General features: G+C 35.1%; 3 protein-coding genes and 1 pseudogene across 6 annotated transcripts; 3 read left to right on the top strand and 1 right to left on the bottom strand.

Moving 5' to 3' along the window:
* Positions 1-11,177: 11,177 nt before the first annotated feature.
* On the top strand, positions 11,178-62,068 carry MTIF2 (mitochondrial translational initiation factor 2). Of its 4 annotated transcripts, none has more exons than XM_051975299.1 (14): positions 11,178-11,511; positions 14,182-14,413; positions 15,002-15,122; positions 23,249-23,420; positions 24,247-24,407; positions 25,287-25,463; positions 29,151-29,290; positions 32,374-32,498; positions 36,139-36,343; positions 37,200-37,452; positions 37,838-37,978; positions 39,523-39,687; positions 59,811-59,951; positions 61,211-62,068. In XM_051975299.1, the coding sequence occupies exons 2-14, from the start codon at positions 14,189-14,191 to the stop codon at positions 61,381-61,383; spliced, it is 2,199 nt and encodes a 732-aa protein (XP_051831259.1). In that variant the 5' UTR covers positions 11,178-11,511; positions 14,182-14,188; the 3' UTR covers positions 61,384-62,068. The 4 variants fall into 4 exon arrangements, with proteins under 4 accessions (XP_051831259.1, XP_051831260.1, XP_051831263.1 ...); XM_051975300.1 differs by having other exon boundaries at positions 11,183-11,511; positions 14,182-14,320; XM_051975303.1 differs by lacking the exons at positions 11,178-11,511; positions 14,182-14,413; positions 15,002-15,122 and adding an exon at positions 16,784-17,863.
* A 667-nt stretch (positions 62,069-62,735) lies between these two features.
* On the bottom strand, positions 62,736-65,012 carry RPS27A (ribosomal protein S27a). The gene is made up of 6 exons (XM_051975306.1): positions 64,960-65,012; positions 64,801-64,865; positions 64,237-64,291; positions 63,544-63,629; positions 63,242-63,373; positions 62,736-62,919 (listed from the first exon to the last, which is right to left on the bottom strand). Exons 2-6 carry the CDS (start codon positions 64,846-64,848, stop codon positions 62,770-62,772), a joined length of 471 nt encoding a protein of 156 aa, XP_051831266.1. The 5' UTR covers positions 64,849-64,865; positions 64,960-65,012; the 3' UTR covers positions 62,736-62,769.
* Positions 65,013-65,099: 87 nt separating this feature from the next.
* Positions 65,100-130,006, top strand: CLHC1 (clathrin heavy chain linker domain containing 1). The gene is made up of 12 exons (XM_051975304.1): positions 65,100-65,651; positions 76,865-77,133; positions 80,980-81,167; positions 83,424-83,557; positions 89,972-90,173; positions 90,273-90,388; positions 90,800-90,884; positions 102,979-103,085; positions 104,610-104,784; positions 120,033-120,235; positions 125,370-125,549; positions 129,713-130,006. The coding sequence occupies exons 2-12, from the start codon at positions 76,951-76,953 to the stop codon at positions 129,901-129,903; spliced, it is 1,764 nt and encodes a 587-aa protein (XP_051831264.1). The 5' UTR covers positions 65,100-65,651; positions 76,865-76,950; the 3' UTR covers positions 129,904-130,006.
* An 84,178-nt stretch (positions 130,007-214,184) lies between these two features.
* On the top strand, positions 214,185-216,362 carry LOC127546465 (glyceraldehyde-3-phosphate dehydrogenase-like; annotated as a pseudogene).
* The last annotated feature ends 36,464 nt before the right edge of the window (positions 216,363-252,826 follow it).

Below are 252,826 nucleotides of genomic sequence, written 5' to 3'. Positions count from 1 at the left end.
TATTTTCTCTGAATATCATGACTCTCAAACCTTTCCAAAACAGATAAAGTAACTCCAAGATAAAGTAATTTCAGCCATCTTCATAGTTTTGGATAGTGGTGTCAAAAACAAATAGAAAGGGATTCTTGCAGATTGCAGATCTACTTAAAAAAAAACAAAACAACCAATGAACATTATCTATGCTGTTGCATTTTTATTTATTTTGTTAAATGTTATGGGCCAGAACTCTGAATTTGAAACAAAGGATTCTTACAAGGTACTAAGTCAGTAGAATTGAAAGAGACAATAGTTATCTAATTTGGCATGGTTCAATATGATTGATTTAATCCTACAAGTAGATGTTATGGGCCAGAACTTCAAACAAGGTACTAAGTGGAATTCAGGAGACAATGGTTAAATCTAATTTGTAATGGGCTGAGGCTTGAGTTGATGCACTGAGGTCCCAAGCACGTGAAGCTAAATAGTAATTGGACCATACTCTATTAATAAATATGCTTGGAGAAAGAATGGCCCCGCCCACTCTTTGTGCAAGTCCTGATGTGTTGTATAGGAAATGATGTTTTTGGTGGGTGGAGGCAGGGGAGTGGAAAGGGAAGCGGAAAGAGAGACTGCTGGCTGACGTCTTGACACAGCTGCACGCATAGCTATCGCGACTGCCCTTCACCTCCAATCCCCCTCTGCTAGCTGGCTTCCTGTCTGGCTTCCTGTCACAGCTGCCCATATTGCTATCGCAATCCTTATTCACTTCTACTGAGAATGAAGATTGCAGATTTTCCCTTTAACCTGAATTTCTGACTCCTGCTGATTTTAAATACGCAGTCATCACATTACTTTACTATTGATTTAATGCTACAACAAATAATAGTTTCCTAGTGATATAATGATTAGTTTGTACTCAGTGTACAGCATATAAGCAAGAAACTCCCAGGGCCAGAAAGGACAAGTGCACTAGAAGCTCTTGGAGGCTGAGACAGATTCATTCCATCTTTCACCTTTGTGGTGGCTGGAGGCTGAAACACAAACCTTTGGATTCAGAGACATTCAGGGAGATTCAGAAGCCAGAGAAGGCAGCCAGAAGCTTAAGCTCTCAGAATCAAGGGGAAAAATTCAATTAGATTTTCAATCTTCCTGGTGGCTGGCCTGGATTCCTGCACTTCCCCCATTAAGACCAGGGCCAGACTGAAAGGCTTTCCAGAAAGCTGCCCAGCCCCAGGAAGAAGAAAATAAAGGATCTGCACTATAAGAAAGTTAACCAGGCCCCAGGAAAGGAGACAAGACTTGGAAAGAGACAATAAAGGATTTGGACTTTAACACCTGGTGGCACTTGTGGTGATTACTGAACTGAAACGAAAGCTGCTCCCAGAGACCCCAAGAAAATCTCAACAGAGAACATTACATTTTAGAGAGACTATTACAGTTAAACACTTTCCAATTACTTTTAAATCTATTTTTTGTTTCTAGATACTTGGACCCAATTTGATACATATGATCTAAGGCACCAGCAACCAAAAAAAGTAAAAATTCTATGAATTAATATTCAGCACCACTAGCTCACTCAGCACTCCCTCCCAGCACCCACCATTCTCTATACTAGTTACTGGACCCATGGACCTGCAAAAAGAACATAATGTCATAAACTGCACTGCAACCCCTTTCTCCTTTCAGTGCTATGGAGATACAAGCTCCAAAGTGCAGAAATTTGCTGAAGCCTTGAAAGCCAACATCTTGACATCACTCTGTGTTGCAAAAGATTTTCATAGAAGAATGGAGGAACAGAGGGAAATGCTCAGGCTTGAAACAGATCTCAGCCCTACTCCCAGACCTACCCACTCCCTTTCTCTCCTAGTCTCAGGTATCTAAACTCCAAATAACAAAAGTCTGCCCAAGTTGCAATAACAACCAGCTTTGTACTTTCTGATCAGAAGCTGAAAAAAGAGGAAATGGGACAAGACACCTATATGTGTGTCAGTAGGGAAGAGTTGCTTGTGGGGAAGAGCCAAGCAAAGTCATAAGAAAATATAGATCCTTTTCTCACCTTAGGCTTGAGATCTGGAAGGATAATAAGCCCAACCTACCTCAGCTGATGCTGAGCTTGAAACAGAAGTAGTGAAGACGATAACTGCCATAGAAGCCCAGCTGAGCAGAGGACTAGTCCCACAGTTAAGCAGCCCATCAGAGAGAGTCCTGTGACTCTCCATCCACCCAGCTGAGATATCTGACCTAGGGGATCTAGCTCAGGTGGCTCAGTCCAGCAGTTGAATAATCATCATCATGATTCTGATCGCTGTGTTCCTCCTTCTTTTTTACCTTATCTCCTGATAAGGAGATTTCCCTGATTTCCTATTTCCTCTTTTTCTTCTTTTCCTCCTCATATTAGCATTTCTATAGCTCTTTAAGGTTTGCAAAATGCTTTAAAAATATCTCATTTTATTCTCACTATCAACCTAGAAACAGGCAATATTATTTCCCATTTTATAGATAATGAAACAGAAAAAACAAAGGTTAAGTGATTTGAGCAGGTTCACACAGAAGTACACCAGAAACAAGGATTGGAATCAGGTCTTATGGCTTCTATTCCAGCTCTCTACCCAATATACTACTCTATTTCTCTCCAAAAAACCAAGCTGAGAAAGCCTAGTTAAAAGACATTACCAAATTAGTTAACTCTAAGACAGTATCTGCTTGAATAGCAGCATTCACAACACAGGTGCTACATATATGTAAACATATATAGATATATAACATTGTGATGTAAAAGATCTTTAAAACTGATTGTTCCATTATATTACTGAATACATCCATTTAGTTTGTAGTCTTCTAACAGATATAGTTTGTTTCAAATGGTGAATTTAAGCCTTTTTTCTGATTGCCTTTATCCCCCTCATCCTTTAAGCCAACAAATCATTCTTATTCAGATGTACAATTTAAATTGTAAATTTACATTTACATTTTAAATAATTCATATGGTTCACAGATCAACATTTTTTGTTGAGCTCAGCAGAATGATAATTTGTAACAAAATCTCTTGCTGTTTCCAGCTGAATCCACCATGTGGAATCCTAAGGAAGAAGGTCTACATTGTATTCAGAGAATTATCTCTAAATTACATTAATGAAAAGATGAAGGATTTCTCAGCTGGTGTTAAGGCAACAGTTTCCAATTTGGTATAAGCAGTATTATCATACAGTATTTATTTCATGTCTGTCAGAACAGACCTCTGCTGTGGACAATCTAATAAGGATGTAATTGGAAAAGACTCATTTCATAAAGCTAAGGATTAAAATTGGAAGGAAAAAAGTCTCATAGCAGGAAATAATGTTGGTTGTTTGTACCAAGGAGAGTCATGTAATTGCTTATCCATTGAAAACTACTAATAAAATCATAAACCAAAAATGGTTTTCTCTGTGCCCATTTCACTCAGAGAAAACTTAATGTAATCTTGTTTGGAAAAACTGCAAGTAATACATAATTTTATGAGATTCATGAGGAATCTTAAAAGGCCCATTGTAATTTCCAGGTGGTTAAGAGACAAAATTACCTAATTGTTGATGAAAATCCAACACATATCTTTAATGAGGATCAGTATATTTCTTATTAGTAGGTCAATGGTGACTAATCTCATGTTTTACACCTGGAATTTAGCATACAGATTTTTTTTTAAATAATGAGAATTATTATTGAGTTCTAACAGCAGCTGCAACTGTAAATAATTGGTCTCTAATCTCACACAAAGATTTGCAGTATATAATGGGGTATAGGTTGACCCAAATTTTCAAACTAAACATTTTATTGTGTTGATGTAGTTTGTGATGTGAGGTTCAGCACCAAATGATGTGTTTAAGGGCCAAAATGATATAAGTATTGTAGACACCAGATGGTGGTAGGCACTAAAAGTTGGGGTTCAGTCATGTGAAGAATTCACAATGGCCATTCTCTTTGGAAAAAGACAGATTTATTTAGAGGAATATGTTACAGACAAATTGAAGGGATACAATAGACACCAGAAATGAGCATGTGAAAGACAAGTTCCTCAGTGGAACTCACAATTATACAGTAGAAAGGGACTGCATGAGGTTGGAGCATGCTTTTAAGTTGGTAGGCTAAATGCAGAAAGGGATTTAGCACTCTAAAAAAGTTAGTTAGCCACAGGAAAGAGAAGTGGGATTGGGAAGCATAGTGGAATTAGGAGGTTGTTAGTTGTTAGTTGCCATGGTGGGTGGGAGATTAAGGAGAAAGACACCATGAGGGAAGAGTGCCAGTGGTGGACTGACTAAAGGAAGGCAACAGCCATGGGATGTTCCCTAAGTGTAATGTTCTGGTTAACTTTCTGGAGGTCTTGGACCAGCCTTCATTTCAACAGAGTAATTACACGAGAATAGCCAGAGATAAAGTCATTATTGTCTTCTTCACAGTCTGTCTCCTTGCCTGGGGCTTGGCTAGCTTTCTGGAGGCCCTTCAGATGGGGGCTTTGGTCTCAGTGGGAGAAGCAGGAGGACAGGCCAGCCACCACGAGGCTGATGAAGATGGAATGTCTCTCTGAATCTGAGAACTTGAGCTCCAACCTCTACTCCTCTGTCTTCTTTGAGTCTGTCTCTGAGTCTGTCTCTAGGTCTGATTCTGACCTCTTAAATACTCTATTACAATTAAATGCATTCATCATACTGAGTATAAGCCCATCATTATATCACTAGGGAACCATTATTTGATGGAAGATTAATTCAATCATACTGAACTAGAGAACTATTAATCACCATGCTAAACTAGATAACCATTGCCTTATCAATTCCACTGAGTTAACACGTTGTTATAAGAATCCTTGTTTCAAGTACACTTCTCCAGAGTTCTGGCCCATTACACATAAGTAGATTTTATAGGGAAAATTTAAGCTCAGGAACATGACTGGGATTTCTAATAGGGCATGGGAAGGTCAGACACTGTAGACCTTTACAGAGAGGGTGGGTCTCAGGGGTTTTAGATTTAAGAGCACCTCCTAAGAGGTTGGGATCAGGAACTAACCCGATCTCTATCAGTGCCTTCTCCCTTGAGATCAATTATTTGGTTTCTCTGTGCCCAATATACCATTCAGGATCTCATCACTATCAATATTTATTATGTAGGAAAAAATATGAGAGACCTTCAATTAATTTAGCTCAATCCTGTTAAATTAAAAGAAAAACCCCTGAAATCCTGAAATATTAAGTAACTTGCTGAATTTCACACAGCTAGTTAGATATAGTATTAAAAGCCATGTATCCATCACTGAGGTGAGAAATTGTGTTCCTTTTAATCTGTAAAATTAACACTCTAAAATTGTGTACCCTTTGATCTGTAAAGAAGGGAGATTTGAATTTCAGGCCCTCTTGGGAAGTATATCTTCCTAGACTCCGGAGAATCTATGTGAGAGAGAGAGAGAGAGAGAAACACAGAGAGAGTGCATATCTTCCTGGCTGGCCTTTTCTAAGGCAAATCATCCCAATGATACATATTTTAGGAAATTCCAAATTCCAAAAGCCTTCAAAAGTGATTTTCCATTCAGTTGGAGAACTAGGCCTGGAGACTTTGGCTTTCTTTTCAACATGAAACTAGAGCCTCAAGATTCCCTATTAAGGGGCATTTTAAACTCACTTCTTTGCAGAATGTCCAAAGCAGGACTATATCTTGTCCCTTGATATAGCTGCCTTTCAGGACTCTGCCTGAGGGGGTGATATTCGCTTCTCAGTGCCAGCCTCCATTTCCCTAATAGGACTTTGCCACTATGAAGTCAGCCTGTTAGCAAAGCTGACTTCTTATCCAACAATAAATTTCCATTTTTGCCACCTAAACTCTTCGGGTTTGTGAATTCTTTCATGGAGAACCTATGCCTCTGACCAAAAAGGAATTTCCACAACTCTGTCTGTCACTAGAATCCCATCATCTTAATTGTTTTTTGAAAAAAAAATTATTTATATAAATCATTGTGGGGACTGATATGCTCCCAAAATCAGTAGAGTACAGAATTTTCTTTAAATTTATATGAAAAGAAAGAATATAAGATATGATCATGAAAAACATGCCAAGAGAAATGAGCCTAACTTGCCCAGGAGGAGTCAGGCTTTTGCCCTTACCACCCAATCCATTTGGACCCTAGGAGTTTTGCGCGTACTTCTTTCCTGATCATGATTACTTCTTTCTGCATTTCCAGGTTCTCAATTTTTCTCTCTATCTTCATATTCTTTCTTTCTCATGCCATAGTAATAGTCCCATTTCATATATGTTCTAGTTTACTTAGCCATTTTCCAATTACTGGGTTGATTTTAACTCTTTGGTCCTATAAAACAAAACAAACCAAAACCAAAAACCAAAAACATTCTGATATATGTGAGGGTTATTTCTAAGTCTTTGACTTTTTTGGGATATAGTCCCAAGTAGTCTACTCTGTAGTCCCAGAGTGGCAAATTTTATTGGCCATAGCTCTAAATTTTACACACAGGTCTCCGTTAAAGATAACCAGACTATTACATAATTGGTAATGGATTCTTGAAGAAAAGGTTTCTAAAGTTCCTCTTAAAGGACCAACTATCTTTATAGATGCATCCAAACATAACATTTGTGCTGTATACTCTAGTGACTTAACTATAAAGAGAGTAGTCAGAACTCCTTTTCAGTCCACTCAGCAGAATGAATTGTATACAATCATTCTAGCTCTTACTTATTATCCAGGAGATCTAAATATAATATCTGATTCTGCCTATTCAGTAGGTGTGATACAAAGAATTGCCACAGCCCAAATAAAATTTGTAGCTTCCAATATATATTAGCTCTTTAAGGAACTTCAAGAGCAAGTGAGAAAGCATCCAAGTAAGAGGTATAGTTTGCATGTTCACTCTCATAGTGGACTTCCAGGTCCTATTTTTGATGGTAATTCAAAGGCAGTAGCCTTCTAACTATGTTGGCCAATACTCATTTATTTCAGGAAGCCCAAGGATCTCATTCTAAGTATCATCAGGCTGCTCAAGCTTTACTTTTGCATTTTGGAATAACAAAAGAGGAAGCTAGGAGCATAGTAAAAGCCTATATAGCTTGCTTTCCTTTCCCGCTCCTAAACTCTCTCCAAGGAAGAACCCTGGTGGTTTGAGACCCAATGAAATTTAGCAAATAGATGTGACTTATTATAAATCTTTTGGTCCTCTGTCTTTTATCCATGCTATAGTAGACACCTTTTCAGGATTCACTTTTGCAATACCAGCAGCAAAAGAGACAATCCGAGAGTCACTGAATTCCTTATCCAAGCATTTGCAATTATGGGTGTGCCACAAGCAATAAAAACACATAATGGACCTGCATATACTTCTAAACATTTTGCACACTTTTGTGCACAGTATAAAATTTTACACACCACTGGCATACCTTTTAATTCTCAAGGATAGGCAATAGTAGAGAGGAGAAACAGACACATTAAGGCCCTCCTCCAAAAACAAAGGAAAGTGGGGAGCCAAAACCCTAGAGAACTTCTAAATTTAACTCTTTATACTATTAACTTTTTGATTTTTTGACAAAGCTGCACTGGCTCTAGCAGACAGCTTTTATAACCCACTGGAAGGGCAGTGTCCACTATCTTGATTGAGTCAGAGCATGGAATTTCAGTCTTTTTTTTTTTTTTTCTTCAGTTTTGTTACTTCCATGTTAAATTTAATGTAGTCATGAAAGTGGGCATCATCCAGAAAGAATTTACAGACTTAAGCTTTCTGAGTCAAGGGCAAAAAGTTTTATTATGACACCAAAAGATGGACTAAGTTCCTTAGCAAGTTCACAAGGGGAAAGACAGGACCTTTTATAGGAAAGGACTTTTAAAAAAGTATGCTAACTATACTAATTGCTTGCCTCAGAAAGTTAACTGGTGATTAAGGAATGTTTATACAAAATAACTGCTGTGGTTAGCACTGATAGCTTGGCCTCCTAATTATACAAAGTAAATTAGTCAATTTAGCTCTATTCTACAAAATAATCCTGTCAATATTTCTCCCTGGATCCCACCTAGACACTGGATTGCTACCTTATATGGCCTTTTGCTGGGGTCTATTTCCCCCATCAATACCAAAGACTCATTTCTTTCCTAAAACTGTAATCCTATGACTATCATTCAGCTTGTGCTTCACTGGCAAAGAAAACTACCAGACAAAATTTTAGTTTTCCAACTAAATTGGTTAATGTTTATCAGTGATTTACTTTGGGATACAAATTTGGGATTTGGGATACAAATCACTAGCAGTTGTTCATCAGTTTGGGGAAATACATATATTATTAGTACTCATTTGTCAAATTTTGGGGTTATACATCATTAATAGCTTATCAAATTGGGAGAAAAATACATACATACAAGTCATTATGAAACCATACAATTAAAGTTCTTACATAACTCACATAACAATCATGTTAGTGTTCAGCCATATCCAACTCTTCATAATTCTGTGAATCATACTATCCAAAAAGTTTCCTTGGTAAAGATACTTGAGTAGTTTGCCATTTCCTTCTTTAGTGGATTAAGACAAACAGAGATAAAATGACTTGCCCACACAGTAAATGCCTGGGGTAAGATTTGAATTTAGCTCATCCTAACTCCAGGCTCAGTGCTCTATTTACTGAGCCCATCTAACTGCCCTTGTACAACTACTCAGTCATAAAAAGGAGGCATAAAACAAAATGAAGATGCTTAACCTAAATTAAAATACTTATTCCCACTACATCTTTATAATATGGGAAGCATATTTGAAATGTATTTTTTTAGTTTTAAAAAACCTTACCCAGACTTCCTTTTTGAAGGCAGATTTGCTTGAGAACATAATTTCTTAGGGAAATGGATTATACAAATGGATTAAAATTTAGAATAAAGAATAATTCTGGTATTTTGAGATCACTGCCACCTTCACTCACCTGAGATGATAGCTACTAACCTGTCTGAAGACAGTCTTCTCTGTGTATTCTCAACAGGAATGACAAAAAATTAAAATCACTGGAAAAAGATCCTTTTATTTGCTCTGGGATAATTTTAGAGGGCTGTGGTCAGTGGGAGAACTGAATAGTTTGTTTTGGAAGTTAACTACAAACTGCATTTTAACATATCATTGTGTGGGCCATTTAACATATCAGATCCCAAATAAAACAAAGGTATTTCAAAATAGAAAAGTGTTTTATATTTGGCAAGTCTGGAGAGAGTTAAGAATCTCATCATCATCAGGATGGTCTGGCAATGAAGAGAGGTGGGCTACAGAAAGCAAGTAGGAGATTATATACAAGTCTTGGTTGACAATTCCTCACCCCCTCGCTGGACCTTTACTCTGATTGGTTTCACAGTCTGAATTATGAATGGGGAAGTATGTTTAACCAATTATTTCTTTTTTTTTTTTAATAGCTTTTTATATACAAAACATATGCATGGGTAATTTTTCAACACTGACCCTTGCAAAAACTTCTGTTTCAATTTTTCCCCTCCTTCCCTCCACCCCCCTTCCCTAGATGGTAGGTAGTCCCACACATGTTAAATATGTTAAAGTATATGTTAAATACAATATATGTATCCATATTTATACAGTTATCTTGTTGCACAAGAAAGATCGGATTTAGAAAGAAGGTGGACTACAATATAGCATTTGCACTCTTTCTGTTGTTCTTTGCTTGCATTTTTGTTTTTTCTTCTCAGGTTATTTTTACCTTCTTTCATGTTCTTTTTCTGGGTGTAGCTGATTCTATTCCTTACAGATCAATTGGAACTGATTTGGTTCATCTCATTGTTGAAGAGAGCCATGTCCATCAGAACAGATCCTCATACAGTATTGTTGTTGAAGTGGACAATGATCTCCTGGTTCTGCTCATTTCATTTAGCATCAGTTCATATATGCCTCTTCAAGCCTCTCTGTATTCATCCTGCTAGACAATTATTTCTAAAAGTAGCAAGTTACCTTATTTGGTTCTAGAGCTGATTTGTATTTTCCTTCAACATTAGCAATAATAAAATGTTAGAGTATCTGGGCATTAACGTATCCAAATACACAATAATCCTCTACAAAGGCAACATTCAGATGATTCTGATAGAGCTCAAGGAAGAATTGAACAAATAGAGAAATATCCCTGCTCAATATTGGATTGGGCAACTATAGCAAAAATGTCAACAATTTCAAACTTACAGATTTGTTATAATATGAATTAAAATGTTATTTATTGATGTATATAAAGTTGCAATAAGATTCACATAGAAAAACAATAGAATCTAAAATATTAGTGTCAATTAAAATATACATTAAAGATGATGAGAAATTTAATCACTTTTTAATAAAAACTACCAGAAAACTGGTAAGTTGTGTGGCAAAAAAATAAGTTTGGATCTATACTTCACAACAGTATGCCATAATAAATTTTAACTAGATTGATGATAGAAAAAAAATTACAAGAACATTTTTAGTAAACAAACAAGATGCGTGGAATACAAAATCAACACAAGCATTTTTTGAGAAGTGGTGTCAAACTCACGGTTTTGCAAAATTACAATCTCTTGGTATTCTGATCCACTTTTGGAGCACTGAGTTCAATTCTGGTTGCCATATTTCAGGAAAAGCATTGAAAACCTGGTCAAATCACTTAAAATGAGGGGATCTCTGAGATTACCTCCTGCTCATTCATGAATGGAATCGAGGAAAGTACACAGAATAAAGCAACTGGAGATCCTACATTATAATTGGTTCCAGGAACGGGGTATATTTAACTTGTAGAGCAGAAGCAATATTTCTTTTCTTTTCTTTTCTTTTTTTTTTTTTAAAGTCACTTAAGAGTTGGAAGTTCTATTCGGCCCCAGGAACAGAATCAGGAGGAAATTGCAAGTCAATAAATAAAGATTTATTCGATGTTTACTACTAGTCTTGGGAGATACCAAAAAAGGCAAAGGCCAGGTGAGAACGGTGGCGAAGGAGAGGGATGGAGGGATTCTCAGAGAGGGGAGAGTTGTTAACAGAGAGGGGAAGGGTTACTAAGACCAGAAAAGCACACTAGCACGCGCGCGCTCTCCTGCTCTAGAATCCTGCAGCGGCTTCCTGAGCGGCCCGCCGCTGGGTGGCGCCCATTCCGTGTGGCCCACGGAGGAAGCCCATCTGGCTTTGAGGCGGTGGAACTTCCGCCGGAAACCGGAAGAGACCTGGGGGTCCCAATAAAGGACGGACTGATATCCTGTTCGGGCGCCGGAAGAGGTTCTTGGGGTTTCTTCTCCCGGTTGTGAAACTTCCCTGTTCACCTCTGTCTGAATAGAGGGTCAGCTTAGCCGCCGCTTCCCTGGCTGGAACACCATGCTTATTTCCTGAGATCAAGAGACATCGATCTGCCTCTCGTGTGTGTTCGCGTCTCCGTGAACTTGATCTCACGGTCACTGTCACCTTGCATCATGGACTCTGATCCCTGTGGGGGCCTCTGATCCAACTTGGACGTCCATGCAGGTTAACACGCCTCCACACACGTCCCAAACTGCACGAGCTTCCCATTGACTTTAAGGTCAGACGAAAATGCTTCGCTCGGACTGATCCCTGTTTTCATGAATAACAACGATAATGAGAATAGCATTTATATTGCACCTTAAGATTTTTAAAAAGCTTTACCTACCTATGTTATCTCGTATTTGGGCCTTAAAACAAATTTGGGAAATAGATTCTATTATTGTTCATATTTTACAGATTGGGAAACGGGCTGAGAGAGAAGTTATGACTTGTACAGGCAAGATTTGAACTTAGTTCTCCCTGACTTCCAAGACCAACACTAACCACATGTTTTGCTGCTCCTGTTTTTACAACCAAATTGCCCTTAAAATGTGTTTTAAGTGAATACAATTGTGTGTAAAAAGCCATGGATTGGTAGTGGTTTTATTCTGTGTAGTCACTAGCATAGTAACCATGTAGGACCTGGATTTTCCATCTGCAAAGTGAAGCAGTTGGACTAAACTAATTAGCTTCTTAATTTCTTTTTCTGTCATGAGGACACTCCTTGGCTACATTCTGGTGAAGGCTACAGACACCTCAGGGTAACTTAAAAAAAACGAACGAACGAACAAAGCACACAGGATTACAGTGGGAAACGGTTATGTTGAAATACAGTTATCCAAATAATAAAACCAAAAACCTCTTAACAGCCACCAATTTTGAAGATTCCCCAGGTTAAGAAACCCCTGGATTATGCAAAAATTCCAAAGGGCTTATGATGAAAAATGCTGTCTACCTCGAAAAAGACTGATGAAGTCTGAGGGCAGATTGAAGCAGTTTTTTTTAAAAATTATTTTTCATGCATTTGTTTCTTCAGTTTCATAATGGTTTTCATATTTCTTGCCTTCTTAATTGATGGGGGAGAAAGTGAAAGGAGGAGAAGCATTTGGAACTAAAAATAACAAAACAAAAATTCCTGACTTAGTTGATTTTTCAAGTGCCTTCCTAACAATAGATTTGTGGTGACAGCCATGTTATAATGCTTATTGAGCTTTGCACCTGAAATCCAAAAGACCTAAATTAAAATCCAACCTTAGACACTTAGTAGTCCAAGGCAAAACCTTGGACAAAACATTTATCTTTGCCTCAAATTTGGTTATTTGTAAACTGAAACTAATAATACTTAACTTTCCAAAGTCTTTGAAAGCAAAATGAGATATTTGAAAAGCACTGGGGCAGCTAAGTAGCACAGTGGATAGAGCACCAGCCCTAAAGTTAGGAGGACCTAAATTTTTTTTTTAATATTTTATTTTATTTTATTTACTAATAACTTTATATTGACAGAATCCATGCCAGGGTAATTTTTTTTTTACAACATTATCCCTTGCACTCGTCCCTGTTCCGATTTTTCTCCTCCTTCCCTCCACCCCCTCCCCTGGATGGCAAGCAGTCCTATATATGTTAGATATGTTGCAGTATATCCTAGATACAATATATGTTTCCAGAACTGAACAGTTCTCTTGTACAGGGAGAATTGGATTCAGAAGGTAAAAATAACCCGGGAAGAAAAACAAAAATGCAGATAGTTCACATTCGTTTCCCAGTGTTCTTTCTTTGGGTGTTGCTTCTGTCCATCATTTATCAATTGAAACTCAGTTAGGTCTCTTTGTCAAAGAAATCCACTTCCATCAGAATACATCCTCATACAATATCGTTGTCGAAGTGTATAATGATCTCCTGGTTCTGCTCATTTCACTTAGCATCAGTTCATGTAAGTCTCGCCAAGCCTCTCTATTCATCCTGCTGGTCATTTCTTACAGAACAATAATATTCTATAACATTCATATACCGCAATTTACCTAGCCATTCTCCAATTGATGGGCATCCATTCAATTTCCAGTTTCTAGCCACTACAAAGAGGCTGCCACAAACATTTTGGCACATACAGGAGGTGGACCTGAATTCAAATCTGGTCTCAGACATAACACTTTCTAGCTGTGTGACACTGGGCAAGTCACTTACCCCAATTGCCTCAGCCAAAAAGAAAAAGAAAAAGAAAAGAGCCTATGTAAATGTTAGCTATTATTCTAGAACATGTTTTCTAGTTTCTACCTGCATTTTTTAATTAATTTTTTTTCTTGACTAAAATGTCTTCCTTCTCTGCTAATCTGTGACAGTTTCTTCTCTCAAGAATTGCCTCACAATGTTTCATTTAAAAGGAAAGCTTCTTCAGCTATCTCTGTCCTATTCTGATAACTCAGAAATATGCCCACAGTTCTTTGGCTCTTCCATTTGCTATTCTTACCTAGTTATTTTTCTTGTAATTAATTTTTTGTTCTTTTGTTTTGTGTTCTCATGTACTTAATGAATCTAAATTTATTTCTTAGGTTTTAAGGAATGTAGTTCTTGCTAGTTTCCTGGGTTGGGGACAGTGTAGGAGATTTTTGAGAACCTAGTTTTTTTTCTGTTAAAACAAATAAACAAAAAAATAAATGGGGTGGTGAGTTCTGATTATTTTAGAATGGGCCTAGAAAGAGATGAATTAGCAAAATGAATTTGTTTAGTGTGAAGAGCCATGAGATTAAAAGATACTTGTTAGAAATATATTTTCAAAATGATTCTGCATAAATATCTACTGTAGTTAATGTGACAAATGTTTTTTTGTTTATAAGATATTTCAGATTTGACTTGACTATCTTTTTAAGTTGAAGTTTTCAGTATTAAAATATTTTGATTTTTTTTTTAATAGGAAAAAAATGAACATAGGAATAATACTGAAGTTGGAAAGTCTGATGCTGTTTCCCAGTGCTTATAGACAGCTGCATACTCTGTGTCGAAGAAGAGCTTGTTTGTTACAATGGAAGCTTATGCCCTCCTTTACTTATCCTGTGTGTACTACTCTGTGTATACCACCATCCTGGCAAACAGACACATTCATCAGTGTTGCTTTATCACAGTATAGGCTTTTAAGTGTTAAGAAGGTACTCAGTGTCTTTTTAGTAGTCATTTTATTATAATGTTAAGATGAAAGTACCAGTGCCATTCTTAAAAATTAATTTTGAATATTTTGTTAAAGACTCCTTATTTTTAAATGCTGGATGCTAGGTAATCTTTTTTTTGGTTGGGGTGGGGAGAAAAGAGAAATTTCAGTTGGCCAGAAATATTGATAATAATTGGATAGTGTTTTAAAGTTTATGAAGTATTACAAAATAGTACATTATTTCATTTGATTCTCTTAATAACTTCTTATTATCAGTGTCATTATTCTCATTTTGCAGATGAGAATAATAGGCCTCAAAAAGTTAACTTTCCTGTGGTCATGCTTTCCATAGAGTCACGTGGCTCTATGTTTCCAGGATGCCATTTTATTACATTAAAAACAGTGCATATTGTCCTAAATTAATAATGTCACATGTCACTTCCTGACATGTGCCTGAAAGATGAAATTATTTGTGAGAATGTATGTTTGAAAAGAATTTAGTAGCTACTGTATGAAAAAAGATTACCCACAAATAATGTAATTGTGCCACTTGGATTTCTTTCTTTCTATATACATTTTTTTTAAATAGAGAGAAAGACCACAGAAATCTAAATTACCTTGGAAGAACTCTAAAAAGGAACAGCAGGAGGTAGAGGTGTGGAATGGAATGACTGTTGAAGACCTTGCCAGATCTATGAATAAAGATATAGGTAAGCCAGTTGTTTTTATAGGAAAAGAAGCCTAAGAATACTGAAGACTTAGTGTTTCACTTATCATTAGATTGAGGCACTCAAGGATGAAAAATGGAGTATCATTTAAAGAATAATATGTTTATGTTTTTCAGACTTTACAGGTTATGGGTCATAATCCTGGGACAGATTGCCACATATAATTTTCTATCTTTAGCAAAATCAAAACAAATATTTTTACTCATTTAACCTTTCTCAGAAATTGCTGTAGAGTATTGGAATGAGGCAAAGCCTGTCTTTGATATTCCCATATGATTTTTTTAATCCATTTTTTTTCCTTCATTGACTTAACATTCCATAAACATTTATTAAACTTGTACTATGTGCAATAAACTGTGTTACATTCTGGGGATAAAAATTTAAAAGATAAAATAACCTTTTCCCCCAAGTTGTTAATGCTGTAGGGATAAGAGGTATGCACAAATAATTGTGTAATATAGTTAAGGATATGGTAAGTACATAAGAGAACTTCATTGATCACAGCAATGAGAGATTGAGGACAGTGGGGTAGCTGTTTACTGAGAGTGATGGAGGATCAAAAAGGGCTTCATAGAGGAGGTGGGACCTGAAGGAAAAATATGTCAATATATGGAGATAATATAGGGGAAATCTGTTTCAGATATAGGTAGAAAGATTACCTTTACAAATATATATGGAGATGAAAAAGGGCAGGATGGGAATGGCAGTTCTTTATAGAATGTATGAAATAAGACTTGAGTGGTTGACGATCTTGACTAACTGGACAGGGAACTAATTTGAACAATTAAGGTAGTCAGACCAGCATATTTATTTTTATTCATTCATTCATTCATTCATTCATTCATTCATTTATTTATTTGTTTGTTTGTTTTTTAATTGTAATAACTTTATTGACAGAACCCATGCCAGGGTAATTTTTTACAACATTATCCCTTGCACTCACTTCTGTTCCGACTTTTCTCCTCCCTTCCTCCACCCCCTCCCCCAGATGGCAAGCAGTCCTATACATGTTAAATAGGTTACAATATATCCTAGATACAATATATGTATGCAGAACCGAACAGTTCTCTTGTTGCACAGGGAGAATTGGATTCAGAAGGTAAAAATAACCTGGGAAGAAAAACAAAAATGCAAACAGTTCACACTCATTTCCCAGTGTTCTTTCTTTGTGTGTAGCTGCTTCTGTCCCTCCTTGATCAGTTGAAACTGAGTTAGATTTTCTCTTTGTCGAAGAAATCCACTTCCCTCAGAATACATCCTCATACAACCTCATTGTTGAGGTATATAATGATCTCCTGGTTCTGCTCATTTCACTTAGCATCAGTTCATGTAAGTCTCTCCAAGCCTCTCTGTATTCATCTTGCTGGTCATTTCTTACAGAACAATAATATTCCATAACATTCATATACCACAATTTACTCAACCATTCTCCAGTTGATGGGTATCTATTCATTTTCCAGCTTCTAGCCACTACAAATAGGGTTGCCACAAACATTTTGGCATATACAAGTCCCTTTCTCTTCTTTAGTATCTTTTTGGGGTATAAGCCCAGTAGAAACACTGCTGGATTAAAGGGTGTGCACAGTTTGATAACTTTTTGAGCATAATTCCAAATTGCTCTCCAGAATGGCTGGATGTGTTCACAATTCCACCAACAATGTATCAGTCAGACCTGCATATTTGGACGATGACTTAGTCAACTGCATATAGGATAAATTGGAAAGAGATTAAAAGTCAGGATCAGTTTAGTCCAGGTTACAGGAAATGACAACTTCTCCTATTGTGGTAGCATTGTGAGTATAAAAGGGGGAGATGAATGAAGGAATATTTCAGAGGTAGAATTAATAGGATTTGTCAACTGACTTAGGAATGGACCATGAGGGAAAGGAAAGACTCAAGATGACTGTAATTTTAAGCCTAGATGTCTAGGAATATGGTGATATCCACAATAAAAAGTTTTTTTTTTTAAGCTTTAAATCTAAGATTCTAAGTGGAGGAGTTAAGAGAAAGGGCTAGTTTGTGGAATAAAATAAAAAGTTTAGTTATGAAAATAGTGAATGGTGGCAGGACAATCCAGTTGGAGATGTTGAGGTTAGCTTGATGCTTATGAAGTAAGAGGTGAAGTTATATATTTGGAAGTCAATTGAAAGAAAATTTTGAAGTCATTCATGGAAGTAGAGGAGATCAGTAAAGGAAAAAATAAGAGGGCTGTGGAGAGACTTGTATAATATTCATGTTTAAGGAGTTAATGATGAAGAGATGGGAAAGAAAAAGAAGTTAGAAAGAGAACTAGAATAGCATAATATAATGGAAACCAAATGAGAAAAGAGTTAAACTGTATCATATCTTTGTGAGAGAAGGGTCTAAGAAGATCTGAAAAAAAGGCTATTGTCTTTGACAATTAGGAGTTGATAGACCTTTAAGAAATCTATTTCAATGGAGGATCTGGGACTGTAGCCAGTTTGCAAGGATGAGGAATATGCATGTAGGAACTGGGTGTTTGGACTCCAGGTTTATTGACTCCCATTGTATTGAGACATTTGTTGGTGGAGAAAAGGGAAAAAGATGGTGGTTAGAAAGGGTAGTAGAGTTTAAGGAGGATTCATCTTTTTTTTTTTTTTTTTTAAATAAAAAGGATACTGGACAATATTTTTAGACAGTGATTAAAGAAGAATGAGACAGCAGGTAATTGCTGGATCAAGACCTTTGAGAATCAGAAAGAGGTGAGACCAAGAGCATAAGAGAAAAGTGACAGGAAATTACAACTTCTCCTATTGTGGTAGCATTGTGAGTATAATCCAAGTGTGAATCCAAAAAGTGAAAGAATATTTCTTTAAGACAGTAAAAGATTTGTTTTTGGAAATAACCTGAAAAAATTTAAAATAAAATTTCACCTATAACATAATTTTGTAATTTTTGCTTGGTAAGGACAGCATTTGAGCCAGATTCCTTGTTAGAAATGTTGCATTGCAATTTTTTCCTCTTCTGTCATGTACATTAACATATTTTAGTCATCCAGTTGAAATGATAAAATAAGTTAGGAAATGAAATTATACACTGTTTCAGTGTTATGTTTCTGACTTAAATTCTTTATAGAAAAAACAATAACTCATAATGCAGATTATTCAAACAGGAAGAAATAAAACCTAAACCTTAAAACAACAGATTTTTAATAAAAATAATTTAATATGAGTCAATATTTTGTTTAACAGTGAAATTGGTAGAGTTGAAATAATAAAAAAATGGAGTTGTATGTTTCCATCTCAGTGTGTATGGTTTAAAAAAAAAAAAAAAGCTCTTTTATTTATTAATTCAGGGTTTTTTTTTGGTTTTTCTTTTTCCGATTTATTAATCTTTGATTTCTAGAATTTCTATTTTGGTGTGAATTAGGGTTTTAGGATTTATTGATTTTTTTTTTTCCTGTCTCTTGTTGACCAAAAAAAAATTTTCCACTAATGACTGCCTTCGATACATTCTGAAAATTCTGGTATATTGTCCCATTGTATTCATAATATTTAGTGAAATTATCTCTTATTTTTATGGTTTATTTTTTGACCCACAATTTTTTAGGCTTGTTAGTCTCAAATTAATATTTAACCCTTTCCTTAATAGCTAATTTTTTTTAGTTAGCTTTTTTTTTGGTTAGATTTGTCTGAGTCTGAAAGAACTACAGTGGGGTGTCCTGCAATTATGATTTTACTTTTTATTTTCCCCTATAACTCATTTAGAATTTACTTTTAGTTAAATATTTGTTGATTTTTAAGTATTTAAGTGCTATGCTATTTCGAACATTCATTTTAAGTATTGATATTAATTCATTGTCTCTGTTAACTTTCAGTAAAATGTAATTTTACTGTTTATCTATGACAGTTAGATGGTATGGTGGATAGAATGTCAGACATGGAGTCAGAAAGACTCATCTTTTTGAGTTCAAATCCAGCCTCAAATACTTATTAGTATCTGTGTCACGGGGCTGTGTGACTTTGGGCAAGTCTCTTAGTCTTTGTTTACCTTAATTAACTTACACCTACATCTCAAAGTTTTTGTAAGAATCAAATAAGATGCTTGTAAAGGGCTTAGCATGGTGCCTTGATAAATAGGCTGTTGTGTCCTGCTTTCTAGAGCCCCCAAGTTGGGGTGACAAAATGTACCATGCTTTCAAGATCCCCCAAGTTGGGGTGATTAAGCTATACTGTCTTAGTGGAGAGGTGATGAAATGGGACTCCTGAGGATGGTGGAAATATGGAATCCATTTATTCCAAGGGCTTTCCCCCTTTTATACTCTTATGTAACAAAAACAATACTGGGCATGCGCTAAGTATATACTGTGCAAGTGGGACCACAAACAACTTACTATTGTATGTAGTTTGCCACCTGGTATCACTCTTGCACCTGGTCTCACTCTGCTTAACTCGCAACACAGATTGTCACTGCCCCCTGACTTCTCAGGAAAGTTGAGAGCCTTTAGGGGAGATGGGGAGCCTAACCAGACATTGTTAGCAGGTTCCCTCTGGGCTGAAGGATCTTATACCTCACCCAGAGTTCCTCCCCTGTCTGTGACCTTCTGCAATAGGTAAAATATATATATATATATATATATATATACACACACACACACACACACACACACACACATACATATATATTATATATAATACACATTTTATTTTATATATATATTCTTATTTAAGGAATATAGTTATATATTGTAATGATGATGTATTATATGAACATATACTATATATGTAGATATTATATAAAAATGGTACTACTACTACTACTACTACTTCCTTTAAAATCTTACTAAATATTTCTTTCTTTTCTCCAAAGTTAGTTTATTAAATTTAGGACTAACCCTTTCCTCAGTCTACATTCTTATGCCCCTTTCTTGTTTCCTCCTATTTCTCTGTTAAATAAAATGTTATTTTGTGCCCCTTTCTGTGTGTGTGTGTGTGTGTGTGTGTGTGTGTGTGTGTGTTCACTACTTTTTTGATCAATTTGGATAAAAGTGAGATCCAAGTGTCACCTGCCTCCCTCAGTCCTAGTTGCTTGTTTGTGTGGTCTTCTGTAGTTTACTCCAATTATATGGGATAAATTCTCCCACCCTTCATTCCCATTTTATCTCTATTGTATTCTTTCTCCTTCCTTTCCTTTCTTCAAGAGCAACAATACATAACAAAACATTCCAAGGCATTCTGTCTTAATTTAATGACATTAGAATTCTGGGAGGATAGTTGCATCTTGTTTCCTCTTAGAATGTAAGCACTTCATCCTTGTTTAATTCCTTCCAGTTGCTCACTTGTGTTTATCTTTTGTTATTTCTCTTGACTTATTTTTATGTCAAAATTTCTGCTTTGCTTTTATCTTTTCATTCAGAATGCTTGGAAGTTTTCTATTTCCTTGAAGATCCTGCAGGATTATACTTAATTTTGTTAGGTAGTTTATTCTCATAAACTTATAACATGCTTCCTGTAATATCATATTCCAGATACTCCACTCTTTTATCATATAACTGCTAAATTCTGTGTAAGCCTACCTGTGTTTCTTGCACTTGTTCTTTTTGTTACTTGTAGTATATTTTTTTATTTGAAAGCTCTGGATTTTGGGCTGTGGCATTTTTATGAATGTTTATTTTGGAATTTCTGTCAAGAGGTGATTAATGAATTCTTTCTATTTTAATTTTGTCCTCTTGATCAATTATGTTCTGTTCAAGTTTCATTTGTGATTCCTTGAAATTTTATATCTAAGATCTTTTTATGATTATTGTTTTCAGGTAACCCAGTGATTCTTAAATTATTTCTCCTTTATCTGTTTACCAGGTCATTAGTTTTTGACATGAGATTTTTTTTCCTTTTTTGGTGTTTTGACTTTGCTTTAATATTTCTTGTCTTATGGAGTCATTAATTTCTATTTTATCTATTTTAATTTTCAAAAAAGTCTACTGCACAGATAAATTGCCTCTATCATTAAGCTACTAATTTTCAGAATTTTTCCTTGAAAGCTCTAATTTTTTCCAATTCTTTTCTAAAACTCTTATATAATTTATAAGATCATTAAAAAAAAAAATCTTTTCTTTTAGCAATTCTAACTGAACTTGTGTCCAAGCTGTGTTTTACCTTGAAGTTTTATTTGTAAATGTTTTTGAATTATTCTCTTCAAGTTTTGAGTCTTGAGATTTGCTGTCATAACATTTTAGGGTGAGATTCTTTTTTTGCTTGTTTATTCATTTTTTCGCCCTTGCTCCTGAAATTGGGGCTTTAGTTAGCACCAGGCTCTTTAAAATTCTGGGCGAATGTGTGATCTTTGTTTTTTCCCTGATTTGTATTCTCAGAGATTTTGCTTTTCTTTTTGGGTAGTGAGTACTATTTTTTTAAAGGATCTTTGGAATAACTTAGTCTGGTGATTTGCAAGCTTTCAGTGTGCTTAAAGTGGTCGCATCTAATGTGAAGACTTATTGTTGTACTCCTAGTCTCTGCTTTGCAAGCTTCTTACTCATTTGGCTTGTTGAAGCTTCTGTCAGCTGTTCCCGGCCCCAACCCCTTCAGCTAATTGGAAGGTTTTGCATATTCAGATAGCCAGATTTGTTTGCTCTTAGTTGGTCTAAGCTCCTTGTTCTTGTTAGATGCAAGATTCAGGCCAAGCTTTGTTATGGATTTAATACTCTATTCCAGGCCCGTGCCTAACACACAGTTTGCAACTATTCTCTGAAATATTGTGGCTACAGGTCCTCTTAGAAATCCTGCAGGATTTTTTATGCACTTCTAGGGTATTTAGAACAAGCTTTCCAGTTGCTTCCCTTCTTGTTTGCTAACAGTATCCATTGTGCAAAGAACATGGTATCAGAACTACTTCTTTATCCTTGTAGAAAGCTGCAGGTCCTACTTACATTTTTTCATTTCACTGAAGGCGCTGCTAGTAGCTTCCTTGTTAGACTGAGGACCTTTATCTGTTTCATGTTGCCTGGGAAAATTATGACTATGATGCTTCTTTTGGTTTCCTGGCCACTGCTTGGTCTGATTTCATTTTATAGTTTTTTGTTGGAGTACTTCTGGGAGTAGAGCTGGACTGTACTACTTTCTTCTCCAGCATATTTACTGTTCTCTCATCTTAGAACCCTTGTACCCATAGTATCATGTTAGTGATTAGAAAATCAGCACTCTTAAATGTGGTTTATAAATGTTCAGTTTAGAGTGTTTTTTAAATTAATTTTTACATGCAAATCTTAGGTTAGTAGAGAAAACATTTTATTGATTTTGTACTCAATAAACGAAAATTATGCAGACTGTTTTTTAAATAAAGCTCTATATGTAGTAGACCTATAATTAGTTTTGGTAGATCAGGTCTGAAAAGTTCTCTAAGTCCAGTGGAACACTATCATCTCATACTTGGCTTATATTATTTTATTTTTCCAGGTTTAAAAAAAAAATTATTTAAAGTTTTGAGTTCCAAATTTTATCCTTTTCTCCCTCCATCTTCCTGTTCCCTGAGATGGTAAAGCAATCTAATATAGATTTTGTATGTGCAATTGTGTAGAACATTTGCATAATAGTAATTTTGTTCAAAAAGATTAGAATAAAAGGAAAAAAATGAAAGAAAATAAAAAACAATATTCTTTAGTCTGTATTCAGATAACTTCAGTTTTTTTTTTTTTTTCAGCCAAATCAAAATACTAACTCTTGAATGTACTCCAAAGTTTTTCTCTATATTTTTTGGCTCAGATTTCCTGGGCTTGGAATTTTCCTCTTTTCCTTTTTTGACTGTTGAATTCCTCTGTCCATCCCTTAAGGCTCATCTCAAGTGCCATCTCATCCTTAAAGTTTTCCCTTATATTTTTATTAGTGATGACATGACACTTTTTTGGTCTATTTCTAATGCACTTAATAAATAGCTCTGTGTATTATAGTAGTCTTTTTTCATGTCTTATCCCCCATTTGAACCTTAAGCTTCTTATGAGTAGGGACTTGGTCTTGTTTAAACTTTTCCTCCTCTCCAATGCCTGCCTAGCCCAGTGCTATTGTGTCTGTAGATTTTTAAAATAAATATTGCTGAAATTGAACGTAGCAGTAATCGATTCTTCTTTAAAAAATTCTTATCATCTCTTTCCCTAGATCATGTGTATGAGGCCCTATTGAACACTGCTCTTGACATTGACTTACTTGAGCCTGAGTCTCCCTTAGATTGTATTTGGATTAAGGAAGTTTTAAAAAAATCTGGAATGAAGTGCAAAAGACCCCAGCTAAAACCAGAAGTAGTCAGAGAAAACAGAGATGCTGTGAGAAGGTAAAACTCAAGTTTAGTATTTTTCTATAATGGAAATACCATTCAATCATCAAGGATTTATTGAGTATTTACTATATCAGTTTTCTGTGCTGTATGTTGGGGAAATAGGATAAGTTTCTTGTCTTAAAGAATTTACATGTTCCAAGAGGACACATCATGTACATAGAAAAATATACAATGCTAATACAGGTAATTCTGGTGGGAATTGTTAGCTAGTTGAGAGAGGATCAAGAAAAATCCATAGCCTTTGAGCTGACTTTGGAAGAAGACTAGATATTCTAAAAATTGGAGCTGATAGTGCATTCTAGGTTTGCGTATTTAAAATATGCTTTTGGAATTGCTTTATATCTTGGAAATGTGAATATGCTGAGGTAAATTTTTGCTTTTTTAAAGTATCCAAAGTATTTTAAAATAATATTGTTACTTTGGAGATGTGTTTGACTGTTAAAAATGAATGAGGGGGAAAAAAGGAAAAAAATGAATGAGGATTATGTTTCTCAGCTTTTCATGTATGACTAATAATTCTTAAATTAAAAATTTGTTTCAACAAATATATATTGAATATCTATTTGCCACTGTGTTAGAAATTGTAAGGATGTTAACTATAAGTGAATAAATTAAATAATAAAACTTTCATATGTATTCATATGGATAATGAATAATTTAATATTTAGAAGGAAGTATAATATTTATATGAGTGATGATTATGCTGGAATTCATTGTTAACTTAAAAAGAGCAGATTGAGAATCAGTCTATAGGATATAACCAAGGCTATATAATGTTTGTAACATTTTTGGAATGAAAATTCTTTCCTATTAATTGTAGACCTGAGGCAGATCCAGCTTTTTTAATCCCAAGGTTCCCAGTTGTTACCATCATGGGTCATGTTGATCATGGTAAAACAACATTACTTGACAAACTGCGAAAAACTCAAGTAGCAGCAATGGAAGCTGGAGGCATAACTCAGCATATTGGTGCCTTTCTAGGTATGAATATAAATTATTTTTAATGTGCTCAGGAGTGCTATATGTAACTTTCATATATCAATAATGTGAAATGCAGTGTTTCTATCTAAAAGTATCAAGAGGAAAAACTGAAACACAAACCTACCACTGATTTGGATGAAATATACTTAGATACTTTGATAAATACATGATTCCTTTAGTATGGGAACCGCCCCCTTCATCTGTGCAGAACACTACAACTTCAATACCTTGTCATTGGTGACTTTTAAATTCTTTATGATTTAAATATTGCAATAATTATAACAACAGTTGTTATCCTCAATACTATTTCCGTAGCAGTATAGTATTTGGACTGTTCAGCTGATATCCTTTTTTCTAGCTACTCATGAAATGGGTACATTTAACATTCAAATCCTCTTTCTACTCTAGGTAAATGTATAATAAACTTTGAATTTAAAATCATTCCATAATTCTAGTTGGATCATGTATTTGTAATCTTCTTTCCTAGATGTTATAGTAAATTGATGTAGACTCTTTTCCCCCTCCCCCTAAAATGGAGAGGCATATATACATAAAACATAGGTTCTTCCTATTATTGATTATTCAGATTTTTTTCACTTCAAATATATAAAGGAATGTTTTTGAATTTTGTTGTGAGCTTGAAATTTAAAGAATGCTCTATGAAGGAAGATACTTCATGTACAGTTTAAAGATGATATTGATGTTACATAATTTTAAAAATATGAATTTATCATTTAAACTCTGAATTTTAGTTGTTTGCTAAAACAAAAGTATTACTTATTTTAGAGTAGAATACATTCAGTAATGGTACTTATGTTTGTTTAAATTAAAGATGATACATTTTAAATTTCTTGTGTCTTTGGAATTCTGTTTTTATAGTTTCTTTACCAACTGGAGAAAAGATAACTTTTCTTGATACTCCTGGACATGCTGCCTTTTCAGCAATGAGGTCTAGGGGTGCTCATCTCACTGATATTATCATATTAGTTGTAGCAGCAGAAGATGGAGTAATGAAACAAACTGTGGAATCTATCCAACATGCCCAAAATGCTCAAGGTACTTATATGACTAACCATTTTTCCTTTAATATCTGATTAATTGTAGTAGTGTTCATGGACCTAGCACAATGTAATAAAACTGTTCTAGTCACAAATATTTTCTTCTAAATTCTAAAAAGGAATTTTCCTACCACAACAGAGAGACTGCTTACTACTAAATATGTTAAATTTCAAAAATAACTTGACCTTATTCTTCCTTGATAAAATTGGAATAGTACTTGCATCTCCCTTTTGAGAGTTAGTTTTGGGAAAATATTGTATACTCTTTTCAGGGGAAAGTGCTTGAGCAATATTGATTCATATTGCTTTATTGTCCCTAGAGGGATTTATTCCCCCATGTAGTCACAAATCTTGTTTTCAAATTTAGAAGCAATTCTTTCCCTAGTATTTATGGATTTACTTTGTTGACATCGCAGGCACATAATGCTCCTTGCATTAATTTTATTTTATTTTTTCCTATTAAACACTTTTTTTTCCCCTTTTAAATATATTTCCATATATTGACATGTTATACAAGAAAAATCAAATCAGAAGGGGGGGAGGGGGAAACTTGAGGAAGAAAAGAACAAACAAGCAGAAAGGTGAAAATACTGTGCTTTGATCCACATTTGATCTCTCTGGATAGGAGTGGCATTTTCAATCTCAAGTCTATTGAAATTGCTTTGAATCACTATATTGTTGAGAAGAGCCAAGTCCATCACAGTTGATCATCACATGATCTTGTTGCTACTGTGTACAATGTTCTCCTGGTTCTGTCCACTTCACTTACCTGCTTTTACTTTATATGAAAAAAATATTTCCCAGATAATCAGATCTAGGTTCTTTTAAATCAGACCTTTATAGTAGGACATAATTTTCTTCTGACACAGATGTATTAAAATGTAAGGTGCCAGATATATTTCAATGCCAGATGTTTGGATTATTCAGTTTTGTATTTTAAAAATTTGCTTCCCTTCATTATTGTAATTGAGAATTCATTGTTCCACATAAATGAGAATGAGTGTTAGTATTATTGATGATAATAAATGGACGTATTAAACCAGTGGCCAAACTAAACAGGTCCTTTGTCCTAAAGTGGCCCTTTGGTTTACTAATCTGAAATTTACATTTTTAAAATTCTTAAGAGCATTTACAATGTATTTTAAGTCCATATTTTCAGTAGGAATAATAAGTTTGACCATAGATCCATGAAAACTTTTTAAAGATTTCAGATTATGGTTGCCTAAAACATTTGAAGATCTTCATATTCTCGGTCTAAATGAACTTAATTATGTGTATATATATATTTGCATTTATGTGAAGATATACATACACACATGTTATGTATATATTTTTGTTTACACATACACACACATATGTTTATATGTTTATATGTGTTTTTTACTTAGGTGGCTCTCAGGTAATGATAAATTATACATTATATGTGAATAGATCTTTAAATTTCACAACATTTTTTCCAAGATGATGACAGATATTGGAGGGGATGTGGGAAAACTAGAATATTAATACATTGTTGGTGGAATTATGAACGCATCCAGCCATTCTGGAAAGCAATTTGGAACTATGCCCAAAGGGCTATCATACTATACTATAGTATATAGTATACTATAGTATACTCTCTCTATATATGTAGAGTATACTATAGTATACTATATTCTTTGATGCAGCAGTGTTTCTACTGGGCTTAAGAGATCTGGGCAGAGATCTTAAAAGAGGGAAAGGGACCCACATGTGCAAAAATGTTTGTGGCAACTCTTTTTGTAGTGGTAAGGAACTGGAAAACTGAATGGATGCTCATCAGTTGGGAAATGGCTGAATAAGTTATGGTATGTGAATGCTATGGAATATTATTATTCTTTAAGAAATGACCAACAGGATAATTTCAGAGAGGCCTGGAGAGACTTACATGAACTGATGGTGAGTGAAGTGAATAGAACCAGATGAACATTGTACATGGCAACAGCAAGATTATATAATGATCAATTCTGATGGATGTGGTTCTCTTCAACAATGAGATGATTCAGGTCACTTCTAATGTTCATGTGATGATGAAAGCCATCTACACCCAGAGAGAGTTTGTGGAGACTAAGGGTAGATCACAACATAGTATTTTTACTCTTTTTGTTGTGATTTGCTTGAATTTTATTTTCTTCTTCTTTTTTACTTTTTGATCTGATTTTTCTTGTGCAGCAAGATAATTGTATAAATATGTATGCCTGTATTGGATTTAACATTTTTTATCATGTTTAACATATATTGGATTACATGTCATGTAGGGGAGGAGAAGAAGGAAGGGGGAGAAAAATTGGAATGTAAGTTTTTTCAAGGGTCAGTATTGAAAAATTATCCTTGCATATGTTTTTTTTTTTTTTTTGCTCATTTGAAAGGTTCAAGGCTGCTTCTTTTTTTTTTTTAAATTTTATTTTATTTAATAATAACTTTGTATTGACAGAATCCATGCAAGGGTAATTTTTTACAACATTATCCCTTGCACTCGCTTATGTTTCGATTTTTTTCCCCTCCCTCCCTCCACCTTCCCCCCCCCCCCAAGATGGCAAGCAGTCCTATAAATGTTAAATATGTCTTGCATATGTTTTAAAAATAAAAAAAAAAAAAACTTCTATAAAAACAAATTTAAAAATATTTTTTCCACATGGCTTATTTCATTTGATCTTTTATTGGGTCTTAGTAGTAAGTAAGATAGTCGGGAAGATAAGAAGAATGAAATAATTTTTAAAGACGTATAAGGAAATACCTAGTGATTAGATTATACTTAAATGTGTTGCCAAAAATTGTTTCTGTTTTAGACCTATAAGTATTATTTATATTCTCCCATTATGAAGTTGCATTATTTAGTAAAAAATACACAGGACCAGGAAATGTGCCACCTAGCTTTTGACCTGACTCTGCCTATTAGGAGCTCAAGGACCTTGATCAAGCTAGGTGGTAATGGTGATACAGGACCCTAATATCTGCTACTAGGGGAGGCTGAGTGAGATTTGAGGATTTCGGTTCTGAATTGCAGGAGACCATTAGGTGTTTATACTAAGTTTTTCATTAACGTGGTGAGTCCCTGGGGGTGAAAGGCTGACAATCCATCTATAGAAGAAGAAAAAGTTATTGAAGAACACATCAAAAATTATATAACTCAACACTGGAACCCACCTATGAGTATATTAAGTTTGTCTGAGAGAGGGAGAGACCCAGTCTCCCCCAAAAAAAGACCTTGGTCAAATTGCTTTATCTTACTGACTCTCAGTTTATTTATCTGTAAAATTTGAGGGATCCCCAAAATTTAATGATTCTCTATTTCTAATTAGAGCATTTGCATGATTTATCATTTTATGAAATCTCAAGAACTCTAGCAAGTTTTCAGTGAAGTAATTAGAGACTAAATTAAATTAGTGACCTGCAGATGATATAGTTCATATTTTCACTGTTTCCTACTGAAAACCTAGCCCTAGTTTACATCTTTGTATAATATAATAGAAACAATAACTGAAGTCAGTAAAGAATTTCTTGCTTTTATACTCATCACTATTAGACCCCATTGTGAATGATGTAAGGCCGCTGAGTAAAAGAAAATTAGTATGAGGAAGTATTATCATTGTAAGTGAGAGAGGAGAAAGTTGTACTGTAAACTCACTTATCATTTCATCTTTTTTGAAACTTTTTTTTTTTTAAGTTCCAATTATTCTTGCTATAAACAAGTGTGATAAACCAGAGGCTGATCCTGAAAGAGTGAAGAAAGAGTTGTTAACTTATGATGTAGTTTGTGAAGAGTATGGGGGTGATGTTCAGGCAATACATATCTCTGCACTTAAGGTAAGTTGTCAGTAACTCAGAGATAATAATATTCAGGTGATGAGGATACTACACTAAATTTATATATTTCATTTTTTATATTTAAATTTCATTAAATATATTTAAATATTTAAATTTCAAGATTGTCAAGCCCTACCCCTTGGAATCTTTTCCAATGCTAAATCTAGAATCTTAAGATCTTATTTTCCCCATTTTGCAGATGAGGAGCTTCAGACACATTAAATGACAATACCTGAAGGCATACTGCTTAGTTCTGGAACTAAGATTAAAGTTCAGTTATTGTAATCGTTTAATGAAGAGTATTTGAAATTGGAAATATGCTAAATAAAATTTTATGAAATTCTAGGAAGATTGAAACAAATCAGTGAAAATACTGGGCTTTGCTTCATGAATTATTGATAGGTAGCACAGTGAACCATATCTTGGGCTTGGACTCAGGAAGACTGAGTTCAAATCCAATCTTAGATACTTAGTAGCCATGTGACCCTGGGCAAGCTACTTGATCTTGTGCTTTAGTTTCCTCATCTGCTAAATAAACTGGAATATCTTTACCAAGAAAACTCTAAATGGGGTCACAGAGAGTCAGACTAAAGCAACTGAATGACAAAGTTTGCCCACAGTTTGGGGTGGTGACACTCAGATCTAAAGGGACTGATAATTCTGGTTATAAAAAATAACTGGGCAAAATTATGGGTAAATGAAAAGTAGAAAGATCAAAGTATTCAGAGTCAAAAAACCTGTGAGCACATCCTCGCTTTACACTTACTAGCTATGTTTTGATGTTCAAGTTGCTTTTTTTGTCATCTGGGCCCCATTTTCTTTATATGTAAAATAAAGAGACTGAGTTAGATAACTTCAAAGTCCCCTTCCCCCCAACCACTCTGATTCTTATGATTTGATTCTCATTCAATACAGACAGTAAAGGAACTACTTCTGTTATACTTCTCTAATCAGGGAACTGTAATGTTCTCTTTTTCTGTTCGGCCCCACATTGGGCGCCAAAATGTAATGTTTTCTCTAAAATGGAATGTTCTCTGATTCAGTTTCCTTGGAGGTCTCTGGGAGCAGGCTTCTTTTCAGTTCAGTAATCACCACATGAGTAGCCAGGGATTAAAGTCCAAATCCTTTATTATCTCTTTCAAAGTCTTGTCTCCTTCACTTGGGGCTCGGCTAGTTTTCTTAGAGGCCTGTCTCTTTCCTTGGTTGCAAGAGTTTGAGCTCCTGCCGCCAGTCCTTTGTGTTCTCTGCCTCTGCCAGCTTCTTGAGGTCTTCCTGAATGTGTCTTGGTTTCTGTGGGGGAGGCAGGAGAGCTACTACCACGGTCTCTGTCTTCTAGTTCTGATTCTGGCTGAGTTTGTCCAAGCTTATATGCTCTCTTATCATATGTGTGAATCTTGTGGAATTATATTAAGAACTAAGTACATGTACTAAACTAAAGAACTGTTAAGCACCATGCTAAACAATCATTGTCTCTGTCAATTCCACTGACTTAGCACCTTGTAAGAATCCTTTGTTTCAAGTTCAGAGTTCTGACCCATAACAAGGAACTGTTACTTTTCTTCTATAAATGAGGGGTCTCTACTGCTACTTATTATGGAAAAACCAAATCTTGGTGCTAATCTTCATTGAAAACTATCTTTGCCATTTCCTGAGCAGATTCATACTTCTGCTGTACTTACCTAATGTTATCACAAAAAAGAAGTCTCATATTTGTAGCTATCCAAGGCTTAAAAGCCTCTTCACCTCATTATCATAAGCATAAATGTTGTACTTCATGAAGATCTGAAATGTAAATCAAGAAATGAAATAGGAAAATTAAAAATGCATTTTAGATATGAACGCTTCTGGAACTGAGAGACAGTTTTAAATATTAAAATAAGAAACTTTCTAAATACTTGAGATCACAACAAATGAAAGGCAAGTAAAGACAGAATGATAATTTAACTGTAGAAATATAACTATGTATGTGTAAGTATGTTTAGTGTTAGCTCATGATTTTGAAAAAGGAAGGTCTTAAATATTAATTAAAAAAAAGCTTAATGTTACTTAGAAGTAGTATCTGATGGGTGGAAGAGCTATCTTTCACTCTGTTTAAGTGGCAGGAAAAGGCTAGTTAATTAGATGAAAGGAAAACCATGGCATGCTACAGACCTAACAACAGCTATAGCTACTGAAAGTAATAGGGGCAGGTACTGCATGTAGTGAGCATCAGATTAGGATTTGTGAAATTTATTATAGTTCTACACTAATTGGTGACTTTTGGTAAGCCAGTCAATCTCTCTGAACCTGTTTCCACATATATTAAATGAATAAAATAATGAAATTCTCAAGAGAGGTATGTGAAAAGTTTGACAACTTTGAAAGACTTAACTTTAATCAACACAATGACCAAATAGAATCCAGAAGACCCATGATGGAACATGCATCCTGTGTCCTGATAGAAAAATGATGGTCTTAAAGCAGATAAAGACATTTTGGGAATGGCCAGTGCCTCGATTTGCTTTGCTTGATTATACATATTTCTTACAAGCATTTTTTTTTTCTTTCTTATTCAAGGGGCTGGGGCAGGGAGAAGAGATAGACTTTTCTTGACTTAAAAATTATTATAAAAAATACTTTGAAATGCATAAAATTCCATACAGATATAAAGTAACATTGTTAGGAGAATGATGAGGGAAAAAAATTCCACAATTCAATATACATTGATTATTAAATATCTACTTAATGTTAGGCATTGGGAATATAAAAATAAAAATAAGATTATTAAATACAAGTTTTGGAGAATAAAAACTAAAAAAGATAAGAAGATTAAAAAATAGAGAAAAATAAAAGGTGGAATATATGGTGGTAACTGATAGAGTTCTATTTAATAGTGACTAACTTTGGCATAGATTACTTGCTTCCTTTTGGAACTTTTAATCTTGGGCTAACTTATTTTTCTAAAAATGTTCTTTCTAATTGGTTCTTATAATTAATACTTTAAGAGGAAAAATATAATGTATATTAAAGATTAGCATACAGAGTAATTACATCACAGATACTTTTCTGTAATACTTTTTTTTTTTTTTTTTTTGCTTTTTAAGGGTGACAATCTGATGGCTTTGGCAGAGGCAACAGTTGCTCTTGCAGAGATATTGGAGCTGAAAGGAGATCCCACTGGTCTTGTGGAAGCAATAGTGGTAGAATCTCGAACTGATAAAGGAAAAGGGTAGGATTGCCAAATGTATATGTATATATACATATACACACGTACACAAATACATACAAATATATAGTTATTTATTGGTTATACTTTCTAATTAAGGCAATACTTGGTAGTAATTGTATTGTGCAGCTCTGTTTTTATATTCTATATTTCCTGTTACTGTGTTTAGTTAGGGTACTATTTTTTTTTTATGGACTAAAAAATTTATTTGTATCTTTGTTTTTTATGTCCTCTCAATTTTTTATTTATCCCTGTCTTACCAACAAGTTATCCTTTGTAACAAAAAATAAAAAGGAGGGGGAAAAAAGCAATTCCTTAAACTTAAAAATCAGTTTTAATATTATATGCAGTGTGCACTTCTGTGATCCCCCATTTGTACAAAAGAGGGAGGCAGGTATATTTTCTTAGCTCTTTACTTGGGGTCAAGTTTAGTCATTGCTATTACTCAGTTTTCAAGTGGTTTTCTTTTTTTTTTTTTTTTAATTGTTATTATTTTTGGTGGTAGTAGTCTTTTCATTTAGACAGGCCTGCCTATCACAGCTGGTTTTATTTACTTCATTTTTCTTGATTCATAAATCTTTCCATGCTTTTATTGAATTCTTTGTAGTCATCATTTTTTATGTTGTAATAATAGTGCATTACATTTATTTATACATTTTGAGTAAACATTCCCCAGTCAATAAACATCTTCTTTTTTTTCCTGTTCATTCTTACCACACATAATGCTTCTATGAACATTTTGGTGTATAAATGTTATTGACCTTCCCTTCTTCCCTCTTTTTCTTCCTCTTCTCCCTTTTTCCCTTCCATCTTCCTTCCTTTCTTCTCTTCCCCTTTTTTGCAAATCATTCTCTGTATTAGAGTTGAGTTTGTCTTCCCAAGGATGAATTCCTCCATTTCTCTTTTCCCCTTTCCTTCTTGCTTCCCAGTTGAATGAAATGCATTCATGTACCCAGTTGTGTGTCCCTCTTTTAATCAGTTCAGGTGAAAGTGAGGTTCAAGTATTCCCAAACCCTTTTTTCTTATTTGTATGGACTTCTGCCTGGTGCCCTGTATCATAATGTAAATCTTTTATCCTTATTTAGTCTCTTATGATTTCTTGCTCATATTTGTCTTTTTATTTTATTTGACCCCTGTGTTTGTATTTCAGACTTTGTACTCAACTCTGGGCTTTTTCACCAAGAGTGTTGGGAAAGTTTTCTGTTTCATTAAAGATACATTTTTTCCCCCTATAAGAATATACTTAGTTTTTCTGGGCAAATTATTCTTGATTATAAGCCTATGTCCTTTGCCTCCTAGAATATTATATTTTGTATTAAATAATTTTTTATTGATGTTTTCTATTTTTTACATCATTGTAATATCCCATGTATCCTTTCCTCTTTCTCACCTTGAAACCAATCTGATATCACACATAGTTTTTGTTTTTGAGAAAAGAAAAAAAATCAATATAATCGATCAATAGTGGAATATTATATTTTAAGCTCTCATCTTTTTTTATTATGGTAGCTGCCAAATCTCATGTGTATTCTTCAGTACTTGAATTCTTTCTTTTTGGCTGCTTGCAATATTTTTTCTTTGACCTGAAAACTTAGGAGTTGTCTATAATGTTCCTGGGAGTTTTCATTTCATTTCTTTAGTTCTTAGAGATCTAAGCAGGTTTTTTTTAATGTTGTCTTGAAATAAGATGTTGAGGCTCATTTATTTTGGTTATATCTTTCAGGTAGTCCAGTGATATGTTAGCCAGACCAGAACCAACCTCTTACCTGTGGGTTGGCTAGAACCAAAACAAAGCAGGTCAGAGACAGAAGAGTCAGGACACAAACAGAAGTTTAATTTCAGAGTAAGGAAAGTGATGTTTGCAAAAAAGAACCCTCACCCAAGAAGGAGGCCTTAACATTGCTAAGGCTGGAATCAGGAAGGTCTGAATTCAAATGCATTCTTGACTTTTAGCTGTGTAACTGGACAAGTCACTTAATCTTGGTCTATTGTGGTTTCCTCATTTTCAGAAATGAGGAGAGTAACAGCACCTATCTTTCAAGTTTGTTGAAATGAAATAATTGTAAAGCCCTTTGCACAGTGCCTGGCACATGGCAGATACTCTATAAGGCTTATTCTCTTCTATATAAATGCTTGTTCCCTTTGTTTCTCTTTCCCTTCCTTTGATTTTGACAACAGCCTTGGGAGATAGGTATTGTTACTCTCCTCATCTTTACATATGAGGAAACAAGCCTACAATGGTTCTGTCTTACCCAGGGTCACACAGCTAGTAAGTATCTTGGGCTAGATTTGAACTTAGATCTTCCTGACTGCAGGCCCAGCTCTCTGGGCCACAGTACACAATATGGGGCCAATAACTGCTTCCTGCCAACCAGGCCTCATTAAGTTCAGGTTTCCTTCTCTTCCCCCATGGACCTATGACCCCAATTGGTAGTCAGTGACGGAGCTGAAAATTGGCATCTGTTTCTGTTTCCTGCATAAAGTTAAATTTCTTTGTGCTAGATATGAGATTTTTTTCTGGCTCTAATACAGCCCCAGGAATGCCCTTGTTCAGTTTAGTCCTGGTACTAGAAGATCCTGCAGTGCTGCTCCTAGCCAGACTCCATCCTCAGTGTCTGCAAGTAGAGGCTTGGAAAGTCCCAAACATTCAGAATTGCCAGTATTCTTAAAAGTCATGAGTAACCTTTCTATTCCTCTGTTCCCAGCTGTCGGTGAAATCCCAGGACTGACTCCCTATGAGTCTAAAAAATACAATTTGAAAAATGACTCACTATGATTTTTTCTTGGATTTCTTTATCAGGACTTGGATGTTTTCCAAATTTTTTGGGGGAGTAGTTGTTGAGGACAAGTTGGATGTATTATTTCTTTCTATTTGCCATCTTGGCTGATCTTTGTTCAAACCAGTTTTCTGATGCTGCTGCCTAAAGATGAAGATTTTCGTTCTATATCCAATTCTCTTCCTATTTCCAACCTTTTTAGTCCTTTCATCCAAACTCTTTGACGTCAAGATATTTGCATTCATTGCCTTTTTCCAGAACAGTGGAAGAGAAGGGGCCTAATGTTTGTGGTCATGTCACTGGAAGAATTCAGGAATGGAGGATTGGAATGTCCTGAACATTTCAGGATTATCATTGATTATCTCAAAAGCTGTAACAATTAAATTTCTATTTCCCTGTTCTGACCTGTATAAAATCCACAGCAGTAGTAAGAGAAAATGATTCAAACTTAAATGATTTCCAGAAATATCATATCTGAGGTTAGCAAGGAAGTCTATGATAGTCACTTCTTATGCTGTATATTTTGGTTTTGTGCTGAGTAAAACTGGAACATTAGATTATTTGGCAGGCACTCCTTTTTTTAAAAAAAATTATTGTTGTTGACATTTTAAAAGCAGTTTTATTTATTATTCTGATGTGGTTCCTTATTATAAATAGTTTTGAAATAGAGAAAAATAGTTGTGTAATCCTAACCTTATTTAAAAATGCCTCAATGGCAATTGAACATCTTGAAATTTAGGTTTTGAAATCATGGAAACATAAATGTGTACAAACATAGTGGCATCATCCTAGGGTACAATAAAAAGTCTTGACTATATATGGATTCTGACAGCAGTTTTCCTTACAAAATACTTTTTTCTCTTTAGTCCAGTAACTACAGCTATAATTAAAAGAGGAACTTTGAGAAAAGGTGCAATACTAGTTGCTGGGAAGAGTTGGGCAAAAGTCCGTTTGCTCTTGGACGAAAATGGAAAAACCATCAGTGATGCTTGTCCTAGTATGCCAGTGGAAATTATAGGTTGGAAGGACCTTCCTTCTGCAGGAGATGAAGTTCTTGAAGTAGAATCTGAGGTATATTAAATTTGATACCTAAATATGTTGCAAATTTATAAAATGCTTTAAATTTTAATTTCTTTGCTTTCTTCCCAGTAATACTGTTAAATATATATGTATATATATGTGCATATATATATATAATATGTACATATATGTGTTTTTTTATTCCCATCAGTATTAGAAAGTGAGAGGAATGAAGGATAATAGGTGGACAGGCTGAATCCTATACTTCTGACTGGCTAATGGTAGGAAATTGAAAGAAAAGAAAGCTATCCAGACTTGAATAGAGCTTCTTTTCAAGGATTTATGGAAAAACATACAAGAATTTCACAGAATGAGAAGGACGGGCTAGATTGGTGACTGTAGCAATTAATGGAGTGTCCTCATTGATAATACAGCATAAGAAATCTTATCCCTTTTTTAGATTTATGGAAGATTTATAAAGGAATTTTATAAATTGTTTAAGGAAGTAACCTTTACATGGTTTCACAATCAGAAGAGTTTACTAACAGCATATATGATTTCACAATATGCAAAGTGCTTTCCTCATAACAACCTTGTGAATTCTGAATTTTATTTAAAAAAACCTAGCTTCAAATATTTGTTCTTTTTACTGCCATGATTTTGGCCAAGTCACTTAACTTTTCTAGGCCTTTGTTTTCTAAGCTATAAAATGTGAGGAGGAAGGCACACTATATGATCTGTAAATTTACTACCAGGTCTGAATCTGTGCTTCTAGGACATTTAAGTACAGGTCTTCTGACAAGGTGTTCTTTTTTAGGACACTGGTCTAATTTTCATTGAAACTTTTCCATATAGCAGCCACCAACTTCTACCTCAGTAAATAACACCACCATCTTTTTTTGCAAAGCAAAGAGCACGTGAAGTTGTTGATTGGAGGAAGTATGTGGAAGAACAAGAGAAAATGAAAGAGGATTTTAAAGCAATTGAAACAAAACGAAAGGAACACCAAGATTCACATCGGAGAGCACGTGAGAAATTAGGATCTCTGAATTGGAAAGAAAGAGGATATATCAAGTATCAAGAAATTAAAAAACTACAAAACATAAAACCTAAAGAGAAAACAGAAGAAGATTTGAACACTCTTCCTATAATTATTAAAGGTGCTAGTTTGTTAATGTGTTTTGCTTTTGAACTCACTTTTCAGTCAATCAACAAACATTCATTAAGTACTTACTCTGTGCCAGGCACAGTGAAAAACTGTGCTTTTTTATAATTTGTTATGACATTTAATTCTCATGAAGATTTTCCTAGTACAAATATTTGTGTTTATAGTTGTGGTGTAAAATAAACTTAGTGACTTACTTAAACTCTTAATCAGATATTTGTTCTGTTTTTACAGTTGAATGAGTGTTATGTATATAGTCAAAATAAAGAAGAATGAATATACTTATAATTGGCACTCAGCAGATTTTTTGAATTAGATTATTCTAACTTAAATATTTTTGAGTTTCAGCCTTTTAAGATTAATAAACTTTTTTTTTTTAGGTGATGTAGATGGTTCAGTTGAGGCTATTTTGAACATTATCGAAACCTATGATGCTACAGATGACTGTAAACTGGAATTAGTACATTTTGGTGTAGGTGATATTAATGAAAATGACATTAACCTTGCTGAAACATTTAATGGTAAAGTTTCCATCTTTTAATTCACTTTTTTTATTTTGCTAAATAAATTGTTTAGCTATATGGTTGATATATAAGCTTTTGTCAACTTTTGTTGTTAACTGTAGGCTTTCTGTTGCCATTTAAGACCTTACCTGCTAGAGAATAAGGGAGCCTCAGGTATCTATGAAGTAGAATCATTTCTCTATTTCTGTTTTTCTTGCTGTCCTCCCTGGAGAGTTCTTCCCAGAACTCACAGATGTCTAGTAATTTTTTTTTTTTTTGGGGGGGGATGTTGGAGGAAGAAGAAGGGAGAGAATAATTTCCTCTACCATAGTAGCCCATTTAAGACCTTAGGTTAACAGTTGCCTACTGTGCTTTTTGAATTGATTTGTAAAAGCTTTCCTTTTATCTTAAGATCTACCCTGGTATTTTCCCATCTTTTAGTCCTGAGAACCACTTTGGTGTGAATAGTTTTTAATCTCAAGAAGACAAGGGCCATTATATTATTATCATTTTTTTCTGGTTATACATGCACATTAAAAAAAAAAAAAACCACTCCCTTTTGAATCATGTTAGAAGAGAAAAATCAGAACAAAAAGGAAAAACAATGAAAAAAATGAAAAGAAAAGTGAACATACTATGTGTTGATTTATATTCAGTCTCCAGCTATATGTCCTTTTAAGTTAACTATACTATGTAGGACAAATTTAATTTGAGATTGCCTTGCCCACTTTACATAGTACTAACATTTCATCCCTATACACGAACAAGTGTTTTGGGTAACATTTTCCTCCCTCCAAATAAGGGGTATGTAGAACATGGAAAAATTATTTTCAATAGTGCTGTCTGATCACTAGGCAAGGATAATTATGGCAAGCCTACTGTGTGCCACCATTATGTTGGATAATGTAGATAATTTATGTTTGTGATCTGTGTACATATTGATGAACAGCCTTTCTGAGAAAACTTTCTAAATGCTGGAGGTATTATTAAAAGAAAGAGCATTTTGTTTAATGATACTTATACATACTTAGATCATGTGGTCTCTGGAAAAAAGTAGGGAGGAAATATTTAATTTCAAGAAACTTTTGAACTCCTTAGAAAACTCCTGGATTAATAAGCCATTTCATCTTTGAGCATTTTATGGCAGATTTATATTCAATAGCTTAATAAAGGGATGGCCAAACAGATTTTAATTTATTAATAAGTTACTGTTTCTAAAATCACACCAGTAACATTTGTGCTTAATTTCTTCCCTTAAGATTCTATAATTTTTCTACCATCAAATGCAAAATTTTGCCTACAATCTACATTGTTAAGTTTTATGAAGAATTCTTCATCAGGGTATCCAGGGAATAAAATTTCTGTCAATTTCTCCAATCACTTGAGAACCTAATAATTATTGTAAAAAGAGTTACAGAATTTCTTACCTCTTCACATCATCTTTTTGCTCACATATGAAGTCAATAATGTGATTAGGAGCTTATTTTCCATGTGATAGGCAAACAAATATTCCAGTATTTGTGTTAACTAATCCTTGTATTTTTCTAATTTCTTCCTGTTAGGTGTTGTATATGGCTTCAGTGTGAATGCAAGCAAAGTTATCCAACAGTTAGCTGTGAAAAAAGGAGTCAGAATTAAACTCCATAATATTATCTACCGACTTGTTGAAGACTTGCAGGAAGAATTGAGCAGCAAACTCCCTCCTTCTCTAGAAGAAAATGTAATAGGCAAGTATTTATAATAGCCTTAAAGTTTGCAAAATGCTTTATAAATATTATCTTATTATCCTGGGAGGTAGATACTGCTATTAACTTCATTTTGAAGGTAAAGGAACTGAGGCAGAAGAAAGCTAAGTGACTTGCCTGAGATCACATAGCTAGTTCCTGAGGCTAAATTTGAACTCGGGTCTTCCTGACATCAGGTCTAGTGTTCCATCTACTGTGTCATCCAACTATAATCACTTGCTGTTTCCAAAATTTTAAATATAAGGTCTTTATAAAATCTTTGGGCATTTAAAAATGTTCACAACTTTGAATTATCTGTGAATAGTACATTTGTAAACATTTGGGTCAACTGTATTACATTATAGGCTATAAGATATTCCCAATTTTTTATCTGATCAATGAAAAATGGCCACCCTGGCATTTATTATTTGATTTTAAATGATATTTACAATTGTTTCCCTCATTGTACACATCACTTAAATTGTTTAAAAGCTGTACAGAAACTTTATGAAAATCCTAGGATCCTAGAACTTGAGACTCAAAAGGGACCATAGTAACTTTCTAATTGAACCCATACCCTAAAAGAATTTCCAGGATAGCATAAGTTGTCTAAACTCTGCTCAAAGACCTACAGTAGGGAGGGTAAAAATACTAGAAATAGAACAGAATCTGTACACACTGTTCATTGATTTCACCAAGGCCTTTGATACTGTCAGTTGTGAGGACTTATGGAAAATTATTATAAAATTTGGTTGCCTGGAGTTCATCAGTTTTGTACATCAGTTTCATGATATCATCTCATGTCCAGATAATGGACAATGCTCTTGTACTTTCTCAGTCTGGAGTAAAGAAAGGTTGTATGTTTGCATCCATGCTTTTTAGTGTGATGTTTTCAGTAATATTGTCAGATGCCTTCGACAAGGACAAAAAACAGCATCAAAGTCAGTTATTTCATTGATGATAAATTAATTAACTCAAAAAAGCTATAGGCCAAGAAAGTGAGGGGAAAGTTTGTGTGTAATTTTTTGTTTGCAGATACACACTCAGTACAGCCTCTGAGTTGAAATGCAACAAAGTATGGATTGAGCTCTGCTGTTTATGCTAATTTTGGCCTAACACAAAAAACCCACAGCTTCTTTACCAGCCAACACCACACCATTCACATATGGAACCACCGGTTATAGCAAATGTAGACATTTTGAATGAAAGTGATAATTTCACTTAATTTCCTTAATACATTCCTGGAATGCGCAAATAGGTTATAGGTTGCTAGACCTAGCTTGGTGTTTGGAAGACTTCAAAGGAAAGTGTAGTAGAGAAGAGGTAACAGACTGCCTCACAAACTGAAGGTCTGTAAGAGCCATTGTGCTTACCTCATTGTTCTATGGCAGTGAAACTTGAATTGCATATCAGTGACATGCCAGGAAACGGAATTATTTCCATTTGAATTATCTTAGGAAAATTCTGAAAATCACTTGGCAATTCAAGATGCCAGGCACTGAGATCTTCTCTTGAGCTAAACTGCCAAGTATTCAAACACTGCTGCAGAGAATACAACTGCAATAGGCAGGTTATATTGTTCAAATACCAAACACATGTTTGCCTAAAAGACTATTTTACAAAGAATCCAACAAAACAGGTGCTCACATGAAGAGCAGAAAAAGTAATAAAAGGATACTCTAAAGGTCTCTCTGAAGAACTTTGGAGTTTATTTTCATGACATTGGCAAAGAACTGCCCAGTATGGCATACCTACCTCAAAGAAGGTATTGTGCTTTATGAGTGAAGCAGAATTGCAGTAGCTCAAAAGAAATGTAAGATATGCACATTTAGAGATATCTCCACTCCAGATGTTCATGTGGACTATTTGTGCCATGCCCATGATAGTTTTCAAAGCTGTATTGATCTGTTGAGCCACAGTCACACACGCTGTACCTTGACTCCAACATAGTGATATCATTTTGAATCTTCTTCAAAAATGAAGAACAACAATTTAGACAAAATGGAGGATAAACCTGCCACTTCTCTAGCCTAATTCATTTTTCAATAGTTAATTTAAAAAAATTTTTTGCTATTATAGCTTTTTATTTACAAAACATATGCATGGGTAATTTTTCAACATTGATCCTTGCAAAACCTTCTGTTCCAACTTTTCCCCTCTTTTTCCCTCCTCCCCTCCCCAGATGGCAGGTAGTCCAATACATGTTAAATATGTTAAAGTATATGTTAAATCCAAAATATATTTATACAGTTATCTTGCTGCACAAGAAAAATCAGATCTAGAAAGAAAGAAAAAAAACCTGAGAAGGAAAACAAAAATGTAAGCAAACAATAACAGAGTGGAAATGCTATTCAGCAGTTAACTTTTAAGAAGTCTTTCTTGACATCAAGTCTAAGCTGTTCTCATGGCAACTTTCATCTGCTGCCTCTGCTTCTAGACCTTCAGATATTTGATTATAGCTATCATGATTTTCCTGAGTCTTCTCCAGTACTAAACATTTCCACTTCCTTTAAACAAGCTTCATATTACCTGAATTCAAGACCTTTATTATCTCTGGTTGCCTTCTGAGACAGCTAGCTTATCAATATACTTTTTAAACTGTGGCATCTAAACCTGAACACAATATTCCAAATGAAGTTAGACAGGACAGAGAATGTATGGCTGTCATCTCTCTATTCTTAGGAGGGACACTTAGTCTTTTCATTTTGGTATTCTTTGCAGATTTGATTTATATCTTTATTTATATAGGGATGAGGATAGGGATTTTATTTGTGTAGGTAAATCTTGGGGGAGAGATCTTTCAGTATAGCTTGTCACCTCTGAAATGTTAAAACTTTAAGAGAGTTTCCTAGAACACAGAGAGGTTAGGTGACTTGCCTAGAGTCAGACAACTTAATATGTGTCAAGGGAAGGACTTGAACTCAGATTATCTTAGTTTTCAATTCAGCACTTTATTAACTCTTTGTCCTACGTGGACAAGAAGAGCTTATCTCTCAGTAGAGACTTTTTGCCATGTGATTTTTGAACTATTAATTACTTTTTGAACTTGGCCATCCCACAGTTCTGAACCTATAGAAATTGTATTTTTGTCTAATCCATCCTTTTCCATATTCTTTACAAGAATAATATAAGATATCTTGTTGCAAATTTGCCAGAATGTAGCTAAACTATGTTTAGTGATCACATCAGAAACAACAATAACAAAAGAAATAGTTGGCATGTCCTGTTCTTAAGGAAGCCAGGTTAGCTTTTTCTAATCACCTATTCCCTTTCTAAAGGTTCTTGAAATATCTCTTTCATGACCTAGAATTACCTCTAAGTCAAAGTCAAACTCACTGATCTATAGTTTTGGATAGAATTAGGATATTTATTTGCCTTTCCCTATCTTGTGGCAACTCTCCTATTTTTCTTTATGTTTAAAAGATCATTGAATCTAGTTTAGCAATCTAGTTCTTTCAGTCTGCTAATTCTTTCAATACTAGAGGATTATCTTTATCTTTTCAAGGTAACTTGCATTCATCAAGGGAAATTCAGATACTCTCTTAACTTTTTCCTGACTTAGCTTGTATATCCATTCTCTATCAGTCATTTTTATTCTGTTACCTCCAATATGAGGGTCATTTTCTTTGGCAAACAAAAGAAAAGAAATAAGAATTTATTTCTGACTAATGTCTCCTCTAATCTACTCTCTCTTTTATTCTTTTCCTTCTCTGCCCTTCCCTTAACCCTTTTCCTTCCTATTTTCTTGTTGGGTAAGATGTATTTACATATACAGTTGTTTGTGAACTACTTCAGATGTGAGATTCTCAAATATTGCCTTTTCCTCTTCAATGCTTTCTCCTTCCTTGCTGTATAAACTCTGCATATTCCATTTTTGTGAGATAGTTTTTTCTATTCTCCCTCTCCCTTTCTTTCTCTTCTCTACCTATTTGAAATTATCAGAGTTTATCAGAATTACTTGCAAAACCCTATATCTAATCATATTATCTTTATGTTATCTGGCAGTGATAAATTTCTGAAGATTTAAATGTATTATCTTTCCATATATGTAAATAGATTAATCTTATATAGTTCCTTATGATTTCTTAGTCATATTTACCTTTTTATGATTGTCTTGACTCCTGTGTTTGTATGTTAATTTTTCTATTCAGCCTTATTCTTTTCATCAGGAATATTTGGAAGCCTTCTATTCTATTAAAGACACATTTCCCCCCTTGTAAGATTGTATTCAATTTTTGTTTAGGTATTCTTAGTTGTAAGCCTGGATTCTTTGCTTTCAGAATACCATATTCCAAGTTCTCTGCTCCTTTATGATGATGGCTATTAAATCTTGTTTGATCCTGATTGTGACTCTTTGGTACTCAGATTCTTTCTGACTTCTTTTAATATTTTTTTCCTTAACTTGGGAACTCTGGATTTTGGCTGTAATATTGCAAAGAATTTTCATTCTGGGGTTTCTTTTAGGAGGTGATTGATAGATTCTTTGTTTTTCTACTTTGTCCTCTGATTCCAAGCTTTCTGGTTATTTTTTAAAAATCATTTCTTGAAATAAGATGTCTAGGCTATTTGTTGTTATTGTTGTGTTTCTGGCTTTCAGGTAGTCCCGTGATTTTTAAATGATCTGTCCATAATCTGATTTCCAGGTCAGTTGTTAATCCTATGAGGTACTTCATGTTTTCCTTCTTTCAGTTTTCTGACTTTGTATTATTTCTTGATGTTTAATGGAGTTATTAGCTTCCATTTAGCCAGTTTTAACTTTGAAGGGAGTTATTTTATCAAGGTAAGATTTGCTTCTTTTTCCAAGCTATTAATTTTCTTACCATCTTTTTCTTCCCTGTCTCATGCCTCTTTCCCCATTCTTTTCCTGCTGCTTTTACTTGGTTTTTAAATATTTTTAACTCTTTTCACTCTTCAAGAAACCCTTTTTTTTAAACTTGATGATGTTATTTTTTTCCAGATAGATGTAAAGATAATTTTTAACATTTATAAAATTTTGAGCTCCAAATTTTTCTTCCTCAAATCTATTCCCTTCTCCTTCCCCTAGACATTAAGCAATCTAATACAGGTTATACATGTACAATCATGTTAAACATAATTCCACATTAGTTAATGTTGTGAAAGAAGACTCAGAACAAATATGTATCCATCTGACTCTAGAGAATTTTTCTTAGGAATTCATTGATGGCTTGTTCAATTTCTTTTTCTAAAACAGGCTAAGTATTTTATTTCCTCTTCTGTTAATCTGGGCAATTTATATTTTGTAAATATCCATTTCATTTAGATTGTCAGATTTATTTGTCACATAGTTGGGTAAAATAGCTCCTAATTATTGTTTAGATTTTCTCTTCATTGGTAGTGACATTACCCTTTTCATTTTCAAAACTAGTAATTTGGCTTTCTTCTTTTTTTAAAAATTAAATTAATCAAAGGTTTATTTTATTTTATTATTTTTTCCCCATAAAGTCAGCTCTTAATTTTATTGATTAGTTCAATAGTTTTCTTACTTTCAATTTTACCGCTCTCTTCTCTGATTTCCAGAATTTCTAATTCTGGTGCTCAATTAGGAATTTTCAGAATTTCTAATTCTGGTGCTCAGCTTCTTTTTTTTAGCTTTTTTAGTTGCATGCCCAATTTATTGATCTCCTCTTTCTCTATTTTATTCATTGAAGCATTTAAAGATATGAAATTTACCCTAAGAAATGCATCCCGTAAGTTTTAGTATGTTCTCTCATTGTCATTGTCTTTGATGAAATTAGTGATTATTTCTGTTTTGTTGTTTATTTCACTCATTCTTTAGGATTAGATTACTTAGTTTCCAGTTAGTTTTTAATCTATCTTTCCATGGCCATTTATTACATATAATCTTTATTGTATCATGATCTGAAAAGGATGCATTTAATATTTCTGCCTTTCTACATTTGATTGTGAGGTTTTTGATGCCTTACTATGTGGTAAATTTTTTTGTGGGTTTCTATCCCTGTTCAGTTTTCTCAGGTGGCTAGCTGGCATAATAGATAGAGTGTGGCCCTGGAGTCAGGGGGACCTGAGTTCAAATCCAGCCTCTGACACTTAATAATTACTAGCTGTATGACCCTGGGCAAGTCACTTAATTCCAATAAAACTGAAAAAACAACAACAATGTTTTCAGACCAGCTGCATATAACACACTAATAAATCATCAGTATCAAACCATCAAAGACAACAACATGCCAACCACAAGCAAACATCACGTCAAAGCTAGTGCATGCTAATTACACACCAAGTTTTTTGTCAGAAAGCAAAAAACATGCCAGATTTGTGCCAATTGCATTCTGACATTGTAATATCAAAGCCAGCCACATGCCATCACTTCACTATTAAAGCCAACAACACGTCTGTTATACACCAACAGTTTCTAGTCAAAGCCTGTACACACCAACATTTTGCCATCAGAGGAAACAACATGCCAACTACATACCAACACTTTACCATCAAAGCTAATCACACTCCAGCTCACCATTTCCGTGCCAACATGCTAATTACACTCCACCAGTTTTCTGTTGAAGCTAACATCATGCCAATTACATGCCAACATTTTGCCATTAAAGCCAACAGCGCACCAAGTAAATGACATTTACACCTCAATACTTTATTGTCAAGGCTGATTATATAGCAACAATGTGCTAATTACAGGCCACCAAATTATAAGCCACAAGGTTATTGTTGAAGTCAGCAACAAAGTAATTACATGCCCTTTATACACAGCATGTTACCATCAAAGCTTCAACATGTCAACTACATAGGTCAACAAAACTATTACATGCTAATAGCATGCCAATCACATGTCAACATATCAAATTATCCACCAACACTTTACCTTAAAAATCAACAACCAGTGTCCATCTTTTCCTCTGAAGCATTGTTCTTAGTTATGCTAGATAGTTGAGTCTTGGTTATAATGCAAGCACCTTTGCCTTCCAGAGACATCATATTCCAAGTTCTCTGATCCCTTAATGTAGCTGAAGTTACATGCCAACAACATGACAATCACACACCAACACCTGTGAACATCTATGAAATACCCAATGACATACCAACTACATGTCAGTTACATGCCAACACTTTCCTGGCAAAGCCAATACCAGCCTAAGATCCCTCTTTTAATTAGAGCTATTTTTGCTATTATCCAAGATCAGGTTTGCTACTTGTTTTGTTTTTTTTTTTAACTTAAGCTGAAGCATATGTCCTGCTTCAGCCTTTTACCTTTATTCTGTGTGTCTTTTATGTTTCAAATGTTTCTTTTCTTTTCTTTTTTTTTTCTCTGAGGCAGTTGGGGTTAAGTGACTTGTCCAGGTCACATAGCCAGGGAATGCTAAGTGTCTTGAGTCTAGATTTGAACTCAGGTCCTCCTGACTTCAGGGCTGGTGTTCTATCCACTGCACCATCTAGCTGCCCCCAAATGTGTTTCTTGTGAACAAGATATTATAGGGTTCTAGCTTTTAATCCACTCTGCTATCTGCTTTTATGAGAGAATTCGTCCTGTTCACATTCACAGTTATTATTACTATGTATTTCCCTCCATCCTGTTTTGCTCTCATTTATACTATTCTCTCTCCTTTCACTCTATCACTTTTCATTAGGTTTTGCTTCTGAACATCCCCTCTCTCAGTCTGCCTTCCCTTTTATTAGCATTCCCTATTTTTCAGGTTGGTTATTTTTCCAAGGAAGTATTTTATGTTTTCTTCTATCTTTTCATTTTTTTGATTTTGTTTGACTGTTTTTTGGTATCTCATAGAGTCATGAGCTTCCACCAGCTCACTTCTAATTTTTAAGGTATGATTTTCTTCAGTGAGCTTTTGTATCTTTGTGGTCAATTCTGCTTTTAATGAAATTTTTACTTTAGTGTTTTTTTTTTCTTTCTATTTAACCAATTCTATTTTTTAAAAAAAGTGAGTTATTTTCCTTCAATGAAATTTTGTGCTTCCTTTTCTAAACTGTTGATCGTTTTTTCATCATTTTCCTGCATAATTCTTTTTTCTTAATTTTTCTTCTATCTCTCTTATTTGATTTTTAAAAAACTTTTGGAGCTTTTCTAAGAGGACTTTTTGTATTTGATCATGATCCATAATCTAGTTATGATTTTTATCCCCTTAAGTCTCACTGATTTTGGTTAGACCAAATTTGTATCCTTGCATTAAATCTTCTAGTTCCTCTAGTTTAGGACTTAATACATTTTTTCCACTCATGATTCCTTTTCACCTGAGAAATTTTTATGCAACTGTAGATATGTAGGTAAATAAAATCAAATATTTGCTGATAATAAATCATAATTTCACAAGAATTACATTTAATTAATGACCCTACGTGGGTTATGGCCCACAATTTAAGAAGCTTTGCTCTGGTTTGTTGCTTAAACTTTGGGCATTTGTTTATAGACAATTGAGACCTTTTCCCTGAGTGTTTTAGCTGTTGTTCTCTGTGGTATTTTACTTGGGGGATATATATAGGTAACCTCCCTCCCCCATCTTTCTTAGTTTAAAGCCCTTTTGATTAGATTTTTGATACTTGTCAAACATATTTGACAAGCCTTTGGTTTATTTCATCTCTGGCCAGGAATATGTAATTTTTAATTTAAAGCTGTAGTACTGAAAGCCAAATTCTATTTTCAGACACTATCTTAACCAGCTGTTCACTTCCCATTTTCATTTTCTCATCTGCATTTCTTGCCTTTAGTGAGCAACAATAAGGAAAACAAGCTTGAATCTCTTTTGAACTTTAGTTTCTTTACTGATACTTCAATTAGCAATACTATTTAGGTTTCTTTTGGCAGCATGTCCATATAAATTACCAGAAATGGTGAGTTGCCATTCATTTTTACCAAGGCTTAGGAGGGTTCTGTATTAGGTCTTGAATAAATGTCCAAGGAAGATGTTTCATTTGTGTTGTTGTTATTAAGTTGTAAATAGTGATCTCAGTACACTTGAGCAGGGAATTATTCTCTTTTTCCTGAAGTCTTTGCTGAATGATAGCTTTAATAGCTTTCTATTATGTCACTTTTTTGGAGGATAAGCAACATCTTCAGCTTCCTTTTTCCAGAAGTCTTCATTTCTTTCAAAATGTAATTGTACAAGTGCCTGTTTCATTCTTTTTCTTTCTCTGTCACTCTTTTGACTTCTGAACAAAAGTCAAGTGCCCTTTTATCGTTCATATCTCATTTTTTTTTCTCCCATTAAAGCCTTAAATTCTGTTTTCTTGGAATGTGTAGAGTTTTCATTTTTCATCACCTTCTTCAAGCCTGCATTTGGAATAAAGATAACAGTCACTGGCAAGAGATATTGCACACTCAGTCCACATCACTGCAATTTCCCCTAATCTTCATAGCTTAATAATGATAATAACATCTAAAAAATTTAGCCTTAAAAAAATCTACTTGTAGGTATTTATATCTTAACCTTAAAAACCTAATTAAACTTTTTATAAGTTATAATTTTTAATTAACTTTTGCCTTTTAATTATATGACATTTCTACTCAGCTTTCTTCCCTAGTCTCATAACCACCCCCCATCTATCCTTCAGCTTAAGACAACCCTATCTGTTAAAATAAATAGGAGATGATTTCTGATTATATTTCTAAAATAAATAGGGTGGTCGAGTAAGGTAGGAACTCCCTGAAGTCCTCCCATATCATTCTCTCCAAATAACTTCAAAATCACCTCAGAACATATTTAGGAGTGGGAAGCAGCTTACCCACTCATCAGGAAAAATCTGTCTCATTGGGATGGGAGGACAACATAGCAACTTGCCTCATAGCAGGAAGCCTGCAGCAAAGCTCCATGCCCTGGGACAATCTACCAGAGGGGCCCTACTCCCCAGTAAACCTGCAAAGGCCCTGAAGGCAATTTAGCAGTCTGCCCTTTACTGCAAGATCTTATTCTAGTGACTTCATTCACAGTTCAGACTATCAGCAGGGGCTTGGTCCTATTACTAACAAGTTGTGAGATCCTGCCTTTGGGTTAGCCAGCCGTGATATTTCAAGTAGGGAGGCCAACAGAAAGGCTTTATCTTTCAATGTAAGCTAGCAGCAAGGCTCTGAGCCCCAGCACAAGAAACTTGGGACAGTGCAAGAGCAAAGTCAAACTCTCACTTAAAAGTATCAAATTACAATATAAGAAGAAAATATATAAGAATGAAAAAAAATGAAAAGGAGAAAAAAATGAAAACAGAAAACCAAAAAAAAAAATTGACTATATGTAGTCTACATTTTATACATATTGTTAACATGTATATATAATCAATATGTACTCTGTCTCTGTGTGTGTTACTATGGTGACAAGGAAGACCAAGGCACAAATTTAGAGCAGTGGACAGCAGTGTCAAAATGGCTACACATAAAGCCTCTGTAATTTGGTTTTAGGCCCAAAAAGAACTCTTGGCAGAGCTTTAAAGAGCATTTAAATTGATAGAAGTGGAAGAAAAATTGGGAAAAGAAAAAGAATAATGCAAGAGAATAATGAAAAAAAAAGAATCACTAGCTTAGTAAAATAAATACCAAAAAAATGGTAGAAAATATACAAAAATTCACTAAAGAAAATAATTCCTTAAAAAATAGAATTGGCTAAATGAAAAAAAGAAGTACAAAAGTACACTGAAGAGAAAATAATTACTTAAGAACTAGACCTGGGCAAGTAGAAGCTAGTGACTCTGTGAAACATCAAGATACAATAAAACAAAGTCAAAAGAATAAAAAAAATTTAAAAATATGAAATTTCTTACTAGAAAAACTGACTTGAAAAATAGATCCACGAGGGATAATTTTAATTACAGGACCATCTGAAAGCTATGGTTTTTTTTTTTTTTTTTTTTTTTTTTTTTTTTAAAGAGTATGCTTTAATCTATATTTGGACACAATTAGTTCTTTCTCTAGGTATGGATAGCATTTTTCATCCACAGCCCTTCAAAGTAGTTGTGATTGTTGTATTGCTGAAAATAGCCATTCATAGTTGAACATTCCACAACATTGCTATTATTTTGCATACAATACCTTTCACTTTGCTTGAGTTCATAGAACTTTCTGGGTGTTTCTGAGAGCTTCCTGCTCAGTATTTCCCAAAGAACAATACTGTTTCATCTTAATCATATATTACAGTTTATTTAGCCATTTCATAGTTAACAGGCATCTCCTCATTTTCCAATTCTTTGCCCTGAGAAAAGGGTTGTTATAAATATTTTTGAACATATAAGGCCTTTATCTTTTTAAAATTTCTTTTGTGATTCATGCCTAGTAGTGAATAGTTAGATTAAAGGATATGCATGATTTTATAGTCCTTTGGGCATCTTTTGATTAAAAAAAATTTATTATTTAGGGAATGGAAAGCCATGATTTAAAAAAAAAAGGCATGAACAATATCTTGTAAGAAATTAGTAAGGAAAACTGCCCTGATCTTCTAGAACTAGAGGGCAAAAGATAAATGGAAAGAATCCAGTGATCACCTCCTCAAAGAGATATCAAAATGAAAACTCCCAGGAACATTATAGTCAAATTCCAAAGCTCCCAGGTCAAGAAGTACTGTAAGCAGCCAAAAAAGAAACAATTCAAATATCTTGGTGCTACAGTCAGAATTACACAAAATTTGGCAGCTTTCACATTAAAGAACTGGAGGACTTGGAATATTTTATTTCATAAAGCCAAGGAGTTAGAATTACAACCCAAACTACTTAGTCAGCTAAACTGAATATAATCTTTCAAGGGATAAAAATGTAAAAATATTTTTTAAAAAAGTATAAAAATTGTTTAACAAGATGTAGAACTTTCAAGCATTCCTAATGAAAAGATCAGCGCTGAATAAAAAAAAAAAATTGATCTTCAAATACAAGACTCAAGGGAAACAAAAAGGTAAAAAAGAAACAAGGAAAACAGAAAATATTCAGTAAGATTAAACTATATTTTTATGTGGCAAAATAATATTTGTATCTCTTAAGAACTTTATTACCATAAGGATCACTAAAAGGAATATACACAGAGGTTGTGTATATAAGGTGCCTTTCTTTGATGGGATCACTTCAACAAATAAATAAAATAAAGGGTGTGAAAGAAGATTGAAAAGAATGAGGGGAGAGATAGAATGGGTAAATTATCTCACATAAAAGAGCTAAAGGGGACGATGGGGTGATGACAGCTTAATCATTAAAATTGACTCAAAGAGGAAATAACATATACACTCAGATACAGAAATCTAGTTTATCCTATAAAGAAGTTTAAAAGTAATAGGGATAAAAGGAGGAGGATGGGGACTGAAAGGAAGATGGATTAGGGGAGGCAGAGTGATTAGAAGTAAAACTCATCTGAACAGGGACAGTGTGAAGGTAAAAGAGAGAGAGGGATAAAAAATTTAAAAGTAGGATAGAGGGAAATACACAGTTATCATAAATGTGAAAGGGATGAACTTACATATAAAACAGAAGCGGGTATCAAAATGAATTAAAAACCAGAATCCTACAGTAAGTTGTTTGCAAGAAATAAATTTGAAGTACAGAGACATGCAGAGAGTAAAAGTTAAGGGGTTGGGAATCTATTGTGCTTCAGCTGAAACAAGAAATCCCACTAGGGATAGCAATTCTGATTTCAGAGAAAGCAAAAGCAAAAATATAGTTAAAGAAAGAGACAAGGAAGGAAACTATCTGAAAGGTACCATAGACAATGAAGTCAACAATATTAAACATATGCACCAAATGATAGCATCTAAATTTTTGAAGAAGTTGAATGAATTTCAAGAGGAAATAGACAATAAAACCATACTAGTGAAGCCCCTCAGATTTCCCCTTTCAGAAATAGGTAAATCTAACCAAAAAAATAAAGAAGTTAAGAAGGAGGTGAGTATAATTCTGGAAAAGTTAAATATGATAGCTCTTTGGAGAAAACTGAATGGGAATAGAAAGGAATGTATCTTTTTTCAGGCTTTATGATGCTTACACAAAAATTGCCTATGTATTATGGCATAAAATCCTTACTACCAAAAGCAGAAATTAAGTGCATTCTTTTGAATTTATAATGCAATAAAAATTATATTTGGTAGTAGGCAGTAGAGAGATTAAAAATTAATGGGAAACTAATCATCTAAAAATGAATGGTTCAAAGAATAAGTAATAGAAACATCAGTAATTTCATTAAAGAGAATGACAACAATGAGACAGCATACAAAAATTTATGGGATAGCCAAAGTGTACTTAGAGGAAAATTTGTCTTTATTTGCTTACATCAATAAAATGGAGAAAAAACAGATCCATGAATTAGGAATGAAACATAAGAAAAAACAGAAATAATTTTAAAATCCTGAATTAAACACCAGATTGGAAATATGGAAAATCAGAGGAGAGATTAAAAAAAAATTTAAAGTAAGAAAACCAATAAACTAATAAAATTAGAAGCAAGTTTTATGAAAAAAATGAAAACCTAATAAACCATTAGTCAATTTGAAAAAAATGAAAGGGGTGAATTTGCTATCAGTGAAGAGGAAATTAAAACAATTATTAGGAGCTGTTTTGCCCAATTATATGTTAATAAATTTGACAATCTAAATTAAATGAAAACCTACAAAAACAGCCCAGATTGGGAAAAAATAGAATACTTAATCCAGTTTTTGAAAAAAATTGAACAAGCCATCCGTGAAACTTCTAAGAAAAAATCCCTGAGGCCAGATGGATTCACAAGTGAATTTTACCAAGCATTTGCTTTTTTTTTTTTTAAATCAATTTTTTTTATGTGAAACATTTCCATATTAAATCATTTAATCCAAGAAGACTCAAATAGAAGAAAGAAAAACAAAGTGTGGAAAAATAGCATGCTTTAGTCTGTATTTAGTCAAGCAGTTATTTCTTTGAAGGCAGAGAGTATTTTTTGCCGTGAGATTTTGAAATGGCCTTGAATTATTGCATTGCTGATAATAGTTAAGTCATTCACAGTTTTTCAAATAATATTGTTATTGTATACAGTATTCTCCTGGTTCTGTTCATTTTACTGTGCATAAGTTCAGTTTTTTCTTAAATCATCCTGCTTGTCATTTCTTACAGCACAATAATATTTCCATCACAATCATATAACACAGCTTGTTTAGCTATTTCTCAACTGATGATCATCCTTTCAATTTTCAATTCTTAGTCACCACAGAAAAGATCTAGTAAATATATTTATGCAAATAGATCCATTTCTTTTTTTTTTTTTTTTTTTTTTTTTTTTTTTTTTTTTTTGATGTCTTTGGATATAGATGAGGGAGTAGTATCTCTGGGTAAAAGTATTTTTTAGCTCCTGGGGCATACTTCCAAATTGTGTTCCAGAATGGTTGGATCAGTTCACAACTTTACCAACAGTACATTAGTGTTCCAGTTTTCCTGCATTCCCTGTATCATTTTCCTTTTTCATTCTGATGAGAACATGTGAGGTTATATGTCAGAATGTTTTAATTTGCACTTCTCTAATCAATAGTGATTTAAAGCATTTTTCACATGACAACAGCCAGCTTTGATTTCTTCATCTGACTTAAATTTTGTACATTTGACTCAGTTGAGAAATGAGACCTGTATCAGTTATTTGCTGCAAAATTTTTTCCCTCAGTTTTCTGCTTGTCTTTTAATCTTGGATACATCTTTGATCCTAAATTCTTTCCTTGTTCATAAATCTGACAAGCTCCCTTAATTTGCTTATAGTATCAACTATTTTGACTGTTTCTTAGTATGCAGTATGCTATGTTGGCCTATACTGAGTTTCTTCCATATAGTTTCCCAGTTTTCTTAGCAGTAGTCAAATGAATATTTGTTCCAAATGCTTAGATTTTTGGCTTTATCATATACTAAATTACTATGGTTATTTAGTGTGTAATTTTAATCTATTCCACTGATTCACCATTCATTTCTTAGCCAGTACCAGATTGTGTTCATAATTAGCATTTTATATCCAGTTTGATGACCATTTATTAGGGAACAAAAAGCTCAAAGCAAAAGCACCTTCCTCCATGACTTTTTTTTTTTCAATTTATTTCTTGAATATTCTTGACCTTTTCTTCTTCCAGATGAATTTTATTTTTTGTAGTTTTAAATTTTTTTTGATAATTTGATTGGCATGGCACTGAGTAAACAGATTAATTTAGGTAGAATTGTCATTTTTATTATATTGGCTCAGCCTGCCTGTGAGCAATGAATATTTTTCCAGTTATTTAGCTCTGATTTTATTTGTATGAAGTATTTTATAGTTGTGCTCATATAATTCCTGGGTTTGTTTTGGTAGGTAGACTCTCAAGTATTTTATATTGTCCATAGTCATTTCAAATTGAATTTCTCTATCTCTTTGTTGGAAATAGAAATGCTGATGATTTATATAGGTTTATTTTGTATCCCTCAACTTTGCTAAAGTTGTTAATTTCAAATAGTTTTTTAGTTAAATCTCTAGGATTTTCTAAATATAACATCATAATATCTGCAAAGAGTGATGATCTTGTTTCCTCATTGTTCTAATTCCTTAAACTTATTTTTCTCTTCTATTTTTATAGCTAACATTTCTAATATAATCTTATATAATAGAGGTGATAATGGGCATCCTTGCTTCATCCTGACTATTGGGAAGGCTTCCCCATTACAGCTAATGCTACAGAAAGATACTATCATTTTAAGGTCAGCTCCATTTATTCCTATGCTTTCTAATGTTTTTAATAAAAATGGATATTGTATTTTGTCAAAGACTTTTTCTGCATCTATTGAGATAATCATGATTTCTGTTGATTTGATTATTAATATGGCCAACTATGCTAATAGTTTTTCTAATATTGAACTAGTCCTGCATTCCTGGTATGAATCCCATTTGGTCATAGTGTATGATCCTTGTGATATATACTGTAATCTCTTTGCTAATACTTTATTTAGAATTTTTGTATCAATATTCATTAGGGAATTGATCTCTAATTTTCTTTCTCTGTTTTGGCTTTTTCTGGTTTGGATATCAGCATCATATTTGAGTCATAAAATGCATTTGATAGAATTCTTCCTTTACCTATTTCTCCAAATAGTTTGTATAATATTGTGATTGTTCTTTAAATGTTTGGTAGAATTTGGTTGTGAATTTATTTGTTCTTACAGTTTTTCTTAGGAAATTCACTGATGGATTTTTTTCAGTTTCTTTTTCAAAGATTGGTTTATTTAAATATTTTATTTTCTTTTTTCTCCTAATCTATGTAATTTGTTTTTGTAACTATTCTCCCTTTTATTTAATTGTCTATTTTATTGGCATATAATTGGGCAAAAGTATCTCCTTTATTGGTTGGAATTCACCATTTTCATTTTTAATAGTAATTTGGTTTTCTTTTCTTTTTTCAATCATATGAATATATTTCTTTTTCCTTTCATAAAACCAGCTTCTAATTTAATTTTTTAGCTTTTTTTTTTAAATAATGTCTTCGATTTTCAGGATTTCCAATTTAATATTAATTGGGGTATTTGTTCATTTTCTAGTTTGTTTTTTTTTTTTTTTTAGTTGAATGTCACACTCATTAATCTGTTCTTTATTTTATTATTGCAAGCAATTGGAGATAGAAATGTTCATCTAAGTACTGCTTTGTGTTACATAAATTATGGCATGTTTTCTCATTGTTGCCATTTTAATGAAATTATCAGTTGTTTCTCTGATTTGTTCTGTGACCCATTTAGGTCAAAAGATTATATTAATTGGCAATTAATTTTAATGTCTCTCCATTGTTTATTATTGAAGGTAATTTTTATTGTATTATGATCTGAAAATGATACATTTATTATTTTTGCTTTCACGTTTTGGATCCTTAATAGTTTTTTTGTGTGTGTGGGGGTGCTGAGAAAAAAAAAAAAAAAAAGATACATTCCTTTCTATTCCCATCTGATTTTCTTTAGACACCTAGCATATCTAACTTTTCCCTGAGTTTTATTCAGCTCTTCAACTTCTTGTTTATTTTTGTGGTTAGATTTATCTAATTCTGAGAGGGAGAGTTTGAGGCACATTCCTCCCCATCCCGATCCCCAGTATAGTTTTGCTGTATTATTTATTTCTGTAATTCACTTACGTTCTCTAAAAATTTGGATGCTTTACCATTTGGTGCATGTATATTTAGTATTGATATTGCTCCATTGTCTATGGTATTTTTAGCAAGATAGGGTGTCCTTTATCTTTTAGATCTTTTTTTGCTTTTGCTTTATCTGAGATCATGTTTACTTTTTTTTGTTTTTTGCTTCATTTGAAGCATAGTAGATTCTGTTCTAGCCCCTTACCTTTACCTTATATGTATGGCTTTGCTTCACATGTGTTTTTTGTAAAGAACATATTGTAGGATTCTGCTTTTTAACCTATTCTGCTGTCTGCTTCTGTCTTATGGGTGAATTCATCTCATTCACATTTATAGGCATGATTAAGTGTCTATTTCCTTCCATGCTGTTTTCACTTGTTTATTCTCCTCTCTTCCCCCCATCCTTTCCCTCTTCACAAGTGTTTTACTTCTGATCGTTGCCTTCCCCAATATGCCCTTCCTTTTGTCCACTTCTGTTTTTCCTTATCTTATCCTTGTCTCTTTTTTCCTTCTTTATAGCATAAAATAGATTTTTATATCTAATTGAGTATGTATCTTATTCCCTTCTTTGAGCCAGTTTTGATGAGAATAGAGTTTAAGCTTTGGCCACCATTCCCCACTCCTCATCTTCCTCCCTATTATAAGAGCTTTTTTCATGCCTCTTAACATGGGATAATTTATCCCATTCAGTATCCCCTTTCCTTTTTCCAGTGCAGTTGTCTTTCTCAGCCTTTTATTTATTTTTTGCAGATAACATTTCATCAGTCATCTTATATCCACAGCCTCTATATACATCTTCCAATTGCTTATAATAAGTTACAAATATTATCTTGCCATATAGAAATATAGTTTAACCCTATTGAATCTCTTGTTTTCTTGTTTCTTGTTTTTATGTTTCCCTTGAGTCCTGTATTTGAAGTCCTGTATTGTCAAATATTTTTATTTAGCTCTAATCTTTTCATTAGGAATGCTTAAAAGTCCTCTTTTTTGTTAAATGTCAATTATTTTCTCTGAAAGATTATATTCCATTGTGATAGGTGTGTGATTCTTGGTAGTAATCTTAACTCCTTTGCTTTCTGTTATATCACATTACAAGTTTTCAGCTTCTTTTTCTTCTTCATCTTTATTTTTTATTTTGGCTTTAGCATTTGGGTTTAAGTGACTTACCCAGAGTCAGTTAGGAAGTGTTTGTCTGAGGCCACATTTGAACTCAGGTCCTCCTGACTTCAGGGCTGATACTTTATCCACTGTACCACCTAGCTGCCCTTTTCAGTTTCTTTAATATAGAAGCTGCCAAGTCTTGCGTAGTACTAGTGTTATCTTATGCTATTGCCTTTTTTTCCCACTATGATTCTTTTCTATTAATCATTTCTTTTTCCTAATTTTTCTTTTTAATGGCTTTTAAAAATCCTTTTTAAGCTCTTCCAGGAATTCTTTTTGGGTCTAAGAACAAATTACATTTTTCTTTGAGGCTTCACATGTACTATTTGACCAAAACAGAGAGGGAAAATTACAGACCAGTTTTCCTAGTGAATGTTGATGTAAAAAAATTAAAAAAAAATACTATCAAGGATATTACATCAATATATAACAGTAATGATGACCAAATGTGATTTTTATCTGGAATGTAGAATACGTTCGTTATTAGGAAAATTAGCACAATTGACCACATCCACAACAAAACCAATGGAAATTATGATTTTCGCAATAGATGCAGAAAAAGTCTTTGACAAAGTAGTACACCCATTCCAATTAAAAAGATTAGAGTATATGGATACAAGGAGCTTACCTTAAAAATGATTAGTGTTTATCTAATACCATCAGCAAGCATAATCTGTAATGGGGATAAGTTTAGAAACCTTCCAAATAAATTGAGGTGAAGCAAGCATGCCTATTATCATTACTATTATTCAATGTGGTACTAGAAATGTTAGCTTTAGAACTAAAAGAAATGGAAGGAATTAAGACAGGCAGTGAAGAAACAAAACTGTCACTCTTTGCAGACAATATTATATGTAGAGAATCCCAGAGAATATATTTAAAAAGTAGCATAAATAAAACTTTTTATTAAACCCACAGAAATCATTATGTCTCTGTTACCAACAAAATTCAGTAGAAAAAAGATAGTCTATTTAAAGTAACTCTAAGTAATATAAAATTCTTGGGAATCTGCTTGCCAAGACAAACTCAGGCACTATTTGAACATAATCACAAAATATTCTTTATAAAAATAAAGTCAGATCTAAACAATTGAAAAAATATTAATTTCTCATGGACAGATTGAGCCAATATAAAAATAATACTCTACCTAAACTAACATGTTTATTTAATGCCATGCCAAACTACCACAAAATTATTTTATACAGCTAGAAAATATATTAACAGAATCCATCTGGAAGAACAAAAGGTCAAGGATATCCAAGGAATAGATGAGGAATTTAGAGAAGCATGGAAAGATTTGTATGAACTGATGCAAAGTGAAGTAAATAGTATACATAAGAATAATAAAAACAAACAAAAAACATTAAAATTGAACATTGTGTGGTCATAATGACCAATCTTAATTCTGGAGAAGACATGAGAAACTTTGTTATTTTATTGCTTGGAGAGGTGCAGAACTATATATAAAATCAGTTTCAATTGGTTTTGCTTGGTTTTTGTTGAAAAGGAAAGCTAATTGTTGGAAGGGAACACTGAAGAAGGCAGGTAGATGATCTTAAATGAAGAGAAAGTCATGAAACTTAGATATTAATTGAGATTATAATATCTGAAATTGCTGTAATGGTACTATTGTTTCAAAAAGATAATTCACTTTTTAGAACTATATTTGTAATCTAAATATGATTCTTTTTTCTTCCAAGAGCATCAGAAGAATCCTTTGGTATTATTTAATCCTCGCATTACTCAATTATAAAAATCAGTGAAGCCTAAGAACTTAAGATTTATTCTTTGTACTAGTTAATATTCTTTATATGACTTATTAGGAAATAAAGCAGAATAACAATGCAAGAATCCCAGTATATCAGCCCTTTTAGATTTTGGCACAGTAAACTCTTTTTTTTCCCCCCTAAGGTGAAGCATCTGTATTGGCTACCTTCTCTGTGACAGTGGGAAAAAAACAAATTCCAGTAGCAGGCTGTAGAGTCCAAAAGGGACAATTAGAAAAAAAAATGAAATTTAAATTAATTCGTAATGGATGTGTTATTTGGAAAGGTAAGTAAAACATTGAGTTTCCTTTTCATTATGCAAGATTTTCCTTTTGACTGCAATATTTAGCAAAAGTGGCAATAGAACCAAATGTTAATTGAACAGAGTTCTTTTATGACCCATATTATTCTATCTTCTAATTGTTCAAGCAATTGACTTCTTTTTTCAGTTGTAATAAAATCTTGGATTTAACAGTCTCTTCTCCTGGGACTTGGAAATCTTGTTATAAATTTCTTATGATAGTTATTTTCTTTGTAATTTCTGTTTCCAGTATGAAATGCCCAGTACTAAGCTGCTTTTTACTAACCATCAAAAATATTTTTTATTGTAATCATTATAAGACTAGTATTAGTCTTCTAGATTCTTCTAGATAAGTCTAATAGATTAGAAGTGTTTCTATTATGTCTACTGTTTAACAACATAAATATGTTCTTCAGAATGTTTAAAAAAAAATCAGATCTAAAGGGTAACATTTAAATGATGTAATCAGTTGATGCAAGTTGAATAAAAGCACGTTTATTCAGTGTGCAGGGAACAAAGCAAGGAAAAGAGTAATAGATTGTATGATAAAATTGGGATTCCTCCAAAATCTCCAATTGGAACAAATTGAGGAATTTTATGAAGTTTAATAGTGATGAAATCTTAACAAAACTAGAAAGATCTGGGAATTATATGGCCAGGAAATTGTGAGAATAAAGTGCACAGAATGATGGAAGTTACATTTCTGGCATCCCATGCATATTGTTTTCAGTCATGGATATTGCATGAAAGAGTTGACTAGAGCTGGTATAGGGCCAGGATCATCAAAGAAACTGTTAGCAACTAATGTGTAGTCTATGGTAATAGACTAGGGAGAGAAGATAAATCAAAACTGATTTGTTTCCAAGTATTTCCCAAACTTGCCTTCCCTCTAATTTTGCTTATCCCTTTTATCATCTGCATGTTTTCCCCATTAGACTGTGACTTGCATTGTAGAAACTGTGTTCAGCAGTATCTAGCACATGGTATCTGTATTTGCTGTTTGCTGGAAGTAGGATTAGACTTGCTCTACTTAGCCTTTGAAGCCCTGGGCAAAGCAGCAAATTTAAGTTTAATGTAAGCAAAAATTTGCTATTAGAGCTAGCCCTGAGTGAGATAGATGGGCTGTCTTTGGAAGTAGCAATTTCTTTTTCACAGAAAGTAGAACTGAGTTGGAGGTAAGTCAAACCATCCATACTGTTTTAAATCAATTCTAATGGCTAGCATGTTTTGTTTTGTTTTTTTAGGATTGTTAACTTCACTGAAACATCACAAAGATGATGTTTCAGTCGTAAAAACTGGAATGGATTGTGGTCTAAGTTTGGATGAAGCAAAAATCGAGTTTATGACTGGAGATGAAATTATTTGCTTTGAAGAGAAAGAAGTTTTACATAAGATTTCTTGGGATCCAGGATTTTGAATTGTTACATTAAAAATGTAACTGAACCTAATATTTTGCTTTATTTATTAGAGCATCTTTATGTATACATCTTTAATGCTTTTGGGGGAAAAAGTGCTGGAAATTACTAAGTAGTTTGTACCTATATTTGCCATTTTATAGTCATTTTAACATTTATTGGATACTTTTTCAAAACACCCCTTCTGTTGTCCCAAAATTATAGGCACTAAAGGGCACTGTGGAAATCCTTTAGTGTATAAGTTAAATGTCTTTTTTTCCTATTATTTGTGTTCTTTTGGATGCACTTTCTCTGCAGGCCAGGACCACATAACTGGGTTTCTTTTTGAGATCTTTAACTTTTTTTTAATGGAAGGGAAAAAAGACAAGGTTATCCTAATTTTAAGATGGGATAGCCTTAGGACATTAAAAAGTCTGTGGTGCAGTGGCCTCCAGTCAGGAAGACTCATCTAAGTTCGTCTAGATAAAACTGAGTTTTGTTACAGATAGTCCCAGAGTAGTTAACTCTGGGGCAAATCAATCGACAATGAAGGTAAAATAAAAATCACATCTTTTGATTTATTTCAATTGCCTCTCCACTATTGTGACTGTACTTTTCAGATACTTCAAATGATAGCCAAGTATAATTAATGTGTTAATTGTTCATTCTTTGAAGGGTATACTTAGAAAATAAAAAAATTCTTTTTAACACTGACCCAGAGACTTTCCTAAACTATGAAATCTGAAGCATGCCCTTATATATAGCAGAAATTAAGCTACTAAACTGACTTAGGAAAAAAAAAAGTAATTGCAACACTATAAATAAGTATATCATCGAATCCTGAAAAATCCCTTACTAATCTTATACACCAAAGTATATTGGCATACCTCCAGGCTTGTTGCAGTTTAACAAATTTATATTCCTTTCCTCCTCTTTGAAAAACAAAACCTTTTAAAGAAATCTATGGTCAAGCAAAACAAGATTGGGTACATGCAGAAATATCCAAGTCTACCTGTTAGGACATAGGTAGCATGTCTATCATGGCCTCTTTAGAACTGATTACCCAGTTTTAAAGGCTAAGTTACATTAACAGGGTATCCTTATATCTAAATATTTTCATATGGTATTAACATAAAGACAGTGATAAATCTATAGAAGCAACTGTCCTTTGATTAAAGTCTCTTCAAATAAGAATGAGCCAACCTCTCAATGTTATCACTCACAGCATGTTTGCCAGATTCATTACAGGACTATTATCTCTCTTAAAGACACATAAAAGTAGTAAAGAAATCTTAAGCACAATGCTTAGGAGGATTTAAATGAACAGGAATCTATTTAACATGCAAATATGGAATAAACTTAAGGACTCCAAAAAAATAGTTGACTTTTTTAATTAACACATATACAATTTACTTGTCTTCTGGTTTGTTGAAGCAGTAGGTTAGGCAGCACTTCCCACAATAATGTCTGTCAAAATGGCTAGCCATAAAGACTCCAGCACCACATTCATCAGAAGGGCACTCTCGTCGAAGACGGCTAATTTTGCCATTCTCATCAACCTATAAGTCAGAAAAATATTTTAAGTTATCTTTTAAAAAAGCACACTTTATAGAACAGTTCGACCAACCTACAAAACATTTTTAAGAGCCTGTGCTCAATTTTCTCATACTTGAATTCTCCAAATGCCACCCCAAAGTTCAGAAATTCCATGCTATTATAAAGCCTGTTTTTATGGCCTTCATCTCAGAAACCCAGTTTGCAAATTATGGCTAAATGGAGCTGAAATAAATGGCCAAGAACAGCAGTACTTCTTAAAAGTTTTTAAATAAATGCTAACACTACTCATTTGGCCAAAAGCACCATTTGTAAATGCTTATTTACCTTATAGTATTTGAGAACAGCAAGCTTAACCTTCTTTCTCTTATGCTTGTTCTTTTTGGGAGTGGTGTAAGACTTCTTCTTTCTCTTCTTGGCACCACCCCGAAGCCTCAGAACAAGATGAAGAGTGGACTCCTAAACAAACAAAATAAACACACTTTTAAGTGCCTTCACTAGAAATCATTTATTCCTACATTTTATAAACCCCAAAACAGTATAAATATGGATACAATTATATGTTGACAAAGCTGAGTTGCTCATGGATGAGAAAACACTTAGAATTGAATGTATTTGCTATTTTTTACCTTCTGAATGTTGTAGTCAGACAAAGTTCGTCCATCTTCCAGTTGTTTGCCAGCAAAAATCAATCTTTGTTGATCAGGGGGAATACCTAATAAAAGACAACCCCAGAAATTTTTAGAAAGGCATCTTAAAATTTTTTTCAACAGCCTTTAACAACCACTTTAACCCCCCCCAAACTTCCAGATGTCTTCCTTTATCACTCCCAGATTTGACCATTTACACATGCTTCTTTTATCACCCCCAAGATCAGACAATTGAGCTTTAACCCTTTCCACTTAGCCCCTTTCTAATTTTCCTCCCCTCCTTTGAGCCAAGACCCCTTTGCTATTCCTGAAATAAACCTTTTGGAATTGTCCCTACTGGTTTCCATTATATCCCCGATAAAACCCTAACTAATACCTTTCTTAACACACCCTTCACGCCACTACATTCTTCTGGGATCGTTTCTAATTCATCTCATCTTTGCTTTGTTTACATATAATAGTTTACTGGTCTCTCCTAACTTAGAATGGAAAGGTCCTTTTTAAAGCAGGCCCGTCCCCTCCCATCTTTTAATATTCTTAATGTTTTAAACAGTAGTTGGTGCATACTAGAAGCTCAAAAAAAAATGCTTGCTGGCTTGCATTCGATTCTCAGATACAATTTGTCTCTAAGGCAACATCAGTGGATAGATGCAGAGTATAAAGACAACTTGCCTTCCTTATCTTGTATCTTGGCCTTGACATTTTCGATCGTATCGGACGGTTCGACCTAAGAACAGAACGATTTCTCGGTTTACAATCACTTCCCCTAGGAAATGGGCATCCCTTTCAAAGTTGCGGGTCTTTAGTTAAGCAACCCCCCACCACGAGTAGAAAGCTTAACAGCGTGAACCACGTCTGCAGGTTTCGCCGCTTATCAAGAGGCCTGAGCAGGAAAAACGCCTGTCCTCAGTCCCGCTCCGGCCAGAGCTCCCAACCGGCCAATCCCACGTGCTCCGAGTCTCGGGATCCCTAATATTTCCGTCCCCGCGCCAGCCCCAGGGAGCCAAGATCCGGCGAGTGAGGTCGGAGTCTCAGACCCGGGGCTTCCCATTTCAGTCCTGGAGAAAAAACCTGGCGCCCAGAATTAACCGCACTCCTCGGCTTCGAGAAAGGGCCTCAAAATACCCCGGATTCAAGAACAAGGTTCAGAACCCGGACCCAGGCCGGAAAACGCGGCACCAGGTCCTCACCTTCTCTCCGCCCCTCCCCGCACGCTCAGGCCAAGGAGGTCCGTACCTCAAGGGTGATGGTCTTCCCCGTCAAAGTCTTCACGAAAATCTGCATTGTGGTAATGGGTCCACCTGAGGAGAAAAGAAAGGTAAGAGGAAGGGTCCAAGGAAACGGATGGGAAGAAGGTCGGCTCCGCAGCAGAGAGCAAAGCGTGGACACACTCACCCGCTGATGGCGGATCCGAAAGAGAGACCGCCCCGCCAACTCACGGGGTTTCCTACAGCCCCGGCCAAGGACCCTCAGGCGTAGGTGGCGATACTAAATGCCTAACTAAAATGCCAGCTCGTGTTTTACCTCCCTTCTCCCTTTACTACCCCTCTAGAAATACTTTTGCTGACCTATACCTTCTAAAATTTCTTGACTTAGTAGTTTTAAAAAATATTTCTATAAGAAAACATCTCCAAAAGCTATGATCATAATTAAAGACCCATAGGTTGAGATGGAGCCGGCAGAAGAAAAAGGCCTTTGACAGGTCCCGAGAGAGGTGCATTCTGGGCATTGTAGTTTTTCCTACTCTTCCCACGACGCAGTTCAAGCAAGTCGGGATTCTAGGTTATCAACTCCTTCCGCTTGCAGTTTACTGGCTATCAGTGTGGGGAGCCTTAGTTCTAAGGTCAGGAAAAGCCGGAAGGGGAAGAATAGAAGGCAGGAAGAGGAAAAGCAAAGTAGATAGGAGAGAGAAGAACAGGATTTGGGGAAGGGAATCGAGAGGAAAAAAGAAGGAAGGGCTAGCGCTGTTCCTGATGGGACCCCGTCAGGAGAAGGGCCCCAGGATCCCGAGAATACCGAGGGAGCGGGGCCGGAATAGACAAAAAAGATCCGTGGTTGGAAAGATTTCTCCTGTGTCCAGATTCTAGGTAACACTATGAAAATATCTGAAAATTCAGTCATCTGGACTCTTCCCATTTTATGACTTTTTCAGGCCAGCAGCTCCATGCATTACACCCCTAAATTTCCAAACCCCCTCTCCCGTCAAAAAAAAAAAAAGTGTGACAAAGGAATAAAACCTTAAAGTGAATTATTTCTGGTAACATACTAGCTCCAAGTTTGGGGCTTCCCAAAGTAACACGGAATAGTGGGTGAGGTAAAATTAGAGCCTTCTTGTAAAATTGGAGAAAATTCAGTTTTGTTCAGTCTTCATTTGACAGTGTTATTTATTTATCGATGGCCGCCAGCATTTACATAGCATTACTCTATTTGTGTGTTTTTAAAAATTTGATCTTCACCACAACTCTGCAAGGTGGGAGCAAGATGAGGAAATTGAGACAGAGAGTGTTTTAAGTGACTTGCCTAGGGTCTGGAAAATGACTTCAGGCCTTAGAGGCAGGGTTGGAACTTAGCATTTTCTCATTCCTGAGTCCAGCATTGTGTGCTATGGACCATTTAGTTGCCTGTCTCTTTTATATGTGATTTGAAGGCAAATTTGAAAAGGAAATTGAAGCAAGGATTTCATAGAATTTGGATGTCACAGTTACATCTGTCAAAGACCTTCGTTTAAAAAGACCAAGGTCTCCTATTTCATCCAAGTTCAACTCCAGTCATCCTGATCTATATCTGGCCAATGGACATAGAAGGCGTCAGAGGAGAAAGTGAGGCAGCCTTCCCTCACTGAAATCCAATTCACTTGCAAGTCATGGCATCACCTCCCTGATATCATGTCTCTCTTGGGGTCAAACAAGGACAAACAAGAAGAGTTGAAAGAGACCCCAGTGGCCATCTACTCTTACTCAGAAGTGGTCATCTAGCCCTACCTTGAAGTTCTCTGGTTAAAGAACGCCATAGTTTTAATTATTAAGTAATTATTAAAATGCTTTTCCTAACATCGACCAAATCAGCTTTTTTTTTTTTTTTTTAAACACAGAATATATCAAATCTATCTTAAATCTTTTCCTTTCTCATTCTTTCCATCTTCTGGTCTCATTAAGTCTTGAAAGTGCTAGCCCTAGAGTCAGGATGGCCTGAGTTCAAATTTGGTCTCAGACATTCAGTAGTTGTGTGGTTCTGGGCAAATTTAATTTAGCCTCTTTTTGCCTTAGTTTCCTCAACGGTATTAAATGGGGATAATTGCACCAAACTTATAGGGTTGTTGTGAGGATCAAATGACATAATATTTGTATAAAATACTTGGCATTTTCTACCATGTAATAAGTACTCTATTAATACCAATTTCCCTTGCCCTACCCAGTCAAAATTGTGGTAACTGCTATATAGTGACCTCCAGGATACACTCCTTAAATGAGTCCATTACTTGGCTCATAATATTTTTCTCCTGTACACCTGTTGCCTTCATACTAAGGGAATTCAAAAATATATATCAATCCTCTCTCAAATACCTTAACCTCCCGATTCTTCAACTTATTATTTTACATAGCTTATTCCACTGGACCATAGCTACAATACAAAACATGGTTATATTCTTGGTCTTGCCATTACCCACAAGTGTTCCAGTTTCTGTGTTCATGAACTCTACCCTTGTCACCTCAAGCCTGGACTATTGCAAAGCATGTGATATGTTTATATGGCTCAAGTTTCTTCTCACTCCAGTCTATCCTCCATTCAATCACCAATATTCTTAAAGCACACTTTTATGTCACTATTCTAATTCACTAAACTCCAACGCCTCCCTTTCTCCAACAAAATCAAATGTAAAATCCTTTATTTGGTATTTAAAGTACTTCGTAATGTGGTCCTTCTCTACCTTTTTACCATATATCCTCAAAGATTTTTCAAAGAAATTGACCTTGTTTCATGAAAAAAAAAATTCTTGTCTTTCTACTCAGCATTTTCATAGTTCTTTCCCCTTTTTTGGAACGACCTTATCATTGCCTTCTAGCTTCTCTTCCAAGTCTCAGCTAAAATCCTACCTTCTATGGGAAGCCTTTTCACATATTAATTCTTTTGCCTCTTGTCTGCTAATTATTTCCAGTTTATTTTATTTGTCACTTGTTTGTACATAGTTATTTGCATATTGTCTCCCCCATTAGATTGTGAGCTTCTTAGGAGTAGAGACTATTGTTCACTTTTCTTTGTATCCTCAGTGCTTAGCACAGTTCCTGGCACATTGTAGCCCACTTAGCAAAAGTTTATTCGTTGATTTATCAAATGATCTTTCAGTCTTTCACAGATAAAACTTTCAAATATACTGAGTCTCCTCAGTCAGTAAGCATTTATTAAAGTTGTAAACATATCACTTTCTTCAGCTGTACTTCTTACATCTTGGATTAGAAACTATTCTCTTGGTGGTTCTCTTGTGGTTGATTTCTTTCTCAATGTTCTTTCTTAAATGTGATGTTCAAAACTGAATAGCTTTTGTCTAACTAGAGCAGAGTACAAAGGAACTGTTGTCTCCCTATTCCTGGAAGCTTTGCTTCTTAAAGCAGTCCAAGATTGAATTAGCTTTTTCAGTTGTCATATCATGTTATGATTTCAATCCAGTAAAACTTATGTTTTCAGATGAATTGCTATCTGGCCATACTTCCTTCATCTTCTATTTAATAAAGTCAGTTTTTTAAACTGAAGTGTAAGATTTTATATCAATATTCATTAAATTTTATCTTAACTCATTCCGTCAAAATCTTTTTGGATCTTGACTCTATCATCCAAAGTGTTACCTATCCTTGGCTTTGTGTCATCTATAAATTTGGTAAGAATGTCACTTGTACCTTTAAGTCATTGATGAAAGTATTAAATAGCATCAACTCAAGCACAAATCCCTTTCCAAGTTGACATCAAACTATATTTCAGTCTGGCCATTCAACCAATAATGAATCTATCCAGTTATATTATTATTTAGCTTACATCTCTCCATTTTTTAAAACAAATTGCTTTTCTAGGAATATTTTTTTTAAAAGAGAAAAATAAATTTGTTTAAAGTTTTATTCAAAGCATAATGCTGTAGTTCTGGTCTTTAAGTTATATGTAGAGATGGAAAAAATGATAGCTGGGATTTTTACTCCTTTTTATATTACAAATAATTAATTTGTTTTTTTTTTTACTCCTATTTGGTAAGAACTGGTTTAAACCATGTTATTTAGGCACAATCCCATGTTGATGCTGAAGAACTCACTGGGATTATTTACAAAATTAAATAAGAGATTTCTGGATATTATAATCCATTATACTATTAAAACACAATAGATTTGAACTTGATAATGGGTCATGTGAAAATTTCTTGGACGAAAAGTGGTTGTAAATGGAAAAATATTTAAGAAGCCTTGGTGTAGACAATATACACTAAAACCTGTTATGGGCCAGAACTTTGAACTTGAAACAAAGTATTTTTATAAGGTACTAAGAATTGATAGAGACAATAGTTATCTAATTTAGCATGGTTCAGTATGATTGATTTAATCCTACAAGGAGATGTTATGGGCCAGAACTAGAAATAAAGTACTAAGTGAAATTGAGGAGACAATAGTTAAAGCTAGTTTAGCATTGATTTAATCCTACAACAAATACAACAAATTTCCTAGTGATATAATGATTGGTTTATACTCAGTGTGGGACATATAAACTAGGAGCCTCGGCCAGGATTTTGTCGGGGAGATTCAGAAGCCAGAGAAGGCAGGCAAGATCTCAAGCTCTCGGAACCAAGGCCAGACTGAAAGGTTCTCCAGAAAGCTGCCCAGCCCCAGGAAGAAGATAATAGAGAATCAGTACTATAAGAAAGTTAACTGGGCCCCAGGAAAGGAGACAAGACTTGGAAAGATAAAAGGATTTGGACCTTAATCCCTAGCTGCACTTGTGGTGATTACCGAACTGAAAGGAAGGCTGCCTCCAGGGACCCAAGAAAACCTCAACAGAGAATATTACATTTTAGAGAGAATATTACAAAAACCATTCAGGAAGAGGAGAGCTTTATGTTGCCTGCAGTTATGGAGGAAATAGATTTATGATGCATCTTTGAAAAACAAGATGGGATTTTAATAAGTAGGAGGGAAAGAGGAAAGATATTCCAGGAAGGGAAACAGTATTTTGTTTAAATCCCAACAAACTTTTAAAAAATTAAGTACTTTATTTTGTGAACATTGTACTAAGTTTTGGGCGCTATATGAAATTTGGGTAAGATAGTCTCTATACGCATAGAATATGTAATGTAGGCGAATATGATGCTTATACTTCAACAGAACTATAAATGATCTCATCGATGTGGGTCCTTCTACAATTGTGAGCATTACAATCCAACACTGCTTTCTTATTCAAGTTTCTTAGAATCCTAGATTGAGATGGAGATGGAGTTCATCTAATGCAATACCTCTTAAAAAAAAAAAAAACCCTAAAATGAAGAAACTGAGATGCAGAATGTTCAAGTCATATATATGCAGAAAATTAAAGGTCATACTAGGTAATAAGTGGGAGAGCTGGGATTTGGACCTATTTTATTCTGACATCAAATCCAATGTGCCTTTTTTTGTACTGCAGTGAATTCCTGTCTGTCTCTTTTTGTAAATCCTTCATGGGGAGTTCCCTTAATTCTCAGACCTTCCTCTAGATCTCTTGACATTATGGATTTATTAGTAGAGTACATAAAAACTGTTCATTGGCCTATTTCTTCTCTATTTGTACCTAGTACACCTTGTCATGTAATCCATCTTTTGTGATGATATATAACTAATTTTTTTTCAAATTGTAATATTCCATGACTTGCAGCCATCCAATATCACCAGAAGGATATGAATGTTTAAAAGATAAGCCTTGGTTTCAGGAAGGAACTTGAAGCCATTTAAAGTACTGTAAAGTGCAGTATTGTTTGGGTCTTCTCCCTACATGGCATTTTCTATCCCAACTCTATTAGAATTTCCTTGAATCACTGCATTATTGAGAGCAGCCAAGTCCTTCACAGTTAGTCACACAATTTTCTTATTACTGTGTACAATGTTCTCTTGGTTCTGCTCACTTCACTCAGCATCAGTTCATATAAATCTTTACAGGGTATTCTGAAATCAACTTGCTGATTATTATAGAACAATAATATTCCATAATATTTGTATACCATACCTTATTCATCCATTCCCCAATTGATGGACATCCACTCAGTTTCTAGTTCCTTGCCAACAAAAAGAGCTGCTTCAAATATTTTTGCATAGGTGGGCCCTTTACCCTCTTTTATGATCTTTATATACATACAGATCTAGTAGTGAGATTGCTGGATCAAAGAGTATGTGCGGGGGCAGCTAGGTGGCACAGCCGTGAAGTCAGGAAGACCTGACAAAACTAGCCTCAGACATTTAATATTTCCTAGCTGTGTGACCTTGGGCAAGTCACTTAACCCCAATTGCCTCAGCAAAAAAAAAAAAAAAAAAAAAAAGTTTGATAGCCTGGTGTAATGTCTGGCCTAGCTCTCTGGAGGATCTTAGGATCCTTGGTTTTAGTGGAGGAGTGATGGAGGCAGGAGACTCACGAGGATGTATGGTCAAAGATGAAGTCCCGAGTCTTTGTGTCTTGTCTATGGCTGAGAGCCTTGTTCCCAGTCTTCCCAACCCTTAAATACTTCAGTATGATTACATCACTACAGCAACTGAGCATGTACAACCTTTTCATCACCATATCACATTAAGTATATGTTTAGAGAACATTATCTCACACTGAATAGGTGCTTAACTATAAGCACCTTGCTGTCCTTGATTCAAGTATATCTTTTCAGAGTTCTGGTCCTCTAAAGACTGGTGGGCATAATTTCAAATTGCTCTCCAGAATGATTGGGTCACAGCTCCACCAGCAATGCATTCATGTCTTTTCCCATATCTCCTCCAACATTTATCATTATTTTTTCTTGTCATCTTAGTCAATCTAAGAATTTTCTCAATTTGTTTTTCTCTAATCAATAATAATTTAGAATTTTTTTCCCATATGACTAGAAATGGCTTTAATTTCTTCATCTGAAAATTATCTGTTCCTATCCTTTGACCATTTATCAATTGGGGAATAACTTGTATTCTTATAAATTTTAGTCAGTTCTCTATATATTTTAGAAATGAAGCCTTTATCAGAAATACTGCTAAAAATGTTTCCCAGCTTTCTGCTTCCTGTCTAATCTTGGCTGCATTAGTTTGTTTGTGCAAAAGCTTTTAAATTTAATCAAAATAATCCACATAATATTCTCTAAATTCTTCTTTGGCCATAAATTCCTCCCTTCTTCACAAGTCTGACAGGTAAACTATCCCTTGTTGTATTAATTTGCTTATAGTATCACTCTTTATATCTAAATCATGAACCCATTTCAATCTTATCTTGTTATAGGGTGTTAGGTGTTGGTTAGTACCTAGTTTCTGCCATACTATTTTCCAATTTTCCCAGCAATTTTTTTCAAATAGTAAGTTCTTATCCCAGAAGCTACAGTCTTGGGTTTATCAATACTATATTACCATGTTATTGACTAGAAATTTGTCTTTTAAAAGAAAAAAAATAAGGATATTTCCATGTACATAGCAAAACATAAGAAAAGATTGTTATAAAACAATAAATTTCCATTTCAAGAAAAATTATCTAATAAACACTATACATCGTTTCCAAAGATAACCAACTTTTCTTTGCTCCTTCTAGGTTTCCTTTTGTTCTCTGTTGTACACTTTTTACTGTATTTTTTCTCCTCTTCTCCCTCCCCTAGCCTAAAGAAAGCTATGTTAAACTCATAAAAATATAGATTTACATACATATACATATACTATAAACATATACATGCATACATATATGCATATATGCTATCCATAATTACACCTATCATTGCTTTCTCTGGAGATGGATAACATCTTAATCTCTAGTAGTAATACTAGATACTATTACGTTTTCCCAGTCACCAGTGGAAGGCTGTGTGCTAAATCCAATGCATTTTAGCATGATATTTCCAGCAATTTTGTCAGATGCTGTCAGCAGGGATGAAAATGACACCAAGATTACTACTGCAGTGATGGTAAGTCATTTAATTTAAAAAGTCTACAAGTCAAGAGTGAAGTGGTGAGAGAGTTGGTGCATGATGAGTGTGCACTCGTAGAGCCTCTGAGGCTGAAATGCAACACAGTATTTTCTGCTAATTTTTCATATTTTCATACTAACTTTGGTCTGTCAATTAACACTAAGAAAACGAAGGTTCTCCACCAGTCAGCAACATACCATCCACATAAGGGACTGTTAGTTACAGCAAATGGAGACATTTTGAATGCTGTGGAGTATGCTTTGCATCCAGGGATGTCCACATAGCTGATGAGGTTGATTCTGCATTGCTAGAGCTAGTTCAGTGTTTGAGAGGCTCTGAAGTTTGAGATTGCCTCCAGACTGAAGGCTTGCATTGTACTGATGTCATCAGATGCTTCTGAAACTGGACTGTGTACTGCTGTCAAGCCAGGAGACTGAACTGCCTCCATTGGAATTGGCTTATAGAAATTCTGAAGATCACTGGACAAGATAAGGAGCCAGACCCTGAGGTCTGGTCTTCGGCTAAACTGCTGGCCAGGTTGTTCAGATGTTTGTCCAAAAGACTCTTTTTAAGAGAACTCACACAAAGCAAGCATTCATGTGAATGTCAGAAGAAAGGATACAAGGACACTTTCAAGGTCTCTGGAGCACTGGGGACCTGGAAGACTCTGACACAGGACCACCCTGCGTGGCATGCCTTTATCAAAGGAGGTGCTGTGCTCTGTGATCCAAGTAGAAGAGCAATAGCTTAGAAGAAACATGAGATGTGCAATTTTAGAGACCTCTCCACTCCAAATGTTCATGAGAATTATTCATGTCTTACCTGAACTTGTATTGGTCTGATCAGCTACAGTTGGATACACTATGGTTTGACCCCAGTATAGCTGATGTCATTATGGTCCTCTTCAAGAACTAAGGGCAACAACTAATTTTATATACCCGTGTTTCCTCGATAATAAGACCTATCCCGAAAATAAGCCCTCTCTTACTGTGTAAGATTCCTCTAAAGCCCTCCCCCGAAAATAAGCCCTATTGAGATTGCTACTGTAGTGAAGGTGATCCCCTATGCTACACCCTACATTACGGTACCCTCTGTATGTACCGTCCCCTCCCCCCCTTCCCCGGGTGAAACGCCTGCCGTGCTCCGAGCTGCATCCAATCAGAGCTGCAGCAGTGAGCGCGTCATCCTGTTCTTCCCCAGTGATTTGCTTGCTGGCGCCATTGAGAGCAGTGCCGCGAAGGAGAGCTGAGGCAGGACAACATAAAAACCCGGTATGTAAGCGGGAGTGAGGGGGCATGATAGAGGATAAAAAAAGAACTCAGGGGGCATGATGGAGGATAAAAGAAGAACTCAGGGGGCATCATGGAGGATAGAAGGAGCACTCAGGGAGCATGATGGAGGATAAAAGAAGAACTCAGCCAGCACTCACTGCGCTAAAGAAAGGAAGAACTTCCTTGCAGAGAGAAGAATAGATCAAGTAATGATTCCTGCAGGAATGACTGCCTATCTCCAGATCCTTGATATTGCAATAAACAAGGTCCATTCAAGGACCATTTGCACATGGAAGTCAATGACTACATTGAAAATAGAATGGAAAGAAATCAGCGTGGAAACTTTGTGAAGCCCTGTCTGCAAGAAGTTGTGACTTGGGTGAAGAAGTCATGGGATAAAATTACTGACAGCTGTGTCGCCAAGGCACTACGAGCAGGTTACCTGGACAAGACATGTTCATTTAAAGAGAGCCATATTGTTGGACATGACAGATTGGTCCACTTCTTCTGAAGGAAATAGAGGCGCAAGACATCCAGGACGGAATTCAGGGTATGGACACTTATGACGATGTTGTTGAAGAAGATGACATGATCATTATTGAATAAAGGTACTTTTTTTGGTTCACATTTACCTGTTTATTAAAATTGCTGTCAATGTTCATTAAAATAAGCCCTCCCCTGAAAATAAGCCCTCTGGGGTTTTTCTGTCCAAAAAAATAATAAGACAGTGTCTTATTATTGGGGAAACACGGTATATGTTGATATATGTGTATTTATATGCGTGTGTGTGTGTATATGTGTATATATATACACATATACACACACACACATACATACACAAATGTATGTATGTATACACATATAGATGCAACTTTTCTGTCTTGTACTTGCCAATTTAAGGTCCTTTTGATTATATGTTCAAGTTACTGGGAAACTATATTTTCTATCATGAGACATTTCCTGTTAAGAAATCTCAGCTCCAAATTACCTTTCTATATATTTTATATTTGCTTGAATGTGTACATATTAGGTTCTCCTATTCATAAGCTCCTTGAGAAACTTTTGCCCCACTCTTCTGATTGGTGAGTATTTCTCCTGGCTTACAATTTAGCTCCATAGTTTTACCATTCGACTTGTCTTTGTTCCTGTTTGATTGTTTACCTTAGTCACCTTGTCACCCTCCTATGCCCTGTGTTTTCCCTTCCCATCTTCTTTCCTACACTCCAACTTGAACTACTGTTGGAATCCAGCTCCTGTAGTGAGATGAAGAGTGTGATAATCAGGGGGCCAGGTGAAAGAACTCAGTTAGAACTCTTCAATTTTTATTGATTAGGACCACGAATATACATACCTTAAATGCTTATAGGTTTGATACAAAGTACATTCTATTAAAATTCTTATAGTCTAGTGAAATCTACTATGATATAAATGATTAAACTCCTTAAGTCCCTAATCTTGGTAACTTAGAGATGTAAATAGTTGAGATACACATCAGTGTAAAATTTAATATATATAATAAATTATTATAATATACATATATATATATATATATATATATAATATATATATATATATATATATATATATATATAAATATATATAATAAATTTTATTATGCCATTATCTCAGGTATCCTTCTCCCAAATGCTTTTAGTCTCCTTGTGAACATTCTTCCCTGTCCGAAGTTCAAAGGTTTATTTTTAGTCTGTTGAGTAGTGTTTGCATTTTGTTTCACTTACTAGAATCACAATTTATAGTATTACCAAGCATGTCTCTACTATTAAAAAAGAAAAGAGATATTGGTGAGCCAAATTATGATAAGATTTAAGACCTGGAATGGATTCTTATCTCTTGGCCCTCTACAAACTACCTACTTTTTGCCTTTTGCTCTGGGAACAATAACCAAATTTCTGCTATCATTGCTTTTGCAAAGAGTATGTCATTGTATTCCTTTTGGTTCCACACATCTTTCCTATGATTTCATAAACCAAAGAACTACTTTCTTATATACTGTCTGCTCCCCCCCCCCCCAATGTAAATTCCTTTAGGGCAGGGACTGTCTTCCTTTTGTTTTTGTATCCCCAACACTATATTTAGAAAGTACTTACTAAATATTTTTCATTTATTCATTATTCAAGAGTTGATATTGCTCCAAATTCACCATTCTGCAAATAAACTGGTAATAAGTCTCTCTCAACTTTGTTAGATTGGTCCTCAGATGGCAGATGCGTAGTTCATCATTGGGCCCATACTTCAGGTTTTCCTAGCTTGGTAGGGCCCTCTAAGTATGTTTCTTTGACATAGCCTTTAAGAAATCACAATCACTTCTGTTCCACAATGTAATACTTTGTTGTATAGTGTAAGTTGTTAAGATCAAATGAGATAACAAAGTATGTCCTTTTTTTTTTTTAAACACTGTATAAATTATATATAGGACAGGCATTAGAAGGACTTAGTAGGAAATAGTCAATGAAAATTTTTGAGCAAAGGTGTTTACACTGATTCCAAAGAAATAAAAACCAGCAGAGGTGTGGGGGAAGTGAAAAGAAGAATTAACAAGATGTTCTAGGAGGCATTGCAGCAGTACCAGATCCCTCATCATTGAGGGCCTCTTCTGGAATAGTGACAATGGGAATAAAGAAGATGGAACAAATTTGGAAAGATTTTGGAGGTAGACTGTTCCCAAAAAGAATATATTAGACCATATGTAAAAGTACAATAATCATAGATTTTTGTGACACAGAGACTTCCATATAAAATCTTTTATTTCACAAATGGATATTTTAAACTTTTTGATATGAACTGAAAAAGATTAGAAAATTGGCATTAATTTGTTTATGTTCCTGCTTATTCAGCTTTATTCTGATGGCATTTTTTTTTCTTTCAGGCTTTGATCAAAGTGTTGGTTTTATTGCAAAAACAAGATCAAAATTAAACTTTTATTTGGGGAACAAGTACACAGAGTGTGAAGGAATGTCTGTTCAAGATTCTGCAATAAGTAAACATTTAATTCTCCCTCCTATCATTAGTAATTATGACAAGGAATTTTTGGAAAGAATGCAAAGATATATAATTATAGAAACTGAAAAAGTGGGCTGTACTGATGAAGGACCAGCTGATGAATATTTCATCATATACCGAAATGTATTTGACAAGGTAATATAGTGCTTTAAGAATTTAAAAAATGTATTTATGAATTACAGTTTAAGACTTTCCTCTTACTTTCCAAATTTTATGCCTCTCTCTAATGAAACAGATTCTATTTCAACCAAAGGAAAGAGTATAGTGTTTTCTAGAAGTGATAGATATGGAGTACAATACAAATAGATTATAAATGTTACTACAGTCTTAATCTACTTCTTAATTCAATCTAAGCCTAATAATTTTTTCTTTAAATAAGTCAATTTTGATTCTTAGACCAGAACTTGGTTATATATGCCAGCTATATTCTTATTTTATTTTTACTCTAAAATACCAGTTATGGAATTTTTAGATTATCAATCTCTATCGCCTATCAGAAACAACCTTGAAAACAGGAACCTGTTGTAATTTTGTTACTGACATTTTAGCCTAAATTTAATCCAGGAATTTAAGATTGTAGTATTTAATTGAGACAGGACTATTCCAAATCTCTTTGGTTTGGTTCCAAACCTCTGTCTTGTTTGGTGTATAAGTATAGAATTGGTGAACAAGACATTAGATCACAGTTGCCCGTTGGACAGATTTGACATTGTTCTGTAGTTCTTGAGCCCAATTAACTTCAGTGCTAGTTATGTGCCATTGCTTAGGCCATCTACCTGTCTGAAATGTTCTTCTTTATCTTCACATCTGGAAACCACTTCAAGGCTTCAAATGCCAGCTCCTACAACAGATTTTATTGATCTTCCCTACCTCCCTCTGTAAAGGTTTCCAGGAGACTGCTTGGTATCTACTTATCTGTGGATAAGATGCTTCACCCTAGTAGATAGGGGTCCTTGAAGATAGGGGTCTACCTCATTTTGTTTTTTATCTCTAGCATCCAGTATGATTCTAGTAGGAGAAAGGTACAAGGACCTGTGAGCTCATTAGCTTAGGGAACTCCCAGATAAAAGAATTTCCCTTTGCCTAACCCAATGCTGGTCCACACTTTGTCTGACACTTGATAGTGCTAATTAGAGGGTAGTTTTGGGAACTGAGAAGTTAGGTGACTTTTTCAGGGTCACATAGCCAATGTGTATCATTAGCAAGACTTGAACCCAGATCATCTTGGTGGCAAGGCCAGCTTTCTGTCCACTATATCAGGATACCTCTCAAATCACATGAGAATTAAAAGATTTAATTAACTAAATAATTATTTTGTGTTGATAATGGATAGATCAAGAACAGGGAATGATTGTTGTTTGTTTTTCATTCATTTCAGTCATGTTTAACTCTCAGTGACCCCATTTGGGGTTCTCTTGGCAGAGATACTGGAGTAGTTTGCCATTCCTTCTCCAGCTCATTTTGCAGATGAGGAATTTGAGGCAAACAGAGTTAAGTGGCTTGCCCAGGGTCACATAGCTAGTAAGTGTTAAGTGTTTGAGGCCATATTTGAACATAGATCTTCCTGAATTCAGGGCTGGTGCTCTGTCCACTGTACCATCTAGCTGCCCCCTACTCAGTTTTTTAAAGAGAATTTTGTGAATTTGTAAAAGTAATTTTTACCTGCCTTCCCTACACCATTTTTACAGACTTATAAGATAACCAGTGTGTGGGATATAGAAGACCTTTACCCAAAATGACTACTCAGAGATCACTCAAAGTAGAAAGCAGAAGGGTTGTTTATTAATACTCATGAGGATGAGCAGTTCTGCCACGAGATAAGGGAAAGCGAAAGCTCATGGTAGGAAGGCTAAAGAAGTAGTAAAGATACACAGCTTTTATAGAAGAGATTACATTACAAGTAAGAGAGCATTGAGAAGGAGAGGGGGAGGCATCTAATTGGTTGTTGCTATCTGGAGAGGCTAGAATGGAAGGTTTCTGTTTCCCCCAGATCACCTGATTTCTAGGAAACAGAAAATCAGGCCTTCAGGCTTTAGATAATCAAGCAGACATGGTCAAGCTAATAAGACTAAATAGCGATAAATGTCAAATATTGATAAATGTCATCAGCCCAGGTTAAGTAAATATGTTTATATCTGGCCCAGGCTCAAATAAATACGGGCCTGCACATATTATATTTATGCAGGTCATAGGAGAAACACAGGAATAATGAAAATAAAATACAGAAAAAGAATTCCCACATACCTGTGGTGATCTTGTTCTCAAAACGCAGCCAGGTGATAAAAGTTCAGATCTTTTATTGTCTCTAATATAGCCAGGTTAGTTGAGAGGCCTATCTCTCTGCTTGGTTCCAAGAGCTCCCTCCAAATGTCTCCAAATCCAAAGGTTTTGTCCTTCAGCCTCTGCCTCTGCTTTCTTCAGCCTCCAACCAGCACAAAGATGGAATGAATCTCTTGTCTCCTTCACTTGGGGCTCGGCTAGCTTTCTGGAGAGTCTCTCAGACCAGCTTGGTCTCAGTGGGGGAAGTGCAGGAGCCCAGCCACCTACCACAGTGGTGTGAGATGAAGATTGTCCGCCCTTCAATCCAGCTCCACTCTTCATATAACTCTGCTGAAATCTTGACTCGTAGCTTCTTCCTCTGAAAACTCTTCTTCTGCCACCAGCCAGCCAAGTGGAAAATATTCTCGAATAGATCTCTCATCACTGGCCTTATATCTGACTCTTCTGAGAGAATGGGGTTATGGGTTTTCTCCCATAGTGCTCTCTGGCCCTAAGAGCTTTAAGGGAGGTGTGAATTCACCAAGTTTCAAAGTTTACTTTGTGAATCTGGCATACTTGTGAACTCTGATGAGTAAAGGTATAAACACAAGCATTGTACTAATTAGTTCTACTTAGTACCTTGTTTCAGGCTCTGGCCCAAAACATCTTCTTGTAAGATCAGATCAACTCTAATTAGTTAGCAGTTTGTAAAGATTCCAACACATACCTGTAAGTTCTTCACCTTATCTCTCTATTTCATACAACTAGGCTTAAAACCTGGTACTTTTTTGCCTTTTAAGCAAGATTCACAAATACAGTTTTTATTTATTCATTCAGTAATCATACCCTTCTTCAAAAGAAGACAACTTCTTCTGAACTTACAGATTAAAAATATCATAAAACAATTTCATTTGAAGATAATATTACTTAAAGGTAAAAATAACAAAATCTATCTGAAAGATAAAACAGTGCTTTCAGAGATGCTAGGTGAACAGATTTCAACACTTAGGCAACAATTTGTTTTTGTTTTTGTTTTTTTTTTTTTGGCTAAGGCTGAAAAGAAAACACTTTATTCACCTAACCCTAATTTAGTTCACCTAACTGAAAACACAACATTGAAAGTTTTCTTAAATTTTTTTGTTGCTGTTGTTAAAAACTCCAAATAGTCAATGAGCTTTTACTTTTAGCTCTTATGCAGCAATTCAAAATATTTTAAATAACTTTTAAATAAAATTTAAATGACGTTGCTTATAACAGCTTCAGAAAAGAAAACCCCTACCTGAGTTTTGTTTTATCTCTTTATATTTTTATTTTTAAAAATGCCATTCTGTGGGGAAAGAAAAACCAGTATGTTTTATAACTGAGGCTTCAGGTCAAGAATTCAGAAAATAGACTTAGCTTTAGCTGGCTATAATGAGATTGTATATTTAATTTTCCCCACCATATTGTAGGTCTTTAAAAGTAAGGACTATTTTAATCTGTCTTTTGCACTTATCATCCCTCCTTCAACAGTACTTAGTCAAATGGTCTTCTATCAGCTGCTGAACAAATGATAATGATAAATTTAAAAATCCAGTAGTAGTTTAAATTTGCAAATGTCTATCTGTAAGAGTCTAATTATGGTTTCATATTATTTCAAAGTGATTTATGATGCTGTTTGCAAGGCTTTTGTTTTATGTTCTCTTAGAATGTGTACCATAGTCAGGAAAATAATGTTTTCAGATAATAGAGCATGTCACCGCATATAAAACCATTCTTACTTCAATCAAACAAGAATATGATTCATTCATTGAAACAATAAAGAAGGGCCAAAGAAATGCATTTTATCTCCATGGAAAGCTGAAAGTTTTGGCAGCAGAACCTACAACACTGGTATATCATAGGAAAAGAGTAGCTCAACTTGAAGCAAAGTAAGTACGCTAATTTATAATTTAGATTAAAGAATTATATGAATTAATGATTACATGATAATTATGCAGCACAACTCCAGTAATTTTCTATCTTTTTGTTGTTGTTATTATTAAACATTTCAGTTCTCAGGAGTTCTTATCTATCTCATGAAAGTAATATATTCTGTGTGTGTATATTTAAAATTAATTTTATTTTAATTTTGAGAATTTTATAATACCCTTTAAAATAAAGTAAGTATTCTGAGATGTTATTAAAATCAGTTTGGGAAATCATTGCTTTCTGTAGGTTAATTTTTCACATGCTTGATTTAGTTATAATTTTGAACCTGGCTGTTCTATTTCTATGAAAAGGTTTTAATCCTGAAGTGTTCACAGATTAATAACATATAGTCAAGATGGTTCATTCTTGTGAAATTTTTTCAAATAAGTTTTTTTGAGGTGGTCTGGAAAATTGACCAAAAATCGACTTTGTAAGAAGTTTTAAATCAGCATTGAAAACCTTAAACCAGTTTGTAAAATTTCCATTGTCCTTTTCCATACTTAGCATTGTCATATTGGAAAGTTGCATTTGATGGAGAAGCACCTGAAGGAACTCATTCTTACCATCATACTTAATTTTTTATTAACTTTATTTTAACAAAGGAAAAATTTTAAATGAATCTGTCTTATGAAACCTGACTTCTGCTTCCATATTAATAGTAGGATAATGGAAAATAAGTTTGAAAATGCTAAGAATTAAGTGCTTTTAATTGTATGCACTATAAGTATATACTATATACATTATAAAATATATGTATTATAAACATAAGTGTAAGTATTATAAATATGAAGTCTTTATCCAGTGACAAACCATTGCAAAAACTGAACCACTTCATTATGGATGATCTCACAATGAATGAAACCAGAAGACAAATGGTAGGCAGCTAAATAGTGCCACAGTGGTGCCACAGGGCCTGAATCAAGAAGTCTAAATTCAAATTCAGCCTCAAACACTTAATAGTTATGTGACTCTAAGCAAGTAACTTAACTGCTTTCAGAAGCCTTAGGAGCTTCATTTATAAAATGAGAATAACACCTCCCAGGGTTGTTTTGAGGAGCAAATGAGATAAAATATATCAAATGTTTTGAAAATCTTGAAGCATGGTGATAGTTATTCTTATTAAGTTACAGCTACATGGAACACTGAATCCTTGAAGAGGAAAGAGAAGATTTGGTCAAATTGGTTTTATTGTGTAACCAAAGGAGTAAGAAATCTCCGTTCTTGAGATGCTTGGTTGCATTGTCTTACAATATTCATGAAAAGAATAAACAAAAGACTTAACGTGAAGATAATTGTAGCTTATGTGCTATCTGCTGAAGGAGATAAAGAGTAACAGTATTTCTGTGAAGAGCTTGATAATATCTCCCAAACCAGGGTAATATATATACTATGATATTCAGTGATTTCACTGTAAATATTTATAAAGAGAAAGATAGCAAAAGATATGTCAAAAATTATGGATTAGATTTAATAAAAGGAAATTAAATCTTGCTGATTCCTCTGACAAAAGGCTATCTTTTCACATCATAATGCTTCTGGTGATGCTAGATGGCTCTAAATCAATCATTAAGGCATCAAAACATGACTCATCCAAAGGGGAGTAGAGAGAGAGGCATACAATGGGCATGTTTAGGCATAGTTTGTTAATGTATAATAGAAAGGGTTTTACTTATTGAAAAGTTGATTACATAATCTTATAAAACAAAAAGTTTTGTTAAAGTTTTGACTATTTAGAACTTTGGGGCTAGATTATTACATAATCTATGCTTCAATTCATGCTTTCTATTGAAAACATGCCCAGTGTGAAATTTTATTAACAATTATAATGAGAAAAAAATGAAGTTCACTTTTTCAGGACATTATTTTATTTTTCTTTTTTGCTGAGGTAATTGGATTTAAGTGACTTGACCAAGGTCACAAAGCTAGGCAGTGTTAAGTGTCTGAGATCAGATTTGAACTCAGGTCCTCCTGACTTCAGGGCTGGTGCTCTGTGCCACCTAACTGCCCCAGGACATCATTTAGTGAATACTCTGCTACTAAACTATCTGAAACCGATAACCAAAACTCAAGATAACTCTGAATAAGATAAAAATTCAAAATAAAAGTCATTATTTAGTCAATTTTTTGTTTAGCTAATTCTGGTGATCTAAAGAGTTGAATCACTTGAAGGAAATGAAAAAAATCCTTTCTTTTTTTTTTTTTTTTTTTTTCTTCAGGATAAGAGCTATTGAAGCTAATTCCTCAAAGATTCAAATGCAGTTAAAGAAATTAAGACAAATTAGGGGAAAGGACATTGTAAATGAAACTGAACAACTCACAACTATCCCAAATCCTTCAAGACGTATTCCAGGTAGAGTATTTACTTAATATTTTAAGAGAGTGGAAGACATTTGAACTGTTACCCTTTGTAATGTGCTAAATTCACATCTATTTAGATGAAATTCTGTACGACTTAGGTTTAATCTGGGTGAATATAGATTTGCCTTTAAAAAAAAGTGTACATTTATTTAACAAGCATCAGTGTTCATTTTATGTAATGGGTTCTAGGAGGAAACAAAAAATATTAGAAAACATGCAAAACCCTTGAAGACTATATATAGTCTGGTTAGCAGAGATACAACAGAGACCTATAAAAATAGAATAACACTGAATATATTGTAGGAGAAATATCCTTGATTTTGAAAATATGTTGTACTTAGTCCCTTTCTTCAGTGTTATATTAAGTTCAAGATATCACATTTAAAAACTTGAAAACTCTGCCCTCTTGCCCAACCATGAGAGGGGAACAGTAGTGTAGCAGGGAACAGCACAGGGGGCATCTTCTCTCCCACAGGTCAGTTAGTGGCTTGATAATGTAGTGAGTTTTGCTTTTCATTCAAGGCCCTCCAAGCCACTTTGGGCTAACAGAGCTGATAAAAACCTCAAAGAGTTTACAGTCTATCTGGGAAAGTAACATCTACACATAGAAGTAAATAAAACATATACAGAATGAATATAAAATAACTTCTGTGAAATTTAGATTATTGATAGGACAATTAAAGGTTAACATTAACATTGGAATCAGTATTTATGGGTTAGATTTAGACTTAATAGGCTTTAGTTGGTAGAACCTGTAAGAGGTTATTCTTCACTCTCTTGGGCTCAGTGTCTTGGAAGAGAGGAGGAAATAAAAAAGATGCGACATTGGTAATAAGATGTTTTTCTCATGCTGGGTCTCTCTGGTATTGGACAATGGTTAACACAGGAATTTCCAAATAACATTGACTAACTTTGTTTTCCCTGTTGTCATAGATTTTGGAGACCCTCCCTTGTGTAGTCAGCATGATTAGCAAAATATATGCCAATCCTCCTTAACCTTCCCCTATGCTATAGATTGATGACAGTAGTTGTAATGTTCTAGTTAAGCTTTCTGGAGGTCTTGGGACCAGCCTTGGTTTCAGCAGAATAATCACCACGGGAACAGTCAAGGATAAAGTCCAAAGTCTTTATTATCTCCTTCACAATCTGTCTCCTTCACCTGGGGCTCAGCTAGCTTTCTGGAGGCCCTCTGGAATGGGTCTTGGTTTCAGTGGAGGAAATGAAGGAGAGCCACCACAAGGCTGATGAAGATGGAATGTCTCTCTCCCAATCCTTGTTGGCTCTTATATGTTCTATTATAAGTACATCATCATAGGTGTCAATCTTGTAGAATAGGTGTCAATCTTGTAAAACTATATTAAGTACTAAGTACATGTAAACTAGAGAATCATTATCTTAATTCCACTGAGTTAACATCTTGTTTCTCCAGAGTTCTGCCCTTTACAAGTAGTAATTTAGTTTGTATCACTTAGCTTTATGTAATTGACATAAAAAAAAGCTGCTCTGTCAGATGAGTCTTTAGCTACTGAGGAGCCGTTGACTTTATTATTAGTAGTTGCTAATCTTGTTAATAAATGGATCATGTTTGGAACTTTGTGCTTCAGTTTCTCTTTATGGCAGATTTTTATTGAGACACTTTGTGGCACATCATGAGTGGGAGTCTGAGTGGAGATTGGGAAAGGCCTTGTGTGGGAGGTAGCATTTGAGCCAAGGTTAGAAAAAAGTCAAGGTTTTTAAAAGACGGAGTTGAGGAGGGCATGCTTTTGGGGCATAGAGACCAGTGTGTGGAGAGGCACAGAAATGAGACGCAGCTCTGCATGTCTGCAACAGAAAGGAGCTCAGTTTGGTTTGAATGTCATGAAGCAGGCCAATGTCCGATTGCCCTGGAAAGTGAGATTGGAGCCAGATTTTAAAAGACTTTAAGTGCCATAGAGAAGAGTTTAACCATAGAGAAAATGAAGAACCCTTGGAACTTCATGAATAGAATAGTGTTGTAGTCAGGACTACTGCTTTAAGAACATCAGTTTGGCAGATGTGCAGAAGAGGAGTCAGAGAGGGGCAGGCAGGGAGGGAGGGAGGTAGCAAGACCGATTAGGAACATATTACAGAGCCCCAAGTGAAAGGCGATAAAAACTGGGAGAGAAGGGGTCATGTGGGAGTTGTGTGGAGCTAGAATTAAGAAAGGAGAGTGGGAGTAATATATGTCTTCAAAGTTGTTTACCTCTGGATGACTGGAAGGATGGTGTTACTTTAGGTTATCCATTCTTTGCTCTTAGAAAGAGGAGGGAGTAGCAGGACAGAACTATTTCTTTTTGACCCCTTAAATATTATAAACTTCCTATTAATAGTTAATAGTTAAAAGGGGGACCCCAAGCTTTATATTCAAGCCTTGATGAGGTCTAGATTTGGGGTACCTAAATGAAATTAGAGTTTAGTTGAGGTCTAGTGGTAGGTTTGGAGTACAGGGAGTCAAATGGAGCTCCCCTGCAGCCCCATTGGATTTGGTGCAAGGAAATGGTGGTAAATGAGGTCTAGTAGTGGCTCGAGTCCCTAATAAAAAGCATTTATCAGCCCGAAAAGCTAGATTGATAAAAGAGATTTATTATGGGGTTTGGAAGTAAGGAAATAGGTGAAGTTAGAGATACAGAGGGTCCTGACGTGGCTAGCATGTTTGGGACCTCTGCAAAGAGGGGATCCTAGTGTGGCCCTTTTATAATGGGAGATATAGCTAGAGGGGCCTTTGGGTATAGCCCAAAGTTGGCTCAGATCCGGATGGGGAGTGGGACAGGCCCAATCTTCTATTGGAATTCAAAGGGACCAGGATTTGTAAATCAAAAGGTAAGTCCATTAACTAGGAGGGGCTGGGAATCAGTAAGGAATCTTAAAGGGACCACATCCATATCAGATTCACTTCGCACCAAGTATAGTTCCACAATGAACACATTATAGCAAAAAGCAAAGAGAATAAATATATTCAAATTGATAGCAAAACAGACACCAGAGAAAGTATACATAGGAGAATACATATCAGACAAAACAAATTAATTCTCCCATTGGGAAAAAAATAGTTTACCTCAGGAGTCCTGGATCTCATACATAAGGAAATTCCCTAAAGGCTCCGATATAGCAAGCTAAGTATAGGGACATGATAGAGGCTGTGGATTTCTTTCCAGAGTCTTCTTTCTCTTCAGTGACCTGAAGAAAAATTGGCATCTTAAATCTTCTCTAACAATCTGGAAGCTAAAAGAATCTAAAGAAACTAACAACACTCTTCTCTCCCACTTGCAACAATTCTACCTGCTTTTCACACTGGGTGGAACCTTGAGTAATCAATTCCCATCAATGAAAGAATCCCTACAATTGGTTCTTTGAACCAGGGTTACACTAATACAAAACAAGAGGAAAGAATAAAAATGAAAAAAACAAAGATGTGGCATGCAATTGGAATAGCTAGAGCCTTAGTCAGGCAGTAAATATTTATTAAGCACATACAATATGCTCTTGAGACTGTATTAAGTGCTTGGAATACAAGGAAAGTTAAAGATAGCCTCTAATCTCAAGGAACTCATAGTTTTAAAAGAAGAGATATATAATTATGTACAAAGAAGTTGTTATATAGGATAAGTTGGAAATAATCAAGGAAGGCACTAGATTTAAGAGAAATTAGAAAAGACTTCTTGTAAAAATTGATATTTTAGCTAGGACTTGAAGGAAACTACACAGGCTAGGAGTCAAAGATGATGAAGGGAGGACATTTCAGGAATGGAGGAATAACCAGTGAAAATGTTCTGTCAGGAGATGGAGTATCTTGTTTGAGGAACAATAAGGAGATAAGCATTATTAGATCATAGAGTACATGGCAAAGTGTAAAGTGTAAGGTCTTTTATGTTGAAAAATGGGAAATAGATGGAAGAAATGACTGTCCCAGATTAAAACTATTTCTTAAGAAGTTTAAATAATATGTTTTAATGAGGAAACAAAGGAGCCTAGAAACCATCTCAGTTAGTAGATACTTGATTACTTTGCCATATCTCTTACTGCTCTTGCCTTATTCTCCCTCTCTTCCCCATCTTCTGACACGTTTATCTCTTCATTCCCCCACCCCAGCTCTTTTCACTCTCAGAGCACTAACTGGGAGGCTGCTTCCCTTCCACTCTCTCCCAGAGTTTGCTGCTATTTGTTACATGCCTGTTAGAATCCTAGTGTTAACTCAATGGAATTGATACAATGCTTACTGGTTCACACATTAGAGCAAATCCTTACAAAATGTTAAGTCACTAATATTGATAGAAACATTGCTTAAGTTAACACCTTTGAGAATTCACATATTAGCTCACACATTAGTTACAAAGGTGATAACTCAATAGAATTGATAGAAACAATGTTTATGTTAACACCTTTGAGAGTTCACACATTGGCTCACACATTGGAGTTCACAAGTACCAGAAATTCACAAAGTTAAGTTTGTAACTTTGTGAATTCACGTCTCCCACAATCCTGCTCTCTCAGAGGAGGAGTCATCCTTTGGGTTCACACCTTTAAGAGATCATATATAAGAAGCTGACAAAGGCTCAGTTAGAAGTTCAGTTGAAAAGATCAGTTGGAGATTGAGAAGCCATGAGTTGGAGTTGAGCTAGAGGCAGAAGCTGGAAGAACTCTTGGAACCAAGCAGAGAGATAAGCCTCTAAGAAAGCTAACCGGGCTCAAGGAAAGAGATAAGACTAGGAAGGAGAAAATAAAACATTTGGATTTTATCAGTTGGCTGCATTTGAAGTGATTATTACTTGAAATTGAAACTAAGGCTGCCTCCAGGAAACCTCCCCAAGAAACCTGCTCCCAGAGAAAACCATCATATAATATAAAAAAGAAGAGAATACCACACATGCCCTCAACCTTCTGCTTTATTTATAAAAGTTTTTAGGGTTTTTTTTTTTTTTGATGACAATATATTAGCATACCATAACTGAAAGTTGTAGAATTTTCCATTTATACTCAGTAAACTCCCTGAGTCACATTTTTATTTATAAGTTTTTAAATTATAAGCTTCACTGTCAACAAAATTTAACATTTGAAAGAAATACAAAAGCAATAAAAAGTACATGAAAATGTAAACGTATAATTTGTAGTTTATTTAAAACATTTGCAAATAATATTTATACATTAATGAAATAATAACAGTTGTCCCATTTGTTTCTATTTCTACCCACCCTTTCAATATTTTTTACCTTTCTGGATTTTTATCAGAATTATTTATATAATCACAGTCAGGGAGGTAGTATAATGTAATTGAAAGGAAAGAGATTGCAAACACTGAATTTCATTTTTTGACAAGTCACTATCTTTTTTGAGCATTAGTTTCCTTATATAAAATATGATTAATAATGCCTGGAGTACCTACCTCAATGGGTGGTTGGGAGAATCAAATAATGTTCACAGTTTTTTTTTTTTTTTTGATTTAAAACTGAATACAAAATAAGAAAAAACTAAATTAAAAAAGAAAGGAAAGGAAAATATAAAAAAAACCAAACAAAACATTGTCATGTGCTCAGCAAAACATCAAGAAAGATTTAAAATATATAACAATAAATTTCCATTTCAAGAAAGCATATCTAATAATAGAAAAGATTATATATTCATGAATATACAAAATATGTTTACCATCTTTTCTTTGCTTCCTCATAGGTTACCCTTCTATTCTTTGCTGTTCATTCAACTGTTGTTATTGTTTTTTTCCTTTATTCCTTTTTTTCTTTCTTTTTGGGGGGTAGGCAATTGAGGTTAAGTGACTTGCCCAGGGTCACACAGCTAGGAAGTGTTAAGTGTCTGAGATCAGATTTGAACTCAGGTCCTCATGACTTCAGGGCTGTTGCTTTATCCACTGCCAAATAGCTGCCCCCTATTCTGATATTTCATTATGTGGCTTATATTTGTCATTTCTTATAGTGTAATACTTACAGTGTAATTCCAATGCATTCTTGTTACAATTTGTTGAATTATTCCCCAGTTGTGAGGTTTATTTTAAAATTAGATTATTTAATTATTATTTATTATTATATGCTATTATTACATTATATACTATATAGCATATAGTATATTATTATATACTTTTATTAGATTATTTTAAAAACTTTTTTTCATAAACTTTAATCACTCCTTGATTTCTGACATGATCATAATGGATTGTTTTTTCCAGATGTATTTCTGGTTTTGATTTGTTCACATAACAACCTTTATTAGTGATACTGCCCTATGGTATTTTTTCTCTACCTTATTGCTGTTGAGGTTATGTTATCTTTTCCATATTTTAAAAAAATAAACAGTTTGATTAATATCTCTTTAAACTTAATGTTCGACATAATAGAAATTTCATAAATAGCTTCTATAATCTTATTTGCCTTTTCAATAGGCATGACACTAGCAGAATCTGTCAATCTAGATTGTCTTAATGAATATCTTACTCGTCTTGAAGAAAAATATGAAGATATTAGACAGCAATCAATGGTAAAATATATCCCACAAACGAAAAGGACTGACTTAGATGAAGAAAAGATCCAGGCATTACAGAAGCGAGATATAGCTGAAGCACTAAACAATAAATTACGATTTCGGTATGAATTTATTCTTTAAAAAGTTTAAAATATGAATTTTGTTACATTTAATATCATATGGTTTGACACCTATTACATTGATCATTTTTATCTTTATAGTCATAGAAAAACAGAAATGGTTTTAAGTGCATTTTCTACCTGGATGAAATCTGACATGAGCATTTCATTTCAAGACTATGTAATTCAGATGAATAAAACTCAAAGCCTTTTGCAAGGTAACTAATATTTTTTTTAAAAAAGAACATAAATCATGGAAGACCTAATTCTAAGGCAAGGACTTGGTCATTTATAATTGTAGAAAATTCAGGGATAAGCTCAAAATATGTCTGCAAACTGCAGAATTGAATTTAGCTTTCCTAACATTGTCTGTCTTCAATGAGCCTATTGCTTTAACAGCCTTCAAGAAATAAATAAATAATAGTTATGGATTATGTGACCTGAAGAGACTTTATTAGATCAATAAAGAGGCAGTTGCCAGATAATCCATGGGGCCAGCGATAATTGTATGCCACAATTATATGAAATTCTTAAGTTAAATATATACTTATTGGGCTATATTTAGGAGAGAACAGGTTTCCAAAGTTAAATGCATTCTTAAATATCTGTACATGTTTGCAACATTTCAGATGATCAATCACTTGCTGAGGAGTTACTTGAAGAAGACCCGAGCAAGGCTAAGGAAGCTGAAGTGTTACTTGACTACATTGAAAGGCAAATAGAAACAGTTCACATGCATCCAATTAATGAGCTATTGTTCAATTTTGAAATTTTAATTTTTTTTTCTAGCTGGCAAATTAAAGTTTTGTAAAATATTTATATTTTAAAAGTAAATCAATGCAAAGAAATTGCCAGACTGAGAACTTAGATTTTTCAAGGATTGACATGATGGTAGTACAATGTTGTGTCGTGCTTTCTAGAGCCTCCAAGTTGGGGTGACAAAACATATTGTTGCTTTCTAGAGCCCCCACACTGGGGTGGTTAAAATATACTATCTTAGTGGAGGAGTGATGATGAGGTGGGACTCTTGAGGATGATGGAAATATGGAGTCCGTTTATTCCAAGAACTTTCCGCTTTTTATATCCTCATACCCTTATGTAACAAAACACTAGGCATGTGCCCATGTAATGACCGCGTATTTAAAATCAGCCAGAGTCAGGAATTCAGGTTAAGGGAAAAATCCTAAATCTTTATTCAAGTAAAGAGGTGAAAAAAGATTGCGATAGCAATATGGGCAAGAAGGATTGCGATAGCAATATGGGCAGCTACGACAGGAAGCCAGCTAGCAGAGAGAGACCTGAGCTGAAAGGCTGTCGCAATGGCAATGCAAGCAGTCTCTCCTTCACCTTCCTTTTCCACTCCCCTGCCTCCACCCACCAAAATCGTCATTTCCTATACAACACATCAGGACTTGTACAAAGAGTGGGTAGGGGCCATTTTTTCTTCAAGCATATATATTAATATAGTATGGTCCAATTACTATTTAGCCTCCTGTGCTTGGGACCTCAGTGCATCAATTCAAGCCTCAGCCCATTACATCTCCCGCTTTCTTTTGTTTTAGAACACAGGTGGTCATGCCATCCCTGACTCCTCAGGGAGGTCAGAGCCTCCAGGGGAGGTGATCACGACCCCCCTGACTTCTCAAGAAGGGAGGTGAAAGCACTAAAAAGGAGAAAATCATGCCCTCCCTGACATCTCAGGAAGGGAGAGGAAAAGCACCAACGGGAAGTGGGAGTTGCTAGCAGGTTTCTGGGCTGAAGGGTCTTATTATGCACAAACCCATCAGCATGGGAGGTATTACACAAGCAATAGCAATAACGCAGAGGCTATTAGTGATGACTCTCCCCACAGTCAGTGCAGGCTTGATGTGGTGTAACAAAAATGAATTGTACACCCAAGTAATGGTATAACAAATAATATAAGTCAACATGGTGTTGTAAAAGATTGCCAGAAGTCCTAGAAGGAGAGTATGTAAACAACAATCACACATACGCCTTCTTCAGCAGCCAAGAGATAGTCCAAAACCAATCTATTGTCCATTGCTTCACATATCAGGGAATCCAATGATCCCCCCAAGTTTTTGAAGTCCTGCAAAAGTCTTTTTATGTATTAGGGAATCCAATGATTCCAGCAGATTTTAAAGTCCTGTAAGAGTCTTATCATTTCTCAGAAAATCCAATGATTCCTGAGGGCTTTCAAGTCTTATGTCTTAAAGGATCCAATGATTCCTGAGGGTTTTCAAGTCCTACAACAATTTTATCATGTCTCAGAGAATCCAATAATTCCTGAGGGTTTTGAAGTCCCAACAATTTTCTATGTCCATGAGTCAAACGCCATAACTGCCATGCTCTTTCAATGGTGAGCACAATCAGTAACAGAACCACCCGATGTTTCTTGGGTCTTCTCCTTCGTTTCAAGGGTCTGCTCCATCTCTCTGTGATGGACAAGGTGAATACGGCTTGTTGGCACCCATCTGATTCCTTCTCCACCTGTAGAGATAGAAGCAAACCATCTCCCCAAGCAGTTAGCCTATCTGGTCCCTTCCATTCACCACTTTCTGGGTCTCTCCACATCACCTGGCGATTATCTAAAGATAGTGGAGCTGCTCGCACTGGACACTGCCCTCCCGGTGGGTTATAAAACCTGTCTGCCGGAGCCAATGCATCTGCTCAGGTCTCTCTCTGCTAGCTGGCTTCCTGTCGTAGCTACCCATATTGCTATCACAATCCCCCCAGTATATACTACACATGAGGGACCACATAAACACAGAAGGTCAACTTGCTATTGTATGTAGTTTGCCACCTGGTATCATTCTGCTTCAATTTCAACATAGGTTGTCACCACCCCCTGACTTTTCATGAAGGCCAAGAGCCCTTAGGGGAGATGGGGAGTTGAACCAGACATTGTCAGCAGGTTCCCTCTGGGCTGAAGGGTCTTATTTCTCACCCAGAGTTTCCCCACTGTCTGTGACTCTCTACAATACAAGTGGGTTTTGTTTTGTTTTTTACATTTTCTAACCCATTCTCCAAGCTCCAAGCCAACCAGAATTCTTCTATACTGGTTAATGCTGTTGCTTTTCTCACCATGTCCAGTCCTTAATACTTAAGGAGACATATTTTTTCCTAAAGTCTCATTCATTTTACTAATACATAAGAGCTTTAAAGAGATCATTAGCTTATAAACTTTATAAAAATAATCAACGTGGACACATTAATTAATCTAAAAATATGTAAACTTCATGCTGTAAGATGATGTTAAGGTTAAATATCAGTTAGCTGTTTTTAGCTGTTATCTTACTGAATGCAAAAGTAGGAAGAAAATGCTATATTATACTACTTGAATTAAATTATGTTACTCTCTTATTTCTTAGCTTCCTATGAATGCTCATTTTGGGATATGAAGGAAAATAATTGTTTTTTGTCACCAGCTGTTATTGTTGTTATCATCATCATCATTATTATAATTATCTACTCTCATAGCAACATATCTATTAGTACATATATAGCAAACAACATAACCCCAAATTCTTCACCCTACACATTTCCTCCTCACTTTAGCCACACACAAAGATGATAAAGATGATCTTGCCATCACCCACAAACCACCCACTCTTCTAAATTTATGAATTCTGAGAATTTCTTATCTCATCTCAGTCTGTTAGCTTTCCATATTTACCTTTGCCATCCAATTCCCAATCCTTTTCTTTGTTTATACTGAGACCTTCATTCTCTTTTTTTTCTTAGTTCTCTTTTAGACTATCACCCCTTCCCTCATTACACTCTTCTTTCCCTAGCTCAACACCCTGGTAAATCAGTTCAGCTCTGTGCCATCTTCTTGAATCACCAACTTCACCCTATTATACACCAATGGTATCCCATAAAACCTCAGTCTTAGATCACTTCTGTCATCTTATTGCCTTCCATACTATACACATGCTGCTGAACAAGGGGCGAAGAGGTCTCCCAACTGTTCTCACTGGGTTCGTTACCAATTTGTGTTATCTTACCTCAACTGAACCTTTACTGCTGCGTGGCAATCCAATTCACCACCACATCTCTTCTAACCCTTTTTATCCCCACTTCAAACCTTCAATGGCTCATGGTCTCTCCCAATTCTCTCAGCTGAGAATATTTTACTAAAAAAATTTGCAAAAAATATATATTTGGCTAAAAAATTTGATGTCTCCATTCACCAAGAATTCTTTCTTTTCTCCTCATCCTATACCACTCAGAATGCTTCTGCCGTTATCTCCTTTTATCCTGTCTCACATAAAGAGGCAGCCATTTTGGCCAAGGCAAACCCTACTACATGTACCTTTGACCCCACTCCATCCCATCTTCTTCAGCAGATTCCCTCTCTGCCATCACCACTCTCAATCACTTATCTTAGTCTTTCCCAGTCTATTGACTGCTTCCTTGCTAACTAAAAATGGTCCATATCTCCATCCTCAAAAAATTCTCACTTGATTCTTTTATCCTTGCTACCCCATATACCTCCTGATTTTTGTGGCTGAGTTCTCTGAGAAGTCCATCTAAAAGGCCTTCACTTCTTTTCTCCTTTCCTAATTCTATACAGTCTAGCTTCCATTCAGCCCAAATTGTTCCCTCTCCTTCTCCCTCCCTCCCTCCTTCTTTTCTTCTTTCCTTTCCTCTTTCTGTTTCTGTTTCTCTGTCTCTCTCTGTCTCTTTTTTTGTCTCTCTGTTTTTCTCTGTCTCTCTCTGTCTCTGTTTCTGTCTCTCTATCTCTTTACAAAATCCAATAATCCTTGACCTCTATTCAGCCTTTGACACTATCAATCACTCTCTTTTTGGTACTCTGTTTAAATTATAAGGACACTGCTATCTCCTGGTTCTCCTCTCTTAACTGTTCCTTCTCAGTCTTCTTTTCTGGATCTTCATTCAGGACATGTTTGCTAACTCTGCCAAGGCCTCCCACTGCATCCAGCTATCTCCAAGCATCCTGATCCATACCTTGCTACCAGATCTAGATGGACTCTGGAGGAGAAAGTGAGGCAGGTGACCTTGCACATCCCTCTCTCACTTAAATCCCACTTACTAGTGTGTCATGGCATCATCTCCCTGATGTTATAGAATGTGAGAACAAAAGACAAATAACAATTAATTCTAATTTTTGCACAGGGATCTTTCATGAGGCTTTTTTTTTCTTTTTCCTCTATTCTCTTTTATTTGGTGATCTTGTTAACTTCTATAGTTTCAATTATCACCTATGCTGATGATTCTTAGATCCAATTATATATCCTTCCCCCTATGCTGACTTCCAGTTAATCTCTCATCTCCATCTGTTATATATCAGACATCTTGACTTGAATATTTTGTAGGCATCTTAAACTTAATATGTCCAAAACTAAACTCATAATCTTTCTCACTAAACTTTCCCCCCCCCTCCAGATTTCTCTATTACTGTCAAAATCAGCACCATCCTCCCAGTCCCTCAGCCTGGCAACCCAGGTGCTGTCATAACTCTTTCTAAAATCTATAGCCAATCAGTTGCCAAAGTCTGTCGAGTTTGTTTTTGCAACATCTCTTGCATTTGCTCTTTCTCTCTCCTTGAGACTGCTGCCACCCTGAGATAGACCTTTGCCTATACACCCCTGGGTTATTACAACACTCTTGCTGGTTGATTCTCCATTCCAATCCTCCATTCTGTTTCCAAAGTGATTTTCCTAAAGGGGAAAATGTAGCCTAAAAATTCTGACCATTTTGCCTATGCCCCTTACTCAATAAACTCCATTGTCTCCCTGTCATTTTTAGAAACAAATATAATATCTTCATTTGGTATTTAGAGCATTTCATAACCTGTCACCACCCCATCTCAACCTCTCCAGTCTTCTTTCACCTTACAGCTTACTCTTCAAACCAGTGACAATGGCCTAATTCTTCTCATCTCAGCCTCCTGGCTTCTCTTCAAGTTCCAGCTAAAATCCTACATTCTACAAGAAACCTTTCTGATCTTTCTTAATTTTTAATTCTTAATACAGAGGTCTCTTTGTCAATTACTTCCAGATTATCTTCTATGTAACTTTTATGTACATAATTATTTGCATGTCTCTGTTACATTAGATTGTGAACTCAAGGGCAGGGATTGATTTTTTGCCCTTCTTTGTGTCCCCGGAATTTAGCATTGGCACATAGCAGACACAGAACAAATACATATTGACTAATTTATTAGTCAGTAGGTCTGCACTCTATTAGTGCATCTTTAGCCTTATTTATAGTTCTTACTGCTGAATACTCAAGAATATTAAATATAAGGATCAGAAGTTACTTTTAACTTTTAATTGCTTTATTGTAAGGGAGGCTTTGTGTTATATTAACTCTTCCTTAGTCTTTATTACTATCATTATTTATTTAATTTTGCTGAGGCAATTGGGGTTAAGAGACTTGCCCAGGGTCACACAGCTAGGAAGTATTAAGTGTCTGAAGTCAGATTTGAACTCAGGTCCTCCTGACTTCAGGGCTGGTGCTCTATTGCATCACCTAGCTAACCCTAGTTTTGTCATTATAAAGTCTTCCTTAGTTATGTTATTAGACCTTTTCCCTCCCCTACTGTTTTTTTTTTTTTTTTTTAACTTATCACCTTGTCTATCTTTTTGGGACATCTTTTGTCATGTCTTTTCTGTCTTCATTCCTTGTACACATGGGTCAACCTTAAGATTGTATCTAAAAGTTAGAATTTTGATTTTTTTTCAATTTAATATTATTTGTATCTTTTCTTTGGAAATAATTATTTTATAATTATTTTTCCTTCCCACTTCCCTGGTCCCTTCCCTTCTTTTAAACAATTAAAAAAAATTACAACAAGTACAAATAGTCTAGTAAGGCAAATTTCTGCATTGCCCATATCCAAAATCGCATGTCTTACTCTGAATTTTAAGTCCCTCTCTGACATAATCAAAATTAGTCCTCTGAAATTATTCCCTATTATTCTATTAATTAGAATTGTAAAGTGTAATATTCTCTAAAATATAATGTTCTCTGGGATCAGGTTTCTTTGGGGTTTCTGGAGGCAGCCTTAGTTTCAGTTCAGTATAACCACCCCAAATGCAACCTGAAGTTAAAGTCCAAATCCTTTATTGTCTCTTTCCAAGTCTTATCTCCTTCCCTGGGGCCAGTTAGCTTTCTTAGAAGCCTATCTCTCTCCTTGGTTCCAAGAGCTCCTGCCACTAGTCCTTTGCCTTTGCCAGTTTCAGCCTCCAGGCAGCATAAAGGTGGACAATGGAATAAATGTCTCCTCCTCCAAGAGCTTCTAGTGGGCTTGTCCTTTCTGGTCCGACAGTTCCTTTTTATATGCCCCACACTGAGTATACACCAATTATAATATAACTATATACCATTATTTGTTGTAGGATTAAATCAATGCTAAATTAGATTTAACCACTGTCTCCTCAATTCCACTTACTTAGCACCCTGTAAGAATCCTAACATCTCCCGCTTTTCTTTTGTTTTTAGAACATAGGTGGTCATGACCTCCCTGACTTCTCAAGGAGGTGAGAACCCCAATAAAGGAGGTGATCACGCCTTCCCTGGCTGCTCAAAAAAGGGGTGAAAACACCATAAAAGGAAGCGATCCTGCCCTCCTTGACTTCTCAGGAAGGGAGATGAAAACACCAAAGAAAATGGGAAATCAAATCAGATTAGCGGGTTTCTGAAGGGGCTCACTTTAAACAGGTACACATAATATCAACATGGGAGGTATTACACATAATTACATAAATTACACAAGCACATAGTAACATAACACAGGCTAGTAGTGATGTAACAAATAACATGAATCAAAATGAGGAATTATACATGTCCATAAGTCTTAGAAATAGTCCAAAAGGAATCTATTGTCCATTAGTTCATGGCCAGGAAGCCAATAATTCCTGTTAGTTTTGAAGTCCTGCAATAGTCTCATCAAAAATTTTTCATCTCAAGGAATCCAATGATTCCTGCTGGTTTTCAAATCCTGTGACAGTCTCATCTTGTGTTAGGGAATCCAATGATTCCTATAGATTTTGTTCTTAGGTCTTCTCCTTTGTTTTGAGGTTTTTCTCTTTTTCTATCTCTCTCTGAGTGCTCTTTGCCACCCATCTATTTCCTTATCCATCTGATTCCTTCTCCATCGGTAGAGATACAAGAAAACCCTTTCTCCCAAGCAATTAACCTATCTAGTCCCTTCTATTTGCCACTTGTGGAATTTCTCCCCATCATCTGGCAATTACATTGGAGCTGCATATTATATTAGAGGTGTTCTCACTGGACACTGCCCTTCTGTTGGGTTAAAAAGCCTGTATTCTCTCTAATTGTAATTCCTTTCTGCTATCTGATTGCTTTTTGGATGTTGATCATATAATCCCTTTCTGCTATCTGATTGCTTTTTTGCTGGTTGATCACATCAGAGTCCTGACCTTCTAAAGACTCAGTGGGTGTAAACTCAACCGCCAGCATGTCCCACCTATCTTTTGTATGATATCTTGGGGCTGGGCCCTTCCTCTCATTTCCTTGGGTCAATCTACATTCTGAAGCCCAGTGGAAGCCCTTGTGGCATTTTGGACATAGGGTTTTAGGTCTTCTCTCAGAGTCCTGTCTTCTCACTCTATCTCTATACCTACAGTGGACTCTCAGATGTCCTATTTTTCCACACTGAAAACATTGGTGATTTTCTCTAGAAGGCCCTTGCCAAGAGGGACTCTGTCTTCCCATATTCATCATAGTCTGGGTATAATAAGCAGTTGTGCCTACTGTGGCACAGCGTCTTATGATCTCCTCTAAAAGAGCATCTTTGTGTAGTCCCCATATAATTCTTTTGCAAACCTCATTAGCATTTTCCTTAGCCAGTTGTCTTGTAATTATTTCTGTAGCTGCATTTTCTCCAATGGTTCTTGTGACAGCTGTTTGTAAACGTCCCACAAAATCAGCAAAGGGTTCATAAGGACCTTGCTCTATTTTTGTGAAGATTTCTCCTCAATCTTTTTGTCTGGGGAAGGAACCCCAAGCTTTTATTGTAGCCTTAGAAATTTGCTTATACACTGTTATGGGATAATCAATCTGTTCCATCTTTCCCTGGGAGGGAACCCCAAGCTTTTATAGCAACAATAGCAATTTGTTTATAAGCTGTTATGGGGTAATTAATCTGTGCTGAATTCTCTGCATACTGACCTTCACCTGCTAGTTGGTCAAAGATGAGTTGTATATTAACTCCAGTTTGCTTATTGTGTTGGACTTGAATCCTATATAATTCATGACACTCCAAAAGCCATAATAAATTTTGTCCAGGTTCTAAACATGTCCTTGCTATGTATTTCCAATCACTAGGGGTTAGGATTTCATAAGCCACATTATCTAGTAACATTCTAATATAAGACGATATAGCCCCATAAAATAAATGACGATATAGCAACCTTTTAAATCCTTAATTTTTTCCAAATCAAAGAAGTGTATCTTTTCGTTTGTTGACCTGAAGGGTCAAGCTCTTCAATTGCAAGGTATGCATTTATTAAATTAGATACATCCTGTCCTTCATTTTTTGCTTTAACCAGTGCTTTTTGTAATCTTTTCATAGGCTGCTTCATAGGAGGTGCTGAATGTGTTACTGCCTCTCCCCCTCCTCCTTCTCCCTCCACCCATGAAGGATTAATTGAGGGAAGTAGGTCAGGGGATATGGAATGACCTAATTTCTCTTGCTGTGAAGCACCACACTTAAAATTGTACTTAACTCCATTCTTATCTGATTCTTCATCCTTTTCATCTAGTTTATTTGGCTCCTCCTCCTCCTGCTCTTGCTTCTTTTTCCTTATTCTAGTACTTATAAAATTTCTTAAAGCCAGTTGTATTAAATTGTATATATAAAGTGTATTTTTGGAAACTGAGTTTGAATTGGAATTTTAGTATTCACTTAGTTGCTCTCCTACTAATTTCCACTCATCTGGATCCAATTCTTTTTTCCTAGAGAACCAAGACTATGTGTACTATACATTTTTAAAAGTTCAGTGATCAGCTCCCAAATTATAATCAAACCTTGGCTTTTCATAAGTCTGACAATGCTCTCTACACATTTTCCTTGAATTGGAAAAGAAGACTGTTTTCTAAACATCAGTCCCATTTTAGATGAAGTACAATTTTAACCCTTTAACAAAGTTTCCTTGCATATTTTTGTACTCACCCTAATTTCTGGGTCGAGGAGACTTTTCCACTGAAATCAGGATCCTGTCTATCCCAAGTTCAGGTGCCAAAATGTAATGTTCTCTGGGAGCAAGTTTCTTGGGGGGTTTCTGGAGGCAGCCTTAGTTTCAGTTCAGTGTAATTACCCCGAATGCAGCCAGGAGTTAAAGTCCAAATCCTTTATTGTCTCTTTCCAAGTCTTGGCTCCTTCTTTGGGCCCAGTTAGTTTTCTTAGAGGCCTTTCTCTCTCCTTAGTTTCAAGAGCTCCTGCTACTAGTCCTTTGCCTCTGCTAGTTTCAGCCTCCAGGCAGCACAATGGTGGACAATGGAATGAATGTCTCCTCCTCCAAGAGCTTCTAGTGGGCTTGTCCTTTCTGGTCCTGACAGCTCCTCTTTATATGCCCCACACTGAGTATACACCAATCATTATATCACTAGGAAACCATTATTTGTTGTAGGATTAAATCAGTGCTAAATTAGATTTAACCACTGTCTCCTCAATTCCACTTACTTAGCACTTTGTAAGAATCCTGACAGTAAAGACTTTCAAAAATGTTTTTTCTCTATAATTTGATCATGTGTAAATTGTTTTCAGAGTTCTGCATAGCTCACTTTAAAACATTTCATAGTGGTCTTTCCAATTTCCTCCAAAAGTGCCCATTTTATCATCTATCATTTTGTCATTTTCAAACAACATTTTGATGTTTGATCTTGCCAGATTTTAAAAATGTTTATTGAGGGCTGTGTATTCCTTGTTAAGTAATTATATAAAAATATAGAGCTCTTTTTGTTCTGAAAGGAGAGAATAGATAACTTCATTATCATCTCATCTGAATTATCATGTTATTTAAACATGACATTGAGTATTTGTTGCTTGGAATCCCAAGTACTCTGGAGACTGTTATCTCTAATTAGACTTTAAACTCAGTTAATATTCTTCCAAGAGTTGATCTTCTGGGCAGGAATTCTTTTTCTCTTACAACATAAATTGTGTGTATTGGATTACCTGCCATCTAGGGGAGGGGATGAGGGGGAAGGAGGGAAAAATTTGGAACAGAAAATTTTGCAAGGGTCAATGTTGAAAAATTACATATGTTTTGTAAATAAAAAGCTTTAATTTAAAAAAAAATGATGAAAAACAGATAGAAAGCTAGCCTCAGACTCAGCAAGATTAGGATTCAAGTCTGTCTCTGACAAAATAATAAATACTGTCAGGTGACCCAAACCAAGTCACTTAAACCCTCAGTGCTCTAGGCAGTTCTCTAAGACTACAAGTTGTGAAGCAAGTACTGATAGGTATTGGTAAAGGAAATTTCTTTTTCTTTTTTTTGGAAATTTCTTATGGAAATTCTCATTGCCACTTAAATCACAGATTTGGTCCAAAAATAATTGGGAATTAATTGCTACCTATCAGTAAGTCAGTCAGCTAATATTTATCAATTACCTGTCACATGACAGATACTGTGCTAAAGAAAGGCAAAAATGATGCCTACTTTCAAGAAGCTCACATTCTATGTTGTCTAAAGACAACATACAAACAACTATGTACAACTAAGATATGTATTTGATAAATTGTCTATAGTCTCTCAGGGACTGGGAAAGGTTTTTTGCAGGAGATGGGGCTTTGGTGTTGAAACTTGAAAGCAAGCAGAGAAATTACAAGGTGATAATGAGGATGGAGAATGCCAGGGATAGGATTCCACCAATGAAAATGCTGGGAGATGGGGAACACAGGGACCAGCAAAGGGGACAATCAGTGTGTGGCCCCAGAGAATATAGAGGGCAGTAATGTGTAAGACTGGAAAGGCAGGTAGGGGCCAGGCTGTGAAAGGCTTTAAAAGCCAAAGAGGATTTTATATTTGATCCTGGAGATAATAGGAGCCACTGGAATTTCTTGAATAGGAAGAGTGATATTGCCTTTTTCATTTTCTTTTCCAAAAGTTGCTGCTAGTATTATTAAAGAAACAATGGCAAAGCATATTGTAAATTCATTGAGCACTTGAGACTGTCATCTTAAACTTCTTTAAAGAAGTAAAATATGTGGCAGCTAGATGGCTCAGTGGATAGAGCCTCCAGCCCTGAAGTCAAGAGGATCTGAGTTCAAATGCAGCCTCAAACACTTAACACTTCCTACCTATGTGATCCTGGCTAGGCAAGTCACAACCCCAACTCCTCAGCAAAAACAAAGAAATAAGATGCTAGCCAACAAATTAATAATAATGTTACAATAATAATAGCTACTATTTACATAACACTAAATTCTTCAAAGCTATTTACATGTATTACTTCACCTTATCTTTGATTTCTACAATAATCTTGTGAGATAGGTGTAATTATTATCCTTTTTTTTAAATGAAAAAAATTGAGTCAGAGAGTGATTAACTGATTTATTCAGAGCCGCACAGCCAATAGATATATGAGATAGGATTCAAACTCAGGTCTTCCTGACTCCACATCCAATACTCTACCTATTATGCTACCTTTTAGAATTAGAAATGTAATATTAGGGTATTTGGAGATGATTGTGGTAATACTAGAAATGTGTTTGTATATTTTATTATATTGTTTTTTATTTTAATCTGTATTAGACCATTTAACTCATTTTTTTTATTGGGGGGGGGGTGAACATTACAAAATATAATAGGTTCAACGAATTGTTTATAAATGGTGATTATGAGTCTGCAGCTATTTTTGCGGTGAACAGTCCTAGAGGAATTCTTCGAAATGTGGGGACAATGAAGAAATTTAAAGGTAAAGATCTCTCTCTCTCTCTCTCTCTGAATCCATCTGAAATATATATATGTATGTTGTTGTTTTGTTGTTGAAAGGTGCTGTGGGAAGGGAGGGGAATGAATAGACCTATGATTTCATTGGTAGAGGGAACTCCCTCTAGGGAGCATACTCCTATGAATGCAAATTAGCAGTTTATGGTATTAGAGAGATGCCTAGTGCATTGAGAAGTTAAGGGACTTGTCTAGGGTCACACAACATGGAGATGTTAGAAAAACCATACAGTCTCTTTTAACTATGCTTTGATGCCTGTCATGGGTATATTGAATGTATAAACATTTTATAAGTTCTTTTTGTTTTATCCACGAGACAGCAAAATTGTGAACAAATCACGACATTTTTATGTATAAGCTCCCTCATTGGTAAAAGGGAAGGATTTGACTGGATGATTTCTAAAGTCCTTTACAATGTTAAACTTTAAGTTTTAGAGATAATGAGGTGGGTAAACTTCAATTTTTTAAAAAAGATGTTTTAAAAAAATTTTTGATTTTTGGTTAAATGTATTTTGTCTTTGAAACATATGCAAAACTTCATTTTAATTTGACATAAATTGCAAAGGTAAAGTTTTTGAGACACTACATTAATATATTCAACATAGAAAAAGAAAAAAAAAAGGTTTTTTTTTTTTTTTTTTTTTTTAAACAAAAGTATGCTTTAGACTCCATTAGTTCTTTCTCTGGAAGTGGATAGCATTTTCCCTCATAAGTTCAGGAGCTATCTCTTATGAGGACTTTTCCCTGTTATCCTAATCATTTGAGTTCTTGCTTTTCTTAATTTATCTCATATTTATTTATCACTGCATGTTGTTTTTTCCCAGAAGAATGTAAGAGAAGAGGAGAACAGGAACTGCATTTTCTTTTTATCTTCATATCTCTAGCATTTAATTTACGTTAGAGCCTTGCATATATTTTTTCTTAATGCACCAATACTGGTGGAATTAAAAAGTTTAATAAGGATATAGAATGAGTTAGCATATTTTGAAAATGACTAGCAATTTCAAATGTTAGCTTACATCAATTATGGTCTAAATTGGAGAATAAATGCTAACCCTTTCTTGAAAATTGGAGTCTTTTAATTATTCTTAAACTATAAAATTTCTTCACAAATTTTATTTTATTTTTTATTCTATTTATTTATTTATAATTTATTCATTTTGATAGCATTCACTTTTTAAAAAAAATTTCTTCCTCCTTCCAGACCCTACCTTACCCATTAAGAAGGTAAGCAATATGATATCCATTGTAGATGTGGAGTCATGCACCACATATACTTATATTAGCCATGTTGGGAAAAAAAACCCACAAAAATAAACAAAGTGAAAAATAATATGTTTCAATCTGCATTTAGAGTTTATTCTCTTTCTAGAGGTAGATAGCATTTTTCATCATCTTCACAAATTTTAAAGTAACACCAAGTATGAAATGAAATAAGTAAATGATACTGGCTAAAACATTTGGCTCAACAGTTTATTTTTTCTCTCTCTAGATGTTGGTAAAATTAAAGGGAAAACTCTTCCTTTATTGTTATTCTTTGAGGCTCTTTTCAGCACAAGTCGTGCTGCTAAAAAATCTGTTAATGCTCAGTTGACTCTGGAAGGAATTAAATGTGGATTATCGGAAAACCGGTTGGATCTAGTTATACACTGGGTCACCCGGCAGAGGTAAGTGAAACAGGGCTAAACTTATTTTGACATGGTTTTTAAAGAGTATATACTATTCTCCTTAACATTTTTATTTTAACCCAGAATTTTGATCACTAAAACAGCAATTTAATTCTTGCTTTAGACCTTTATAACAATTAGTCAAGAAAATCTTACTGAACATGGAATTATTATTAGATCATCAGCAAGTTGAAAACCGCAAGAGGGGTAAGAATAAGAAATCAGATCAAGTTAGTAAACATCTCATAGACTTGAAAGAAGCCAGGGAAATTATGGGATGGAAATGGAAAAGGGAGAATCCATCTGAAAATATAAGGAGTTGGGAGATGGAATGTGATGCTTGAGGAATTGTGAGAAGGTGAATGTGTCCTGTATTGTAGGGTACTTGGAGGGAGTAAATTGTAACAAGACTGGAAAGGTAGAAAGGAGCTGGATTTTGTTGCATTTTAAAAACTAAACAGCATTTTATATTTAGTCCTGGAGATATTAGGTTCTGCTAGAATTTATTTAATACTCAAATGACATGACATGGTCAGACTTGATTTTTAAGAAGATCAATTTTTTCAGTGATGTATAAAGCAAGGATATCATTTAAGAGGTTGGCAAGAAGGTATTCTATAAGAAATTTGAGAAGGAATGAAAAAGTTTAGAAAAGTGTCTGGTGAATGTATCAGGGACCTGCAAGAAGATTGCTTTGCTATAGTAAAGGCCCAGTTGAGATAAGATAGCATAAATGTGTAGTTAATCTACACATTGGCATGGTTTTGTAATTTTTTTCCATCTTTGTTTAGCAGGACAAGAATAGTGGAAAAAGGCAGTGGCTAGTGGGAGTAATCCAAAGCTGGGGCGTGGTAGAGCATGATCAGTGATAGAATAATATGGTAATAGACTCAAGAGGAGAGAAGTCATTTTGTCTCAGCAACAATGGCAATAGCTCTTTCTCATTTTAAGCCTCAAGAAGAAGCAAATAGAGTTTATGCCTGGATAATTTGTTCTCCTGGAGTAGGCATTCATCTTCATCCTGATTTTACTTTAAGGATATGCAGATTGAGTAATCTTTGGAAAGTCATTCAATGTTGTTTCAGATATTTATCCTGATTTTTTTTTTTTTTGGTGGAAAAAAGTTATTAAAGAGTTTTAGCCCTGAGATCTTGATCTTACTGTTTCTTGGAATGTTTCTACAGGAATGAATCCTTTAGTGAAGTTCCTTCTACAGCTGACAATTTTAATAGTAATGAACAATGCAGTTCTCTTTAAACCCAAGTTCATGATTAAAGCAACACAGTATTTGAAAGATTTTTCTCCCTAAAATGCCATAATATCTGTGAGATGTGTGTGTGTGTGTAACATAAAAACAGAAAAAGATAAAAACAGAAAACATGGGGAAGCATTAAAGTCAACAGAGTCAGATTTTGAACTGTTGAAGGATCAATCATTGAAGAAAACTGTCAAGTTTTTTTAAAGGGAAAAATAGATGACTGAGTGAAAAATAAGCATTTATGTTTTCAGAAAAGTACAAAGGCTTGAAATGAAACAAAATAAATTAAGATGTAAGGATTGTTTGGTTCACCATGTAAGAGGTGACATCAGGAAAACTTGTCGATGTATCCAAGGAATGTAGTAGGAAATTAAGCAGTTCCCAAAGGCAGTCATAAAACTGCTAGGCAACTTTGTGAAAAAAAAAATAGGGAACACAATATTTCTAAAGCTTCTACTAAAAGATTTATGAAAAGATTCATCAAAAGTTTTCAGAACTATTTACAATGTAATATTGAGGGAACAATAGAATTACAAGAAAAAATAGGATACAGGTAATTGTTTACTTACATAACATGATACAACAAGGTGGCACAGTAGATAGAACAGTGGGTTTAGATTTGGGAAGACTTGAGTTCTCAAGTCTCCTACCTCAGACACTTAATTAGCTGTGTGACCCCAAGCAAATCACTTAGTTTCTGTCTCCTTATCTGTAAAATGAAGATAATATTAGGGTTGTTGTGAAGATAATATAAGAGTATTTGTGAAGCCTTTTGCAACTTTTACAGCACTAACTAAAAGCTATTATTACTATTAATAGTACAACACATTAATAAAGAAATTAGGATAAAAATAGTTAAGAATATAGAGTAGAACACAAAAATCTTTATCATAATTGATAGGACAAATAAAATTTCAAAGAAAAGCACTAAAGGGATTTATAATTTGGGCAGTACTATATGGTTAATATTATTTATTGCTTTAAAAGAATTTGTATTTTCAGTGAAGCCAGGTTGGTAGAGTGAAAGTAGGGACTCACCAAAGTTCTCACTCAAATCCATTCAAATACTTTAAAATAATTATTTTAAACAAATCCCAGAGCATCAGAACCCACAAAAATATGGAATGGAACAATTTTTTCAGATGAAGGTGGCTTGGAAGGTTGGCTAGAAGTGTCTGTTGCATGGGATGGGTCTGGAGTGCAATTAGGGAACAGATCCTGCCAGCCCAGGACCGGGAGGATATAGGGGCCTCTAACTTCGTGGCAGTGGCAGTGATCTTCAGACCTCTCAGCCCACAGAGTGGGACATTATACTTTCTGCCTGGTAACAGAGCCCTATTCTAACAAAGAGTTAAAAACCAAGTAATAAGCTGGGAAAATGAGCAAACAACAGAAAAATATTGTGATCATAGAAAGCTACTATGGTGACAAGGAAGATCAAAATACATACCCATAAAATTATAATAAAGTCAAAGATTCTACATCCAAAGCCTCCAAGAAAAATAAGAATTGGTTTTAGGCTTTGGAAGAGCTCAAAAGAGATTTTTTAAAAATCAATTAAGAAAGGCAAAGGAAAAATTTGGAGGAGAAATGAGAGAGGTGCAAAAGAAAATAAGAATGCCTTAAAAAGCAAAATTGGTCAAATGGAAAAAGAGGTACAAAAGCTTATTGAGAGAAATAATTCCTTAAAAATTAGAATTGATCAAATGGAAATTAATGACCTTATGAGAAACTAAGATAAAATAAAACAAAACTTAAAGAATGAAAAAATAGAAAAAAATTGTAAAATAGCTCTTTGGAAAAACAACTGACCTAGAAAATAGATCCAGGAGAGATAGTTTAAAAATTATTAGTCAACCTGAAAGTCATCATCAAAAAAAGAGCCTGGATATCATCTTTCAAGAAATTATTGAGTAAAAGTATCCTGATATTTTAGACTCAAAGAGAGTAAAATAGAAATTGAAAGAATCCACTGACTACCTCCTGAAAAAGATCCTAAGATGAAAACTCCCAGGAATATTATAGTCAAATTCCAGCACTACTAGGTCAAGGAGAAAGTAATGCAAGCATACAGAAAAAAAACAATTCAAATCGAGTGGAGCCACAATCAGATTAGCATAAGATTGAACAACTTCTACATTAAAGGATTGGAGGGCTTGGAATATGATATTCTGAAGAGCAATGGCACTAAGATTACAAGCAAGAATCAACAACTCAGCAAAAATAAGTATTACCCTTCAGGGGAAAAGATGGAAATTCAGTGAAATAGAGGACTTTCAAGTATTCATGATGAAAAGCTGAATAGAAAATTTGATTTTCAAATACAGGACTCTGGAGAAGCATAACGAAATAAACAGAAAACGGAAATCATAGGACTTAATAAAGCTTATCTTTTTACATTCCTATATGGGAAAATAATACTTGTAACTCATAAGAACTTTCTCATTATTATTGCAGTTAGAAGGAGTATGGATACTCCTTCACAGAGGGTACAGGTGGGAGTTAAATATGAAGGGATAACATCTTAAAAATCAAATCAAATCAAGGGTGAGAACAAAGTACTGGGAGAAAAGGAAAAAGAGAGGTTGGAATGGTGTAAATTATCAGCCATACAAACAGCAAGAAAAAGCTTTTACAAGACAAGGGAAAAGAAGAAGGGAAGGAGAGTAAGTGAACTTTAATCTCATCAGATTAAAAGGAAAAAACATACACTCTCAATATGGATATAGAAAACTATCTTACCCTGTAGGAAAGTAGGAAGAGAAGGGGATAAGAGAAGGTGGAGGGTGATAGAAGAGAGAACACATTGAGGGAAGGGCTGGTCAGAAGCAAAATACTTTTGAAGAGGGAAAGAGAAAGGAAAAAAAAAAGAGAGAAAATAGAATAAACAGGGGAAATGTGGTTAGCAATAGTAATTAATAAAAGAATTTTGAAACAAGTTTGTCTAATGAAAGCCTCATTTCTCAAATGTATAAGGAACTCATCAAATTTATTTTTTAAAATAAGTCATTCCTTAATTGATAAATGATTAAAAGATATGATCTTTGCCCCAAAAGTTATAAAAATCAAACATATCCTTTGACCTAACAATACCACTACTAAGCATGAATCCCCAAAGAGATTTTTAAAAATGAAAAGAACATATATTCAACTTTTTTCTTAGGGCAAAAAATTGGAAATTGAGGGGATGCCCATCAATGAGGAATGCCTGAATAAATTGTGGTATGTGATAATGAAGGAATACTATTGTTCTCTGAGAAATGTTCAGCAGGATGTTCTCAGAAAAATCTGGAAAGTCCTTCGTGATTTTCAAGCAAAGTAAAATGTACTTGAAATGCACTGTGTACAAAGTAATAGCAAAGTTGTGAATTGATCAGTTATGAATGACTTTGCTGTTCTTGGCAAAGATTTCAAGATTACTCTGAAGGATTTATGATGAAAAATTCCATCCATATCCAGAGAAGGACTTGGTTGTCTCATTACAGATTGAAGCATATTTTTTTTAACTTTTTTTTCTTGAAAACTTTTTCTTTTTGAGGGGGAGATATATGTTTGATTTTGGGTTTTTTGCAACATGACTTTTATGAAAATATTTTGTATAACTTCACATGGACTTTCTTAATGCGGGAGAATCTGAAACTCAACATTTTGAAAATGTAAAAAAATTGTTTTCCGTGTAATTGGAGAAAATTAAAAAAAACATAAAAAGAAATTTTAATACATACATTATTTCTACTTTAAATGATTGTGATTTATTTTTAGTTTTTATTTTTTAAAATAGTAGCTTTTTATTTTCAAAATATATGCAGATAGTTTTCAACATTCATCCTTGCAAAACCTTGTGTTCTAAATTTTTTCTCACTCCTTTCTGCCTAGTCCCTCCCCATGATAGTTCAATATATGTTAATTTAATATATGTTAATTATGTGCAATTCTTCTATATATATTTCTACAATTATCATGCTGCACAAGAAAAATTAGATCAAAAAGGAAAAAAAATGAGAAAGAAAACAAAAAGCAAACAAACAACAACAAAAAATGTGAAAATATGTTGTGAACCACATTCAATCCCCACAGTCCTCTCTTTGGTTGCAGATGGGTGTCTCCATCACAAGTCTATTGGAATTGGCCTGAATCACCTCATTGTTGAGAAGAGCCACATCCATCAGACTTGATCACCACATAATTTTGTTATTGCTGAATGCAGTTGTTGTTTTTTTGTTTTTTGGTTCTACTCATTTCACTTAACATTAGTTCCTGTAAGTCTCTCCAGGCCTCTCTGAAATCGTCCTGCTGATTAATGTACCATAAATTATTCAGCCATTCTCCAACTGATGGGCATCCACTCAGTTTCCAGTTTTCTGCCACTACAAAAAGGGCTGCCACAAACATTTTTGTACATATGGCTCCTTTTTCCTTTTTTATGATTTCTTGGGGATACAGACCCAATAGAAACATTGTTGGATCAAAAGGCATACACATTTTGATAAGCCTTTAAGCATAGTTCCAAATTGCTCTCCAGAATGGTTGGATCAGTTCACAACTCCACCAACAATGCATTAGTATCCCAGTTTTCCCACACTTTCTCCAACATTTAAATGATTATGACTTTAATAATGAATATGTACTGAAAGAAACTTAATTGCATTTTGTTCTGATGATACAATACTAGGAAATAAGTTGTTAGAAAATTTCCCATAAAATAAATAGATCATTAAAAATTATTTCTTGATAAAATTCCATTTTTACCAATCTAATAAAAATAAAAATAAAATTATTAATATTGGAATAATACTATATGGAGCCAAGATAGGCAATATGTTGCTACATGGTGAACACATATTAAATTTTACTTCCATTTTTCTTTTTTTATTCTGTTTTGGTAAAGCAATTTCCTAAAATTAATTTCTTGCTTTAATAACTGACAATCTTGAGCAATTTTTATTACCTTCAATTGCATCATAGTTACATTCCAAAAGTAAAAATTAATATATACCATAAAAGTTTGGAAAAATATAAAAATGAGTCCTGGAAAACATGAATCTCAAATTGAAGATTTAAGTCAAATAAGTTTTAAGGATGTTTTCATAAAAGTAATCATTTTAACTTTTACAAACACAATAAATTTAATGTTCTTCCTATGATTGTTGCTTGAAATTAATTAAGCAGATAAACTCATTCTTTTCCAGAACAGAAATGATAACAACATTTTAAATTATTTTGGATTTAATAGGGCCATCTAGTTGGCCTTGTGAAAAACTTAATTCAGCATGAACATTAATAGGCAAGTTAATAGAAACAAGAGTAGAGCAAAAATCAAGAAAAACATTCCATGAAAATTGATTGACTACATGAAATTTACAATAAAGAGTACAATGTACTTTATTGTTGTTTGTAAGTTTTGTCCTACATATTCTTTATATCAGTTTAATTTTATCTTTATTTACTTTGCAAAAAAAAAAGAGTAGAGGAGAATATAGAGTTGAATTTATTTACCGAGGAATTTAGAGTAAAACTATTACAAAATGTGATAAACTAGGAAAGAACTGAAGGGAGGAGTAATTTGAAGACTAGATGAGGACAAAGAATAGGCTTAGGTAGGGATTCTGAAATAGAGGAATAAATTGATTGATTTTGATCAGATAAAGGAATTCCAGAATTCATGAATATGGAAATAGAATATTTGTGGGCCATAGTAAAATCAAGGGTATGATCATCTCTGTATAGCTAAAGTGGATGAAGGGGGAGTAGATAATGGGTAATAAGAAAATTAAGGAACTGGGAACTTAGGATGTTTGGGAGAGTAACATTATGTATATTAGTATCCTATGAAGGCATGAACTGGGAACAAAAGAAAGGTTGTAACTATAAGTCAGGCAAGAACGCATTGAGGAAGGAAGTAGAGTGTACTGGGTATAGTGGAGTACACTAGGGTATATAGCAGCTAGCAGAGTGTTTGGGTAATAATTATGGATTGAATGAATTTCAAAGGAAAGATTACTGAGATAGGTAGTAAATGGTAGAGGAAGAGTTAGGAAGTTGCAGGGAGGAGCATTTCCCCTCTCATGACTAATGAGTTGCAGGGGAAGGGGAAAAGTGAAAGTGCCATCAGGACTAGACAGAGTAGTGAGTGACCATGTCTTTAGGAAGGAGTCAGGTCTCTGGGAGCTAAAAGATGGAAAGATAAAGGAAAAGTTTAAAAATAAATACAAGTTTGTTAACTGGAATAGGCATTCCAGAAAGCATAATTTGAAGTGGATAGCTCTAGGACAAAAACAGATCCTAGAGTCCTAGATCCAGGACTGAGACAATATAGCCTGGAAAAATTCAGAATCAAGGAAGCCACAGGCACATAGGCAAGATCAAGAGGTCCCCTGGAGATCCCAAGAGTGAGGACAGAGGCCAAAAATGGGCAGTTTGGGTCCAGAGCTGATAACGAGTTCCCTGAGGTGTCCCAGAATCAAAGAGGCTACAGTTCTTTAATATTTTTACTTGAAAATCCAAGTGTTCAAATGCAAATAGTTATAAAGAATGTCTATTTGGTTTTATTGATTTTCAAAGTTAAATGAATAATAAGTCACTTTTACATATGTGAAACACATATGCCACCCAGATCCCCAACTTCTGACATGATGGGCTAGATTCACCAGAGGGAATAATAATAAACCCTTTGGCTCAGACTTCTGACAGGGTTTCTTCTAGAAACATAAAAATCTGATTCATTTTGTTTCTCCAAAATCACCTCTTAGCTTTTCTTCAAATTAATAGAGTATAAAATGTGAAGTAAGTTTTATTTATCCTGACAAAATAAAAAATAGGTTTGTATCCAGCAAAGGGCAGCCAGGTAATGCAGTGAATAGAGTGTGGGCCTGGAGTGATAAGGACCTGAGTTCATAATTATCCTCAAACATTAGCTGTCTGACTCTGAGCAAGGGACATTAATCTTATTTGCCTCAGTTTCCTCATCTATAAACCAGGATGAAGGAAATGGCAAACCACTCCAGTATCTTTGCTAAGAAAACTGCAGATGAGGTGATGAAAAGTAGGACACAACTAAAATGATTAAACAACATCTAGGAAATCCATCTGCTCTTTTCCAGAGGGTGTTAAGCAACTTTCCCCTTTTGTGAGTCCTTCTTTCCCTTTGTATCCATTTAGAATGTCCTAAAAATCATCCTTGGGACAGCCTGCTTAGTGTATATGACTTGTAGCCGGCAAAGAGAAAGATTCAGATAATTTCTTCATATGTAATTCCCTCCTGTGTCAGTCCTACTTTCTTTTGGGGGCTCTACTTCTAGAGTTTTCTGCAGAAAAAGCTATCAGGGATGTGTATATGTGTGAAGACCTCTGGATACCTTAGCACCCTGGATACCTTAGAATCAGCCAGAGGCAGGATAAGCAAAAGTCCTTGGTCTTTATTCTTGGTCTTTAGGGGTAGAAGTGAATTGGATGGATGTAGGATTTCCACGATCTCCCTTCTCTTCTATTGCCAAAGTGACTCTGGCTTGTCTTACTCCACCGCCTAATCCTTCCCACAATTCTCTGTATACACCAAAAGATTGAACCAGCACAGAATAGTAGGAAGGGCCTTTTTTCAAGCATATGCTAATAGAGTATTGTCCAATTTGTAATTAACCTTAAGTGCTCAGTTGTCCAACCTCAGTGAATCAATTCAGAGTTTCAGCCCTTTACATGTATGTGTGCATATTTATGCACACACACACACTCACACACACACACACACACACACACACATATATATATATACGCATGTGTGTGTACACACAATACATATATATATGTATATATTTATCTCTTGTTAGGCGTGCACCAAGAGGAGTCAGATGAGCGCTTTCACTGTGTGTTCTGTCCTAAATAAGTTGATAATTCTTGTCCTAGGTCCTTGCTGTTGTCGCTGAAGAAGCCTTTTATTTTAATTAATTTTATATTTAATTATTTAATTAAGATTGTAGCTTCAAAGTTGTATCAGCAGTATTTTCCTTCTACTTAAGAATTTTATTGTGAAATCTATATTCAGTCAGCCAACTGGTAATTATTAAATGTGCCAAGCAGTGGAGTGAACAAAGAATGGCAAAAACAGTCCCTGCTTTCAAAGAGCTCATAGTCTAATGAAGGAAATAACATGCAAACAACTGGGTACAAACAAACTCTATACAGGATAGAATAGGGGTAATCTCAGAGGGAAGGCACTGAGATTGAGAGGGACTGGGGAATACTTTAGAAGGTGGGGCTTGGGTTGAGACTTGAAGGAAGCAGGAGAAGGCAAGTGCCAGAAACGAGGAGAAAGAATTCAAGACGTGGAACAGAGTGAAAATGCTTAATCAGGAGACGGAGTGTTAAGGTTAAGGAGCAGCAAGAAGGCCGAAGGATTGCAGAGTCAGGGTGTATAAGACTGAAAAGTAGTAATTTGATTCCTTGGAAATGAATGCTAAGGCGCCAAACTAGTGCTGGCCCTTGGACCTGGCCATTACAAAGAAGTAGAAGCAAAAAAAGGTCCAAGAAGAAAGGAATTCCTGAGAAAAAAAGAAAAGGTTCTTCAGAATCTCAGTACCTTTGCTCTGAGACTGTCCCCCAGAAGAGAAAAGACCTCCTCCGTATAGGAGGAAAAGAAATAGGGAGGTGAGCTGTAGCTAAGGAGATATCCACCTGAAGGACAGACAGAGAGATGAAGAGACATAAAGGCAAATAGTGAAAAGCTGGATTTTACATATACATGGAGAGATGCCTGAATATCTGTGAGGTTTCTGTAGGAAAATCTATCAGATAGAGGCCAGTGCCAGACAGACATACAGAGAGAGAAAAAGCCTTGATGAAAGAGAAGAAATAGGTTCTGAACCTTGACAAGAGATGATGAGAGAGAAAATAAAGGTATCCAGCCTGAGGAGAGGCCCAAAGCATCACAGCTCCAAAGGATAAGTAGGATTGGCAGAGCAAGGACTCAGTGTATAAGGAAGTGACTCAGATCTTCTCTTTTCTGGCCACTATAAATCCACAGAGAAGATGGAATTCACTGGAAGAGAGGGTTCCTTAATGCTCTGTGGAAAGAATACAAGGGTTGTCCCTTGGTACAAGCCAATTTTGTGTTTTATCAGATTACATAAAACCTCTTATATTTGATTCGTCATTAATCTCAGTGCTTGAGGGAAGGCTAACAGCTCAGTCTTGTGTTCTTAAATGAAATCCTTTTGATATGAGCCAAAGAGTTTATTATAGAGATAGCCCTAAAATTAATCTGGTCCATTGTATGAGATACTGGGTCCCTAATTGTCAAATGGATCACACATATACACACAAGCAATTTATTATGAATTTAACTTTAAACATTGACAAAACTAATTGAACATTATTTACAACTATTTCTATTTGGTGACATAAATTTTAATAGATTTAAAAAAAAACTTACCACTTTCTCCCTCTCCCATTCCCTTTAAACTTATCCATTCATCTCTATATATTTATGCATACTTTGTATTTTTACACAAGTATAATAACTATGCCATATATTATCCTTATGGTCCTGGTTTCTTGGCTTCATATTATTTCAGATAAGTCTTTCCAGGTATCTTTATGCCTCCATAATGATTCAGAATAATAATAATCTGCATTTACATAATATTTTAAGGTTTGCAAGTGTTTTACAATATTATTTCAGAGCTACCTGTCAAGTGTCTTGCCCAGGGTGACCTACAGTCAGCAAGTTTCTGAGGTTAGATCTGAACTCGGATCTTCCTGACTCTAGAGTCCATCATTCCATCCACTGCATCACCTATTAAGCCAATATTCCAAAGCAACATTATGGTTATTTCCAGTTTTTGTGATAACAATATTGCTACAATTATCTTTGAACATATCTATTGTTATGCTATCTCATACCAAAACTCCCTTTCATGGCCATCATTTCTTTATATGGGCTGAATCCCTCTAAGACAAGGTAAATTCTAGGGCAAACATCTCCCTTTTGTATTTGCTTTTTTAGTATTTTGTATAATAGTTGATCCATAGTAGTGCTTAATTATTTTTCCTCTTCATTCATGTCCATTGGACATTTTGGGGAGGATTGGGTTTTGTCTCTGGATTTTTTTATTAATTTTAAAAATAAATTTTAAGTGTTATGCTCTATTTGAACCATAAACTCAATATGACTCAAAAGTATAAGTGAAAAAGCTCATGTGATTGAAAGTTATATTAAGATACTCATAGCTAACGTTGACATAGTGCTTTAAGGTTTTCAGTGCTCTTTACTAGTATTATCTCACTTGATCCTCACTATGACCCAGGGAGATAGGTGCCCTTATGATCCCTATTTTACAAATGAGGAAACTGAGGCAGAGGCTAACTGACACTCACAGGTAAGTGTCTACGAACAGATTTGAACCAGTTCTTCCTGACTCCAGGTCCAGTGTTCTATCCATTGTGTTAGAGAGGACTTGTGATGTTGTATTTTGCTTTAATCAGACTAGAGATTCCAACCTAGAAACAATATTATAGAATGGAGGTTGATTACCTGAAGAAGAGTCTAGAGGAGGAAAACTAGAATGAAAGGCTCCTAGTTCAAGCCATTTGATGATTAAGTGAAGAGAGTGAGAATACTTAGTCTGGACAAGAGACAACTGAGGGTGGCCTTGGGCATTGAACATAATTGCTGTCTAAAAGTATTTGAAATATTGTCATGTAGAAATGGCATAGCGCAATAGCTTTAAGTTTTAGCTTTAACTATGTGAGAGGGCTCCAGTTGGAGTCCATGACATAGAGGAACAAGAATCCAGGCAGAAAGGTGGTCGATAGTGTGAAATGTTTCAGAAAGACCAAGGGAGAGCAATGGGCAAAACTTGAAAAGAGACAAAGTTAGACTTGATGAGAAGATTTCCTAACAGAGCTATCAGAAAATGGAGTGGGCTGCCTTTGAGGGAAGGATCTTCCCCAAGCTCTGTGGCAGAGGTCTTCAGACAAAGGCTGGGCACTTGTGGGATGTTTGATTTTGTTTTATAGGAGTCAGGAGTGGGATTGAGGACATAAAAAGAGTCCTTGTCCTCATGGCAAGAGCCACTCTCTCCCCGCCCCCCCTTTTCTTGGTGATGTCTTTTGATTCGGGGTAATTGGATTTCAGCAAGTCAGGGGTGCACAAAGTCATTGGCTTCCCTCTTTCAGAGTCTGTCCGGTGGCAGGACAGAGTCGAGAGGACTAATGATGGCTTGAGGGGCAGTGCCTGCCCTTGGGGCTTCACTGTCCAACTGATTCTGAGACCTCCACAACACTTGCCTTCATGGCTGGAACAAACGTTTTTAATCCACTCATTCCACAGGAAGTCTTTACATACTTTGGGTATATACCCCCCCAACTCACCATAGAATTTAAGGCCCTTTGGTTATCCTCAACCTGATTTAGCCCGTCTGCTGAGACAGTTTACTGGGGTATGGCTACTGTGAATATTACAGCTTCTGGAGCCACAGGTAAGAGGTAGATCAGGTGGACATCAAAGGGGAAAAACAACCTCACCCCGGAAGGGCTAGTCTTTCCCAGACACACCACACCATACACTTCTTCCCAAAGACCGGAACAAAGGAAAGGGCCATGTAAGCAGGATGGAATTTGTAGTGAATAAGTTTAGTCATTAAAGTAGGATTTTAGTTTTCTGTTAGGAGGCCAAAAAATTGTTTATGGATCTTGAAACAGAAGGTTTGGAAAAGGTAATTCAGGAGAGAAGCAGTTAACATTTTTAGTTAATATTATTGCAAGAATTCCTCCAGAAGCATTCAGTTGTAAGAGAATAGGAATAGAAAAGTCCAAGAGTGGAGTAATATAGGATTGCAATTTGGAAGCTATTGCAGATAGTATAAGTCTGGCAGTTAGAAACCTTCCAGGAATACTAGGAGACAGCATTAAGGAAATGTCAAGGGCTTTGAATTTCTTTCTTCTGAAACTGATGAAACTGTAGCTAGCTCACTTAGGATCTTCTGAGACTAGAAGATTGTTATTAGAGCATGAATTGTGATTCTCTTTCAGCCTACTTAAGAACTATCACTTATCTACAGATGCTGATATTGTATGTTTTTCTTGTATATATAACTAAATTATTATCAAAGTGTAATTTATGAAAAACTAGGGATTGGAATTAATGTCTTTTGAAATTTAATGCATTAATTCTAAAGAAGCCCAAAGTGTTTATTTGGCTAACATAATTATTTTTAATAGTATTTTATTTTTCCAAATACAAGCAAAGATCGTTTTCAACATTCACCTTTGCAAAACTTTGTGTTCCAAATATTTCTCCCTCTTTCCTTTTTCCCTCCTCCCCAAGACAGCAAGCAATCTGATATAGGTTAAACATGTGAAACATGTTCTTAATATGTTCTAAACATATTTCCATATTCATCATGCTATACAAGAAAAAGGGAGAAAAACGCAAGAAAGAAAAAAAAAACAAGCAGAGAAACAATAACAAATGTGAGAATACTATGCTTTGATCCATGTTCAGTTTGCATAGTTCTTTCTCTGGACACAGATGACACTTTCCATCCCAAGTCTATTGGAATTCCTTTGAATCATCTTATTGTTGAGAAGAGCCAAATTCATCATACTTGATCATCACATAATCTTGTTACTGTGTACAATGTTCTCCTGGTTCTGCACACTTCACTTGGATCAGTTCATGGAAGTCTTTTCAGGTTTTTCTACAATCAGCCTGCTCGTCAATTCTTATAGAACAATAATATTCCATTATATTCATGTACCATAATTTATTCAGCCATTGCCCAATTGATGAACATCGCTCAATTTCCAGCTTCGTGCTACTACAAAAAAGGGCTACTACAAACATTTTTGTACATGTGGGTTCTTTTCCTCTCTTTGGGATATAGGCCCAATAGAAACACTGCTGTATATGCACTATTTTATAGTCATTTGGGCATAGTTCCAAATTTCTCTCTAGAACAGTTGGATCACTTCACAACTTCATCAATAATGCATCAGTGTCCCAGTTTTTTCACATCCCCTCCAAAATTTCTCATTTTTTCTCTCATTTTATCCAATCTGAGAAGTATGCTATATCACTCCAGAATAGCTAACATATTTATAAAGGAAAAATTACTATAATTATTCACTTAACTTTTATAAAACAACCCCTTCAAAATCATATGATATTAAATAAAAACCCATGTTAATTGTCTCACCTTCTGAAACAACTTCACAAAGCAATGGCCATTCTTTTGTTGCTTCTTCATCTCTAGCAGATTTTTAAAACAGTATTTCCCCCCTTTTCTTTCTTGTTAACTCACTATTTTTGATACTATCTTCCTGTTGATATTTCAGCATGGTAATTAATTTTTACTGTAAATTTAGATGTAATGATAGAAGTATTTGGTCATGATTACAAAACCAAATCAAAGGAAAAACAGAATATTAAACATAGTTCTCAAGTCCCATTTTAGTTCTATATCCTTGTTCTCGTTATTACTTTTGCTATTGTCTGTTCAGTTCTCTTAATAAACAATGAAAATACTATTAGATATAATAAAAACTAGACTGGTTGAAAAAGCTAAAAAATAAAATCTACTAATTTTTAAAGTGAGGAATAGAGTCACATTATCATCAACCTATTTTATAGAGGGCAACAAAGTCTAAAGAAAAGTTCCAGACTATGAAAGATTCCTATTGGAGATATATATATATATATATATATATATATATATATATATAGCCTGATACTTTAAATTTTATCAGAAACATCTTCTTCCCTACTAAAAACAAACAAACAAACAAGCAAAAAACAACATCCAAAACCAGATTCAGATGCATTGGCTTAATCAAATATATTTAAGAACAGATAGAAAAATATCAGTTCCTCATTGTCATGGGAAATTTAAATCCTATAGAAAATCAGATTGTATTTTATTGGATTGTAAAATATTTTAGAATTTCATATATTTATCAGCAAATCTCTAATATGAATTTTACTGATGTCTTTTCTTAGGTTGACATTTTCTGAAAAAGCTGGGGATATTATTTGTCAATATGGGGAACAAAATCCTTACAGCAGATCCAAGTGCCTGGCTTTAGCCCAGATTATCTACAATGAATGTGGTCTGCACAAGAAAGCTGTTCTATGCCTATGTAAACAGGGTCAAATTTATGGAGCCTTGGAATACATTCTACAATTCAAATACTTTTCTTATGGTAAACAGCTAAATATTTCATCAGCTTGCATTTGTATTTTAGGAGTTTTAATTATAAGACAACATATTTTGGATTCAATTTATAGAATACATTTTAAGTGTGCATAATAATTCAGACATTAAATTGTCTGAACAATTTTACCTTGTGATCAGTAAATGTTTATTGTTTATTCTGATAATCACCATCCATTAATACTGCTCATAATATAGCAATAAGTCTTTTAAAGGCATGATTAAAAAATAAATCTTTATGAATATGCTTCATCTAATAAAGCAACTTCTCTGACTCCTCATTTTGACGTGGGTAATCCTGGATTCTTGACGACTATGCCACTAAAGCACAAGCTCTCATAGGATCATAGATTTAGAGCTGAAAAGGATTTAATAGCCATCTAGTACAACCCTCTGCATTTACAGATAATGAAATTGAGTCCTGGAGTGGTCATGCAAGAAATTAGTGGCAGAAACAGGATCTGAATACAAGTTCTATGACTGCAAGGCCAGAGCATATTACCTTGTACCACATTCATTCTCTCATCTTAGTTACAGAGACTTAATACTTGCTTGATGAAATATTCTTGTGCCTGTTGCCTGGGACCATCTTACCTAAGTTTAAATTAGTTCATTATCAGAAAGTTAGTGGCCTGCCTCCTAGATTCCCCTGCTGAGATTCCCATCTTTTCTGTCTGAGTGTGTTTGAATAATAGCATCACAGAAGGATGGATTTAGAACTGGAAGGGACCTTTTAGACCAATGTCCCTCATCTTAAAGATGAGGAAATTGAGATTCACAGAAGCTTCACAAAAGCAAAGAGTTGGAATCATTGTAAAGAAACTTAGTGGCCACTTAGTCCAGTCCAACACAACTCTTAACATACTAGATGTGTGACATCTATGGTTCCTTGGGCCAGTTAATAAATTTAATTCCTCCTGCACATCATAGCCCCTCAGTTACTTTAAGATAATTATTATATGTCTTCTGTATCTCTCCCAAGAATTCTTTAACCTGAGCTAAACTCCCAGTTTGTTTAACAGAATCCCTTATCTCTTCACAATCCTAGTTGCCCCCTTTAGATACTCTCCTGTTTGCTTCTGCCCTTCTTAAGCCATGGTATCTAAAAGTGAACATAGCACTCCAGATGAGGGTTGAGAAGGGCAATGGGACTTCACTTCTCTGTTCCTGGGAGCTCTGGCCCATCTAAAGCAGCCCAGAATTGCAATAGCTTTTCTGACTGCCACATCACACTGAAAGCTCATTTTGAGCTTAAAGATAAACTAAAGTTCTCATGTCTTTTTAGTTACTATTGCCTGAGCATTTTCTCCTCTTCTTATACTTGTGATGTTAATTTTTTTTTGTTTCCAAGTACATTTACCCCTACTGAATTTTACCTACTGGTTTAGTACTCCTGTTATAAAAGAAAATGAGGTTAGTCTGGCATTACTTATTCTTAATGAAGCTATACCAGCTCTTTCTAAGCACTGTTTCCCTTTCTCAATGTTCTCCATTTTTTAATGACCTGTTTTAGCATGTTCTCAGGAATCGAAATTATGTTCATTAGTATATAGTTTGCAGACTCTATTCTCTTCTCCCCCCCCCCACCTTTTTTTAAAATCAGTGTTTGACCTCGAATATTGTGATACTTCTTTTTTCTGTGATAATTTCACAATTTGCCAATTCTTTCAAGACCAAGAATGTAGTTGATCTGGGCCAAATGAGTTTGTCAAGGGCAGTTCTCCCCTTACTTATCTTGGGTATCAATTCCCAGACCATTACCAACACTACCACTACCACCACTATTACTACTGCTACTACTAATACTAGTATTACTACTGCTGCTGCTGCTGCTACTACTACTATTACTGTTATTATCATTACTACTCCTACTACTATTATTATTATCACTACTACTATTACTATTACTACTACTACTACTACTACTACTACTACTACTACTACTACTACTACTACTACTACTATTCTTTTCTTCCTCTGCCCTTCAATATCACTTTTGAGACTCTACTGTATCAGTCTGGAGAGGACAAAGTAAAAGATAATATCTACACAGCCTCCTTCTTCATCACTTCCAATTCTCTCCTTTTCAGAAACAGTCTCAACTCGTCCTGAATTAAGCTCCAGTTATATAGTTATCCTTTACCTTCTCTTTCTCTTCTAAGTAACACTCTTTTATTCTCCATTATTCTGAGAAAGGGGTGTCTTCTTAACTTCAGGTCCTTTTCTTTCCAAGTAAGGCCTTAATTATGTTTTTGTTTTAGAAAACCCTTTCTTCTTCTAACAATGTGGAATGTGGAAAGGTATTTTTCAAGTACCTTAACCTTTTAATCAAGAAGGGAAATTAACTTCACACTTGGAACAGATACTTGACTGTGGTAGGAATACAAGCATGACACACAATTGTGTTGCTTCTGCGCAATTTCCCTACTTCCATAATAGTTTAGATTTTCCATTTTATTTGAAACTGCTTGTGGATGTTTATACCTCAACCACTTTTGATTAAATCTTTCTTACAACCTCACTTAAATTCTTTGGCTTTGCTCCATAGCCATTGCCATACCCATCTTTCCTTTAGCTTTGCAACTATTTCTAATCCTTTTTAACCATTTCACTAGTTTGCCTTATCTACCACTCTTATCAATTTGCTTAACTCTCTAATTATTCCACTTAGCCTTTTCTACCTTCTTTGACTATCTTGCCAATTACTTTTTCCTTTTCCCTTTTAAATCTACCTCTGAAAGTTCATTGAATCCTCCTTTGTTCCCCTCAATTCCTTTTCATTCTTTTTATATCTTCAATTGGCCTTGGCCTTGTTTCTTTTACAACTCAGAAGTGGAATCTAAGCCAATATCAGTATCTAGAGATTGTTCTTCATATTTTTCTCAGTTTCTCCCAATTTTGTCAAATATCTCTCCCATATTTGACATCTGACCTTTTTTATTAGTCCAACTTATTTTGCTCAAATCCTTCTTTTTTTTTTCTGTTACTTATCCTACAAGCTTCTTCCACAAAAACTGGAAGTAGACTTATTTAGAATAAGTAAATATTAGTAATATTTATTAGTATAGTAAATATTAGTGGTAGAATTTGAATGGTCTTTTGATTCCAAGTCCAGCAATTCATTTGCCATATTGCTTCTGATGGGCTTTGCAAAGGTTCCTGGAAAATAAGTTCCTAAAGAGAATATGATGGTAAGTTCCCCCATCCCTTGAAATAAGAAAAGATTCTCCTAACAATTCAGATATAAAAAGTTAAGTGAATGAAAAATGTCTGTTACCTATTGAATTTGTACATAAATCTATGTCAAACACTGAATATAGATAGTTATTAAGTCCAGAATTGAATAGGAGGAAGAGAGCAGACTAGATTACAGCTGAGAAGTTACAGTTAATTAGAGATTAATTAATTTCAGTTCTACTTCCAGTTTCAAAGACCCATGCTGTTAACCCCCCCCCCCCCCAAGCTACAATGTACAATTACAAAATTTAGAAAATCATGATTACAGGCAACCTAATAGTTCAATGGAGAAGTACATGGAAAATTAGTCATTCAACAAACATTTATTAAGCTCTACTGTATTAGACATTCTATTAAGCACTAGGGATACAAAGAAAAGCAAAAACAATAGTCTGCTCTTAAGGAACTCACATTCCAATGGAAACAACATATAAATAACTAGATACATATCAGATGTATATAAGAAATATACAGAGCAAAGTAATCTCAGAGGAGAAAGCAAAAGATGCAGAAAAGGCATCATGCAGAAGGTGCGATTTCAAATGCATGCAAGTTAACTGTGGCATGTTTTTAGTAATGGCCTTAGAACAGAAAATATTATACAAGAAATACATGATAAGTAAAGGAGTTGTGTTGGATTTGCAGTAAGAGTAAAGGGCAGTACCCTGATGTCTCCTCTGATGTCCTCAAAATGTAAAAAATCTTAGAAAACCTCTAGCATTTTGGGTGGATCTTCTGCGGAGGATCTATGGATGGACATAGTCAAGAATTGTACTTTATTAGAAGTCATGAAATTATCCTGATAGAGGAAATAGCCATATCCTTAAGAATATCTGTTGTAATTAAAAAAACAGAACTTGGAGCTTAGAAAACTGTTTTTGAAGCCTGTGTGGGAACAACTTATGACCATTTATGACTAATTGTGCTAAAATGAAAAAAATCACTGATCCTTATTCAGTCTCAATTACCCTCTTTTCAAAATGGAAATAATATCTGTGAAGTCCACATAATGATAATAGCATTTCACAAAAAAAGAAGATGAGAAGCTGGTTTGCTTGAGTCCAGAACTCATTCTAATTATATGACATTGCCAGTCATGATAACTATTTTTTACTAAAAGCCTTTTCAATTGATGACCTATAGTGAAGGGTTTTTTGTCTTTGATAATAATAGTTGTAATTTCATGTTTAGAATGGATACTAAATGGTTAAGTATAAGGCTAGACAAGAAGGGAACTATACCCTAAGTGGGAGTGACAGAAAAAAAGAATATGCCAAGGAGAGGTTAGTTAGAATGTTACAGTATTTTCTTCTTCTTCTTCTTCTTCTTCTTCTTCTTCTTCTTCTTCTTCTTCTTCTTCTTCTTCTTCTTCTTCTTCTTCTTCTTCTTCTTCTTCTTCTTCTTCTCTTCTTCTTCTTCTTCTTTCTTCTTCTTCTCTTCTTCTTCTTCTTCTTCTTCTTCTTCTTCTTCTTCTTCTCTTCTTCTTCTTCTTCTCTCCTCCTCCTCCTCCTCCTCCTCCTCCTCCTCCTCCTCCTTCTGCTCTTCCTCCTCCTCCTCCTCCTTTTCGTCCTTCTCCTCCTCCTCTTCCTCCTCTTCTTCCTCCTCCTTTTCCTCCTCCTCCTTCTCTTTTTTCTTTCTTTCTTTCTTTTTCTTTTAAGCTTTTTTGGTCTTGTCCTAATGTTTTTCTCAATCATCATCTCTAATAATTGAGGAGCAAATAAAAATATATTAGCATTATACAGAACATACGAAAGACTGAATTTACCCCCTAAAATGCATTCCTTGTATTCTGTCTTTGTAATATTAAAATTTTGAAAATCATAAATTTCTGTATTGTTTACAACATTATTATGTGTGCTTACTATTTTTAAAATTTTTGCTTTCAGATGACCTTATGGATATAATAACAACATGTCCCCAAGTTGAATTAATTAATTGTCTTACTCATGAATGGCAGGGAAAACCACCATCTTTATCTTTTTGCCTTGTTGTACTTCATTTCTTCTCTATTGGAATGAAAAAGGCTGGCTTAAATTTACTTGAAGAATTACATGAAAATGGGAAAGGTAAGTTTAGTGAAATGTTCTTAATGAAGGAATAGTGGGAGTTATTCAGAGAAAATAAAGTTGCTGGTTAAATCTTAGTTCATTGAGAATGATGTAGAGAATCAAGACTCTTAAATGTTAACATATACCTGAACCAGTCTTTGAAATGAAAAGGTTGCTATATTAGTGATTTTAACTGGGCCTGATGCATTTTCTTAGGGAAGTCATCAAAGAAATAAGATGAAATGAGAAACTTTGGCAAGCACATCTTAGAACAAAACAAAGTAAAAATATATACATGAATCATTTCCATAGGGATGAACCAGTGATATTTCCATTTTGTCATATAAGCAATATATTCTTCCCATTGTGGTCCCTGTACAAATTTATGTATTTTTTACATATTGTATTTCTGTCTAGTGGGATAGTAATATTATATGGGTAACAAATATTGGGAAACAAAAACAAATACTATATTGTTCTAATGTTATTTTTTATCTTGTTCAGTATAGATCTTATTAAAATGTTAATTAAAATTATTTAAAATTAATTTGTGAATAACAAGACTAATGCAGCCAAGATTATAAGGAAAATAGAAAATTTTGGGGGGAATTTTACAGCAAGTTTCTCTGATAAAAGTTTCACTTCTGAAATATATAAAGAAAAAAGTCAAATTTATAAGACTATAGGTCATTCCACAGTTGATAAATGATCAAAGGATATGAAGAGGCAGTTTTCAGATGAAGTCAAAGCTATCTATTGTCACATGAATCTTTGCTTTGAGTGACTATTGATTAGAAAATGCAAATTAATATAATACTGATATTAATTATAATTAATACCTTACACCTAACAAATTGACAGAAAATATGACAGAAAAGAAAAGTGACAAATGTTGGAAGGGTTGTAGGAAAATTGTGATACTACTGCACTGTTGGTGAAGTGAACTGATCCAATGATTTTGGAGAACAATTTGAAACTATGCTCAAAAGGTTATAAAATTGTACATACCCTTTGATTCAGCAATATTGCTATTAGGTCTATATTCCAAAGAAATTTTAGAAAAGGAAAAGGATTTATATGAACAAAAATATTTGTAGCAGCTCTTTTTGTGGTGACAAAGAATTGAAAATTGATAGGATGCCCATCAAATGGGTAATGGCCAAATAAGTTGTAGTAGTGTTCCTCCATTTTCAAAGAGGTATATGATTGTGATGGGATACTATCATGCTATAAGAAATGACAAGCAGTATCTCTTTAGAAAAATCTGGAAAGACTTATATGAACTCTGATAAAAAGTGAAGTGAACAGAACCAGGAAAGCAGAATATACAATATCAGCAATATTGTGTGATAATTATCCATGAATGACTTAGCTATTCTCAGCAGTGCAATGATCAAAAATAATTCCAGAGGACTCATGATGACAAATGCTATCCACCTCCATCTCCACTGATAAAAGTCTGAGTGCAGATTGAAACATATTTTTTAAAACTCTTTTTCTTTTTTTTTTGGGGGGGGCAAGTTTGTATTTTCTTTCACATGACTTAATGTGGGAATATATTTTGTATGACTGCAATTCATAATCTATATCAAATTACTTGATTTCTCAAGTCAAGGGAGGAAAGAGAATGAAGAGAGACTTTGGAACTCAAATTAAAAAAAAAGAATGTTAAACATTTATACATGTAATTGGAAAAAATAAAATATTTTAAAATTGTGAAATCAAAGAAACAGCATGATCATAATGTAATAAAGTTTAAGAAAATTATTTCGATTCATATGTCATCTCAGTGATTTTAACTAGATCTGGTCAAACAAGATGTGGCAACCTATTGGACATATGAAGTGAGAGTGGGGAGTTAGAGATGACACAGAGGTTGTGAACCTAGATGACTAGAAGGATGGCGGGTCCTCAACAATATTAGGGAAGTTTAGAAGAGAGAGGGCAGTTCTGGGGAAGCATAATGAGTTGTTTTAGACAGGTTGATTTTGAGATATCCATTGGATATCCAGTTAAAACGTCTGGTGGATAGCTGAAAATGTGATCAACATAGGCATTTAGGCAAGATATATACATCTGGAAGATGATAATTGAACCCATGAGAGCAGATGAGAACACCAACTGGAGGGTAAGAGAGACCAGAGACAAGAGCTCAAGGTGGAGGTTTGCTATGCAGAGTTGGTGGGTATGATATCTGTAGTTCAAGTAAAAGAGACTGAGAAGGAGCTGTCAGACAGGAGGTTCATGGATCTAGAGTTGGAAGGGACCTTAGCAGACCTCTAGTTGAACTTCCAGGAAACTGAGGCCCAGGAATGTTTAGTCACTTTGTCAACTTACAGATCACAAGCATCAAAGGTGGGATTTGAACCCATGTCCTTTTTGACTCCAGAGCTATTGTTTTTGAGAGCAGAGAAAAGAAAATTCAAAAAAGAAGAGACTATTAGAGATGGATGGTTATAAATGCTTCAGAGAAATAAAAAAGAATGAATTCTAAGAAAAGATCATTAACCTTGACGATGAAGATAATATCAATAAATTTGAAGGGAGCAGTATCAGCTGATGTCAGAAGTCAGACTACAGAAAATTTAAAAGATAGTGAGAGGAGTGGAGAGGCACCAAATATACGATTGTTTTCCAGGGGTTTAGCTGAGAAAGTAAGAAGAGATAGGGTGGCATATAATGGGAATTATAGGATTACTAAGTTTGTTTTTTTGTTTTGTTTTTTGTTTTTTGTTTTTTTTAGGATGAGGGTGACTTAGGCAGCAGGAAAGGAATCAATAGAACAAGAATGAATATTAGAAAATTTTTGGCAATAATATATATGATCACTCTTTTTTCTATCATGAAATTACTATTCTTTGTACACACAGAATGCTGTTGGATATAGAAAGAACATTTTATTGCAATAGATTTTTAAAGGATAATAATATTCTAGTATCTGTATAAAGGCTGTGATGTGAGAAGCAAAGAATGATATAATTGGTGGTCCAAGAGAAAAGAATCCCTCAAAAACTCAGATATTACATCTTGCCAAGAGACAATTTAATTTTTAGAATTAAATGAACATCATTAGCAATTCTTGCAACTGAAACTCTTTTGTTTCATTTAGGAAAAAAAATTATCTAGAAGACTCCATCATTCTTCTCTATTCAGAATAAGGATTATTAGTTTAAAGAAATATTTCTCACTATACTTTGTCAACCACATTAATCAATATTGTTTTAGACTATTTAAAATAGCTTGACAGAATTGGAATATTGCTGTGGTGTGGGAAATGATAAGTTGGTGGAGTATCATATTAGAAAAATATGAATCTTATTTCAATAATAGAAAAATATGGAAAGTCTTGGACTTATGCAGGAAGATGCTATCCACTTTCAGAGAAATAGAGGACAAACAAGCATAGTGTAGGCTTATAAATGCATGTATATGTAGTATGTATGTATATATATATATATACACACACACACACACACACACACACACACACACACAAATTATTATAAGTATCTATGTGTATTATATATCTGTGTTTATAAGTGTGTATATATGTATACACATGCATATATATACCCACACATAACCATATTTAATTGTAGCCTTTTTAGGGGAGGGAGAGAAGGGGAAAAAAGAACAAAGTAAAAAGTGCATAGTAGAGAATAAAAGAAATTTTACAATGAAGCAAAGCGAAGATGGACAGTTCTGAACACGTGTGCTATTTATTATGTGTATTTTCTTGAAATGGAAATTTATTGCTTTATATTTTGAATAATCTTTTATGTTCTGCCATGCACATGGCAATGTTTTTTTCCCCTTATCTTATTTTGTATTTAAGTTTAAAATAAATAAATAAAAGAATCATTTCTCATATTAAGGGTTATGAGTATGTTGAAACTAGAACTATAGGGTTCCACATAATTGGTGCTGATTAACTGTGGTGGCAAATTACAGGCAATATGAATAAAGTGAGCCTGGATCCTTATCCTAGTTCTTTCCTTTATTCTCCTTGTAGACCTAAAGAACACAGTCAGTCCAAGACACACAGCTTGGTGTGGGAGGTGAGGGAAGGGATTTGATGACTAGAGGGTAGAATTTTTAAAATAAGTACAAGTGATATTGAATAAAAGACAAATAAACTATATAAACTACTATTGTTGGTGTTTGTTTGTTTTCCCTCTCAGAGGCAACAGAAAAACTTATGACAACTGATCCATTCTGTTCCTTAGAGGGATGGCAAGAACTGTCGGTTGTGTGTATCCAGAACGGCTTTTGCAAATTGTCCAATGACATCATTTCCATCCTCAGATCTCAGGAAGGAGTATCGGAAATTCCTCCAGATGGGGAAAACATAATGGAACATGTTTTTTGGTAGTTCCATCTCTTCAACAGCTGAGGGAGCTCTAAAAATATTTTATATCCTGGTTGAAAAAAACAGCCTAAGGATTAGTAACTTTGAATAAATCCAAATTGTATATCCCCAAAAACAAATTAGTCCTTCTTTATTGTGACATTGGAATCTACATAGTGTTTTATATAGTAATGTTTTGTTTCCCATTCATATGGTAAGCAAACATTATTTAATGTTTTTATTTTGTTCTTTACATACACACACATATAGAAACACTTGCCGTATCAGTGGATATCTGTTTGGATTTATTGACTCCAACAGGATTACGTTCACACATTTCTTTTTGTCAATGCCTAGTACATTGCCATGTACAATTTTATATTTTTATATTATAGGGATAGGATTTTGATCATTTTCCTTCAGATAATTCTTGGAAAATAATATGGTCTGTTAGAGCTAATAAGGACCTTAGAGAACTCTTCAAGCTCCTGGCAGCAGTTTGCTCTGTATAGTTTATGTTATCATGTCATGTAAGCTTTACTAACATAAACTAACATTTAACTGCTGCTTTGCTAGACAGACAGGAATAGTTTAATATGTAGGTAGCAAAAGAACATCTTAGAAATGGAATTTAAAATAAGTACAAAAAGTTTTCAGAAACTATTAAGTATGAATGGTTGTATTTCTCTTACTATTGCAAGCTTTCAGGTTTATTTTCATTTTCTTCCATTTTTTCATTTTTTTGGTTTTGTTTGACTGATCCTTGATCTCATTGAGTCATTCCTTTTTTTCAGTTCTAATTTTCAGTGAATTATTTTCTTCAGTTACTTTTTTTTTTTTTTTTTTTTTTTGGCTGAGGCAATTGCGGTTGCCCAGAGGTATTAAATGACTGAACCCAGATTTGAACTTTGGTCCTCCTGACTTCAGGGTTATCCACTACACCAACCGTGGATTTTTTTTTTCCATTTCACAAATTCTGTTTTTCAAGGAGTTGTTTTCTTTTTCCATTCTGTCAAATCTATTTTGTAAGGAGTTATGTGCTTTTTCCATTTCACTAAATCTATTTTGTAAGTTTTCTTCAGATAATTTCTGTGTTTCCTTTAACAAATTCTCCTGAAATGTTCTCATTTCCTTTCTCCATTTTTCTTATAATTCTCTTTTTAAATCCTTTTTGAATTCTTTCAAGAGAGCCTTGTAAGATGGAAACCAATTCATATCTCTCTTTGGGGCTTCATCTGGAGATGATCTGCTTTTAGTGTCCTCAGGGTTTGAGATCTCATCTCTTTCTCCATAAAAACTATCTATGGTCAGAACTCTTTTTGCTTTTTTTTGCTCATTTTTAAAGGTTGAGGTCTGCTATTAGGTCAGAGGGGAGATTGTCCAAATGTCCTCTCCTGGCAAAGGTGGCTGTGCTGGGTCTGGGTTAGTGCTGACTAATTTCTGGGGCTGGGTAGCCAAGTCCCACATTATTCTGGGTTTCAAGGCTCACTATTTGACTTTTGTATTTGTGTTATCTCACTGCTAAACTGCTAGTCTACTGGCTTGCAACCAGGACAGAGTAGCCAACACTGCTATAGATTCCTCCCAGTAGTTTGGTTTTATTTGATTGATCCTTGATCTCATTGAGTCATTCCTTTTGTTCAGTTCTAATTTTCAGTGAATTATTTTCTTCAGTTACTTTTTTTTTTTTTTGGCTGAGGCAATTGCGATTGCCCAGAAGTGTTAAATGACTGAACCCAGATTTGAACTTAGGTGCTCCTGACTTCAGGGCTATCATCAACCATGGAGCCAGAACCCCACAATGCCCTGGGTCTCTGCACTGCAGCCATCTCCCCTCCCCTTCAGTGCTTGATTGAGTCAGACCTTTTCTGAAGTTTTTCCAAAATATCTTCTTCTGGAAATTTGTTACACCCCAAATATTTGTGGATTCTGTCACTCCAAAACCAGTTCAAACACTTAATTTGGTGTTGGTTCTGAGAGACATCAGGGAGAGCTCAGATAAAGATATGTCTACTTTCTGCCATCTTTCCCAGGTTTATTTTTTTGAAAATGAGAAACTTGTGGAATCTACTGCAGAATTTTTCTCTTACCTATAATCTTATGCTCATTAGAGGCCTATCAGAAAAATCAGAAAATAAGTTTATGGGCAGAGCTTTTTGTTATATGAGATTGTTGAAGTTTGTAGTTTTGATGTTAAAAGTATCTTTTTATTCAATTACATATATTACTACATAATAATAGGGATTAGACTTTTTGTGATCCCAGAGGCTAGAACTAGGATCAACAAATAACATTTAAACAAAGTAAATTGTTCCCAACATAAGAAAGAAAACATTCCTAAAAAATAAAAGTAAGACAATGGAAGGGGCTAGCCTAGTAGGTAAGGAATTCCATGAAACATCTTTCTAAGTGCTGTGGATTTTTTTTTTAATAAAAAATTAACTTTAAGAAATAAGGAATGGCTCAACCTCACTATTTGGGACTATGCTATGAAAAGCATTGAATATGATTATTAGCCAAACTTTCTATTTCAAAACTTTAGTATTCTGTTTTAGAGTTTAATTAAGAGATGAGCTCCAAACAACTGATTCTTAAAAGTACCACAAATAAATGTTAAAAAGATTTGAAAATTAAGAACTTTTAATTAAGAACAAGATAACATTTGCTATGAAATAATAATGATGATGGTGACAATAAAATTCAGTTCTTCCTAGAGTATGTCAATTTAATGATCGTCAACACTTCTTATACTTAGGATACCAGCAGTTAGGTTAATGTTTATAGATATTTTTAAAACTGTGTGATATTTAGCCTCCTCAGTCAGGGATTTAAGAACATCTGAGAATATCTGTTTGTCACTGGCCAACATCATAAAAATATGCAACTACATGAAGAATGTTTTGTATATTGATGATTCAAAGATATTATTTTCCTTTGTCTGGAGTGCCTTCTCAACTTTTATGACATATTTACATAGTTTATTCATTCTCTAAATCCCATTTCTTTTAGTGAATCCCTCCAAAAACCACACTTATCTTTTTTCAAATCCTACAAGATTCACTGTTTATATTACTAGTTTATATGCTACTTTTCATTATTAATTATCTTTCTATGAGTATATTTGGTCTCCAACTAGATTTTAAGTTTCTTGTGGTCAAATACTATGCCTTATACCTCTTTGTATCCCAGTGTCTTAGCATACAGAGCTTGAGGAATACTTGTTAATTATTATTTTGTCTTTTTGCTGAGGACCACCCTAGCTGTCTCATACCCTGTCAGAATATTTAGGTTAAGTCTTTGTAGTTCAATTGTTTCAGCCCTATTTGGCTTTTTGTGATCCCACTATGCAACCTACCTGCCCCCTACTTTAGGCCTAGGGACAATACAATGACTCTTCAGGTCTATATGGTTCTGTTTCTCTGCTGTTTTAGAGAGTTTATTTTTTAAAATAAAAATGTTGATTGGAGTATCTTGTTAAAAAAATTTTCCATTCATAAAACAGATACTGTAAATCATTAAAAAAGACATTTGTTATACATGTATATTCTTTTATTATTATTATTATAGCTTTTTATTTACAAGATATATGTGTGGGTAATTTTTCAGCATTGACAATTGCCAAACCTTTTGTTCCAACTTTTCCCCTCCTTCTCCCCACCCATTCCCCCAGATGACAAGTTGACCAATACATGTTAAATATGTTAAAGTATAAGTTAAATACAATATATGTATACATGTCCAAACAGTTATTTTGCTGTACAGAAAGAATTGGACTTTGAAATAGTGCACAATTAGCCTGTGAAGGAAATCCAAAATGCAGGCAGGCAAAAATAAAGGGATTGGGAATTCTATGTAGTGGTTCATAGTCATCTCCCAGAGTTCTTTTGCTGGGTGTAGCTGGTTTAGTTCATTACTGCTCCATTGTAACTGATTTGGTTCATCTCACTCCTGAAGATGGCCAGGTCCATCAGAATTGATCATCATATAGTATTGTTGTTGAAGTATATAATGATCTCCTGGTCCTGCTCATTTCACTCAATATCAGTTCACACAAGTCTCTCCAGGCCTTTCTGAAATCATCCTGCTGGTCATTTCTTACAGAACAATAATATTCCATAATGTTCATATACCACAATTTATTCAGCCATTCTCCAATTGATGGGCATCCACTCAGTTTCCAGTTTCTGGCCACTACAAAGAGGGCTGCCACAAACATTCTTGCACATATAGGTCCCTTTCCCTTCTTTAAAATCTCTTTAGGATATAAGCCCGGTAGCAACACTGCTGGATCAAAGGGTATGCACAGTGTGATAACTTTTTGAGCATAGTTCCAAATTGCTCTCCAGAATGGCTGGATTTATTCACAATTCCACCAACAATGTATCAGTGTCCCAGTTTCCATCCCCCTTCCCCAACATTTCACATTATCTTTCCCTGTCATTCTAGCCAGTCTGACAGGTGTATACATGTATATTCTTTAAAAATTATTTTTGAAATGACAATGTCTAGATTATTACCCAATTCTGAGATATTCTATGTGAAGATCCATTACGTCTATTGAAGTTGGTAGGTTTTGCCATAATGATTCCCTATTTAATTGGTGAATCACTGAAATTTTTTTTACAGCATCTTTATTAAAAAATAAACTCATATATGATCTATGACCAGTATATAAATAGAACAAAACTATGTGAACATTGTATGGTTAAAACTACTATTCAAGTCAAAAGTCATTATCTTTGTAAAAATAGTTTGATATGGGAAATTATCTCAATCAATCATTTATGGTCCTTTGGATCTTGTTTTTCTTTAACAGTTTATTGCTAACAAGTTTGCTTTTAGAGGAATATTGTTCCTGCTTAATTATTGAAGAATCCATTTTTCATGGTCTTTTGAATTGAGGTAATATCTTTTAGAAAAAAGTATCCCCTCCCCTATGGCCCCCTTAATGCTCCTCTTCCCTCTCTGTTGCCACTCCCAGTATAGGATTTATTTTACTCATAGGATCAATTCAGACTTCAGCACTTACTTTTTGGGCTTTTTGCTACTGCTTTCACTTAATCATTGCTTCTTCTAGACTTAACCATAATTTAAGGTGAGCATCCCTTTTATAGTAAACCAATTCAGGTCCCCTTCCCCACACAGATTTAGGTGTATCTTTTAAAAAATCTTTCTCCTTTTCCCCTGATAGTGGTTATTCTCTCTCCTTCCACTTCTATATCCATTCTCTATTCCTACACTTTCCTCTCCCTGTTTCTCTGTTTCTCTCTCTGTCTTTGTCTCTATGTCTCTTTCTTTGTCTCTCCCTCTCTCTTCCCCTGTTCTTCCCCCTCCCTCTTTTTCCTTTGTCTCTCCTCTCTCCTCCCTCTCTTACTCATTCTTCCTTCCTCCCCATCTCCAGTGGCTTTCAAGCAAGGAAGATGAAATTCTATGAAACAATATTAGAAATGGAATAGAGCAGCCTGTAACTCTGGGAGCTTTAAAGATCAGAAGAGCCACAAGGTAAGTGACAGGAATTCATAGCAGAGGCTGGAATAGCTATAGCCCCTTTGAGCCCAGACCTTAGGCCTGGGGAGTGACCTGATTAAATCAGCCTGGCAGTGAATGGATAGCCACCAAGACACCAGCCAAACACACAATGTGTCTCCTGATTATATTGTACCTTGGTGGAAGGTATGTTTCCTAGCAGCTATTTTAAGTTTGAGTCCACTCTCTATAGGGAGTGATGTGCAGATGAGTGTGTCTTGGTTTTAGAGGGATATTTTTGTACTTTGGGGCTGCTATATTTTGGTAAATATCCCTTTATAAAAGCAAATTAATGTTAATGGACAAATTGTATAGAGGAAAAGACAAATAATCAAATACTAATTACTAGAGATATTGAGAAGTTACTAAGTGACTGATATTGGAAGAGGGAGCATAATGGATAGACTTAGATTTGTTAGTACTAGAGAAAGACATTCTTCTTCACTCTTCAGAGTTTACCCCCAGAAGTCTTTGGAGAGAGAGTGCTGAATTATGAGGAAGAACCTGATCTACAAGTGCCAATAGGGTGAGTGAGTCCAGAGCCTTGAAGCACTGCAGGTATAATTACTCTTTAATAAAACAAAATTCTGGAGGAAGGACTTAATTGATTTGAGGTGGTTAAGTGGCAGAGGGATAGAGTGCTAGCTCTGGAATCAGGAACTCCTGAATTCAAATTATCCTGAAACATTTACTAACTGTGATTCTGGACAAGTAATTTAACATCTATTTGTCTCATTATCCTCAACTGTAAAATGGGGATAATATCACATTACCTCCCAGGGTCGTTTTGAGGATCTAATGAAATAATATTTATATAATGCTTTGCACAATGCCTGGCACATAGTAGGTACTTAATGATAATTTTCTTAAAGCTTTTGGGAAAGGCTTAATTAAGAAGGTGGCAATTAAAATCTGGATGTATAGGAAGATATGAAGAACAAAAACATGGTAAAGCATAACAGAACTGGGTATGTTCAGAAGGCAGAGGATTCAAATTTGGTTGAAGTACAGAGTGAAGAGAACCAGACTCAAAAGATGCATTGGCTTGATAATCAACTTGTAAAGAGGTCTCTAGTGGAAGGCACTAGGATTCTATCCTTGACTATGCTATTAGAAATTTTATTTTCAATGACTTGAATAAAGGTATGATTAACATAAATCTAGGAAGGATAACTAGGAGCAACATAGGACTAGACATTAATTCATCTGAAAAAAAGTTCATGGGTTTTGGTGGGAAACAAGTTTAATATAAATTCATAATGTGACAAAACAGTCCAGTAAAACTACTCTGGTTTGAAGCTGTATAAAGAGAAACATAGAATTCAAAAGTGGAGACAACAGAATCCCATTGTCCTCTGCTTGTATTATCTGAAGTTTATGTTCACTTCAGGGTACACTTTTTAGAAAGGCTATTGATAAGCTGGAAGTATTCAGAGTAGGACAACAAGAACTGAGAAGGGCCTTGAGATCATAATATATGAGAACTAGGAGAAGGAAGGGGAACCTAGAAAAGGCTGGAATATTAAACTACAAAAGAGAAGTGGGGAGTGAAGGCACATGTGAGAGCTGTTTTACAGTGTTGTGAGTCATAGATCATATCATGGATTTAGAGTGAAAATGACCTTTGATACCAACTCTTTCACATCTCTAAAACTTCCCAAGATATCTTGGGGTTTACTGGCTAAATTTCTTAAGGACTTTCCCCAAAACCAATCTGATTCTCACTGGCTACCAATAGGTCCTAGGCCAAGCCCCTTTTGGTCATCGTTTGGGTTCTGATTGACTCACATTGAAAGTAAATAACAGTCATTTCTGCTTTGGCCAGAAATCTTAAGGGTCTTCCCCTTCTAGATTCCTACATTCATTATTGATTTATTTAGATTTTTTTTTTTGACTAGGTGAAAGAGATTCTTTGCCTCAATTGTTACCTAGCCTTAATCATTGGATGGGTGTGACCTCTGCCAAACTGAAAACTAGTGAAGAGTTTAGCTTAAGGCCAAAATCTCACATTTCATCCCATCTCCAGTCCTCTTGATCTATATCTGGCCACTGGACCCAGATGGCTCTGGAGGGGAAAGTGAGGCAGGTGACCTTGCCCAGTCTTCTCTCACATCTGATTTCACTTGTTCATCATGCATCCCTTCCCTGATGTCGTGGTTCTCTTGAAGAATGGACAAATAACAACAACTGAGGTCCAGGGATGTTCAGGCATCTATCCTATGACTACATTGTGTAAGAGAGCTTGGATTTGCTCTGCTTGTCTCCAGAGGTTAGGACTAGGACAGTGGGTAGAAAGTAGTAAAGAAGTAGATTTTGATTTAATGAAGGAAAAATTTCTTGACAAGTAGGACTAAGCCAAAGTGGTATGAGTTGTCCCAGGAAGAGGGAATTCTACCATAGAATGGCTTAGATGGCCTCTGAAGACTCTTCAAATTCAGCACAACGACCCAATGTTGGAAAGGTAGGACAATTCCATATTGTAAATGGTTCGGTAATTAGAAGTTTAATAAATACTTGTTGATTGATTCCATTTCTGACAAGAATATGAACTTTACTCATTAGCCACTAGGAAAACCTCTTTACATTTTTAGATGGAATAATAACAGTAGCAACTAACATTTACATTTTAAGGTTTTCAAAGTCCTTTGCAAATATCTCATTTGATACAATAATCCTAGAAGATGAATGTTACTGATTATCCATATTTTACTGGTGAGGAAACTTGGGTCAGACAGAAATTAAGAAATAATGCTTTAGCATTTACTATGTGCCAGACATTTTGCTGAACATTTTACAATTATTTTCTTATTTTATCTTCTCAGCAACACTGGAAAGCAGGTGCTATTATCATCCATATTTTACAGATGAGGAAGCTGAGGCAAATAGACATTGAGTGATTTGTCCAGGATCATATAGTAAGTATCTGCAGTAGAATTTAAACTTAGACTTTCCTGATTCCGGGTTCAGCATTCATACTATACCATCTAGCTTCCCCTAACTGAGTATAACTGATCAGATATACAAAGGAGAAGTATTATTCAATAACCATTATGAACAATTGATTGGAGGTCAGAATACCTGTTAGAAGGGTATTATAATAGTACAGGTGGGTAGCAATGGGGGTGGGGTGGGGTGGGGCTAGCCGAGTCTGTAGAGTAAATAAAAAGGAAGAGACTCAGAGATATATATCAGCCTGAAATCGACAATTGGGAACCGATGGGATATGTGAAGTGGGACAACAGGAAGAACCAAAGATAAACCCAAATTTATTAATGTGAGAAACTGGGTGGAAAGTAGCACCACAGATAGTAATGATGAATTGAGAAAAAAGAACGGGTTTAGCAAGGATGATCATAAGATAATAAATATACAAAGGTGCCAGGTTATCAATAACAATGATTAACTTGTCATCTTGGCAATTCACAGGTAGAAAAAAATGAAACGAGTCTCCTTTATTGCTTATCTGTGGATTGCTAGTATGCCCCCTGAATAGCAGATCATCTCTCCTTAGGAGTTAAGGGCTTAACCCTTTCCTACCTGAATTATAATTTTAAAGTCCTTAAAGTTCAAGTTGGAGAGGAGGGAAAGGAAAGGATATTAGGAATTATAAAATGCCTGTTATGTGCCAGGCACTGTGCTAAATTGTTACTCATTTGAGTTCTGATAAATCAGATTTTGATCCAAATAAGCTTTCTGATGACCAGCAGGATGAATACAGAGAGGCTTGGAGACACTTACATGAACTGATCCTAAGTGAAATGAGTAGAACTAGGAGATCATTATATACCTCAACAATGAGGTTATATGAGGATGTATTCTGAGGGAAGTGGATTTCTTTGACAAAGAGAAGATCTAACTCAGTTTCAATTGATCAATGATGGACAGAAGCAGCTACACCCAAAGAAAGAACACTGGGAAATGAATATAAACTGCTTGCATTTTTGTTTTTCTTCCCAGGTTATTTTTACTGTCTGAATCCAATTCTTCCTGTGCAACAAGAGAACTGTTCGGATCTGCACACATATATTGTATCTAGAATACACTGTGACATATTTAACATGTATAGGATTGCTTGCCATCTGGGGGAGGGGGTAGAGGGAGGGAGGGGAAAAGTCAGAACAGAAGTGAGTACAAGGAATAATGTAAAAAATTACCCAGGCATAGGTTCTGTCAATAAAAAGTTATAATTATTAAAAAAAAATTAAAGCAAAAAACAAAAACAAAAATAAGCTTTCTGAGTAAAAGAAAGTAAAAGAAGCTTAATCTAATTTAAATAGCTATCTAGCTCAGCGATCCCCATCTAAAATGGCAGCATGAATGCATCCAGATATCTCTATCTCAAAAAACCAGTCTTCCTAGCTATATATTTTATACCTTTGTGTCAGCTCTGGAGAGGTCTGCCCTATTCTCAGGGCTGAGATGTTTTATTCTGATAAGCTGCCCAGCCTAAGGCTTGATCTCACTTCCTCTCACCATCTGACCGCTGTTTGCCTAAGATAGAATTCTTGACTCTGTCCAAACTGTGGCTTGTGGGAAATGTTGCTGCAAGGAGTGGTAGCAAAGGAAGTCTAACTTTGCTAAAGGTTTGGAGAGCAGGAATTTGTTTTTGTGTATGAATCTCATAAACAGAAAGTGCTGACCAAGTTGGTTTTAATAGGCAAGGAAAAGGAGTAACCATTAAAGTGACAGACTAAAATACATGGTTGAAAAGAGACTCCAATGAAATGTCTTTATATGAGGCTCACAAAGCAATAAAAGAGTTGGAAAACATGACCTTATTTAGAAAAGCTATTGGAAAATGGGATTATTCAGAGTGAGGAAAAGGCTAGGGGGAAAACCATCAAGAGACATGAAACAGAGGAGGTTGAGAAAACTAGCTCTTCTGTCCCATCATGTTTTCCACTCTCTTCTCTTCAAATGTGTTCCTTTTTGATCTGTACTTCTTAGAATCCTTTTTCTTCCTTCAAAGTTCCACTCAGCCTTTCCAGTAATCTTTCCCTAATACCTGCTCTCCCTAATTTTTCTTGCATTATATTTATTAACATGTTATTTTTCTCTCCCTTCTCCTACAATAGAATATTGTAGAGCAAATACTGTTTTGTTTTGTCTTTGTGTCTCTAAGGCCTAGAACAGTATCATCTGGCAAATAGAAGATGCTTAATAATTGTTTTTTGAGGCAGCTAGGTGGTACATCTTTCTGCTCTGGGCAGTCTTTCTGGCTGTCTCCCCTCCCTAGAATGCTCTCTTCCCATGCTCTTACTAGTGACCTTCCCTTCTTCCTTTAAGTTTCAACTTTCCTTCTGTTAATTATTTCTTATTTATCCTATTTACAATTTGCTCTGTTTATATTTGTTAGCATGCTCTCTCCTCTATGTTCCTCTAAAACAAGGATTGTGTTTTGTGTCTTTTTGTATTCTCAGCACTAATCCTGACAATAAATGTTTATTGATTGATTTAATTACAATAGATAGATTGTCAGGCCTTTAGTCAGGAAGACTTGATTTCAAATCCAATCTCATACCTAGTTAGTTATGTGAATAAACCTGTTTATTTCACTTTCCTTATATGTAAAATGGGAATAACAGCATCTACCTCTCAGAGTTGTTATGAGGACAAAATGAGATAATATTTGTAGAACTCTTAATACAGTGTATGACACATAATAGATATTATATAAATGTTAATCATCATCATTATTATTATTAACTGAATTTCATTCCATCTTTGCTTAGAACAGAGCAAAAGGCAAGGGTTTAGCAGAGGAATAGGAAATATAAATTGGATTCAGGGAAGAAGTTCCAATAGGAAAGGTTTTTAAATATTGGAATGGGATCCTGAGGATGGCTGTAGTTTTCAAAGAGCTGGGGGCTTCCTCATGCAAATAGAGTAGTGTTGTCCACAGACAACATTGGGAGAACCTCACCGTCAATCAACAGGTACTTCTTCTTTAACTTTGATTCTGCCTACAGTCTCCTCCATGATGACAATAAACATTTTTAGTGTATATCCATTTTCTAGGTCATACTTTACCTGGGATAAATGACCAAAGATCACCAAAGTTATTGTTACATCTTTCAGGAGAAATCTTGAATAACTTTGAAGTATGAAGAGAAGATGCTTTAGAGAAGAGCCTTCAAAAAGTGGTCTTTTGCTCTACCAAATCAAATGTGTATTATTTTTGTTTTTATTAATCACTGAACAATAAGCATAATGGGATTCTTTTGGAAAAGGTTATTAACCCTCAATATAGTGGTATGATGTGATTAGAGAAAAATCCTCATCCCATATGTTAAGGGTTCAGTGTTCCCACCATCACAATCTGGAAAATCTGCATAAATATTTTTGGCCTTCCCTAACAGAGAAGAAGTCTGAATTATGACATTATTTAAACATAAAACATATTGATATTATACAATATTATACATATATTTTACGCATTTCTGGATTTCTAAACTTTTTCTGTGTCATCTGCTAGGTTTCATGTATCATCTAAAACTTCTGCAGACTCCCCCAAAGTTTTTATTTAATTTTTTATGGTGACCTGAGATATATTGAAACTTAAAGGGGAAAGTTATAACATGAAAGGGATAACTGTAGTTGAAGATACCTGTTATTAAATCAAAGCTTCTTAAGTTATGGAACATGATTCAATATGGGATCACACAACTGAATGTGGGGGGTTGTGAAATTTTGATTTATCATCAGTAAATGTTTGATTTGTATACCTATTATATGTAACTGGGGTCACTTAAAAATTTCTCAGGCAAAAAGGGATCATAAGTAAAAAAAAATTAAGAAACCCTGGTTTAAATGATGATATATGGTTATATTGACAGTTCATAAAACTTATCCATTAGGTATGTAACTTACATGAACACTGCAAATGGACAAAAAATTGAGTCCAGAATTAAACAAGAAGAAGTATATTTAGAAAATCTTTGAGAAACTGCAAAGTTCTTTTAATGGCCACAAACTTTTAATGATCATAGAAACACACACACATATTTGTATATGCACACACAAATGTAAATCAACATCAGTAGTCTGCCAATGTTGTTATATGAGTAGGAGCTATGAAACAGTACAGTTTCCAAAACATTAAAAATAAGTACAACTCATAGTATGATGGAGAAGTGCTTGGTGAAGATGAGCAGGCTGCAACACATAATGCAAACAACTACAAAGAAGAATCAAAGGAAAGGAGATCAAAGAAATGTATGATAATAAAAGAGGATGGGCCGATCATGTGATTTTTGTTATGTCAGGAAAAGACAAGAAAGATTGTAGTCTTTGGATACAACTTTGGACAGACCCAGGATACCAATTTGGAGGGAGGACATGGCTGAGACACACAGTATAGGTAGTCATAAATAGGTATAATCTCTATCATTGATGGGAACATTCATATCAGGATCATAGAACCAAATAAATATTTAAATAATGGAATGGAGTATTTATCTCTTAGGTTGCTTAGGGATAGATCTATAGCAGGGGTTGGCAGACTACTGCCAATGGGCCAAATGTGGATCATCTTCTGTTTTATGTGGCCTTCAAGCTAAAAATTATATTTTTAAAAATATTTTCCCCAGTTACACATAAAAAATTTTTCTTTTTGGATAAATGTACATTAATTTTTAAAAACACTATGAATCATGTTGGAAGAGAAAAATCAGAACAAAAGGGAAAAACAACTGGAGAAAAAAAAAGAAACAGAAGAAAAAGAAAAAAAAGTGAACATAGCATAGTTGATTTACATTCAGTCTCCATAGTTCTCTTTCTGGATGCAGATGATATTTTCTCAAAAGTTTCTTGGGATTGCCTTGGATCACTGAACCACTGAGAAGAATCAAGTCATTCATAGTTGATCATTGAACAGTTTTGCTATTACTGTGTACATTGTATTCCTGATTTTGCTTTTTTCTCTCAGGATCAGTTCATATAAATTTTTTCAGGCCTTTCTAAAATCAGTCTGTTCATCATTTTTTTATAGAACAATAATATTCTATTACATTCATATGCTACAACTTATTCAGCCATTCCCCAATTGATAGGAATCTACTCATTTTTCAATTTTTTGTCACAACAAAAAGAGCTACTACAAACATTTTTGCACATGTAGGTTCTTTTCCACCTTTTATGAGTTCTTTGGGATACAAATCCAGTAGTAGCTCTGCTGGATCAAAAGGTATGCACACATAGAGCACCAACCCTGAAGTCAGGAGGACCTATACTCAAATCTGTCCTCAGACACTTAACACTTCCTAGCTATGTGACCCTGGGCAAGTCATTTAACCCCAATTACCTCAGGGGAAAAAAAAAGTATGCACATTTTGACCCTTTGGGTGCCAAATTGCACTTCAGAATGGTTGGATCATTTCACAACTGCATTGTCAATACATTAGTGTCCCAGTTTTCCCACATCCCCTCCAACAATTATCATTATCTTTTCCTGTCATTTTACCCAATCTGAGCATTGTGAAGTGGTGCCTTAGAGTAGTTTTAATTTGTATTTCTCTAATCAATAGTGATTTATAGATTTTTTTTAAAATGAGTGTAGATGGCTTTATTTTCTTCATCTGAAAATTGTTCATATCCTTTGATCATTTATCAATTGGGGAATGATTTGTATTTTTATAACTTTGACACAGTTTTCTATATATTTTAGAAATATCATAAATACTGGCTGCAAAAATTTTCCCCAGCTTTGTGTTTACCTTCTAATTTTGGTTTTGTTGCTTTTGTTTGTGTAAAACCTTCTTAATTTAATGTAACCAAAGCAGTCCATTTTGCCTTTCATAATGTTCTCTAGTTCTTCTTTGGCCATAAATTCTTCCTTTCTCCAAAAGATCTGATAGGAATATTATACCTTGTTCTAATTTCCATATAGTATCACTTATTATGTCCAAATTATATACCTATTTTGACTTTATTTTGATATGAGATATGGGATATAGATATATACCAAGTTTCTGACCTATTATTTTCTCGTTTTCCCATCAATTTTTGTGAAATAATGAATTCTTATCCCAGAAGCTGGAATTTTGGGGTTTATCAAATACTATATTACTATAGTCATGATTATTATGTCATGTGTATCTAACCTATTCCATTGATCTACCACTCTATTTCTTAGAACCATATGTTTTTGATGACTGCTGTTTTATAATATAGTTTTGGGTTTGATACTGCTAAACCACTATCCTTTGTATTTTTTCCATTAATTGTCTTGATATTATTGACCTTTTGTTCTTCCAGATGAATTTTGTTATTATTTTTTCTAGTTCTACGAAATAATGTTTTGGTAGTTGGATTGGTATGGCATTGAACAAGTAGACCAATTTAGGCAGAATTGTCATTTTTATTTTATTAACTCAGCCTAGCCATGAGCAATATTTTTCCAATTGTTTATATCTGACTTATTTGTGTGAGAAGTGTTTTATAATTGTATTCATATAGTTTGTCTATAATTGTGTTCATATAGTTCATTGGCTTTGTCTTGGCAGGTAGACTCCCAATTATTTTATTTTGTCTATAGTAATTTTAAATGGAATTTCTCTTTCTATCTCTTGCTATGAACTTTGTCATTAATATAGAAAAATACAGATGATTTGTGTGGGTTTATTTTATATCCTGAAACTTTGCTAAAGCTGTGAATTTTTTCTAGAGGGTTTTTGGATGATTTTCTAGAATTCTCTAAATATATCATCATATCATCTGCAAAGAATGATAGTTTTATTTCCTCATTGCCTATTCTGATTCCTTTAATTCCCTTTTCTTTTCTTATTTCTAAAGATAATGTTTCTAGTACAATATTGAATAATAGTACTGGTAATGGCTTCCTTGTTTCACCCCTGATCATATTAGGAATGTTTCTAGTTTCTCCCCATTACAAAGAATGCCTATTGATGGTTTTGGACAGAGGCTACTACTCAATTTAAGGAAAACTCTCTTTATTCCTTTATTTTCTAGTGTTTTTAATAGGAATGGATGCTATATTTTTTTCAACAACTTTTTCTGAATCTTTTGAGATCATCATATGATTTCTGTGAGTTTTTTTATTGATTGATAAGGTCAATTATGATAATAGTTTTCCTGATATTGAATCTAGCTTTTTATTCCTGGTATAAATCCTACTTGGCCATAGTGTATTATCCTGCTGAAAAGTTGCTGTAATCTCTTTTCTAATATTTTATTTAAAACTTTTGCATCAATATTCATTAGAGAGATTAGTCAGTAATTTTCTTTCTATTTTGGCTCTTCCTGTTTTGGTATCAGTACCATATTTGTATTATAGAAGAATTTGGCAGGATTCCTTCTTTACCTATTTTTCCAAAAAGTACAAGGTATTGGAATTAATTGTTCTTTAAATGTTTAGTAGAATTCACTTTAAATCCATCTGGCCCTGGAAATTTTTCCCTAGGAAGTGCATTGATGGCTTGTTCTATTTCTTTTTCTAAAATGGGATTATTTAAATAATTTATTTTCTTTTCTGTTAACCTGGGCAACTTGTCTTTTTGTAAATATTCATTCATTTCAATTAGTCAGATTTGTTGGCATACATTTGGGCAAAATAGGTCCTAACTATTGCTTTAATTTCTTCCTCATTGGTGATAAATTTACTCTTTTCATTTTTGATACTGGTAATTTTTTTCTAATCAAATTAATCAAAGGTTTATCTATGTTGTTGGTTTTTTCATAAAACCAACTCTTTGTTTTATTAATTACTTCAGTAGTTTCAATTTTATTAATATCTCCTTTGATTTTCTGAATTTCAAATTTGGTATTTAATAGGGAGTTTTTAATTTGTTATTTTTCTAGCTTTTTTAGTTGCTTGACCAATTTACTGATCTCCTCTTTCTCTATATTATTCATGTAACTATTTAGAGATATAAAATTTTCCCTAAGAACTTTTTTGGCTGCATCCCATCCATGCAGCTTTTGGTATTTGCCTCATTATTGTTATTTTCTTGGATGAAATTATTGATTATTTCTATTATTTGTTGTTTCACTCATTCTTTTTTTTTAAAAAAAGCTTTTTTATTTTCAAAACATGCATAGTTTTCAACATTCATTGTTGCAAAACCTTCTGTTCCAAATTTTTTTCTCCCTCCCTTCCCCCACTACCTCCCCTAGATGGCAAGTAATCCAATATATGTTAACAGTTGTTCCATACATATTTCCACAATTATCATGGTACACAAGAAAAATCATATCAAAAAGGAAAAAAATGAGAAAGAAAATAAAAATACAAACAAATAACAAAAAGAGTGAAAATACTATGTTGTGATTCACACTTAGTCTCCACAGTCCTCTCTGCATACAGGTAACTCTCTCTCTCACAGACCATTGAACTAGCTTCAATCACTTCACTGTTGAAAAGAACCATGTCCATCAGAATTGATCATCATATAATCTTTTTGTTGCTTTGTATAATTTTCTCTTGGTTCTACTCACTTCACTTAGCATCAGTTCATGTAAGTCTCTTCAGGCCTTTCTGAAATCATCCTGTTGCTTGTTTCTTATAGAGCAATAATATTCCATAGCATTCATATACCATAACTTATTCAGTCATTCTCCTCCATCTGAGGGATATCCACTCTGTTTCCAGTTCCTTGCTACTACAAAAAAGGCTGCTACAAACATTTTTGCACATGTGAGTCCTTTTCCCTTTTTTATGGTCTCTTTGGGATATAGGCCCAGTAAAGACATTGCTGGATCAAAGGGTATGCACAGTTTGATAGCCCTTGGGGCATAATTCCCTATTGCTCTCCAGAAAGGTTGTATCAGTTCAACAACTCCACCAATATATTAGTGTCCTAGTTTCCCCACATCCCCTACAACATTCATCATCTTTTTCTGTCATCTTAGCCAATCTGAGAGGTGTATAGTTCACCTACTAATTCTTTAGAGTTAGATAATGTAATTTCCAATTGGTTTTTAATCTGGCCCTTTATTAAATATAATTTTTATTGCATTGTGATCTTAAAAGGATGCATTTAAAATTTCTTCCTTTCTATATTTGATTGTGAGGTTTTTATGCTCTAATACATCTTTTTAATGTATGTGCCATGTACTGATGAAAAAAGAATATACTTTTCTTCTCTATTTCCACCTAGTCCTTCCTTAGTAGTGTTTTGTTTCTAACTCATCCTTCCCCCAACTTTACTCCCTTTCTATTCCCTCTCCTCTTTTTTCATCCCTTTCTCCCTGCTTTCCAGCCCCTCTCTTTTCTTTTTCCTTTCTTCTCCTAATCCAACATTTGTTAAACATGTGCAATTGTTTATTTTTTAATTTTTAAATTATTATAACTTTTTATTTATAAAACATATGCATGGGTAATTTTTCAGCACTGACCCTTGCAAAATTTTTTGTTCCAACTTTTCCCCTCTTCCCCCTCCCCTCCTCTAGATGGCAGGTAGTCCAATACATGTTAAATATGTTAAAATCCAATATGTGTGGACATATTTATATAGTTATCTTGCTACACAAGAAAAATCGGATCTAGAAAGAAAGAAAACTCAACTTATCAACATCCATTCAATTTCCAGTTTCTAGCTACTACAAAAAGGGCTGCCACACACATTTTTGCACGTGTAGGTCCCTCTTCCTTCTTTAAGATCTCTTTGAATATAAACCCAATAGAAACACTGCTGGATCAAAGGGTATACAACATGTGCAATTGTTAAAATAAATTTCTATATCCAAAAGTGATTGTTATTTCTTTGAGCAAATTGATGAGATTAAGCTTCAGATAATATTTATCTCTCTCCCTTCTTTCCCTGTATTGTAATTGGTCTTTTTTGCTTCTTCATGTGATCCAATTTATCCCATTTTACCTCCCCTTTCCTTTTCTTATATTATAAGAATTATAGTGAGCTATAATCCTTTTTTCTACCTCTTAATGTCTTTCTCTTTGATATCATCACATCAGAGTCAATTCATACCCATACCCTTTATGTATGCTCCCTCTAACTGTCCATTAAAAGAATACAGTTCTTAAGAGTTACAAGTATAATTTTCTCATCTAGCAATGTAAATAATTTACTTTTAAATAATGATGATTTTTTTTTCTGTTTATCTTTCCATATCTCTCTTGAGTTATGTGTTTGAAGATCAAAATTTCTGTTCAGTTCTGTTTTTTTCAGTAGAAATGTTTAAAAGTCTCTTACTTTATTGAAGATCTATTGCCTCCCCTGAAAGATGATACTTATTCTTGCTGGGTAGTTGATTCTTGGTTGTAATCCCAGGTCCTTGGCCTTTCCAGAATATGGTATTCCAGGTACTCCAATTCTTTATTGTAGAAGCTGCCAGATCTTGGGTAATCTAAACTGTTGCTCCTAGATAATTGAATTGTTTTGTTTTGTTTTTTTCTGGCAGCTTGTAGTATTTTTTTCCTTGAGATTATAGTTCTGGACTTTTGCAATAATGTTTCTTGGGGTTTTCCTTGTAGGATCACTTGCTGGAGGTGATCAATAGATTTTTTTCAATGACTATTTTGCTCTCTGGTTCTAGTATATCAAGTCAGTTTTCCTTAATGATCTCTTGAAGAGTGCTATCGAAGCAGTTTCTTTGATTGTAATCTTCAGGTAGATCAATAATTTTTAAATTGTCTCTCCTGGATCTATTTTCCAGGTCAGTTGTTTTTCCAATGAAGTATTTTACATTTTCTTTCATTTTAAAAATTCTTTTTGGTTTGTTTGACTGATTCTTGATGTCTCATAGAGTCATTAGCTTCCATTTGCCCGGTTCTAGTTTTCAACATATGATTTTCTTCAGCTAGCTTTTGTATCTTTTTCCATTTGATTAATTCTACTTTTCAAGGTGTTGTTTTCTACAATGGATTTTGTTTTTGGCATTTGACCAATTGTATTTTTTAAGGAATTGTTTTCTTTTTCCAAGCTATTGACTCTTTCTTGCATACCTCTCATTTCTTTTTCCAATTTTTCTTCTACCTCTCTTATTTGCTTTTTAAAATTTTTATGAGGGCTTCCAAAAAGCCTCTTTGGGCTTGAGACCAATTAATGTCGTACTTTGAGATTTCCCATGTGGGCATTTCTTCCTTCCTTCCTTCCTTCCTTCCTTTTTTGTTTCCTTCCTTTCTTTCTCCTTTCTTTCTTTTTTCCTCTTTTGTACCTTTTATGGTCAAGCTGTGCTCCTGGGATAATAAAAGGGGTTGCAGTCCCAAGCTTCTTATGCCACTATAAGCTTGGTTTTGAGCATATGGGCCCCTTATGTTTGGTGTCTTGCTCACAGCAGAGGGTACCGTTTACTTTCTTTAGGCAACAACCTATTTTTCTGGGCTGGCAGTTTGCCTTCTGAACTGAGACTAAGGCCTACCCTACTAGTCCGCTCTGCTCATCTTCTGTGAGTAAGATCTCTCACTGGCTTTCCTAGATAATGTCTTAGCTGGACTGAATACCCCTTTCATGCCAGTGAAACTAATCTTTCTTAAAATTCTTCCAATCTCTCTTGAATTGGAGGATGGTTTTATTCCATCAGACTTGATTTCATGAGTCTTGGTTTCATGTGTTTTTTTTTTTTTTTTTTTTTTTTTTTTAGGAAAACTGGGAAAACTTGAACAGCTTCCTAACTTCAGTTTTCCATCTTGGTTCCTATTTTACATATTTAATTTAAAAAATTATTCTTAGTTCCTGGGCCATAGTTTACTGACTCTAGTTATGGTGATAGAATAGACAATAATAACTTGTTCTACATTTGCTTTTGTGTTTCTCAGAGCTCAGAATACATGGGATGATTAGCAAACTGAGAATCTCTGTCATGACATTCTGCTAGCTCTAAAGAAAGCCAAGTGACAGATTTAGCAGCTGCTTCCACAGGTGTCAATGTCAGTTGATCAAATTATACAGACATTCTGCTCCTGCTAGAACTATTATAATAATAATCAGGAGATGTATGATGGGCATCATTGTTTATCTTCTCAATGAATGGAGAAGGAATTGGGGGAGGGAGAGATTTTGACATTGAAAATTTTTTTAAATGTAAAAAGAAAGGAAAAGCAAAAATTAAAAAAAGAAAAATAACATCATGCTAGGTACTATGTTAAGCACTTTATAAATATTATCTCATTTGATCTTTACAACAACCCATCAAGGTAGAGGTTATTATGATCCCCATTTGCTAATCGAGGAAACTGAAGCAAAGTTGCGGGAGATCACAGAACTAATAAGTGTCTGAGGTCAAATTTAAACTGAGGTTTTCCCAACTCCTGGTCCAGCTCTCTATTGTGTCACCTAATTGCTTGGGTGTAAAGTACAATACAGGTACATTCACAAATTTGAAATCTCCCTACTCTTCTATTCAATTCAACAAATGTTTATCATTTTTATATTGTGTTTAAAGTCTCTCTTTGATATCTCATTCTTGGGTAGAGGTAGTACTGGGTTCTTAAAGGCTTATGAATGAAGATTAAATCCTAATATTCCAAATTAGCTAGAAAGGGCCAAATACCACCTCATAATCTATATGATTCTTGTCCAAGGGCCAGTCCAGCCATATTTGGGTGGATTGTCATAAAAAATTTGATTTCTAACCAGTTTTTTTTTTCTATTCTCAACAGCTCATAAAAGATATCTACAAGATGTAGAGTAGTTTTGATTTGCTCTGTGATCTGCCAGCAGAAGTCGGGCCATTATGGTTGAAGCACAGATACTTTAAGTATTAAACTAGCTAGGAATGGGATTGAAAATATGAAAAATGACATAGACCGTACTTTCAAAGAGTTTACAATAAAACAGTTGTGCTAAGACCCATGTAAATAGTAAAGCCAAGAAATAACTTGAAACTTCTGGTCCCTTCATTGCCTCTATTGCATCTCTACCAAGTTCACTTTTAGGACATGATATTAGTGATGGACAAGTATTTTCCTTGCTTAGTTGGACTATTTCCTTCAAGAATGTAATGATGGGGACTAGTTAGGTGGTGCAGTGGATAGAGCTGCAGCCCTGAAGTCAAAAGAACCTGAGTTCAAATCATTTAACACTTTCCTAGCTGTGTGACCCTGGTTAAGTCACTTAACCCCAATTGCCTCAGCAAAAACCAAACAAACAGACAAACAAAACAAACAAACAAGGATGTGATTATGTCTTAGCTCATGAATCAATCCTAGGCTGGGCTGGGTCGAGCAAGCCTCTCACTTATCACACTGGCTCTTCCCTGGCCTTGATAAGAAACCAGACACTGAGCTCCTTTCTTGAACCAAACTGCCAAACATTCCAACTCTGTTGCAGACAGCACAAGTCTGTTGGTCCGGCCACATTGTTTGAATGCCAAATGGATGCTTGCCAAAAGGACTATTTTATGGAAAACTCACACAGGGAAAGCACTTAGAAAAAGTAATCAGAAAAAGCAACACAAGGACACTCTAAAGATTTCTCTTAAGAACTGTAGAATTGATTGTATGACATGGGAGACAATGGCACAGGACCACCCAGCAAGGAGTGCCCTCTCAGAGAAGGTGCTGTCTTCTATGAGCACAGCAGAATTGAATTAGTTATACGCTGTAACTGGACTTTTAACACAGTGAGGTCGTTTTGGTCCTCTTTGAGAATGAGAATGACAACCATTCTTGTTATGGATTCTAGTGGTCTCTACTACCAACTAGTCCCTAAAGGAGAAGGGACCTTTGATAGTTCTTTTGACCTTTCAAAACTCACAAGGTCAGTTCCATATCCAGATGCATACTCACTTGAGATTAGAAAAGGATAAACCCCAAAGAGGCCACAGAAATGGAAGTGCTGTATGTCAATTGCCCCTTCCTCCACCTAGTGACTCACAGCAGTCCTTTTCACTTAAAAATTACCCCCTGTGAGTGGATGGAGAATGTCCCTATAGTATACCCTCAGAGGTCCGGCTCAGTAGTAGTAAGAGACTTTTTATAACAACATAATTCAGACTTCTGTTTCATCAAGACTGGCAACAACAGTCAGGAGATATCTGTATTTTGAAGTGAGGACAGGGGGAAGGGATCCTTCCTCAGTTCAAGCTTCCATGCACTTGCCTGGAATTCTGGATGAGAATTCCCATGCCCCAAGTGAAGGGATTGGGGCAGGAAGGAGGTGGAACGTTACAAGGTACACAAACATATGCTGTTGGGAAAAATGTGATAACTACAATGTGTCACAATACATTTGTAGAAGACAAGATCATTTTCAGTTGGAGAGAAGGATCAAGAAAGACTTGTCAGAGACAATGACCCTTGAACTGGTCTTTGAAGAAAAAGAATTTCAACAAATAGAGATAGAGGAGGGACCTGTGAAAAATGTATTGAGCGCTAGGCGAACACAGAGTTCAGAAATAACTAGTAGTCTACTTTGGTTGGAATACATAGCATGTATAAGAAAGTAATGGAAAGTAAGGTTGGAGGCAGACTGTGGAGGGCCCTAAAAAGTCAGGATGAGGAATTTATATTTTAGTCTATAGGCTAGGGGGAGGCACTGGACATTTCTGAGCAGGCTGATAACATTTTTATTAAGAAGATGACTTCGGCAGCTGTGTGGAGGACAGTTTGGAGAGGAGAGGGATTTGAGACTACGGGAGGCTGCTTCAAGGTTTGTTCCCTAGACTTCTGGATTTGCCTTTGACATATTTTTTTTTTTCTCTTCTACTTTTCCAGTAATTCTTCCCCTCTTCTCTCCTATGAGTAAAGAAGCACAATCAGACTCAGTTTCTTCTGTTTTGATTAAACTGCTTTCCTTTTTTCTCTTTTAGGATTAAAGTTCTGGCCAGCCACCATCAGTCAGCTTGGTTCACCTGCCCCTTAATGATTTGATCCCATTAAGTGCTAACTTAGATAAGAAGTTAAGTGCCAGGGTAACTTATCTCTTCTTTGGAGTCACCCATTATTTCCTTAGTAGTCACATGTAACCTTCTCATCTGAAAATACATTATTAATGAATTTCCAAGGTAAAACTTTTAGAAGAAGGAACTGGGAATTCATGACTAAGGAAGCAGTAAGGGGAACTTCTCTGCCCACTTATAGTGGCAATGTGGAAAGAACACTGAATTTAGAGTTGGAAGTGCTTTGAGACCTAGTTCTGTCATTTACTAGTCTTGTGACCTTATTAAAGTTGCTCCAACTCTTTAAGCCTCAGTTTCCTCATATGTAAAATTGGAATAATAACAATACTTACCTAACTGGGTTGTGAGGAAAGCATGTGGTATACCTTGAAGTATTATTTAAATAGGTAATCACTGATAAAAATAATTAGGTTATTATTTAGAATCCCTGCTTGTTATATTAACAATGATTTTTCCCAAACAGATTATGAAAAGAATATTGGTCACATCATGACCCAGAAATTTCTTTGGGAATGGAGTGGGTTTCCAGAACAGTTTGTAAATGTAAATTAATTGAAAATTCCCAAAATGAATTTCATAAACAGTCATCTCTGTTACTGTGTTTGACCTGTGTTTAGGAGGTTCCTATGTAAAGAAGTAGAAATTGAATTAGTTTTTACATTGAGATTGAGTCTGAGAGGAATAAGGGGAGTCTCCACTTCTTTGCAGAAGAAACTGAGTTTCCCATCATTCCATTTTGCCTCTAAGCAATTAATAAATATTCATTCTATGTTGATAGTGTGGGGAGCTTTTGAGGCTACCTTTTGTGGAACCCTGGACAAGATGAGCACTGAGCAGGCTTGTACAAGGTAGTTGTTTAGAAAAAAAAAATATAAACAAACAGAACCTAACACTATGTAATTATTATGAACAGACTTGACTATAAAGAAGAGATGAGAAAATGCATTTCCCTCTTGTCTTTGCAGATGTAGGGAACTATGGTTATGGAACATTGTATGTATTGCTAGATTTAGATGAAACATTGGTTTTGCTGAACTGCTTTTCTTGCTTCATTTTTATCTTCTTTGTTAAAGAGGATGTCTCTCTGGGTAAGAGAGGAGGAAAGGATATATTTGGAATTGATGATAATGTAAAAGTTAAAGATATAAATAAAAATAAAAATCAATAAACATATTCTTAAAAGAAAAAAAATATTCTGAGCTTCAGGGAATTAAAAAAAGGCCCTAATGTCAGTTAGGACACTCTGCTTTCCATGGTGGCAGTCACAAGAAGTAATTATAAACTGGAAATAAGTTTAAATTCATGATAAGTTAGCAATTCGTATGGCCCAGGGGGATAAAAGATAGAATGAAAAGGTTCCTAGAAAAAAGAGTCTGACTGAGAGGATATTAGAATACTTTCTCTCATGGTGACTCAACATGCTGTTATTTAATCATGAAATGCCTGTGTACAGTATGGAAAATGGGCTAAACCTAGAACCTGATCCCTGCCCTAGAAAGCTTAGAGTTAGGAAGGAGAATTAGGTGTGATAAAGTAAAGGAACATCTAAGTGACTGAATCAAGCAAACTGACATTGGAATTCTGGGAAGATGGAGATGCTTTTTTAAGGAGAGGGAAAGAGACTTTGCTTCATCCCAAGTGACAGCCTGCTATGAATCTTTGGTCTGTGGGTAGGAGGAGTGAGTAAAATAAAAGGAGATTGGATTTTGTAAGAGACTAAGAATTGTTGGAAGGTGATGAAGAAGGAGACAAACATTTTTAGATATGATCATGCATATTTATTACAAGGTTTTTGTTGTTGTTTTCAGTGAGGGGAAGGGATATAAGAAGGAGAAAAAAATAAATGCTTGCCAATTGAAGAAAAATGGTCGGGGCTAGGCTATTCTGAATGCCTTCTGAAATTAGCTTTGGAGATGAGGACAGCTAAAGACCAGGCTAAATCAGAAGTCTGACCAAACCCTTTCTGAGTGGGTTGTGTGACTCCACAAGGCCAAAAGAAAGAACACTTACCCCAAGCAACAGTCTTAGCACGTGCCCTAGTTACACAGCAGAATGAACAAAGGAGTGATTTAAACATCTTGAAATAGAAATGGCTATCATGAAGCACCAGAGAATCAGCAGAATCACTGGATTCCAGCAAATGCAAAACCTTTAGGTCTCGGTATTCTTCCATCCTTGAGGTCAGATTGCTGGCAGTCTACGTGAAGAAACTTTTCAAGCAACTTGCAGCCAAGAGGGTGCCTCTGGAAAGAAGAAAAGGGAAAAGACAAAGCTGAGTTCATTTACCCAGCTTCTGAACCAAGGAAAAGGAACATAGAAATAAGCTGAAAGAGAAATTAAATAGAAAACCTTTGTTTTTTGACTCTCACCATCACACAAAGAACCATAGGTTAGAAGCTTCTAATAGAACTCCTGGTCCTTTTTCTGCCACAATTCTGTTGAAAGATCCACAGAGTTATTTCCTTTGTGCCTCAGTTTCTTTCTCTAAAATAAGATATTAAACTTTGTTTCCCTGTCTCTCCATCAGCCAGCTGCAATGGCAGCACAAGTTTCCGATTGGAATAAAGGGAGGCAAACAGGGATTCTTTTGAAAACAGGAATGAATGAACCTTTCGGGATAACGTATACTCCAGTAACTCAAGGGGCAGCAGGAAGATACATTTTGACACTAGGCCCATTTTACTATAAAATAATCTATGCAGAAGGGGGCATTTAATCTGAATGGCAAGATTTTATCACTGAATAAATATTGCAACACTTGGGTCTCAGCTGAGCTAATCATGTGCAAAGGACAACTGTGCCTTTCTGAATTCACTAGCCCAGATCTCAGATCTCAATCGGCCTGGTCTGAAAAGGGGAAGCAAAACCTCATAGGTTAAGCTACTAAGGATAGCTAGTTTCTTTTAAACAAACTTATACTTAAGGAATTGAGTCAGCAAAAGCACAGGACTAATGGCCAGGAAATGTGAGCTCCAGCCTAAGTTCCACTTCTGGTCTGCTGAAAGTCAGACTCTGGACAAGTTGCTAAACCATTTTTGTTTGGTTTTCTCACCTGTAAAGTGGAGATAGTACTATATTGCCTTACCTATTTCACAAGGTTAAATGAAGTAACATAAAGCACTTTTGAAAAGTGTCAATTGTCATATAAATGAAGGACTTTATTATTGCTACTAATCATTTTCTTTCCAAAAAGATCCAATGGGATCCTAAAATAATGCACAAATCTCTTCTTTGCTGCAGCTTGTCTGGGTCTATGGCATCTTTGATGTCATAGCAAAAATAAGATGCAGCTGAAATTCACAAACACTGCTTTTTTTTGCTAGTCCCTTTAGGGAGATGGTTGTTGAACTACAAGGTTGAAATGGTTAGTTAGAGTAAGATTCCAGCTGTCTCTCTCTTATCCCCTCAGGCTGGTGGGCATTCTGTTTTTCTGGAAGCCGCAGGTCTGGTCTGTAATAGGAGCTGTGTCTGAGAAGGCACTGCAGGGCGCCATGGCAACCGATGAGCTGCTGCTATTGCAGGGTGCCTGCCAGGTTGCAGCTCAATCCTATCAGTTATCATTCCTATAGGCTCAGCAGAAAAGAAGGCACAGTCTATAATTTAAATTGGAGGAAGGAAAGCAGGTGGAGTGGGGAAAGGGGGATCAGTAGCAGAATCCAAGGTATGGATTCATTCATTGCCTGTGATTCTCAGTTTGAATTAAATCTCTAATTGCAGGGAGAGAGGAAGGCCCCGTTTGCTTTCTTAGAACACCCTAACATGTAGTCTGATATAAACCATCTGCTTAGAACTACTGAAGTCTGGGACATTATTTTCAAAAGCCAAAGAGCCTGAAAGCAGGATAGGGGTCTGGACTTTCAGGAGTTTTCTTTCTGACCTGGTATTAGAGAGCTCTGCAACGTTCCTTTGCCTTGAATCCATTAGCTGTCACTTTATAAATCTCCTTTTTATTTTCCATTTCAGCTGATAACTAATCCCCCTGATAGAATGTTGAAGGAGGAAAAAACAAGGAATGGTAGTCCTTTCCTCCTTCAACATTCACCACACATAAAAATGGGCTCATTACAAATTGTGAGAACCCAGGAAAGATTTGCTGCTCCTTCTCACTGTCTTTTTTTCTTGTCTTTGTTGTTGTTGTTGTTGTATTGTCCAGATCTGTGACTTCAGAAATATGGCAGTTTCTTTGTATAGACTCCCTCCACAAAAACAGATCAGCAATCCAGCAATGACTTTTAGTCTTGAACAGTTTCCTGGATACTGGGATACTAAATGATTTTCCAAGAATCATACAATGCTCATGTATTAGAGGTGAGGCTTGAATTCAAGTCCTGACTCCAAAGCTAGTCCTTTAGTCCCTTTAGTAATTGTGTTCTTGATGGAGACTTTAAAAAATTATTTATTAGCATTTACATAGTGCTATATAATTTGCAAAGTATTTAACAAATATTTTGCAATATTTGCCAAATAACATTTTGTCATTGTTATTTGGTCATTATAACAATACTAGGAGGTAGATGATATAATTTATAATTTATCTCCATTTTACAGGGGAGGAAATTGAGGCACAGAGAGATTTAAGTGAATTGCTTAGGATTGTGTAACTAGTGAGTGTCTGAGGCTAAATTTGAACTAAATTCCTAATTCCATGGCCAATACTCTATTGTCTGTGCTACTTAGTAATAATAATAATAATAACGAATATTTATATAGCTCTTTTAAAGTTTGTATAGGTTATCTCATTTTACCCTCATTACAATCTTGTGAGATAAGTGCTATTATTACCTGCTATTAGCAAATGAGAAATCTGAGGTTGAGAGACAAGTTTATTCGATTTTGTCTGAGGTCATACAATTAAGTACCTAAGGCTGGATTTGAATTCAGTCTTTCTTGATTCCACAGTTCCAGCATTTTACCCATTCTGCAAAATAACCTTTTTTTAAAAAGTGTGTTCCCAACTCAAAAATTCCAGAAATAGAAGTCATTGCTTAAGGGTCTGGAACTGGTAGGAAGTTGGACCTTCAAAAATCTATATTGTCCAGTGTTGATTACGTCTTTGATTCATTAAAAATCGCCCCCTCTCTTTGATTACTAGAAAAGAGGTCTAAGCTGCCATCTTTTAAACAGAATTCTGCACAGGATCCTAGAACACTCTTGGTAATAGTCTCTGAATTGTGTCCTTTTAACAATTTGACAAAAGAGTTTTCTCTTTTTTGTTTCCCTCTTTTGTGTCTTTCTTTTTATAACTCTGTCTTTCATTTTTTCCCCTGCAGATCTGCACATCTTGACTGTCTCCACTTTAGGACAGAAATTTTTTTTTTAACTAAAGTTTTTTATTTTCCAAACATATACATAGATAATTTTCAACATTCACTCTTGCATAAACTTGTATTCTAAATTTTTTTCTCTTCTTGCCTGCCCCCATGGCAAATAATTCCATAGATGTTAAGCATGCACAATTCTTCTGTACATACTTCCACAATTATGCTACACAAGAAAAATCAGATCAAAAAAGAAAAAAAATGAGAAAAAACAAAATGCAAGCAAGCAACAACAAAAAGAGTGAAAATACTATGTTGTGATCGGCACTTAGTTCTCACAGTCTCTCTCTGGATGCAGATGGCTATTTTCATGACAAGACTATTGGAACTGGCCTGAATCATCTCATTGTTGAAAAGAGCCACATCTATTAGAACTGATCATCATATAATCTTCTTGTTGCTGTGTATAGCAATCTCCTGGTTCTGCTCATTTCAATTAGCATAAGTTCATTTAAGTCTCTCTAGGCTTCTCTGAAATCATCTTGCTTGTCGTTTCTTATAGAACAATAATATTCCATAATATTCACATACCATAACTTTTTTTTCCAGGTGAATAATTCCAAATCTTTATTCAGAAATGTGAATATACTGAACACAAAATATATATGCATCGTTTATGGTTAACAATTACAACAAAATAATTCTATTGGTTCTTACTGTATATTACATAAATATTTAAATGATTAGAGTCTTAATGTACTAAATGACAGAATTTTATATGTAAAGGTTATTTTTACTTTTATTTATTTTTTTATTATAGCTTTTTTTTTTTTTTTTTTACAAAACATATGTATGGGTAATTTTTCAACACTGACTCTTGCAAAACCTTCTGTTCCAACCTTTCCCCTTCTTCCCCCCACCCTAGATGGCAGGTAGTCCAATACATGTTAAATATGTTAAATACAATGTCATACCACAACTTATTTAGCCACTCTCCAACTGACGGGCATCCACTCAGTTTCCAGTTTCTTGCCACTATGAAAAGGGCCACCACAAACATTTTTGCACGTGAGGGTCCATTTCCCTCTTTTAAGATCTCTTTGGAATACAGGTCCAGTAGAAACACTGCTAGATCAAATGGTATGCAGTTTGATAGCCCTTTAGGCATTGTTGCCAAATTGCTCTCCAGAATGATTGAATCACCTCACCACTCCACCAACAATGTATTAGTATCCCAGTATTCCCACATGCCCTCCAACCTTCATCATTTTCTTTTCTTATCATCTTAGCCAATTTGAGAAGTGTGTAATAGTACCTCAGAGTTGTCTTAATTTGCACTTCTCTGATCAATAGTGCTTTAGAGTACCTTTTCATATGACTAGAAATGGTTTCAGTTTCTTCGTCTGAAAACTGTAAGACAGAGACTCTTAAATTTTTTTGTGTCTTGGACCCTTTTGATAGGCTGAAGTCTATGAATAGGCTTCTCAGGACAATGTTTGTAAATGCATAAAATAAAAGATAATATTACAAAGGAAGCCAATTATATTGAAATACAATTATCAAAATATTTTTAAAAAAAATCAAACCCCAGATTGAGAACCCTGTTGGATGGTAAGCAGTTTGAGGGTAGGACCTGGACTCAGTTGGATAGTTGTCCAACTTAAAATAAATATTTTGTTTTTATTACTGTTTTCAGCATCATCATTATAAACTATCTGCTTTTTACAAAGACTTCTTTTAGGATCCTACGACAGAATTTTGGTTCATCCCACACTTATCTGATTTCCTCTTCCTTTTTCTCCTTTGGGGGATACCACTTTGGGTGAGCAACTTTACCTGGATTGGATTATAGAGGGAGTGGCTGACAGAATAAGAGAGGAGAGAGAGCTCATTTGTCACCTATTTTCATAGATACTGCATTAGCTGCCAGGCTGATATTGATTTTTAAATTGCTCTCTGTCATTACACTGCATTATGCTTTGATTTGGCTTAGTGCCCTGATCTGAGCTTCTGGCTTTAAACATCTCTGGAACTTCTCTGAAATCTGCTGATGCTTCTTTTTGGGATGAACGCACAGCATCTGCAAGGGGTCCACAGACTGTCACTGATATCTTTTCTGATGAATGCTGTAAAGCTTTTTAAAAGGGCAAAGAAGCAAAGGATGCCTGTGCTAATAACTCCATAGCCTGGCAATTCTGGATCAGTTCTGAAATTGCTTCATATCTTAGGGGAATTGATGGCAAGACTAATGGAGCCACTAAGCTTCCCTTAACAAGATAACTCACTCAAATATAAAACTTATATAGTAATAATCTGAGCCCTTATCAGTAAGAAGAGAAAAAATGTTCTGGGATATAGAATTAAGGTCTATCAGCTAATTCTTTCTTTGCTAAATTAGTATCTCATGAATAATGTTGGTGAGTGTTAATGAAGATCAAGATTATTAAGCACCAACAATTCTTTCCAGGGGCATGGCTCTGCTTGTCCTCCCACTACATTTTCCAAAATGCTGCAGAAATATTAGCTGCCCCTCCCCACCCCTGCAGCTTTCTTCTTTGCACCAAGTTCTCAGTGGTATGTGTACAATGGAACTGAAGCTCTGCAGAATTAAAGATTGCAAGATGGGGGAAGGGCTAGTGAGCAGAAATTGGTTTCTTAAAGCTGAGGTTTCTGGGTAGCAGAATGGCCCATTGCACCCCTGGAAAATGAGAGATCCTGCAGGACAAAGGAGGGTGTGCTGTCAGAAAACTTAGCAGTATGACAGGAAATGTGGGGGAGAGACAGAGAGTGGAGGGGTCAGGATCATGTGTGTGCCCCAAATTAGCATAGATTCACCCAAGTGGCCCACAAAAGAAGCTCCTTTTCCCTAGAAACCGGTTTCTTTTTCAGTTAGCCAAGGGGATTAAAAGGGTCTCTTTTAACAAGTGTTGCTTACAGCATTCTTATGTTATTAGTCTGTATTTTGGGAATATTGGGGAAATGATAAAGGATGATGAATAAAGTATTTCAGATGTCTGAGTGTATTTTAAAATTTATTCAATACCATAGATTTGTGAATATACAGAATACTGGAGAGACTATCAGGAGCTATATCTAGACTCTATCACTAACTTGTTATATGGCATTAGATGGGCCACATTATCAAATAACGTCAGAACTGGAAGGAACCTCAGAGTCTGAGTCCAGTCCATATGACATGTAAATGAAAATTCCTTCTACAAGCTCAGCAAGTAGTCAGTCAGCTAATGCTCTCAGGGGCAGCTAGGTGTGGTGTGGATAGAGCACCAGCCCTGAAGTCTGGAGGACCTGAGTTCAAATTTGACCTCGGACACTTAACACTTCCTCAGCAAACAAACAAAAACAACAACAACAACAACAAAAACCCAGTCCTCATAAGGTGGCTCATTCCACTTCTGAATAGCTTTGTGAGAAAGCTATATGAACATAACGGTGGACCTGGACTTAGTAAGACTCAGGGCTTACTCACACTGGTCTCAGACATTTACTAGCTGTTTGCCTCAGTTTCTTTATTTGTAAAATGGGGATAATAATAGCACCTAATTCTCAGTGATGTTGTGAGAATCACTAGCTAATAATTGTAGAGTGTTTAACATAGTACCTAGCTCATAGTAGGCACTATATAAATGCTTACCATTATTTTCTACTAATCATACTTAAAGCTGTTTCATTGTAAGTTCTGCATAGTAAAACTAAGGTAAGAGATACGGGTCTACCTTTGCCATCCCAAAGAGTGATATGTCATCACACTAATCAGCACTCTTAATGATCACTCTTCCTCACATTCCCAAAGTTGACCAGTCATTTAAGCCTTCACTGGACTCAAACAATACCTGCAATTTATCCACGGCAAAGCAGAGTCACAGAACTGAGCTGTGTAGGGGCCCATGACCAATTGACAAGTATTAAATGCCTATGATATACCAGACAATAGAGTAGGTCCTGAGGATCCAAATGCAAGGAATGAAACAAGGCTATCCTGGAGAGCACTTTAACAGGAGAGTCAAGGAGGATATACACAGAGGGTACTAACAGTCCTAGTGCAGTTTGGTGATTGAAGCTGAAAACCACACCAAGACTTTTGGGACAGCTGCCTCTTCATTTTTCTTTCTTTTTTTTTTTTTTTTAGTTCAATCCACATTTATTCACATGTATAACATTGCTCCAATGGGAGAGATACAAAGCTAAGTCCCTGACCTCAGGGAGCTTATTGTTATTTGGACATATATCATTTTTTAATTTTCATTTATTTATTTATTTTTAAATAACTTTTTATTGATAGAACCCATGCCAGGGTAATTTTTTTTTTACAGCATTATCCCTTGCATTCACTTCTGTTCTGATTTTTCCCCTCCCTCCCATAGATGGCAAGCAGTCCTTTACATGTTGAATAGGTTACAGTATATCCTAGATACAATATACATGGGTAGAACTGAACAGTTTTCTTGTTGCACAGGGAGAATTGGATTCAGAAGGTAGAAATAACCCGGGAAGAAAAACAAAAATGCAAGCAGTTCATATTCATTTCCCAGTGTTCTTTCTTTGGGTGTAGCTGCTTCTGTCCATCTTTGATCTGAATTAACTCTCTTTATCGAAGAGATCCACTTCCATCAGAATACATCCTCAAACAGTATCATTGTTGAGGTATATAATGGGATCTCCTGGTTCTGCTCATTTCACTTAGCATCAGTTCATGTAAGTCTCGCCAGTCCTCTCTGTATTCATCCTGCTGGTCATTCCTTACAGAACAATAATATTCCATAACATTCATATCCCACAATTTACCCAGCCATTCTCCAATTGATGGGCATCCATTCATTTTCCAGCTTCTAGCCACTACAAACAGGGCTGCCACAAACATTTTGGCACATACAGGTCCCTTTCCCTTCTTTAGTATCTCTTTGGGGTATAAGCCCAGTAGTAGCACTGCTGGATCAAAGGGTATGCACAGTTTGATAACTTTTTGAGTGTAGTTAGAAATTGTTCTCCAGAATGGCTAGATCTGTTCACAATTCCACTAACAATGTATTGGTGTCCTAGTTTCCCGATATCCCTTCCAACATTTGTCATTATCTTTTCTTATCAGCTAATCTGAGAAGTGTGTAGTGTATTTCAGTGTTGTTTTAATTTGCATTTTTTATCAATAGTGATTTAGAGCACCTTTTCATATGATTAAAAATGGTAAAATTGTTCATATCCTTTGACCATTTATCGATTGGAGAATGGCTTGAATTCTTAAAAATTTGAGTCAATTCTCTATATATATTTGAAATGTGCCTCTTCATTTTTTAGCCTTCCCAAGAAGTACTGAGTAAATCTACAGACTTGAGTATCTCTCCTCACCCATTCTTTATTGCTTCCAAATAACATCACAAACTCAGATTAACTTGTTCCATTTTTCTTTTATTTAACAATGGCATATTCCATAGCAAAAAGGTACAGCCAAAAAGAGTATGTGTGCTCTTGGGGGCAGAATCTGGGCTTCCCTGCATGGCCTCCTGCTTACAAGGAAGAACCTAAGCAGGAATTCTATAGGAGTGCTGAATTTAGAGCAGTTGCCTTCTTCATACCCAGAATAGTGGGAGGAGAAAATTGTCTTTCAGGGAGCAGGGATGATCTGACCCAGCCTGACATACTAAGCTTCCCTTTTCAATCCTTAACCACTCAAATACTGGGGAAATGTGGGAAAAGGATAATGTATTTATACTACTTGGGAAGAGTGTGATTTGGGACCTATTTTTTCCTTAATATATAAATCTATGGTTGTTTCAGGGAGGAGCCATCATCCTTGTCTCTCCAGAGTAAGAGTTCTTAATTTTGTGTGTGTCATGGACTCCTCCTAGAGAAGTCTCTAGACTCCATCTCGGTGCACAAAATGGAATACTTGGGATTAGAAAGGAAATTCAAATTTAGCAAAAAATAAATATGTAGGTTTTCTTTTCTTTTCATCCAAGTTCATGGATCCCAGTTTAAGTGTCAGAGGTCTCAGGATAATAACACTATGGCTGGTACACACCTAAGAGTAGTAGGTGTGAATTATAAAATCAGAGCTGTCAGACTTGATGGTCATGCCTCAGGGAAATATGGAAGCTCAGAGGAAGGGCTGAGGTCACCTGGCTCAGTGCAATCTAAACACTTTCCAGTTAAGTTACTAAACTCCTTGTGCAATCCCACTCACTCTCACCCCCAGCAGTGCTGGCTTGAGGCCCAAGGGCTTCTTCTATCAGGATAGAGAGATTTCCTAAAATAGACATCATTGTCATCCTTTCTCTTCCTTTAGCTCAGATGGGTGGGGCATTGCCAAATGTATGGGAAGGATATTCCCATCCTCCTCTTAAGAACTCTATTCACAGTTTTGTTTTGTTTTGTTTTTGTTTTACTCTGAGAAACCCCTGGAATGAACTCCCCTGGTCTTAAGGACTTGAAGTTGGTTAGAGAGTCATTTCAAGTTTGCTAGTTTCCAGCAATGTGAAGCCTTATTTTACCCATGTTTGATTTTAAAAGCTATCCACAACTCCCAAATGATTTATCCATTTAATAGATTCTTCTCTTTCCTCCTCTTCAAACTCCCCGCTATTTCCTCATTCCCTACCAAGTTTAGAGGAATTTTAATGATTTGGGGGTTCATCTGTCTCTTTCTTTTTGTGTTTAAAAAGTTGGCCCCAGGAGGGACCCTTGGAATATTACTGGAAAGGGATATCAACTTATTTCCCTAGGATCCCACCATCCCTGGGAACTTTTTAAGCCAAATTTTCAGACCAAATTCAACCCAAAATATCCCTCTGGAGTCATTATTTCCCTACGTATATGTTGTCTCTCCCGGTTAGAATGTAAGTTTTTTGAAGGCAGAGACTGGCTTGGATTTTATTTTTTCATCCTTAGCACTTTGCACAATGCTTGGCACATAGTAAAGCCTTAAAAGATCTAATTAATGATGAAGAATACCTACAAGAATCTATCCCTGAAGAGAATCAAGCCCAAAGTTCTAAAGTCTGAAGACTTCTATGGCCAATTTTGCAGGTGTTAGCATGGGGCATGTTCAGCAAGTTAGCAGGAAACAAGACTATCCAAACCTCTTTTCTCTTTCCTGTCTGGAAAGACAGACCATTGCTCAGAAGTAGATGGCTCTTTGCCATTGTGAAAAGATTCACTTCTCTGTCCCACAACTATCTCCCTCTTTCACGGTGTGTTTTAATATAACTACACATTTCCTGGTTTTTACAGTTCTGATTTTGTTGTTCTGCTGATTTGGCTCAGGTTCCTGGGGGATGAGTTGTTCCCACCCCCTCCCTTCCTGTAGGCTAAAGAATTCTGGAACCAGGAAGGTTTCATGGAGAATTTTTATTTTCAATTGGCAATTGGTGACAGTTTTTGATTTGTTTTTGTTGTGAAGCCTTTTGGGGCTCACCTGGATATCTCTGGTTCCACCTCACCCCCACCCTTGTGATTAGAGAGTTTCCAAAACAAGAGTAATGAGGAAGCAATTTAGATTCCTCCCGCCCTGTGATTTTTTCCTGGAGGATGATACAATAAGGGAAAGGGGCAGAAATAGTCCTGTTATGTATTGGTCAACCTGCCATCGAGGGGAAGGGATGGGGGGAAGGAGGGGAAAAATTGGAATAAAAGGTTTGGCAATTGTCAATGTTGTAAAATTACCCATGCATATATCTTGTAAATAAAAAGCTATAAAAAACATAGTCCTGTTATCAAGGTCAGGTGTGTACTGGGTCCTTTGTAGGGGGGACAAGAAATACAATTTAGCATTTTGAATTTGGTAGGTTTTATTGTTGAGGACAAAAGTTTGATCAGTCCATTGGCAGCTAACAGAATAGTTTGTTCATTTATTCAAAAATGATTTATAAAGTAACTATATAAAGTATACTTATATGAAGTAATTATAAAAGTAATCACTGTGTGTTAGGTGCTGAGAATAAAAAGACAAAAACAAAACAATCCTGATCGACAAGGAGTTTGCATTCTAATGGGGGAAAATATGTAAAATATGATAATACATTGTAAAATAAAAAAAAACACATTTGAATGGTTTTGGCATTAATATTTAAGGAGATGAGTTCAGGAAAGATTTTGGGTATGAGAATTGGTTACATTTGTAATTTAAAAAAATCTGCACTTAGCAAACACTCCCTCCTAAATGAAAATTTCCACTTATCAAACAGGATAAAGATTTCATATGAAACCATAAATTTTATTACATACTTTTTCCCCCTGAGGCAATTGGAGTTAAGGGACTTGCCTAGGGTCACACAGCTAGGAAGTGTTAAGTGTATGAGCCCAGATTTGAACTCAGTTTCTCCTGACTTCAAGGCTGGTACTCTTTCCACTGCACCACTTAATAAATCCAACATGCCGCTTAAAATAATCTTAATTACATATATTTTTAATGGCATATACTAAATTCAACATATCACTTTAAAATATCCCGCTTGTTTGGATTTCTGTCTGAATTTTCTTCTGTTCTCCTGTATTTTAAACAAAGCTACTGTTTTGAAGCAGGAGTGAGGAGAAAATACATTCCAGACGTGAGGGACAATCTGTGCAAAAACACAAAGGAAGGAGAAATCACAGGTGATCCAGCAAGTAGGGGCATAATGTGAAGGCAGTCTAGAAAGATCAGTCAGAGCCAGGCTATGAAGGGCTTTAAATTCTAAACAGAAAAGTTAACATTTTATCCTAGAATAGTTGCTCAAGCTTTTTGAGTAGATCTAGTCTTTAGGAGCATAATTTTGAAGTTATATGGAAGAGAAGGAAGATCCTGGAAATAGAGAAAGAGATCAAATTGGAGGTTATTAAAATAGTCTAATCTAGAGGTGACAAAAGCCTAAAGGACTGGACATATGAGTGGAGAGAAGGAGGTGAATTCAAGGGAACTTGTGATGGTAGGATCAATAGAATTGACAACAGATTGACTAGAGGAAGGGGCAAAGTAGAATAGAGTTGATGAGGTTTAGATTTGGGGTAAACAAATGAAATTAGGGTTTCTGGTGGTCAGGGAATTAAATAAGGTCTAGTGGCAGTTCAGGGTTCAGGGAATCAAATGGAGGGGTTTGGGTCTCCTGCAACCCCTCAGGATTCGGTGCAAGAATAGGGAGTTCTGGAGAGGTCCCTTCTAGTAGCGCAAACAGTTCTCTATAAAGGAATTTACAGACCTGAAAACCTAGATTGATAAAACGAGATTTATTATGGGGATTGGAAGTAAGGTTAAAGTCTAGTTAAGGAAATAAGTGAGAGTAAAGAGAAGAGGACACTGGAAAAGAGTATTCCAGTGGGCAGAAGCTCCTTGGGGTGCCAAGCATGGTGCTGCCATGTTTGGAACCTCTGCAAAGAGAGAATTTTAATTTGGCTCTTTTTATAATGAGAGATTTAGCTAAAGGGGCTCGTGGGTGGAGTCCCAAGTTGGCTCAGATCCGGTAGGGGCTGGGGCTGGGACAAGCCTGGACCTCCTATTGGAATTCAAAGGGGTGCTCTTGACCAGGATTTGTGAATCAAAGATGCAGGCTTCCTGAACTGATAATGCATCAGCCAGGAGGGGCTGGGAGTAATCTTATTCATAAACCAATCTGAAAGGATCTTAAAGGGACCACAACCTGCTTCAGAGTCAAGAATAACATGATGGTTGTGAACCCAGGTAACTAGAAAGAAGTCTTTGGTGCCTTCCACAGAATTAGGAAATTAGGAAAAAGGATGGTTTGGGGAAAAGATGCTGAGTTCAGTGGGGGACATGTTGAGATCCCTTTGGCAAACCCAGTTAATGAAGACAGAGAAGACAATTTGGAACTAGAGAGATCAAGATTGGGGATGAGGGGGGAATTTATAGAATAATGAGTCATCTACTTAGGGTTGCTAATTGAGCCTATAAGTTCAACAAAATAAAGGGTATAAAACAGAAAAGAAAAAGGCTTCAAGACACCCACATTTGTGGGTGAGATATGGATGACAAACCAATAGAGAAGGCTGCAGAGAAGTAGTATGGCAGAGTATTACAGGAAATTCACTGAATCTGAAATCATAGAACCTCAATTCAAATGCTAGCTCTGGTGCTTTTATATTATTATCTTAAACAAGTCACAACCTACCTAGTTTGCAGTTCTTTCTTTGGAAACTGAAAGGGGCAGATTAGATGGTCTTCAGCTTTAAATCTAAACTAGAAATAGAATTACCATACATAGAGAAAGAGAATCAAGAGAGAGTGATGTCCTGAAAACCCAAGGAAGAGAGACTAAATGGCACAGAGACAAAGTGCCCCAGAAGCCTAGGACAGGTGGCAGAGGGCCCTATTAGCCCAAACCTCACCTTGATTTACTACATTGTAGACATTAGGACAATATCTGAATCTTTGCAGGAGCAGAGAGCAGTTGGGACTTTCTGGGAAGACAAAGTAATCTTAGAACACCTCGTGGTATTTTGGGCTTGACTGGGCCCTGCCTAAACAGAAATCCAGTAAGTTGACATCAAGACAAAGTAGTATGATGAGAGCTGTGTTTTTATGTTATGTTCCCTTTACCCAGAATTTCTCTGTCCAACTGTGCTCTGGGCAGTGTTACTGTGAATATCATTAAGTACATATTCAACTTGGCAGGTTTCAGCTTGCTCTTGTGACTCCATTGGACATCTGGCCAGCCGGCAAACGGCTGCAGCTGTTGGTGGGCTCTCTGTTGGTGAGCAGCTGGGCTCTCTGTAGGCAGAACCTCTTGGAGATAGTTCCAAATCTAGTGTGGCAGTGCCTGCTTATTCACCCAACAACAGGCACTATAAAGACCCTCTAGAAGAGTTCCACCTATTGTTGGTTATGTCTCTGGGTAACTGGCCACCTCAGCTCATAAATGATTTTAATATATTTGTGTTGAGACAAGTTTAGGCTTGGCTTGCAATGCTTGTGCAGCAGAGACAAGAACCTGAAGGACACATTGCCTCTGTAGCCATGGGAACTTTTCCCCCATGTTTCTGTGTTAAGCCTTTTCCAGTGTCAAAGTCTTTTTGTCACTCAGTCCCTCAGGGGATTCAGTAGTGTGCTGGTAGATGTTTGACTGGGGGGTGGGGGTGGGGAGGGAGTGAGAGGAGAGGAGAATGTACCTATGACACACTTTTTTTGTTTAATTTGCATATTTAACATTTTCTCCATCACTTTTTAAAGTCTAGAAATCAACAAAAATAATAAATTAGTCTCTGACTTGTAACATTTGGTGCTTTCTGAAATGTAAATGTTTACACTAAAATTTTAATAGTTAAACAATTTGAGCTGAGACTCAGACAGGCTTAATTATATATTTATGTCCTTAGAAAGACAAGAGTCCCCCCAAAAAATCTAGGAGAAGGAATTCTTAATTCTTTAGCAGAGATATGTATTGTAAGATACAAGTGTGCAATATTGCATAGGTTAGAATTTTTCAATGTATCGATCAGTTTTGTTGAAATTTTTCTCATTTTTAAAAAATAAACATTTATCACCATTTCTGCATTGATACTTGCTAAACTAGGCCCTGTGGGGTAGGTAGTGGGGTACAAAAGCATTAAGAAATCACGTAGAGGCTTTTCTATCTACCTCCATCTCCACATCTCCCCTTCCCAACTCCCACTCCCAACTCCCTTCCCCCAAACAACCCTAATCCAAAAACCTATGAGAATGGGAAAAGGAAAGTAATAAAAATAATAATAAAAAAAATTGGTCCAACCAATGCAGAAACTCATTTGAAAATGAATGTGCTCAGGACATAATCTTTGTAAAGCTGAAGATTAAGTCTAAAGCAAACATTTACAATGAGGATTGTCACGAGGAATGTGCAGGAAAAAGAAGCCACACTATGTAACTGCACTTTAGGAATGTTGTTTACAATCAGGTTAACTTGGAAAAACTGGAAAGAAATCAAGCTTGTTCTACAAGAAATCAGTTATGCATCAAAATTTTTTTCCATGGCAAATTGGAAATGTCTCTTCAGCTTAAAGATTATACTTCTTTAGTATCTAATGATCATTGCCATTTACTATATCTCTGGGCTTTATGACTATGAAGAAGGTTGGGGAATTTTTGAAGCCTGATAATTTTGTTTTGTTTTTGACATTAGACTTATATGAATATTATGAGAAAAAGGTAGTACTTGTTTTCTTTTCTCTGAATTTTCTAAAGGAAGCTGGGGTCTTTATGCCATTTGTTAAAATTTGGTCCCTATATTATTTCCCTTTGCTGGTCCTGAACTAAAATCCAGAAGTTCTTTAAATAAATTTTAAATATTAACATAAGTTGTTTAAAATTGCTTGTATTTGTATGCCACCATTTAAGGTACACCCAGGAAAATAATGTGAAAAAAATAAAACTATAGCAGAGACCAGTAAAATAAACATTTATTAAATCACTATTATGTGCCTACTATGTGCAAGGCATAATGTAAAACTTCATGCTGTTTCTAAAAATCCACTTACATGCTCTTAAGTTCAGATAGAGCAGTGCTCTATCAACATAGATTATAGAGGCAATTTCACAGATTTGGTTTTCTACAGTGATCTGTACTCTTGATTATCTTTACATAACAGAAATTGTGGATCTCTGTATAACTATACTTTGAGAACTAATTGGCATCTTGAAATTTGTTGTTCAAAGAGATAAATATTCTCTTTTGGCCCTGTTTGTTCTTTGAGATTAGGGAGACTTCTGAGTTAGAAGGCAGAGTTGGTTGAGTGATGCCTTGGAGTTCTTGGATATATATATAGCCCTCACCTGACAAACAGGGAGGCAGAAGAGAGACCTGAAGAGCTAGAAAAAAGCTAGAAGAGCTGGGAAAAAATCATCAGAAGGGGGTACAACAAAAGAGAAAGAAAAAGTAGAGCTGAGCTTTGATAAAGAAGGGAGAAATTGAGGACCATTATCCCTTAATAGACATTTCTTTCTTTCTTTCTTTCTTTCTTTTTCTTTCTTTCTTTCTTTCTTTCTTTCTTTCTTTCTTTCTTTCTTTCTTTCTTTCTTTTTTTTTTTTTTTAAAATAATTATGACTTTTTATTGACAGAACCCATGCCTGGGTAATTTTTTACAACATTATCCCTTGCACTCACTTCTGTTCCGACTTTTCCTCTCCCTCCCTTCACCCCCTTCCCCAGATGGCGAGCAGTCCTATACATGTTAAATATGTCACAGTATATCCTAGATACAATATATGTTTGCAGAACTGAACAGTTCTTTTATTGCACAGGAAGAATTGGATTCAGAAGGTAAAAATAACCTGGGAAGAAGAACCAAAATGCAAAGTTTGCACTCATTTCCCAGTGTTCTTTCTTTGGGTGTAGCTTCTTCTGTCCATCATTGATCAATTGAAACTGAGTTAGGTCTCTTTGTCAAAGAAATCCACTTCCATCAGAATACATCTTCATACAGTATTGTTGTTGAAGTGTATAATGATCTCCTGGTTCTGCTCATTTCATTCAGCATCAGTTCATGTAAGTCTCTCCAAGTTTCTCTATATTCTTCCTGCTGGTCATTTCTAACAGAGCAATAGTATTCCATAACGTTCATATACCACAATTTACCCAGCCATTCTCCAACTGATGGGCATCCATTCATTTTCCAGCTTCTAGCCACTACAAACAGGGCTGCCACAAACATTTTGGCACATACAGGTCCCTTTCCCTTCTTTAGTTTCTCTTTGGGGTATAAGCCCAATAGAAACACTGCTGGATCAAAGAGTATGCACAGTTTGATAACTTTTTGGGCATAATTCCAGATTGCTCTCCAGAATGGTTGGATTCATTCACAACTCCACCAACAATGCATCAGTGTCCCAGTTTTCCCGCATCCCCTCCAACATTCATCATCATTTTTTTCTTGTCATCTTAGCCAATCTGAAAGGTGTGCCTTAATAGACATTTCAAAACAGAAGACTCAGGCTCAACTTGCTGATTATATATACTCCTTCCTGACCAAGAGGAAATTTATTTTTCTAGTGTCTATTAAGATACTATTTATAATATTCTACTTTTTTTGTTATTCCAGCATTTCTGATATGATTCTTCAATGATAATTAGCTAGAAATTGGTTAGAGATAAGAAATTCAAATTGGGACAGAGAATCTTCCTAATTGGGGGCTTTGAGCTATTATGATTGTACTTTTAACTTTTCTTTTAATACAAAGCCCATAAAATAGCAGAGTAAAGGGCTACATTCTCTTGAGGTGTCATTTTATTGCCCCTAGCTTTAAAAAAATCGCTATTTGTTGTAATAAGATATGACTGATTAAGCCAATTGTATCTTCTACAATGACACCCACGACTATCAGTATTATTTGTGCAATGGAAAAGAGACACTGGAAAACAGAAGTCCACAATCTTTCTGAGCTACCACCTGGCTACTTATTTCAAGCTCGATCCTATAACTCATCTTTTTTGAAAATACCAATTTGCATGAAAAGAGGGATTAGGAAGGATAGGAGATAATCTACCAAACTGGGAATATGGCCTAGGTGGATCAGTGCAAAGGTGTGGAGATTCAGTTTATTCACAGTTAAGATAATTTATTTACTATAATAATCCATTGCTTAATTCTCTCACATGTACTTTATCACTTGTTTTGGGTTAATAGGAAAGGTGTGTCTTCTAAAGAAGGCAGCATTAAATGGGGTAAATATGGATGTCAAATGAAGCACAGAGCAAGGATGGGGATTGCTAAAACATACTGGATGACCTTATATAAAATGGATGTTGCATGGATTCATCATTGTGTATTGCTCCCTCCATCTTTTGAGAATGAATTGGGAATATGAGAAGAGCCTGAAACAGCTCTGATAGTGTGAGAGCATGTGTTGTGGAAAATTGTCTTGGGAGTTGTTAAGTGGTAGTTTGCCAAGAAGCAGAAATCTTAGTGCTGGGATTTGTGTTTATTACACACAGGCACTGCCTTATGTATAGGAAACACTTAAGAAATTAAATTAAAAATTTCAAATTGGATAGGCATTTTTTCCTCACTAAATAAAAACACTGATTGAAAGTACTCAGGATTGAAAATGACCTAGAATTCAAAGCTAGAAGTCTATAGCTCCATGTTTTATTCTGGAATAAGTGCCTGATTCATTGAGGAAATCAACTGATCCCTCTGTATCTCAGTTTCTTCACCAACAAAAACAGGGTGATGCTTGCCTATTGTACTTTGCAGGGGTGTGGGAAACTTGCTTGTGGCATAAAAGCTGTTAAATACCGTTTGATTCACCATGGGGGACCTTTTTCATGGTGTAGATTTAGCAAAGGTTGAGAATCTTTCCTGTAGGAAGGAACTTGGATTATTTGTACTAAGTACTCTCTCTCTAAATATCTCCTTTCTTTTCTCTCCCTTTACTTCTCCTATATTTTATTTGGTTTCATCCAATTATAGAATATCAAGTCCATTTCCCTCTAAACAGATTTCTAAAACTACATCAGTTGTACTGGATATATTCCTTCATTGTTTCAGAAATTATATTTCTTGTGATGGGCTGATAATGATATTGATATTCAGTCTATATTTACAAAGTGCTTTACAATTTGTAAAATGATTTACATATATGATCCAATTTGAACCTTACATTTATTTTGTCAGGTAGATTTTATAAGTAATATTATTTCCATTTTTACAAATGATAAAACTGAGTCACACAGTGTGAAACATATACATATATGAAGTAGGATGCTTTTGGACTTCTAGTCTACCATCTTTATCTACTAGCCACAATTTCCCTCTTAACTTTAGAGTATTTAGAAGTAAGTAGTAACAGTTATCAGCAATAAAAATTTGGTAAATCAGGATTATGTTTGCCTCAGACATTCGCTGTGTGACCTCCTTTCGCCTCTGTTTTACTCTGCCTTCTTTTCCTCAATTGTAAAATAGGTATACTAATCGCTCCTACATCCCAGGATAATTGTCAGGATCAAATGAGATATTATTTGTGATACAATGTGAGTACATAATAAATGTTTTCTTCCTTCTCCAAAGCACCAATTCCATTGCTCTAATCATATTTTCTAGTTTTTGAGGCAGTGACATTTGTTAAAGGCCCTGTGAGTTAATCGAGTGTTCTTTCTGCTTTTATTCTCTAGAATGGCAAACAGCTTATTCCAGAGCTGCCAACCCTGTCCTCATTTACTGGTTTTATTGCAGGCATTCATACACATTTTAAAGTACTTCTTTGAATCTTTTGGGCAATGGGTGTGTAAATTAATCAGTTGAAACATGTCTTAATTATGTGTTGGGACTGGCTTTATGAGAGTTATTACCTTCTTAATGATGGTAGATTACAAATAGTTTCCATGGTTTTAATTTACATCTGTGTGCTGGCATTCCCATTTAGCTACTAGCCAGAAAGCTTGCCATTTGGAAATATAAAATACCTGACCCAAACAAAAAGCTCAGAAGGATGTTTTTGTCTGTCAATGTTAAATACTCTTTAACTGTCACCTATTAAGTAACCAGTATTGATTTTGGTAGCTATGTCTGACCATGAACCCATGAAGGTCATGCTCTTTGACATCCCAAGAGTGGATGTCAATTGATTGATCTATTGCCAAACAAGACTTAGTGCTTTTCTTGAGCCCTCACAAATACATTTTTATGTACAACATTCAGAATGCTTCTAAAATCTTTGTATTCTGCAATCGCCATCAATATTAAGTAAGAATTTCCTTATTATTATTCTATGGGAAATGATGAGCAAGAGGCTCTCATAAAAATCTGAAAAATCCTCTGTGAATTTAAGCAAAGTGAAATGTATTGTGTACAAATAGCAATGTTGTGGGATGATCAGCTGTGAATGACAGCTACTTTCAGCAATACGATGATCCAAGACAATTCTAAAGGAATTATGATGAAAAATTCTATACATACCCAAAGAAAAACCTGATTGTGTCTGAATACAGATTAAAGCATACTTTTTAAAAACTTATTTTTCTTGAGTTTTTTTTTGGGGGGGTGCGGAGAGGAGATATGTTTTCTTTTGCAACATGACATTTATGGAAATGTTTTGCATAACTTCACAGGGAGAAATCTGGAACTCAATGTTTTAAAAACAAATGTAAAAAATTATTTTATATGTAATTGGGAAAAATAAAAATATTAAGTACATTTTTAAAAATTTAAAAGAACTTCTTGTCTCTCCATGCTATATATAATGTGCCAATTTTTAAAAATATATAATAGCTATCACTTTAATAGGGAAGGATAGCATAATAATACAGATTATAAACCTTTTTTCTTACATATAGAAATAAACTAGTATTAAACTCAGTTTTCTTTATACAAAATGTCTCTTTATCAGGTAAAGATGTGTTTACATAAAGAGAATTTTATATTAATTAAACTTATCTCTTTAAGAACCAAATCTTTAAAAAATTAATTTCTCATAGACATCTTTCTAAAGACTTTTGGTCAATATGGCTGCCTGAACAGAGGCACTATCCAGATTCCATATACCTAATAGAATAAAAATCTGAAATTCATATCAGACCCAAGAATGATCAGGAAATCAATGAAAAGCTATAGTAACTGATGTCTTTTAACTTAGAACTACACAAAAAGTCAATCAAATATCAAGGATAATAAAAAAAGGGGTCATAAGAATATCTAAAACTAGCACAGATAAAACAGATTCCAAACAAATGAACCAAACAAGTTCAGAGCTACACGTCCAGAGGTAGCTAAAGTAGAGTACCCCCTTGAGAAAGCCCCGGAAGAGACAGAAACCCACCACAAATATCTGTGGGTTTTAAAATCACCGAGAATATTTGAGATCAATATGCCAGCACTTAGACTGAGGCAGCTCAGGTGCCCAGGGGCTCTCAGGAGCAATCTTTTCTGAGATTACATAGAGGGCCATAAAAATCTAGTACTCTCAGTCTCAAAAATCAAAAATGCCTAAGCTCTGGAGGCAGAGGTCAGTGCGAAGGCAGATGAACCAAGACAAAACCAAGTAGTGTTGACCATCTCACTTCAAAGTACAGCATGGGGCAGAACCTGATCCTGCCACAAAACTAAAGCAAAACGTAAGTAAATACACACACACACACAGAGGGACAGAAAGTGAGAGTGTGTGTGTGAGAGAAAAAGATAGAGAGAGAGAAAGAGAGAGAGAGAGAGAGAGAGAGAGAGAGAGAGAGAGAGAGAGAGAGAGAGAGAGAGATTAAAAAAAGAAACCTGGAAAAACAGGTTGAAGGGAGATAATTTAAGAATGCTTGGATCCCTTAAAAATCCAACTAATAAAAGCTTGGGCATTGTACTATTTCAAAGAAATCATAAATTAAACTACTCAAATCTATTAGTGAAGATCTCCTGAAGTGATCATAACCTGAAACAAAATTCAAGAGGAAAAGTCTCAGGAATGTCATAACCAAAATCTAGATTTTCCATGTCAAAGGAAAAAGTACTCTAACTATCCAGAAAGAAACATTTCAAGTACTTACTAAGGTCAAGATCATACAAGATTGGAAGGTTTCCATTATAAAGAGAGAAAATATTGGACTACAATATTCCCAAAGACAAACAATATAAGCATTCTATATTTAGAAAACATATAAATAAGGGTAGACCCAACCACCCCACATCATTTTAAATCTAATACCTTAACCAGTTAAGAAGAAATCTCAATTCATCAATAAATCAAAGGGCCTCAAGGCAAAAAAGCTTTTGAACTAGAATGACTGGAATGACATTGCAAAAGAATTGTGTTTATATAGGCCAAGGAAACTTGATTACACCTCTGAGATTTTCCACAGGGAATATTATCAATAGAATTGAGGAGGAAAATTCCAGAAATTGGAGTAATTGCAGAGCTCTAACTCAAGGTCATCAAAATACATCCTGAGGACTAATTCAGATCCACCACTGTTTTTGCAGGATCATTGCAGCTGAGCTAAGAATGACTTTTTACATATTTAAAGACAATAAAACTTTGTTTAAAAATGTAAAAATTATTCTTAGTTCAAGGGTTGTAAAGAAACAGGCAGTGGGCTGGATTTGGCCTGAAAGTGTTGCCTGTAGGGATTTGGCCTGTAGTTTGCTGACTCCTGTAGCTGAACTCTCTGAGTAGGGGAAAAGAAGAGAAAGAGAGGCTTCAGCTTTAGCTTTGCCCAGGAGTCCTTTTCTGAGAATTCAACTAGCTTTGTAATTACAATTTTAAAAATGACTTGTTTTTGTCCTGAAAAGTTGCCTATAATTCTAGCAGAAGAAAAAAAAAATAATAGAATAGAGGACTTTCAAACATTTCTAGTAAAAAGATCAGAACTGAGAAGAAACTTTGAAATATGAATGCAAGAGGTAAAAGAAACCTAGAAAAATAAATTTATGTGAGCAATTGAAAGGATGTGTATGATGATGTAGTGCTGATACTTTAGTAGAGTGAAGAAACAGTGTCTTCAAAATTTTAATATCTTCAAAGGTTGGCAGATGAATGAAAAAACAAAACAAAACAACTTGGAATCTAAGAGAATGGCCTCTACTGGGGAATGGCTGAACAAACTATACTTCAATGTGAGGAAATATAGAATTGTTAAGAAAAGACAAAAGAGAATTTCAGAGAATCTTGACTCTGATCAATAATGCAATATCCAGCCATATCTTCAGAAGGCCTCAGATGAACCACATTACCCACCTCCTCGCCAGCACTTACCAGCATTTTTGGATATGGGCATATTGTAAAATCATTTTGTTTGACTAATCATATTCACTTCTTTTTTTTCTTCTACAGTCTTTTAATTGGGAGGGATAGGATAGGATAGGTTAGTAATAGTAATACCACTTCCCAACTCCCTCTTCCCAAAAGACACCCACAAAATTTTTTTAAAAAAATATACACAAAAACACACAGAAGGAATTTCAGGAGGAAGCACAAATAAAATAATTTTTAAAAAATGTTATTAGTATAATAATATAGTATAGTATGTGTAGTAATATAGTATAGTATATATACTAAAATGTATATAATTAGTATATGCTTTTAAAAATGTGTGTAATTAGCAAATATTTTTAAAAAGAAGCAGTAGAATTAATTGGGCATTTGCATTTTCACATATAATACTCTTCATGTTTTGCTGTATAAGAAAATTTTTTTGATGTTTAAATTCAGAATAAAAAATGGAAAAAAATGGGATAGCTAGATGGGGCAGTAGATAGAGCATCAGCCCTGAAGTCAGGAGGACCTGAATTCAAATCTGGTCTCAGTCACTTAACACTTCCTAGCTGTGTGACCCTGGGCAAGTCACTTAACCCAAATGCCTCAGTAAAAAAAAGAAAAAAGAAAAAAAAGAAAAAATCTAACATAGGAGTACTTCTTCCTTAAAAATAATTTAGGGAAGGAGCCATTATTGTTCAGTCATTCAGGTATATTTGATTCTTTATGACCCCATGGATCATATGGTACTCCAGGCTTTCACTGTTCCCTGAAATTTCAAGTTTCTTGTCTATGGATTTTTCTTGTCATACTAATAGTTTGCCATTTCTTGCTTTAGTGGATCACTTATTGTTAGAACTCTCTGCTATGACCTGTCTGTCTTGGGTGACCCTGAATGATATAGCTCATAGTTTTATTTAGTTATGCAAACCATTCTGCCGCAACAAACCAGTAATCTAGGAGAAGAGGCTATTAAAGGTTGTTCTTTGGTTTTTGTCTAAACTTCTGATTTTATCCATGCAGTAGACTATCAATGTGGAAATTCATCTATGACTTAATGTAAGGAATAGTCTGTAGGACTGAGAAGTTGCGATTTTCCCATGTTCACATACCAAGAATTTGTCAGAAATAGGACTTGAACTTCGGTCTTATTAACTGCAAGGCTGTCACTCTATTAACTTATATTTATTATAAAGTACATTGTCTAATTATTTTTTCCTAGTGAGTCAGGATTATCATTATGAATACTGGTTCTTATGTTGTGATACCTTCAGGGCAATTGGGGTCTTTGAGTTTGTTCATTTACTAAATGGCATTTGCTAGTAAGCATTATTTAGCAAACATTTATCAGGTACTTACTATGGACATGACACTATATTATGTGTCAGGGACAAAAAATGAAAAATTATATAGTCTCTGACCTTAAAGAATTTGTAGTTTAACAGGAGGATGATGGCTACACCTACAAATATGATTACAGATAAAATGTGATGGAGGCAAAAGAAGGATCAAGACAATATTCATTCATTCATCCATTCAATTAATTAATTCAAAAATTATGTGCTATATTTGGAGTGAAATTTTAAAAATATTAAGATATGTTCCTTGTCTATGGAGGAGACAAGGAAATCTATGATGATGAACAAAAATAGCAACAATACAAAACAGTATTCTTATGAGTGCATAAGAGAACAGAATTTATTATATTTTCCTGCTTGATAAGCAGTAAATACATGTAGGTCAATGCCTGAATAACTGCTAGTTATAGATCCATCAAACCACTGGAAATTTGGTGGCCATTTTTCTCACCTATTTTTGGATAGAAAAGATTCATGTATTTGTTTTCATTTTTCAGAGTATCTCACTAAGTGACTGCATGGAAATTAGTTCCATTTTGAATTGTTGTTGGTTGCTTAATAGATGGTTTTCCTGGATCTAGTATGTTCTAGTGACCAAACAAGTCTACCCAGTTCACTAAGTTATTTGTCCTATTGGTTGCTTTCTCTGCTCCTCTTCTCCTCCTGTATTCTCTTATTTTTGGTCTGGAAAATGATCTAGCAGTAGGGGGAGTATTGTGGCTTTGATTATCCTCTTAGAAATAGAGTTCCTTATCACTTGAAATCTAGGGAATGAATATGAAGTTAAATCTCTTTGAAGATGAAGAAGCAAGAAGTCCTTAGAATTTCCCATGGGAAACTCACATCGAATGCTGCCTGGAATATATACACCCATATCTTTCCTTCATCATCTTTATTGTTTTATTGGAATGAGATTTCTATAATTTCTTCAGTGTCCCCAAGCAAGTGTGTATCTTTGTTATTTTTAATTTCTCTCTCACATTGAGTACTCTTTTAATTTGGCTGATATGCAACTGGATTTGTACTCTTGATAACCCTCAGAAGATTAGAGAGTCAAAAAGAGTGATGAGTTCAAAATTCATTTACCATCAGTGTAACTGATGGGGTCACTGTGGACCTGTCATATTCAGGGGAACTTAATACAACAGTTTGGTATAGCTTGAATTTATAGATATTTAATTTTCACAGGCCAAAAAGTATTTCCTGGTGCTTAATTATTAGGATGAGTTTTACATTCTGGGGATGCATTGAACTGAGGAACAGAGAGAATGGCAGGAGGTAATTACCAGTGGATTCTGACATTTAAATATAGGTTGGAATTATAGTTCATTGCTCACATCAGTGATGTTGAACTTTTATATCCTGTTTTCCCATCCCGTACATGACTGACTCATACCCTCTTCTACCACAATATCTGTTGTTATCTCTTAGAAGGGAAAATAAGTGCAGGTATTGGAGAACTTATGTGCTAGAGGGGACATTATCAAATACAGTCAATAAAAGGAATTCTTTAGTTCTATGAATTACTAGCATGGTCATTGCATTTGTTGAGAAATCTAAAGATTCCCAATCTTGATTCTTAAACCTAAGCAGATTCAAATTTGAATGTATGTAATGAAACATTTGAATATTTCTTATAATATGCTGAATAGTCTACTGAGATATTTATATATGTATCATCTGGCCCCCTTAGAGGTAGTCTACCAGATTTTATATCTTAATCACATAATCTTTATCATATACTCCAATTGCAAAAACACAAACTGTTATATATGAGAATTAATATATACATTATATATATATATGTCTATTTGAAGCTTATATTGAAGGGTTTTTCAATGAAGAATATCCAAATAATAAAAAAGTTATTCTAAAGAAAATAATTGTCCAATTTTGGATTGGATAGTTCTAAATCAGTGGTCTGACCATGACCTTCCTCTGCTCTAGATCCTTCAGTGACTCCTAGGATAAAATATAAATCCTTCAGACTGATATTTTATTACTCTTTACTATTTGATCCTGTCTTCTTTCCTGCTGAATATTACACTACCCTTTCTTATATGCTCTGCAATCCCATCAGTTTAGCCAACTTTCTGCTCTCTGTATGTGACATTCCTTCTCTTGCCTGCTTACATATTGTTGTGCAGGCTGCCCGCATGCTTGGAATAATTTCTCTCTTCATTTCCTCCTCTTGGAATGCATAGCTCCATTCAGGCCTCAGTCCCAATGCCATTTTCCACTTGAGACTTTTCTTTATTCTCTCAATTATTAACACATTCCCCTCCAGATAAAAATATCAGAATCTATTTTTTATTAACTGTGTACTTGTTTCCTTCCAATTTAAGCTCCCCGAGGGAGAGACTGATTTGTATTTTTATCCTTTGCACCCAGAGTAAAATCATATGTGGTAAGTCTTTGAATTGTACTGATTCATGACCCTTTGCTGATTCAAGGGGTGTTTGAAAATAGAGGCATTGGGTTCTATACAGATATTTGACAATGTTTCAGGTCTTGGAGAGACTGAACACAATACAGTGTAGGCTACTCTATAGTTCATTGGCTAGTCTCTCAAAATTACATCTTAAAATTGAAAAAAAAAGAATAAAAATCTTAGAGATCATATAATACAACAATAACAAACTCAATATAGGAATCCTTCCCCTGACATAAAATGGTCCTACTTCATACAATTCAGTGATGGGGAGATCATTACCAAATGGGGCAGCTCATTTTAATATGGGATAGTGCTACTTGGAAATTCTTATAGTGAACGAAAATATTTTCTTAGCAATCTTCAGGGTTTAGTCTTAGTTCTGTGCTTTAGAAGAGCTCATCCTATGTCTCCTCCCTTTTCTATGTGATACTTTTTTAAACCGTTTAACGATTGCTATCATGTCTTCCCTTCATCATCTTCTCTCCAGGCTCAACATTCTACCAGACTGTGGTGGCCATGCTCTTCCATCATGCCCTAGAAACCTCTTCATCCTGGAAGATCCCTTCAGTCCTGGAATTCATACCTCAGTCTTTTCAGTCCCTCGCTCTGGCTGGAAAGCTTCTCCCAGGACCTCCTTTTAAGGGAGTCATCTCTTCATCTCTTCTCTCACCAGGCTACTTTTCAGACTCCTTGCTATGGAAATCTTCCTTCCATTCCCTACTCCAATTGTTTGGGTTTTTTTTTTTTTTAATATATTATCTTTCAGTCCTTGAGGACAGAGACTTCCTTTTTGTTTGTATTTTTATCTTCAAAGCAGAGCATATAATGTGGCACATAGATTTTTTTCCTCCTGAGTCAATAAGAGTTAAGTGACTTGCCCAGGGTCACACAGCTAAGTATCTGAGATCAAATTTGAACTCAGGTCCTCCTGACTTCAGGGCTGGTGCTCTATCCACTGCCCCACCTAGCTGCCCCACTAGCATATAGATTCTTAATACATTCTTGTTGACTGCCTGATTACTTCATCTTTTCAATTGTTCTTCATGAAACATGATTTCTAGGCCCTTATAATCCCGGGTATTCTCTGGATAAGTTGTATGAATGCATATTATATGATGATTTTTCTTATATGGAATGAATCATTTATTTGTGATACTAATAAGAGAATTTCTTGTAAAAGTCAGAAGCTAAATACTTTAGAAAATCGGAGAGAGTGAATGGAGAGAGAGAGTGGAATAAACAGGGAAAATTGGATAGAGGAAAACAGTAATCATAACTGTAAAAATGTTTTTACAGCAAATTTCTCTAGTAAAGACCTCACTTCTCTCTCTCTCTCTCTCTCTCTCTCTCTCTCTCTCTCTCTCTCACACACACACACACACACACACACACACATATATATATATATATATATATATATATATGTGTGTGTGTGTGTGTGTGTGTGTGTGTGAGAGAGAGAGAGAGAGAGAGAGAGAGAGACAGAGAGAGAGAGAGAGAGAGACAGAGAGAGAGAGAGAGACAGAGACAGAGAAAGAGACAGAGACAGAGACAGAGAGAGAAAGACAGAGAGAGAGAGAAGGAGAGAGAGGGAAAAAAAAAACTGAGAATGTATAGAATTAGGAGCCATTCCTCAATTGATACACAGACAAAGGATATGAAAGGCAGTTTTCAGATGAAGTAATCAAAGCTATCTATAGTCATATAAAACAATGCTCTCAATCACTATTGATTAGAGAAATGTAAATTAAAGCAACTCTGAACTAACTCTAGACCTATCAGATTGGTTAATATGACAGAAAAGGAAAATGCAAATGTTGGAGAGGACATGAGAAAATTGAGATATCATTGTATTGTTGGTGAAATTGTATACTGATTTAACCATTCTATAGGGCAATTTGGAACTTTGCTGAAAGGGCTATAAAACTGTGTATACCCTTTGACCAAGTAATACTACTATTATCTCAAAGAGATAAAAACTCAGAAATTTTTAAAATGAATATTAAAATTATCTTTACATGTAATTGGGGAAAAGCAAAATATTTAATTAAAAAAATAAAATTAGAGCTCCTGGAATAACAGTACCCCATTCCCAACTGCTAAAGGCAGGTAAATTGCTGTAATGGATAGAGCACTAGGTCTCAAGTCAGGAGGTTGTTGTTCAGTCATGTCTCACTCTTCATAACCCTATTGGTATTTTCTTGGCAAAGATACTGAAGTGATTTATCATTTCCTTCTTTGGCTCATTTTAGAGATGAGGAAACTGAGATAAACAGGCTTAATTGACTTGTCCAGGGTCACACAGCTAGTAACTGAGGCCAGATTTAAATTCAGGGATATGAATTTTTCTGATTCTAGGTCATTCTATCCATCACACCACCTAATTGCCCCAGGAAGACCTGAATTCAAAACTAGACTTAAACATTTACTAGCTGTGTGAAAAAATTCCTAAACCTCCGTCTCAGTTTCTTAGACTATAAAATAGGGATCACAATAGCATTTACCTCTCAAGGTTGTGAGGATCAAAATGAAATAGTATTTGTAAAGCCTTTAGCATAGTACCTTGCACATAGTAAACTTCCCTTCCTTCCTTCCTTCCTTGCTTCCTTCCTTCCTTCCTTCCTTCCTTCCTTCCTTCCTTGCTTCCTTCCTTCCTTCCTTCCTTCCTTCCTTCCTTCCTTCCTTCCTTCCTTCCTTCCTTCCTTCCTTCCTTCCTTCCTTCCTTCCTTCTATCCAATCTAAACTCTCACAACCATCACTTAGGGAAGGATCCTTTGTAAAAATATCACTTGGCAGATGCTGTATAAGTGCTGTAGTCCTCATTACCCCAGCATCTTACTGAGGACTCGGAAAAGAAAATACATAACACCAAAGTCTTTATCACTGTCAAATGGTTCAAAATGAGTTTTTTCAATGGAACTGATTCTAAAGAGGATGCAAACCTATCTGCTTTGCCACTGTTTCCTAAGAACCACAGAACTTTTTCATCTAACTTGTTGCAGCTGTTATAGATATTGTTCTGCAGGTATTATCTTCCCTATTAGATTAAAACTCTTTAGAGAAGTCTTGCTTTTTTATTTGTATCCTTGGGGTTTACCATAATATTTTGCAAATGGTATGCACTTAGTAAATATTTTTCACTTATTCATTAATTTATTCATTCATTCAAATAATACTACTATTTCCATTAATTCTGAGAAATATTTTGATCATACCATGTTGAAGAATGGGGTTTTCTGGGCCTCTTATCCTTCCAAGTCAGTCAAGCTAAAAAACAAAACAAAACAAAACAAAACAAAACAAAACAAAACAAAACAAAACTCTGCCAAATTGATCTAGTAATCAGGGCATTAGGAACTGGGAGCCCGCTTTCTAATTTTCTGTTGTAGCCTCTAAAATAAGCTAACAACAGGGATTTAATTATTTTACATCCACTATCCTAAAAGTGTACTTGTCCTGTACTATTGATGGCCTTGAGACTTCATAGAAGAATTGGCCTAAAATAAAGATTCAAGTAGTTCCAATTTGTTGCTGCAAATATATACAGATTCAGGCTGCCAGAGAACCTAATTTACTTGTAATTGGAAATTCTGTATATCAGAACCGCTGCCACTTGGTCAAACTGGTCATGCTCTTTTGTGTGAAAATTTAGCTTTATTGTCAGTTGAATAAATATTTTCTTCTTTCCTGAAGAAAAGATGCTTATGACCTGTCTTTACCCAGACCATTTGAATCATTATCTCTGTGTCCTTTATATAATATGAAAACTCACCCCATCAATTCATTCAAGGCTTTTTCAGTGCTCATGTGACTACCTCCTATCATACTGTGGAGGAAAAAATTTGGCTTTCAATTTTTTAATGAATTCCAGGCACAACCCTCATTTGAGGACATGTAAGAATCCTTGTAAGTGATTGGGGAAGAGGACACAAGTGCAAGTCTTGACTTGATTAATAGCTTGGTATTTTTTTCAAGCTCTTTCTAGGCAAGGAACACTGATATACCTGCTGATTTAATTATTTATCCAAGCAAGGGAAGTGGAAATTAGCAACTCAAAGAATATTTCCTTGGAAATTTGGGGAACTGGTAATGATCATGCAACTTACTTTCGAAAGAAGAGCTTTATGGTACTGAACTTAGTTCGGTTTTGTTTTATTTTATTTTTTTCTGTGGCGTAAATACACCTTTGGAAACTTGCTCTGTATTTGGGTACATGTTTTCATACACAATACACACATGTGTAGATATAAACATATATGTACATATAAATTTATTTTTTCTATGTATATGAACTTTTATTTTATTTCTTCTTTGTCAAACTCAATGGCAACAGAAATCAGTTGTGCCCCTTAAATCTGAACAAACCTTCCAGCTAGGAATATGTAGATCAATGACATGTTAAGTAATCACTAAGTACAAAGCCATGTGATTGGTGATATAAATATGAAGAAAAAGTCAATGCCTGCCCTTGAAGAGTTTACATTCTCCTAAAGAATAAAATATGGCTCCTAAAGAATAAAATATGGACTCAGATAAATATAATTGGGATGAAGGAGAAATCAAGACAAATGACTCTAAGACCATTTGAGAAGAATATACTTTTAGCTGGGACACCAGAGAAGGTTTCCCTCAAAAGGTTACATCTGAACTGAGCCTTGAAAAAAGGAGAGAATTTTGACAAGATATAGTACATGCTATTCCGCACTAAGACATAAACGGGGAAGATGGCAAGTCAAATTTGGAAACAGAGTTCATTTGGCTAGAACATAAAGTATGTGAAGGGGAGCAGCATGAAGTAAGACTGCTGCAGTTAGATGACCAGTAAGCACAGTAAATTTGAGGCACTGTGGTACAGAGAGTAGACCTGGGTTAAAGTCTTATATATGGATTACTACCATGGGCAAGTTACTTAAGCTCCCAGTGCCCCAGAAGACTTGTTTTTAAAAAATGTTTTTATTTGTTCTCTGTTTCTTACATCATTGTGGTTATGTATAATGTCCCCTCTACTTCTTCCCAATAAGTATCATATAACAAATAATAATATTTTAAATACAAAAAAAGGAAGAGAAAAAACATCCAGCACAAATGTATATTGAAAATATATTGAATAAAAATATATATATTGAAAAAGTCCAAAAACATATACAATGCATATCTGTGTACTTCCTATGTCCATGAAAGAATGGAGCAGGGGTATCTTCTCATATGTTTTCATTTGAGTCATGCTTGATCTTTATAATTTCATTACATTCACATTGGATTTTTTGGCATGTGGTTGGTTATTCGTTTCATTTACATTGTTGTGGTGCTTACTGCATATATTTTTTTTTTTGGTGTTTATTTCACTCTGCATCAGTTCAGATCTTTCTCTATATACATGACATACATAATTTCTTACAACACAATAATATTTCATTATATTCAGATACCACAATTTGTTTGTTCATTCCCCAATAGATGAACATCTACTTGGCTTACAATTCTTTGCTATCACGAAAAGTGCTGCTGTAAATATTTTAGTTTAATGGGAAGTTTCTTCTTTTCAATGACTTCTTTGGCATATAAACCCTGTAATAAAGTTTCTGATTCAAAGAGTGTGGATATGTTAGTTAATTTTACTTATATAATTCCAAATTGCTTTCCAAAATAATTGTATCATTGTCATTTTTATCCTTCTTTGACAATTTGCAGGGATTGAGGTTAAACTTCTGGACTGTTTTGCTTTGCATTTCTCTTATTATTAGTAATTTGGAGCATTTTTTCAAGTGCTTGTGAATAGTTTGCAATTCTTTTGAGAACTGTTTGTTGATATTCTTTGACCACTTACCTTTTGGGGAATGGCTATTAGTCTTATATGTATTTATTAACTGCATGTGTATGTATGTGTGTGTGTGTGTATGTGTTATGTGTATGATACTGATTTGTGTTGTAATTTGGTGCAAGTTTTTCCCCCCCATTCTACCACTTCCTTTCTTATCTTAAGTCCATTAATTTTGATCTTGTAAAAGATTTTTCAGTTTCATATGATCAAATTTATATTTTCTAATTGCTTTTCTCTTATTGGTTAAAAATATATCTCCTCCATCTGCACTTAGAAAGAGGACCGTGGGGACTGAGTGTGAATCACAACATAGTATTTTCATTTTGTTGTTGTTGTTGTTTGCTTGCATTTTGTTTTTTCTCATTTTTCCCTTTTTGATCTGATTTTTCTTGTGCACCATGATAATTGTGGAAATATGTACAGAAGAACTGTACATGTTTATATTGGATTACTTGATATTGAGGGGGAGGAAGTGAGGGGAAAGAAGGGAAGGGAAAAAAATTTGAAGCACAAGGTTTTGCAAGGGTAAATGTTGAAAATTATCTATGCATATATTTTGAAAATAAAAAGCTTTAAAAATTTAAAAAAATATTAAGGTCATCTATCCATAGAATGTATTATAAAGTGGCATATGGTGTTGGTTTAAGCTTAATTTCTACCAAACTGCTTCCCAGATTTCCCAACATTTTTTTTCATCAAATAAGGAATTTTAATACTGGGTTATTGAGTTCCCTTGTTTCTGATTCTTCTTGTTTTAGTCCATCCCATTGATATATTTCTCTTTCTTTTTAAAAGCAATACAAATTAGTTTTGATAATGCTGCTTGATAATATAGTCTGAGGTCTGAAAATGCTATTCCCCTTTCATCTTTCCTTCTTTTCATGATTTTACTTGATATTCTAGATCTTTTGTTTTTCCAAATGAATTGTAATTATTTTATCAAGTTCTATGAAGCATCCCTTTAGTGATTTGGTTAGCATAGCATTAAAAATATGAATTACTTTGCAGAGTATTGTCATTTTACTATATTGGCATGACTTAATCATGGGCACCAGCTACTTAAGTTTTTTTTTCATTTATTAAAGAAATCTTTGTATTTAAAGATATATGTCTTTGGTGTGCTTTGGTAGGTCAGTCTCCAAGGAAGTTATGCATTTTGTATGATTTTTCGAATGGGATTTCCCTTTCTATTCTTGTCTTGTGTTTTGTTATTATTACATAGAAAAGCTGTTTATTTTTAAAGATTTATTTTGTGGCCTGAAACTTACCTGAAGCTATTGCCTCAATTAGTGTCTTTGTTTATTCTTTAGAATTTTCCAAATACGTCACTTCTCATCACTAAATAAGAATAGTTTTATCTTCTCTTTACTTTCTTTTATGCCTTTAATTTTTTCCTATTGTCTTGTTGCTTTTGCTAGTATTTCCAGAACTATATCAAATGATAGGGAGGTAATAGTCATCTTTACTCTTGTATTTGTCAAAAAAAGTTATAATCTATCACCATTTAAGATGATTGTTGTTTCTGGTTTTTTCTTATGACATTAAAAAAAGCTCTCTTTATACCTATTTTTCATTCAGTTTTTAGTATTAATGAATTTTGTACTTTAATAAAAAATTTTCTGCATCATGTGGTTTTGGATTTTGGTTTTAATTTGGATAATTGTGTTGATCATTTTCCTAAGGCTGAACTATCTTTGAATCTCTGATAGAAACCCTAGTTGGTCATAATAAATGATTTCTTGGTTAAATTATTGTAGTCTTTTTGATAGGATTTTGTTTAAAAAATTAGAGTCAATACTCATTAATGTTATATGTTTTTCCCCCCTGTTTCAAATTAGGTATTAGGACTAAATTTATCTCATAAAAGAATTCTTGTAAGGTGCCTTATTTTTCAATTTTGAGAATAATTTATGAGATATGAGTACTAATTGCTATTTAAAAGTTTGATAGAATTCTCCTGTGAATATATCAGGACCAGGATTTTTTCCTTTGGTAGTTCCTTTACAACTGAACCTTTGCTTTTATGAGATTGGCTTTACAAACTCTTATTTGTCCTTCTGATGATTTGGGTATTTTATATTTTTGAAAATATTTATTTCTTTTGTGTTCTCAGTTTTGTTATTCTTGTCATTTCTTCTGATTTTGTTGTGATTTCTTCCAACTCATTTGCTATTTTATTGATTTGATTATCTGTCCTCTTTAAACTAGTTAAATAAAAGGTTATCAATTTTATTAGTCTTTCCAAAGAACCAACTTTTAGTTTTATTTACTACTTATACGTCTTATTTTTGTTTCTGCTTTCTAGCAAATTTATTTACTTTTAATATATATTGCATTATGAATCATGTTGAGAGAGAAAAATCAGAGCAAAAAGGAAAAATCATGGGAGAGATGAAAAAAGAAACAGAAAAAAGAAGTGAACATAGAGTGTGTTGATTATTTCATTCAGTCTCCTTAGTTTTTTTTTTTTTTTTTTTTTTTCCTGGATGCAGATGGCATTTTCTGTCCAAAGTCTCTTGGGATTGCTTTGAATCACCGAACCATTGAGAAGACCCAAGTGTTTCATAGTTGACATTGCACATTCTTGCTGTTAATATGTAAAATGTATTATTGGTTCTCTTTTTTTGCTCAGTATCAGTTCTTGTAAATATTTCTAGGCCTTTCTAAATCAACTTGTTCATAATTTTTTATAGAACAATAACATTGCATTGTCTTCATATACCACAACTTGTCCAGCCATTCCCCAGTTGATGGGAATCTACTCATTTTCCAATTCTTTGCTGCCACAAAGAAGGCTGCTACAAACATTTTTGTGGGTCCTTTTCCCTCTTTTCTTGATATACAGACCCAGTAATGGCACTACTGGGTCAAAGAGTATGCACAGTTTTATACTTTTTGGGCATAGTTCCAAATTGTTCTCCAGAATGACTGGATCATTTCACAACTCCACCAACAATGCATTAGTGTCCTGGTTTTCCCTCATTCCATCCAACATTTATCATTATCTTTTCCTATCATTTTAGCCAATCTGAGAGGTGGGAGATAGTATCTTAGAGTTGTTTTGATTTGTAATCTCTTTAGATTTTTAATCTCTTTTTTGTGCTAATTTTGTTTGTTTTATTGTTGCTTTCTAATTTTAAAATGCATATTCACTGATTAATTCTCTTCTTTCTGTGTTTAAAATGTGTTTGTAAGGATCTGATTTTCTCAGTCTATCACTTTCACTGCATACTGGTATGTTTTTTTGTTACTAGCATTTCCTTTCACATAATTATTAATTGTTTCTATGATTAGTTCTTTGACACACTTATTATTTAGAGTTCTTTGTTAAGTATCCAATTGAGTCTATGTTTTTTGTTTGTAATTGCTAAACAAATAATTATATTTATTATGCAATGATCTATAAAGGATGTATTTATTATTTCTGCCTTTTTACATTTGTTTACAATATTTCGGTGTCTTAATATATGATGAATTTTTGTAAAAGTTTTATGTGGTGCTAACATGTATATTCTTTTTTCAGGCTCATTTAGAAGATACCATAAATTTTTAGTTCTAATTTCTCCAGCAATTTGTATGGTTTTGTTTTATATATATTCTACTTTTTTTTTTTTTGGACATCCTAAACTGAGAGGGGAATATTAAAATCTTCTATCACTATTGTGTTACTGTGTATATCTCTTTGCACTTCAGTTAATGTTACTTTGATGAATTTGGCTGGCTAACACATTTGGAGTATAAATGGTATTGATTTATTATTATTCCTTTCAGCATAATATAATCTTTGTTTATTCCTTTTTACTTTTTAGATGTTTGTTAGATAGCCTTATTGCAACTCCTGTTTTTTTTGGACTCACTTGATATAATATAAAATTTTTTCAATCTCTTCAATTTTATTTTGTACATCTTTATTTTTGTAAAATGTGTTTCTTGAAAGTAATAGTAAGGTATTTCATTCTTATTTGTCACTTCTTTTCATTTTATTGAGTTGTTTAACACATTCACATTTAAAATTATAAGGATTGGGTTTACATTTTTTCCTATTTAATATTAGTTTTTTTTTTAATAGGGTCTTTAATATTAGGGTTTTTTCCAAGTTACCATTTTTTTCCATCTTTTCTTTTGTAATCATGGGCTATGACTCTTCAATTATTTTAGCTTAATCTTTTTTAAGATGATCCTATTTCCACCGATTCTTTTTCTTCTCACCCCAAATGCCTCTTCCCATTTGCTACTTTTTCCCTTTGGGAGTTTTGCTTTTTAATTTCTTTTTGTTTATTGGTTTTGTCTGTTTATTTGACTTATCTCTCTTTTTTTTTTTTGACCAAATAGATATCTTTCTTCTCCTCCCCTTTTATTCATCATGCTCATTAATTTAAAAAAAAATTTAATTTTTTTGTGTCCCTTTCCATAAAGGCTTTCTTTCATTCTCTTCATTATTCATCTTTTCTGTCTACTCTAGATCCTTATTTTCTGATTTATGATCCCTATAATTTTCTAGTTCCTGAATTCCTAATGGAATAAAAATTTCTTAGAAATCCATTTTGGGCTCTCTCCTCTAGGTACTTTTTGCTCTGCTTAGTAAATAAAGCTTGCTTCATGGATGTCTCTTTCCATTGTGCCTGACTCCCAGAATAATGCCAGTTCTAGCAAGTGACAGAGAATTCTCTTTCTTCCTTCCTTTCTTTTGCAATGAGATTAAATGACTTGCCCGAGGTCACACAGCTAGGAAGTATTAAGTGTCGGATTTGTCCTCCTGACTTCAGGACCTGTTCTCTATCCACTGTGCCATCTACCTGCCCTTCTTCCCCTTTGTTTTTCAGTATTTATTCAAAGATGCTTGGATTTGTTTACTAGATGTGGAGGTATGAGAGGTTGTGAGGACCAGAGAAAATATCTATTCCTCCATCCTACTGATTTTGTGATCTGCAAATCACCAGGAAACTCTTAGAAGATTCTTAAATTGCTTCCCTACATCAGCTGAGGGAATTTTTCAAGTAATTCCCTATAGGAATGAATTCACAGATCCAGTTCCTATTCCTACCCTCTTAGAATTTGTGGAAACAGGAAACGTTGTAGGTAGGGAAGGGAATAAGCAGTTATGTAGCACCTACTATGAGTCAAGCACTGTGCTAAATGTTTTGCAAATATTATCTAATTTAATCTCAGTTAAGGGGAAGATAAGCTAACTGAAGCCACTATGAATCTAAACCCCCAAGTACTTCTTATCCCAGAAAATGCTAGGTTTCCAGTATTCAATGGGTTAGTTTGGAAGAAGAACCATAGATTAGTCACTAAGAGAAATAATTACAAAAACCTGGAGACTTTAGATTCATTTGGTTTTTTTTGATCTGTAGACTGAGCTGTAAATCAAATGCCAGAAACAAAAAACTCAAGTTATGTGTGTTGAGAACCATTAAAATGTCTTCCTTAACTTTCATGGTGTTTATCAATTGTTAATGTTCATATCTTTCCGCTCTTCTCTCAGGAATTGATGTGTATTTTTCATCTTTGTGAATGTTGAGTGCCTCTTAAATGGCAATGATTTTATTTTCATATTTATTTTCATGTTTCATATTCATATTTTCTAGCACAAATAGTATATTTAAGGAATTCTCATTAAATCAAATGTCCACATCCTGCCTCTACTTCCATCCTTTACCACCAGATTAATTTACAGACTCCTGCTCTTATCTTATTATTGTGAAGATTTTCCAAATTCCCTGAGAAGGTGTGAGATCACAGTGAGGCTTCTTTAATCTTCACTCAGTGAAAGAATAGATTTTTTGCAATTTGAACAAACTAATTCCAGGACATAATCTTTTTGTGCAGCTTAAGTGAGGCTGTCAGTGAAACAGTCAGTGCTGTAAGGTACTATTATCGCCACTGCTAGGAGGCTTCCCTCCCATCAAGAATTAGGCTGCCCAGGATAGATAAAACCTTTATCAACTAGGGAGATATAACTACAGTACAGCTTACTGAGCAGCATAACTGTGGGTAAGGGATGGACAGAGTCTGATCATGAGACAACGCGTCCCTTCTCCTCCCCACTCCTTGCTGATCTGATCACATGAGCAGGGTAAAAAGGCCACTGTTCAAAACAGCAGTCAGAAGGATTGTAATTGTAACAGTAAAGAGAAGGGATTCATCCCTAGTGCTCCATTAAAAATGACATTCAAAATTATTGGAAAAAGCATGAGATTTATAACCAGAAGACCTGAGTTGATATCCTGAGTCGACTTACTTCTGCTGAAGAAACTAGAGCTGAGAAAAACTGGAGAAGAAAGGACTGAGGGATGAGAGTAAAAGAACTTGATGATTAAATTTAAACATTTGAAAGTCTATGATGTGAAGAATTAAATTTGCTATATTAAGCTAAAGGGAAGAATAACTACAGGCAGAAGCCTCAAAGAAATAATTTTAGGGTTGATGTCAGAAACACATTTCCCACAATTAGAGGTATCCATAATTGTATTGGAATTGTCATTGAGGTAGGAGACTTCCCTTCATTGGAGGTCTTTAAGCAGAGGCCAGATGAACACTTATTGGCTATATTGTAGTGGAGATTCTTTTGGGAGACATGGGTTTAACTAGATGGCTTTTGAGGTCCCTTCTTTAATATTCTAAGATTTTGTCGATGAGTCACTTCACCTATTTTAGCCTTACTTTCCTGGAAAATGAAAAGATTGGATTAAGTCTGGAAGGCCCTTTTCAGCTTTAAGGTCTTCAATCCAATGGATAAAAAAAGTACATTGCCTTTCCCTCCCTTCTCTATTCTCCTGAGCTCTATTGCTTACATCCTTTCCCTTTTTGTTTAATGAGCTGAACTAAGCAAAGTTAGAGGGAAGGGAAACTTTTTTTCCTGTTGGAATAAGCATTATCCAGTTGTGTTAGTGTCAAGTTCTCAAAGTCATACTGAAGAGTAGAAAAAATACACAAGACTCAAAGACTGACTATCTAGAACTTTTTGTTTTCCAGTTGAGGTATACCACATGAGTATCTCACTATGCAAATTTTAGAGCCATCTGAGATTATCGAAGGCAGGGCTTCTTAAACTTATTCCACTCACGACTCCTTTCTGCCAGAAAAATTTTTGGTGACCCCAGGTATATAAGTATAAAATAGGTATAAAAATCAAACATTTGCTCATGACAAGTCATAATTTCATGACCCCCTACGTTCAGTTTACAAACCCCAAATGGAATCAAGACTTAGTTTATGAATCTTTATCTAAGAATTGAAAGCCTGTTTTGGGTGATGTGAAGATATCTCCATCTGATCTCTTGCTTTGAAAACAACCCATCACACTTAAAAGTAAGAAATAGTGTTTTCTGGCATCGCACAAATGTTTATTTACTATTCTTTTATTTCTTATTCCACATATTCTTTCCTGATTGACTCTCTTCCTTTTTTTCTGTCTCTCAAAAGAAAATTTGACTCCAACATATTGAAGCTTTTCAAAAACAAACCTATAACTGGACATTTTGCACCTGGGCCAAATTCACTTGAGAGACAGGAGGCAGAGACTTCTGGGATACCCCAAGTCTGAACCCAACACTGAATCTGGGAAACCCTGGGAATCATCCTTTACTGTCCTCTCTATCTCTCAACCTTAGTATCCAATCACCTGCCAGACATGATCATTCTATTTCTCCAACATCTCTCAAATAGATCTCTTCATCTCTTCTAGTAAAGCCTTAATTCAAACTCTTATAATTCCTCATAGAAATCATTGCAATAGCCTGCTAATGAGTAAGCTGCTTCCAGTCCTTCCTGTCTCCAATCTATACTTCATAGAACTTCCAGAGCAATCTTGCTAAAACAAAGGTTCTATTTTGTCAGTCCTCAGCTAGAAATCTTTGATGGCTCTTATTTGTCTCCAGAAGAAAAAAAAATTATGTTATGTCATAGGTTCCTTGGTTGTCTGTAGACAATAGAATAGTATTTAAAAAAAATTTTTTTGAAGAGACTGCTACATTTCAGTTAGGAGTTTTTGAAAGTGAAGTAATTTTGTTGACATCTAAATTCACAGATGCTCTGAAATCAATCTATGGATTCCAAGTTTTGAAACCCCGCTCTAGGACGAGACATAAATACCTCATCGTTAACTAGATACAGCTTGACTAGGTCAAAATACAGTGGGAGCATAACATTTTTGGAAACTAAGAGATGTGGAAGACTTGGAGTACCCACCAAATAGGATTTATTTTGTCATTAGTGCCTAAAATTTGTCAATAGCAGCCACTTAATTGGAACATGAAGTCTGAATGAGGTAGGAAGTGCATTTTTGGTAAAGTTCCCTCTAGTTCTAGATGAATACAATTAAATTCTTTATTAGGAAAACTAAAGCATCTTTTACATAATTAAAGTACCATTGTTGAGAGCAATTAGTGGCTTCATTATTTTAGACCACTTATTAAATAGATTAAGCATGGATAAAAAGACATTTTTGGAGGATAGCCTCATCAGACCAGTTTTCAATTGGCCTAGGAAATAATGGGTTTATTTTGGTAAATATTCCCATCAGATTCCTTTTCTAGATGGTGTTGAATTTCTATATCCCACCCTCTGCCCCCTACAACTGGCCAATAGAGTTAGCCTAGATCCCACAGCAAGAAGGCCATCCTTGAACTATGCTGTCTGACATGCTTCATTTGCTATTTCATTTGCACATAAAGCAAATATCCCCAACATCACCCTTCTCTAGCCTCCTCAATTAGTATCCCCTTTGTCTTTTGCATCCCTTTGTTGGCCGATTTGGAAAATAGGAGAGGAAAGGAAGTTGTCTTTATGGGTAATGGCACCCAGAGAGCTGGCTGCTAATGAAGGAGCCATGAATGGTTCAATTGTGTGGCTGTTTATATAGTTTTAACTTTAATTTGCATCTGTACCAGGCTCCAATCCCAAGACTCATTCTGCAGTGTTTGGTGCTTTTATCTTCTTCTGTGGACCCCAACCTGCCAACTTATCATTTGCCTAGAGGAAATGGAAATTTTTTTCCTCTCTACTTTTATCTTTGTTCCTGAATTGTTTGCACATACATGGGGGGAAAATACACTCCACAGGGCAGGGTCCTGGGGCAGCTTCTTTCTTTATATTACTGTTTCCTTTGGGACTTGGCCCTCTCATTAAAGGCCTTTTAGATTGTAAAGTCCCAGAGGAAAAGAGCCTGGGATGAGGGTGGGAAAGACTCTATGCTATGCTTGGAGGAGGAGAAAATGTCCTTTTACTTGGATGGCCATTTTTGTCCTTCTTGAGCTACACCCACCAAGCATTTATGTGAAGCTCAGACCAATGGCTTCTTATTACCTTAAACCCAACTTGTATTCAAGAGCTCAATCTAAACCCACCCTGCTTATCTAATTTTATTTTTCACAATTACCCAGTATGAACCCTGTGTTCTAGGCAGACCAATGTTCTTCCTATTTGCCCCCTTTCCCCTGCTAATACATTTCAAGTTCATTACTGTCTTTACAAATTTCTTCTGTTTTCCCTGCCTGAAAAAGCTTTCTTTCCTTTCCCTCTGGTAGTCCCACCTTCCCCTCCTTCCATGTTTCAGTTTAGTTAGATTTCCATTCACTTAATACCTGGGTACCTACTATGTGTAAAACATTATGTACTGAGCATTGAGGATACAAAGTCAAATGACATCTCCTGCTTAGGAGCTACCAGTTTATTGTAGTGCAACTTGTGCAAAGATAAATAAAATACAGGACAGCAACAAGGAAAGAAAAAGAGAATTAGACCAAATACTTTAGCAAAATTTAAGACAGAAAGAAAACTTTCAGTTTAGGGTCTGGGGAGGAGAGATCAGGGAAGGTTTCTTGGAGTAAGTGGCATCTGAGTTGAGCCTTGAAGAAAGATTAGGACTATAACCACAGATAGAGAAGAGAGCATATTTCAGGTATGGTGGAATAGCCAACATGGAGTGACCAAGGCAGGAAATAGCATGGAGAATCCAGGTAATAAACTGGATCTGGAAATAGTGGTCCAGTTTGGTTAGACGATGGAGAACATAAGGAAAATTAAGATAAAACAAATCTGGAAGCCAGATTGTAGAAGGTTTTGAATGTTAGGCTAAGGAGTTTGTACCTTATCTTGAGGTCAGAGGAGTGAACCCATGGCTTGGGAAGACTGTTTTGGCAATTGCTTGAAGGATAGATAGAGAGGCACAGGGGCTGGAGAAAAGAAGACCATTTAAGCTATTATTACAGTGGTAAAAATGAGAGGTTGCCAGGGCCCTTTATTAGATAAGTACACCTACTTGTGCTTGGCCTGAAGTCAGAAAGGCCTGAGTTCAAATCCAGACACTTACTACCCATGTGGCCCTGGGCAAGTCACATAACCCTGTTTGCCTCAATTTTCTCATCTATAAAATGAGTGGGAGAAGGAAATGACAAAACACTCCAACAAAACCCCAAAAGGAATCTCATAGAGAACAACAAGAGCCTTTATGGACTTTTCCCTAGCTACTCTTCCCTATATTGATCTCTTCCTTCTTTGCATTTCTTCTAGAGAATTTATTATCTATTTCATACTATTTAATGACATTGTCTTGTATTTCATCTCTTTGTTAGCCCTTCTAGTACAAGGATATATATGTGTATTTCTCTCAGTATCTAGGACAGTGTCCATAGGATGCCCTAAATACTTGACTGATAGTAGTGCACTGAATGTGCTTTCCCTAACCTTTCTTCTTCCATAGCTCTTGAAGGGCAATAACTCATCTTGCCAAGAAGGAATAGAAAGGAAATGCTTTAGAAGAGTGGGCAATGAGCAGGAGCATGATTTTTCTTCTTTCAAAGACGTTTGTAGGAACTCAGGGAGGTGTTCAGGTTTTGCCACCCATCCAGGTCTACTTTTTCCAGATTCATCAAGGAGGATATTTTATTTTTTCTTTTCTTTTCTTAAGGTTATACAACTTCAATTACATGAAACATTTCCTTATTAGTCATTTTATATGAAAAGACTCAATAAAAAGAAGAAAAAATGAAAGAAAGCATGCTTCAGTCTGTATTCAATCAATATCAGTTCTTTCTCTGTAGGCATATAATATGCTTCACTATTAGTCCTTTGGGATTGCCTTGGATCATTGTATTGCTGAGAATAGCTAAGTCACCATTTTTCATCAAACAATATTTCTGTATACAATGTTCTCCTGGTTTTGTTCACTTTACCATGCATCAATACATGTAAGTCTTCCTAGGATTTTCTGAAATCATTCTGCTTGCCATTTTTCATAACACAATGTTATTCCATTACAATCTTATATTACAGCTAGTTTAGTCACTCCCCAATTGATGGGCAGACCTTTAATTTATAATTCTTAGCCACCACAAAAAGAGCTCAAATAGATCTTTGATATGTGGATCAGAAAGTAGCAGTTGCTGGGCACCCTTACAAACCCAATTGCTAAGTCTGGCATTGTGGAGTTTAGCCTAAGACACGTGTTGAAAAATCATCATACCAATAGATGTCATTTATATTCATGTTTTCTTGGCAGCCCTCCTTGGAAGTTTAAATAAGGTGGAAGGCAGGCTCAATCCTCAGGTTTTGCTCATGCTTTTTTTCCATTCTAATAAAGAAAAATATATTGGGCTCCATTATGTGCCCAGTAGTGAATTAGGTCTTAGATAGGGTTAAAGAGAGGGGGAACAATTGGGGTAGAAAATAAGAGAAATACAAGATCATTTGTCCTTATAATCTAGCTAAGGGGAAAAGAAATGTTCAACAATCTTTCCTCGTTATCAAGATTATTAAAAAATATATTTTTAAAGGAAATTAGGAAATAAATAAAGTCAAAGAGCTAACTTAATCCTTAAAAGCAATTAGCAAATATGACTCATCTGAATTCTTCCAACATTCCCCTACAAATAACTTTAAAATAATACCCTAGATCTAATTCTGGAGTGACAGAGCCAACAAAGGTCAGGTTGAGAATTCTTCTAGCCCAAGACAATTTAAGAGGTCAGAAAGGGAGATTTGTTGCACAAGAGAGGTTGGCCAAAAGCCTCCATGGATGAAACACTAATGGTGGGACTAGGTGGTAGTTTTAGAAGCAACAGGATCTTTGGGATCTCTCAAGCCAGAGATAAGAAGGATAACTGGTCGGAAAGAGGTTACAGAAGACACTTGTGCTAAAACTGGGTGTAGGACCAGTCACTATTTGGTACTTTCATTACCTATATTCACTTGTGGTCATAGTTCAAGGATGGAAAAAAAACATTTTTGGCCAAGAAGGAGTGGGAGCACTGGGAGGAGCAATATCAGAATTAATTCTGAACACAATAGTGCAAAAAAGACAATGTATCTTCCCCCAATTCCACACTGGGAAGAGAGTTCAACCTTAACTTAAAATTCCAAATCAAGAAACAAATATGAGTAAACAACAACAAAATAAACTGATAATACAAAGTCATTATTGTGACAAGGAAGATCAAGAGAGGAATTCAGAAGACAATTAAGTCAAAACAGCTATAATATTCTAGAAAGCAAAAGAGTTGGAATTACAACTAAAAATAACCAACCAGCAAAACTAAGTATAGTCCTTTAGGGGGGGAAAAATGTAATGAAATAGAGGAATCCCAAGCATTACTGATGAAAAGACCAGAGGTGAATAGAAAATTTGACTTTTAAATATAAGGCTTAAAAGAAGCATAAAAATAGAAACATAAAAGAGAAATCATAAAGGACTCAATAAGGTTAAAACTGTTTATATTTCTATAACATAAGGTGGTTAGCAATTGTGATCTCAAATAAAATAAAAACAGACTTAATTAAAAGGGATAAGCAGAGAAACTACATCTTGATAAAAGGAACCATACGTAATGAGCGATAACAATACTAAACTTATGCACCAAATGACATAGCCTCCAAATTCTTAAAGGAAAAATTATATTATAGAAAGAAATAGTAAAACTATACAATGAGGGACTTCAACTTTTCCCACTCAGAACAAGATAACTTCAACCATAAAATATATAAGAAAGAAGTAACGAAGATGAATAGAATCTTAGAAAAGTCATATAATAGACCTCTAGAGAAAACTGAATGTGAATAGAAAGGTATATGCCTTTTTCTTGGTTGTACATGGCACCTTCACAAAAATTGACTACTTATTGAAACATAAAAACTTTACAAATAAATGCAGAAAAGCAGAAGTGTTAAATGCATTTTTGGATCATAATACAATAAAATTATATTCAATAACGGGTCATGTAAGAATAGATTAAAAATTAATTGGAAACTAATCTTATCCTAAAGAAAAAATGGGTCAAAGAATATGTCACAGAAACAATCAAATGATTTCATTAAATAGAATGACAATGAAACAACATTCTAAAATTTATGGAACAGAGCCCAAACTGTACTTATGGGGAAATTTATCTCTCTGAATGTGTATAACAATAAAAGAGAGAAAGAGAAAATGATAGAACCTAAAATAACTAGGAAAAGAACAAATTAAAAATCCTCAATTAACTACTAAAATGGAAATTCTGAAAAATCAAGGAAGATATTAATTAAATTCAAAGTAAAAAAACAACTATTGAACTAATAAATAAAACTAAAAGCTAATTTTATGAAAAAAAATTAATAAAACAGATAAACTACTGTTTACTTTGATTAAAAAGTAGAAAGAAGAAAACCAAATTACTAGTATCAAAAATTTAAAAGGTGACTATACCACTAGTGAAGATGAAATTAGAGCAATTTTTGGGAATTATTTTGCCTCTTAAAAAACTAGTTGAAAGTTACCAATTTTAGCAGAAGTGTAGAATAAAATAAACTAGCATAAATATCAGCAAGTCTATATGCTACTGACAAAATCCAGCTGGAAAAGATAGAGAGAAAAATTCCATTTAAAATAATTGCAGGCAATATAAAATACTTTGATGTCCACCTGCCAAGACAAATACAAGGATTATATGAACACAATTTCAAAACACTTTTCACAAAAAGACAGATCTAGACAATTGAAAAATATTGATTTCATGAATAGACAGAACCAATATAATAAAAATGACAATTCTACTTAAGTTTACTTATTCAATGCCATATCAATTAAACTGCCCTAGGAGTATTTTATAGAGCTAGGAAAAATATTAGCAAAATTCATTTGAAACACCAAAAGGTCAAAAATATCAAGGGAATCAATGAAAAAATATGAAGGAAGGCAGCCTAGTAGTTTCAGATTTCATAGTATTACAAAATGGTAATCATCAAACCAAGATTGGTTGAATAGATTAGGTTATACAATTCACAGAGTAAATGACCACAGCAATCCAGTGTTTGATAAACCCCAAATTCATACTTTTGGAATAAGAACTCAATTTGTTTGACAAAAATTTCTGGAAAACCTAAAAAACAGTTTGGGAGAAATCTGGCATAAGCCAATATTTCACACTGTTGGAGATAAGGTCAAAATGGATAAATAATTTAGACATAAAGGTTAATATCCTAACTAAGTTAAGAGAACATGGAAAAATTTACATTTGAGATTTATAGAAAAGGGAAGAGTTTATGAATAAACAAGAGACAGAGAATCATAAGAAGTAAACTGGATAATTTTTATTACAGTTTAGTTAAAAAAGCTGTTACATAAACAAAACTAATTGCACCGAAGATTAGAAGGAAAACAGAACTGGAGGAAAATGTTTTATGGGATGTTTTACTGATAAAGGACTCATTTCTCAAACATATAGGGAATGGAGCCAAATTTATAAAATAAGAGAATATCCTATTTGATAAATGATCAATGGATATGAATAGGCAGTTTTCAGAAGAAGAAATCAAAGCTATCAATAGTCATATGAGAAAATGCTCTAAATCATAACTGATTAGAGAAATAGAAATTAAAACAACTCTGAGTACTATGTCATGCCTATCAGATTGGCAAACATAACAAAAAAGATAAATAACAAATGTTGGAGAGGATATGGAAAAATAGGGACACCAATGCATTGTTGGTATAGTTGTAAACTAGCCATTTTCTGAAACTATGCCCCAAAGCCTATAAAGCTGGGCATACCTGTGACACAGCAATATGACTATTAGGTCTTTATCCCACAGATCAAAGAAGAGGAAAAGGACCTATTGGTATAAAAATATTTATAGCAGCTCTTTTTGTGATTGTAAAGAATTAGAAATTGAGAATATGTCCATAATTGGGACAGAGCTGAACAAGTTGTGGTATATGGTTGTTAGGCAATACTTTTGTGCTATGAGGAATGGGAAGCAGGATGTTTTCAGAAAATCTCGGGAAGGCTTCAATGAACTCATGCAAAATAAAGTGAACAGAACCAGGAGAATATTGTACACAGCAATATTGTAAAGATGACCAACTGTGAAAGATTTAGATACCTTGATCAAAACAATGATGCAAGACAGTTACAAAAAACAACAAATCCTAGAATAAAAGTCCTATCCACTTTCAGAGAGAGAACTGATTAACTCTGAATGCAGATCAAAACAAACTTTAAAAAAATTTTTCTTTGTTTTTCTTGTCTGTGTTTTCATTTACAACATGGCCACTATGGAAATGTTTCACATGACTTCACACATAGAATCAATATCAAAGTCCAAGATGGTGGGAGGGATAATAGGAAAGGGAGAAAGTGTGGATTTCAAAATTTTACAAAGTGAAAGTTAAATTTTTTATTTAATGAAATAAAAATATTTAAAAGAATTAACACATATGTGTACTTTTTATATGCCATTATATTTATTGTATATGGTATGAGTGTATGTATGTGTTTGTCCACCTCCAAAAGTCAGTTTCTTGCTGTTGTCCCATAATCTATGGGAAAAAATCTTGTAGCCAGCAATATAGTAAGTACTTAATAAATGCTTATTGACTGACTAGACTTTGCAGAGATCATGGGACAATAGCAAGAAATTCTAATTCCATGAATCTATGGTCCTCTGTGTGACTGGACAAAAAGTTTGTTGATCACATAGTAAAAATAAAGTGACAGAGGTTGTTCTAGTATTGTTGGAAGTAACAAGAACCATGGAAAGTCTGGAGAAGCTCTATGAAGGATTAATAGAAGGAAATGGACAAAAATCACATTGGATGAGAAAAGCAGAGATGGGAAAGAATATCTGTTCATGGAACACTGGTACCTGAGGTCAGGTACCTACCTGAAAGCAGGTTTTGAGAAGGCAGAATCCCTGGGCCCCTAGAGACATGGTGACCCCATTGGGGGTTTTCTTGGCAAAGATATGAGAATAATTTGCCATTTCTTTCTCCATCTGATTTTACATATGAGAAACTGAAGTAAACAGAGGTAGATGACTTGCCTTGGATCACACAGCTAGTAAATGTCTGAGGCTAGATTTGAACTCAGATTTTTACTCAGATTTTAGTGCTCTGAGTCTACCCTGTCTCCAGTGTGATACTGTGCTATTGAAACAGGATTAGTCCATGGAAGTGGATTCATTCTAACCTTTAAATCTGTATTTAGAGGAGCAATTACCAGGTGAACCATGTTGCCGATTTAAGACAATTTAGACCAACAGGTGAGATTTTTTCAGATATGAGTATTACAGAAGGAAATATTGTTTACAAACAGTTGTGTGTGTGGGTGCTGTGAGTAGAATGCTGTGCTAGGACTCAAATCTGGCCTTTGACACTTAAGCTGTGTGATTGGGACTAGTCAATCTGTTTGCTCAACTATAGAATAGAGATAGTAACAGTACCTATCTCAAACGTTGTCATGAGGTTCAAGTGAGGTAATATTATAAAGTGTTTATAAAGTATCTGGAACATAGTAGGTAGTATATAAATGCTTATGATATTCTCCTTAAACTATTTCCTGCTTGTCAAAAAAATTCTTTTCTTTTAATTTGCAAAATTTAATTTATATACTATCTCAGTATTAATTTTTTTTTCGCAAAAAAGCTTATTACATAATATTTATGTTACAAGACATACTTACACATAGGACATTCATATATATTCCCCTACCATATAAGCATGTAATTTACATGTAATGTATTTACAAATATTTATGTACATAGAGCATACATTTAGTCCTCTATCATATAATAATATACATATTAAGTAAAAATTATTAAATACGTTTTGGTTCCTTTGCTAAAAAATTATCATTCTGTGACCAAATCAGGTGCTCCTTACTTTATGAGTTCTTTCAAGCTATTCTTAAATGGAGGCAGAGAATGTTCTTTATTGATTTTCTTTTTCTCTTATTCTTTGGCTCTTGAATCACAGAATTAATCATAGAATGTTAGAATCACAAAGGGTTATTTATTTAGGGAATTATTTGGGGGTTGTCTGGTCCAAACTATGCCTTACCTAAGTATAGTACTGGGCCCAGGAGAGGTGCTTAATAAATACTATCTGACAGATTAAACACGAATTCCCCCCCTACAATACCCCGGACAACTGGCCATTCAGCCTTTGCTTGAAGGTGGCCAGGGAGGAAGAAGCCAGTGGGGCTCTTAAGGCAGCTTACTCTTTCAGTGATTCACTCACAGAGCCTTTAAATCTCAATGAAGGTTGACTTCCTTCAACCTTCTCCCATGATTTTATCTGAGGAGATAAGACTTATTTATATACAGGAAGCAGAAGGCAATAGGTTACAGTAAATATTAGTGTCAAAGAGCAGTATAGATAGTAAGTGCTATAGGAGTTCAGAGAAAAAAAATAGATTCATTCCCTCACATGGTGACTTGGAACCTACATATTAGTCTATTCATCTATAGGTATGGGTATAAGTATAGATATATACTATAGATATAGAAATAGATAGATAAATATGTAAACTTATATCTAAATGCCCCAGAGATTCTACCAAAAAGCTATTGGAAATAATTCATAATTTTAGCAAAGTAGCTGGCTACAAAATAAATCCCCACAAATCCTCAGCATTTTTATACATCACCAACAAAACCCAACAGCAAGAGATACAAAGAGAAATTCCATTCAGAATAACTGTTGATACCATAAAATATTTAGGAATCTATCTACCAAAGGAAAGTCAGGAATTATATGAGCAAAATTATAAAAAAGTCTCCACACAAATAAAGTCAGACTTAAATAATTGGAAAAATATTAAGTGCTCTTGGATCGGCCGAGCGAACATAATAAAGATGACAATACTCCCTAAACTAATCTATTTATTTAGTGCTATACCAATCAGACTTCCAAGAAAATATTTTACTGATCTAGAAAAAATAACAACAAAATTCATATGGAACAATAAAAAGTCGAGAATCTCAAGGGAATTGATGAAAAAAAAATCAAATGAAGGTGGCCTAGCTGTACCTGATCTAAAATTATATTATAAAGCAGCAGTCACCAAAACCATTTGGTATTGGCTAAGAAATAGATTAGTGGATCAGTGGAAAAGGCTAGGCTCACAAGACAGAATAGTCAATTATAGCAATCTAGTGTTTGACAAACCCAAAGCCCCTAACTTCTGGGAAAAGAATTCATTATTTGATAAAAACTGCTGGGATAATTGGAAATTAGTATGGCAGAAATTAGGCATGGACCCACACTTAACACCATATACCAAGATAAGATCAAAATGGGTCTATGACCTAGGCATAAAGAACGAGATTATAAATAAATTAGAGGAACATAGAATAGTTTATCTCTCAGACTTGTGGAGGAGAAAGAAATTTGTGACCAAAGATGAACTAGAGACCATTACTGATCACAGAATAGAAAATTTCGATTACATCAAATTAAAAAGCCTTTGTACAAATAAAAACTAATGCAAACAAGATTAGAAGGGAAGCAACAAACTGGAAAACATTTTCACAGTTAAAGGTTCTGATAAAGGCCTCATTTCCAAAATATATAGAGAACTGACTCAAATTTATAAGAAATCAAGCCATTCTCCAATTGATAAATGGTCAAAGGATATGAACAGACAATTTTCAGAGGATGAGATTGAAACTATTACCACTCATATGAAAGAGTGTTCCAAATCATTATTGATCAGAGAAATGCAAATTAAGACAACTCTGAGATACCGCTACACACCTGTCAGATTGGCTAAGATGACAGGAAAAAATAATGATGAATGTTGGAGGGGATGCGGGAAAACTGGGACACTAATGCATTGTTGGTGGAGTTGTGAACGAATCCAACCATTCTGGAGAGCAATCTGGAATTATGCCCAAAAAATTATCAAAATGTGCATATCCTTTGATCCAGCAGTGTTTCTATTGGGCTTATATCCCAAAGAAATACTAAAAAGAGAGCTGGTCTAGTGGACAGCTGTCTACCTAGAACATAGGTTATTACTCTGTCCTGAAGAATATAGCCTTAAGAAACATTTACTGGAGAACTTCTGAATTTCCTTTGATACTTAGTAAGAAATACTAAAAAGAGAGCTGGTCTAGTGGACAGCTGTCTACCTAGAACATAGGTTATTACTCTGTCCTGAAGAATATAGCCTTAAGAAACATTTACTGGAGAACTTCTGAATTTCCTTTGATACTTAGTAAGAAATACTAAAAAGAGAGCTGGTCTAGTGGACAGCTGTCTACCTAGAACATAGGTTATTACTCTGTCCTGAAGAATATAGCCTTAAGAAACATTTACTGGAGAACTTCTGAATTTCCTTTGATACTTAGTAAGAAATACTAAAAAGAGAGCTGGTCTAGTGGACAGCTGTCTACCTAGAACATAGGTTATTACTCTGTCCTGAAGAATATAGCCTTAAGAAACATTTACTGGAGAACTTCTGAATTTCCTTTGATACTTAGTAAGAAATACTAAAAAGAGAGCTGGTCTAGTGGACAGCTGTCTACCTAGAACATAGGTTATTACTCTGTCCTGAAGAATATAGCCTTAAGAAACATTTACTGGAGAACTTCTTGGGGTATTGAGCAACAAATGTAGATATTTGTTTTCTTTTCTGTACTTACTACCCAGGCGATTGAGCGAATTGGCAAGAGGATTAGGAGTTGGGTCATCCAGAACCCTTTCTTATTCCCTTCCTAAAAATGAGAGATAATTATACCTTCCCTCTCAACCAAGATGTTGTGAGATTGCATTATATAATAATGCAATGTGAAGTGCTAAGAGAGCCTCAAGGAGAGGATATTGATAATTACTGTTGTTGTAAGAAGAGTAACAATAATAAAGGTAGAAATTATGATTATATTGATGGTGATTTTGATAGTTACTCTACAGTAAAATTCTACAATAATTCCAAGAAAATTGCCAAAAATGTAAAAGTTGTTCCATGATAATTCTTGCTCAAAGCTTTGTGCTTGGGGAGTTGAGAATGGGGAACTAGGTAGTGGTTCAGGGGATAACTGGGTGGAGGAGAGAAGGCTAGGTTGCTACAAACTTGATTGCTCCTGAAAGACTCCAAGTAGTTGCTTGATCTATGAGAGATTTGTGCTGGGTCCATTAAAAGGTTAACATTTTAACACATGGGGTGATCCTTGTGCTCTTATATAAGGTAGTATTATGGCTACATTTTGGGCTTTTTTTTAAAGGTACAGACAACCTTAAATAAAGATGTTACCTATATTGGGAAAAGATGAGGACCAGCAATGGGATAAGACCTTTGTTAGAGGTAAATAGTATGATGATATACAAAAATGGAGAAAATACACATCTTCTCAACCATTATTTTGTTTTTGTTTTCTCTGCCAAAGAGAATGATGCCTGGACTGGAAAGGACAGAGCAAAAATACCTAATAGGGAATGGGTATCCCAAGATAAGTAAAGAGATATTAAGTAAATACCTAACCATCCTTGATGATTTCAAATTACCTGGCCAGATATATTACATTTTGGGTGTCCAAAGAACTGATAGACTTCCAAGCCATGGTCAATGATAACTACACGTAGACTTGTTGCTGTCTTGGTGAGAAAATCATAGGAAAGGATGAAATGTCTGTTGCTAGCTAATATATTCAATACTTGAATAAGCATCCTCTTCACAATGTAATAATAGCTAACATTTATATAGTGCCTTAATATTTGCAATGTGCTTTACATTTATTGTCTCATTTTATTGTCATAATAACTTTGGGAGGTAGGGACTATTATTGTTCCCATTTACAGATGGAGAAAATAAAATCAAGGGAGATAAAATGATTTGGCAAGAGTTACAGACAAATCATAAGTATCTGAGGTAGGATTTGAATTCAGGAATTACTGAATCTAAACTCCATTCCCTGTAACAACTAACTGCCTTCCATGAATTAATAAGTAAAAGGCTTACTTTGTAATCTGAAAAGTTGAAACAGAGTTTACCAACAAAATGGAAAAAAGAAACATCATTTTCCTCTTGAAAGCAAGGCATAATTTTTGGTTTGAACCTATGGTCAGGTTATGCTATTCAGCAGATGAAGTGATGATTAATGGTCTCTTCTTATGTAAACCTTCAAACTCAGTTCTTTGGAATGTGTTTCTGGAGAACTTCTGAATTTCCTTTGATACTTAGTAAGAAATACTAAAAAGAGAGCTGGTCTAGTGGGCAGCTGTCTACCTAGGACATAGGTTATTACTCTGTCCTGAAGAATATAGCCTTAAGAAACATTTACTGGAGAACTTCTGAATTTCCTTTGATACTTAGTAAGAAATACTAAAAAGAGAGCTGGTCTAGTGGGCAGCTGTCTACCTAGGACATAGGTTATTACTCTGTCCTGAAGAATATAGCCTTAAGAAACATTTACTGGAGAACTTCTGAATTTCCTTTGATACTTAGTAAGAAATACTAAAAAGAGAGCTGGTCTAGTGGACAGCTGTCTACCTAGAACATAGGTTATTACTCTGTCCTGAAGAATATAGCCTTAAGAAACATTTACTGGAGAACTTCTGAATTTCCTTTGATACTTAGTAAGAAATACTAAAAAGAGAGCTGGTCTAGTGGGCAGCTGTCTACCTAGAACATAGGTTATTACTCTGTCCTGAAGAATATAGCCTTAAGAAACATTTACTGGAGAACTTCTGAATTTCCTTTGATACTTAGTAAGAAATACTAAAAAGAGAGCTGGTCTAGTGGGCAGCTGTCTACCTAGAACATAGGTTATTACTCTGTCCTGAAGAATATAGCCTTAAGAAACATTTACTGGAGAACTTCTGAATTTCCTTTGATACTTAGTAAGAAATACTAAAAAGAGAGCTGGTCTAGTGGACAGCTGTCTACCTAGAACATAGGTTATTACTCTGTCCTGAAGAATATAGCCTTAAGAAACATTTACTGGAGAACTTCTGAATTTCCTTTGATACTTAGTAAGAAATACTAAAAAGAGAGCTGGTCTAGTGGACAGCTGTCTACCTAGAACATAGGTTATTACTCTGTCCTGAAGAATATAGCCTTAAGAAACATTTACTGGAGAACTTCTTGGGATATTGAGCAACAAATGTAGATATTTGTTTTCTTTTCTGTACTTACTACCCAGGCGATTGAGCGAATTGGCAAGAGGATTAGGAGTTGGGTCATCCAGAACCCTTTCTTATTCCCTTCCTAAAAATGAGAGATAATTATACCTTCCCTCTCAACCAAGATGTTGTGAGATTGCATTATATAATAATGCAATGTGAAGTGCTAAGAGAGCCTCAAGGAGAGGATATTGATAATTACTGTTGTTGTAAGAAGAGTAACAATAATAAAGGTAGAAATTATGATTATATTGATGGTGATTTTGATAGTTACTCTACAGTAAAATTCTACAATAATTCCAAGAAAATTGCCAAAAATGTAAAAGTTGTTCCATGATAATTCTTGCTCAAAGCTTTGTGCTTGGGGAGTTGAGAATGGGAACTAGGTAGTGGTTCAGGGGATAACTGGGTGGAGGAGAGAAGGCTAGGTTGCTACAAACTTGATTGCTCCTGAAAGACTCCAAGTAGTTGCTTGATCTATGAGAGATTTGTGCTGGGTCCATTAAAAGGTTAACATTTTAACACATGGGGTGATCCTTGTGCTCTTATATAAGGTAGTATTATGGCTACATTTTGGGCTTTTTTTTAAAGGTACAGACAACCTTAAATAAAGATGTTACCTATATTGGGAAAAGATGAGGACCAGCAATGGGATAAGACCTTTGTTAGAGGTAAATAGTATGATGATATACAAAAATGGAGAAAATACACATCTTCTCAACCATTATTTTGTTTTTGTTTTCTCTGCCAAAGAGAATGATGCCTGGACTGGAAAGGACAGAGCAAAAATACCTAATAGGGAATGGGTATCCCAAGATAAGTAAAGAACTGTTAAGTCTTAACTTAAACCTGTATGTCCTGCAGCGTTCTATGACTGACAGTTGAACTTCCATTACCTGTGACTAGCTCAGGTGGATCTGGTTCAGGAGCCCTGCCTGTAAGGCTGATTGTCTTCCTGCTTGGATCAAGCAGGCCTCATGCAACTTGCTAGGCCTGTCTCACCAAGACTTTCTTTCACTGCTCTGCCTGGAATAGTCTTAGTGACTCTGCAAAAATTGCAGTCACATTGATTTCATGGTGCTAGGGAAAGGGAAAGATACACTGGCTGCATTTGCAAGTCAGGGACAGGCTGCTGAGTCATACCAGGGCCCCTGGGCAGAGACTCAGTTTTATTCTATTCTTTATGCAAAAATAAATGAACGGTCAGCAATCAATAAATGGCCATCAGCCTATTCACTGCATCTGGGAAGGGAATGAGACAGCAGAGAGAAGAGCAAAGAAATAAAGATCTGAATTGTGGCAAAATATATCTGTTCGGGGTATATTCAAGTCTGGCCCCCGGGGAAGTAATCTTATGTGAGAAGTCCTCATCAATAAGTTACCAGGCTGTGGTTATTTGGCTCTATTAATTCATTAAGTTAGACTCACAGTGGTCCTCAAACTTTTGTTCTCACTATCTTTATCCTATTAAAAATGATTGAGGATCTGTCCAAAGAGTTTTTGTTTATGTGGTTTATAGTTATAGATATTGATCACATTAAAAATAAAAACTAATTATGAATTTGTAGTCTGAAAGGATTTCAGAGATTCCCAGGCTACTCTGGACCAGATTTTGAGAACCACTGGACCGTTAGAGTATGGTTATAGGTTCAACCCCTATGTGACCCAGTTAACTTCCTATGGGGGGAATATGTATATGTCTGTGTGTGTGTGTAAATACACTGTGTGTATATGTGCATATATATGACACATATATATAGTGTATGTATATATTTATATATTTTAAATTTTTATATATATTCTATGCATGTATGCACATACACACTTATGTACTGTATGTAATACAGTGAAGAAAATATTGCATCTGAATACAGGAAGATCTGAGTTCACATGTGACTTCTTTTTATATTATTTATTTATTATAGCTTTTTATTTACAAGATATATGCATGAGTAATTTTTCAGACTGACATTTGCAAAACCTTTTGTTCTAACTTTTCCCCTCCTTCTCCCCACCTCTTCCCCCAGATGGCAGGTTGACCAATACATGTGATTTCTTATACTTATTAGTTAAGTGAACTAGAGAATTCATTTAATATCTCTCATTCTCAATTTCTTCATCTGTAAAATTGAGCTAATACTGGCATCTACTCCCAAATTTGCTGCAAAAATAAAATGAGGTATTTGGAAGGCATGTTAAAGTATTATAAAATGATAACTACACGTAGACTTGTTGCTGTCTCGGTGAGAGAATCATAGGAAAGGATGAAATGTCTGTTGCTAGCTAATATATTCAATACTTGAATAAGCATCCTCTTCACAATGTAATAATAGCTAACATTTATATAGTGCCTTAATATTTGCAAAGTGCTTTACATTTATTGTCTCATTTTTTTGTCATAATAACTTTGGGAGGTAGGGACTATTATTGTTCCCATTTACAGATGGAGAAAATAAAATCAAGGGAGATAAAATGATTTGGCAAGAATCACAGACAAATCATAAGTATCTGAGGTAGGATTTGAATTCAGGAATTACTGAATCTAAACTCCATTCCCTGTAACAACTAACTGCCTTCCATGAATTAATAAGTAAAAGGCTTACTTTGTAATCTGAAAAGTTGAAACAGAGTTTACCAACAAAATGGAAAAAAGAAACATCATTTTCCTCTTGAAAGCAAGGCATAATTTTTGGTTTGAACCTATGGTCAGGTTGTGCTATTCAGCAGATGAAGTGATGATTAATGGTCTCTTCTTATGTAAACCTTCAAACTCAGTTCTTTGGAATGTGTTTCTGGAGAACTTCTGAATTTCCTTTGATACTTAGTAAGAAATACTAAAAAGAGAGCTGGTCTAGTGGACAGCTGTCTACCTAGAACATAGGTTATTACTCTGTCCTGAAGAATATAGCCTTAAGAAACATTTACTGGAGAACTTCTTGGGATATTGAGCAACAAATTTAGATATTTGTTTTCTTTTCTGTACTTACTACCCAGGCGATTGAGCGAATCCAAAAAGAGGATTAGGAGTTGGGTCATCCAGAACCCTTTCTTATTCCCTTCCTAAAAATGAGAGATAATTATACCTTCCCTCTCAACCAAGATGTTGTGAGATTGCATTATATAATAATGCAATGTGAAGTGCTAAGAGAGCCTCAAGGAGAGGATATTGATAATTACTGTTGTTGTAAGAAGAGTAACAATAATAAAGGTAGAAATTATGATTATATTGATGGTGATTTTGATAGTTACTCTACAGTAAAATTCTCCAATAATTCCAAGAAAATTGCCAAAAATGTAAAAGTTGTTCCATGATAATTCTTGCTCAAAGCTTTGTGCTTGGGGAGTTGAGAATGGAGAACTAGGTAGTGGTTCAGGGGATAACTGGGTGGAGGAGAGAAGGCTAGGTTGCTACAAACTTGATTGCTCCTGAAAGACTCCAAGTAGTTGCTTGATCTATGAGAGATTTGTGCTGGGTCCATTAAAAGGTTAACATTTTAACACATGGGGTAATCCTTGTGCTCTTATATAAGGTAGTATTATGGCTACATTTTGGGCTTTTTTTTAAAGGTACAGACAACCTTAAATAAAGATGTTACCTATATTGGGAAAAGATGAGGACCAGCAATGGGATAAGACCTTTTTTAGAGGTAAATAGTATGATGATATACAAAAATAGAGAAAATACACATCTTCTCAACCATTATTTTGTTTTTGTTTTCTCTGCCAAAGAGAATGATGTCTGGACTGGAAAGGACAGAGCAAAAATATCTAATAGGGAATGGGTATCCCAAGATAAGTAAAGAGATATTAAGTAAATACCTAACCATCCTTGATGATTTCAAATTACCTGGCCAGATATATTACATTTTGGGTGTCCAAAGAACTGATAGACTTCCAAGCCATGGTCAATGATAACTACAAAAGCATAGAAAAGAGGGGAGTTTCTAAGTAAAGGAGAGCAAAATCTCAGTTTCCAAAAATAAAAATTACAGATGCTGTAAGCTGTAGGCCAGTAAGGTTGACTTAGCAAAAGTCTAGAAATAGATTATTAAAGGGATGGTTAGTGAATGTCTAGGAAAAGAAGGGGTGGTCACCAAGAATCAGGCTTCATCAGGAACAAGTCATGCTCAGCTGAGGGAGTGTTGCAGACAGGTAATTATGAGAAAGGGCCCTGTAACGTGGATATATCTCAAATTCCCTCAAGCCAGGTAAGACTAGTAATAATAGCTTCAGAAACAGCAGCACCGACATACTTGATCAAAAACTGTACCAACTCCCCCCTTTCCCACCTCTTCCCCCATGTTCAAGTTTCAGCTTGTTCTCTTGTGTCTTTCTTTGACTACAAAAAGAAATAGATCAAGGGTAAGATCTGAGTATTTACATTCTGAAATTACTTGGTCACCCCCTACTCCAGCTTTTACTGAGGAAAAAACTCTCCTCTCCCCTATTAGATGTGACTTCCTTTCTTGTCTCCTGCTTCATATATTAGTAGTCAGACAAATTCATGGCTTGTCCCATGTTCCCTTAATAGTTTAATAACAGCTTCAAGTCACATAAAAATATAAATAAGCAATGAAAGGAATAAAGCTTCCAAACGTCAATTGTCATGACTGCAATTGAGAATGAATATATGTCTTCCCTTCTTCCCTTTTCCTTTCTGATTAAAGGAGAAACAGAGACATATTGGATAGATAAATAAAGGGCAGGTTTTCCATTCCAGAGAGTCAGTGCTGTGAACTGGATTTGGCCATTACAGCAAACATACATCTCTTTTGGGCCAGCTTGTTCTCAGGCTCTTGGCTATTGTCTGTTCACTCATATCTTATCATTTCCTCTGCTCCAGTCCTAACATCATCTGTCCTCTGTTTATTTGAATTATGGCTGCTAGCAATTACCCTAATATTCATTTAGCCAGTCCAAAGCCAGTAGGATGCTTTGGAGTGTGATGGTAAAGGCTTAACAACTGGCTCTTCAGAGGGGAAACAAGTACCCAGAACACACTTTAAGTTTAATCTTCATTATTAATATTTTCTCCATGAGTTTCTTAAGTCTAGGTGATCAACAAACAATAAGTCAAATCCTGATTTATAGCATTTGCTGATTTCTGAGATATAAATGGTCACCTTGGAAATTTGACAACTGACTCTTGGGAGACAATATGAGCCCCTGGAGAGATAGAACTCATTACTGTCCTACATCTCTCTGGCATGGACACTTCCCTTTCTCTTTAAAAAACTCTTCTCTTTCAACTCTTCTCCAAGTTTCGTGCCAGGATCTATTAGGGCACATGCATCCTGAGACAAGATTCTGAAGCAGAGCAGATAGATTTGGCCATATTGTGTGCCAGGGGACCAGGGCTCTATCTCCTTTGAGCAGAGTGGATATTATAGCCATCGATGACCCTTTTGTTGACCTTAACTACATGGCTTATATATTCCAATATGATCCCACTCATTACAAGTTTATGAGCACTATTGCAGCTGAAAATGGAAAGCTGATGGTTAATGGAAAAACCATTATTATCTTTGAGAAGCATAATCCCACCCAGCATTAAATACAGACATAGTGGAGCCAAGTAAGTAATATATATATATATATATATATATGTATGTATTTATCATCATGGAAAAACCTGGGAACACTTGAACAATGAAGCTAAGTATATCACTTTGCCTTTCCGTTGTTTGCCCCTATGTTTGTCATAGGAATGAATCATGACAAATACAATAATTTCCTTAATATTATCAGCAATGCTTTTTGCAATACTAACTGCTTGGTCTTCTTGGTCAAGATTATTCATAATAACTCTGACATTTGAAAGGATTGCAGGACACACCATTAATGCTACTCAGAAGATGGCAGATAGTCCCTCTGGCAAGTTGTCAAATGATGGGCACAGTGCTGCCCCTAATGTCATCCCTGCTTCTGATAGTGCTGCCAAAGGAATAGGCAAAGTCATTCACAAGCTGACGTGGGAGCTTTTGAGCATAGCCTTCCACATTCCCACTTCTAACATATCTATGGTGGACATGACTTGCTGTCTGGAGAAACCTGCTTGGACTACACAAGGACCAGGTTGCATCCTGTGATTTTAACAACAACACATACTCTACCTTTGATGCTGGTTCTCGTACCACACTCTTGATGACTATTTTGTCGGACACATTTCTTGGTATGACAATGAGTATGGTTATAGCAAACATGTAGCAGACCTCCTGGTCTATGTGACCTCAGGAGTAAAATAGAAAATTTTCTCCCTCCATGAATCTTTATCCTGAACTGAAAGAGGAATTTTACCAATAGGGAACCCAAAACCCTAACCCATACTGGAAATCCCACGCTCCCTTGACAATAATTGCCTCAAAATGTAGTAGGGGTTGGAAGATAGAGAATTCTATGTTGTGTACCATCAAAAAAGTCAGTCTGCAGTGAAAAAAAAAGAAAAAAAATCTCTTCTTTCAAGGTCATAGGAAACCTGAAGAACTAGGATAATATGTTCTAACTAATATGCTCTTTCCACATCTCTAAGCTTAAAATGTGAATTATAGTCATTTTTGACAGTTTTATTAAACTGAAAGGCAAGGGAATTGGTACAGGTACAATTTTCCTACATTTTAGCAAAACAGTGACAAAAATTTTTCTTGCTATTCTTGTGGAATATACATACTCTAGATATAGGCTAGACTGTAAAATATTTAGATGTTTGGTCCTGTGGTTTTTATCATTTAAACTAGTGCTATAGTAGGCTTTTCAGATTTATAAATGAGATGAAGTCAGCATACTAACATATTGGATGATAGTTAGGAATTAAGAGTATATTGATGGGGGCAGCTAGGTGGTGCAGTAGATAAAGTACCAGGCCTGAAGTCAGGAGGACCTGAATTCAAATGTGATCTCAGACACATTTGTGTCCCTGGCCAAGTCACTTAACCCCAATTGCCTCAGGGGGGAAAAAAAAGTTAAGCAAAAGTATATTGATGGACTAGTACAGGTTTCAAAATGCAGTCTACTAGTTAGGTAACACTAGTCAGTGCAATCAGAATCAAATTAAAATATAATTGGAAAATATGAACAAAATAAATTGAAAATACAATAAAATATAAATAATGCTAATTTGTAGTTTTCTAAGTCAACAGATGGCCTTCTTGAATACTTATGTATGCTCAACCCATTTCAATTTGAGTCTAACACCATTGGACTAGAATAGTTAATAAGATATAACTTAATAGGATTAAATGTAAAATCTTACTGTGTTGAGTCAGAAAAAGCAACTTAATGGGTGTAAGGTGGGAAAGTTAATTAGTTAACAAATTTTCTGAAAAAGATCTGCCCTTTTTAAGAGAGTGCAAACTGAATATGAGACAATAGTGTGTCCTGGCAACAAAGAAAGCAATGGTAATATCTGATATCAGCAGAGTACTTTAAGGTTGACAAAATACCAAAAAGGTACCTTTGTGTGTGTGTGTGTGTGTGAGCAATATAACAACCATGTAAAATAGATACAATGAATATTACTACCTATAATTTACAAATGAATAAGCCAAAATTTGGATAGATTAAGGTCCATTAAACATAGCAAATCTCAGAGATAGAGTTAAAACTCAGGCCTTCCTAATTCCAGGTCCAGTACTTTATTCATTATAGTAAGTAGCTTCTTATTGCAACCTCAAGCTACATTGAGAGATAGCTTTTAGTATGAGGGAAGTGAGAATCCCATTCTACTCTGCTCTAAGATGACCATATCTAGACCATATTTCGTTCAGTTTTTGGAAAGACATGGACATAATGAAAGGTCTTGAGATCATGTCACACAAGGACAAGTTGAAGAAACAGGGGTTATTTTAGCTTGAAGGAAAGAAGAGCTTGGTTGAAGGAGGCAGGGGAATGAGTAATAGCTGTCTTCAAGAATTTTGAAAGAAATCATTATTATGTAACTAATTGTTTATATTGGGGAAAGCTAGTATTTTTCCTTTCTTTAGCTCCTCATTTCTACTAAGCAAAACTAGCATCTAAAGGACATTGCTGATGAATGAGATAGCTCAGATCCCCGGAGTAAATGCCTTTCAATTCTGGGTGGGGGTTGTTGCCCCCCATTCAATTAGAGAACCTTACAGAATCTCAGGTGTATTCTAGCCCACTGTGTTCCATTTAGCCAGGTCTAAGCAGAAGTGGACCTCTTTTTAACTCTATGTTGCTTTAGGCAGGATACCATGGATAAGAGATAAATGTTTTTTTCCAAGAATTGTCATCCGAATCGTCTCTCAGTCCCTCATTAGAATGGACTTATTTCTCAATATAACACTCATTCTGTCATTATTTATTAACCAGTCAGAGTCGATTGCCACCCTTAGGAATACTCCATCTTCCAAAGGCACATAAACATTGAGTGGGTTCTAAGAGGGGTATTTGGCATTCAAGAATACTTATGTATGCTCAACCCATTTCAATTTGAGTCTAACACCATTGGACTAGAATAGTTAATAAGATATAACTTAATAGGATTAAATGTAAAATCTTACTGTGTTGAGTCAGAAAAAGCAACTTAATGGGTGTAAGGTGGGAAAGTTAATTAGTTAACAAATTTTCTGAAAAAGATCTGCCCTTTTTAAGAGAGTGCAAACTGAATATGAGACAATAGTGTGTCCTGGCAACAAAGAAAGCAATGGTAATATCTGATATCAGCAGAGTACTTTAAGGTTGACAAAATACCAAAAAGGTACCTTTGTGTGTGTGTGTGTGTGTGAGCAATATAACAACCATGTAAAATAGATACAATGAATATTACTACCTATAATTTACAAATGAATAAGCCAAAATTTGGATAGATTAAGGTCCATTAAACATAGCAAATCTCAGAGATAGAGTTAAAACTCAGGCCTTCCTAATTCCAGGTCCAGTACTTTATTCATTATAGTAAGTAGCTTCTTATTGCAACCTCAAGCTACATTGAGAGATAGCTTTTAGTATGAGGGAAGTGAGAATCCCATTCTACTCTGCTCTAAGATGACCATATCTAGACCATATTTCGTTCAGTTTTTGGAAAGACATGGACATAATGAAAGGTCTTGAGATCATGTCACACAAGGACAAGTTGAAGAAACAGGGGTTATTTTAGCTTGAAGGAAAGAAGAGCTTGGTTGAAGGAGGCAGGGGAATGAGTAATAGCTGTCTTCAAGAATTTTGAAAGAAATCATTATTATGTAACTAATTGTTTATATTGGGGAAAGCTAGTATTTTTCCTTTCTTTAGCTCCTCATTTCTACTAAGCAAAACTAGCATCTAAAGGACATTGCTGATGAATGAGATAGCTCAGATCCCCGGAGTAAATGCCTTTCAATTCTGGGTGGGGGTTGTTGCCCCCCATTCAATTAGAGAACCTTACAGAATCTCAGGTGTATTCTAGCCCACTGTGTTCCATTTAGCCAGGTCTAAGCAGAAGTGGACCTCTTTTTAACTCTATGTTGCTTTAGGCAGGATACCATGGATAAGAGATAAATGTTTTTTTCCAAGAATTGTCATCCGAATCGTCTCTCAGTCCCTCATTAGAATGGACTTATTTCTCAATATAACACTCATTCTGTCATTATTTATTAACCAGTCAGAGTCGATTGCCACCCTTAGGAATACTCCATCTTCCAAAGGCACATAAACATTGAGTGGGTTCTAAGAGGGGTATTTGGCATTCAAGAATGTCACTAACTTCTTTTATTAGTTATTGCTCACATGAATTACCAAAAACTATATCTCTCAAACTTTTTACACATCACAACTTGAAAGTTGTCTTGTGGAAGGACTAGATTTGTTCTACTAAGTTTCAGAGTTCAGAAATGGTAGCAAGGAATGGCAATTAAAGTGAAATTGATGTAAGGAAAATTTTCCTAGGAATCAAAACTATCCAAAAATGGGATGGAGTGGCAATGGATTCCCCTTCATCAACTAAAGATTAGATGACCATTTCTTAGCTATGTCATAGAAGTTTTTATTTTTCACATGTGGGTTGGACCCTGAGTGCCTTCCAATAGCAAAGATTTCAAGAAATGTATTTATTTTGTCCTAATTTTATTCTCTGTGTGTGACTTCCACAAATAAAGAACTCACTAGGGTATGGTGGAGAGATCCCTGGGTTGGGAATAAAGAGAAGCTAATCTTAGCTCCATCATTATATGACCTTGGGAAAGACACTTCACAACTTAGGGACTCAGATTCCTCAACTGCAAAAGGTAGGGGTTGGAAGAACATCATTTCCACTTCTGATACAATATAAGATGGTGCTTAATTGTTCTGCTGACATCTATGTATCACGTTTCATGTATCATGACTTCTGAGCCTCCCTGAGCAATAATCTAGATTTATCCCATTCCTAGATTGCTATGCTAATAACAATCTGGCTGCTGGACAGAGCTTCATATGCTTCTCAAAAAGTCATCTCTCAGCAATTTGTAACTATGCCCAAAGGGCTATAAAACTGTATCCTTTGATCCAATAACTACTGGGTCAGTTTCCCAGAGATAATAAAAAAGGGAAAAGGACTCATATATGCAAAAATGTTTGTAGAGACAAAGGAAAGGAAATTGAGTAGATGCCCATCAATTGGAGAATGGCTGAATAAGTTATGACATATATGAATGTAATGGAACATTAGTGTTCTATAAGAAATGATGAGCAGCCTGATTTCAGGAAAGTCTAGAAAGATCTACATGAACTATTGCTGAGTAAAATGAGCAGAACCAGGATAAGTGTACATAGTAACAAGATTATGTGATAATCAGCTTTGATGAATTTGGCTCTTTTCAAGGCAACAGACTTGGGATAGAAAATGCCAATTGTATGCAGAGAAAAAATTATGGAGACTGAATGTGGGTCAAAGTATAATATTTTCACATTTTTATTTGTTTTTTCTTTTTTGTATTTTTTTCCCCTTTTGGTCTGATTTTTCTTGCACAACATGACAAACATGGAAATATATTCTAAAAGATTGCACATATTTAATCTATATTAGATAGCTTGCTATCTTGAGAAAGGAGAAGGTAAGGGAAGGAGGGAGACAAATTTGGAATACAAAGTCTTCCAAAAATGAATTTTTTTTATTTTTCCAAATATATGTAAAGATAGTTTTAAAAAAACTATCTTTACATATATTTGGAAAAATAAAATACTATTGAGGGAAAAAGTCAGCTCTCAGTTATCCATAAAAATGGGGACCAGGAGGCCAGGTTCTGAGAATATAAAGGGACTGGAATGAGAGTCAGATATAATAGTGAAGAACATCTCAGGAACTTAGAGCCCATTCCTGAAATATCTTTCACTGTGTTATTACATGTTATTGTTGTATGTTGTTGTTCCTAGAGGGACTAGAAGAAATCTTGGCAATGACTGGAGGGGACTGTGTTGTGTTTTCTGAGGCCCTTTTGTTGAGGCATCAGGCTGAGTAACCATCACATGGGAGCTCCCTGTTCCAAACTGTCCTTAAGAAGCTATCCAGTGTATTTTGTTTTTGCCCACAAATGCTTCACCCACACTGATACAGTATTTTTTCTTTGTGAGAATAATTTATTGTAATAGTTTTGTGTTTATGTATGCATCATGCAAATGTATGTATATATGGAGCATAGAATAATTTTACAAAGAGGAATTTTTAGTTCAGAAGGCATGATAACAAATATTCTAATTCTCCCAACTTGTGGGAGGCTAACCCTCCTCCTCCCTTTGTACCACCTGAGACTCTGGGGAAAGGAAGGAGATTAGGTTCTTAGTTTAGCTCGGTTTTCATGGTCCCAATTTCAAGTGCAAAATTTCTCTCAGTCTCAAGTCTCAAGCCCCTGGCTGCTCAGGGCTTCTATGCTTACCTATTTGACATTCTGACTACAAATTCAGTTTTTTTCAAGTATTAATATCTTGTTTTTCCTCTTACTTTCCTTCCGTTCCAGATATATTCCCTTCCTTCCCCCATTGAACCAAAATAAAACAAGAAAGAAAAAAATAGTTTAGCAAAGCAAGTGGATTTATCAATAGAGTTGGATGGAATTGATAATGCCCTTAGGGAGGCATTTTATTTTATTTTATTTTTCATTTTAAAAATTGTATTCAGGGGCAGCTAAATGACATAGTGGGTAGAACACCAGCACTGAAGTCAGGAGTTCCTGAGTTCAAATTTGGCCTTAGACTCTTAACACACTTAATAGTGTGACCTGAGGCAAGTCACTTAACCCCAGTTGCCTGGCAAAACAAAACAAAACAAAAAATCCCAAAACAAGAAAAAATAATTTTATATTTCCAATTAAAAGTAAAGATAGCTTTCAACATTCATTTTTATAAAATTTTGAGTTCCAAATTTTCTTTTCTTCTTCCCTTCCTTCCCTCTCTTCTCCTCAAGGCAGTAAGCTATCTGATATAGATTATACTGTACAATCTTTTTAGATAATATTTCCATATTAATCATGCAATGAAAGAAAAAATCATGCCAAAAAAGGGGAAAAAAGCACAAGAAAGAAAAAACAAAGAAATTTTTAAAAAGATGAAAATATTAGACTTCGATCCTTATTTGTTCTCCATAGTTCTTTTTCTAGATATAGATAACATTTTCTATCCCAAATCTATTGGAACTGTCTTGGATCAATGTATTACTGAGAAGAGCTAAGTCTAGCATAGTTGATCACATAATCTGGCTATTACTCTGTATAATGTTCTAATTCTGCTCACTTCACTCAGCATTAGTTCATGTAAATTTTTCCAGGCTTTTCTGAAATCAGCCTACTCATTTCTTATAGAATAATAATATTCCACTACATTCATATATGCATAACTTATTCAGCCATTCCCCAATTGATGAGCATCTACTCAATTTCTAATTACTTGTCATCTTGGGGTACATTTTAAAACTACAATTTACCTTTCATTGTAAGAAACAAATATAGAAAGAGATACCTATAACATTACTCACTATCCCTGATCTCCCAGTTCTTCTTCCTTTCCACCTTTCCTCCCTTCCTTTATATCCATGACATCCTTCCCTTTCCACCTCCATTAATTAACATCCTACCCATATTTCAATGTCCACCTCAAAAGCTACCTTTCTTGATTATTTTCCCACTCCACCCTGTGTGAGTAAAGTAGTTTTTTTTCCCCTCATCTCATCTCCTAGCTCTTTATATTCTAATGTACTTATATTTTATTTTGTATGCTTGCCTATGTTCACATTTTCCCTTCCCTTACTATCACACACCCATGTTCAGAATCAAGGAAACATTTTGTTCGAGACAGTTCACTCAGGTCCCTAGGCTATGCTAGTTAAACGTGAAGTCACTTGAACATCAGAAGCTGATTCCGAGTGACTGCGGCTGTCTGGGGTTTCTCGGTCCACTTCCACAACCTGAAGATAAATAAATATACCCACCCACCCACTTTCCATAGGAGGGTGTGTAGAATTCTGTCTTTTCGCCACAACACATAGGCAATCACATAATCATCTTCCCCCTCCCCGTAAAGAACAACCAGTAGCTGTTCTGGCTAGGAGTCCTACAGGGGCTGGTATCAACCTGCACTAAATATCCCTCAGCGCTACCTTAAATGTGATGTTTGTGCTCGTTCCCAGAAGCCTAATCAGCTATGATACCGCCCTTTTATCCCACCCCACCCCATCCCCACCTCATCCCTATGTCTCAAGACATCCCTATATCCCTATTGTCTCAAGACTTTTTTGCAGATAGTCTGCAATTAATTGGGTAGGTTGAGTATTCCGCTGGCCCAAATGATGTGTTTACTCTTGCTCAGTTATGGAAGGAAGCTTCTATTTCTTAGGGGCCCTTAATAGATTGTAAACTCTTTTAGGATAATAGGGAGATGGGGCAATAGGGTTAGGACTCGGCTTTATTTATGTTTGTATTTCTCCTAGGGCTTAGTCCAGTGCCTAGCACTTATTAAGTGCTGAATAAATGTTTATTGAAAGAAAGTATGAATGGACATTAACAACCTGGCATCGCTACTGATGCTTGTTTAGAGCCACAGACCTTAACTCTCATCTCGATTTTAGAAGCAAAATTGACGCTACAAATTGCGGGGCAATTTACTGAAAATTTGTCTGTAATTTACTGAAAATAGATGTTGATGAATATGAAAGAGATTTAATTAAAAGCAAGTAGATCATGGCGCTTTGGGCTACCCTGAGAACAATAAGAATTATTTGCAGGTGCAAGGATCAATTGATTCACTCTAATTATACTAACTCCTACCCACCCCCTCTCCCATTTCACAGATTATCTCTTCCATTCTGGTGCTTTAATCAAGGGTCGCTGGCACTAATCCTCTATGTTCTTTCTAATAGCAACCTCCTGTGAGCTTCCTCTCTTCATGTAGTCCTATTAGCATCTTAGCCTTCTAATTTTAGCTTCTATTTTGCATTCTGTGTTGCATGCAGTGAAATATAATTGCTAGATTTAAACAACCTGAGACAGGAGAGAAGTCAGGCCCGTACAGCTTGCCTGTGAAGTTGGCAGGAATCCCAGATCTGGTCGCTGGTGGCTGATGGCTGTCAGTCTGACGGCGCTAAACAGAAAAGCTGTTCCTGGATGCACATTTCAGAATTGGATTCTTTCAAGAGTCCCCTGAATTCTATAGCTACTCCTCCCCCTTTTCCCGAACATCAGGGATCCAGGTGCGTGATCTCAGATACGCCTCTAATCTGACCCTGTGGCAATCCAACATGACACAGATTATGGAGAATTTTATTTTAGGTTTGTGTGTGTGGTTTAGAATGTGGTTGAACAATCCAGTTGGGTTATTGTCTCATTTTGTGGTACTGAACTGAATCCAATGTTCTGTCATGAATCAGGGACATGCTTTATCCATTTGGCAGGAGGCCGGGTTTCACATTAACTGTGGAATTGTATTCTTGGGAGACTGTTGATGTCTGAGGTAGGCTGTCCTGCCATTGCGGTTCTGGTCAGAGGCAGAAAAACAGGGGGAAGGCTATTCAAGATCCAGTGACTGTGCAATTCATTTGGTTAACTCTCAGATGCAGTCACTGCAGATATAGAGATAGCCAAGCTTTTAGCAGAGGGGTTTCCTGATTTTGGGGAGCTATAAAACCCTGTCATTTTTTTTTTTTTTTGGATCCTGTAGTGACTTCTAATTGGTCCAGGTGGCAGATATCTCTGATTCAAATTAGAGGAAATTACAATTACTTTGGTTTGGAAAGTTTAGAAATAGCTACTGAGTCAATTGAACACAGCCTGAGGCTTTTAAAAATGAGGCTAGGAATCACTGGTTTGGCATTTGGGATGACTTCTCTGTCCCTTGAACAGAATCGTGCCTGGGAAAGCATGGGACTAGCTGTTCCTTATATCCTGAAAACATATGTAACTTGGCTTCCAATTAGCACTGGGTTTTCACTTGCTTTGTGTCCAGTGTGTTTACAGAGAGGGTGATTTTGTTTGGACTAGACACAGCAAGCAAAGATTATAGCTGTTTTGAGTCAACTGTTGTCAATTCTGTTTTTACATTTTCATTCTGATTTTATTCATGGTTTACAACCCATCAATCAACAGATATTTATCTGACAGATGTGAGAGATTGTGGAAGACACAAAGTAGTAAAAATCACTTTCCAATTCTAACCCATTCCAATCCCCTAATTATTAGAGTATCTGCATTATGTAGAAGGCCTTATTATAGGCAGGGGTAATAAGAGATTAAGATTCCCTTTTTACATTCAATGAGTGAAATAACAGATAATTAAATAAGTTTAGAGCATCATTTATGCATCATATAATTTAACTTTTGGAATTCAACTATATGGACTAGGCAAAAACCCCAAGCAAACCAAACATCATTTAGATAGATCAAGCAATTCTGCAGCCCTACCATTCTATCCAATGAGTATTTGTATGCTGAGGAATGAGTGGAAGCTCAATCTGCAGCCCAGCCCTCAAGTCAGAACCCTTACAGTGAAGGCTGTCTTTCCCTTGGCAGGACAGACAAAGAGGAGAGCAGTGAGCAAAGGGAGAAGTAAAAAAAAAAAGGTTGGGGGGAATGATGGTACCTTATTTATCCCCAATATGGGCAAAGCCATACTTAAAGCCAATCCCTATCTTGAGAGTTACCAGTCTGGAGTGCTAACTTCCCATTGTCCCAACTGTCAGAGGCTGTTCCTGGTGTAGACCCACTGTGGAGAAAGGGTAATTTTGACTAGATGAGATTTTAGCTTTATGAGCCAATTTTAGAACCACTAAGATATAATTCTACTGTTCATGATACATGATAATTTGAGGAGGAGGAAGAGAATAATAATGAATAAGGGGATCATAAACGACTTCTCATAGGAGATAACATATGAGCTGGAGGATTCTTTCCCTTTAGACAAATAACCTCTCATGGGTCTTAGTGCTTGGTCCTCATCAGCAGAACAGAGCAGTAAGTGCTGTCAATCCACCTGTCATGTGCAGAACCCAACACTAGTAAGACATCCGGTGTATCATCCCACTTCCTTGTGCCTCTCTCAGGCTCTATGAGAGCTGGCTATGATTCTCCTCTGGGTTCCGCCTTGTGTGGGTGATGTCCCAGATTTTTAAATTGGCCTAGGGTTTGGCATGAATTTATACAATCAGATTATAGCTCAGCTGCCCTCATTCTACCCCAAGAAAACCCTGCTTCCTCATCCTATCTCTGACATGTTTTTGGGAGGTCACAAAGATTTATCGTTTAAATCTTTATATAGAATTTTAGAATGAAATGAGAATAATTTAACATCTCCCTTGTCGATATGATTTTCTCCACAGCAGGTATAAACCCCTCCAGTACCAGGATGGCCAAATCCCATAGATCTCCAGTCATGAATCTCTAGCTTCCTCTGCCATCACATGAATGATGTGGTGTAGCTTCTAGGAGAGATGTAGCAATAACCTTTGGGTCCTCTGGCCTTGGAAGTGATGTAGTTGGAAATGATGTATTTCTTCCCATAGATTATCCTGCTCAGTTTACTCTCTATGACTACAATGCTAGGGCTACAAATATTGCTGGCTGGCAGATTATACTTTGAGAGAATTAAGAGTATTGTACCTGTGCACAAAGTCAAAACCAAGTCACTCTTCAATTCCACCTCCAAGCCATAAAATTAACATAGTAGTGATATGAAGTTCCTGGGTTCTCTAACATTTTTCTATAAATTTATCTTCTTGCCCCTGGTTCTTTGCTAACTTCTTTCAGAACTTAGTCCACTTTAATTGGTGTTATAATTATAATAAACTTTGCCTCTTGATTTGGAGATGAGTCCAAGCTTGCAAATACTTTTGAGACACCTTGAGACACCTATATGGAACCCCAACCTTTTTGGGGTCTCCTTGAGCCCCAACATGACCATGGAAGCTTATTTGGCTATCTGTCTTTAACACATCCCTGGATCCCATTCCAAGTTATATGGTAGAGGTAGTATTACTTGCATGACATTTTAACTTACCTTAACATTTTTCTCCCATTATCAGTGAATAGAGACTAGACCTGAAATTTGGAAGGCTTGAATTCAAATCCAACCTCAGATCCTTGTGATCTTGTGAGTCTGGGACAAATCATTTAACCTTTGTCTATCTCAATTTCTTCACCTCTAAAATGGGATACCTCCCAGAGTTGTGAGGATCAAGTGAGATGATATTTATAAAATTCTTTGCAAACTATACAAATTTTTATTATTGTTATTAATTTCCTAATTCCAACTGATTCAATAAATATTTAGGTTCATGGATAAGAGCTAAAAAAATCACCTAGTCCTTAATCATCTAGGTGTTCTTAACCGTGTGTGTGTGTGTGTGTGTGTGTGTGTGTGTGTGTGTGTGTGTGTGACAGACCCTTTAGGTAGTCTGAACCTCTTCCCATAATAATATTTTAAAATGCATATGTTAAAATATATAGGATTATCATTATTGATCTGAGAAATGCAAATTTAGACAACTCTGAGGTACTTCTACTACACATTTCTCAGACTGACTAAGATGACAGGAAAAGAAAATGAAGAAGGATGGAGGCCATGTGGGAAAATTGGGACATTAATACATTATTGGTGGAGGAGTGAAGTGATTCAATCATTCTGGAGAGTAATTTGGAACTATGCTCAAAGGGCTATAAAACTGTGCATACCCTCTGATCCAGCAGTGCTACTATTGGGCTTATATCCCAAAGAGATCTTAAAGGAGGGAAAGGGATTGATAAATGCAAGAATGTTTGTGGCAGCCCTCTTTGTAGTGGCACGAAACTGGAAACTGAATGAATGTCCATCAATTGGAAAATAGCAGTATAAATTATGTTATATGAATGTTATGGAATATAATTGTTCTGTAAAAAATGATCAGCAGGATGATTTCAGAGAAGGCTGGAGAGACTTAGAGGAACTAATGCTAAGTGAAATGAGCAGAACTAGGAGATCATTATACATGGCAACAGTAAGATTATATGATGATGAATTCTGAAGGACATGGCTCTTTTCAACAATGAGGTGATTCAGGCCAGTTCCAATGATCTTGTGATGAAGAGAGCCATCTATACCCAGAGAAAGAAGTGTGGGAACTGAGTGTGGATCACAACTTAGCATTTTTGCTCTTTTGGTTGTTGTTTGTTTGTGTTTTATTTTCTTTCTCATTTTTTCCCCCTTTTTGATCTGATTTTTCTTGTGCAGCAAGATAGTTGTATAAATATGTATGAATATATTGGATTTAACATGTAACAGCATACTTAACATATATTAGACTGCTTGTCATCTAGGGGAGGGGAAAAAGGGAAGGGGAAAAAATTGGAACACAAGATTTCGCAAGGGTTAATGTTGAAAAGTTGTCCATGCATATGTTTTGAAAATAAAAAGCTTTAATAAAAATGTATAGGATTATAAAGGAAACCAGTGATATTGAAATAGATTAATAAAATAAAATAAGATTGACAATTTTTTTAAGTTTCACAGACCCCAAGTTAAGATTCCTGATCATTTTATAGATGATGAACTGATACCCAGAGTTGCTGTTACTTTCCTCAAGTCACATACATGTTTAGACTATTCAAGGCCTTGTGTTAGGAGCATGAGATATAAAGGTAAAATGAGCCTCTATAATGATATAAAATAACATAATTCAGCATAATAATATGTATGCATATATCCCTGTCCTCAAGGAGTTTCTGATCTAACATGAAGATAAAGTACATGAATTAATACTTGTAACACAAAGGAGAATCTAATCAGTGCATAATTTCAAGATCTCTTCTACCACTCAGGAAAACTGATAACAGCACCTCTGGGAGTGATACATTGCAGAGGCATCCAAAAAGGCAACATTCCACCTTGTTTTCTCTTTCTGGGACAGACTATCTTTGCACAATCTAATTCCATTATAACTTTCCACCCTTATGTCCTGTTATTCTCCTCCACACCCTCTATACTCCATCTAAATTCTCTATTCTTTAATAACCTGTGTTTTCTCATCTCTGCATGTTTTCTACTTCTCTCCTGTTCATGAAATATTCTATTTCTTCGTCTGCTTAATTCCTCCTTTAAAGCAAAATTCAATGTCAGAATCTTTCCTGATCCTATAGCCTGTAATAATGCTTCCCCTCCAAACTTAAATCTACTCTTTAATGTAGTTCTCTCATGTAAGTGATACCATCTTAGACTGGGAGTTGGAAAGACCCAAGTTTCAATACTAGTTCAGACACTGACCAGGACAAAATCTCTTTCAGTTTCAATTTCCTTAATAGGGAGAATAATAGTGCCTAAAGCACAAATGAGCTAACATGCGTAAAATATTTTGCAAACCTTAAAGCACTCTAAGTGATAGCTGTTATAGTTATGGGATTTTGTCACATGTCCCCAAGACAACAGCAAAGCAGACACCAGAGGGGAAAATATATATATGTATGGGTATATATACGCATGTGTGTGTATACATTTATGAATATATAGCAGGCAACAAGGATTGGAGGAGCTCTTCCGCTGGGTATGAGCTAGCTCATTTAGACCAAAAGAGTCTCAAATCTTGCTGAAAAGGAAAAAATTCCCCTAAGTCCTAATGTAGTAAGATGACAACAGGGACATGATAGAGATTTTCAGTTCATCTTGTGTTGGTTTCTCTGGAATCTTTCTCTCCCTTCAGTTACCTAAAAAGAGTTTAATATTGCAGATCTTTCTCAAAGTTTGAAGCCAGGAGAACCGCAGATATCGCTTTTCTTTGAACATTTCTCCAGCCCTTCTAACAGATATAGAATATTGACCTCTCCCAATGAGGAGAGAGCGCCATATTGATAGGCTTTGGAGATCAGATTACATAAGGAAGTTTTAAATGCTCTAGCCAGAAATAGAACAGGCTACTTTGAGAAGTATTTGGGTTGTATCACTAGAGGTGTTGTTCAAGAAAAGGCTACATCAGTAGTGTCAAATTAGAACAGAAATAGAGATTGCTAAACTATACATAAGGATCTTGTGAGCCATATATTAATTTACAAAACTATTTTTTATTAATATGTCAACACATTAAAATCAAATAGGAACTATATTTTAATGTGATTCAAGATGAATTTGGGAGTGCTAAGTGCCTTCATAGACCTGTCACTGCCAGTAACTCTCTCTGCAGGTATTTCTGTACTCTGAGGAGAAAGTGCAGTGGTAGAACCTGTTTTGAAAGGCAGATATAGGAGAGTTTAGACAGGTATGTTATTTTGGGGGGGCTTGTCAGAGTAAATGTATGGTCAGGAGGAGTCATCCAGTTACAGGAGTCAAAGCCTTCTATATTCTATATTCAACTCTAGCCTCCTGCCTCTAGGGCAAAGAAGCAGATTAATAGCTATTTTGTTAAGGTAACCCCCCATTTGTAGACAGTTCCTCTCCATCCTAGGGTACTCCCTTTTCTCTGGAGCCTTTAATCCAAAAAAATCTGTTAGATCCAAATTTGTTAGCTCATTCACTCCTAACAAGAATTAGTATATTAGCTAATTGATACTATACAGTAGAGGTATCAAACATTCAGTTCAATATTCCCAAATACAGCTAAACTGGATTAAATATAATTTGGAAATATTTATTTATTTAATAAGATTTTTCCAAATACATGCAAAAATATTTTTCAGCATTCACCTTTGCAAAAGCTTTTGTTACATTTTTTTCCCCTTCTCTCTCTCTCCTAAACAGCAAGCAATCCGATATAGATATTTAACCTATCTGCAATTCTAAACAAATTTCCAAATTTGTCATGCTGCTCAAGAAAAATCAGCTCAAAAGGGGAAAAACACAAAAAAGAAAAAAAATGACAAGCAAACAACAACAACAAAAGTTAAAGTATTATGCTTTGATTCACATTCAGTCTCCATAGTTGTTTCTCTGCATGGGGATGGTACTTTCCATTACAAGTCAAATGGAATTGCCTTGAATTACTGCATCTTTGAGAAGAGCCAAGTCCATCACAGTTGATCATCACATAATCTTATTATTACTGTATACAATGTTCTCTTGGTTCTGCTCACTTCTCTTAAGCATCACTTTATCTAAATCTTTCCAGGCTTTTTTGAAATCAGCCTGCTCATCATTTTTTTTATTGAACAATAATATTCCATTATATTTCTATATCATAACTCATTCAGCCATTCTCCAACTGATGGATATCCACTCAATGTTTAATTCCTTGCCACTACAAAAAGGGCTGCTATAAATGTTTTTGCACATGTGGATTCTTTTTCCTCTTTTATGATCTCTTTGGGATACAGACCTAGTAGAGACGCTGATTGATCAAAGGGTATGCACAGTTGTATAGTCCTTTGTATATAGACACATTTAGCTAAATAAAAGTATAATAGAGTAGAGACATTACATTTTAAAGCTAAGTTAATAATTCAGAGTCCATATATCTCCCTTATTCTATCTGAGTTTTATACTCCATCTATGGTATATTTTATATATATTTGTTTTCCTGTTAGAATGTAAGCTTCTTGCAAATAGGTGTTTCATTTTCTGTACTTGTATAAAAGTTTAGTATTTAGTATAGGGCCTGGTAATATATACATGTTTGAGCATGTAACGCCAATATGTTTATATTTATTTACTTATAAATAATATATGATGACTATTGTACTTAATGATGTGTAGAATAAAAATTACACACAATACAAATTAAGAATGGATGAGATCAGGATGAAACAATATTTTATTTCAGAGTCATTAAGGAGCCATTAGAGGTTATGATATAGTTAGAACTACATTTTAGGAAAAATACTCTGGTAGCTGTGTGGAGGATGAGTTGGAATAAGAGAGTTTTTTTTTACATAAAAATTTATTTTCCATTAAAAGACATTTATCTCCCTTCAACTTTTAAACTTTATGTAATAAAACTATTCATTTTATACTCCTTTGGAATCATTATGTTGATCAGAGGTTTTTTTTTTTTTTAAGTCTTTAAAGTTATTTCTTACAATATTGTTATTGGTATAAATTATTCTTCTGGTTCAGGTCACTTCTCTGTGCATCAATTAATAAAATTCTTCCCAGGTCTCTGAAATCCTTTCTTATAGAACAAGAGTATTCAGTTACATTCATATATTATATTTGTTCCACAATTCCCCAGTTGAAAGGCAACCCTTAACTGAAAAAAAAAAGCTATAATTATTTTTAGTTCATACAGGACCTTTTCCTCTCTCTTTAATTTCTTTCAGAGTACAAACCTAGTAGTAGTATCTCTGGATTAGAGGGTATGCATAGTTTAATAACTTGCTGATCATAGTTTCATATTGTATTAATGTGACCCATAATCCCTCAATATTTATTATTTCTCTTTTTTTTGGTCAACTTTGCAAATCTGATAGGTGTGAAATAGAAACTCGGAGTTACTATTATTTGTATTTTTTAAAAATTAGTAGTAATTTGGAGCATTTTTTTCATATAGCTATAGATATTTTGGATTGCTGTCTTAGAATACTACTGTTTATGTATCAAACCTATCAGTTTGGGAATGGGTTTTATATATTTGAACATATTCCTTATATGTCTTGGGAATGCAGCATTTATCAGAGAAACTTGATGCAAAGATATCTTCCCTTCTCCAATATCCTGACTCCATCCCTTTGAAGAGGTAAGAGATCCACAAGTGTTGGATACTACACATATTTTCAGGCTTTTCCATGTATTTTGACTATGTTGATTTTTTGTTTTTCTTTTTTTGTCTTAAAAATATTACATCTTATATGGGAAGACTGAGCAGTGGGAAGGGTGCTTGCAGAAATGGTAATGTAAAAAAGAAGACAAAATACATAAATGAAAATTTATTTAAAAACACAAATTTCTGTGTATATAATATATTCATCATAGCTTTAGGTAATTCATTAGTATCTCCTTCCATCTTCTGCCCAGTCATAGTTGTACTTCTGTACATATCTAATTTTTTCCTCCCTTAGTCATACACCCTCCACAAAAATCCTTTTGGATTTTTCATTCTGGCATAAAAGTGACCTTTTGTTCCCCAAAGCTATGTTAGTAAAGCACACATTGTATTAGGTTTTACTAAACTGGAAAGGTTCAAGTGTGAAATCCTTTGTTGGTGGAGTTGTGAAATAATCCAGGCATTCTGGAGAGGAATTTGAAATTATGCCTAAAGGCTATAAAACTGTGCATATCCTTTGATCCAACAGTCTCCCTACTGGGGTCTGCATCCCAAAGAGATTAAAAAAGAGGGAAAAGGACCCACATGTGCAAAAATACTTGTAGCAGCCCTTTTGGTAGTGACAAGGAACTGGAAATTGAGTAGATGCCCATCAGTTGGGGAATGACTGATATGTTATGGTATATGAATATAATGGAATATTATTGTTCAATAAGAAATGATGAGCAAGCTGATTTTAAAAAAGCCTGGAAAGACTTACATGAACTGATGCTGAATAAAGTGAACAGAATCAAGAGAACATAGAACACAGTAACAACAAGATTATGTGATGATCAACTGTGATGGACTTGGCTCTTCTCAACAATGTAGTGATTCAAGCCAATTTCAAATCAACTCAGAGATGCAAAATGCCATCTACATCCAGAGAGAGAATTATGGAGATTGCATGTAGATTGAAGCATGTTATTTTCACCATTTTTTGTTTGTTTTTTGTTTCGTTCTCATGTTTGTTTTTTTCCCTTTTGGTCCGATTTTTCTTGCAAATATGGAAATATCTACAAAATATGTTTAAAAGAATTGTATATATTTAACCTATATCAGGTTGCTTGCTATATTGGGGAAGTAGGAAAAAAATCTGAAACACAAAATTTTATCAAAACAAATATTGAAAACTATATTTACATGTATTTGGAAAAATAAAATAATATTGAGGGGAAAAAAAAGAAAAGAAAAAAACACTCTAAGAGAACATTTCACTAGGTATATAGAGGACTGCAATCTTAGATCTTTGAAGTTTTTAGATATATTCACAGTCTGGGTATATACTCTGCTGTCCTCATTTCATAAGTCTTAACACTAGATTTTCCAAATTTCTTTAATATTTTTATGGCACTATAGCATTCTTCCATATAAGGTCAACATAGTTTACTAGAAGATCTGGGTTCTAGTCCTGCCTTTAACATATACTGTATGATTTTGGACTAGTAGCTTAACATCTTAAGACAAGGATTCTTCATCTTTTTTTGTGTGTCATGAGTCCCCTGGAAATTTAGTGCAGCCTAAGAACTCTTTGGAATAATGGCTCTTTAAAAAAAAGTCACAAAATTTCAGTTAGAGATTAGTGAATATAAAGATTTTTTTTTAACCTACCCAAGTTCACAAACTTTCTAAAATCTATTTATGGATCCAAGTTAAGAACCCCTGTTGTAAGACAAGTTACAAATACTGTGCAAATTTGCCCTCAGTGAAGAGGGTCTTTCACACCAGGAAGTACAACATGAACGATATCATTGGTAGGTCCAGAAAAACAAAACAAAACATAGTTTAGTATATAAGCAGATTTAATGAAAAAGGAAAACTTTGGTATTCTTAGGGAAGTAAGTAAAACAAAGAATAGGAGAGTAAGGAGAGAAAATAAGGCAACAATTACAAGGTTAAAAAGATAGTCTGAGAAAGAAGATATTGAGTAAAAATAAGATGGAGGAAAATTCAGAAATAGTTATAAAGAAAATATTGAGTAAAAATAAGATGGAGGAAAATTCAGAAATAGTAGTTATAATCTTGAATGTGAATGGGATGTTTATAGTAGCTCTTTTTATGGTGGTAAAGAACTAGGAAATGTGTGGATACTCATCAGTTGGGAAATAGCTGAACAAGTTGTGGTGTATAATGAATGCTACTGTATATGAGGAAATACTACTGTGCTAGAAGAAATAATGAGCTTAGTCTTAGAAAAGCATGGAAAGACTTGAAAGAAATGATGAAGAATGAAGTGAGCAGATCTAGAAGAATTGTAAACAGTAACAACTATATTGTTTTAAGAGCAATTTTGAACAATTAAGTCATTATAAATACACAAATTAAAAAGAAAAGACATATGAAGAAAGAAGCTATCTGCATCCAGAGAAGAAAACGGATAATATAAATATATAGAGAATAATTTTACATACATAAACCTATATGTGTCTAATTGTAGTTATTTCTTGCTGGGAGAATAGGGGGAAAAGGAAGAAAAGAGGAGGGAAAAAGAAATTATATGATAATCTTATTATATATCAAAAAAGAATAGCAAGTTGTATATAATAGATTTGTAGTTCCATCTGCAACCATCTTTTTATTATGCAATGTTTATTATACAATGGAAATGCTTGTTTATGCCATAAATTAAAAATAAAAGAAATTTTAGAAAGGAAAATTTTGATTCTATTAAAATGCACTTTGAGATATCTGTGTACTTCAATGAGAATAACTCATATTTATATAACATGTTAAGGCTTGCAAAAGGCATTACATGTATTATCTCATTTGATCTATTCATGCTTTTCCTGACCTATGTTATAATAAATGTTTTCTTTCAAGCCCAGGACCCAAACAATGTCACTAGGGTTTATCTTGGAAATCCATCTTCATAAAGATAGCTTAAGCTTCCAGATTAGGTTAGATTCAGTGATACAGAATGGTTGCCATGGATCACAGTGTGATATCTCTAAGCATACCCTGAGAACTGATGGATGCCTAAAGTAGCCTTTACTGGGTAGTGGAGACATAAGTACCTGAAGGTGATACTGATCCCTTTGGATAAGCACACTTAGAATAATATGGACACAGCCTTTCAGAAAAGAAAATGCAGCAGCAATTCAGTTTTTTTTTTTTTTAAGAGATACATGAGGGAATATTGGAAGTATCTAAGATTGTAAAACTTGTTGCTAGGGTTTTTTTTTTTTTTATGAATTTTTAGATTGGGAAGCCCTAGTATCTACTTCCTTCTAAAATGTCACCATTGTAGCTAAGTATGAAAATAATGTAGCAATAAGCTGCCTAGATTATTTTAGAGCCTGCTGTCATTGTTCTTTATGCCTCCTGAAGTTGAGATGCCCAGATTTGGCTCACTAGCGCAAGCTGAGTTACATTGTAGTGAAATTCCTTTTCATGTTACTCAAATCTGACAACAGTCATGAAGATGAATGGCCATGACTTCAAAAGAATTTTTTGGAAGGATTTTAGTGAATATTTCTATATCCAACTTATCTGGGTAGATGCTATATTTAAATTCCCTTCTGTGAGGCTTGGGAAAAACTCTGAATTTGGAGTCAAATTGACAAGCCATTTAACTTTTCAGGGCCTCAGTTTCTTCACCTGTAAAATAGGGATAATAAGATTTATTAGAATAAGTCCTAATTAATAATTTATTTACCCCATGGGGTTATTGTGGCAGTTTTGCTGAAGTGTCTTGGGCAAGAAAGCATTTTGCAAACCTTAAATGTGATTAATTATTATTATAAGTATCTCTACCTTCTTGGGCTTGTTTACTTAAATGAGGGTTGGGGTTGGATGCCCTTCCCTTAGAATGGATACTAGAGAGTTTCTACTAACCCAGGTTCTCGGCTGAAAGCCCCTTTTAGACCAAAAGAGGACTGAATAGGAAGAGTATTTTGTTGATATGGAATGCAGTTATCAGAAGCTTAGGTCCCATTTGGCTCGAGATTCTATGATTTTTCTAACTTATTGGAGAACTTGGTAAGAGATGAAATTTTATTGTGAACAGTTGTTTGCCCAATATTGCCGTTCATTCCATCTGAGATATAACTTGCAATTTTAATGTCCCGGAATAAGCACCAATTAATGTACTTTAGGCAGGCACCTTGAAAGGTGCTCTCAAATTAAGTTATTAAGACAAATTCAACTGAGGGTATGTGGATATGGGAAGAAACCTTAGAGAGAAACCTCAGGACACAAGGCCCCAGCAAGGAAGAGATTCCAGGACATTGCCCCATGTGTGGGAGAATCAGAGAATCCAGGAAATCTCAATGGTATTGGTTCAATTCTAGAGGATGGAGTAAGGTGATACTAGGTAAGATTACAAGTCTCCTTGAATCTATTAACTGGGAATGTGGAGGAAGGAAAAGACTTCCTTTTTTTTTTTTTTCTAAGATGCTCAATTTTCCATTCCTATTGAAGGAATACAACTGCTATCAATTCCCTGGGTCAAAACTCTGATCACAGTGCTCTAGTAATAGCTCTGCCACTTGGGATTAGACTTCTGTGATACCTACAAACATTTTCATCAACACCTTTGTAGTCTGTTCTTATTATCTTGCCTCAGAGAGGCCAAAAGTATGAATCTAAAGTTCAATCATTTTCATCACAGAAATAGAACAGAATTCTCTCAATTCAAATCATAATAATAGCTAACATTTATATAAAATCCTTTAAGGTCTTCTAAGCATTTTACACTTATTTATTTTATCATTACAATAACCCTGGGAGATATGTGTTATAATTATTCTCATTTTATAGATTAGAGAACTGAGGCAGAGGGAGTTAAATGACTTGGACAGAGTCCCACAGCTAATAAATATCTTGGGTTATATTTTAACCTGATTCTAAGTCTAATACTCTACCTAACACATGACTTCACTACATCAAATTCCAGGAATGGGAGGGGAGAGAGAAAGAGAGAGAGAGAGAGAGAGAGAGAGAGAGAGAGAGAGAGAGAGAGAGAGAGAGAGAGAGAGAGAGAGAGAGAGAGAGAGAGAGAGAGAGAGAGAGAGAGAGAGAGAGAACATTGTTCCTTCCTAGCCTCTGAATAATATCTCTCCATAGATTTCAAGGTTTTCCTTCCCTAGCTATCTGGAATGATTCCATGTGCTGCATACCATCATAAAGAGTATCTGCTCTGATCTGGGCCTGACTCAGACTCAGCCCCGTGGTCATTTATGGCTTATATTGAAATGAAATGAGACACTCACAGGCGATTTACTTAGCCAGATCAGGAGAAGGATATTTATTTAACAAGAATGTATATGTAACATCCTGAGTTGATTTAACTGGACAAAGCTCCCCTGTTACTAGCTTGTCCATCATGGTCTATGAAAATGAAATTTTCAATGAAAGCCCATCAAAGCTCACCAGAATCTTTGTCTTGGCTCTTTCATAATTAGTTGACCAGGAAGTGATATAAATAGCTTATACCTTGGTACAATGAGCCAAGTAAATCTCAAGATGGTTTCAATATCTTTTAACTTTCACAGGGGTGGCAGTGGGGAGCTGTAGTGGTAAGGAGATTGGGATTATTCCCACTATAGATACTAAATGTTCTAATTGACTGTTTTACAAAAATGTAATAGTGTTTAAAGTGAAAGAATGTCACGATCTTACTTAAAAAATTCAGCTCAATTCCTTGTTATTCTAAAAGATGATTCCAGTCAGGCATGATCAGGTGGTTGTCTTCAACCTAAGCAAATATTAACAAAATATAGTCTTATCAGAGCTCAGTTATATTTAAATTTTTATTTCTTTATTTTTTTTAAATGGTCAATCAAGACATTTACCATTTGATTTGCATCTGATATTTATGGGTAGAATTAATGAAAAGTGATTTGTTGGGCCAATTTTTTTTCTGCCTAGTGCTGATAAGGTTATTCCCAGTCAGGGGACCAAATGATGGGGCATCCAGGTGGCAGTCAGAGAATTGTGGGAATCCCCTTTTGGTTGGTGCAGGTCCTTTGTGAAAGAATTCATGAACCCAAGGAGTTTTAGGTGGCAAAAATGGAATTGTTGGATGAGAAGTCAGCTTTGCTAGAAAAACTGACTTCTTCAGTGGCAAGGTTCTATTAGGGAAATGAAAGCTGGCACTGAGAAGAGAATGTCTTCAGAGCGGGCAGCGTCCTGGCACCTATGCCAAAGAGGCAGAGCATGCTACTGTGGACATTCTGCAAAGAAATGAGAGGACAGAAACCTATTTTGTGAGCGGATCTTGGCAGGGGCCAGGTGCTGGGAGCAGTTTGATCTGATCAGACAAGGAGCTCCCAATTGAAATTACTTTGAAGGCCTTTTTAGCCTGATTTGAATGGAGATCCAGCTATCAGTGGAGGTGATTTGCCTTAGAAATGGCCTAGCCTGAGAAACTCTCGCATAGACTCCTGGGAGACCAGAAATCAAAGGGGACAGAATTTCAGAGTGTTCATTTTACAGTTCAAAAGGGAACCCAGTTTCACACCTCATCAGTGCTATTGTTACCAATAGTGATCAGTGAAATGGAAGCTATTCAGTCATCTGGAGTGACATTTCCTCTAACTTCATATCTATTGGAAAGTTTGGCTGTACAAAGAAACTTTCATCTGAGGGTACCTATTGCTGAGTTGAGATTTCAAAAACATTTAGCTGAGTGGCTAAAAGAAAAGGAATCTAATACAAATGTTGGATGTATTGGATTTTTTTTTTTTTTTCATTTCTTTCTTCATGATACATTTCACAAGTCAGTATACTTTTAAAAAAAGAATATTTCATGTTACACATGGTAAAATATTCTTCTTTTTCTGTTTAGAATTTTTTATTAGCACTGCATAGATCCCATTGAACAGTTACAATCTCTAATATAATGAATTTGTCCTCTCATCTTAAAAAATATTCTGTGTCTTGTTTCTTCCTTATTTTCTTAGTAAAGTGCTTTCTATTGAATTACTAGAGATGTTCAGAGATATGCTTAGGAATTCTGGCATCTAAGATCTGGAGGAAGCCCAAGGTCAGTGGAGGGAAGGGAATACTAATATGGGACCAAAGTGGGGAGAAACTCACCTGGGTTGTGGGAAGATCTTGGGATTTTGGACTAGCTTTTATTACCATTGTTCTAAGAATTACCTTCCTCTGATCCACTTGTGGTTAAGTATAGTCACAGGGGAAGATTGGGGGAAAGCAGTCAGTCAGTTCTCCAAGGAGTCAGACCTGTAGCCCATTGAAGTACAACAGACAAGCCCCAAAATGCTTTCTCTTTTCCTCTCTCTCGGACTTTGGGGGAAAAGCTTGGGAACTCCCTCAGAGAAGCTCTCCCCTGAGAGACCCTCCCCAGGGAATCAAGATATAGTAGTTTCATTCTGTTATCTTGGTGGGACTAGTTGAATCTTAGGACCATTCCCTACTTAGCTCAAATTTAAGTAATCTCATTTAGCTGAAGATCTAGATTTCTATTGAACCCTATTGATCTGAAAATTGGCTCAAAACTACTCTCAGTAAGTAGTCTCTTCTAGGTCTGGGGGCAGTGACAGCATTAAGGGAATCTCATTTGGTTGAAACTTCTGTCTCAGATTTCCTTATAAAAATGGCAATTTTAAACTCATTTCTTTGCAGAGGACCTAACATGCCATGCCAAGGAACCTCTCTCTCCCCTTGACATAAGCTGCACCCCTCTGCCCGCTGAAATGATATTCTCTTTCAGCATTCCTCCCTCTTTATCTTTTTCTTACCTACTTCCCTAACAGGACTATGCCCTCTTTACATTTCTTCTGGGATTTCTCTGCTAGAAACTTTACATCCCTCTGTTGGGACCTTGACACAAGGAATTCAGGCTTTCTATTCATGCACAGCAAAGGCTGACTTCCCAATGCCATTAATAAACTTCTTTTGCCAGTTTAGCTTTTCGGGTTCGTAAATTCATTTACAAAGGACCTGTGCCACCAGAAGGGGTTCCCACAACTCCCTGTCCTGTGCCAAACCTTATCATTTGGGGGCACAACCCTGAATCTCTTCATTTGGCTCCCTGACCAGGAATTGAGGAAAGCTGGGCCTCTTCACAACCATGACCCTTGATTCCCCAAAACCCATCATTCCTGTCAAGAAAGTTGGGGGTGGGAGATGTGGCAGAGAGAAGGAATGTCAATTGTCTCTTTTGGCTTTCAGATATTGGTCACTGATTCTGGGACTGGACCTTAGTCACCAGGGGCAGTGACCAGCCTGATGAGAAACCAGGGGCAGTTGCTATAGTTGTGGAGCAGGGGTATCATGGGACCAGCAGTAACCCTGATTCTTTAATTTGTTCCTCAAAGTCCTCAACTCTCCCTCCTATACCCTGAGTTCTTGCTCTGCCAACTATTGATGCCCTTCCTCTTATATTTAATATAACATTTAATTATGTTGTCTGTATATATTTGAATGTATAGTATATATATTAATTTTATGATATATACATATATGCATATAAATGTGTATATACATGTGTATTTTTAATGCTTGCTGTTTTATCCATTGAAATGTAAGCTTACTGCAAGTAGGGAATTGTTTAGTTCTTTGTACTTATTTTTCCAAGGCTTAGCACAGTGCCTGACATATATTAGGACCTTAAAAATACTTGTTAATTGATCTATTTGACCTCTTAGTGGCCTATATAGCTGTAGAATCCTAGATAAATGCTGACAATGAGACTTTTGAAGTTATTCTGGAAATCTTGCTTTCTGCTCACCTTAAGATAGAAGGAATAGTTTTTTGTTTTGTTTTGTTTTTGCACCAAAAGACTGTGCCTCACCTAGAATTTGCCAAGAGCTAAGGCAAAGAGAGCTTTATAATGTTAGTAATTTTCACATCTTAGATAATTCTCCTCCCCAGACCACTGTACTTACAAGGACTTACTGATGATGTAAACAGGATTGGAAACTGTGGAGTAGAGTCTTTGAGGGAAATTAACAGCACTATAGATAGAAATAACCATCATTTCAGTTGCTCAGGCTTTGCTATGAGATTTCTGAATAAATGGGTATGCAGGGGGCAGGAATAAAAAAAAAGAATCTGCAACATGCAGAGCAGAAATTAGGGTCAGTCAGGCAGACCCCATCCCACCCACTTTAAATTAGTGGTTTAGAAACAAAAGGACAATACCCTCAGGGATTTGCTTATTTTTTATCACATAATGCTACTTCCTAAATTGTCTATGACTACCCGATGGGGAAGGAAATGTTACCCCTCTAAATTTGGGCACATAGGATCAAGTATTGCTATTCTAACTTAGTTCTAGCTTTAGAGATACTAATTATGGCAGGAGACTTAAGAACATTTTCATAGAGCCATGATTCTGCATGAATTTCTATGTCTATGTCTTTGGTGATTATAACATACATACACAAGCCCTTATGAATTACTGATACATATGGATAGCTATGGCTGCTGTGAAAGCTCCTGCCCTTGAACTATTTCTCCACTCCCAGCCCACAGGCTGCACCTGATAATACTGCAGCCCTCAGCTCTCTCCTTGCTCTCTTTATAGTCACAAGGAGACTGGGACAGCAGAGCTTAATCTCACTCTTAGAGCTGCTGCTACTGGGATGGGCGTGGCCACCACCAGTGAAGTTTCTTGTTACCTCTGGAGGTAATGGTTCTCCCTGGATGTCTTTAAGTAAAGTCTAGGTAATCATTTGTTGAGTATGTGTCTGTCTTCCTGCTTGCTTCCCTGGTTTCTCTCTGTCTTCCTGTCTCTTTCCTATTTTTCCCTCCTCCCATTCTCCAGGGATTTTTGTTCAAGTATGGATTAGATTAGATATCCATTAAAAAACCCTTTCAACTCTGAAATTCTCTGATTGTGTGTATGTGCATGAATGAGACATGTATACATATGTGTATTCCTGGTATCTCCAATTTGAACTTAGAAATGTTACAAATTATGGTTATGTTCTATATATAAGTATATAAAATATATATAGTACACTTATATACTTTTTCTGTTTCTATGTACTAGATGATTAAAGGGGCTTTATAGGGGAATATATTGTAAATTCCAAAACACTGACACAATAAACTTTTAGAATGTATCTTACATTTTGTTTATATATTAAGTATTGTTATGCACACACACACACACACCCATTGTTTAAAATCCCAGGCTATAAATGAAAACTTAGAAAATAGGTTAATCCTTTTATCTTCCTAGCCTTTCCCTAAAGCATTGCATGAACCTTGAATTTCATATAATAATTGGTTACATAAGCCTCTGTGTAGATTTGTGTTTTTTATTTTGCAGACAAAGTTCAAGCATCAGGTAATTTTTAAAAGTAAGGCATGCAATGTGTAGTTTTGTTTGTTATTCTTGTCCTATATGTATATATATATATGTATTTTTTTCCCCTGAGTTATTTTCCAGTGCCTGAATGATTTATATTTTTGAAAACTTAATTGACAAAGAGTGAGTAAACTGGCCTTTGAGATCCTTATTTGTCTGGGAGTGGAGACAACATTCCTGATGCTCCCAAAAAATCAAGAAAGGCGGCTGTGTTAAGAATGCCTGACTGATCAGCTGATGCTTTCTTTGTCTCTACTCTGAGCCTGACTGACATCTCCCAACACTTTCGCATCTACTCTGCCTGAAGTATGTGACCTCATTCTATAAATATCAGCCCTTTACTAGTCCCTGTTGTTCAAATTTAAAAAAAAAAAAAGCTACTGAATTCTTTTTATCGTATCCAATCATTAAACATACACTCTTTTCTTCTATTTGTTGTGAGGTTTAATCCTATTGTGATGTCTAACACATTAGCTCAAACTATATACCTAGAACAGGAAAAAAAAAATGAAAAAAAGTTGTTGTTCCTCAATAGGAGAACCATGTCTTATTAAAATCATGGTTCTCCCAGGGTCTAGAAAGAAACTCAGAAAGAAAAGAATTCTCTTTGAAACGGTATTAGCTTAAAATTTATATCATGCATTTTAGATCATGAATCTATATTTAAAATATAAAATAAGACCATTTAGGGTATATGAGGGAGATGTAGTGGTTGGCCTTTTTCTATAAGTCGACACTGATTAAATATAGGACTTTATGAGGAAAAATATATTCCAATGTTCAGATCTTGCCCTTTCTTGGCCCTTCTTCTGGATATCCTATCTCAGGTCCAGTAGAGATTGCTTTCTCCCCTTTCTCCTTTTACATAGCCAAATAATGGAGAATTAAGGAATCCAGCTCTAGGATTTCCTATGACTTCATAAGTGATTTAATTCTCATCAGATAATCATCTAGAAAATGGCAATAATAATATTTATACTAACAATGTCACAGGGCTGTTGTGAGAACACTTTGTAAACCTGAAGGCATTGTAGAAATGTATTTATTAATGTTATGTTTTTTTGTACCACAATAGACCTCAACCTCCTTGAAGGCAGGGATCATGCCTTATGGAAGCCTCTTCCAGTGCTTTGTGGGGGAATTTGTACATAGTAAATGCTTAATAAATATTTGCTAAATGAATAAACATTAATAGCCTACAAATTGGACAGAAGGAGAAACAGAATATAACAAGTATATTTAATCTTTATTAGAAAATCCAGAATATATTATATTTAGTAAAAAATTATCATGGCTATTCTGGTGGGACCTCATACCTAGATTGGGCTTGCAGGTCTTTTTCCCTCCACCATGTTCCTTCATATCAGAAAAAAGGTAATTTGACCCCATGCTGTAGAAGGGGGAGAGGAAACAACAAAGATAGGATTTGAATCCAGATCTTTTGATTTGCAAATCACTAGTTTTTTTTGGCATAAATTTTAATATTCTTCATCCATAGTGATGGTTCTGCTACAGGGCTTTATAACTTTATTAGTATGACTCTTGAAATGAAATGCTTGCCTTCCAATCACTTTGTGAGTAGATAGTATATGTATCTGTACTCTCATTTTACAGATGAGGAAAATGGAGTTCAACATAGTGTTAGAATTAGGAATCAGGTCTCCTGATTCCAAGTGCAGGGTACTTTCCTTTCACCACATCCTGCTGCTTTGGCTAAAGTGATAGTCACATAATGCTGTACTGGTGAGACAAGTATAGCAAAGAGTCATAAAATCCCCCTGTATTTGAGTGACTCATGGATTAACCAGTTTGGAGGGAGGATAGAGATTAAAGTTTTGTTGCATCTGTCATGGATTCCCGTAGGGTTTTGATGCTCTTGTGTCTGGAGAGAGAGCATATAAAGTTTCATTTTGTAAACCAAATGCTTTTTAAAAATCAACAGTCAATATAATGTTATTTTATATTTTTTATATTTCTCAGTCATTTGTGTGACCATAAAGATGTGGCCTGCTATAGCAAATTGACATATTTCTCTAAATGTAGAATGAAACACATTCAATGATACAACCATTACAAAACAATTATGTTTAGCAAGACTGTATTTTGTTTTGTTTTGTTTTCATAATGGAGAACTTTTATTTGGGGTAAGTTGGCAGGAAGAATAAGGATAGTTATATAAGGAAAATAGTAGAAAGGAAAGAAGAAAATATCATAAAATTTTTTATAATATACAGTGGAAATGAAGGAGCAAAAAAAAATTAGAGACAAGCTGACAGCATATAGACAATGTCAGTGCTACCATTTTAAATGTAATATATATTAGAAAGAAGAAGCTATATGTGGTAGATTCATGATTTCATTACAATCCTCATTTTCTGGCTTTTAGTTATGGAAATGTTCATGTTTGTTGAAGATGAAGTTTATTATATATTTTAATTGCCTATCTCTTCTCTACTCATGTTTTCATCAAGGATACTCTTGTTCATGAGCATAGACCATTTTCATAAAGGTTTTTAAAAAGGTAGATATAGCTGATAGTTGTTGATATCTCTTCAGTCTCATTTTCTTCTTCTTTTTTTTTTTTTTTTTGCCAAAACTCAAAGCACCATTGAAATCTTCCCTTTTGAGATTATCTTGAGAATCACTAAGCGTCTTTAAAACTATGTCACCTCCAGACTGGATCAAGTCTAGCCACTCTTCCTGATTTGATCTTAAGTGCCTGCCAGTAGAACTTGTTCCTGTGGAATATTAAGGACAGAGATGGCAGATTCCAAATTAATGTTTTCATTATCACTGCCAGTGAGAAGACATCACTATAAGTAATAATAGAACACATTTACATTATACTCTCTAGCTTACCTTTTAAGATAGGTAGTTTAATTGGCATGTTTCCCATTTTACAGATAAGGAATTTGAGACTCAAATATTAACTGATTCATTTGCCCAAGGTCATCAGACTAATGTGGCAGCATTGTAATTTGAGCCTAGATTTCCCCCTCCATTATGTCATAAACCATAAAACACCCACAGATAGGGTCTTTTCATCCTCTTCCTAATTTCATCCACATATGAACTTTATTGAGTCATTTTTTCCATGTGGTTTTTTGATGTTTTGCAAGGAAAATATTGTTGGTAGTCTTCCACTCTCCTCCTACATAGAATTTTGTTATTTAACTAAACTAATGGTATTTTGACTCCCATGAGCCAGAGTTCAACAAGAAAATAAAGAGTTTGCTGATTGAAATGGTTTCTGGGCTCTTTTATTCTCCTTGTCATGATGATTGCTTTACATCGGTGTAACTGTTAAGAAATGGATAATGTCTCATTTCATGTCTTTTGTTTTTCTTGATTACATTTATTTGATATAATGGAAGGTTCTAGTTGAAGATCTATTGGGAAAATAGTGATGATAAGAATGACACAGAAACATCAATAAAACACTTAAAAATAAACCAAGTACATTAGAAGGTATTCATAACGTGTAAATAGAGCTTCCAAATTGTCTAAAAGTCTCTGACCTCTGTCTCTCGGTTCCTTCATCTGTTCCCTCTGTCCCTGTCCCTGTCCCTCTCCATCTCTATTTCTCTCTTTTTCCCTCCCTCCTCCCCTCTCTCTTTCTTGTTTTGAACAATATTTTTCAACACAATTTTACAGTTCTCTGTAGCTGGATTTGCAAAGTACATGTGGACCTACTTTGCAAGATTTTATCAGGTTCTCCATAAAACTCAATTTCTTCATTCTCTGCAATTATCTTCATGGTAGTCTATTTACTTATACTCATTATAAACACTTCAAGGCAAGGTGACCAAGTATTACATGAAATTATGTTTTTTGTTGCCTTTGGGCAAATGATGAAATTACCACCATCTCCTTTACTTTATGTTCTTCCATTTACCTGTGGTTCCATTCTAAGCAATGAATATTTATATGTAGACTGTAATCACCTTCATGGTAATCTATTTATTTAAGTTCATTATAAACACTTCAAGATAAGGTGACAAAGTACTCTATGAAAGGATGTTTCCTGTTGCCTTTGGGCAAATGATGAAACCAACTCCACCATCTACTTTTTATTTGTGCTTCTCCATTTGTCTGTAGTCTCTTCTCATTTCATTTATAACAAGAATATAACAATGGATATATTTTAATTCCTCCAGGAGGATATCAATTTATTGACTTTGGGACAAAGATGGTGGATTGAAATTACCAGCAGTTAAGTTCATGTTCTGTTGCTATAGACTTTAACTCTAATTATTTAATTATTTGGTAATAATTTGATATTAAATTTGATATTTAAAGTTTGATAGATTCAGTGAATTCCCTATTTTCTATCTCCTCCACAGAAATCTCCTTGATTCTCAGGAAAACCTTGTGATTTTGTTGGTCCTGACTGATCACTGTGTTTAGACCATTCTTTCAAGAAAGCAAGCTCTTGGTATCACTTCATTCCCCATTCGTCCATCCTCTCCTCCACTTACAACTACCTTAAAACCCAGCATAAATCTCTTTCCTCCTCTTTTCATCTATCTGCTTGTGGAACAATAAACCATAATTATATCCATTCTATCATTGTTCCTGCATAGGGCACATGCATTTATACCCCTTTGGGGTATACTCATCATTCCAGTAACCTTTAGATCCAAAGTACCTCTCCCTGGCAACTATTCCTTTTTTGTAAATTATTTGCAGCTAGGTGTACAATGGATAGAGCTCTAGACCTTCAATCAGGAAGACCTAAGTACAAATTCTGTCTCAGTAGCTGTGTGACTCTGACTGGGAAAGTAACTTAAATCTCTATCACAGTTTCCTTAATTGTAAAATTAGAAATAATAATAGCACCTACCTCCCAAGATTATTATGAGAGTAAAATGAGAGTAAAGGATAGTACAGTTACTGGCACGTAGTAAGGGCTTAATACACGTTTATTTTCTTCCTTCTTTTGTTAATGTCAACTTTAAGCCATAAACCATCATCGAGAGAATTCTGATGGACTTTATGAACTTTGTATAGAGAATTCAGGGAGGACTGGCACCTCTGACGTGAAGGCTTGCCAAACTCTTTTCAGGACTGCTTATATACCTTTCATATCCATCTGTTCCCATCTCTCATTTATGATTCCAAGAAGCTGTAGCATGCACAGTGGTACTATTTTGTCAGATGTGTAAAATCAAGTGAGGATAAATGACAAGCCTTAAACCTTTATCACAAGCATTTGAAAACTTCCTTAGCAGAACAGATGGATGAGGACAATTTGTTCCAAAGGTGAAGGCAACTGACAGAAGTATTGTGGAGTGCTTAGACCTTGGTCAAATATCTAAGATTTCAAGATCATCTATTGAATCTCAGGTTATCACTAGTCATCTTGTCTTTTGTCTTGGCACTTGACTTCAATAACTTTGGAAGAGAGAGGGAGGCTTACAACTTTATGCAACTCTGACTTACTTAAATCCAATTCCTTCAAAAGTTAAGATATTACCCCATGATATTTTTGGTCCTCTTTGGAAACAAAAGACAAACAATTTTAATTTCCTTAGTTTTTCAATGGAGAAGTATATGCAGGATTCACACATATCTAGAAAAGCTGTCACTTTTTTTGATAGTATTATTCCAAATACATATAAAGCTAATTTTCAGCATTCATTTTCATAAGATTTTGTGTTCTAAATTTTTCTCTTCCCTAATTTCTTTCCTCCCCAAGACAGCAAGCAATCTGATATAGGTTAAACATGTGTAATCCTTTAAATATATTTCCATATTTATTATGTTATATAAGAAAAATCAAACTAAAAGGGAAAAAATCCACAAGAAATAAAAAGCAAACAGACAAAAAAGGTGAAAATATTATATTTTGATCCACATTCAGGCTCCGTACTTTTCTCTCAGAATGTAGATGGTGTTTTTCATTCCAAGTGTATTGGATTTGTCTTGAATTATCATATTGTTGGATAATAGCCAAATTCATCGCATCTGGTCATTCTATAATTCTGTTGTTATTGTATACAATTTTTTTTGATTATGCTCACTTCAATCAGCATCAATTTATGTAGTTATTTCCAGGCTTTTCTGAAATCAGCCTGCTTATCGTTTCTTATAGAACAATAATATTCCTTCACATTCATATACCATAACTTATTAAGCCATTCCCCAATTGATAGACCTGCACTCAATTTCTAATTTCTTGTTACTACAAAAATTGTTGTTATAAACATTTTTTGCACATGTAGGTCCATTTCCTGTTTTCATGATCTCTTTGGGATCCAGTAGTGACAGTTAGATCAAAGGTATGCAGTTTGATAGCCCTTTAAGCATAGTTTCAAATTGATGGTATCATTTTTTATATTAACAAAGCTTTTGGTAAGCAATAATTTATAACTTTCCCACTTTGAAAACAATCTAAACAAATGTGATTGATAAAATGCCTTGAATAGCTAGTTATCATAAGATCCTTTAGGAAAAAATATACACCAAATTGAAAAAGTCTTAGTGGTTCAAGTTCAATAATTACAAATTAAGGAGGAAACAATTTAAATTTAGCTAATGTCAAAATCAAAATCCCTAGCTAGAAGCTGTCAATGCCCAGATATTAGTGGCTTACATTTATATAGTGTTTTATAGAGAGAATTTTTCTCACTTTAACATTATGCAACAAGTAGTATAAATATCTACCCTCAATTTAAGGGTAAGGAAATTGAGGTTGAACATACTGTAAGAATTAGAACCTACCACCCAGAGCATCTAATTCCAAATCCAATGTGGCTTTCTTCCATTGCCCCACCCTGCCTCAGCTGATGCAACAGTAGCACAATTCTGAAATGGTGAGACAAGTTGCAGCAAATGGCAAATGAATCCCCTTGGGAATGAGTGACTCATGGAGTAACCAGTTTGGAGAGAAGAATCCAGATTAAAGTTCTTGGGAGCTAGACGTGTTTAAGGAAGCAAAGTTACTCATTTGGAATGTGATGGGCAGCAAGGGTCACTAAGGTGAACAAAAAGAATCTGAGGACCAGCAGCAGTAGCTAGAAATCCCAAAAACATCAGAGGAAAAAAAAATTTTTTAAAACCTGAATAGAACCAAGTTTGAACAAGAATTAAGGCTTCCAAATCAGAACAAAGTCAAGATTTCTGTGACCTGGGATAAAAATGAGAAATGAGAATGTCAAGTGGACAGAACCAGCCTCTAACCTGCAGATGCCTTGAGCTGAATAGAATATTCAAGGCACTTTATCAGGCAAATATCTGTTTCAGAGCAGGCTAGAGAAAGGAAAGTCAAGAATCAAATAGAAATTTAATTTCAAAGTAAGGAAAATGGCTTTCAAGCAAGGACACACATGCTGGAGCCCTGTCTCTTTTGGGGTGGGGGAAAGGGGAGGACCCTATGTAGTGTGGGGAGATCCTAATACTTATACCAGTGGCTGTGCAGTGAGCTGTAGTCCTGACAATAAGGGGTAACAGCAACCATGTGACAAGTTTGATTTATAGCAAGGCTTTATGTTCAGAAGTGACAAATGACAAGTGACAGATTTGATTTATAGCAAGGCTTCATGTCCAGAAGTGACAAATGACAAGTGACAGATTTGATTTAGCAAGGCTTCATGACCAGAACATGGTTACAGCAGGTGCTTGTTGGAGCTCAGAGAACACCTGGTTAAAGCAATACAATAATGATATGACTTTGCCAGAGGGTGATTGCAAAGGATTGCTGTTATGCCAAACTCTGGGCACAGCCTGCTTGCTGGATCTTACCTCTGGAAAACAGGGTGTCTTCGAATATCTTGGCATGGAATTGGTTAGAAAGGAAGGGAAAAAATCATCCTTTGTGCTGTCCTTGCTTCATTAAAATGAGCCAGTTAGGCTTTGGGAGTATAGATCTATTAGTTTTCTATCCCAAATAATGCCTGGAGGGATGGCACTTTGAGAGATCATAGAATCATAATATGGAGCATAGTTTCATAGATTTAGAACTAGAAGGGAAACTAGAATCAAGGTAGTCCAATAGGTTTTAAATTTAAAGTCCATAAATTTTTTAAAAAGTATATAATTGTATTGCAAAATAACTGGTTTTATTTGAAATCCCATAAATTTTGCTTTATTCATTAATTAGAGATTATTATATATGTATATATGTAAAACACACATGCATATATATATATATATATATATATATATATATATAATGTTTCTGTAGATAGCCAAGGGCGAGTGGGTTAGGAAATGTTATATTAAGAGAGTTTGGGAGATTGAACAAGATAGGAAGAAAGGAAGTTTCAATGATATCCTTACTACTCTTCAAAACCCTACTGCTGCCACTGAAATATGTGTAACTAATATCAAAATTAAGAGATGAACATGAATATTTTATTAAAGAATATTTTGTATTTGATATATGGAAAATCAGTCCTAAAAGCCTTTGGTCTTGAAAGGTCTAACCCAGATTCTGTGATCCTGATGCCCTAAGCCTTCTCTTCTTTAGGGTAAACATTCTCATTTCCTTTAATGCATTCTTATAAGATATGATCTTGGAGCTTTCACTATCCTGATTACCCTCTGTATACTCCAACTTATCAAAATCCTTCCTAAAATGTAAGATCCAGAACTCTTATTATTTCATCTTTATCTCTTCTGTTTAAATTTCTGTTTTTATATGTTTTGTAATATACATAATTATTCTGTGAAGTTCTACATATGTAGTCCTTCAGATGTGGCCTGATTAGTTCATAGATTAATATATCATGACAAGTCCTTCCTTATTCTAGGTATTACATCATCTCTCTTAATGAAACCAAAAATTATATTATCTTTTTTTAGTTACACTATTAACTCATCTTCAACTTACCATCCTCTAAAGTCCCTAAACTTTTTTTCAGACAAACTTCTGTCTAGCCATATCTCTCCCATTTTTTACCCATGACTTGATTGTTTAAATCCATATGTTGTTTTGTCTGTATTCATTAATAGGAAGTAGTTTAAGCCTTGTGTGAGCCTTGTCATCAGTTTGACTAAGACATAAGCAAGACAGATGAGGCAGATGAAATACTACTGTTGATTCTTAAATAAATCAGTGTGTCATTAGCATCTGAGTGAAACTTTAGTCTATGATGACTCTCAAGTGGGTAACAGTACAAGCATGTGAGAATGACAAAAACAGCCAGAAACAGAGAATAGAGCCTCTGGCTTTGGGAAATTCTAAACAACAGATTCCATGCCTTCTTTACAGCTAACCTAGCAATTTTGACCAGAGGATCAATTATTCATTTAGCCCCAAATATAGCAGATATTAAAAT

The sequence above is a fragment of the Antechinus flavipes genome, chromosome 2 (genome assembly GCF_016432865.1).
Source record: "Antechinus flavipes isolate AdamAnt ecotype Samford, QLD, Australia chromosome 2, AdamAnt_v2, whole genome shotgun sequence".
Taxonomy (NCBI): Eukaryota; Metazoa; Chordata; class Mammalia; order Dasyuromorphia; family Dasyuridae; genus Antechinus; species Antechinus flavipes.
This window is presented reverse-complemented; position numbering and strand designations above follow the sequence as displayed.

Bases quoted from the DNA above. Each gene is read 5' to 3' on its own strand.
- MTIF2 (XM_051975299.1), top strand. From the start codon at position 14,189: ATGAACATAGGAATAATACTGAAGTTGGAAAGTCTGATGCTGTTTCCC. The intron at 36,344-37,199 runs GTATATTAAATT...TTTTTTGCAAAG, and splicing joins TTCTTGAAGTAGAATCTGAG to CAAAGAGCACGTGAAGTTGT. The intron at 37,453-37,837 runs GTGCTAGTTTGT...TTTTTTTTTTAG, and splicing joins TCTTCCTATAATTATTAAAG to GTGATGTAGATGGTTCAGTT.
- RPS27A (XM_051975306.1), bottom strand. From the start codon at position 64,848: ATGCAGATTTTCGTGAAGACTTTGACGGGGAAGACCATCACCCTTGAG. The intron at 64,292-64,800 runs GTACGGACCTCC...TTCTGTTCTTAG, and splicing joins GGAAGACCATCACCCTTGAG to GTCGAACCGTCCGATACGAT. The intron at 62,920-63,241 runs GTAAATAAGCAT...TCTGACTTATAG, and splicing joins CTGTTCTCAAATACTATAAG to GTTGATGAGAATGGCAAAAT.
- CLHC1 (XM_051975304.1), top strand. From the start codon at position 76,951: ATGTCTGTTCAAGATTCTGCAATAAGTAAACATTTAATTCTCCCTCCT. The intron at 103,086-104,609 runs GTAAAGATCTCT...TTCTCTCTCTAG, and splicing joins GACAATGAAGAAATTTAAAG to ATGTTGGTAAAATTAAAGGG. The intron at 104,785-120,032 runs GTAAGTGAAACA...GTCTTTTCTTAG, and splicing joins CACTGGGTCACCCGGCAGAG to GTTGACATTTTCTGAAAAAG.